We start from the raw sequence: 288,358 nt of genomic DNA on the forward strand, positions 1-288,358 counted from the left end.
TTTTAATTTAATAGAGGAGAAAATTAATTTTTTTTTGTGACTGAATAACGTATGAACATACTTACAAACAGAAGAGTTATAGAAAATTTATTTTGATATGCCGTGAAATGAAATAAAATAAAAGAAAAATGAAAAAAAAAGCAAAACTAAAATAATATGAATGAATTTTTTGTTGTTATTGTATTGAAATTTTTTTTTCTTTCTCACTGAATTGTTTATAAATGTGACATATATTTGGTTGATAATGGCTAATTAATTGGTATACGTAATTTGTTAATTCGTTTCGAATATAGTTGAAATAAAAAAATTGAAGTATGGCTTGAGATTAGTCATTAATTTAGATAACATTAGAGCTAAGAGATCAAATACTAATTGATAGGAAAACACTATGTGAAAAAATAATTAATGAAATTGGAAATTGAAAATATTTGCAAAGACATCGATATGCAGAAAAAAAAACATAATGAATCTTCGTAATATTCTTAAATGTAATATTAATTGTAGATTAAATGTTATATAACCCTGACTTTAAAATTTTGTTAAATAACGAAGTTGTTATAATTTTGACACTTATAATGTGTATAACTTGTTATAACAAAAAATTCAGTTTATAATTTGTCATTTGACCACGCTTTCATTCGAATCTAAAATCTTTTGATTTGAAATTATACTTGTTACAACATACACTGAAATGAAATTACACTTGTTACAAATCACACTGTTTTGACAAACTCCCTGTATAGTAGTACACTTGTCAATGTCAAATTAAAATAGTTGATAGTTTGCCATTTGACCATGCAGTGACTATGCGACACCTAAAATACAATTCAATTAATGCAAACTAAATTAGAGAGATAATTCAATACATGTAAAAAAATTCAATACTTCTATTCTCTGTTTACATTTATTACGTATTTTGTCTCCTGAACTTTGAAATTCAAATACGAGGGCCATAAAAATGAAATACGAATAATATAAGTTATTTTTTTGTTAATAATTTCTAATAAAATTATTCTTTAAATTAGAACGTTTTCGAATGTTGACCGGAAAAAAATTGATATATGATTTGGTATATCAACAATAACTGTTATATGATATAACAATTTCTTCCTTATTGCAATATATTTATGGAAAATGCAAAAACATTGCTTAAACAAGAGATTACAATTTGTTGAATATAACAAACCGTTTCTGAGCGTTAACTGTAACAAGATTTAAATTCAAATTAAAGTGGTTACAATTAAAGTTAATATTGCGTTAATTATTATACAAGTATTTAGTTTATTGTTATACAGATTAACCTTAATAAATACAACACATATTGTAACAACATCATTCATATTTACACAAAGATACATATAGATATTCGCACGTGCCTTATAGTAAACTTAAAAATTTTCACTTAATTTTAAATTTTTTTATAAAAATAATTTTCATATTTTATGCTATTTAATTTATCACAGTACCATGTGCATTTTCTTTAGTGTATGCATAAATGTATTTTTATTTATAAATTAAAAATAACCTTGCATTGAATTTTCAATATCGTCATCATGCATAAAATATTAAATGAATTTTTTTGTTCTGCTTTTTTTATAGTTGATCAGATCAACAACACCATACTCACCATACATATATTGATTGTCTTGATTTCATTAACGTGTTTTACTAATAAAGTGTGCATAATATATAATAAAAATTTATTAAAAATGCAAATAAAAGATGAAAAAAAAAGTTATTGATGCAATGAAAATATGTTACATGCTTGCATACATATATAAAGACTGAATTTTAATTGTGAATGTGAAATTGAAAACTCATAATGTCATAACAGTCTACTGCAGGGCTTTGCAACTTTTAACAGTTGGATTACTTGAATGAGAATCTTTATGATTTCAGGTTATTTACATTTAAATTAGAAATTCACCAATAAATTATTAATAAAATCTGAATGGAACCCCGATATCTAATGTCATAGTAGCTATATTTTGGTCTAGTGGCGCAACTTTATAAATAAATAGTTGGACCTTGATATATTTAACAATTGGAGAGGTGAGTGGACAAAGGGATTAACTAAAATTTTGACGAAAATCGAGCTTTTCGGATAGAACATCAATAAATTTCATCAATATATTTTCAACTGTGATTACTCTTATAGCTAGAAACTTAATAGAAGACGAGATTGACAGTGCACATAGGAGATTAATAACAAAAAAATTAATTTAATGAAAACAAAAGGTTTACAATTTGTTAATAAAAAAATGTGTCACAATGGAAATGTAAGTTAACCCCTTTGTCCACTTACCTCTTCAATTGTGTAATTATGAGTTTTTGTTTATTTGTTATCAACTATAACCCCCAATTGAATCATGAATTTGTACATATGTATATTACAATTCGAAATATGATTTTTAAATTTTTAGGTATCTCAAATCTCGCAAAGAGCGAAGTAATGACAAAAATCGGAAAACCATAGCTTTAATTTATGATACTCCAAGAAAGGTTTACGTTCTGTTAAGGTAAACTTCAGAATTCTATATTAAATGTGTTTTAAATTGGTAAACTTCGAAATAATGGTCACTTCATTTATTTCAATTTAAAAAATAATTTGATCAAATTATTTTTAAAAATAAATATTGTACATGCCATTAAGGGTTAATTTTGTGTTACAACTCAAATTATAACCTGAAGTTTCATAAATAATTTAGGAATTTTACAGATTTAGAATAAAATCACTTTAATTATTTTTGAGCGCATTTTTAATTTTAACGGCATATTTTTATAATAAAATTTTGATCGCAATCGATTTAAAACGCAATTGGAACTTGCATTTAAATTAAAATAAAATAAATTTATGACAATCGTTATGATTTCGGGTTATTTACATTTCAATTTGAAATTCACCAATAAATTATTAATAAAATCTGAACGAAATTCTCATATCTAATGTCATAGTAGCTATATTGTGTTAAAATGGCGCAATCTTATGAATAAATATTTGGATCTTACTGTATTTTTTTTAAACGTTTAAAAATTAATTTACCAAATTTATATCAAGTTAACCATATCCAAGAGTTAAAATTGACAACACAATAATATGTCAAAATCAAAGATTAAACGTCATTATTATCCAAAATGTTTTCTAATTTTTAATTCAACCCCAAAAATTTGTCCTAAATATTTTCAACTTCTGATACTGATCATAATTTATATATGTAAGTACACATACAACTAAAAACTATTGGAACAATTGAATATCAGTCATAGCGTGCAATTACATATTAATGTACATACATGCCTAGTTATAGTAGACTCGTATAGATCAACTTAAATAAAATTAAAATGGGAATTTTCAGTTACATATATTTGATTTTAGATGCGCATAGATGGTGATGAATGACTATTGATCGCATGCACTTTTAACATAATAAAAATATTAACCTGACATTCTTTTTCATAATGTATTCCATACATACATAAATATATTCAAACATTTTGTTGTTTTAATTAAGAGTTATTTTATGCTCTTTATTTAAGAGTAAGTTTTGATTTACTAAAATAATAATTACATACATACATACATGCATAGGTACAGATACATTATTTGGTATTGAAAAATTTACTATATGAGTATATTGTTAAAAAATTTTAAAATTTGGCATGGAAAATATTTATTTTACAAAAAAAAAAGAAAAAGAAAATCTGTTTATATAAATAATTGTGGAGAAAACACACACACAACAACAACAACAAAAAAAAAACGAAAATTAACAAAACAAAGTCAAATGAATTTTAAATGGAATGAAAATAGTGGAAAAATTATTCCCATTTATGGTGGTGTATGACTTTTTTTGTTGTTTATTTTTGTTTTTTATTATTTTATTTTTTGTTGTTGTATTAAGTATGGAATGTATTTGTTTTTTAAGTTTGTTTTTTATGGTTTTAAAATATTTCGATTTTTTTTCTTCTCTCTTTCTTATTATAATTATATTATAATTCTATATATGTTCAAAATATTTAATTAAAGTTTTAAAAAAAAAAAAATAACATTTAAATTTCAGAAATTAAAAACAAAAAAGAAATTTTACACAAAAAAATTTGCACTATTAATTCGCACACTGCAACACACACTCTAATTATATGTATATGCAGATGATGGTTGAAAATTAATTCCATCTGGTGTGTAAATTATGCATTGCATTGCAAGTAGTGTGTAATAGTAATTTTGAAGTCGAATATATGTTAATTATTTCTACTTTGTTATTTGAATGAAAGTTAAATGATTTTTCTCTGTTTTTTTGTGAAATTAAATTAAAAACAAATCATTATAAATCATGTAAAATTATAAATTTAATTTAATGCATAAATTAGAAAATAATAAAAAAAATTTAATTACATATATGAAATATAAATTTTTTATTGTAAATAATAGAAATTAATTCACAATAGTACTAAATTTACAATTATACGTCAATATGTTAAACAAGTGTTAGGTGGTGGGTGCACTTGTCTTTTAATTATGATATTGTGTGAGAAATAAAATTTTTGCAAAAAGAAATTTCAGTTTTGAGAAAATAATCCTATATTTCTATATGTATGTATGTATGAATTAAGTAAATTGATGATGAGAATTTCAAATTATAAATAATAATTTATTTGAAACTGTCAAACATTTTTACTTAAATACATATTATAATATAGCAATTGTAATTATTTATGAATAAATTTTAATATTTAAGAAACACAAACACTCACTTAATAAAAAAGTAAGCATTCATGTTCACATATGCATATAATTTTTAAAAGGGGCCAATTTACATAATTGAAGGGCCTTGTATGAATAAAATTTTTAATTATTTAAAATAAAAAAGTAAATAAATAAATAATAATAAATAATTAACAAGCAAACCTCAAATGTGAAATTTCGAAAAATATTGTTGGCGTGAAAATGATAAAAGCGACTCCTAGTGAAAATTTAATTTCTCATAACTCTGATATTCACCAAAAATTAATTAGTTAATTTCAAGTAAATCTATTGTCAACTATTTTCTTGGGAAGCTCTGACTGTTGATACCTCTGATTTCTCTAAAAAGTATCAACAACTTCCGTCTGATTCTCATATTATTAAAAATGTCAATTCGATTCGTTACAAAAATCCATGATATACACTAAAGACCTAACAAATTTATCGAATCGCGAAAGTATAAAATTGTAGACAATAAATTTATATTTTTTTTTTTTTTTGAAATTATATGGCAGTATTAAATGAAGGACAGCACAGACTCAAAGTTTATTTAATACATATTATAATTTATCACAGCTTTTTCTAATATGAAGAAATGCATTTCTTCTAAAATAAACCTACAGATAGGTAAATCTCTAGTACACTAAATATTTATATTTATATATTATTATAATTGTTATTTTTTTCTTATTATTTATTTATAATTATGATATATATCAAATTTTTATTAAATATTGGATTAAATATTAATAAAATTCGAAAGATAGAAACATAAGTGTAAGATCTTATAATTGTTTAAACAAAATTTGATGTTATGATCCCATATACTGGTGTCATTATACCGGTTTGGTGTTCTCATGCATAAAATTATAGAATACAGAAAAATCTCAATGCTTTCAGGGAAACTTACTCAGAATAGTGTGATACTATGGATCTATTTCAAATAACAATTGAATTGTGAAGATTCACATACAAATAATGGAATTTAATCAATAATCTTATTCTTGTTCTCAATACTAATAACAATATAACATCATTTTAAAGGGCAGTTAATATTAATATAGGTAATTTCTAAGAAATTGTAGAGAAAAAACCAAAATGATATTCTTCTCGTACTTAAAAAGATTTTTGTATTTATTATTATTATTTTTTTTTTAAATATATATGGTACATATTTATATGTATATGTATATGTATATATAATTATATTCTTAATCTACATATATATATTTATATTATTATTATGTTTAAATCTAAAAATTTTTAATACTTTTTCATTATTTTCATATTTTCCATAAAATAGAATAAATATTTTTTTTCTTTCTTTTTTTTCCTTTAATTTTATTTTAATCATTTTTGAATCCTTATTATTTTGCGCATTTTTTTTATATTTTATTGAAATATTTTTTGGTTTTTCATTTTTGCCATAGATTAATATTTTTATTTTTCTTTTCTTTTGAGTATATGAAATCGCATAAAATGAAAATATTTTCAAATTTTATTCTCTTTCTTTTTAAATGGTTTTAAAAAATAAATTTAATTTTTCTTTTATTTTTTCTTTTTTGGTTTTCTTTCCACAATACAATTTCTTTATGTTTTATAGTTTACAATAAGGAAAAATATTTTATTATTCAAATCACATTTTTTGATATCAGTTTTTCTTTCTTCATTTTACTCTTTTCTTATGTTTTCATTGAATTTTTCATTCAATTTTAAAAAAAATTATATTAAATTTTCATTGTCTGCATTTTATTTTTTTTTTAAAATTTAAATTGCGTTTTGTTTTAAATTTTTTTTTTTTAGAAATTGAGCGATTATTTTTGTATTTATAAAAAAAGTTTAATTTTTCTACTTTCTTAAATATTCTTTTGTTTTATTGTACGCGCGAATAAATAAATTTGAGGTTTTATAAAATTTTTTCTCCTTTGCATACGAGTATATGAATGTGGTTTTCATTGGACACAGGAGTACATAAATATGTTAAATGTTTTGTATTAAAATAAGCAAAAATTGGTATTATTTGATTTTTTTGTTAATAAGTTTTATTTAAAATTTTCTGGTATTAATTAATTTTTTTAATGATTAATGTAAAATGAATGTCTACTAAAAAAATTAGTTACCAGAACGGGCTTGTTATTGATTATGAATTAAAGAAATTATGTCGGGTACAGTGTACACAAATTCCTAGACTTCAAAATTGCAGTACCCACGGTATTATTGTAGTAATCTCTAAACTTGTATTATTGTAGTAAGTAGTGTATTATAAATCTTACTTGCTACTTTATGATTTTTAAAAAGGGAAAATTAAATAAGATTCCTTTTATTCTTTACTTTGAATATTTATTAATATAAAAAACTCGTAGTTTTTATATTTATGCAAAAATTCAAAGTTTCAATTTTCAGTTGAGTACAAAAATTTGATTAAAATCTGTAAAATAATTAATGGAACTGTTATTTATTTGACACAATATTTAATTTAAAAGAAAAAGAATCACATATATTTAACGGTATAAAATTTAATTTTAAATTTTACTATATTTTGAGGATATTGTACTCCTAAATATATGCAACAATTTCTGAAAATACTTTTGTAAAAGATGTTCGAGTTTTGTTTCCATAATATTCCTGAATATGCAATATTTTATCATTAGAAAATGTTGCTCAATATTTCTTGAACTTAGCAACATATTGTTGAACAAACTTTTCTTTTGCATATAAATTATGAAAACCACACTACAAGAGAAAAATTTTTATTTTTGAATCTAGACTAGAATAAATTCAAATTTTCATAGCTCACTGGCTTATTTAAAATTTATTTATAATTATTAAAAGTTACATTGAAAACTTTTGTTTTTTTTTCTTTGAAATAGAGCTCTTTAAGAACCCAACAAAAAACGTGTTTCTTTCCAATACTGCAAGAGCTGTTCAAATTTTAGTTTGTTTTATTATAAGTGTTTGCTAATATTTTTTTTATTTGCCGATAACTAATATACCAGCCAGGTAAGTAAAGTGTTTTTTCATATATTTAAAAGTCAAAAATAATAACTCTTCTGTGCTTATGAAAAGGTCTATTAATTTAAAAAAACGCATAAAAGTTTTTAATATATGCTTACCTATGAAAGTATTCTTATTTGACTTGAATTCAAACTGCTACTACTACATACCTGTATTTGACAGGAGATGAATTCATCATTCATTTATGTAATTTGATTTGGGTATTCACTCCATTTTCTACCAAATCAAATAATAATTTAAATTACAGAGCTAAAGTTAAATGTATTTTATTAATTCCATTATTAATTCCAAATTAAATAAATTAAAAAAATATTATAGTTAATTTTATTGTTCAAAAGAAAGCATTCATTGGATTCATTTTGTTATTAGATTCAGCTCTTGCAGTTTACTTTCTTATACCATATACTATGTATATTTTTAAAATTTATGACTTATACATATTTATACTTTTGATTCTTCAATACTAATTTGAACTTTAATTTCTATCTGCTTTACATTATTTAATATTTTTTTTTTCAGTATATAATTTAAAACATTTTAGAGCAATAAGAACATGCATTGTACTTTTCCTTTGCATAATCTCGTAATAATAAAAAAAAACTATCATAAAATATTAAATTTAAATTAAATATTTTTAATACAAAAAAATATTGCTTTTTAAATTTTTAAGAGCGAAAATTCACTTATAATATTATCAATTATCATTTCATAGATTTCTTGATATTAATATTTTTTTAATTGAATTATAAATTTATTTCTTTTATTTTTATTATATTACATAAAAATTAAGAAAAAAAGAATAAATTGTATTCCTTATTCTTAATTTTAATAATTTTTTATTTATTAAATTTGTCTTTGAAAAAAGACTTACCTTTATTTTGCAATATATTTAAAATTTAATGAAACTGTTTTAGGAATTTTGTTTTTTTTAAAAGACTAAAATAATTTATCAGTTTTTCGAGAAAATTAAGATTAATATTAATGAGAGATTATTGGAAAACGCAAAAGTCAAATAATGAACTTCTCACAGTAAATTCAAAAATGCAAATTAACAAAAACAGGTTTTTTATAAGATATTGTTAATTTACAAATAAAAATTTAAAAAAATAATTAAATACAGAGTTTAAATGAAAAATTATCATCTATATTCTCTTAGACGCATCACTTGGAATTATATTATTAAAATCTTTTTCGAAATTTGAAATAGCACTGGTTTTGAATAATAATCCGTCCAAGACAATATGGTGTATATGAATCGAGAATAATATTAAATAATTTTAATCGAGAAAAGTATGGTTGATTTTCAATTTATTAACAGAGAAATTTAATAGCGAAGTTAATATAAATTCTATTTAATAGATAAATTAATATTAAAGAAACAGAGAAGTTAATATTATAAGTTATATTAATTTATTAATATGACAATTGCTTAAACTTTCTTAAATTCATAACAATCCATATTAAAAAAATACATCTCTTTAGCATTTTCCAAATGAAATAAAATAATTATTTGTACCAAAACTGAAAATATATTAAAAGAAAATTAAAACAAAAATAAATATTATTTTTAATTATTAATATATTAATCTTAATAATTATTCAAATTTTTTTTTGTAAAATTATACAAACTCTAAATTAAAAAAAAAAAATTGGTAATAAAATTATAAAACAAAAAAAAAATTAAATAAAATCAAATTTCTAAAACAAAATACACAACACATGAAATATTTGAATTTTGTATATTGTTTGTTATTTGCTATAGTTATGCAGTTTTCATATTATTTTTATAATTAAAACCTTCTAAAAAAATTATCAAATTTTTTTTTGATTTTTTTAAATTTAATGAAGTTTTATATGAATGAATTATTAAAATTTTAATTAACAACAAATTTAAATTCAAATAATTTTGAAGTAATAAAAATGTTATTGTTTTTATACATGAATGCTTTTAAAAAATAAGGTCCCAATTTCTGAAATAACAATTATTTTTACTGTTTTAAATCAATTTTAAAAATTATGGCATTAAAATTTTACCATTAAAATTTTTTCTAGATATTGCAAATATTTTTATTTAAAATGAGCATATTTTAATTAATTATTTGTTAAAAATTTATTCATTTCTTTTGGTATGGCAAAAATTTAGTAAATGATTGTTTTTTCAAAAACAAAATATTTTAATATATGATTTTGATATTTGTAATTATCTGGTTTTAATTATTTATATAAATGATAATGTTTTATAATTTAATATTCTTATTTCTGTTTAAAATTTTTATTTACTTTTAAATCTAGTAATATCACAATTACAAAAAAATTGTTTTTTTTTTCTTTTGTATAATTATATTTTTATTAAAAAAAAAAGTTAATAATTTCTCCGTTTTTCATTTTGTTTTTTTTTTTTTATTTATTTATTTATTTATGTATTTGTTCTTATTATTTATATATATATATTAAAATTAACATTAATTTTCATTATTTAAAAATTATTTTTTAATTCTAAAATTACTTAAATATTAAAATTAAATTATTAATAATTATAACTTATTATTCTACAATATATACTACAATATTAATGATTAATTAATAATTTTTATTTTTTATTTCTTGTTTTATAATAAATTTTTAGAGTAATTAGTGTTTATTGAATTTTATTTTTACTTAATATATCGCCTTTTGTAAAAAATATAATGAAAATGAAAATTATTTTGGAAATTCAAATCAAATTTTTCAACGTTAAAATTTGATAAATTTGCTTGTTTGAAAAATCAAAACTATTGATGATTATTGAACTGAATTTCATTAACATGTTTAGTTTATAAAAAATTTAATATAAATTATGATTAGCAGTTGAGAGAAAAACAAATTTTACTAATAATTTTAATTTGAGTTTTATAAATTTTTGATAAGCTTTTTATTTAAAATTATAATTAATAAATCACTCTGAACTTTTTGAGTAAAAGTTTTACTCTTTAATATTTTAATAAATCATAATAATTTTGTATTTAATTTCGTTTGTTTATTTTTTTTACTGGGTTTGTATTAAAAGCTATTAATATTATATTATTATATAATCGACACTCTTCTTTTAATCTTAATAATTTCTAATATAAAATATGCATTTTTTTTGTTCTACATCTTATATTTATTATTTATGCTTAATTACTTTCGCGAAATTATAATGGAAACTTCTAATGATGTAAATATTATTTTTGTATTTTTTTTCCACTTTTTTTGTTTATATTAAGGTGAGATAAAATATTAATATTTAGTTTTTGTTTTTATTAAAAATTTTCTTCTTATCATATTTAGTAATGTTTATTTTCAATATGAGGCTTTCATTTAATTGTATATAATTAATTCACTGTTGCTAGTGAGGAGGAAAATATTTAGATGAAAACTTGTGTTTTCCAGTTTCTCTTTTTTCTATTTCGGAATTAGAATTATTAAAAATTCTATTAAATTTTTTGTATTTTTGGTTGTTTTTAATTTTAAAATTTTTTTGAATTAATAATTTCTCTTTACGTTTCTTGTTTTACATACCATTATTATTAAATTATGTATTTTTAATTTACATTCAAGATTGATTAACTAAATTAATTAGAATTAATTAATTGTATAAGAGCATTAAATATAAATTTTGAAAATGGAAAAAAATTAAGGATTCTCTGAAATTGGTAATTTTTTTTTTTGTTTGAAAACGCAATAATGTATGAAAATATTTGAAAATTTTATCAAATTTAACAAAAAAATGAGATAATTTATTGTACAGTAGCTTTCGAATTGGAATTTTAATAATATTGAACTATAAAATTTTTAAAACAAAATTCACAAAACTGCATAACAATGAAAAGAAAAGATTTCAAGAAAGAAGCCTTTGATTTGATCTTTTATAATTATTACAAATTTGGTGGGTAATATTTTATTAAAGCGGTGAAAGCAAAAGTAGCCTAACCAGAGCATTTTTCAAAGTGGTTTTTATGTCGTAAAACATATTTTTGTAAGTTAAACTATGGTTCCAAATATTGTGGAACAGTATCCTTGTGATTATTAATACAGGTTTATATTGTAAAATGTAACAATATGTTTTATAATACAAAAATTATAACAAAAATTACTGATTAGGTTACTATTGCTCTTATCCCATCTTATGTTTATTATATTCTTATTTCAATATTCAATTTTAAAATATAATGTATACATTGCAAAACAGAATCCGCATTTTATTCAAATAATAATAAAAAGAATCCTTAAATTTTTCCATTTTTAAAATCAATTTCAAAGTCGTTTTCATCAATTAATAATGTATAATAAAATAATTCTTTTTTTTTGTATTTAATTTTAAAATTGAGCTCTTTCTTTAATTATGTTTATTAAATGTTAATATATTTTATTTTTACTACATAATTACTAACAATATAATTTTTTCTATTCTGTTTTTTTTAGAAAAATAAAATTTTAATATTTTCAAAGAAGATGGTTAGTAATATTATAATTCAATAATAATTTTATAGAATAGATCTAAGTAAAATTATTTTTGATTTCTTTAATTTAAATTTAATTTATAAATTATGCCAATATATGCTTGTTTTACTTACATTTCCAACAATATTTATTTCCAACTTTAAATTAAAATTTTATTTAATTGTAATTCTTATCAATTTATTGTTAAATTAATTAATGTTAAAATTTCTATTCAAAAAATGCAGTGTGCTTGAATGATGATATTATAACAAAAAAAAAAAGATTAAATACAAATAAATCAATGATTGTTTTTCTTGTATATTTCAAATTAATTGCAGTAATAGTAAAGTATAAATAGTAAAGTATCTTCCATGATATTCGAAATTGTCTTTAATCGTATATGTAGTAAGTATTAATTAAACTTTTATAAATAACTTATGTCTAGAAAATTTAGTCGTAAATCTTTTTTAACCGTCATTTTAAGTTCATCGGTGGTTAAAGTCAATATTTGCAATAGTTTTGATTACCAATTTTGTTTGCTTGTATTCAAAAAAATGTTTTTGCATATAAAAGGATGATAATGTATGAAAAGTGTTTTGAAAATTGTAAATTTCTTTTCCATTATTTTATAAAACTTGCAGTTTTGCTATTCTTTGCGAACGCAGTTACAATATTTAGAGGTTTTTTTGTTAATTTATTTTTAAATCCTGAAATCCAGTAGTTCAGTTATATCTGTAAATTAATCTTTAAATTTTCTAAAGCAAAATTACTGCATTCTTTGAATTTTTTAATTTTCATTTCTTAACTATGTTTTCTTCTTACTTATTAATGCAAAGAGTACGCTTTTTCTTTTTGTTCAAAATTGCTTTTTAAAAGTTTAAAGTTGGATTATAAGAATTTTTAAATAATAATTAAATATTACCATTAATTAAATTTTGGATTCATTTTTAGTAAGATCGGAGAGCGCACTCTATATTTTTTTTTGTTTGAATCGTCGTTATAATTATTAATTTCTTTTTATATTATTATTTCGCATATATTTAAAATTGAATTTAATATTTATAAATTTTTAATTTAAATTAAATATGATAATTATTTTAATAATTAACATTTTTTGCTTTCATTATCATTGATTACTATATAATATTTATTGAATTTTATATTATGATAATTTGTTATCAACCGACATCTTCACATATGGTGTGTAATTTTTCTGTTGCTTCTACATTTGTGACAATATTAATTGAACTAACTTTGGCCCTTTGATAGGCGACAACAGTATTTTCGCCTAATAATTTAATACAAACATAACCGATAAGTACAGCAGTACCAATTGTTAATATTCGTATCATTGGATCGTTGTATAATTGTATTACCATCCATGCACATGCACCAGCAATACACATTAATGTTACTAATATTATTGTTTTTGCCCAATGTTGTACTGTAAATCCTTTTTCCCAATCGAGTCTAAAATATAAAAAAAGTTTTTATTAAATATATATATATTTTTTAATTAATTAATATTAGAATCAATTTACTTTTTCGCTCTTTCAATTTCGTATGGTGATCCACAAACTTTACAAGATAGAACTTGATCTGATGTACTACAACTTTCAACTAACCATCGTCTTAAACATTCATGATGTACTGAACTAACATCACCAGTACATTTACATGGTTGTATCAGTGGTTCAATTTTATCTGAATCATAACAAATCCAACAGTCTTTTTTTGTTAAAAATGATTGACCTTCTTCCGGTGATAAAGTTTTTGTTTCACTTGATGTTGTTGGTATACTTGGATCAATTTGACGACTTAATAATTTTCTTGGATTTAATATCCATAATTGTTCTGGCGCCATAGAATTCCATAAACAACAAGGAAACCACAATGCAACACCAATTTCAACTAAACGGAAGACAATATCATGCCAATTACGTGAATATACTGGTACCCTACAATAGAAAATGAACAAAAAAAAAAACAAAATATTAAAAATTATTATCAAAATTTATCAACCATATCGAAATGCAATAAAGTGTAAAATAATGTATGTATTTATTTTATAAAAATTACTTTTTTTTCCAAAAATCTCCTAATGTTTCCGATGTTAAAAATCCAACTATAATTATTAGCATAATTGCTTGACTTAATAGACCAAGACGTGATTGATGTAATTGTGATGCATTTACAATTGTATCTCCGGGTCTTAAAAGTTTTCCAGTTTGATCGTATATAAAACCGCCACGTAATTTAAAGAATACTTCAACGCCATAAATTAAAAAGAATACAACAACAATAAGTAAAAGTGCTGCATAAAATCCATTAAATATATGTGCATATGTTTGATGTTTCTCTGGTAAAAGAAGCGATGAGAATACTTCGGCACCAAAAAGACTATACAGAAAAAGATTAAATGCTAAAAATCCAAGAAAACTTTTTGATAAAAATTGTGATTTCTCCCATCTAACATCACGTAGGTGGAATATCTGAAATAAAAATATAGAAAAAATTGTTGTATTAGAGCGTAAATTTAAAATTTTATAATAAAAAAAAAGTAGAGATAATAGGAAGACAACCTTGAAATATAAGTTCACATTTTACATTTTATAGTAAAAAATTTATTGATTTAATTTTTACATTACATAATACGAGTATATGGTTGTTGGTTAAGGTTAGGGGGAAATGAATTTTTTTATTTTAAAGTTTAAGAGAAAATGCAATTAAATTTTTAATAAATATTAAAATAAATACCATTGTACATTTTAATTAGTAAATTATTCCAAAACATTTCTGTTATAAAAAATTCAAAAATCCTTGGAATAAAAATTGCAATAATAGCTTCAAACTTGCACTTAAGTCAGTTTTGTCTACGACTAAATGTTTGTGTCGCGACATCTACCCCCAATTTTTTTGGTAATCAAATTACTAGAAATTCAAGTTTAACATAGGAGGGCGTATGAAATTTTTCTCTTATGTAATCGTACAAAATATGACTAAATAAAATGTAACTAGTGTAACTAATATGAAGTAATTATTGTAATGTAACTAAAAATATAACTAATTTCCATTATATATTGTGTTCAATGTTAGCACTAATATAATTTAAAATTTTAAGATAAGAGTACAATGAATAGGAATTTTGGGGTATTAAAGTAAAACTAGAAAAAATTCCATGGTCACACTAAAAAGAATTTGCCAGAACAGAAATCTGCGTAATTTCAATTAAATTGCACTTGGAATTTTTGGAAATTATTTTTTTATATATTTCTTAATTATCAAGATAAGAGTAAATTATATAATTATGCGTTTTATTAAATAATTAAAATTTACCAAATTAAATGAAAATATGTAATTAATTTAAATTAAATTATTATTAAAATAAAAAGCAAAAACAAAACAACTTATTTACAATTTTGGTAGTTAAATTTAATAATAGTAAAATTTAAAGTTTTAAAGTTTAAAGTTTAAATTTTTAAGTATTTCCGATGGTTGTATAATTTAAAAATCCGGTTTAATTCTGTTTTTGTACAGTGTTTTTTATTTCCACTCAAAAAGCCTATATTAGCAGATTCTACTTAAATTCCTTATTTATTTATTTATTTAACAAAATTTATTGTTGACGTTTTTTTTCTTATTCTTTAGGTCTGTATGTACATGAAAAAATTTAAGTGCAATATAATAAATGCGATGCTTACTTACTAAATTTTGGTTGAACAAGAAAATAATTTAAAATAAAATTAATTACCTTGTCCAATTTTTAATAAAAATATAATAAAATAAGAGAAGTAGATTTTTAATACTCGTAATATCTATTATAGATTAAGGAGTATTTAAATGGGTATAATGTTGTCCTTAATCATTTTATAACATTTTGATGTAGTAATGAATAATATTTATGAGATTATATTTGTAATTAATCTAAGTAGTGAGATAATTTGTGACGTAAGTATTGTATATAAAATACAAAGTAACGATAATGGAAAATTTTTTTTTCAAATATAAGCATTGCACAATTACAAGTGATAATTGGTATTTCAAGAATAATTATGGGTTTTTATAAGACGTTGAAACCCTAAATAGAAAAATTTTATCGAATTATAAGTTTGTTCGGCTTCCACAATTTAATAATTTTTGTTTATTCTAAGCTAGATCAAATACTCTATAATTAAAATTGCTGTTTTCATTTCATAAGATTCTGAAAAGCCAGACAAATTTTTAATGATTCACATATTATCAATTCAAGTTTACAATGTTTATTTAAATTAATATTTTACTAAAAATGTCAAAATTAATTGGAACTAAAATGCACCATATATGAATTTAATCAACAATTTCGTGATTGTTTACTTAATTCCTTTATCCTTCAATTACAATATAATATTAACCTTTTAAAATCAGGTTACATAAAATCTAGTTCAATTTTATAAAACTCGATATATGTACATATGTACAAACATTATGCGTATGTATTTTTACTTCAAAGTGCAGATGTACTTAAAAATGCATTCACATTTTTTTTATCTTTAAAAAGTTTAAGTAAGTGTGTGTTTAAATTGGCTTGAATTGTTCGGATGATGTTTAAATGTTCTCGTAGTACAAAAAAAAAAAAATTAAGATAAAAAACCTAACGTGTGTGTTGGTGGTTAAAATTTTTATTCTTTTAATATTTTTTTTTTATTTCAAGGCTATACGAGGGATTTTTTTTCTCTTCTTTAATGGCAGTGAACTGGTTTTTATATTCGACAGAAGACAGAACATTGTAGAAACAAAAGGGGTTTTAAAATTAAAAAAAAAATTTTTGATGTTTTTTTATTTTTTTTAGTTCATATAAATCATTTATTTGGTGCAGTTCATATAAAATTCCAAAGAAAAATTCATCTAATGTTTAGTTTTTTAAATCAAATACTGAAATTGTAACAAATGGTACTTTTTATTTGTTAGATTTGTTTGTATGGTTTAGAAGAGGTACAAAACAAAGGAATAAAACGATTAAAACGATTAAAACCAAGCTTGTCTGTTTTCAATTTCCTATACAACTAAATATTGATAAAATGCAAATAATATATTTGTGCAAATAATATGCACATCTTTATGTACATACAAGCCAAATCTCACTCTGTCATTATATCCGTTTGTGCGCCTGTTTATAATACTTCTAGACTCTTTAAAATAGAAACAGTATCATGGTGGTAAACTAAGGGCATAATTCTAAACTGTAAGTGTTTAGTACTTTATAATCAGGTACGTGTTTTTTTACGTCCTAAATTGTAGATAAAACATTGTTCTAACTAAACACTTTAAAAAATTACTTTTGATTATAGTAATTCGCATATATGTAAGTACATATTTACTGCCAAATCAAACCTGACAGATATAGAATTTGAATATGAATACTATTGTGATTATTTTTCTGATTATTATAAAATTCTCAATAATTTGATTTAAATTGGAGCAAAAAAAAAATTATTTTTTATCTTTAAAAGTAGAACACTTGAAAATAAATTTTCAAAATTATTTCTGGAAATTTATTTTTAATCAAATTTGAAACCATTATTAGAATAACCCCGTCTATCAAAATAAAAGATCTTCAGTTAATTTGACGTTCTCAATTTTGGTACAATCTGAATTTTTAACAAAAGTAAGAATGTATTACTTATTCACTTTGTACCAACTTGACGTTTTTTTGCGGACAAAAATTTCAGTATGCATTGGAAAAGAATAGGAGAGAACATCAAAATGTAAGTGGAAAATAATCTTTTGTTCTTAAGTAAGGGTGCACAGCAGACTAAAGTAGAATTATAAGTCTACATTTTATATTTGTTTACTAAAAAGTTTAACGAAAATATATTGCATATTTTACGTAAAAATTTTGCAGTTTTGGTAGACGCCCTAATAATTTCAAAATCAATGATTCACCAATTCAAATTTAGGTTGAATTGGATGTGAAATTTAGAGTAAATTGAGAAACGTGAAGATTTTATAGACTATACTCTTATGGCATACCTTAATAACTTTAGTATAGAGACAGAGCAAGAAATTTATTATAAAATTTGTATCTTAGGAAAATAATCGGACTCTAATTTTTTTTCTCTGTTTGATTGCAATCAATTGCGAACAAGATTCTCTTATTTTAAAAAAGCTTTTAAAAATTTTGAGAAATTTTAATTATCATGCAGAAATTTAATTGGAAAACAAAGTTGTAAAAAACAAATAATGTAATTATTAATAATAATGTGTTGGAAAGTGCAAATTTCCATAAATACATTAAAATTAAATTATATTCACAGAAATATGAAATATTTTTTATTTTATTCTTTATATTCATATTTTAATAATGAACAAAAAATATTCATAGGGCTACATTCCTTAATGTGTTAACAATAAAAATTTACCATTAATTCGACTTGTAATTATCACCTGACTGTAATTATCACATGCGAGGAGTGGTGGATCATAGTCGCTTTAATGCATTTCTCAAATTTACAAAGGAGAGCAAATCAAAATGAAGCTTTGTACTTAAAATTTCATTTGAATCAATTGTTTATTATTAAAAAAATTAGTAATTTATTTTTCGATTACAATTTATACAATAAAATTGCAGTTTTTCAATAAATTTAATATATGAATTAAAGAATATAGTATGTGTATGAATTGAGTTCTATTTATGTAAAATACGTTCTTTTGGGTTTCTAAATTTTTTCTTCAAACTCCAGATTTATGTATAATTCTAAACATATTTAAAAGAATTGGTAGTATTTTCTATATTTGCACAATGTTATATTTAAATTTTGAACAGAAGCAATTTAAAACTTCAAATTTGTCAAAATAATGTAATAAAGCCTCTCGATATCTGTCCTATCAAAGCTATTGTGATTTCAATTTTAGGATTAGAATTGTAATTCAAGTATTCAAATAATATTAAAATTATTCCAAAAAAAAGAAAAGAAAAACTTACCCAAATTTTTATTTTAACCCATAATTGAAATCGTAAAAAATTCAATAATTTACTTTTTTCCTTTGAAAATCAATTAACTAAAAGAAGATGTTTGATTGCGTTTTTTAAAATACTAAATTTTGAATTAATTATTGCTTTATTCTCACAAAATTAAAAATAAAATTCAACCCATTTAATTGTCAATAATTTTAAATATAAAAATTGAATTAAAAAAAATTTTTGTAATTTATAATAATGGAGGAGTAATATCACTGTCACTCGAGTATAATTAAAGTTTTAAAATTTTATATAGAATATTGGAAGTATATTTAGTTATTGGAAATAATGTCCTTTAAATCATTCTAAATTTTATATAATTTAAATACTTTGTAAATTTTTTTAATAACTTATGCGTACATAAGTGTTGCGTGTACAATTATTTGAATTATGCGTCCAATTTGTAGAATTTAAGTACTTACTTCAACAATAATTTAATAATTATATTACATGGTTTTAATATACTCATATATAATTTTTGACATAGTTAACTTATACCAATCGAGTAATTAAAAATTATTGAGCAGTTTTAAAAATTTTTATAGCATTTCATGTCAAATTCAAATATTTATAATTATATTTCAATATTATTTAATTTTATTATAATTATTTTAAAATACATCTGTATCACTTCACACTTGTTTATTAAATATTAAAAGTTTTCATTTTAGAATTCTAATTCTAAATTAATTTCAACCATTTTCAAAAATCAAATGCTAATTAAAAACTGCTTTGTTTTTCAACATTAAATTTAAAAATCCTTGTTCGGGTAATTAAAAAAAAAATCAAAAACTATCTTAAAATTTTCATTGAGGAAGAATAAAAAATCAAAAAAAAATAAAATATCAATCCAACATAATTTCAGTACCGTTTATAATTTCAATTATCAAGCATTTTAAAATTAAAATTTTTTTTGACCGTGAATTTGTTTTTTCTTTTAATACAAGAAAATTTGAATTTTTTTTTATTTAAATGTAATTTTTTCTATTTTGCTGATTCAGTACACTCCTATTTTCTACACAACATAAATTCTTCTACTACCAATCCATTACTTGATCAGAACTTAAATAAAAAACAAGAAAACAAATTTTTCCAATTTTATTTCGCAATGTTCTACGATTTTCTGTTTTCGTTTTTTATTTTTTATTTTTTTTTATATTGTTATTGTTTTAGTTTTATTTGAAGTACATGTTTTTTGTACCTAGCTTGTACTTATTTTGTTTTATATTCTTTTTCCAGATTACCTATACACACTACATTCGTTATGAAAAGTCATTGGCTTAAGTACACATGAACTTAAATATTGTTTTCTTTGCGTACACAGCGCACTACACCGTATAAAAACAAAAATAAAAGAGAGAAAAAGAAAAAAGAAAAAAAAATACTTTATCTTAAAAGGTGTAAAAACATTTAATAAAAGGAAAATGATAATAAGGTAAATGACGTAACGTTAGTGTGATTGCCTATAAGAAAAAAAAAATGATATGATTGAGAGTTCCGTAGGTATTCGTAATGGTTTTTATATAAAACTTTAATTTAAAACTTTTAACATATGAGGAATGTGTTAAGGAAAGGTAAATTGTAGTCTTTGTTCATTTTAAGTCCAGATATATATTATATGCTTTATTCTAGATACATTGAGTGTACCATCCTGATATTTTATAAGGCACATTTCCGCATTTTCAGTTAAAACGATATTTTGGGCACATTGAATGCACAATCATCCCGAAATCATTCAGATTTCGTTTGGTAACTGTAACGCAGCATATGATTGTAACGCAACTTTAACGCAGAATGCTTACGCAGTATGCAGTATTTCAGTACCGTAACTATTTGTAACCGGAGTAGTTCAGTTCTTTCTTTGTTACAACTAATAATATGTATTAATGTGAGCGAAATTTATTATGTAATGAAAAAAATTATAAAAATGAATGAAAATAAATACCATATACTTTGAGTACCAAACTACTTAGAACAATTAGATGATTTTCTAAAAAGACGACTCCTGTAACAGAGTTTAGTTGGATTAGAAGAGGACTGTGATGCTTTTCTTTGAGTTTAATCAATGAATAACTTATAAATTGGTAAAAAAAAAACTGCTCTCCTAAGTAGAAGAAGTATACTACGCCATCTAATGAGACAGAACAGGATGATGATCTTAATTTATAACATACTGTATGTGTCTAAAACAGTATGTTAATCGAAAAAAAAAATTAATAAAAAATGCAAAAATCTACAAAAACAAAAACTATTTTTAAGTATCATAGTTCTACAATATTGCATATTGCGAGGTCAATGAAAGCTGGATTTTCCCTTAAGCAATACCACGAATAGATATCGCACTGCATTAGAATTTTTATTTTGAATATTTCATAATTATTATTTATAATAATTAAAATGACTGATTTAATTCGTACTAGTCCATAAGTTGTACAAGTTGTTGTTATTAAACAATTATAGAAGTGATTTTTTTTAATAGCTTCTACTGCAATTGGAATACTACTCGTATTTAAAGGAAATCAAAATCTTTCATAAAAAGGAAATAATCGATGGTTTGAATCGATAATGGAATCGAAAATTTAATTTAAATGTTTACTCCGACACTGATTTTAATAAGGTGTAATAATATTTTATAATTTTAAATAAATACATATATTATTAAAGTGTACAAATAATAATTAAATTTTTTTTCTTTTATAAACACTCATTTACTAATTTAATTATTATTTTTTTTTTTTCAATAATCATTAATTATTTGTTGGGTTATTTTATGGTAATAATAATAATAATAATATAAGTTAATAATCTTATATATAGAGATATACATAATTAATAGCAATAAATGTTAATCTTATATATATAAGGGGGTAAATAAATAAAATATGGTATAACTGTTCTGGGGTATATGTGTGTGTGTGTATTTTAAAATTTTAATTTGTCATTATTATCTAATATTTTCTAGTATTGTCACTTTTACCCTGAACTTAGCCAACATTTTAAAATTGAATAATATAGAGAAATGTAATTTGAATAGAATATTTTTTAATGAAATTTTTGTATATGTTTGAATTGATTAGAATTTGTTAAAATTTTGTAATAAAAAAAACTTTAAAATCTACATATATTACATATTGAACGCATTGCATACGTAAAGGGGTATTATGAAATGAATGGGTATTATGAAAACAAATGTGTGTAAATTTAATAAAATTTTTTCATATCTATTATTACGATTTCATTGTTTGATATTAGTTTGAGGCGTGGACCAGTTAATTTACCCAATGACACAACTTTTAATAATGACAATTGCAAATTTTTAATTGTTCTCCAATTTAGTAATATGATTTCTAAGTTCTACGTAATCAAAAATTTATTCTTAAACTGAATATATATAGCAATTTATTAATCGGATTTAATAACCAGATTACGTATGCAATAAGAAAATCAACGATACTTGTTTAATAAATTTCTGTTTCTAGTACCGGACATAATATAATATAATATTATGTTTAAATACCAATGAATTGAATAAAATAATTGGATGTTAATTACTATTGTTATTGACAATGCCAAATTCATTATTAAGATTTCAATTTAATAATTTCTTTACTAATTATTGAGAATAATATTGTTATTCTCAGAAAAATTATAATTTCTCCCAAATATATTTTTAAATAGAAGTATGATTTAAATTATAGCGTTATACATGAATTGTTGTTATCATCACATGTATATATTTTGATAATAATCAAAATTTTATAACCATTGAAGGTGTTTTAAATATTAATTTACTCTTGTTATATAAGAATAATTGACGCAAGTAAATACGTCAAAAATTTTGATTTTACATCATTAGAAAATTTTATTAAATCACATATTTCCATTCGTCTTATATAATTCAAATTAAAATGCGTATTAGATACAATGTATTAAATTTAAAGATAATTCTTAAAAAGTCACAAAATTTATTTAAATCAATTTCAATTTAATAAGATTTATAATTTTAACCTGACTTGAATATTGATTAAACCTTTTAAATGAAAAAAAGTGATTGGTCATTCTTTTAAAAATTATTCTTTTAATGTTCGTGTGTGTACACTATAACTCGATTAAATTTTCGAATTTTATCACAGATTAATATTAAATTAAGGATCTTTCAAAAAAACATTGAAATCTTCTAAAATTTCATGTCATTTAAATTTATTTTATTTCCTAAATAATTGCAAATTCTTCTAGAAATCACTTTTATAGAAATAGCATGAAATTTAAACCGTGAAGCTTTACTATGTAATTCTGCTTTCGTAAAACGATTCCCGTATTTGCAGAAATGGAAATGTAGTAACATACAAATTGATTGGTGCTACCTTACCGTTTTTCCAAATTAAAATCAAATTACGTAGTAATAGCTCCTGTTGCTATTTAAGTCACTTAGTTTTGAAACTTCTTGTAAACAAATTTTCATTAACACGAATATAACTTATTTTCTACTATAATTACGATTACAACATTAAATATTTTAATAATTAATTAAAAGTCAATGCACTTAAAGATCTCATTTTGCTTTTCTTAAATCAAACAATACTAAAATTTTCTACCGGTAATATGGGATCTCATATTAAATATCACCTTAATTAAAATGAGTAAATTAAACCGCAACAATCTTCAAATATCAATTACAATTTCTATAAGTAAAAAATTTTGAGTTACCAATATTTAATCTAAAATTTAGAATGGAAATCCAAAAAAGTAGGAAGAAACGTACTATAATTCTTTTAATATTATCTATATTCACCAGATTTTATTTTTTCTACTTATTACTCATCAATATTCATAGCACATTTAAAACAGTTTGCTTTTACTATTAACAGCGTGAGATTGGTAACTTAAAATTATAATTATATAATTACTATATATGTATACCATACTGTTTTTTCAATAGTATTGGTTCTTTGCTGTGATTCTATATTCATTTCATGGATATACTATACATAAAATGTAGAAGTGAAGAAAAATAATGAGAATTAATGTAGGCGATTACATTAATCTGATCACATGTCAATATTATTATTATTAATAAACAAAATAATAATTGAATTTATGTATACATATGTATATGTATATAAGTGTGTGGATGTGAATCTGTACAGTTTTATTTACTCTTCTTATGACTGTAAGTGATCAATTAAAACAAATGTATGAATAATTCAATTTTGGGAAACTTAAAACTTTTGGTAATTAAATATTGGAGAAATTAAGCGTTATTTAAATAAATTTTTAATATTACTAAACCACATTGCTTTTACGTATAGGTTTAAAACATTGAAAATTTAACTCAATAATTTGACAAGTCTTTAGGAAAATGTATTTATGAATGGAGAATTTTAAATGTAAAAATTTATATAATTTTGACTAAAATGAAGATCCTTTAAATTAAACTCAAGATCCCATAAATAAATGCGATTAAAATCTTAGCTTAAGTGACACAAAATGTCTAAATTAAAAAAAATAACAAACTAACAAAAATTTTCATTATACTACCGCGATCTCCAACAGCAGTTTGTTTTAATAAAATGGACAACTACCATTCAAAATTTTTCAACGGTATTGAATATAAAACAAATATTTTTTTAAAATTATTTTCATTCTTGTATTAAAAATTTTATTTAAAGAAATAATTTTTATATTAACTTATAAAACTCACTGAATTGAGAACAAATTCTCATTGAAATCATTGAATATAGATAAATTCTGTTCCATTCAACTCAAAATTCAATTTTCAAAGGAAGTTATGTAAAAGCATCTTAATTTTTAAAAGAATTCAATTTAATTTTAATTTAAAAGTAAACAAAGATTTTGAAGTGATTTGAAATTTTTTAATTGGTAAATACTTTTTAAAATTGAATTTTGGCTTTCAAAAAGAGAAAACAAATATAATTTGAAAAAAAATCTTAGTTATTTTACGATTGTTTAAGTAATACGAATATTTAAAGGAACAAAGCAATTTAACAAAAAGTTTTATTATAAAAATGTATTAACTACCAAAAGTAATGTCTTGGAATTCAGGAATAGTTTAAAACTTATAATAGAATAAATATGAAAGGAACATATAATTATTTTGTAAATCATTTTCAGCACAAAATTTAATTTTATCGCAAAACTTTCATACACGTAAGTGGCGTTATTAACAAATGCAATTGCTGTAATGCGACTGATCAAATTTTAATAACATTATTTATGAAATATTCAAATTAAATTTTTCATTTCTCCAATAATAAATTATTAAGTTAATTGTGATATTCAAAATCCTTGATTGATCAATGATGTAAATGTGTCAATAAACTTTACAAATATTGAAACAAATTTATTTGATTTAATTTAATGAGTTCGTTTAACTTTTAATTTGAAAAATAATCATATTATATAAAAATAATAAAGGTATGATACAATTATCAATAAGAACTAGTAATTTCGTCCTAGTTGAAAGAAAACTTGAATATAGTCATGCATAAATAAATATTTCATAAATATTTGAGTTGTCTACATCAAAAAAAAAAATTAAATATAATTTTGTATTTAATCATTTATTAAGTAATTTGCTTGTAATTTCATTTACAAAGACTTAGAGAGCTTAGCATTAACACGAAACTGATGGTATTATAAATAATTTAAGTAATTGAAACTATTCAAATATTGTTGAAATTTTAGTTAAATAAATTAAATATGTACTAAAGTATTCATTATATTATTGCTTGTAATATTAAAATTGGAAAATTGACATCTGTTTTAACCATTATATATATGTACATATATATAGCAATAACTTAAATACGTAGTTCAGATATGAAATTAACTATTAAAATTTATTGTTAAATTGAAGTTAATGAAAAATAACTGTGAAATTAATAACATTAATAATATATTTCAAATATTAAATTAAAATTATAGCAAGTCTATTATTTAAAATTCAATATAAAAATGCATTATATATGTCATTAAGACTGTTAAAAACGCCCATTATATTCATGACGTGTTTATAAAGTTCATTCATATTATGTCTTATACGTTAATGTGTATAATATGTAAGTACGTTTATTATAAAATACAATTATTTTATTTTGTTATGAATAAATTTTCAATTTATGTGTATAAATTGAATGAAAAATTAATTATCATGAAAGTAAAATAACATGTTCGTTTTGTGAGAACAATATGATAAACTTTGATTTGCAACTTAATTTTGAAAAAATTAAACGTCTCATATTATGTAATTTTAAATAGTCAAAGTAAATAAAAATTGGTTTAAAGGTCCTGAGCGACATTGCATTACTACAAATTACATGACTTCAGGTTTGTATTACAATCACATTCAAACTATAACATCGAATGTATGATATGTGTTGTTCATGTTTTGAAAACTAAAATGCCTATTAATATGAATTCATATACTCGTATTATAAAAAATTTTTAAATCGATTATCAAATTTTTTAAACTATAAAATTTAAAATAAAATAATTTTGTATTAAACTTACCTCTGCCCATAAACATACAACTAATGACGAACAAGTCATTAATAAAGGATAATAAGCAGACATTAATGTAACTGCCCATCCTGGTTGTAATGCTTCCTATATACAATAAAAAAAAAAAATTTTTTTTTTGGTTATAAATTTTTAAATTTAAAAATAAAAATTATTAAAAAAAATTTTCTTACAGGTGTTGTAAAGTAAGCTCCACGTACTAATGCTGCTATAAATATAACAAAATATAAAAGTTTTTGTGTTGTTATACGACATGCTCTTAATATTGATGGTTGTTTTAAACGTTGATATTCAGCAACAATGCATATTAAAAGTTGTATTAATGATATTAAAGCAACAAAATAAAATACTGACGATATGCCAGCATGATAGGGTAAATTAAAACCAGTGCATTCATCACCGCTATAACGTATTTCACATAAGCATGTACCATTCAAACAATCGCCCCTACCTGTAATACAAAACCAAAAAAAAAATATTTATTTTAGTTATTTTGTTTTTTTAAATTTTAATAAATAGGAAAATCATAAAAGATGAAAGTTGATCAATCAAAGTATAAAAAACCCTAAAATATTTGCGGTTGAATGCTTCAGTTTCTAATTGTAATAGCGACAATAATTCTAATTACTCGATAGGAGTCATTACTTCTTTTACCATTCGTTTTGTAAACATGCTAAGTTATACTGTTTACGAATGGAATTTCTTAAACACATTGAAGAGTAAAGGGGTAACAAATTAAGGTTTCAAATATTTTATAAATAAAATTCAAAAAGAATTTTGAATTCATTTATAGACGTGATGTTTCAACGAAATGGTGTTGTATTGCATATAATCAAAATTAAACTTTAAGTGGAATAATAAAAAATATTCAAAATTAAAATCAATTAACACCTTTCTATCTTTGATCAACCTCTATTTAATACAATAATGTACCAATTCATATATTCATAACATTTTTCCATCATATAAATTAATTTTCCTACATGATTACTCATTTTTTGATACGTTTCAATCAAGAACATACATATATTATGTATGTACATATACAAATATAAATTATATTTTACTCAATTTTATGCAATTCATTTAATTCTCTGCATTTCATTTTAATAATTTATGGTAAAACGATTTCTTTTTAAATAATTTTGTTTTATTTTAAAATACAATAATAGCATTTTGCACTTAGTTTTCATAGCACACTTAAATTAGAATGTGCTCCAATTTTCAATTTATTAAATTTGTGCTGTGAAATCATGGAAATCAAAATTTTATAAATTTATTCCATATTTTTTAATTTAAAATTTTTTTTTTTTTGTTTTGCGACATAATGATTATATTGGAAAATAACATTAATTTAAATTTTGCAATACATTAAAGATGGAATAAATTTAAGAAATTGTGCCTACGTACACAACATATACATACATATATGAGTACTCACATATATGTATGTACGTAATAAGTGTGTGTATGTACAGGATGTGCAGCTCACAATTTTTACTCAAGAATTGCTAAAATTATTTAAATATTTTAAAATTAAAGAGGAAACAGTGAAATGAAATAGAAATGCTTTAAGAAATTTCGTACTCATATAAAATTGGAACAGCAAATACATATTTTTGTATTAAAGGTTTTTCGAGTAATTTTTAAATTTAAAGTGCATTACATGCCCTATAAAAGAGTAAAAATAAATGGTTTTCGTAATATTTTAAAGAATTTTAAAATTACAATTTTGTATTTCAAATTTTATTGCAAGTCTTATACGATTTTCAATAAACGTAATGATTTAATTTAATGAATAAAAAATTGCATATATTTAGGCGAAAACATTTCAACAATACTTCAAAGAAATTTTTTCAATTTTGTATTATGAATTTTTTCAACAATAAGCAAAAAGCTTTTACACTTTTACGCATTCTTTGAGTTTCTTTTCATATTGCATATTTTAGTTTTTTTTTACATTTAAAAAATCAGATTTTAGTGTTAAAGCTTCAAGATTTTAGATTTCTTTTAGATTTAAAAAATCAGAATTTAGTATTAAAGCTTCAAGTATGACTCAAAGATTTTGATAGTTAAGAATTGATTAAGATAGTTAAGAATAACGTTCAACGTTTACATATAAGAATACTGAATAACGGCTGAGCAAAATGATATTTACAGATTCGCAGAAAATTTTATTTTTAGAGTCACCGATCACTTCATTACACTTATGAGGAAACGGAAAGTTACTTTCAAATACATACAATAGGTTTTTTTACAATACGTACATTTAATCAATAGAACCGCCTTTGTTCTAAATTAAAAATTAAATGTGAACAAAATATTTGATCCGTTTAATGGATTTGATTTCACTGAACTGCAGTAACTACAGTTCTTATAGTTCTAATAATTATAATATCCTCTAAAATAAAATCTTGCTTTTGGTTCGGGCATATATATAATGAAAATCCTTCAAAAAATCCTCGAGAAATTCAATTGAATCGGATTACGAGTATTGCAGTATAGGATAGTTTTTCGATATTCTTAGAAATTAATTAAAAAAAACAACGCTTATTTTTTTCTTTACATAAAAGAATAAGGAATTCTTTTAAAAATTTAAATTATTTTACAATTATAATACAGTAAATAAAATCTTACCTGAACACGTAGCGGTGTTATCATCCTGAATATTTTCGTTTCCAGGAGGGGCATTTTTTAATACGCTCGAGGAACACCTCATTAATTCGTGAAAACTTGGTATCATTCTAAACTACGATACCTAGAAAATATAAAATAAAGAAGAAAAAAAATTATTATTTCTATCTTAACAATAACAAAAAAAATTCAATAATTAAATACAATAAAACAAAGAAAATGCAGGAAAAAACAACATGCTTACATATATAAAATTTAAATCGAAAATATTCATATAAAAAAATTTTTGAAAATTTTAACATGCAGATTTCCTTATACAAAAATTTTTTCCAAATAATTTAATTATTTTTATTTAAAAACTTTATATTTAATATTAAAAACCTTGACAACAAAATGTATACTTTGTCAAAGAGCATTCTTATAATTTAAAAATCCGTAAAATAAAATTTTTAAATTGTTCTTTTAAACAACTTGTGGTTATTAAATTTAAAGAGATCCTTTTTAATATATCGTTGAAAATTACACACACACATGTGTAGTTTATGTATTGATATTTGCATTTTTCCATATATCCGGTCTGATATATTTTCAATTCAATTTGTATATTAAAAAATCACTTTCAATAAAACCTACACATTTTTAATACCACAAACTGAATCATTATGCGGTTGTCATATCACAAGAAAATATTTTATACGTGGTACAATGTGTGACACAAGTAGCCCACGTTCAAATATAACAATAAAAATCATTTTTTTTTTCAATATGTACACATGCTTATAATACGTAATAGTTTTTATACAAAAAAAAAATTTTCACCATTCATTTTTATGAATGAATTCCTGTGTTTCTTATCTATTTTATATAAGAGAGATATTTAAATACATGTACATAATATTTTATGTACATCCTTAATGAGAGTTATCAATAGCCTTAAAACACAATCATATGGGGAATGAATGAATTTCTAAACTAGAATATATTTTATGCACATATATGTGATTATAATTAAATAATAAAAATAAATAAGCATGAAAATAACTTGTAAAATAATTTTTTTATATTTTATTTAAAGAACAATTTTTACGTCACAAAAGTTTGCATGTGAATCGTTACTAATTCATGCAATTATACCGAACATTAATCAATAATGAATTTATATATGTATACAATATAAAATTAAAATTACATTATTTTTAAAGGATAATTCAAGGACATCAATTATTTTATAAATTTACTTGTTACGTGTAAAAGAGTGGTCTATTCAAGTTAAAAAAGCAACTTCTTCAATTTTAATTTTTAAAACAAAAACACACTTCATCATCAAACAATTCAACTTCATCATCAATTTCTATACGTCTACATTCGTACGGTCTAGTCTGCATTGATGCGATTTTTAATTGAATATTTTAACCCACTTTTTCCCGCTGGAACGATTTTGAGACATGGACATTTGAAATGCATTGAGCCACTGTTTATCTTGTTTCGATGGAATTTCGAAATCTTAGCTAATATTTATATGTAGACGGAGAATAAATTAGATTAACCTTGGAATTTTTAATTTATAAATAACTTGCTAAGTAATGGTCCGAATGACATCAAACTTTAACAGATATCATTTGGAGGTTGGTACTTTCTAAAAACCATAAGGATTCGGTATTTTTATTGCCATCTATATGTCATCCTACGGACTTATTAAGTAATGCGTTATATAGAAATTACTTAAAATATCAAAATGTTTTAATAGATCTTTTTTCTAAGCGTTTATTGAGTTTGTTTTAATCTGAACTATTACATTGTTGGTACGGTAGGCTAGTCACCTACCTAGCTAACTCCCTATGACTATAGAAACTAGGGCATGATAGATATCATGCACTAGCCCTATACTCCTTATAGGAGTGAAGAAGGAAAAAAAAATTACATTGTTGGAATTTAATTTTTATAATTAACTAATAACGCTAAATAAAACAGACTTATTTAAGTAATTAAGAAGTTGATTTTGTTAGACATTAATTGTAATATTCAAAATTTGTTACTAAAATCGACCTTGTATAATATTTGATGAACACATAATTTTTTGTACCTTATCTATATTCATTTCATAGTGTCAATTGTCATATGTCAAAAACTCCTTCTTAAAACATATTGTGGCGCATTATGCTTCAATCATTTCAAAACATTTATATGGTTAAATATATATGCAAAATTTAATATCAATATTTTAAAGGCCAATGATTTGTTTTTCGGTGAGAATATCATCATTATAGTAATCCCCCGAAAATTCAGAAAAAAAAAAAATTATAAAAAATAAAATTTATTTTTATAAAATTTCGGTCGATAATATTTGACTTTAATTTATTTTTTTCCGAATGTACACACAACAAACTGAAATAAAGAACATCAGGAAATAAAAACATCTACTTATTAAATTTATAATTACATATATTTTTATATATAAATTTATTTCTTATTATACAATTACTTTCATATTTATAAAACAAAAATGTTAAATAAAAATTTCATTTTCCGCAAAATAATAAATTTTTGCAAAAAACAAATTAAATTTATTATATTTATATTTGATTAAATTTATCACTTGTAGCGTCAAGTATGAGAGAAAATTATAAATGTATTTGTTTGTATAGAGAAATTTAATTATATTATACTTTATTTAACCTTATCACTTATCCCTCCATCCTTTTATTTTTTCATTTATTTTACTATACATATATTATGTATAACAGTTTATTTTTGCAAAAATATTTTAAATTACTTGAATTTCTAGATTCTTAAACTGTTAGTAAGTAATTTGAGAATTGTCTATTGATATTGTATATTGAAATAAGGTCTCCATTTATAATGCAAAAACATTGAAATTTGTACATATAATCCTAAAATAATATTAGGGATATTACTAACAAAAAAAAATTAACGAGAACAGGGGCAGTTGAGTGTGTCATCTTTGCGATACCCGTACGAATGACATGTGCGTTGTGTAACTGCCGCACTTTCTCATACAACCTAGTTTTTTTTATATGTATAGTGCTATTTTATGACAGTTATCACTTAAACTAATAATATCTTAAAGATTTTATTAGTTTTGTAAAGATTGTATAGCAGCTTCCACCACTAGTCAAAGAATTTCAACTATCAAATTTAACATACGTTAGTACTGGTATAAAAATGTGCATGTAAGTATAAGCTAAATTTGATATTTTCATATTTAATCTTAACTGTGGTCTCCATTAAACTACAAAGCAATGAACAATTGGCCATGATAATGAAATATGAACTTTAATAAATGACGAAATAATTTTCAAACTCCACGAAACTATAAAATCAATTATTAATGTTAAATATTTTCAATATTAAACGCTGATATATTACAAAAATGTTGACACATTACACTTAAATGACGTTTTGAAAGGCATCAAAATAAAATATTGACATTTATAAAATCTTAAGAAAATTTAATGTGGTATCAATATAAAAATTTTTACCATATCAAATAAATTCCTTTAAAAATGTTGTATATGTAAACGCTGCCTAGTTGTGGCCTACATTTTTAGTCTAGTTCTAGTTCACTTTCTCTGAAACAGTTTTAAATATCTCCAAGCTCACGAGATCAACTTAAAATTTATTTGTTTTTTATTTTTTTATTTTATAAGTTCTTATCGCAATACTTTTTTCTATTTATTGTTATCAAAACCAGACACGATTTTTGAAGGTCATTGAAATTAAAATAAAATGAAATTTAAATTAAATTTTTGGAAATTTTAGCCATATAAATACCTACGTATACTTATATAAATTAATTTTTGTACGATTTTTATTAGTTTTCATATCTTGAATAATATTATTAAAATTTTAAAAAGTATTTTATTATAGGCTTTTATTAATATATTATGTGAGAGTTATTGGTGGGGGTACCCATGTTCTTTAATATTTAAAAAATATTAAATTTACTGTCCTTAAACATGCAGAAACCGCTTTTAAATAACTACCGCATAATGTGATTGAATATTATTAAGTGATATAATGATTCTAGTGTATATAGCCTAACTATGTATTCTAAAAACTAAATTTTATTTGCAATCATACTAAAATACTAATTAGACACGAAAATTTATTATAGGATCTATGAAATATTTTTATTTCTCACATAATTTAATACAATGTATCACCCATATTCCGTTAAGTTCTGTTAAATGCATCGCTTGAGGTGATAGGGTATTATTACTTTAAAGCTATATTTAGTGTCAACTAATAAATTATAACAATATAAATAAATTAATAAATAAAATATTTGTTTTTCAACAACAATTTAAAAACACAAAAAAAAAAATTTCGTCGGAATTAGTCAATATGCTTGCACAATAAATTTTTGAATGAAAAATAGAACAATGTCTGGGGAATTTATTTTAGAAATTATTTTAATATTTTATTAAAATATACGACCATATTTTCATTTTAACCGGAAGCTTCACTTAAAAACTAAATTCGCGAATAGAAATAAATTGATTTTATTTTGTGAATTTCAAATTTAAGATCTTCCCCGTATACTTATTGTTATTATTATTATTTACGGGTTCTAAATTAAAGGTGTTTTTTAACAGATAAAAATTATCAGCAAAATTTACATTTATACTTATAAAGTAAAAATAACATAAATAAAAAATATTATTTTTGTTATTTTCTACACTCTTATCTCTTCTCACTTAAATATTATATGCAGCAATTATAAGTACTATTGAATATAATAACGATTATAAATTAGTGAGAATTAAGTCATTTAATTATAATTTATATTGTGTAAATAAGTATATGCATTTATTCAGAACTTGCATTTTGTGCTTTCTATTAATCTAGTGTAAACATTATTCGGAATACGTGAGATATACGTACGTACATGTATATTACTATTTTTGTACTTATAACTATATAATTTCTTGAAGTAAGTATTTATAAAATCACATGTACTCGTATGTGTATAACAAGCAATTCTATTGGGGGTAGAAATATACAGGGATACAAGAGATATTCAAAACTTACAATTAAGTGTTAAGAACGCTAAAAGTGATAAATTAATGTAAGAGCATATTTTAAATATATTTTTAATTAATTCATTTTAAAAACTACTTTAACTTTAGGTGCTACCCTGACCACGTCGAGAATGGGTTACAACAGATCAACGTATAATAACATTATTCTGCATGAATCACTATACATATGTTCGAAAATTGTGTATATTATATTCATCTTTCTAGTTGTAGCAACCAAACAATCTGGAAAACTTAATAAAAAAGAATCTGAGACATATATATAGACATATTCTTAGTCAGTATGAAATAAAAAAATACATTTAATAATCGGTCCGCTTATCTCATCAATAGGAAGGTATTAAAAATGCGTTGACTGAAAATTTAACTGAAAGTTGAGGAGCTGTTCAGAGTATCAAGTAAAAAGTTCGTACATTTTTTGATTTCTAAGCTAATAGAAAGCAATTTATACAAAACTTGCAAAGGTAATTTTTAACTCGATTCTGACACGAAATTGGTTCATTGTTAACCTGAACAAAAAAATTGTCAAAAAAAAATTTTCTTTTCACGAGAATTCGCTAGTTAATTTTGATGCGATTCTGAATATATAATAAGCTTTAAACAATTAAGGCTATACTTTGCGTTTTTAAACAAGCTGATTTAAAGAAAATATTGTTTTATAAAAATTTTTCACCATTTCATTAAAATATCTTAAAATCTACTTAAGCTATTCAATATGTGTTTTAAAAATATAAAGTTCATATAAAAGAACTAGAAAATAGAATTATCATTCCAGAAAACAAACTATGTATAGAGACTTGCCGAAGAGTAGATTAAGCATGGTAAAACTATATTTTCTGTAGTTTATGCATTAGCAATCTTTGCTAAAAAATTTTGTAAATCTTAAAGAAAGTTAATGGCATAACAATAAAATAATCTTCGTGTTATAGATAATCCATGCTAATCAATTGATTTTTTAGTAATCAAGATAAAATCCAAATTGAATATTTTCGTTATGTTCATGAAAACAAAATTTAAGTACTTAGTTATGAAAATAAAAAATCAAACAACAAATTGCCGTATTCATACTTTTCTATTCATACATTCATACAACATGTTCTAAACAAACAAAATAATGTTCAATACAAATAAAATAATAATCGATTCTGATAACAAATTTCTACTTAAACAACTTCAATTTAAAATCCTTTATGCACATAAAATGCAGATAAAAATGATTTTTAATAAGAATTGCGAAAAAATATTTGCAAAGAAAATTTTTGTTTACGAGTAAAACCTTGAAATTGCTAGTTTCTTTCAATGTATATGTACGTATACACAATTATTATTAAAAATTTATTATTTAATATTTTAATAGTAAGTAAAATATTATAATGCACATCATTATGTATGTATGTAATATGCATTAGAATCCTTGAAAATGAAAATCATGGTCGTTTTCATCTTAAGAAAATTATTTAAGAAAAAGTGTGGTATCTTCATTCTATTTTCTGTTTTATCCTTTTGGTATACGGTTTGTTATACAACATGTTCGAATAAACTTGTATTGAATATTAAATTGAAATTATTTTGCATTTAAAATATTCAAAGGAAAAATTCAAAATTTGCACAGGATACCAAAACAAAAAGATAAAAAAACTAAAATGAAAAAAAAAAAATTCTAAATATTTTTTGAAATAAATTTTAAACGATAACATTTTAAATTTCAAGACAAAATGTCATTTAATAAAAGTTTTAGTGTGTTACGTAAATGGAACTTGAGAATAATGTTGATTAAATATTAAAAATTAAATGAACACAGTGAGAAGAGATTGTATTGCATAAGGAACTTTAAACTTATATATAATTTCCAAATTAATTTGTACTTTAATGAAATTGCTGCATTCATTTTATTTTAAATAATTTACGTTTATAATTACGGTGTTAATTATAATCAACAATATATACGGAGTGTAATATAAATTTCATAATTAAATATTTTATGTACTCTATGAAAATACTTATTGTTTGAATTATAAAACACTTATAAATTTAAAATTATTTTCGAACAATGCCAATATTTCCAACTATTAAACTTAAAAAAATTGACTTAAACAGTTCACACCATATGATTGAACATTCACAGCATTTGATTACATTGTTGCGTTCTATTTCAACTTTGGATTATATAAATATATTCCAGACTGCTGTGCTATATTAGCATATGATTTGTATGAGCAAAAAATAACCTAAAAGATTAAATATATTTTAATCTTTTTAGGGATTTAGCGTCTTATTTTTCATATTAAAATAATAAAATATTTACCGGAATAAATGTGTGTACTTAAATATATTCTGCTAATTTCTTCACATGGTTTAGTGTAATTGAAAGGTTCGTAGTTAAATCTGAAATATTATACTCGTACTTAATGAGAATTTACAAAATTATTTAGAATTTATCCTATAAGATTTCAGGAACTTGTTGTTACCAAATGATCTCATAATCGTGATACTCAATTCCTTTTAAAAAAATTAGTGTTAAAGGAAAATTTAGTGTTATAGTAATAGCCCATTATATGGCTTATTATTAACTGTTATACATAAACGTATACAGAGCATTTTTTTAATAGAAAATACTTTCAAATGTTTTTGTCTTTTTTTAAGTGCATGCGGTGAGAAAATTTTATTCATTTGTAATAAAAATTCCATTGATTAAAATAAATTAAGTACAAGCTTTTATCGCTTTTAATGATAATTACAGTACTAATTAAAGAATTTCCGTTATTCATTAAGGTTTTTTGTACAATATAGCGAAAACAAACAATAATAAAAAATTTAATACTCGTATTGCTTATAAGGGATTAAAAATTTAACATGAGAAATTTAATAGTACTGTCAAATTATTCTGTAGCAACAAATTTCATAAATGAATACAAACTATATGAAACTTTTAAAAAGATATTTAAATATCGAATGATGAATTGCATAATAATCATGTAAGAAATGAAAAAAATTAAAATGTTTTGCAATAAAAATTAAAATTTTACGATTGAAGTATAAAGCAAAATTTTTAAGGTAGTTTAAAATTTTGGCTATTTTAGCCCTTTTGTAGAACATTAAGTATTACGAAAAATAAGTATTACGGCGAAAGGAAACGTATATAATATATTTTAACGTGTGCACTAAAATGTTATTTATAGTATTATTTTTATAACGAACGCGGGTTGCAACCACTTTGTAAGTTAGTTCTTACTGGGCTAGTATACGACTTCCAAGATATATGAAATACAAGGACGTACAATAAATGCTGTTCAATCTAAATATAAATACAAAGCACATCCCTTGACAAAAATTTGTGATAAAATTGTTTATTATCTGACAAAAATTGTTATACAACTACCTAATTAAGTATACGTATATTGCAATAACTTTCCTTAGTACTCCGAGGGCAAATAAAAAAAAAAACAGAAACCTTGATGTTAAAATACCCGTTACATACATACAAAGAAAAACAATACAAAAAGATGAACAGTTTGGTGGATTTTGAATTAATTAAATTGAAATTTTCACAATGCCAAGCGAAAAAATGTATGTACATACATGAATGTATTACACGAAGTATTTGAAGGCGAAAAAAAAAAAATATTGTAAAAAAGTGAAAATAATTAAAAATAAAGCAAAAAGAACATAAAAATAATAAAAAAAAATATTAGAAATTTTATACAAAAGCAAACATCCTTCAATCAAAATTCAAATTTAAAATGAAAGTAGGTTAGAAACAAAAAAATATAAAAAAAAATCCATTGTTAACGAGAGGACGTCAACCCTAGAGACCGCAATAATAGATAATCTCAAACACATTTTTCTTTGTTTTTGTGCTAAAAAAAATTTTTACTGACAAATCTCTTTCCTTCTTTTCATATCCCACTGGCTTTAGCATTAAAATTTAAATATTTTTTTTTGTGACTTTTTCATATTTTTCGGCTAAAGTTTATAACAGTGGTTTTTATAATAGCGATTTTAATTGTAATAGAATTCCAAAATGTGAATAAGATCACTCGCAATTTGTTAAATTGAAATACTAGCTTAATAATTAATGTTATTCAGAGTAGAATAAGTAAAACCGCATTTGACCATTAAACACGTAACATAAATCATCTAGCTGCCAACTTTTATCGTTATCATCTGTAATAACTTATCAGTAACAACTATATACATATAATGATTAATAACATTACATTAATCAATTTTAAATTTGAAATAATTCAAGAATATGAAAATGAGACACCTGTGTAGGAAAAAGATGAGGTAAAAAGCTTTTATTAGTCAAGACAATACTAATTTCAGCGTAACACTGAAAATTAATTTTTAAATTTGAAATACTTATTCGCTATTAGTAGGAACTTTAAATACGTACTTGAAGTAATTTAGGTTATGTACTTCCTAAGTTAGAATATTTACAAATGAAAATATAAAATTCAAATTTAATTATTTTTATTGAATTTGCATTAAAAAATAGGCTTCCATTTATAAAATATTTTCTTCTATATATTTCAATCTCTTTTAAAGTCAAACTAATTAGTATTGTATTCAATATTTTATTCTTGTCAAATATAACAAAATATTTTATAAAAATAAAGTAGTATCATAATAATTAAAATAATTTAAAATTAAGACATTGAATAAATTAAAATCAATCAAAATTTAAATTGATAATATGCCACTCACAAATTTTATTACTTTCATTTATGTAAAAATCATTATATGTTTGTATGTATGCATGTAGGTAGATAAGGGGTACTGGTAGATGCTAAATTAATGTATTACTTTCGATTCCAAATTCGAATTACATAAGCACATTGTGAAATTTTGCTTAAATCAATGAAAAAAAAAGAAAGTAGATTTTGTATAGAAATAATATTATGAATTTTCTAATAATCAAGATTTCTTTCTGAAAATCTAAAGGTTCAGTAAATAAATAATTTTATATACTAGGAAATGCACAAATCTCGATATGCAAAATGTCAAAATAAAATACAGAGATCTTGCTTGAATTTTATGTTTTTAATATTGGTAAATAATTATGTTGCATGTGGTTAATATTTAACAAAGCAGAATGAAAATGCGTCAATGTGTTAAATCGATTCTATATTTTTACAACTGTAATACAACCAACTAGTTTCGCTGAATATTGTAGTTGCATCTTATTGCGAAAATTGTTTTTTTCCAATTGACAAAATCTAATGGGCATACAATTTCAAAGTAACATTTAATTCGTTCCACCATGCATTAACTATTATTTAAAAAAAAATAACATACTTAAGTAGCAACATATTGTGTAATAAATTGAAAATTATGATTCTAAAATACTGCACTACTCATGTTATGATATAAGAAACAAGTATATATGTACAAACAAAAGTAGGTTTACGTAAATAAATACTTAAAACAAAAGTTTCAAATAGTACACATATTTTACATACTTATTGTGTACCTATACTTGTATGGAATTTTGGCATTGAATAAAATTTAAAATAAAAAATTGTAAAACGCACATAAAATAAAAAACTTCCTCAAATATTTAAAAAAATGAAAATTTAAATTGAACGCTTTTTACGCATATTTTTTTTTTTAAAGTACCGGCTTAAATCTTGATGTATCATTAAAAATTAAGTACTTAATTAAAATTATTGATGTGTTTTATTATTAATTTGGTAACACTTTACAGGTCAATATTTAGCAATTAAGTATAAGTGTAAGGTGTTTGGTAAAACTTTAATTTGCACATATAATTTGAATGCTTGCGGAAATAATTAAATTTTAGCAGTTATACTGAGTGTGATAACAAAATAAGAAAATCTAGTACAAGTTAACTCTTCTAGACTTACTTTATAACAATGTCTTTAGTTTTTAGCATTTACTATAATAACTAGAAATTTTAAATCATATTTAACCTACTTTGTAATATTGCACATGTTCATAACGATAGTGGATATTTATACTATAGTACTTGTTACACAATTTAATAACTTTTTGCTCAATGAATAGATATGCAAGTATGTCATAAATAATTGATTATGTCAGGCACTGCAAATAAGTGCAACTTATGATATTGGCACATATCTGATAAAATCGACTAAGTCCACAGCAAGCAGAACAAAAACTTGCTATAGTTAAAAACAATAGTCAGTTTTGGCTTACAATCATGTTGTGACAAAATTCCATGACTCTATTACATTTATAACAAACTATGATTTTTATATAGTTATATTAAAATATAATACATTTTTAAAATGCAATTGCACAGGCATTTTAAGCAAAAAATAATTATACCAAAAAAAATATTTTTAATTCACGCAAAATTTATAAAAATTCACTTAGTACATTATGTTACTAGGCCACTCTAAATATCGATTTAATCTTTTTTTCCAATTATTTGTTTTTTGCATTGCAATTATAATCGCATTATTGAAATACTTTTTACATTGTTATTTATTTTAGATTTTTTATGATGGTTACTCAAAGTTTTACAAGTTCCTGATAATAACACGAAATATGTAAAACATGGAAACTTTACTTTCATTCACGCATGCTGGAACATGAACAAGGATTTTTCAAATTATAAACTTAATAATATATTTAAGTAGGTACTTCCGTGCTTATATTGATTGAAATAAAATATTGTATTGATAAAGTTATTTAGGAGCCTACTTAAACCGTAAAACGTATGTAAAAAGTAGCGTATAATACTTGACATACAAGTGCTCGTATATAGATGAATAATCACTTTTACGCTCTTATGGTGAACAGCATTCCGTTCATATATTAGTCTGTTAGTGAATCCCTTTGTAAAACTTTTACACCATTTAAGATAAACTTCAATTTTATTTAAAATACGTTATATATTTTTTGAATGCCGTAAACCTCGAAAGAAAGCTTTGCCATTATGATAAAATCATCATTATTAATATATGTCTGAATTTACCGCTATTATTACCATTAGCAAAATCTAAAATTTTAATAATGATTTCGCTCTTTCCAATTATTGCATTTTTAAAATTTCAGTTTTCGGTAATTAATAACTTCCTTAAAATTAAAAGGAACAAAATAATAGAATATTTTTTTAATCACAAACCATTCTACTCCTAATGATATGCAATATATTATAAATTTTAACAAAAAGAATAATGGAAAACAAAAAATCATTTTTGATTAAAAGTGTTCATAAAATTAAATTACGAATATTTTTTTTAAATGTAAATATTATCATCAATTCATACGGTGATATAAACTCTAATTTTTTGCTTATCTTGCATATAGGCTTTCTTATTGCAATTTTATTGTCTGCACGACAACACAAATTTAATTGTTGTAATATGAAACGTTGTAATATGAAATTAAAATTATTTTTTATATTAAATCAACTACCGAACTAGTATGTCAAGTTACTTAAGAATATGTGAAAATAAAATTGTAATTAAATTAAAAAAATTGAAAATTTCATTGTATAGAATAAAATTTTTTAAAACTGTTTAAAAACTATTATCTTTCAAGGAGAAAAGATTACTAAATAATTAAATTTAGTATAATGAATATATTCATGAAATCTAAATAAATGACAATTACATAATAGAAGTATGGACAATTTGCTACATAACCAATTAATATTAACCAACTATACTGATAACATATTTTTCTAAGTTTGTTTTTAATTCACACCTCCCATTAATATATAAATTTATTCATGCGTTCAGGCTAGTTGACAACATAATCTCGGTACATCTACGTCTAGGAATTCAATTAATATAAAAATTTGATTTATAAATTATTAAATAATAATAGAAATGTAAATACATGAAATCTAAACTATGAAATAATGAAATAATTAAATAATGTTTGTATGATGATTTTATTATTAAATATTTATTTTAAAAAAATATTCAAGTCACAAGAGAAATGTGTAAATAAGTAAATTTAAATTAAATAATTACTTATATTTATATAAAATATTTAGTTTAATATTCTTAATCTGTAATTGTATATTAAGTAATAATATTTTTTTGCTAACCCATTTTTAATTGTTGATTGTTGTACATTTCTAATTCATAATTATTTTTATTTCATATACTTTATTAATTTTAATTTAATTAAGAAATATTTAATTAATTATTACATACATATATTGTATATATGTATGATCAATTTTATTCTGATTTATTTCACTTTTTATTGTTTTTATATTATTAAAAATAACAATAATTCGATTTTCGAATTCGATTACTTATTACAATTTTGCAAATTTAAATATTTTTTTTTTTCAATTTGGAATTCAACTTATTATTATTTTATTTCTTTAAAATATTTTTTTTTCGGTAATTGAAATGCTTTTATGGTATTCTAAAAGTAAAAAAGAAATAAATATAATTTTTAAACATAAAAAAAAAATCATGGCATAACTATAGGCGTTTTTTTTTTTTTTGTATTATTTGAGGAAATTTTTTAAACCGGCCGATCAGATTTATTTTTATCATTAAGTAAGTATTATTTTTCTCTTATCGCTCCTGTAAAATCTTTCAAAAAACATTTATTATAATATGTATATTATTCTATATAAGTATAACATTTATACATAAATATATTCTCATTTATATCTATGCATATACAGTTGTATGTGCAATTGATAAGATTTTGCTTATGATTATAAAATTTAATTTTATTTTATTTTACTTTATTTTTAACCAGATTTTTATTAATAATATAAGAAACTACTATTATTGTATAACGGTATTTATTATATACTATATAGAAATATTTTATTGTATATAGGTACCTACTTATTTCGCGTATTTTACTTTTATGTCACAATTATTTTTATTATTATTATTATTCTGTTTGCTTTTATTATTTTTTGATAACAACAAAATTGCAAAATAATCTTTAAATTATTATTTCTTTAAGCAATATTAATAAAATATAAAATATAATAATTTTATCCGGATTTATTTTATTAAAGAAAAAAAAAATAAAAATTTTTTCTTCATTGATAAATCTGTGAACAACTACATATGCATAAATTCTATTATTGCTGTATTTCAGCTGACTGACAAAATAATAACAATATTATTTACACAATTCACTGTTATATTTATGTATAACAAACTAGATACATTTGTACATAAAATATGCTACATAATGTATAAATAATTTTTTTATTTAAATAACATGTAAATAACATGAAAAAAAAATGCTTATATTTCTTTAATTTTTTTATTAACAAAAAGCAAAACTAAAATATCGAAAATGGGAACGATACCCGAAAAAAATGCTTAAAATTTTAAATAATCAAACAAAAAAAAAATTTATAAATAAAAAATTTTCACTGAACAACTTTATTTTTTGTTTTTAATTTCAAATTTTGTTACTATTTTTGTATTTTTTTTTTTGTTTTAGGTTTCTCTCTTAATGTAGCGAAAACGATTAGCGTATTTATCAATTCAAAGTCTAAAATAGAACTGAAACTGATTATGTTGAGTTGTCGTTCTCATTTTTTGTTGCCTATAATAAAAGCAATATACATACATACACAAATACATATGTATATGCTTAGTACATTGTTAATACAAAACAAATTTAGTGTTGTCGTTTAATTTTTAAAGTAGTAGTTTTACTGTTGAATGTGAAATTTTTTATCACAATTAATTTATTATTTAATTGGCGAAATTTTTAACTATTATTCTGTTTTCTACTCTTCTTCTTCTTCTACTGATTGTGAGTGCCATATTAAATAAATCTGGTAATTATATATAAGCTATAAACTAGAAATAAAGTACATTCGATAGTATTAGTGAGAATTGTAAAAATTCTAGTAACAGTATTTTTGTGGTCTTCATTTGGTTAAATTACGGATGAAAACGTTTTGAAAAATTCAGTTTTTTTTCGGCAATATTTGTACAAATTCTTTTCCTAACAACTCTTTAATACAAATTATTGCAAATTTATTAATGTAAACACAGTCTAACAAAACTCTATCAAAAGAAGAATATTTCTTTGTTAACTTCTTCTTAATTGTCTCCGAAAATTGCAGGGTAAAACTTGCTTACTGCGAAATTTGTAATACTTAGAAAATTTTGATATTATCAAAATATCCAGTTTTTTTACTGCTACCTTCTAAGTAAAACGTACATTCTATGTAGAAAATACATACGTTTAGTCTATATACACAACATGTATGGAAATGTTTAGTTAAAATATAATATGAAATTTTTGTGCTTCTTTATACTTAGTGGAAAATATATGTGGATATACAAGTAAGTACAAATTACGCTATAATATTATACACAATTGTTTTAGAATCTAAAAAAATAAATGCTTTATTTTTTAGAGCAAAAATGGGATAGAATGCGAGCATTAAGTAAAAACATTTGAATTTCAATAAATAAAAATTTGAAAATCTAAATCGTCAGCTGTTTTATGTTATATCCTCTTATGAATTGTTCATTAATAATGTTATTTTAACTACAAACAATTTGCAAACTGTTAAAAAATATTCATTATGTTTTTTGGTTCTTGAATTAGCTCAGCTTCAGATTAATTGAGATCGTTTTATACTCGTATTTAAAAACAATAATTATAAAATATAATTATTTCTCTTCTGCATTGGAATCTCATAAAACTAGCAATATACTTAATTATTAGTAGAATTATAATTTTTAATCGTAACATAAATAATAAGGATTGTTAATTATTCTAAAAAACTAGTTGATTACGGATCAATCGAAATGGTCTCTTGATATTTTAAGGAAAACATTTTTTGTATGTTGTAATTGTTATAATGATTCTTGCCATTGTTATCGCAATTTATTACGAAAAATATATATTTGAAGTATAGCAAATATTCAAATAGCGTGGAACTATCGATTTATTGATAATTATAATGCAAGAAAAGAAATATAAATTTTATATTGTATCCTTCAGTAATACCTTTGTATGTATCAGTTTAATTATTCTTTCAGAAATATATAGTATAACAAATAATACGCATAATCAAGTATTGAAGGAAAATACCATGGTAATTTTAGCTTAACATACGTTCAACAGTTTTGTATAAAATTTACTTAGGCAATAAAATTTACTTTATTTTATTTATAAAGAAAACAACTTAAAGTACTATGCAATTATTTGTCCTTCCTCTATATCTAATTTAAGTATAATTAAAATTTCCAAGAAACAATTTATTTGTAAGTTCAAAATCATATAATTTTTGTTCTTTTTATTTTATTAAAAAACATCACATAGTTAATTGTTTTTCAATAAGTTGATGAGTTACTTGACATTTGTAGATCAGTAAAATGGTCGGAATTGAACTAGTTTTTAATAGCTTTTGAAAGAATCCAAGAGAATGTTAATTTTTCTACTTCAGTTTTGCCATCTCTGACTTCAAAATTATAGTGATATTGTGTCACTAAACAATTCAACTTATAACTTGTAACTGCTTAATTGAATAGCAATAAAGTGCCGATTTTGTAATCAGAAGATAAAGATAAAATACTTAACTCTTTTTTAAATAATTGAATATTTTCTTAATTTGGGACATATTAAAGGTAAGCTTATAGGTTTTCAAAAAAAAATATGCATAAACCGAAAAATTATGTATGCAGCTACGACAATGTACTCGTACTCGTAGACCTTACTACTTTTGTGTGTTTCTTTTTGTTTTGTGCCTCTACTACAATTAATTAAAATAACAGGATACAAGCTATGTTTATCACTTAATCTAAAAAATAGGGCGTTTACTCAAGTAAATATTAATTCGCAATCAATTTTACTCAACAATCAAATAAGTATAACCGGAAGTGATGATAGTTGAAAATTTTTGTAAAATTGTTCGGTAAAAACGTTTTTCGGTAAACTCTTGCATTGTATATTCATTCTTCATATTTCTACCTAAATTGGCTAGAACATAGACCATTAAATTCCAAAAATTTTTATCATCGAAATTAACTGGCTGTAGAAATTGTTAAGCATAATATTTAAACTTTTTTTTTGGATTCTACCCTAATAATACAGAACTGAGTACGCTGGATTCAAAAGGGTTTATTCCAGTATGAATTTATTCTTATACTATATGAGTTTGTACAGCACGATATTTGGTATGGATTTATGATTATTCCTGTATTATTAGTAATTTTGTTTGTTAAGTAATTATCCTGTCTAAAATATAATTTGAAAATGGTTTTTTAGTAAAGAATTTTTACTAGTTTGCTTAGAAAACTTCAAATATACGATCTTCTGTAATTTTAAATAAATTGGATTTAAAATCGTTCTTTTTTTTTCTTATTAATACAAAAACATAATACGATTCACAATAATATTTAAAATTTCAAGTTTATTCAAGTTTCTAGTGAGCGTATTAAATATAATAATTGTGGTATTGTGATCGCATCAAAGTTATCATGATAGAGAAACGTGAATAAACGACTTTTGGAAAGATGTTCAAATGTAGTTTGTTTGTGAAAGTATCTGGCTTCCTTACGATTTGAAATAAAAGTTTAAAGGGCATTTTCTTATAAAATTTTAGAAAGAAATTTTTTATAAACTAGAAAATATTCTTTGAGTTCGATTATATGCTGATCACATCAGATTGTTTTTTTTTTTTTTTTTAAGTTAATAAGAAAATGCGTAATAATTTTATATTTTTCATTTCTACACAACGTGGTCTATAGTTTTTCGCTTTTAGTTTTTTTTTCTTGTCTAGTGTTTAAAATTATTACAATTTACTTTGATGTTCGAATTTTGCCTTCATTTTTATAATAAAATGATTATTTTTATACTTTTATTGTAATTATCTGCTAAGTTTATATTCAGCGATTCTTCGTTTTTATTAAGATGGCAAACGATTGAAAATACAAAATTAATTCAACAAGCATAATTATGTAAGTAAAATTATGTACATTTACATAAATACTCATGTAAATGTATGGTAACACATGTATATATATATATCCAAAAATATGTAGACCTAAAATGTAAATCTAAATATAAATTATACAATTTTTTTTTTTTTTTTTTACATAATTTTACGCCCAAGATATATTCGAATATATCTACGTGTGTGTACATTGTAGTAAAAATTTTGTATAACAATATTATTATTACGCGTGGACAGAATAATTTCGGAGGTCATCTTAATCAAAAACAATATAATAAGCATATTAATTGTATATATGTAAGGTTATAAAAAGATGGCTGAGAACACAATATTAAAAATGAAATATAAAACGTAATTTATATTTAAAGATTAATGTAGGGATCATTATATTATTTAATATGAGAATGGCAATGATTTTGATTCATAACATTTTTTTTTTTTGAAGAAAATTCATATTGTCTATTTTTTAAATTCAAAAATATTTTAGATAATTTGATATTTAAATTGGGTATAATATGTAACTTTAATAAAGTTTATATACAATAAATTACAATTACAAATTTGATGTTGATCAATTTTATGCCCGCTAGTCAAATGAATTGTCATATTTAATTTTTTATCTGTTTGTAAGTCAAAATAAGCTGAATAGCTTATACCATTATAAAATTATTTCTTATAATGGTGTAAGTTTGAATTATCAAGGTTATCACTTAATAAAAAGCACTACAAAATATATTGAATAAAATACGTCGCTGTTTTTCTATGTTTGACTCTTTAGTAACCACTACTTATAGTTCAGAAAATTATTTGTATTTCAGTTTTTTATTAAGAAATTACAAAATAATTTCAATATCGAAATAAAGAACAATAAAATTAGTTAATTTTAAAAAATAATGTTGTAAAATATCTGCATAACTATACCTAATATATTTGTTCTGATGTCGAAGCTTACGTTTTTGAAAAATTCAAAATTAATGTTTAAATTTTAAATTTGTACGAACGTACGATGTTTGTTCGAACACTATTATAAATTTGACGCTACGTTAGTAATAATAAATTTCAGACATGTTTGAAATTGCTTTTAAGTTAATTTAGTTGCATAATACTTGTATGTCCTTCTGTTTCAGTTTTAATTCAAAAATGTGCTGAATTTACTATGTATATCAAATTATTTAGTCTTTGCAAAACTGCTAAACCATTAACTATTTAATTAGCATTATTACAAACCAATCACTAGTGAATGTTATTTTTTGTTAAAATGAAAATTGATTTTATTCTAAAAGTAGTGTACATCTCGAAAACTATAAAAGGGCAAGTGAATTTTTTTTGACAATAAATTTGCATAAGTGAATTTGATAATAGAATCAATATTATACAATAAAATAATGGGTATTATATGATTCATTTTGTCAGCTTTCATATAACTCTTACAAAAGATTCGTACGGGTATAACAGAATCGAAACAGTCAACTCTACCTTTACTTATTTGTACTCTACATTATACATGGAAGCACGTACATAATTTATATAAAAAAAAACTCAGTACCTATGCACATATAGTTACAATGTGTATAAGTATCTCATGCATATAAGACATTTTAATATACATATGTATAACAAATAAAATAAATTTACGAAAAAATATTGTAAATATACACACATTAATAATTTTTTTTTTCTCTTGTACAATATTTAGTCTGTAAAATACGGTTGCATGCTGAACAAATATTAAGTTAGGGATGAACTTATTTTGTTATAAGGGTACACGTTTGTATACATACTAAGTAAGTACATATATATACAACATTAATATTACCAGAAAAAAAAAACAGAATAATTTTGTAAATTTGTTCAAAATAAAAAAAAGACAATATAAAAAACTTTTTTTTATATCGTGAATTTCAATTAATAATTTATTATTTTGTTTATTAACAATATAATAAGGGAGAGTAGGAAGAGAAAAAAAAAAATATGAAAATGGTAATGGAATTTAAAATGGAATTTTATTCTATTACAAAAACACCAAATTTGTCACCAAATTTCCATTGTATGTACTTAGAAAACCTTGATAGTTAAATTGAATAAATGACATTCAAAAATATTCTAAGTACGCAAAAACTTTTATATAATTTTTTTCCAACATAGCTTCTACTTATTTGTTAGTATTTAAGAACGAAAATTTTTGGAGAACCAAAATGTAGAGAGTCATAATAAATCTTAATAATAAAACTAGAAGAACCTTAAGAGAATCTACCCACCCAGTTGTTTAAATTAAAGTTTTTTTCGTATATAAAATTGAAGACATTCAAGGTTATTTTAACTAAACCTCTCTTATATATTTTACAAACGCTGTACTGCCTTAATATTGCGTTTATTGCTACCTATTTATTTTAAAGATTAAAATTCTACTATTAGAATTAAGATAATGGAGCTGAATTAAATTGGAATTATGATAATTTATGATTTCACACCAAAAAACAATTTTTTCATGCGAAAAGTGTAAGAGAATTCTATTCGTATTCATTAAATATAATTAATTTATTAATATAAAATGGATAAGTATCAATATTTTCACATATACTTAAATATTATTATTAACATTATCAAGACTTTAAATAATGTTAAGCGAATATATAAATTCGTAGAACCTATATTTGATTAAGAATATACTTAAAACAGAATTCTTTTTTAGATGGATCTATTGACCGAGTCTCAAATTAAAGTTCACAAATATTAAAAGAAAGCAGACCTATACGTATTAGAATTAAAATTATAATAATTCATATTTAAACGATATAAGGTCTACTTTTTTACAGAATTTGTTAAAAATATAAAACTATCTAGATAATACGTATGGATAGTGTTTGTGAATTTATAGATTTTTTTTAGCTAAAATCAACGATTGTATTCTTACATTGCCCTCACAAAACGAAATAGAGTAATTTTAAAAATGAATATTAGTTACATTAATATGTAATTTTTGTGTAGAATAGATGAATACTCCACAATTTGGCGCATTTTCGTTCATTTTGCATAATTTTAGGTGGAAACATGTTAGAATATTGATATTTTATGAAGTAAAAAGGTTTTGATTTGTAGCAGAAGCTATTAGGGATAAACAGACAGACTTACTTTTGCCAGTTCATTACGAAACTTCTTATTAAATCAAAATGAATGAAATATGTAATAAACATTTATATACCAATCCCAATTCTATCACATTGCATTTTGGTATAAATATACTTATGTATGTAAACAATGTTACTATACAATTTACATTGAATTTCAACTGTAATTTTCCCTATATTAAATCAAAAATTTTAACAAAAAAAAAAAGTACAAAATACAAAAATTAAAATATCTGAGATCATAAAAATAGCAACAGTTTCCTTTCATAACAAATTTATTCATTTCATATTTTTATAAGATCAATGGTTGTGCCTTTTTGTTTACGTAGGTGAAAGTGAAAACTTTTTCATATAGATACACTTATACATATGATTCATAATTATTTATAATATTTTCTTTTAATAATTCTATTTTATATATGGTTGTATTGGCATATAAGTATGTTTTACAACGAAAGCAACCAACTAGTAACCTATACTTATCTAGACACAAAGAAAGATAAATTTACTATACAAGATATTGAAAATGAAAGTTTTGTATTTGATGATCTTACAATGTTGTACAAAAATGATTTCTGATAAAGAGTAAAATTGAATTTTTTTTCTATTTTGCTATTTTTGTTGTTTATAACATTTTAAGGAAGGCTGAAATGATCACATTTTTTTAATTGATTTATTTATGGCAAATAGTAAGTAATATTTTTTTTTATTATAAAATCTTCACAGTTTCTTTTGTTGGTGTGTTTGAAAAATGTCAAATAAATAAAGAAATAATAGAGAGGGAAAAATATTGATAAAAGAAATATGTAAGTCTTCATATTGAGAAAATGAGTCAGTCAAAGTCTGAAAATATTATATTATAAGGGAAAAAAATTGTTTATTTGTTATAGAGATTTGTTTGTGGGTGTACTAAGCTCTAATAAAAGTATTAGAGTATTTAAAGTAAGCGATTGCGAAATTAAGCGTATTCATTTAATTGTTGTTGAAATAATTAATGTTAAAATACAATAATTGTTGTTAAAATAATGTATTGTTGGAAGCTGCAAATCGGGGAAGTTTCTTGGAAAATCGATATAAATTAGATTTTATACAAAAAATTAAATTTTAATCAAAGTTTTTATTTATTTATCAAAACATAATAATTAAATTGCATTCCTTAACATTCGAATTATTAGTTATGACGTGAATGTTGGCCTTATTTTTGAACAAAAAAAAATGTTTCGAAAACCGGAAACAGGGCATTTTTCTGGACGTAAAGGAAGTGGTTGCAATATTTCTTGCGAATTGTTTGATCCCATTCCACTTGCGGGAATTTGGTTTCATTTAACAAATTCATTTAAAAAAAAAATTAAACTCTGTCTTTTTGGTGTTACAATTTGAGAATTTAAAATTTATCATTTTTTTACGATAAAACAAGTTGCGTTTTTCAGAGCCGAATTTTAACCAAAAACCTTTCACTTTAAGCAAAAATAAAATATCTACATAATTAATTAAAATTCATGTGCATTTTTAGATTTAGGTTAACTACTTCACTATCTGCTTAAATTTTCCAGAATAATTGTTTGTTACTTTTCAACTTAAGACGTTTTCTCTTGTATCCACAGAAATGACGATCATAAAATTGATTTTCGAATAAATCCAGCATATATACTTTGATCATTACCCTAATAATTTTTATTAAATAGAAGATAATCATAGAATTTGGAATTAAATACTTGAGTATTGTACACAATAACTGAAAAATAATGAATTGATAAGATGGAAATACTTATAGATTTTTGTAATGAAATAATTGTAATTAATCTATATAACTTTACATATACGTGTTATACATACTTACATTATGTAAGAATAATTTATTCTAATTTAAAATTTCAATTCTAATGAAATGATTAATAAAAAAAAAATAAAAAGAAGTCAAAATGGAAAAATATTTTCTTTATTTTCCTTGAACTGAAATTATTGCTTTGTTTTTATATTTTCAAATTAATTCATTTAAATAAAGATGAGTAAATAAGTTTATTTTTAACTTATATATACACGAACAAGCACACATACACACACGTAAATAAATACAAAATGATTAACAAATTAAAGAAGTTTTTTTTTTTGGAATAATTTTTTACTATACAGCAAAAAAAAAAACAGTAATGATTTTTAAATTTTCTTACTCGAATATTTTAATAAGGAAATGCTATCCTAATAAGGAAATATTAGTCATTAATTTTTTTATACTAATAACAACTATAAAATTTATGATTTGCAAAGATATTGTGTGTTATATTTGAAAGTCTTCTTGTGCAATAAGTGAAGTGAAAATATAATTTTAAATACAGAATTGGATTCTTAAATATTTCGGGATTTTCAGTAGTTAAATGTACTGAAATAGATTTTAATTTTAGAATTCGAAAGTGTTAAATTTTGTTCGATGCCTTATTTACTATTTGTGTATATATAGAGTGCTTCCGAAAGTTATACAACAAAATATGCCATTGGTTAGAAGATCGAAAATGAATAAAACTTTTGTTCCAGACTGGGTGCCAAATCTCAAGGGTTTCCATGTTTCAGGGATTTTAACGAATTTTCACGAAATTTTTACTTATCCAGGTTTTTTTGATTAAAACTTCGGTGCTGAACAAAATAGGAACTTGAAACAAACAGTTTCAGAAAGGCTTGGAAAAGGACTTAAAATAGAAATACTGTTTGATTCTGTATTTTATGTACCTTCAGAATGCTAGCCATTCGAACTTTAAAGAAAATAAAATTTTTCCCTTGATTTTTTCAGTTTTTTCTAGTTAGATAATTTCGTAAGAAATTTTTTAAAACCTTGAATTTTTTTTATAAAATTTTGCCCAAACATTGAAATATTGTTTATGTTATAGTAAATGTAGCACAAAAACTATTTCTATGTCAAAATTTTAAAGACCTTTGAAGGCAAGAATTTTAAGCGTTGTAATTGTCAACTATCATTAATTTTTGGTGACAGTCGAAAAAACAGTTGACATTTTGAAGAGCCGTTATTTTGATAAAGACTCAGAATAATAACAAAATTGAAACGAAATTTTATACAAATTTTTTGATTGAAAAACAAAAATTGAATTTAAAAAATTTGAAATTTTTGAAAAGAAAAACGAGAATTTTGTATTACAAAAAACAAAAAAAAAAATCTAGTAATCAAAAAATTTTTTTCGAAACTTTTCTTGGTAAAGAAAATTGATAGGTTTTTTATTTTTGCCAATTTTTATAAGAAATGGTACCTATATGGTTTGAAACTTTTAAATGCATTTTTCTCAGATTGGGTGCAATTAAAAAATCTGAAAAAAATATTTTCGAAATCTAGACACCATTTGGCATCTGAAATTATTAAAATTATCCAGCTGAAACGAGTTTTCAAAGGTATGCCATATAAATTTTGACATTTGTTTTAATTAAAAAAAAATTTTTTTTAATCGGAAAATTTAATTTTTTTTTCTACAAAATGGAGTATGTAAATGATATTTTATTAATATTATGAATTAAATTAATAAATAATTTAATGGGATTAATAAATTTAAAGCAAATTTCTACAAAAACTAAAATTGGTGTACAGTTGATGCAACTAAAGAGGTGTTAACTAATAAATTTTGTAAAATGACGAAAACATTTTTTTTTAGGAAAATTTTGAAGGGCGATCAGCTGTTTTTCTCTTGATTGTAATTTTCGTAGCAAATTGTTAAATTTTAACGAAATTATTTATTCGTCAGACTTTATCTTTGATTAATTCTTAGATTTTCTCGTATATGTATGTAAGTAGTACCTTATACTAGAAGAGTGTATAATCTATTTACTAAAGGTAGAGTAATTGCAGTAACAATAATTCAATAAAATTCGGAAATTATTTATATTTAATATTAAATTTTTGAAAATAAATTTTCTCCATTTATTGAAAATCCTGAATGAACACAATCTTTTTTTGTGGTTTTTTAATAAACAAGGAATTTAGTCTTTCTACTTTTAGCATAGATCTATATTACAATAATCGAAAAATATCAAGGTTCCTATCTTACTTTATTTTATTAGAAATTTTTTGATTTAATCAAAAGTATTTCAAAATTTTCTGGGTTATTTCACAATTCTATTTACAAAGTTAATTTTATTTTCACTATTTTAATTTTTTAATATTTATCATAAAACAATCATTGAAAATAAATTTATACAACATAATTATTTTGGATAACATTTTTAGACTTTCAATTAGAAATTAAAATTTTTGAAAAATATTCAAAGAAATTTAATTATTTCCCAAAATAATTTTCTCTATTAATTTTCATTATCTATGAAAATAAAATTGTCTACTTCAAAAATAATTTTCTATATATGTAATTTATGCATAAATATTTCTAATGTGTATAAATGAATGTTGTATATGTATGATCACACGCCAAATATTAATTTTGAAAATGAAAGTGAAAAATGTTTTAAAATAAAAATGTTTCTTTTTTAAAAAAAATTATTATATTTTCTTTCTTTTTTTTTTCTTACTATAAACAAAAATATTCACATAAAATTTATGTATCATCCCGTACAAGTTTACTTATTTTACACATAAAATTGTAAATCTATAAAAAGAATTTTCACGAAACAGAAAATAAAAAATGCGTAGATATTGTATGTGAGAAATTTGTTTCAAAAGCAAAGGGTCTTTCAAAAGATGTCGTTCGATTTTTTTCGAAAAGTTTCTTCTTTTAAATAAAAAATAAAAATATGTTGCAATTATATATGGCAGTTAAAAAATATGGCTGAAGGGCTGATATGAGCGTATACATATGTATATAAAATTGTAAATATTTGTGGATGCAATGATTTTTTCTAAATATTTGAAGAGTTTAATTTTTTTAAATTTAACATTGCTTTGAATTATATTAAAAGATCATTCGAACCTGAATCAGTGATTTTAATGCACTAATGTGTTGCTGACTTATCGATAATTTTAATATGAAGGTCACTTAAAATTTTTGGACAAAAACTTTCAGATTTTTTTAATAAAAATTTTACGAAACCTGGAAAGAATACTCTAGATACTTTCTTTAATAAAATTAACTTGCATAGCTAACAATTTCTAGATTTTATGTACAACTGACGCTGAAAATAATATGCAAGTGATGATATAGACTGTAAGTATTTCAAGTGATTCAATCAAAAAACATCCAACTTCAAATTTAATTTGTTAAGATAAGTTCTTTGAGTTTGAAGTGGTGATTTTATATACATATAAATGAGAAATAAACGTGTTGGTCCCAATTTCCAATTTGGTCCAACAAATATTGATCAGCATAAAATTTGTTGCCAAAAGTAAGAATCAAATAATGTAAAAAGTAATTAATCGGCTCTCTTATAAAGAACATTGCAAATAAAATGCCAAGCTGATTATATTTTAAGCTAAACATACGTTATAAAATTTAAAAGCTGCAAGAGAACTTACGCCTTAAAATAATAAATATAGATGCAATTTCAAGGTATAATTACGAAACTGTTAAAATTTATGCCAGGCAGTAAAATTTTAGATATATGGTGTCGTTGTTGTACACGAAATTTTTGAAACTGTTGAACTGTTTTGCTGTTGACTATAATGTATATCGATGTAATTAGTCAAAATTTTGCAATTGTCAAATTTCGAAGTGCATCTTTACATCCTGATTATGTTTATAGTTTCCAAGTTTACTAAATTTACCGATAATTACTACTTCCATTTATTTACGAAATGAGTCAGATTTATTTCATAAATTATTTAACAAAATATGTGATTTTCTGCATAACTCTATTAGAACAATTTCACACACATATAATAGAATATACGAACTTTTCTTCGTACTATTGTTATGCATGTATGTCCCAATGTAGATATATGTATGTATGTAAGTATGTATGCAAATACATTAATTAATTATTTTTATACATAAAATTCTAATTTCGTATATATACATTTTCGCATTTAGTAAAATTTCGAACAACTATATATACATAGTTACTTACAATACAGAGACTTCTTTTTGATTTGTGTTAGTTTAGAAATTCGTTCATTGACTTCAAGGATTTTTATTTTTTTTTTCATTTTATAATTTGTTTTTAAAGAATTTATTTTCTATTCGTTTCTATTTATTATTTTTTTTTTTCAACTATTGTAATTCTTAATAAAAAGAATTTAATTGGGCATACACTGAAAATTATAATTATACATACTTTTATTATGTAAAAGCATTAATGCTTTTACATGCTGTTAAATCTTAAGTTTTTGTTTTTAATGTATAAAAAATTTATACGTACTTATATAAAACAAAAATTAAAGTTTTAATAATATTGTTTGTAAACAAAATTTAAAAGAAATTTAAAGTCTGGTGCACACGTTTAATTTCCAACATAATTTAACTGAATTTGAATAAATTAATTTTAAAATAAGTAATTCTGTAGTAAATTAAAAGAGCACTTGTCTTTTTGAAACAATTGTATAGAATAGGTTGTTGTGATTAATTGAAGGAGACACTACGGCCATTTAGAGGCTTAAAAAAATTTATTTAAATTAAAATTATAAAAAATAATATTGGATAAAATTATATTTTATAGTTATATTTTATTTTAATTAAATACAATAATTTTTTATGATCCACTGAGAAAGGGCCTTGCTATGAAATTCGATTTTCGTATTTGGAAAAATGTTACGAAAAAAACTGGAAAATACACTTCACCTATCAGTTTATATGGTACTACCTTACGCTTTTTCCAAATTCGAAAATCATTTCACGAAAATTGAATTAAATAGCAAGGTCTCAGTAAAAACGCAGTTTAAACAACAATTGATATTCAATATATTAAACATGAAAATTTTTAAATTCAGGAAAAGAATGGAAATTCATTGCTGAACTAAAATATTGAAATTTTCGCTATAATTTTCGCTTAAAAATTTTTCCTATAATAATTTTCACTTGATTATTTCTCTCAATAAAAATTTCGATTTTATTCATTAATTTATGTAATTGAAACTTTTCTCTATAAAATTAAATCACTTTTTAAATTTTGTTCTAATTTAGTCCAAAAATTTTGATTAAATTATGTTTTAATTTAAATTACATCTTTGTTGCACACTTACAAAGCAATCGCCTAATTCCCAAAATTTTAATAATACTTATTTAATTTGAAAAGAGCTTTATGTTGTTTTAAATTTATAAATCTTTTAAATTTAAAAAAAAACATAATACACATATTGGTACAGAGAGATAAATAGCTTGTTTGTTATAAAGTTAGTATAAATAGTTAGTGTAAATTAAGTATATAGCAATAGTAATACGCATATATAAATAAAAATTAAGTAGGTCAAAATATATATGAGAATAAATGAACATTTCTTTTAAATTTTTTTTTTTATTTTTGAACATTCTAACAAAAAATAAGAAAAAAGCCTGAAAATTCATTGATTTTGTATTCAAAAATACATTCTCAATTCAATTTGTACTGCTTCCAATCAATAGCTGGGAATTGTCATCTTAACAATATTTTTTATTATAAATAAATTTTAATTTAATTTCAAATTTTATATTCTATTTTATAAATTTTAGTTTTCAACTTACATAGCTAAAATTATTTTCTCCTAAAAGTATGCAATTTACATAATATGTGACAATTTCATCAAATAATGATTTTCTTTGGCCTATCAAAATATTTTACTATAAATATCAAATAAATTTCTTATTTTCATTGAATTTGAGTTAGTCTATAGAATATTTCAGTTCAATTTACTAAAGAATATGAGAACAAGGTACTTGTTACTAGTAGTATTATGATAGAAGATTAGTAAGATGAAATAAAATACATAGAATGGATTTGTTGTTTTTTCTCTTCAGTTTAAAGGTATTGCACTTGTCATATATGGCATAAATAATGCCATATTGCACTTAATTCCATGGAAATGCAGTTTATATTCATGAACCCCTCAAATACATATTTGACGGTATTAATTTCTTATATTTAAGTATATTATTTCATTTTAAAATCCAGTGCAAAAATATGATACAAAATTTAATTCTTCTAAGCATAATGGTTAATAAGCTAACATATACTTATTAATTTTGAATGACTTTTAAATGGCTTTAAAGCAGTTTTGTAATAAAGAAATCATAATCACTTATTCAAATATCAAATGTTATTAATGATGATTTTTATAGAAAATACAAAAACTATGAAGTAAAAGACAATGAAAAATTTTGTAAAAAATGTGCAAAATATTTGCAAAAAAGCTGATTACATAAAGGGGGAATAAGAATTAGACAAAATATGCAAATATATTTTTTGTATATAGAGATGTACATACCTAATATCTAGGTGGTATGTATATTGGTATTTGGTAATTCTATATAAATATGTAAAATGAAAATTACATGAAAATCAATATTTTATAAATGATTTTTATACTTCCGCTAATTCACCATTCTATATTGAAAAATAAATAAATCTGATTAAAAAACAGCACTTTTATGACTTTTATGGTTTATTTGTAGCTATTTTATATGAAGTTGTTCGTATTATAGTACAGAAAATTTACATATTTGTATTATAATTTAGTAAAATATATTTAAAAGCTTTTAAAAATGCCAACAAGGTTATAGAGTATTGCAAATTTTACAAAATACTGAAAATTTAAAAATAATCTGAAAATAGGAAAAGAATGTTTTGGAAATAAATTCAAATTCCTTTATTTTTAAGGACTAAAATTAAAAATTTGTGGTGTAAAATCAAGAATTTCGGCAAGTACACCCATCAAATAGATTTGTCAATCATTCGTATTATTATATTTATAACTCTTTAACAACAAAATCAATCGTACTTCTAGAATTCAGTGAATTTAAGCGCTTAAAAATTATTTATCAAGCAATAAGCAATTTCTAATTTTCAAGTATAAATTTTACAGCACAAAAGAGGAATAATTTTTCATTTTAAACACTTATTCATAATTTGGTGTTAAAACATCATAAATAAACTTAGTAATTAAAAAATCGTCATATAACTTGAAAATTTAGATGGAAACTATGGAGTTCAGAATTTCAATTTTAAAAATTCAAATTTAGATGGAGTTCAGAGAATATTTGCATTGCCAATAATTTGAATAAAATATTTAGCTGCTTAAAATGTTTATTATATTTTAAACCTAAATTTTTATAAAACAAATGAAGAATTATTTTAAATGTGATCAGAAAATCTTATAAAGAAGACACTTTTAGATTTTAATAAACAAAGCCATTTCTTTAAAATATAAAAACAAAAAACCTAACAAAATCAGACAAGCTTTTAAAAGATGAGAGGAACATGAAAGATCACTATGTAATTTTACAAATGCTTATTGTATTTACTACTTAATGTGCTGCCTTCCACACTTTCATTTCATATAAGGTTTTTTTAATATTTTTGTTTTCGAAAAAAAATTACTTTCGTCCTTGCAAACAAGAGAAAAAAATTATCAAAATTATATTTTTAAAAAATTTTTATAAAATTTGACATTAACCTACTTTTTATATTATTTCTGATTTAAAATTATTTCACCAGAAGATATACTTACACATACATACATACATGCTTTTATCATAAGGATTAAAATCACTTTTTAAATTGTGACTCTCTCTCACTTTTATTATTTTCTTTTATTCTTTTTATCCTTTATCTTTTACTTTCCTTATTGTACAACAAAGATTTCATTGCTTTATACTCAAAATAAATTATGTGAACACTAAAGAAAGATTTACACTAATTACACATAGCTATCATATAAAAAACAAAAAAAAAAAATAAAAAAAAAATTTTGCAAAAAAATTTCAAAATTTTTGCAAAACAAGAAAATGTAAAAGCTTATCTTATTTTTCAAATACTCTTTTCATACTCATATATAAAAAAGTTAATCTATTAGGATTGCCAGATTATAGAAATAATATTTGTTTATTATCTTGTTTTAATTTAGAAGGAAAGTAGTACATATTTAGAAATTGAATTTTAAAAACATTTTGAAAATTGAATATTTTCCTTATATGAAGTTCTGGTTAAATTTTTTTATAACAAATTAATTGAAATGATACAGGGCGACACCTACATATTCCCTTCAATTTCGGATTATGTATTTTTCATATTTTTTGCTTTCACAATGGATAACAATGTGGAAAATGATACCCTCATATTGAGATAATTAAAAAATTTAAAAAAAAAATTAAGTGAGTAAAAACAATTTAGATTAGTAGTGGAGAATCCGGTAAGGGAAACGAAAATCATACAGAGTCCCATATAGGAATAATGAATATTTGTGGTAGAAATTTGTTCGAATTACTTTTTGAGAAAATTACAAAATAAGACATCAGCAAAATCAGAGAAAAAATGTTGAATAATTTCAAGATCAAAAGTAAGAATAGCTTATATTTAAGATAAAAGAATTTTTAGTAGCCCACGATTCGAAAAAGAATACGATATGTTTAAAACCTACATTCATGTCATATGGAACTCAAATTATTAAAAATTAATTATGAAAAATCAAAAAAAATAAAATAAATTCATTTTCATCAGGAAACTATTTTTAAAAACTGAAATTATTTTTGAAAACTTTTAAAGATTAGGCAAGAAACGTTAAAAGAAATTTATTTAAGTAATATTCGAAAGATAAGATAATATGGTAATCTTAGGCTCGTGCTTTGTAGTAGAGTACAAGTAATACGAGTATTTATATATTTTCTAGAAACACTTGTAAACATAATTATTTTACACATACGTACTATACAGATTTAAAATCATTTGTGTATAAGTAAAATTTCAACTGTTATAATTTCATTTCTTTCTTAGCAGGAAGTTAAAAATTTTTATTTTCAACGTAATTTCCTCATTGTTTTTATTTTTAATGTACTAGTATTATAAAATTCATATTCCAATTTTTAAACTTGTAAAAATGTAAAAATGTAATCTGAAAATATTTCCAGAAAATCTCAAAAATTTTATATGTAAAAGTTAAAATGAATTTTAGAGAGCTTCTGCTGGAGTTCTTTTCATTTTTGAAATTTATCAGTGATTAATTTTGTATAACAATCGAGCAATAGTGGTTAAAATTATTGTTCCTTAAAACATTGAAATTTCTTGGAAACCAACTTTGGACTATATAGAAAAGATTGTTCCTCTGATTTTTTGGTATATATTTTTTTCTAAGTTTATTTCGTATATTAATTCAATTTTATCTTTACGTTTTTATATAATATAACAAATACGTAACTAATAACATTGTATTCATTTATCTTAATTTTTTAAAATATTAGTAAAAATGCCATGAAAAAGCATCAGAGTGATGTGTAATAGTTTTAAAATTTCTTACATATTATTACATTTATGATAATGGAATACGATGTAGGAGTCATTATTATTCGTACTTTAATTCATTTTAATACTATGCTAGTGTGAAATTTCGTATACGTACACGTATATTTGTATATTGGTTGAGTCAAATAGATTATTATTCTGTTATTCTTTTCACAAATTGCGTAGATTGGTTGTAGGGATTCGTAGTAAGTGTTGTAAGTGTATATAGTATACTTGCCTATAATCGGACGTTTCACAAAACGTTGAAGTTATCCCTATTTCTTTATGAAAATTAAATTGGAATTAATAAACAATGAAACGAGAATTTTGAATGTTAAATGGGACTCTCATTGAAAAAATATTTTTCGAAACACATAAAATATATACCAGACAAGTCAATCATATAGTCACCAAAATTTCTTTAAAAACTTAAACCAATTTCAGTTGGACTACGCTTCTTGAAACAGATACTTGAATTAAATTGTAGTTGACAAAATATTGGACCATCATCAAATGTTTTGGAAAATTTAACCAAGCTACGCTATATTCTAAGAAAATAGCTTAAACTTGGTAAATGTTGTGTGGTTCAAAACTTGGATACAAACATATATGTCAAAAATTAATATACATAAAAAAATTAAGTACAGTAGTTTTATTATTGTCCTGTTATTTAGAAGTATTTGGAAAAGAGGAAATCACAAATTGCCCACTCTATAATTATATCACTATTTAGCCATATATACGCATAAGTGTATGTATGTATGTATATAAACATGAAATTTTTAAATTTTTAACTATTAAAATTTTCCAAGATAAAAATTAACTATTTTTCAGGTTATCTACGCAAAATGTTGTAATGAGTAACTTTTATTATTTGCTTATGTAACATAATATAAAGTACTTAATCTTTATTCATTCATTGAGTCGTTTGCACACAAACACATATTAATATTCAATGTAGAAAAAATATACAAAACACACACACATTATAATTGTATATATCGTGTAAAAAAAATTTTGTATTGTACAATTATCATTGTTTCAAGATTATTTTTTGTGTTTCCTTCATTTTGAAAAAAGAAAAGCGTAGTTATAACGTTTGAGGAAGGAAATGGGTAGCAATTGTAAGCGATCTTTTTAGTTGCTGCTTTTATTATGATTATTTTATACTCGTTGTCTTATTATCACTTACACACTGTTTTGAATTTTCTTTGTAAACAAAAAAATTCAAAAGCTTTGTGAAAAAAAGAAAATTTTTTTTTGTTCTGTGTAACGTTGTAATTATTAAAAAAGCAAAAGAAAAATCACAAAATAAAAAAAAAACACCAAGAGAATGAAAATTTTTAAATATAACTTGTGTTGTGTCAGTGAATACGTCGTACATTTTCCATTTAAATTCCCTCTTATGCGACAACAAGCCGAGAGAGAGGAAGAGAGACTATTAAAAGGAAATTGTTTGGAAAAAAATTTTTTTTTTTTTAGTTAAAGGATTTAGGAAAAAGGATTTCAACAATGCTTTTAATGTTAATTAAAAAAAAAAAAATAAAAATGAAAATGCATTTATTATTTACGTGCACGTTCATAGAAGCTATACAAAATTTAGAGGATAAACACTATAGTTCTAAGTATCAAACCGTGCATACTACATGAGGAAAATTTTTTTGTTTTTAAATTTAAAAATCAAAACACTTCGTAGAAATGAATTTTAAATAAGGTAAGTGTCCCTATTACTGACATACTTCGCAACAAATTCAACTTTGGCGTGAGATATTTAATATGTGGGACACAATAAATGGTCGTGTTTCCGATTTTTTGAATAAATTGGATAATTGAGAATGATGTTTTTTATAAAATTATTTAATCAAAATATTTTTTAATTCATAATTTTTCGACTAAAAATGAAAAGCAAAAATGTTCCTAATATTGACATAACCGCAAATGTTTGTGTCTATTACTGACAGTTTGTGTTCCTAATACTGACAATGTAATTTCATATGCTGTAATCCATATTCTATATATGAATAATGGTTTAAAATGGTTAAAATGATAATATTCAATAAAAATGGAATAATAATTTGGATTTCTACGGATATTTCATTTTATTTAAAAAAAATTAAAAATGAATAAAAATATAATTCAAACAAAAATAAAAAACATATTTTTTATTGAATTAAAGGTAAAAATATGTGAAATTCAGCTGATTTGAATTTATTATTACTGTAGAATGTACTTTTGCTAGTAGTCTTAATATGTAACAATGAATAAATAAAAATTTTTAAAAAATATTTATGAAAATCTAATTCGAAATTACATAATGTTTTATAAAGTATTATAAGTTTTGCTACAAATGTATTCTTATAAATAATACCTAAAATATGATGTACCATATCACACGAAATTATAAGAAATCAGATCAATATATTCTAAAGCTGCTAATAAGCCTATTCTAAAGCTGCTTTTTGCTTTAACAAAGACTATTTATGTATTAAGTACGTAACGAAAGCAACCCATTCTCAATTTTTAGAACAACATTTTGGGTTATTAAAAAGGACTACTTTTCTTATTTAAAGAGAACCATTTCCGTTGTGATATTTGTTATGACGTTAACGTTTACAGTAATTTTAAAGCATTTTTTTAGAAACCGAATTGTACTGTTTTATTGACAGTATTGAATACAATATTGATACACAATTTATTAGACGAATATCACTATTAAAAAGGTAAAAAGGTCATAGTCAGATATAGGTTTTCACAAATGTAATCGATTTTCATTTGACTGAAATAGTTTAAACAATTTTAAAGTATAAAGAAATTATTTTAATTAATTAAAATGAATGTCAAAATTAAAACTTTATACTGACATAATTTTGTACATAATATTGACCCTCTTTAGATCGTATTACTGACACCAGTTTTTAAAGGTAAAATACTCCGAACCTGTAGTAAATTCTTAGTGTCAGAATTCGGACATTAGAAAGAAAATTCAAATTCGATTTTAATTAAATAAATACGAAAATAAAAATTTAAACATTTTAAAAATGACGTAGTTTATAAAAATACGGATTTTTGACGTATTACTGACACATATGTCAGTAATAGAAGCATGGTCGAATTTTAGATGTTTCTAATACTGACAGAAATTATTTGTTAAAATTCTTATTTATTTAATGTTTTTACTCCGAATTACTTATAAAATAAGATAAAAAATAATCAAAATATTTAATTTAATATAAATACATATATTTTTAACCCTCAAATAAGTCAAAAAACAATAAAAACAAAATCGGAAAAATTAAGCAAAAAGTATAAGAAATTCTCCAATTCAACCCACCATTGCTATGTCTATGGAAACAAAACTGATTTATGTTCAATATTTTGGAGTTATTTCAAAAGTAAATAAAAGAAAGTATTGCGATAATTTGAATTAATCTGGAAATAAAAATATATATATATGTTGTATAGAGAAAATCTCTTAATAATTATAAAAAACCTCATATATGTCAGTATTACCGCCACTGTCAGTATTAGCTACACTTACCTTATAGTATTTTTAATTTAATAAAATTTAAATATAAATAATTAAAAATTTAAATTATTTCAATTATTTTTAATAGGCAATGCTTGGACGTCAATTACTGTGCATTAATTTGCTTTTTAGATAGGAATGACGCTAGTTTTTTCCAACAAACGATGTTCGGGTTTGCAAAATAAATATAGTAAATGTATATGTACTTATTCGGAAAGCTCATATATGTACGTATTACCTCTGATTTACTTACAAAAGAAATCATTCTACTAAATCGAAAATCTTTTGTATTAAAGGTTAATTTTTAGGAAGAAGACCTTTCCTGTTTGCAACAAATTTAACATTTTGTTAGTAAACTAATAGAACAGGTCATAAAATCAAAAATTCATGATTCTAATTAAAATAAGATGCAATAGTTTTTATTAGATACTAAGAAGCTATTATGTTTGAAACACTCTATTTTCCATTTTATGTAATAAGATTTATAGAATACCTACAAAAGAAAATTTTATACCAAAAAATTAACTTGATTTTCTGCATTATCCATTCTCAATTTCGAATTTTTAATAATTAAGTTGGAATTCCATAACTATACTTAAAATCAAGTTCATATTTTCTACCAGATTCACTTGATCTACTCGTATTAATAGAATCCTTGCAAAAATCATACAAGGTCCCTTAAAATTATTGCAAAAACTTGATTTTTCTTTTCAGAATATTTTTTACTGAAAATCTTGAATATAAAATTACAATTTTTTGCTAAATTTTAAGTTGCAGTTTCAACTAACTTAATTCAAGTATTTAAATATAAAATTTAACTTTAATCAGAAGGGCAAGTTCATGGATAGTAATGGAAGAGATTCGAATTTTAATTTATTGTATGAGTATAAAATAATGTATTTTAGATTAAAAAATAAATCAAAATTTATAAAAACATTAATAACTTACTACTAAAAGAAAGAAAACAAAAAATAAAACTTGTTTAATAAAAAAAAAAAACAAAAGTCAAACTTGAAATAAAAGCCTGTTTCCCTAATATGGTCACTTTATTAACAAAAAAAAACAATACCAAGTATTTATTTATTTTTAAATAAGGAAAAATTGGTAACTTTGAACGAACTTGAATAGCACTTACTCGTACACCTAATTATAAGTATATATATATATATAAATCAATACAAACGTATGTATATAAGGTTTTTGATTTGTGAATATAAATATGAACAAACACACAAAACTCTTATAACAAACTTGTTTAAAATTTAAAAAAAAAATTTTTGTGCAAACTTTTAGGTTCAACGCATTTTTAAAATTTTATTCTGCTGCCATAACAAGTATAGTTATAAAATTTAAGTTTTTAAATTAATTTTATGCTGTTGTGCAACATTGTATCATTTTATAACAGACTGCTTTTTATTATTAGTATTTTATTTTTCTTTTGTTTAAATACATGTACGGATATTAATGTGACCAAATGTTTTTAAGTTAAATTACGGTACATTCTAAAAGGAGAAGTACACAATTTCAATAACAGCATAGATGAGTAGACAATGCGAGATTTTGAATTTGCATTTAAATATGTTGTGTATATGTGGGTATATGTATTCACTTTGTAAGTTTTAAGGGATGTGGAAATACAATGATAATTGTTGCTCTGTATAAGTAATACTTATTATGATATATTAATGAACTAGTTGTGTTTTAATTTTGTGCCTATTCTAAAAGTCTTTTTAAATTTATGTAAAAAATTATTTCTTTTCAATCAATTTACTTAATTATTTACTTATTGAAATATTTTGATGCATTTATAATATAAACATTATTTGTTTATATAAACTCAGTTTCTTTTTATTCATTTCCACTTAATTTATTTAATTTAGTTTTCTGTATGAAAAATATTGTTATTAAAATAATAAAGTTTTCCTTAAAGTTCCATTTAGAATCTATAAATTTATGAACTTCTAAACCATACATAAAAATTTTATTACGAAAAAAATTAATAATTTTGTTATAAGGCACAAACGATACGGCACCTGAGAAATTATCACAGCTACATTCTGTTTTTTCTTACTTTAATAGGCAACTTATTAGGCTGCTTTAATGCAGTGAGGAATATTAAGTGCTTGGAGTAAGTTAGGTATATGCTTTCTGAAAGCAACGCACAGATCATAATTAAACTGCTTCTACATGTTTGAATTGAACTTTTCGATTTTTTTTGGAACTTATTAAGAAACATATTTCCTTTTTTTTTATTTTTGCATTCTGCTCACTTACTCCGTACACTTTTATCGTAATTTGACTATGTGACTAAGTAAATACATACATACATATATATGTATGTATGTGTATGAATTTTCGAATTGTTAGGCGTTCCGCAAAATGAAAATATGAAGATGGTCTTATTTCTTTTTTTTAATTATTTATGAAACAAAAATACATAAGTAGCATGTCTTTAATTGAGCCCATATTGTATGTATGATAATGAGTCATATGACACAAAATCAAATTTTTAAAAAACACAAAAAAAAAGAATAATAACAACAAAAAAAAAAAAATATTTAACGAAATTTTTTGTTTCGTATTTTGAAAAATGTCATTGAAGTTGATAATGAAAAGCTCAAATAGAAGGTAGATGTAACAGGTAATCAGAAAATGGTTTTCAATTTAAGAGGTAAAAATTTTGTTAAAAAAAAATTTTTTTTTTCGGTTAATAAAAAAAAAACAAAAAAATTTTAATTTTTCTTTTTCTTTATGGCTGTGATAATCTACAAACAAAAAAAAATAATAATAATAAAAATAAATGACGAAGGCAACGATAACAAAAGTGGCAGCACTGGCAGCGGTAAAAATTACAAATTAAAAAAAAAATAAACCGTTGTATTTTTTAACTTTATTTTTGTTTCTTTTTTCTTTTGTTTTTAAGTTTTTTTTTATTTGTAACTTTTATTTTTTATTTTAAGTTTAAAGTTTTCTGACCTCGTTATAACACTAAAAACAATAATGAATTACCGAATAAAAGGAAATGAAACAAAAATAAACGCGCTACAACGCTGTTCCAAAAATGTTTTCAAGAGTTTGAATTGCAAATTAAAATTAAATTTGAAAACTTTTCACTTTTACCTTTTTAAGTTACTTATGTATTCAGATTTTTTTATATGGATAGATTTTTTATTTTTAGTCTTATGCTTATTTTATACTATTTTATACTATACAATTAGTAGCCATTTAGATATTAGAGATTCATTTATAGACTTCTCAAACATTTCAAGAAAACCCAAAATATTTATAGATTTTAGAAATTATAGGAAAGATAATTTCTCCGTACCTATTGCAGAATAGATGGATGGGAATTAATATCAAAGTTAAGGAATTTAAGAAAACAAAATTAAGATTATCAAAGAAAGAGCTGTTAAAGGACAAGCCGTTGGCTTCACATCAAATATTTTTTATGTAAACGTCTGCAAAATTCTAATGCAACAAAACATATGAACAATGTTTTTATATCTAAACTTCTCTATACCTGCAATACACCCTAAAAAAATCCAATAAACAAAACAAAATTATTTAAAGGTGAGATTTGGCGATATTAAAGTAAAAGTTTATTGCAAAAATTAATTTACTTTCGTTTGATATTCCTTATTGGATAACGAACTTACATTAACAGATTAAAAAAAGAATATTTTCACAAAAGAAACATTATCATTAATACTTTGAATAAATTGATTATTACTTGATTAATGCAACTTTATATTATATAAGTTGCAATATCAGTGTGTAAGTAAATTTAATTTGTTCCATAAAAAAATTAATTAGACAAGTGACCTTACCATATAAGTAACTGTATACTAAAAACCTGTTAATAACTACAGGTAAAATTAAAGTGTACAAATATTGCTGTAAAACTAATAACAAAATATATTGCTTATTTAGTTTTTTTATACATTATGTACAACTTAGGTTTATAAACAAGCACAGGCACAAACCAGTAGAACATAACATTTTGCATAATATATTGTTATGGTTTATACATGTGATATACATACAGGGGAACCTGTAATGTGGTTTAATTTCTCGGGAGCTGAAAGGTGGGACAATTTTATGACAAGAATCGTTCCTGAGGGGAGGAGAAAGGACGCAAATAAATATTTCCTAAAATCCCAGTTGAAAATTTTTGGTTTCGGTAAAAAATAAAAATTTTGATTTAACGACTTATATGGCGATAACATTTTAATCACTTTAAAAATTATCAATAAGCAATGGAAAGCTGAAAGGTAGCTCTTTATTTAAAAAAAAAAAAAAACAGTGTATCATTTGAAATAAGTAAGTCAAAAACAAAATATGTTAAATTTTTCACGAAGTGGCCAATTACTAAGAAATTTACCCTATTAAATTTTTTTTTCATAATTTTAAAGAATTTGGATCGGTCTTCAAATTACCCCTGAATAATTTTTTTTATCCGTTTCCGGATAATTCGGTTGTAAACTGGACAGTGTTCAAGGAAAGTCGTTATTTTACTCTAGTTAAAAAGTTACATAATCTAAAACTAAATCAAAGATAAAGTGTAACCTGTTTGTAGAGTAAACTTGAATATAAGTATATTGTTATTTTTTATAAAATACTTATCCTGAAAAATTATAATTCAAAATATAAATATAAAATAATATATTAAAATCAATATACGAATATAAAAATTAATAACTATAGCAAATATAATTAAAGTAATTAATAAGTAGGAAAAAGTTTTCAAATGCATAATTTTATATCGTAATAATAAACTAAAAACAACACAATTTCATTACATAAAAAAAAAACACAAATTTTACACTTGCTTTATAAATAACATACGCATTTAATTTTCCTTTAAAATTTAAACTCATAATATTATAATTTGGAATATTTTTATTTTGAATATAAAAAATAAAAGGTAACACTACATTCCAATACGCATACTCAACTATAGTGGTACACTAAAAATTTTTAATATATTAAAACTAAGAAAATTAATATTTAAAATATTATTATTATTTTAATTATTATATCTAAAAAAAAAAAAATACAAAATTCCAAAAATCACAAAACCAAACTTTTATAATAAAACAATTAAATATTTTTTAATCTTAATAAATATAATTTGTCTTTTATTATACATAAATACTCACGATTAATAATTTGAGCGAAACATGGCTCAAATTAGTTTTCACTATTTTAATATCGCGATATTAAAATATTTTTTAAATTTATTTATTTAATTAATAATTAAAGTTTTTTTATTTCTTTAAAATACATAAATATATTAACACTTTATGATTTTTATTTTAAATTAAGTTTTATTTACTTAATAAAATATATTTGAATAATTTACTATAAATATAAAAAGAAATTATAAATATTATTATTGTTTATATTGTATAACAAATTAAGACAAAATAGATTAGAAGAAATGAAGTTATTAAAATTAATTTTAGTTTCCTAAAAATTTAATGACATTTCCTTACTTAATGTGACGACTAGAGTAGTAGAATTGAGTAGTAAAATGTCAATTTGATGACTTTTTTTTTTTGACAATAATTTGACTAATAACTAAACGAAACCATTATATTGTTTTATAAATTATTATAGTTGTAAATGCTTTGCATTATTTTAATAAATTATTTTAAATTCGAACTTTTAAATTCGAACTTACTAAATTAATTATTTTAAAAATATGAAAAATTTCTACCGCAATATTAATTCTTAAGTAGAAAAAAAGTAATGGCAAACTATTTGCGATAAGTTAATATAATGTATGTACGTTTTTTGTATTTAGAAGTGTGGTTGTTTTATTAAATGGTTATAACAATGCTACATTTCTGTTTCTTGAACTGACAGCCAATTTTGAAATTTTCATAAGCCTAAAAAAACACATTTAAATCTCTTAAATAACTAAAAGATTCATCTCTTATCTCAATATTTAAATTGTTTTCACATTTTTATTGATAAGTCGGCGAATTTAAAAGACAAACCCAAATTCTTATGCTTATTTTGAAGATCATGAAATTCCGTTTTATTATCTTTGGGTGTTTTTTTTAGTTTGGAGGAATTATATCACCCCGCTTCGAGAGCTCCATCGAGTCCCGCATCCCTTACATAAAATGTTACGAATATCTTAAATAAAAATTATTTTGATATTTGCATATTTGTCTTTAAGAAAAATGTATTTCGAACGTACACTTAATTATGAATGAAAACAATATTATGAACATAAATACGTACTATTATAAATCAAAATTCAGTAAAAATAAATAAATTATCAAAAACTTGTTTTTATAATAATTAAATTATAAACCACAATATTCACATAATATACAACTTTTTTTAATGACCACAAGATTAAAGTTGAAATTATATTTTATAAATTTCAAAAAAAAAAATTATTATTACAAGTAGTTAACAGTAACAAAACAGCTTCTATAATAATTATTGTTTTCAATTATTTTAATTCAACTACTTGTATATAACACTATATAATTTATATATACATATATACTAAAATAATTAGTATTAATACATAACAAAATTTATGTTTTATCCGTAGTAATATTTTAATACTGCGTACTTATTATGTAAACATTACCTACTTTTACATGGGTACTTGTAGTTTTTTACACATAAAATTTAATAATTGTATTTTATGAGTACTTTGGAGATCATTTATGAACTTTTACTCTTCCGTTGTTATTGGAAAAATTAATAATATAAATTGTTAATAAAAAAAAATTTATTTTATCGCTATTGGTTAAAATAAATAAAATTTAATTATAAATTATTCCGAATATTCAGTTTAACGAACCGAATAGTAGTTGAGTTTATTAACAACTATTATAGTATTTAGTATCTTTTGTGGTTGACTGCTATATTATAATACTAAATCTTAAAATTTATATTCAATAAGATTTATGTGGAAGTGTTACCGTTTATGATTTCTTAAAATTGAAAAGAGTGTTACCGTTTTATGATGTTTAATTTTAATAAGTAAAGTAGGTAGCAGAATTGACGTTTTACCTTGTTTACAATTCCTCCGTTGCTTGAATACTGAATAATGGGCTCCAAATGATAAATTATGGATTGAGGAAGAATATTTCCGAATTGGTATGTTTTGGAATAGTTTTCTTAAAAAATCAAAATATAAGTATTTTTGCATAGAGTTAACAAAATTTATTACAAAGTTATAAATAGAACGAGAATCATTGGAAAATTAGAACCCTCTTTTCAATTTAATTGAACATTTTCAATAATTACACACACAATATGTATATCGAGTCTTCTTTTCAATTCCTATTTTAAATATATAAATTTTAAATAAGTATTCAAAAAATTCAGCAAATATTTATTTATATTCTAGTAATTTTACTACAATTGATAATGCAATCTAAATGACAGCACTATTTTAGGTTGATCATTTCTTTTTGTCTTAAATGAAAATAGAAATGTTCAATTATTTTTTATATTCACTTGATAACAAAGTTGCGCTCATATTCGCTGTATATATACCTATATATAAAATGTACTTTACCTATTGAACAAATCCATTATTACATACATATGTATATGTAAGCACTTACACTTAATATGCAAATGGAAAAAAAAATTATTATGTCATTTAGAAAAATCATTCAATATTTATCACATAAATAAATTGAGTGTAAATTAATTTAAAAAACCAAATATAAATAAAAAGAAACAAAAAAACAGAAAGAAAATTAAAAGAATTTTCTCATTTATTTATTTTTTATCGGAATTGTAAATCAATCATTACTTATTTGAATATTTAAAATCAATAATTCTCGTTATAGGTGTATAAGAGTTGATTAAATAATTGAAGAATTGTCAAATAAAAAGAATAAATAAATTGCATAGTTAGTCCGAGCCGATATCAAGTGTTAGTAAATAAATTTAAACGAATGTTTTTTTAAAAAAATAAACGTCAGACGTTCAGATTTGAATAACAAACTATAAAAACATAAACTTATTCTGACGTCAACAATTATTTATGATTGATTCTTTGACTTTAAAGTTTCTAAATCTGAAATAAATTAATATTTAATATTAAAATTTCAACTTTTAAAATGCAATTCTGAACACAATTATTTGAAAAAAAAAAACAAAGCTATTTAATAGCAAGAAGATGGCGTTCATATAACAGTTAATCTAAAGTTATTAACTAAGTTCATATAACAGTATTTTTTACTAAGTCCATGTAATAGACATAGTCAATACAAGGTGTAAATACAACAAATTTGGTGTGAATGTTATTTATGTAAGATTTCTTCGTTAGTATGGAAAGTACTCTGATGCATATCTCATGAAACTGCGAACTATTCGTATGTAACGGCTCAATTTATCTATGATTTTCGGTATATTTCTGCTGAATCAAATTTATTTTAATGTTGCACCTATAAGTGCAAAGAATGTATTTTGTATTTTTGAAATACTACAATCCTATGCACTATTCACTCCTGTTTGAACATGCACTATTCTTTCCTGTGAATTCTAATAATTCTATTCGGGAACGAAACTGTATACTTATGTATACATGAATTCTATTTTATATAATTAGTAGAAATTAAAAAGAGCCAGACAATTGCATATTATTATAGATTAACAGGCGGACATTTTATTAAAAATTCTTATAACTAATTGTTCATTTCCACAAAAATCCTTATTTCAAAGTTGTATAAGGCGCGTAAAAATTATTGTTACATGTAGGCACATATTTCCTATAACACAAAGTATTTTATTTTCAAAAATATGAAGGGGTTCAAAAATACATTTTGTATATTAAACACTTGTGTATTTTGCATACCCATTATACACATTTTATTATTAAAAAAAAAAAACAAATAAAATCCTTGTACATGCGCCGAATTTTCTTTTTTTTTTTTGTTTTCCTTAATATTCACTTTTCAATTGATTTATACTGACATCAAGGTTGGATTGTTTTTTATAATGCTTGTTGATATCATAAAAATAAAAAAATAAAAACAAAATTACACCGCACATTGTATATTTAAACGACCTTAAAGGATAATGAAAATATTATGAAAACAAAAGTTCATTTCTTTTTTTTCAAATAAATAACAATTTTTGTAAAATAACACATTCCATACATTCATATAGTTTATTATCCTGAAATCTAAAATCATTAATTTTTCCTTTATTTGTTCAGATTTATTAATTTTTTTTTGTGCCAATTGTTTGACTATGAAAAATTTTTAATGTGTTTTTGTGAAAAAAAAAATTGTGTCTACTCAATACTTTTAATTTTTTATCCTTTTGTGTTTTTTAATATCAATGTGCGGATAAATATTAAGGAAGAGAGATGCCAACACATGGATGAATTATGATAAATTAAACAAATATGAAAATATGAATAAAAAGATTTTATTTTAATGAAAACTAGAATACAAGGTTGAATTTTTTTTTTTTTACCAATTTATAACAATAAATTTTTTTTGTTAATTAAAAAAAAAGGTAATGTAACTAATCGTTTATTTATTGAGGCGAATCAAATATTAATTGATTGTATTTGCAAAACGTTTAAATATTTATGTAACTGCAAACTTTTATGGCAGTTCTATGGACATTGAGACAGGATAACAGCTCGTCAAAGTTGAAAGATGATTTTTCATTTTGTATAAAACATGTTTTTTGTAAGAGTTAGAAAACATTCTTTATTAAAATCAGTAATCTTCAATAAGATTTCAAAACTAATAAATTTTTAATAATTTTTTAACAGTATAGACCTAAAAACACTGTTACAGCATTCTAAAGTATTTAAAAAGAAACATTTAACATTATCTTTCTCATCTTTAACATTATCTCATGCCTCACTTATCATCAAAAGCCGTTCAAAAAATAAAAAATCTTAATACCATACATCATGTCTATAAACAAAAATTGTGTCCCACTCTGTATTTTTGTAATGTCAATTCAAAACCTTGAAAAACGAAATAGAAATGGGTTTTTTGCAATATACATACTTCCTATATCATAAAAGATATTTTAATGTTGAACGACTTAAACAAAAACTTAAGCAGCTGGCGAATTCGGTAAAGAGAATTTTGGAAGTTTCAAAAGAATTCATGAGAAATTGTCGGGACAAGAAATGTAAAAAAATAAAAGATGAGAAAAATTGGAATTTTCCTAAAATTCGAATGCTTGTGTTTCCGAAAAAAAACATGTAAAATTAAATAACCCGCTATTTTTTATTTAAATCTCTCTCTTTTTTATTTAAAGCTCTTTCAAAAACTATTTATTTGAAACTTCTATCTTTTTTGGAACGTATGTTATAAACAAAAATACTTAAAATTTCTTAAAATTCGCTTGGAAACGGTTCTGATTTAACACTATGTCCCGAACAAAAATATTACTCATTTTCAACCCTCTACCCGGTTTTAAAATGGCTCCTAACTTCTTGGTGTATCTTCGAATCACCCTGTCCATAATTATTCTAGAAACCCGGAAATTTATTTAATATTGATCTTTACTTTTGATAACAAATACCTATTCAATTAAAAGAACTTTTCTAAATTGTTAAGTCACAATTTTTTAAATGAAAAAGATTCCTTTTTGATAATTTATTTCTAGTCCAATTGATTTCTATTCAATATTGTAACTTTGATTAAATAATAACCATGAACTTAAAAACTTAAACATAATCATTTAATGAACTCTGTTTAGCTTGAATAATTCTGTATGAACTCTGAATTGTGTTCAAAACAATTCAAACAATAAGTAATTACCAAATAATATCTAATCTTATTGAGTATATGCAATTTACTAATTTAAAAAAAAATGTTTGATAACTAATTTTTTGAATACCTATACTTGCAAGTACTTATTTTATTTTAAATATGAAAATTATTTCAATTAAGTTATTGGCTACAAAATCGTATAGATAAAGACCTGCATAAGTTGTTCTTAAAATATTTGTAAGTGCACTTATGATAATTGGGCACAAAATTCTAAAGCGATGCTCTCATAATTATAAATAATATTTAAGTGTACAAGTGATATACGTATATGCATACAAGCACCAATAAATTTATTTTAGCACTTAACTCTTAATTACAAATTTAATTAAAATTTAAAATTTTCATTTAGAACGTAAGTATTCCATATTCAACTAAAATTTATAGTACTCGTATAACACATTTAATTATTATGATAACATTGGACAAGAGTGCAATTTTTGTCAATATTAATACTTTCAGTACAAATATTTGAAGCAATTAAGTTCAGTTATTAAATGATAAAATCAAAACCCAGATAACATTATAAGACTACCCTGCAGACAAAATTATACAGTGAGAAATGTATATTTGTTAAATTGAGGCAGTTTTTTCTTAAAGTCACAGATTTGTTATAAGTAGTATGATGCCTCGTAAAATTTTATATTTTTTTTTATTAAAATCACACATTTTTCCCATAAGTATTGCAAACCCCAATCGTATTAATACTTATCTAATAATTCAAATTTTTCATATTTTTACATAACTAATAAACAAACTGAAGTTCGGTAGAAGAAAATTGCAATTGCGATATTTACTGTGTATATTTGCAAAACAATAAATAAGTTACTTAAAATACTCTTACTTAAATAATTTTTTGCGAAATTTTAAAAATTAATTTTTACATAGAAACAGTTCAAGGTTAATCTATAATAAAATTAATGTAAAAAGCACAAAATTTTATGAAATATATTGAAAAAATAAAATTGAATGGTTAATTATAAATTAATGAACCTCAAATATAAATCAATTGTTAATCATCTGGAAACTGAATTGTTTTCGGTGATTTTGAATTTTAAATAAATTAAATTTCAGTCAAAAAATTTCATCTATTCATCATAAGTAAATCATAAAAATCAAGTCAAGTAGTCCGAATAAAATAAATTTCATATATAGCAGTCGGGATTTTTATTTGTTAAATTTACCTTTCATAGAGAACAGAAAAATATATTCAATTAACATAAATTACGAAAATGCACTAAAATCTGTCTCTTATTTACTGAAATCTATTTACTTACTGAAATATTTGTATCTATTATTCTTCATTGTATCTGCAAGCGAGTGTCTTGTCATCCACATTTTTTGAAATGATTTGCTGTTGACTTTATAAATAATATTACAACAGTATGAATCATCATCTTATTCGAATCATTTGTTCATAAAAATTCAATCAGATTACAAAATAAAATCAATAAGAATACAAAAAGAATTGATAATTTAGAATTTTTCATATGATCAAAAGAAAGTTTTTATGTTTGAGGTTCACAAATATTACAAGTCGCTTATAAGGAAATTTTTTTAATTTTAAAAGATTGAAAATTTCGAAATTTTCTAAAATAATTTTCAATAGATTGAATTTAATTTAGGTAATAGATTGAAATCAATGGGAAAACATTAACTCTAGTAAGACCTAGAATTTTTTTAACATACTTTTTTCCATCCTACTCAAATTTATTCAATAAAGAGGAGGAAAAACTAATACAAATGCATATTTTTTGTCTAATTATGATTATTTATTTTGTTTGCTGCATTCTTGTATAAAACATGCTAGAGATGCATCATAATTTTTTATACTATAAGAATGACTAATGAAAAAAAAAATCAATTTTTTATACGCCCACATTAAAAATTAATTTTTTTGATAACTTTTGCTTTGTACAGTTTTTGTGAGTTTTTTAAACTTTTTATACAAAATATCTTAAATTTTTTACTTTTAAATTCATTATGTGAAATTTGAAAGTGCATTACATGCATCTTAAAATGCAGTAGGTACTTGCTCTTAAGTGTGTCGGAAAACAACAACTTATTATCCTTGTTAATTTCATAGTGAAAATATTTAAGATTACATAAGTGAGTAGTTCTTTTTTCTAATACAAAATTTGAATAATTTTTTTTAAGGCAAGTGTAGGTTTATTCTTTTAAAATAAACAGGCAGTATTAAGAATTTTTCTTAAAATCAATATAAAATTAAATATTAGGTGAGAATTTTCCATACCCATTTCTCTTATATTTACGAAATTTTATTTCTAAACTTTGTATTGCTAAAATATTTTAATGCTCTCTAATATTGAATGTATAAAACAGAATGATTAAAAACTTTTAAGTAATTAAATAAAATTTGTTTTTTCTCCTTTAAAATCTTATAGAGAACTTCATTGAATTTCCCATATCACTACCTACTTATATTCTTAAAGTTGGACTTTTTCCTCATAAAATGTGTTTTAAAAAATTTTATAACATAAAATGAAAAGAATCTAATAATGCTATAAAAACAGCGATTTACGATTTGTTTATTCAATTTCTGAGCAAATAAGAGAGTGAAAATGAAAATTTCACAAATTTCCAAAAAAAAATTTATTATTATTACTAATGTCAGATTTTCCTACAATACCAGTATATTTTAATTTTGATGTGATAAAACCTGAAAGCAATCATAGGATATGCTGTACTTGAAGATTAATATATATAAGTAAGTTTGAATTTTTCAGTAAAGTGAACTGAATTTTGCTTGCAATTTCTTAAAATTTAGCAAGCTTCAATAAAATTATTTAATTTTATTATAAAACTTCCAAGTAAGAATTGTACACTTAAGTATTTAGGAATTTTATGTTCAAAACTTTAAATGCTATATATTATAAAATCCTTGTCACTGACCAAACATTGGCTTAATATTACAGAGATTTACTTACAGCATTGTTTGTCAACATTTTTTTGGAATTTTTATAATTATTGACTCGAAATTTGTCACGATTAGTTAAAAACGTCTGTACCCCAAAAATATGAATTTCATGTTCGTTTAAACATATTCTTTGATTTTTTTTTTGTCTCTCAGGCAACTTGGATTTACAGGAATTTGAAAAATCATTGACTTATAAGGATTGAATGTGAATTGATAAAATACTTTTGACCTTATTGACATAGGATTCATCGGTTTCATGTTTCACTCTATTTTTCAAAAAAATTTGGTAAATTTTTATAAGTTTTCCAAACGTAATCACAAATTTCGAATACCCTTAAATTATTCACTACAAAATCTTTTTTTAAAATTATAAAATTTTTTTAACTTAAATTTCGTAATAAAAATGAAAAAGAACACTAAAAATTTACTAAAAAAAAAAAATTAATTTGATTTTTACAGCTCTTTTTCATTTCTTCCATTTTATTGTAGACAATCTTATGATTCATGATTCTTAGCGAAATTTTTTTTAAACACTTTTTTTTTCTTACAATAATAATTCATTATCGATTCGAAACACGATTCGCGATGCCTAAAATAGAGAGACAATATTATAGATGAGATTTGAAAAATCATTTGATATTATAACAATTAGTTATTAAAATTCTAAGTCCAAAAAATGCTTTGATGGCGTCAGTCTTTGGATCGCGCCACCTTATAGATTTTTTTATTATAACTAAAGGAATTAAAACTAGAATTGAGTGAAACATTTTTCTCGAATAAAGAACACAAGTCTCGCTTTCTTTTTATAACCTAATATAATATTTGGATAGAAAGTGGACTTATTTCACCCTAGAATTATTCCAAATTCAATTTACAAATCTGTTATACAATTACAATTGTTTTTTACAAATCTATTTATATTATTAAATTATTGTAACCATTATAAGCTTTATAATTAAAAACTAATTAATAATATGAATTAATGTGCATGTTAAGAAACAAAATCAATTTTGAATAATTAAAAGCAACTCTTATTGAGTAATTAAATTGTTAATTAAAGTTTAATACATTCATTACAATATTTAAAAAAGCAAAAAATTTATTTTAATTTTAATGTGTCCCTATGAAATTTTGATTACACAATTAAGTACAAAATGTTAAACATTATTTAACAAGTTAATTTTAAATTGATTAGAATTATTACGATATATTAAGATAGAATTACAAATATAAAGGTTAGTTTAATTACATAATAATTAGATAATTAATTTCACTGAACTAAAAAAAGATTTATGAAATTTCACTCATATTGGCTATTTTCATTTATTTTAATTAAGTTGTATAATTAGGTAAACTCAAAGAAGCGATAAGAATCACTAGACATCACAAGAAATTTTTAATAAAATGAAATATTCTATTTTTTATTTTAAAAACTTAAGTAATTAAATCTAACAAACAAAAATTTTAGATAACTTGCTTCATTATTCAATTTATTTATGCATTTTATGGCCAGACTTTTTGTTTTATATTTTAATTTTATGCAATTTTCGATTCAATTGTATATTTTTAAAAATTGTATAAAATTTGCATTAAATTCTAAATTTTTATTCTATTGACATATGTAGCTACACTTAGTTGGTATACAGGTCTCGGTAATATTATAATCCATGTGCCGTCATGTGTCTTATTTGATAATTTTACTTATGTGCGTATAGCAACACTTTGATAAATATTAACTTTAAACTGGCAATTAAATTAATTTCCTGATATTTGTAAATTTATTGTGGCTTTCAATATTGTGTCCCAATCAATAAACTTAAGGTCAATTAAAAATTTTTTAATTTAATTGAAGCAATTGTCTAATCTTTTTTCTGACAGTTCCTTAAAATTAAATATTTTAAATTCCAAAATTTCAAGTTCTCCATTAAATTTTTATGCGAGAGATTTTATAGTTCTAACTTTAAGAATACGTTTTTAGAAAAGCCCCATGATTTTGAAAAAATCACAATATTTGTAAAAATTTATTGCAAGTACTTACTTAATACATTTTTGAATTTAACTCATTGTCCAAAAAAATGTTATCAACACCTGATGTTGGTGTTTGAATTGTACAATGTTTTTGAAGTCGACTGCAATTTTAAATTAAAAAAAAATCTTTTGTTCTTTTTTTTTGTATACACGTAATTTTGTTTTCATTTGAATTAGAAATTGAAATTTTTGAACTCAACAAAAAAAAAACAAAAAAGTTCAGGGTTAAACAAAATACATACATATATGAAACTTTAGAGTGTTAGAATTTCATTTAAGTAGCTGTTATAATTTTTTTTTCAGATTTAAGTAGGTATTTATTGTAAATTTATAATTTATAAAAGCTTTCAAAATTTATAAACAGAATAAAATTAAAGTTGACATTTTATGACATAAGGGACTTAAAATTTTTTGAAAAGAAATTTTAAATTTAGTAAGAGAAATTAAAAAAAGGAAATTAGAAATTTTTTAAATACATTCAAAATGTCTAAGTCAAATTATAGAAAAATCTTATATAAATTCGCAAAGAAATTGCGGTGTAGTACAGGGGCCTTAAAACGTTTTAAAAATTTTTGTATACATAAAAATTTGATCTATAAAATATTGTTGAACTACTTATTTATATAAAAATTTGGTGAGTTAATTACTTAAAATTTGATTAATTTTACTAAGAGTATTTAATTTTAATGGACCCGAATCTAAATTTATTAAAATTAAGGCGCTCAGCGCATTAGTTACCTACTTGCAAATATGACATTTTGAGTAAATCGCGATAGAAATGTAAAATATTTAATTTTTAAGAAAATTTTTTAAAAACAAAAACAAACTTATCTTAAAATAGAGTAAAAACAGGAGTAAACTAAGTATATTTGTAAAATACAGAACATTTCTTTAGACCACAACAGCTCTATTGAACATAATAACTAATATTTGCAAAAATTTTGAATGGGCCACTAATGCGCTAAGCACCTATGAAATTTGAAAATAATATATTGATTAGAATTCTAGCTTGTATACTTAATTCAAATGAGTACCCTGACCGTCCTCTTTTTTCTTTTAACTATTATTTAAAAACTACTAAATAAATAGTAAATAATATATAAAGTATAAGTATTAAAATAAATATAAATTTTCAACTAATTATTTATTAGCAAATATAATTCTCATAAATTATTTGAATTCTTTGAAATGACTAAATATAACTATTGCTTTAATGGTAAATAAATCATTACACATATACGTACATGTATTATATTTAAATTAGCTTCAGTATAATATTAGTTAAGGGTGTGTTGTTAATTATTTTTTAAGAGAGGCAAAATCATTGCTTTTCAATGGCTAATATCATTGATGTTCAAACTTACATACAGTTTGTATTGACATAAATACTTAATTAATAAACCGTATAATTTAAAAATTGTAGACAAATACGAAATTTAAGTAATAATATAGTAGTAAAAATACTAAAAATAAAATAAATCTAAAAAAAATTTATTAAATTTCCATTTTCTTAAGTTTTTGAAACATTCGACATATTTTTCTTAATACACTTAATAAATAACATAACAATTCACAATAGATTCATAATATAAATGAAAAATAGCACCAAAGAAAAAGCTAAGAAGAAATTGAAATAAATTTACGCGTGTTGTTTGATTAAAAACGTGACTCATTTCATGAAATGTGAGTCATATATGAATTAATTTTAAACAAACATCTTATAATTACAGATAATTTTTAATTTGTTGCGTACTTATTTAAATTATGAAATGTATTATTCGGGAAATGGACAATTTTCTCTCATTAATACTAATAATATGGCATGATAACAAGAAATAAGTATAAGTACTTATACAATAACAAAAGAAATTAAAAAAAATTTTTATTATGCAGGATTGTAAATCGTTTTCATAATTTAAGATAAACTTTTTAAATTCACTATGTTCTTAAAATAATAACGGGCATATATATATTTATATTTCATAATTATAATAAATTAAAAATTAATTGCTGTAATAAGAGATGAGATGAAAATATAACGTTTCACATTGTTAAAGCCAAATGGCTTTTAACAAATATGAAAGCATTCTCAAACTAGATGAAACTATATCGCTTCGCATTCTTAAAGCCTTATGGTTTTAAGGAAATATAAAAAATATCTTAAACTATTTTTGATGCAAAATTGCACTTTTTGGAACTATACTTAAAAATACAAATCAAATTTTTTGATTTATGGTCTGACCCTCATGAAATCGCTAACACACATTTCATGTCAATAAAATAACTACTTTAAAATATTGAATTTATTTAAATTTAATCACAATAGTTTGTAAGTTCACAAACATAGTAAACAAACATTTAAAAAAATTACCTACATTTACACAAATATAACAGTTTTCATGCTTTTCAGTTAAAACGTGTTAAACGAGTTACAAAATGCTAAAACGAGTAACTAATTTAAATAATTGAACTTAAATTTGTTGATTTATTATCATTTGTTTTTTTTTTGTTTTGGACACATAGTAATAATGTTAATATTTGACCGTCAATAAATAGTTGTTAAATAAATAGAAGAAAAGTTTAAATATAAATTTTATAAATTAAATACAAAATTTGTAATTAAGTTTAAAATTTTATAATGGAACACGCCATTAAATTACTCAATTATAAACAATGTAAATGAACTCTAGTACAATGAGTATTGTATTAGACCAATACAATTAGATAATTGGCCAAAAAAATTATTGACCATTTAATAATAAGTAATGTGGAAGATGTTTAAAATGCAATAGAATTGAAAGTATTTATTTAGATGTATAATACATACTTATGTTATACAAAAATTAAATTATGAATAATGTTGTTAAGCTAATATTAATTCTATGGTAATTGCATTTTTTTAATTAATAATATTCATTAATTAAATATGAAGAGGGGATAGAGGGATGTAAACACAAGAGAGTTATGTGATCTCATAGAGAATTAACCAGTAAAGTTTTTGTTCACTATACTTATATAAATTCGAATATCGTCTGGTATTTTCAAACTTTAGGTTTTTAGGGTAATATCGAACCCGTGACCGAAATAGGGTTTATAGAATAGATTTTATGAAATTTTTATTTTATAAGAAATGTATCTAATCTAGATGTTTTATTAAAATATTTTAGAAAAGTTTTAAATTTCGAAGAAAAAATACTTAATAATATGTAGTTTGAATAAAAATTTAATTGCATCCACATTTCTTTTATATTTTCTTAGCATAGTTTTAGGAAAATACTAAATTCGTTATAATAGAGAAATTTGATATGAAAATAATGTTTACAGAGCAAACAGGATTATTTAAGTGGATTATTTTCCCAGCAGTTATTTAATTATAGGCGAATCTTAAATTCTTTAACACACAATAATATTTTCCTTATTTTAAACAATTTTAAGAATAATTTAAGAAATTGATAGTAAAATATTTAACATTTATAACGTAAAAATTTCGGATTTACTATAAGTATAAGATCTTAGCAACATTATAAATTTACAATGCTAATGATTAGAATAAAATATTTGGGTCAAAACTAAATTCACATACTTATAACATAAAAATCGAAAATCTGCATTGTTTAAAATAAAATTTTCAATTAACTACAAACTCCTTTTTGTTTGACACAATTGTATTTTACTTATATATATATATTCTTACATACATATACACTTACACTTTCGTTTAGTAACAATGTATATTTTTTATATATTTTTTTTCTAATACATAAGTATTATTGTCTAGTGAATTTTAAATGTAATTTTAAATTCAAGGTTTCAAATTTAATTGAAAATTTTTTATATATCAAAAATTGAACAGAAAAAAAAAAACAAAAATAAAAAATAGTAGACAAATAACACATTTTAATTTTTTTTTATTAAATTACATTACACGTACATATGTGCATTTGTAATGTACATACTCGTATACCTATACTTAGACAAAATATAATTAAAGTATTTAAATGAAATAAAGTTTCTATTAAGTATAACATTAAGTATATTTATTCCAAAAACAGAAAACAAATTTTCGAATTCATAGATTTTTAATTTTTTTTTTATTTAGATTTGTTTTACTTTTCTATTGTACTTAAATATTCATTAGACGTTCGTTTTCAATTTAATTTTAATAGCAATAAGTATGATATCATTTGAAATCGAATATCATCTGATATATAGTATTTTCAAACTCATGGCCTTTGGTAAAACTAATCACGCATTATTATAGAAACTCTAGGAAAAACACTAAGCTGGGATTGTGAATATGAAAAATATTATAAAATATTGCCATGCGTTCCTGTAAATATGCAATATTCACTTCGAAAAAATTGAATTCTTGAACAAATTTTAATCAAATATATGGGTAAGTATTTAAAAATATTATTTAAAAATTGGTTATAACCAAGGAAAGTCGGGTTTCTCTTCAATTTTCACTCTTTGATATTTTGTCATTTTCTTGAAAATTTTATTTTTAAAAGACTACTTGTATATCATGTACTTAATATTGTTTTCCTTCGAAATCTGAAAAAGTAAATCGATGACTAAGTAACTAAATTTAAAATTTAGTATTCCAATTGAATATTTTATTTATTTTTTTTAATTTTTCTGTTTTATTATTCAAAAAAATAAATAATATTTTTAAAAATTCAATGCATTGCATATTTGTCATAATGTGACATTTTTTTTTGCTTCATATATTGCATTTCTATTTTCATTCCCTAAATATTACATCAGTAATGAATAAAACATGAGTTTCTCTATACAATAAATAAAAAATTGTTATATTGTTATGGTTTTCTAATGTAATTCTTTAGCTTTAGTTTTTGTTTTTTTTTGTTAAGATCCTCTCCATAATAAATTTTTATTAGGGTTTTTTTTCCTAAAATACATTTAATTTTTATAATGATCTAAAAAAATTTAAAATTAGAAAAAAATTATTTACAAGTTAACTAATTTTAAAATTATTTTATAATTTCTAGCAAATCAAAGTCGCAATATTATAAATGTCGCTACAGTGAAGGAAAAGAGAAACTAATTGATTATCAATCTTTTGCTCATATCTTCCAAAAATTCCTGAATTTCTTTTAATATTAACACTACTTATTTGATAACAACATCAAGTTAATAACAATAAATAATATTGGAGGTACAAGGATGATATTGATCTGAATTGTCGTGAAGAAGAAAAAATATAGCAATTATTTGAAAATGAAACTTGAAACTTAAAATACACAACCTCCCTGCATTTCTTATCTCAAGTTAGAGTATCTCTAACTTGAAGTATAAGTCAAAAATTTGTTTTAGAAAAATTAACTTTTCATAAAGTTCTACATGATTTTCAAATTTTCATTCTAAAAAGTGTACAAATTTTGTAAATACAAAGAGAAACAAACAGGGTAAAACTATAATATTCAAGCATATTTATATTTTGTTAAAAATTTGCTATAACAAGAAGCAATGCTTAAATTAATTAACTAACGCAAAACACTTTCATTTGAAAAATTTAGTATTAATACTAACATGCAAGTGTAAAAATATATTGAAAACAAAATGGGAGAGAACTTCCTTATAATTTTGAACCAAATATACATGGTTAATGCTTTAAAAATAATTTCGCTACCATTACTATACGCAATTAAGCACTGCAAATTAATTGTATTAGATGTATTCAAAATAGCAATAATATGTATATATATATATGTATACATAAATATACTTATGTTTGTATGTATATGTATGATGTTAAAATTAATGTGATTAAATTTAAAATTAATATTGAATCGGATTAAAAATTACATATCTATTAATTTCATAGTAACTTGTAATAAGTGAGGTAATAACAAGTTTAGTAAAAACTCAACTAACTAATAGTGAGATCAACATCTAAGAATAAAAACAAATTCATTATCCACTTTTTTTATGGGATTTCAATAAAAAACTAAGTAGCAATTATTATTTTTTTTATATAAATTTTTTTTCTTGAGAGAAAGTTCCTATTAAATATTACTCATAAAATTTGATATGGAATTGATTAATAATTTTTCCAATTAGATTAAAAAAAAATATGCATACATTTAAGCTATTTTAACAAGAAATATTGCTATTTTTATAAGAAATATTGTTATACTAATTGATTTGCAAATAATTTCCCACATTTTATTATGGGTGCCTACTTATTTTCAAAAATGTAGTACTTGTATGCCTTAATAATGTTTAATATTAATTAGACATTCGTTATTAAATAATAAAAAAATTCTAAGAGAATTGTAGTCACAAAATTCACATATTACTTAATTCTGATCGAAATTTTTTAGGTTACAAATTGACTTTTGCAACGCATCTATGGGAAACGTTGAATTTTGGAATCAGTTAATGTCAATGACTCAGTTGTTTTAAATATCCTGAATTTTATTTCAAGTATATTCATAAGTATTTAGTATAATAGTATATATATAAGTATTTTCATGTATATATACATAAGTATGTTATCCATAAGGACTATATGAATATAATTTATGCGAGTGTTTTTTTTTAACGTTAAAGTAAGAACTGATTCAAATTTCACCTTTTTTTATTACAAAGGTTATTATTTATGCCAAAACATAAATTACTTAGTTCGCTATTTAATTGAATAGAAATTTTTGGTTTTTATTCCGTTCAAATAAAAACGTTCAAAAACACGGAAATTAAAGGGTTGATAACTGATTTCTAATTCTTAAATGCTTGTCGTTCACCTATAGAACTAAACTGATAATTAAAATAATATCAGGGAAATGAAAGATTTACAACTGATTTCTCGTTCTAAAATTTTTGTCATTCTCCTTTAGAATAATACCATGAACCGGAATATTTAATAATTACATAACTAATTTTGTGATTTTTATTTCACACTTTATTATATATGTAAGTACCTAATTCTTTAACAAAATATAATTATAAAATTTGATACCCTAACTACAACCCATTATAAAAACTTATCTGGTTAGATGTTCCGCATAAAAACAAACTAAAAGAAGAAATTCTGTGATATGCTAAATTGATTGAAAAAAAAAATATTAAAAAAATTCTACATCTGGTTGACATTATTATTTTTTATCTTATCATACTGAAATTTAAGTAGAAACATATACATATATGTATGTATACACGCACATGACCAGATGTTTAACAATAAAAAATTTTTTGTAATTCAATATTAAAAATTGAAATCATTGATTTTTTGTTTTATTTTTATACCAAAAACAAGAAAAGAATAACTCACGACTCACGTACTCTTCATATAACAAAATCTTCTTTTTAACAATTTTCTTTCCGTTGCCATTCTCTTATACCCATATTGCCATTAAATTAATGCATAAATTTACTTATACATTATGCATGAATTCTTCTTTTATTTTTATAACACTTAAATTTGAATCGTCACACGTATGCACAACGAACGAAAAGTATATTATGTATACTATAAATGTTCCTATATGCATACATACATACATAAATATTATTACTTTATCCAATATTTTTATTCTAACCAAATACATAACTTTGAAAAATCATTTTTTACATAGTGTTGTTAAGTACATGTGTACTTGCAGTAAATTTTTTTTTTGTTTATTTGTTTTCTTCTTTGATTAATATTAGTATGTTTTATGAATATATTTGGTTATATTTATAGTATATATCCATATACGTATATATATATATATGTATTCAGATAAGTCATGATAAAAAAAGAAATATCACAAAAATAAAACAAAAAATTTGGATGAGTACACAAGCACTTAAGGCTGCTGTTGCTCGTTATAGAATATTGTATAAGGAAGGTACATAAAAATGTACATATAAGAGATCGTGTGCATATATCAGAAATAATTTGGGAACAAATGTATGAATCTAAGAGAAAATCCAATATTATAATTTAAATTTAAGATAGAAAAAAAAATTGTGCATTTGAATTTATAATGTCTAAAATGATGTCTTGGGTAGATTGTGGAGAATGTTGATGGAAATTTAAATTGTATAAATAAAGATAATTTATATACTTATACGTAACGTACATTAATTCATATATACATATCATATATTAATATAATAAGAAATAATTGTTTTATAGAAATTTTTTTTGACACCATTTTTCAAATTTTAAAAATTATTTGAGACAAAATAAATTGTCCACTTCAAAAGAAAAAAAGTTTAATAATTTTTTTATTGAATTTATTTTATATAGGCACATATGTACATATATACAAACCTATTTAAATACAAATAAATTTTTAGGTAGGTTTATTTGTGTACATTATTATTTGATTTAAATATGGCATTGTTGAATACTTTCATTGCTTCAAAAAATACTACACTCTTGTATTGTGTTTGTGTTTTGGGAAAATTTAAGTGCAAATGTACTTAAGACGCCATTTTTATAAAATATTTCTTGAATTTTTTTTTCCTAAATTAATTTGATATTTTTTGACATTCGTTTATTGTGTGTTAATGTTTTTCTTTTATTTTGTATTCTAGGTTTTTATTTGAATATAATTATATATTATCATTATTATTATTATTGTGGATGTTAATAATGTTTAATCCTTAAAATAGGCACCCATATAGGCACTCAAAATTAAACAGAAAATACATACTTACATATTATATTTATGTGCATACATATATATATAAATATATAAACACATCACGTAGAATATCTAGGTATCTATATTAGATATGAATATACATAAGTATATAGATATATTTACAATATTTATAAAATTGAGCCCAAAAATATTGAATAGGTACATACTAAAAGTGGAATGAAAAGAAGAGATTTATTGAATAAATTTTATAAATTGCTTAAAATTTTAAGAATAAATTTTAAGTTATTAGAAGAAAAAAAGAATAATAAAATATTAGAAAGACATATGTAGGAGCACAAGTTGAGCACAAACTTCATGTGGGTAAGTTTATGTAGGATTGCCTACTCAATAATTTCACAACAATTCAATAGAAATTGACAAAATTGTTTTATATTAAAAACAAAAATTTAAAATTTTTCAAAATTTTATCCTTATTTGATTCTACTTCTGCGTCACATTGGGAAATGCCATTATTATTTTTTATACTAGAAAATTTTTTAATATTTAAAAAATCAATTAAAATTTGTAGTTCCTTGCAAATTAGTATTATTTTTTAGGTATGTTTAAATAAAACTATAATTATTTTAATGTTATTGCACTTTTTTTGACCTAGATTAAAATTTTCTAGGTTTTCGATTACATACACACAAATTTTCCTTTTTTTTTTCGTAAATATAAATGTAGGTACCTTACCAAGGTACCCATGTACTTGATTTTTTTTTACATAAAATTTATAAATCACTTTTGTTAAAAATTTTCTTTGTTTTAATTTTGATTTTTTTTTACAAATTATTACCTTTTTCTTTATAATTTTTTCTTTCTTTGATTTCACAGTGCTTTTATTAAATCGAGAAATTAATTAGTTTTCTTTTTTAGTTTGTTAAACGGATGTTATTATCTTTTTCTCAAGATAAACTCGTATTTCTCTTATTTCGAAAATTTTTGAACATTTTAATTTAGAAAATTAAAGTAATCTTCGATTTCAGTTTACTTTAATTATAAGCAATTTTTTTTATTTTTTTTTCAATTAAATAACACTAAAATTTTTTTTTTTCTTTATTAATGACGACTTTTTCTACGCGACTTTTCTTTCAACAAAAAAAAAATTTCTACTTTATTTTGACTCTACAATGACTTTCTAGACAAACACTTTTGAGGAAATTTTCGTGCTCGAAAAAAAAAACATAAATCATTAATCTATTCACAATATTAACGTCATTTTGCGAAGAGGTCACAATTTAAAGCTTTCAATAATTTTCAACTAGTTTAGAATAATTATTTAGTTTACGAAATTTGCGTATTAAATTTTAACTCAAGCAAGAAAACGCTAATACACTTTCCCTCTTTAACGTGTTTTTTGTTTCGTTAAAATTTATTTTTTTAATTTTTTGACAAATCGATTTAGTTTTAAGATAATATAAATACTTTGACATTGTCAAGAAAAAATTTTAACAGGTTACATATGATTAAATTTTTTAAATTAAGAAAGCATGTCTAAAGAAACTTAATCAAAATGTAGAATGCGTATAAAGGCAAAGCAGTGTAATAATCAGTAAATTTAAAGAAAATTCAATAATTATTAAAGAATCATTTCGAATTAATAATTTTATGAAATTAAAATTAATGTATGTATATTTTATTCTTATTTAAATAGTATAATATCAAAAATAATAAAAAATTAATAAAATGTTACTAAATATTATCTCAATATTACAATAATTTTGAAGTTTTACAACAACTTAAAATTTTCCATACATAGACTGCGAATTTTAACCACTAGGGACTGAGATGTGATTGGATACTTCAGGCCCAAAGACCAAGAAGGAAAAGTGCATTACGTATTTTAATTTAAAGAAATTTTATGAAAGAAAATACTTAATCTTTTCATAATGCAACTATTGTCGTCGCTAGCACAAGAAAGATTTTTATTTTTATATTGTCAGCTGTTTCATCATTATTTTTCTATAAATTTTTGTTTATTTTTTTTGAAAGATGATGTGTCAAAAACTGTCAATGTCACAAAATTCAAAAAGTAGTGCATATGTAAAATGTATATACGCACATATGTATGTAAAAAAAGCAGAAGCTAAAACTTTTCTCTTTTTGTCAGTAGTAAATATAAATAAAAAGTAATTTTTTTCAATTTTTGGCATTATTTCTTTTTAAAATAAATAAATTTCAATATAAAAATAAATTTTCGGTTTCAAAAAGTTATAGTTGTTCTTAAATTTTGTAAAAAACAAAAACAAAAGTTTATAAATTGTGCAAAAAAAAAAATTTAATTTATGAAGTTATAGATTAACGATATTATATGGGAAAATCATGGTTAAAAAATTAAGTCAAATATAAAATATGTTAGTATCAAAAACAAATAAAAATCATACCTGTACTTTTTTTTAGAAATATGCTCTATACGTGTTCTTTTTTATTGGTTATTTTTTAGCGTAGTTGCTAAACGATCAAGGTTTTGTCAATTCAATTTCCATTTGTGACTTATCAATTCTTATTGTTAAGGCAGTAAACATCGAAAAGGTAATTGTGTATTTAAGTAAATATTAAATGTATAACCTTGACTTGATTCATATGTTAATTTTATTTTTTGTAGTTTTAAGAAATAACAATTATAAATAACAAATGTATTTCTTTTATTTTTTTTTATTATAAACTGTGTTGAATTTTAATTATAGAAATTTAATCATACATGAATGAAAGACATTTAAAATGTCTCTCAGTTTTCAACGAAATTTACCCTATTTAAAACAGCAAACATCTGCATTACTTAGTAATACATCACCAGTGATAACTTCTATATGTCTAGTCACTGTATTTGGTTATTTTTTATCGTTTTTCGATAGTGCGATAACAGTTCTTAGCGTAAGTATATTTAAAAAATTATGCATTTTAAAATTTTTAAACTGAAATATTCTAAATGTATTTTTTAGGTAACACCGGGCTATATACTCCCCCCATCGTTTTGGATATGGACGGCATTTACCTTTTGTTTTATAGGTAGGAGTATTAGTCTGAAAATAAAATTTCATTTTATAAAATTTTTTTATTTTTTTTTTTTAATTTAATTTGCAGAGCTGCACCTTTTTGAAGTATTAGTTGATATTATAACTGTAGGTTTATGTGGTAAATTATTAGAACCACTATGGGGTCAATTGGAAATGTTTAAATTTTTTGCTATAACAAATTTAGGAGTTGCAATATGCACATCATTTTATTATTTGTTTGTTTACATGTGTACAAAAAATTCAGAATTATTATTTAATGTTCATATACATGGTTTAGCAGGATATGTTGCTGGAGTGTCGGTTGCAGTTCGTCAAATGATGCCAGATCATTTGATTGCTAAAACTCGTTTGGGGAAATTTACAAATAGAAATGTACCATTAAGTGTACTTTTGGTATCATTAATATTTTGGGCAGTTGGACTTTTAGAAGGTACATATCCAGCAATGTTTTGCTCAGGGTTAATAGTATCATGGATATATTTAAGATTTTATCAATATCATCCAAATGGACGTGGTGATTCTTCAGAAAGTTTCACATTTGCAAGTAAGTATTTCTTTAGTGGTGGAGTGTATCCATAATATATCTTGTATTTTTTTAAGGTTTCTTTCCAACTGTGATGCAATCGGTAATAGGAATGTTAGTTAATCCTTTATACCTATGTTGCTTAAAAGTGGGTATTGTAAGACCACCGGCACCTTCAAGATCGATTTCCGCATCAACACTTTCATCTATTACAGTATCCATGCCGGGAGTGGATCCTCATGATATTGAGCGAAGAAGGTAACCCATATAACAAATTTTTGTATAATTTTCGTAATAAAATGTCGACGTATTTTTAGGCAAATTGCACTTAAAGCTTTAAGTGAACGATTGAAAGCTGCGGACTTGAAACAAAATTCCCTGCCAAAATCATATCCACCAGGAGGAAAACATCAACACCAACATCAACATCATCATGCTGGCCATAGCCACGGTAGTGGAGCTGGGCATAGTCATGGCCACCACCATTCAGGGCATGGTCATAGTCATGGTGGTCATGGACAACACCAGCATCATATGCTACATTCAGGAGTCAGTGGGTTGAATCCAAATATCCCAACAACAGTTGCGCCACAATTTAAACCAAATATGACATTAGCAAATCAATTTGCAATACCACCGGCAATACCATTACCTTATGAACCGCTTGGGAAAAAATCAACAGTAACAAATGAAAAAGCTTCTGAAACTATAATAGACTTAGACGAAAGCGTTACGTTTCCTTCAAATCCAAAGTGATTAAATTAGGGTTTGGTTTCTAAAGGAAGCTCACTTTTAACTGAATAGGATATTAAAATTGTGCTTTTTACTTTTAATTTACAATTGTTTAAAATATTTCTCAATAGTTTAATAATTTTTTTTTTTGTATAATTTTTGACAAATTGAGACAAATATTGAAGAAAGTCAAATAAATGAATTAATCACGTAAGATGAAATGTTGAATATTCATGTAGAATAAATTAATTTAAAAATCTTTTTAAATAAAGTTCTAGATGCTTTACGTCTATAGCTATTAGTATTAAAAAATATGCGCCAAAATTTTATCAGAAATTAATTCAAGTCTTATTTTGTAGACTTAAATGAATGGTGCAAAATCTTAAAATTTTGTAGAATATGTACAAAAGCTGTTGGTATTTCAAATTTACTAACTTATAATATTTTCAATAAAAATGTATGATACAAAGTATTTTCGTTATTTTGAATAGATCGTACATTTTAATCAGATTAATTAAAAATATCGTCTTATAAAATAACAAAATATTTGCAACTTTAATTTTTGCTAAAAAATACAAAATATAATATGCATACTTAAACATACAAATGAATTAAAAAGAATAAGAGAAAACTTTTGACAAGTTTATTGGTAAATCATCTTTGTTCATAACAAAATATTATGGAATTTTAATTTGTAAATATTAAATAATGTGGAAAAAGAATAATAATGTGAAAAGTAGTTTGTAATAAAAAATGAACATGTAAAAACCGTTTTAACACAATTTTTTATTATTGTTTTATTGCTATGTTTTTCTATTTTAAAAATATTTTGCAATTGGTTTGAAAATAATAGATCTAAACCTAGTATACTTACTGAAATTAAGTAGGTTTTTGGCGAGTCCATTTTAAAAGTCAATTCTCTAAAAAATAATATAAAAAAAATAAAAATATTTCCGTCGACTTCAACTGACTGAATGTGACAACACCATGAAAATGTTGTATAAAAACTAGTATTTGAAATAGAACAAGTTACGTGGAGGGTACTCCTACCCGGTGCTCGAATTAGTCCAATTAAAATAGCAAAAAATTTTTGAAAGTTTGATAGTGTTTGATTATTTCGTTTTTGAGATATCGCTCGACCGGACGGATGAGCATTTGTTTGCAGATGTTCAAACTGTAATATACCTTTCACGAAGGTGTGTTTTATAAAATAGTATGTTAATAGTAAGTGGTAGGGAATTTTTCAAAATTTCATTTTTGCACTGAATCTTCTCAGATCAGATTTTCGTGCCTTTAAAAGACTTTTCTAGTTATAGTTAGGTATGTTACGTACAGACAATTAAAGATTTATTTCCCGTCCAGGAATTTATTTGCCTTTTCAACAACTTTCTTTTGCAATCTTTAAATAAAAATTCGTATCTGATTTAAGTTGCATTTTTTTTAAGGAATATTTAGCAAAACATGCTGTAATCCTCCTCTCTGAAATGACTTATTTTTTTCAATGCGTTTCCACTTTGCTATTATGCAACGCTTAAATACAATTTACTTCATAGAGAATTGAAAAAATTTTGTGTCTATAAACAATTTTTTCCCTTCGGAGCTTTTACAAGTTTTTATTACATAATGTTCCATTTAATGTTTCAGTTTTATACTATTTAATCGAAAGTTTACATTAGTATTTCATGAACTTGCATACCCTTGTATAATTAGTTGACTATGTTAAAATACACCACCGTACCACTGTACTTCATGCGAACAGATTGTAAGATGATTGAATATATCATATAATATCTTAAATTTTACATACAATTAAACACAACTAAAAATGAATTTAAATTGTCATATAAATCTCAAAATGTTAAAAGCCTAGCTGTCGGAGACATACATACATATTACATATATATTTGTATATTATACAAATTAGCATAAAAAAGCGCTTAAAGGATCTTACGTTTTAAACACTTTAAATTGGTATGAGAATTTTTGTATACTTGGCGATTCCTTAAAAGAACTAAAAAGAATACCGCTAATGCGGGGTTTTTTTTTTTGAAAATGCAGTTTTTAAAATTAGAAGTGCAAAGCTTAAGCAGAGTTTTTTCAGCCTTTGCAAGTCTAATTACTGCACAATACTCGTCTTAAGTATTACAGTGTTTTTAAACTCAACGCATCATCTATTTAAGTAAGGTTCTTTTAGTTAATATTTGGTTACCTTGTTAGCTATTCATACATACCTACATGTGTTATTTTTGTTGCAAAATAACTTTCCATAATATGTATGTACATAATATAAATTCAGATTTTAATTCTAAAGAAAATTAGAAGTTCTTTTGCAAAAAACAAGGTAATAGTTATTAAGAATACTCTATATCTTATCTTCCTTTATCTCTGTATCTTATCTATAAATCTTCTTAACTATAGCCAATTGATTGCTAATATGGTAATTTTCAGTTGCCTTCGTTAGCCTACTTTAATGCACTATATTTAAAAATTCCTTATTTTCTTATATTAAATAGACATGCATATAAAGAATTTGCATTGCTATGATATAAAAGTGTGAAAGCACGCTGAAAATATGCAATCTTAACCATAAGGAATCTTCTATAATCTACAATATTGAATTTAATAATTATTGTTTAGGTAAAATACAATGTATAGTTTAATTCTATATTTTCTAAGTTTTATTTATAAAAATTATTTCTTAGCTTGAAAAATCTTTCAAAATTTTTTCAGATTTTACTATTGTAGTTAATTTTGTATAAATTTTTCTCAAAGTAGTTACTTAAATAAGCCTTAAATGAATTTTTCTTAAATAGTGAAATTAAAATTTTCAAATGTTATAGCTGCTATTGTTTCTATTTCGCATTTTAAACCTTTTTTTAAAAGAATCTTCACTACACTTCGCCACACTTTAAATTTCTGACCACAAAAGAGATTTTAAACAATAGACCTTCATATTTAAGAAAATTATATCGTAAAAGAATTTTGAATAAACATTTTACTTACATAATATGTAAAACTGTTATACGTTTAATAGAGAACAATTAAAAGAGTACAGTTTTAATATCATTAAATAGAAAATAAAATTTATCATTTTTAAATATGATTTGCTTTGCAAATTATTTTATTATAATTTTGTTTTTGCCTTAATATTTTTGTGATGTTATTTTATTTTAAATTATCCTTAAATTCTTCTTTTTAAAATTACTTTGAATTTAAATATACATAAAATTAAGAGAATACATTAATTATTTTTTCATTTTTTTTTAAATTTAATAATTACCGTTAGTACTATATATACATATATATATATATATATATATATATATATATATATATATATATATGTTTGTATTTTTTTTTAAATATTTGTTTTTTATTTATAATTTTATGCAAATATAAATACAAATTATTGAATTATATTATACATATACACAAATATATATGTATATACATATATATATTTTTTTAATTTAAATATGGAGTCCCATATATTCTGTTAGTCGTATCAATTGACGTGATAGGTTGTTATTCAAAAATGTTGAGATTTTCAGAATAATATCAATTTCGAAATTTAAAACTCTACGCTGAAAATCAAAATTCTTTTCAATAATAACTGATCCACTTTAAGCGATGCGACTAACAAAAAATGGATGAGTCTATTATAAATATGAAAAATGGACTAAACAAAATAACAAAGATGAAAAATAATTTTAATGTTTTATTTTTTTGTTTGTTTATCGTTGGTTTGAAAGAGAGTTTGAAGAGCAATAGATAAGCTTAAGCAAATTTCAAATATAATTTTTAGAAAATTTTATTTTTATTTTTTTTTTTTTTACTTTTTAATGAAATTTTTATATTTATTCTGTTTAATACGAACTTGTATATTTTCATTTTCCCATTTTATTTTTAGCCATTTAAATTTTTTTTTCTTATTTTTTTTTATTTTTATTTATTGTATATATAATTTTTATTAGATGTTTTAAAATTAATATTGATAAAAGAAAAATTAAAGCAAATTTTTTGTATAACAAATTTAAATAAAAAAATCAATTTGTGCTTTTAATTTAAGACTAAGGAACACAAGAATAAGTAAATAAGCGAAAATAAAATTCATAAAAAAAATTATGCTAATTATTTAATTACATATGTCTTTTTTCTTCTTATTTCTTTACTCTGATTAATTAATTAATGACTTAATTTTTAATGTATGTACTAGCAAAATGATAAAAAACTAAAAATAATTGATGGTATAATTTTTAAGATTCAATTCTAGCTTTAATTTAATTGAAGAGAATTTGTTTAGAAAGAAAATTTTTGAAGAATAAATGCAACTAGAATAGAATAGTCTTAGAGTGAAAATTTTATGATATTAAATTTTGTTTATACAATGAGATTTCGAAAATTCGATTCTAAATTAGATCTCAATATAAAGCATGTTCAATAAATCAAATGTAACATGTTCAAAAAATTTTTACTACAAGAGGAGCAAGTTCGAAATTCTAGCATGCTTAATGTTCTAACAAGTTTTTTTTTCGAAATTGTGCAAAAATATTTTAAGTTTGAAAAAAATCACATTAGAAAAATTTAAGATGTTAAAAATCTGAAAAAGGAAACTAGTTAGCTCCTGTAAATCTGCAATGTTGCAAAAAAATTTAAGTTTTTTTTAAGATTTAAGTTAGAACTTTATATGTTTACAAAAATTGATTTTTGATATACATAATTATATTTTAATTTACAATGATTTGAATTTTATTTATTTATTTTATCTTATCTCATTAATATTAATTCATAAGAATTTTGAGATAGGCAGTATTTGTTTTAGTAACTACGTGTTTTTATTTATATATTTATTGTTCAGTAATTTGAGAAAATAATATTTATATATGAATGAGGTTCACATTATTTTCTTTTTTATTTTACTAATTGTAAAATTTAGAAATTCATAATAAATTAAGTTTTATCATTATTGTTATAATAGATGTATGTGTAAATAAAATTCAATTAACTAATAATATTAAATTTATACCATCAATAATTAATAATTTAATCGTTTTTTTTTTTAATTGTGAATTAAAAAATTAAATGAATATTACGATTTTTATATTGAACGTTAAAAAGAATTATAAACTTTTTCAACCACTTTGCTTTGAATTGTAATTTTTTTTTTAAGTTAAAGCTATTAAAATTCGCAAAATTTGGAATTTAACAGATTATTTCATTCAAATCTATTTGTAATTAATGTAAGACTATTTAACGCATAATTTAAATCCTTTTTCTTTGTTTTTACGAAATGCTTATTAGTTTTTTTTAATGTTTATTGGTAAAACTCGAAATTCTCTTTTAAAAATTATTAATATAAATGGAAATTGTTGAATCTCTTCTTTTCTAACTACTTAAATATATCACGAAATAAATATAGCAAAATTATATAATTACAATTTAGGACAAAATTATGTTTTAAAAATTTGAAATGCCATATGGAAGTGGAACTGTTCATTTAGTAAACAAATAACTCTTAAAACTGACTTAAAGGAGAAAATTATTTAAGCATATATTATTTAGTATAGTTTCAACATCAATCAAATAAAAAATATAAAAATTATTTACAAAAAAAATTCAAGCATCAAATGTGTATTTCATTCTACAATTTTGCTTTTGAAAAAAAGGCAATTGAAAATTTTAATTTTAAATACTATTGACGTTAATATGAATTCAAATATTGATAAACATTTTTATTTGTAATTTCTTTAGAATTGCTTTTATAATTTTTTTTTTATTTTTTTCAAGAAAACAAGAAAAAGTTATGATACCATAGCAAATTCATTTTAAATTAAATATGTACTAATAATTCACTCTAATTCAAATTATAAAAACAGATAAATATTTAAAAATTTTAGACTTTAAAGTTAAAAGAGAAAGATGAGGATTGCTTATAAGATCATTAGTGAATCAGGCAGATGAGTTTTTGAATTTAATATTGTATGGAATCACATTTTGTTTTTTAAAAAAAAATTCAAAAAAATTATTAAAATTATACTAAATATCAAAAAATTTCAATTAAATTTCATAAATATTACTGATATTGGTCGCATATTAGAACCATTTTGTTTAATTTTTGATAATTTTTATAGCACACGAAGCAAATATGAAATTTGAGAAAAAAATTAGCTTTTTATTTTATTAAGCAAAAACCATTCCTGGTTTAATTAAGCGAAATTTAATACTTCTTTAGAAACATTATTTTTTATAACAAACATAATTTATGAAAGTTGTTTGTACAATTTTTGTTTTCGGAATTTTTACAGATACGCTTAAATTGAATATTACAAAAAAAATATATATTGGATTTAGTTATATAATTTAAATAGAAAACTACATATTTCATAAGTGGATACCGTACATATATTTGTTAATTAAAAAATTAAAACTTACATAATTAAAATAGCAAAATAGCAAAAGAAAGTTAAAAGAACAAAATTATTAAAATTATATTTTTAAACATTTTAAAATGAATTAAAAATTGATATTTTTAATATTATTTTTTCTTTTCTTTAAAATATTTTTGCTCTACAATTATTAATAATTTATTATATTTTCATTGTATGTTGCTTTGAGCACTTTGGTACTATGTAAAAACTATTTATGTTCTATATATCAATATATAAGTATATATATATACAACAATATTTTCATCGACATTTTATATAAAAAATTATAAATGAAATTAATAAAAAAATTATAAAATAAATCGCACTTTTATGTTTTGTGTTTTTCTTTAATTTTTTTTTACTACAATTATTAAGTATAAATATATTTTTAATTTGGAAAAAACATTTTATAAACTGTTTTTGCTACTCTAAATTTTATTTATATTATATATAAATAATATATTTTTACATATATATATATATCTTTAATATTAATTAATTTATATAATATTAATTAATATAATATTATAAGTCATTCATATACAAATAAACTTTTACATTTTGTATTGAAAAATGTCAATTTGTAATATTATAATTTTTTTCTTTTTATGTAAACACATTTCGTTAAGATTCTATCATGAATATTACATAAAAATTATGTTATAAACGTATTTTGAATGTCTATATATGTAAATATATATTATATAATTATGTATACGTAGTTATTATATAATATAATCATGCATATTATACATGTTTTAAGTAAATTTAACTTTTAATTTAAAAACCAAAATGTCTAATTACATAATTTATTTGTATAATTTTGTCTTAAATTGAAATAGTCCTCTGGATATACATATTTTTTTTTTTTTTGTAACATAGAATATTATACATATTTAATTAAAATGTTTATTAAAATTTAATAAATAATTAATATCTGTTCTTGAAATCTGTTGTGATTTTTTTGTTTTTCTTTTTTTTAAATACTATGGCCGTTTTCAATTTTATTATCAAAATTATTTGCATTATTTTCAAGTGACCTGTTATAGGTATATAAAGATTGTAATGGAACGTGAAGTAACTCAACTATTTGTGTAAAATTCAATTCTAAAATTATAGAAAAAGAAATATTTGCAATATAAAGTATTCAATAAGAATTTGTTTTTCTAATTTAAAAAAAAAACTTACGATTTTCTGATGTTAAAAAACCATGCCTAATCATAAAATCTATAACAACTGGGCAGCTTGTTGTTTTAAATTCTGGTGAAAATACCCTTTCTAAGCATTCTTTTGCTGGTAATAATTCAAATGCTTGAACCTCACCATCAGAATTATGTGGTACAAAATCAATTGGTAATTCTAAATCAAACACATATTCGGTATTTGGAAATAAACCTCTATCACTTTCAAAAAAAAATGAAACACAACCAGCTGATACTAAATTTTTAATTAAATGATTTGGAATTGATGCTTCTTCAGCAGCCTCTTTAATAGCGGTTTCAATAATACCGAATCCAACCGATAAACCACCGCCAACCATATTATCCCATTTACCAGGCCAAGTTTCTTTAGTATTTGAACGTTGCTGTAACCAAATCTAAATTATAATATAATGGAAAAAAAATAATAATAAACAAACAAAGAATACAAATATAAATTTTAATGTTTATTACACAAAGTCCTTGAGTTGGGTGCTTAACATAACCATTTATATCAACACCTAAAAATAATAAAAAGAAAAAAAAAGGATGAAAAGAAAATATATATGTATGTATATATGATAATGTTAACACTTTCAGAAAATTGATTATAAAATCAATAAATTTATTTATCTTTCCATTATAAAAAAGTCATTTTATGATTGTAATATTTGTTTTTTTTTCTTTATATATAAATAATATTAAAAATAGTAACTAATTTATTTTTATTATTATTTAAATTTACTTACCATATTTTCTTACACCAAATAAACATGTTGCGCTACGATCCATTTTTAATAAACCTACAGATTGTGCCGATTTAACTTCATAATACTTTTTTTTTTCATTTCCAAAACAAAAATATAAATAGTAATAAAAAAATTGATATTATTAAATAAAAAATTTAATATTATTAAAAGATTAAAAATTATTTTTTTCATTAATTTATTATATTATGGTTACCTCATCTCTCCATCCACTTAGGGCAGTGAAAATATTTTCTGATTTAAGTTGCCTTAAAACTTTATCTAATTTTTCAGTTCTTTCGCCATAATCTCTGAATGCTGGATTTAATTCAACTATTCCCTAAAAATTAAAGTTTTATATATTAGTAAAAATTTGAAATTGAATGAAATTTTTGTATAATTCATAAATGTAAACATTATCACAATATTGACTAATTTTTGATTCTAAGATTGTAATAGTAAACATTTTTTTTGTAAATTTTATAGTATAATAAAGTATTTTAAGTGTAATAACTTATTTGTTATTATCTTGCAAAAAAACAAATTAGATATTAAACAAGTACATGTATTTTTATAATTTTCTATGTAGGTACAAATTTATCTATATTGTTATAATATATCTACAATATCTGTATACTTAAGTACATATATGTATAAAACTTTTAAATAAATACACATATGTACCTTATGACTCATTTTTATTATCACTTAAAATATCTTACATTTATATGCACTTAAGCTTAACCTAGTTTTTTTTTTCAAATATTTTATATACATTATATGTATATTTTTTATTTTTATATAAATAAAGGCACATGTGTGTTTCAGATAAGTAGGTATACATAGGTAAGTACATGCATATGTAAGTAGCAAGGTAAGTACTTACACATTTAGCTGACTATGTTTTACGTACATATTATTACTATTATTATATGATTAGAATAATAATAACTATATTTAAAACTAATTAACACAAAAAAAAAAACAATTTATGCTATACCTGATTTGAATATTCACATTTTCTAATGCAAAAAACTTCTGGGAATCTTTTTAAATGTTTTAATACTTCAGATTTTATTAGACCGACTTGTTGACCATCTACTAAAAATGGTCTTATATCACCTTTTTGAAAACCTGAAAAGATTAAAAAATAAAAAAACAAAATTAATGATTAATTTATTATGAAAAACCAAAAATGAAAATTTTCTGACAGAAGCAAAACAAAATTAATATAGAAGATATAGAAGCGGAAATTAAAACATAATGTTGTTACTTACAGAAAAAGTGATAAAATAATAGCTTAAATAATAAATTTTAGAACTGAAATTTTACATACATATGTAAGCATATTTATATTAATTGAAAGTATATAAAATAATTTTCCCATACAAAAAAATTTACGATATAAGTAAGACAAATCGTATATGTATGTATTAAATAATAATTGAAACGCCAAATAAAAATTGTTATTTTTTACCACAAACCGAGCTTTTTTAGATTTCATTATCTCTTCAAAATAATTAATTTTCTTTGACAAAAAAGTTTTATTAAAAATATTATAAACAAGTTAGCTACTTAGATAGTTTGGAGCTGGTAAATTTTTGAAAAATTTATTATCTTTATTTGCGATTATAATCAATAAAAATAAAAATAAAAAATTATATTTAATGAAAATTTTATGCATATATATATGTATATATGTATACATAAAAATACCTATACCAGCTGATAAGTCAACGAACTGATAGCATGAACATTCGCTATAATGATGGGCTTAAAAAATTTTATTTTTTGCTTTTTGTTGTTTTTTATTTGCATAAAATACATTAATGTAATTTGCAATGCAGTGGGTGTCAATTATGGGTCTGTAGTCGAAAAAAATTTTAATTTATGAGGTAGCTAAGGTAGGTAAAAATAAAAAATATCTGAGTATAGTTACCGAACCACCTTCCCCACCTATCAAATATACCTTTTTAGCTTTTAATGAATAAATGGGTAGGTACAAAATTCAAAATAAGAAACACACAATAAAAAAAAAATTAATATACAAAAATTATTTTTTTTACATCAAAAATTTCAGGTTCATATTAATTGTTGAAAAAGATAAAAAGCAAAAAAATCGCAAATATCTAGTTTTTTTTTGCATACATATTTGCAGTATAAGTAAACAAATACGCAAATTCCTTTTTTTTATGACAATCAAGGTTCTTTTAGTTCTTTTTGGTTTTTTTATTTTATGTTTTTTTTTTCTTGATTATTAATTTTTTAATATAAGACGCCACTTAATATTTCTACCAATTGAAGTTTTTTTTTTCATTTTTCCTTTTTCTTTTTCACATTTTTACTATTAATAGGTGCAATTTCACCTTGAAAAAATATCACCGAAAAACAACCAACATCTCAATGTCGTCGATGATAATAAAAACAAACACTTTGCCGAATAAGAAAAAATTTCGTAACAAGAAAATTTTTATTATTTTCTATTTTTTTGTTTTATTTAATATAATGACGAAAACAACAATGGAAAAAACAAAAATATTGTGGATCGATAATTCATTAACTTGATTTGTTTTAATAAGAAAAAAAAAATTAACACTCTTATAAGTACATATGCACACAAAAAATACTAAATTTTCTTAATCTATTAGAAAAAAATCAATTAACAGAATTAATATTTCATAATTATTGAAAGGGAGGAAAAAAAAGAAACTTACCATTTAAATAAAAATTATTGAACTTTTGTGCTAATTTGACCACCTCTCGAGTCATTTTTGAATATTTATTTTTATTATTTTTTTTTTCTGCTGCTGCTGCTATAATATTCACAGTGACTTGAGACAAAAATTCTTTTTTATACTGCTATTTTTTTTGTTTCTTTTTTTCTTTTAATTTGCCTTACTATTCAATGAGAAGATTTGAATGAAAACTAAAAACAACAACATAATCGAATCGGTTTTCAAAGAAAATATGACATTTATATAAAATGACGCAATTAAAATTAGAGACGCTTTCAGTGTTATTTTAAAAAGACGCTTTGTATTGAATATTTTGGTTGGTTGAGTCAGAGTCAATTAATTGAATTGGTGTCAAATGCGTATGTTTAATAAATTTTGAAACTTTTTTTATTTTTTTAATAACTTTTAGGATGACATAGGTGCTATTAAATTTGGTAGGTACCAATATATTATTAAATTATTGTACGAGTACTGTAAGCATATCATAACATATTAACAAAATTAAAAAGGAAAATTAAATAAAAACTTATGGAAAGTGACAGTCATATATTTTATAGGGTATCTATAGTGTAAATATTCACTAAAATTTATTGTGAAAAAAGAAATTTACAATCTAATTGTGTAAATTCGGTCTCATTTTTTTAAATTAATATGTTATTTTTCAATAAGATGATCCATTTTTTCAATTGAAATTTCGTACTCTCACCTCAATCACCTTCAACAACAAAATAAATCAATAATGATTTTGTATACATTTTAGAAAAAAACGTGATACGCAATATGAAAAAATTCTTTTCACTTGAAAAGTGCATTATGATAGATAGTCCTTCAGTTTTTGCTTTCTTGGCGAGATACACAATCACGCTCTTAAAATTATATGTGTTGTGTGTCATTTATGATGTAAGGCATTCAAAATGGTAAAATAAATGTTAAAAATTGAAATTATCTTTTGCAATCCAAACATACATATGTATTTTAGAAGTATATTAATTTTCAAACGAAATTTTAAATGTGATTGATTAGAGATTGCCATTTATTTTCTGCTTATTACTTGTTTTTAAATGTTCAAAGAGTTCGTAAATAAAGGAAATATAATATAAATAATTACCTTTTTTAAAATATTAAGTTTGGTCAAAAAATAAGATTTTAAAACAATTTGTCAAAAATTGATTTCATTATTTTCTTTTTGAAGTAAAATATTAGATTTGACATGAATTTGTGGTCAGAATTTGTTTCGATACTATTCTTTCATATGAATATGTACAAAAAAAAAACCTTACTAAACCTAAACTTTGCCAAATAGGTTAAATGATATTTGTAATACGATTTTTGTTTTTAACACGCAACGTCAGTGGAACGGCAAAGTCAACTATTCAGCATTTTGCGCCTAATGTTACACATGGAAACAATAATTGATGTCGAAAAAATCGCCAGTGATAATTTGGTTCATACTGGCTAGTACTGTTTATATGTACATATGTATTTGTATATGTAAATATAACATATATGTATATGCGTACATAATGAAAAAATTAAATATATTAAATATGTACATATTTGTTTTATTTACATGTATATACATATGGCTATTCTCTAAGAATTTTGACATTTCACTCCAGAAAATAGCTTTTATCCGTTTTCAACTTAAACAGTTTTTCACTTAGACTTGTTTACAAATTAAAACATACTATATTTTTTGTCTTTTCTGACATCTATTGATAAGTATGAAAACTATGTTTTAGTTTTTCTTACAAGGAAACCGCACTGTCGGAATAGTGGCATGCCAGAAATTCAAAATTAAAAATATCGCCATCAAAAGAGTAAGAACACAAACAAAATGAGCTCGAAAAAAAAAAAATAATAAAAATAAATATTCAAAAATGACTCGAGAGGTGGTCAAGACTAACTGATACACTGATAACGATTAATAACTTAATGAAGTAAGACTTAAAATTAAAATTAATAAATTTAAAAAATACATTTATTTCTCTTAAATTTTATATTCCAATTTTTTATTTTCGCCTTTTAGTTTTTGTTCTTTTAAAATTTTTGTTTTTGAAGATTTTCGCTCTTTTAGATAATCCGCCCATTTCCTCTTCATCTTCTATAGATCGTTTTTCTTTCGATAAGAGTTTTGAATTCTCCAGATTCTTTTGTTCTAATTTAGCCGTTCTCAAGGCTTCAGCAACACGTTCTTGTAACATCATGACTGAATCTTCTTCAACTTTATAAAGTGGCAATTGATAACCCAATAAATGTTCTATCCTTTGATATAATTCTACATCATATTGTGTAACTAACGTTACAGCTTGTCCTGCAGCACCATTTCTTGCCGTTCTACCGACTCTATGTATGTAATCTTTGCTGTGAGTTGGTATATCAAAGTTTATAACAACGTCAACATGTGGAATATCCAAACCTCTTGATGCTACATCAGTAGAAACAAGAATTGAACGACTTTTTGATTTAAATTTATTTAACGCAGCTAAACGTTTGTTCTGTGACATTTGACCGTGTAGTGGTATTGCGGCCATACCAAGAGCTCGTATCATTAATGCTAATCTTATTGTTGCTGCACATGTTCCACAAAATATCATAAAACTGTTACCGGCTAGTTCATTTAAAATATAAACTAAATAAACTTCCCTAAATTTTAATGGTATAAATAAATAGTATTGTTGAAGCGTTGAAACTGTCTGAAATTTATTTGAAACTTCAACAAGAACTGGATCTTTTAATGAAGCTCTTTGTAATTTTTTTACTTTTTTAGTCATTGTTGCACTAAACAAATATGTACGACGTTGTTTAGGCAAAACTCTAAGAATTTTATTCACTTCAACTTCAAAATCCATATTTAAAATACGATCTCCTTCATCCATTACAAGATATTTTATAGCTTTTAATTCGAAACCCTTAGTATTTTCTAAATGATCAACTAAACGACCTGGAGTTGCAATTATAACATGCGGTTTCTTTGCTAACTGCAGTGCTTGACTAAACATATCCATTCCACCAACAATCACACAGCATTTTAAACCAAAAGAAACGCCTAAAAACAAATACATAAATACATGAGCATAAGTAAAAAAGCAAAAATGCTTAATATAAACCTAAAGCATCAAATTGCTCCGAGATTTGGAAAGCTAATTCTCTTGTCGGTGTTAATACTAGTGCAAAATATCTTTGAGACGTTTCAAATAATGCTTGTAAAATGGGTAATGCGAATGCTCCTGTTTTACCGGAACCAGTTTCAGCAAGGCCAATTATATCATTTCCTTTCAATGCTACAGGAATGGCTTCCTTTTGTATTCTAGTTGGGTTCATCCACTTCATGTCTTTCAAAACATCACATATTATATCACTTAATCCCTATTGAAAATAAAATAATTATAATTTCAGAGCGTTGATATTATTTATTATTTAAGAATACCAGATCTTTCCATGTAACATCCTCGCATTTGTGTTTCTCTGTATTTATTTTGTTCGGATGCTTAACAAACGCTCCAACATCCCCGTCTTCATTTTCAGATCCTACTCCATTTTTCGTTTCCATATTTCCATTTTCCTCGCCATTTAAACTATTTTCATCAGTTTCTGAATCAGACATTATTTACAAAAATTTTTGAAGAAATCAAATCAATTTACAATTACAAAATTTGTACACGTGCTGTGGCTGTAGCTATTTTGACTTTTTAGTTTTGACTTTGACAACCTAGATACGATAGTGTTGGTATTATTGCAAAAATGCCAAATAAAATCAGGGACGTCAAAATAGTTTTGATTGACATTTATATGTTTTTATTTTCTAAATTGCTACAAAAATGAAATGACAATTAAAATAAAAATATAAAGCTAAAGAAAAATACTTTTTTCTTTAATTTTATATTTTAATTTTAATATCTTAAAAAATAATATTCAATTTTGAAACGATTTCTAGGCCTCTTTTTATTTATTATGTAAAATAAGCTTTACATCATATTTCACATTGGAAGATATTAGATGTATGTTTTTCTATAAACAAAAAAAAAATAGATGTACAATTTTATTGATGTATTATTGATGATTTTATTGACCTGAATCTGAAATATTCGTAAGATATAATAATATTATTTTGAATTTAAATGCTACTACTGTCAAATACAACACTACGACGTGTAAAAAAACAAAACACAAAAAAAAATTTTGAATGAATAAAAAATATATTGTTTATTTTTGACTAATCTAATCAGTATATTGTGAATGAATAAATGAAAAGAACCCAAAACGATTCATTTATATAATAAATCGATTAATAGATTTATAGTGTTCGATTTTAGTATTATTTTTGAAAAGCAATGTGATTTAAAAAATAATTGTGGTTTAAATAAAATAAAAATTTTCAAGAAATATATATGTATGTACCTATGCTTAGCATATTATATTTTTATTTTTGCCTTTCAAAGAGCAAAAAATTTTGCACAAATTTCGACAAAAAATTATAAAACTAATTCTTAATGTGCGTAATAAGTAGAGTGCACATATGCCTTGGCATGTATAGAAATATATCTTGCGAAAAGTTCATTTAATACCAGTAATGGCAAAATAAATAGATCAATAAAATTAGATATACATAATTAAATAATGAAAGCTAATGAGAAGACTGCCTACTATTATGAAGTTTTTTATTAAAACAATAATTGAGGGCCTACATATGTACATAAGGAATTGAAATACTAGAACTTTGTAAGTATTTAATTTGTTGACAATATTATACATTGTAATTTTTAATTTTAGTAAAAGTAAATGATGCATAGAATAATGGAATGATGGAAAAATGAAAAGTAGAAGATAAAATTCAAATAATGTACTTGCTCTCTTTAGTTATACATAAATAAGAATTGTGCATCTACAAATTTTGGAGTATTTGATCTGAGGTTCATATTCCTGGGATATTGGACTTAAAATTTACATAAATACAATTTAATTAGATAGACGAATAATTGCTTTTTTTAACATTACTTTTATTTTTCTTTATCTTATTGACACATTTGATTACAATTTTCAAATTTATTCTTTTGTTTTTTTTTTGTATTTTTTAAATAATATTCTCATTTGATGACTTTTTTTTTTATTAATTTTTGTTTTATTTTTGCTTAAATTATATTTTAATTATGTTATTTAATGTTTCCTTTTTATTATATAGTTAAAATTCTGTTTTTTTCCTTTCTTTATAATTTAATATGCTTTGAAATTTATAAATATTATTTTTGTTAAAGATGTTTAATTTCGGTGAACTTAATATTCTCACAACGTTTAATAGTTTATATATAATTAATAGTACTATTAATTAATATTAATTAATAATATTTTTTATAAAGATTTGTTTTCTTTAATCTTTTCGTACATACAATTCAAGTTTAAATTGATTATTTTTATACTATTTTTCTTTTCTTATGCAAATAATTTTATTGTATAGGAATAAGAATTAAAAATAGAATATTTTGTTTTTTTTTTTTAATTTAATATTTTCTTTTTTCTTTTATATATTGTTTAAGATTTTTCTTTTTCAAGAATGTTATTTGGAATATATTAATTTGTAAAAATATTAAAATAATATAAAAATATTAAATTAAGAGAAAATGCATTTAAATAATAATTTATTTAATTATATTTTTGTTTTAATAAGATTTAAAGATTTGTTCGATGTTATCAACGATATGGAATAAACGAAATATGTATAATTAAGATAACTGACTAGGGTAATAAAAGTAATCGGGAGTTAGATTAAGAAAGTATTTAATAAATAAATAGCTGACTCGATATGTCCTTTATACTAAAAATATGTTGCTTTCAATAACTCATTATCTAATGTTCAATGTAATAATAATTTTTTTTAATATTATTAAGAAAATCATAATAATTGTTTTTAATTATATTGTCATTACAACATATTAATGTATTTTTCAAAATATTAATTCTTTATTTTTACTTTTAATCAATTTATAAATTTTGAGTTAATAAAATTGGTCACATTTTTAGTAAGAGATCAAGTTTTTTTAAATTATAAAAATGTATTACGTTGGTATGAAACAATATGAAATTCTTAACAATTAATATTGGAAATATATGAAAAAAGTGCAAGATGGAAACTAAAAACCTTTTTTTTTACTTTTCTTCCACCTTCTTTAAACTGTTATAATTTATTTAATAAACTAATTTTTATTTTTAATAATTTTTGCATTGATATTATAAAATAGAAAAAAAAATGAGAAAATTTTTTAGTAAAATCGATAAAATTGAAAAAAATTATAAAGGAAGAACTCAAAAGCAAAGTAAAATTCGATTCTTGCACTTTAAATTTCAACATTATCAAAAGAAAAAGTGTTTTAATCAAAACAATTTTTTTTTTCTTAAAATCTTACTTTTTTAAAGCAAAAATTAGATTATTAAAGATTAATAGACGTTTTAACTGAAATCTGTAATACATAGATTCAATTGAATTTGTTTTTACTCAAAATAATTTTAAAAATATTTAATTTTAATTGCTAAAAAATATGAGAGGTGTTGTAAAGATCATTTATTTGATTTGAATTGAAGTTATTGCATAGCCCTTGTTTATTAAATAAATAAAATAACTAAATTAAAATATAAAGTAATTTTTAAATAAAATAAAATAAATTTTAATTGTGCTTTAACTTCGTACATCTGTATATATATTAAATTTATTAAATAAAATTTATTAAATAAATCTTTAATATTATGGAATTGAATTGTGATAATAAAAATAATATAGTAATTATATTTTTAATATTTTTTGTAATAACGATTTTTTTTTCTCATTTTTTGTATTTAATTTTATATTATTATTTTTGTTTTTTAATTAATGTTATATTCTTCTTTTCTTTTATTATAATTATCACCTTGTATTGAAATTTTTTAAAATTGTTTTAAATTTTTTTTTATGATTCATTTATATATCTAATATTTACTTATATCAGTTTATTTTTACATATATTTAAAAACCATGATCATATTTATTCTAAATTTGGTAAAACATGCCCTTCTTACGCTTACTACCATTTATAATTACATTTATTTATAATAATTATTTAAAAAAAGAACATAAAACATAAATAATTAATTAAATGAATTTTTGAAATTTTGAATTTATTTTTTTTTCTTTAATTTATTTTGTAGCATTTTTCATTGAGAATTTTCATCTTTTTTTTTTCATATAGCCCTAAGTCCAAATCACAAAGCTGAATGTTATTTTATTATATAGTATAATTTTTTGTTAAATATTTTTTTGTAAATTAATTATTTTTTGATTTAATTATTTTGATTTTTCATTTTTCTTTTTTTCATTGAATATTTTTATTATAAATATTTTTATAAGCTTATATAATAATTATTATTAATAATTTGAAATATTTATATTTTATTATGTTAGTATTATGTATGTATATATATATGTTAAAGAAACTTATTATTGGTATGTATAAGTTTCAAAATTTAAATTAATTATTATTAAAAAGCAGTTATACTTTAATTATTTTTAGTATATTCTACTATAGTTTATTAAGTTTTATTTATTGTTGCCATAAAATTCTTATTATTTGGTTGTGTATTCCAGTATGATGAACTCTACAATATATAAATAGATTGTTGTTCGTTTTTTATCTCAAATTAGTCAGAGCTAAAAAATAATATGTTCTTTTTTACGGCAAGAACTGCTTAGGTCATATAATATGTATTATTTTAACACTTCAAATTTGATAAATGATTAAATGACAGAGTAAGCTCTATTGTGTTCGTTTCAAATTCTGAGTTAAAATAAGAAATCTCTTTAGATGGTAAAATTCAGAATTTTTTAGATTTTAACAGTTTATATAGAAAATTGATAAATAATGCTTATTTTGTTGAAACAAAATTATATTTCATCTTCTTGCAATATGAGTAAAATATTAATTTTGAATTTTTTATATTTCCGAAACTGTAAACTTTTCAAAATCTTATAAAAGAAGAAAAAAATATATAACGGTACTAATATTTTCTATCAAAAAATATTTCTCTTTAACTTACATATAACTAAAATTAATTACGACTGTTATTGTGCTTGTTATTACGAGTATAATATTGTAATATCGTTATTGTGCTTGTTTTAATTTTTGTTGTCGTCCGAGAAGTATGCAATAATTTATTATTACATAAATGAATTTTGGTGCATACACATACATTTTAACAATTTAAAAGTAGCAAATTGTTTTTATTTTAAAAAAGAGTATTTACTTATTAAATTAAGTAAGTACTTCTTGTTTAAGAAATTTTGTTCAGAGGATCTAAATTAATTTAGTAGGCAATTTCAATATGACCTATAATGAAATTTTTCTTTAATGTCAAAGCTAATTTGATGTTGTAGAATATTTTTGTACAACTGCTTTTAAAAAAATAAAATTTATAATATTGTAATATCGTTTAATTATAAAATTTAAAGAAGCTAAAATTTTTTTTTCTGTAATCTATTGTATTTTCTGTTTCTATTATTAATTGTGTGGTTGGTTATTCTATTTTTAATATGGTTACATAAATTAAATATCCATTTCTATTGATTTTTATTTTTCTGTTATATTTAAATTGTTTTTTTTTTATCTTGTTTTTTTTTTTTTTTTTTACTGTATAATAATCTGATTTTTATTCTATTGTTTTTTGTATGTTGGTTTTCTATTTTAGTTTAATTAGCAATAATTTAATTATTATTGAAATATATTAAAGAGAAAAAATTAAATGAAAATTCTAATTATATATATATATATGTATATAAATATGTAATATATATGTGTTTATGTATATAATATATTGGTTTATGTATATATACATATATATATTATTTTAGGAATATGAAATATTTATTTTATATTATATTGGAGAAAAAAATTACAATTAACATTAAATATTGTTATTTTATTATAATTTTTAAACATTCAACTTTAAGATGAACAATAATACATATGCGTATATGTATATGTATTGCATGTATGTTTAAGTATATATGTGTTTTTATATATAAGTTGTATTATATTCAGATGATAAAAAAATTAATGCTTTTTATTTTGCTGCACATTCTGAAAAATGAATTTTTACTTTTTTTATTTTTTTTGTTTGTTTTCATTAAATTTTTGTTAATAGTTAAAAATTGTGTTTTTTTTCTTTTGCTCATTTAAGTAATTTAATTTTTAAGCTTATATATTAAAATTTTTTTTTTCGTTTTTTGTTTATAATATATTTATTTATTTATTATTTTTAAAATAGGAACACCCTGTATTCAATTAATAGTTGTTTCTCAATATTTTTTATATTTATATTTAAATCAATATGTATATGTGTGTATGAATGTGTATATTTTATATGTATAACAGTTTTATTAATTAAACTAAAATATTTTTTTTTTTGAATTTTAAATATTTTAGTTTTTATTGTATAGTTATAAGATTTGGAGATTTTTAAGTTAAAGTTTTTTTTATCTATGTACATTATTTTTTAAGATTTACTTTATGCTATTTTAGCATTTTGTAATAGTATGTTTATTACTTAAAGAAATATTTGAAAATTTCATTTTTTACAAGGAAATCCACCATCAACAGAGTAATTTATTCTATACAATTCTAGTTTTAATACATGAAATTTGTAGATTGTTTTCATAAAAACATGAAATTTTTCAATACTATATATAAATTCGAGTATATTGTATTTTTAGTGTACGTGTTACAGCTATACATAAAGATTTTTTATCTTATATTCAAAATATGAATGTGGGATGAATTTCAATGTATTATAGTATAGTTTTAATATTCTAAATTTAAATTTTTAATTTCTTTAATTTTTCAGTTTTTTTAGGTATATTGGATTATACCCACTAAAAACTCGGAACAATTGAAGGGGACAAAAAAGAATCGTAACTCGAATATTGCAATGTACAATTTTGCATTTAAATGTCTTGTAAATATTTTTTTATTTACGAAAATTTTCAAGATTTTGTTATAATTATTTTGCATATACTCATTTTCGTATAGAAATGTCTGCATATATACAATTCTAATTTCATATTTTTTGACTCACACGATTATTTAACAAACCGCAGAAAACCGTGCGGCAATAATCTTTGGTAGGTGAGATTTAAGGATAAATTATTAATCAATCTTCACATATTAATATAATTTTCACTCGTAACAGGTATGAATCACAAATTTGTCTTTGTAGTATTGCTATATTATGTTCACATAATACACATATACATATTGCATACTAATTAATAATATAAATTTATTTTTTTTGTGATTTTTTTTTTGTTTGCTTTGTAACATAAAATTAGGAAAAACTGTGCATTTTTCATTTTCATTTTTTTTTTTGCATTTTATAATATTTAGGTTTTTCTTTTACTATAATTATATGTATATATATATAGCTATATTTGTATATAATGAAAAAAATTAATAAAATTTTAAATGTTAAAAATTTACAATAATTTAATTATAATAGTAGTGTAATTTGAATGACTATACATTTACATACATAATTTATAAATATGAATAAAATATTAATTCGTATATATTTATATATAAAAACATGTTACGTACTGATATAAACATATAAAGGATATTTCCAATACAATAAATTAAAATTTTACTTGTTGTTTTTAAAGGTCATTTTAACATTGTGTTATTTTCACGGTTTACCTTCTAGGGTTAATATTAAATTTAAATAATCGCGTATCTTATTGCTGACATGCAAACTACAAGGAGTTCCGCATGAGATTTTGTCAGAGTTCAGAATAGAATTAATGATAACAGAGAAAATTATAAAGAATATAAAAAGTTTTTTAAACAAAACTTGTAAGATTTTTTTATAAATATTGTGTTTATATTGAAAATACCCGAACTATATTATGTACATATATAATTATTATATTATGAAAGTTTTAATAATTTCTTTGTATTTCATTCTAATTCTTTATAAGAATTTATCCTGCTTTTTCAAATTTATTTTTATTAATTTTTTTCAGATTTCATCAAAAAAAAAAAAATTAATTTACTGTTGTTGCATTAAAAGTTGTTCAACTTGATCAGCTGTACGTAGTAGAAATGCTGCACTTTCTCTATATGCTGTAATAACTTGTCTCGCTGCTGTTATTTCATTGGCACTCAATTTATGTGTAACAATTGGAGGTCGTGATGGACTTTGTTGACCACCAAGAATATTTGAATTTTGTTGTGGTGATGTTAGACTAGATTGTTGTTGAGATGGTTTCATTGACAGGTCTGTTGGTGTAGCTATTTTATAAATATGAAGAAAAAATAGTATTTTATTTAATTAAAAATAAATAATTATATTTAAATAAATATAAATTTAATACTAATATTTTAGAACTTACCATTATTATTATTATTATTTCCAACATTTGGAAAGAATGATGGATAAGAACCTGGTGCTTTTGAATTGACAACTAAATTTGCAGGTGATACACCATTAACACCGCCAACACCACCAATATTAGGAAATTGTGGTGATGAATTTAAACCTATTCCGGGTGTATTTGTTGTATTTGGTGATGTAAATTCAGTTGGTCTATATAATGGACTTGAACTTTGTTGATTTACATTAATATTATTATTTGTTGTTAATAGATTATTGTTGTTATTATTATTGTTATTATTATTTGTAAGATTCGTACCATTTTGTAATGTTGTCAAATTTTTAATATCTAATACATTTGATGATGATGTTGTATTTAATGCTAAAGGTGAACTTCTTGCTGAATTAATATTATTTAATGTTGGATTACCATTTGTTTGAATTGGTATCATAGTTATATCTGTATCATTTGTTCCATTCATATTACCAATATTATTTGTAACATTATTATTAATATTATTATTATTATTACTGTTGTTATTATTATTATTGTTACTATTATTGTTATTATTATTTGTTAATGCAACTGTTGTTGATGTTGATGTTGGTGTACCACGAAATCCACCAGATGTTGTATAATTTGTTGATGGTGCTACTGTATCAACAATTGTATTATTATTACTACCATTAATTGGTAATGATTGACTTATTGGATCCAAACCGACACGCATTCTTTTTGCATTCATACTTTCATTTTCACAAGCTAATGCTAAAATTTGTTCAGCTTGTACTGATGTTAAATGTGCTGGTGTCGGACGTGATGTATTATCCCAACCTTCACGTGCTTTTTTATTACGACGACATGATTTTAAATAGGTTCGAATACGTTTACGTGAACGTTCACTAAATTCTGGAAATTGTCTTGCACATGAATCAATAATAGCTTGAATTTTTTCTTTTGGTTGTTTTGATATTGGTATCATACGATCCAAATTTTCATCAACAAATAAACGTACAAACATATTAAATGCTTTTAAACGTTCTGGATCATGAGCATTTTGATCAAGTTTATCATCTGAATCATCTTCACTATTATCATCTTCATCTTTTTGACCAGATGAATTTGTTTCATCTTGACAATTTTGTTGTTCAACAGATGGTGATTCAACTGTTGTATCATTTCGATGTACTGGTGATACAGATGGTTGTTTAGCATTTAATGCTAATGCATTTTGATATTGTTGCCATAAACCACTGACCATATTTAAATCGGGTGCTGTTGGTGGATCATTACCACCGCCACCGCCGCCACCACCACCACCAGCACCTACACCATTTGTTGATGCTGTACCATTACGTATTGCATTTGAATTTTGATAATTCCATGCTAATAACATTAATTTTAATTTATCAGCATCTTTCATAAAACCAGCATATGCATCTTCAGCATTTGGATCTGGTAATGGTAATGGATCTGGTACTGGAGTTGGAACTGATTCCTATTTATTGAAAATATCAAAGAAATAGAAAAAAAAAATGAGCATTAAAAAATTTAATTGATAATTTAATTGCATATAAAAGAAGCAAAAATTTTTGGTTTTGTCATAAGAAAGAATATTTAAAATTGTATATACCAGATTTTAAGTGAAATATTTCAAGAAATGTAAAATGTGGTTTCCATATATATATCTACAAGAGAATGGAATGATTTTAATGGAAAAACTTTAAATTAATATTGAAAAAGAACTCAAATTTTATTTATTCTATCTATTGGTTATAGAAGTTTTTTTCTTAGGGTATTGTGTTGGGAAGAAATCTTATGGTATATCTTTGTCTCAAGAAGAAACAAACGACGTTCTGTTTTTCCTTTCAAAAGATTTTCAAGTTCAATTAAACTTTTCAAAAGTAAACCCTTTATTTTTCAATAAAAACAATTTTTTTCTTTATACTTTAAAATGAATGCCTTGTCTTTGGGTAATTCGCCATATAAACAAAGTAAAACAAGGATATTGTGTCCGTCTTCTTAACAATTTTTTTTAATACATTATTTTGTTTTTATGTTATATACTCTTTTTTTTAAAGATTTTATATGTATATGTGTATGTATATATATAAAAAATGTGGTCAAGAAATTTCTTTTTTTAGTATATAAGAGAGAGCAATTTTTTTCCTTTGCTTTTCCTTATTTTTAATTCAATACCGCAGCATTAATTTCTTCTTTTAACTTCACTTTTAAGTATGTACATTTATATATGCCTTTATGTATATATGTTGAATGGTAACATGCACAAGAATTTGGTAGGAATGTCTATACATATGCAAAATGTACATCTTTAGTAGTAATCATTAGTCCGGAGTTCTTAATTTCAATAGTTTCCTCTTGAAATAATTTAGTCAAAAAAGGATGAGAGAATTCAAAAATATAAGAAAATTAAAAAAGAAAAATGAGTAGAAAATAAAAACGATGAATTCTTAAAAGTTGTCTTGAAAACTTGTAAAAGTAAACCCCAAAAAAACAAAAAGAAGACAAAAAAAAAACACAAAAAGTATAAAAGATAAGAAAAAATGAAAATATGGGGGAAAAACTTTTATGAAATAAAACAAGAGTCCTTTGACGGGAAGTTTTTTTTTTTGAGTGTGTGTTTATTTCAAAAGAAATACTATAAAAAAAACGAAAAAAAGTCAGTCCTTTTTCCTCCGTAATTTCAACGATAGTAAAAAGAAAAAAATTTTTTTTTTCCATATTATTGCATTTGAAATTCAAAGTCTTTTGGCTATATGGTAAAGTATAGACTGTATGGGTGATTCCTCAAACCAATTACAATTTTTTATCAATATTTCAGGTAAAATCAAATAATTAAGTTATAAAATTGAAAATGTATTTTATGCCTTCATTCTATTTTTAAAAATAAATTGATAAAATTGTCAAATTGAATTTTGTTGTTAGAATATGAAAATTTGCAATATTTAATGACCAATATTTACTAAACATTGATTTATAAAAATAATCATTGAGTAAATTGCTGAAGAGAGATATGGGCAGGGAAACTTCTCCCCTCCGATCACTGCAGCCAGTTATATTTCTTCTTGTACCCGCTTACAAGTAAATACGCGGGTACAAGTAATATCCCTCAGGAAGAAGATAGACGTGAGCTCCTCAACACTGAAAAACCGTACCAACCCAAATTATAAGGGAGTTCGACTTTCCAATTTGTTCAAGTGATATTTCACAGGATAAAACTAATTTTAAGCAACATATAACAGTTTTCTATAGTATATTGAAGATTTAACTGTTATTTATATTATGTCAAACGGTTGTCTTTGCAAATCGTTCTCTATTAAAGTTTTATAAAATTTTCTATTATAGCGGAAATTGTTGCAAGAGCCGTCATCTTATCTAGTAGTGTACTCTTATGACTAAACTAAATTAGAATATAGTCAAGCTTTTATATTACAACAAATTTTTAGAGTGAAAATATACTATGTACGTTGAAACTTCTCCTAAATTTATGCAAATTTGTATAAAATATGCAATGAAAATTGTAATAAGAAAATGACACTCTCGCAAAACGTTTTCATTTTAATGATCCCGTCTATCACATCAATCACTTTCATTTGTAAATAACAGTCACTTGCACTTGTGAGAATCGGAATTAGAATTTACTACATTAGTGGTAAGCAGTATTAAAATTCATGAATTTTGCGAATTGGTCGCTAATGACATTCTGGGAAAGTATCAAATTCTTCAACAGATCGTTTTCATTACTAAAATTTAAAGTTATTTAAACACAACGTTTTAGACTTAAATTGTAAATTTAATTTAAAATTAAATTGTTAGTCTCTCATTTATCTCTTATTTTCTCAATTTCTATTAAATCTTGGCTCTTTCAAATTCATATTTACAATTGACATTGATTAATTATGATTCCAAATTTATTTTGTTACGGTTAAAATTGTAAACGTGAAAAATGAATATTTTTATAGAATTTCCTAAAAAAACATAAAAAAAAACATAAGCTTGAAAAAATCAGACGTTTGATATATAAGTTCGGTATACCTATCCTTGATCAAAATACATACACATTCATACATATAATAACATAATTAAGTATACTTTCATTATATAAAAGAAAAAATAATTTTTTGTGTGTTTCAAACAAAAAAAAAAAAATACTACGAAGAGAAAACAAAACTAACTTTTAATATTTAAAAACAAAAAAAAAAACGGAAAAAATAATAAACACGGAAAAATAGGAGGAAAATTTCACCCATAGTCGTTTTTTTTCCATATTATTTCTTTTTCGTTTTGTTTTTGTCTTTTGTCCAGTATAGCTTGTGTTTTTGAAAAACATAAAAAGTGCCGCCATTACCACTACTATAGTCGCCACAGCTGCCTTTCTCCTATATTTAAAGAATTCTCTCTTGTTTCCGTTTTGTTTTGCTTTTTTTTTTAAATCCTTCCTATCCCCCTTTGGGACTTTGGTACTTTCTTTCTTTCTTTTTCTTTTTTTTTTCATATTTGTAGACTAAATTTTTTATTTTTAATTTGTTGTTATTTTTATTATTTTATGTTTTTGTTTAAAATTTCTTTTTGTGGGTAAAAGAAAAAAAAAACCCAACTCAAAAAAAAAAAATTAAAGTTTTCGTCAAAGGCCTGATATAAAATGAACGCAAAAATGAAAGAAGAAAAAAAATAAAACTGAAATTAAAAATAAGAAAAGAAAGAAAATTGGAATAAAAAGAAAAAAAAAAAACAGAACAGAAAATTAAAAATGGAAAATATAAAAAAAAATTTTATTTATAAGAAAATTTCTAGAGAAGTTTTCTGTAAATATGGTTATGTATTGCATATGTGTTAATAATATAAGTATATATGTATATGCAATGGAGGTCACATTTCAATTTGAAAAAAAATTTTATATTATAGACAGGGAAAACTGTTAGATGTTTAATAAGAGTATACCATAGATATACATTATATAAATTATGAATATAGAAGCAGCAGTTGATTTAGTGTGAGCACAGTAAATGAACAGTGAAATATACATTATTATTTATTATGCATGCTTTATAATTTTAATATCCTTATACATATATTTGAAGTGTTATAATTTGAAGAATAATGTTATACCAAATTTAGTATAGTCAATCGGTCTAGTAAATGAAACTACTACTACATATATTGTTGTGGAAAACTATATAAATAAGATTTCGAGTATCGAAGTAACCAAAATATATTTAAAAAATATTATATAGAATAAATAGAAATATATATAGGAAGAACAGAGATTGCTTGTATCGCCGTAGAAATACCATATATAGAGAAAATTGGTTCTATTGCTGTGATTTTTCGTTATGTTATTAAGTATATTTCTCGGTGGTACATATGACCTTAAAATATTTTAAATTTTATGGGTTGTTTCTTTTTGATATGAGCTCGTTCATGCTTTATTAAGCTACCATCATAGACATACACAGTGATCGTTCATACACAGTTTTCACAGTGATCGTATTTATTTTGTTCATACACAGTTGAATGTATGAAAATAAATGATCACTGTGTATGAAAAGAAATGTTATTCATTTTCATACACAAAGTGATTGTATTATTTTTGTTCATATCTCTTTTATCTTCTTTTTCTTCTTCTTGAATTAGGTATATCTGCATGTTTTTCTCAAAAATAACTTCCCGCTATTAATTTTGTTCCAGCATTCAAGATGTTCCAGCTTCCTTTTTCTGTTCATACCACCTTTTTGGGGTTTTTCTGGGTGACATTTAAAATTAATTAAGCAATTTATTGCCACCTTCGATAATTGATCTTTTTTATATCAGAAAATTATTGCCATAAATCCATTCGCCAAAAAAAAAATAAGTACTGCAGAAAAGTATTTTTCCAAAAATTTTGAATCTAGAAAATTTTCAATACATGTTTAAATAGATGGAAACTACGGGTTGAAATTAGTTACTGGCTTCAATTTACTCATTTTATAAAATAGAAATATTTATATTTTTGAGGAATTATACTAAACTTATATATGTAGATAATATACATATAATGAGCCTTATTCTAGTTGTCTAAGTAGAGCGACAATTGTCGTTACGACTTGAATTTGATATTCCAAGCGGCGATCGCAGTGACAATCGTCGGGGAATAGCGGGAAAATGTGTTTCAGCCATATTCCAGTTGTCGTTGTGATGCATGATATATACAAAAACTCAATTGATATCCTTAATTTTACTAATCCTATATCTTCATCTTTTAAATTCCAGAATTCATGGGTAACTTAAACTTGTAATATTTTATATTTTCGCCACAAAATATGAATTTGGATCATAGGCTTTTGAATATTAAATACGGGGTGAAGCACACATCACTTAAAATTTTCATTTCGTGAGCTTTATTATAGTTTTTGGTGAAATAATTCCAAAATTATCAAACACAGAACAAAATCGTCTACATTATGTCGATTAAAGCCAATTTTACTGTATATCTTTATAATGAAGTTTTTTTTTTTTGTAAATGTAGATTCTACAAATTATTATTAAAGTTGGCAGCAAGATCAAAATATATGCAAATAATGTTGAGTCAAATAAAAAAAAAATATAACTAAAATGAAAAAAAAAAAACATTAAAATAGAATAGAAAAAATGGTGTAGCATGAAAGGATTGAACCAAACAAAAAAAAAAAAGAAAAAAAATAAAAAGGGGTCCACTTCAAAAGAAAAACTGAAGAAGACGTAAAGTAAAACAAAAAAAAAAAAAAAGAAATTCGAATGATTTGGAAAATAAAACTAAACAAAAAATAAAACCAAAACAGAAAATGTGGAAAACGAACAGTAAAGGAACACAAAATATTTCCATTTGGTCTTTCTTTCTTTCTCTATGTATGTGATATGGTCTTTTTGGTATTTCATTCTCTTTCAACATATTTTATGGCCGTACATGTATGTATGTATATAAATTAAATTTTATTTCTCTTTTTCCCTTTATAAAATACCGCTACCATTCTACTCTAATTAATTCTTTTAATTTTTTTTTTGTATAGTTGTTATTTTTTAAGTTTTTCTTTTCTGAGTTCTGAAAATTTTAAAAATAAAATAAAATATTTTTTTTTGTGTTCTTTTTTAATTTTTTTTTCCTTTTTCAAGTTAAAGAAAAGGATTGCCTTGGCTTTTGCTTGCCTGAATTGTTTTTCGGTAGTTTTTTTCTCTCTCTTTTTTTTTTTTTACTTGATCCAAAGATTTACACATATAAAAAAAAATTCTCTTTTACCCTTCTATAATATTTTTTTTGCACATATTTTTGTTCTTTTTCTTTCAGTTCTATTTTATTTGTTCTTTCCAATTTTTTTTTTTCTTGAAATGGAAAAAACTAAAGGAAGATTATAAAGAAATTCTTATAGTGGTATGTACTATTAAGGAAAAATTGAAAAACTAAAAAATAAAAAATAGGAAATCTTGGCTATAATGCAAAAGAAATCCTTTTTATAAATTCTGCAGTAGCACATTGGGTGCATCTATATGGGTATACACGTATAAGAATATACAAACCTATGAAGAAAGAAACATAAACTTTTTGTATATACAATATTAGTCTATAATTTCCACTTGTATGTATATGTGCATGCATATAATGTGCAATGTTTTTTAATATTACATAACCAAAGACCAAACTGTCTTCAATTAATTTATGTTGCATATATGGCGAGTTTATGTTCATTTGTATATAAATTTTAAAATCTTAAGATTTTTTGATATTGTATATATGTAGCTTAAATGAAGTAAATAAAAAATGAAAGGGTGCAAACTCTTATGTAATATAAATAGATTGTATAAGAAATTGTTAATTTTACAATTTTTACTAATTAGCTACTAATAACTACTAAATACTATTATGCAAGTTAAACGAATATGACCAGCAAATAATGATATAAATTGTAAATTTTTCATAATTGAACATTTTTGTTTCCAAATTTTTACACTGTATTTTGTCTTAAGAAAAAATTTCGATTCTTTGCAATAGCCCTAAAAATCGGTCGCAATTCGCCAATCTATTCAATATGTCTAAAAATCTCAGTTAATAAAGAAATGAGGGAAGTTGAATGTTTTTTGAACTTAAATGAACATTTCGTTTGTGATTTTTTTTTCGGGCACTTTAAACGTTCTCTTGTTTTAAACTATTTTATGAATTTTATTACAAAATTTCTTCGTAATTAATTTCTAGACGTTTTGTAGTCAAAGGGATTAATTTTTAATTGTAAAGTGAGAAGGATAGCTAAAGCAATTTGAAATAAAAAAGTAAATTGTCTAAAATTGAAATTTAAGTAAAATTTGAGAGACAATAGATTTCTTAGATAGGAGTGAAATAGAAAGAGAGTTTCTTTCAATTCGTATGTTGAAAAGATTCTATCCTATTTTGCAAAGGAAGATAATTTGTTTATAGATAACAACCTATACCTAACAATTTTAAAATTTCACCTATCTAAATCAATTCATTTATCAATTCGAACAATATAAGTCGATCACTCATTTCAATTTTAATTTGTAATTGACATAATATTAATTAATATAGAAAATTAATTTATTAGCCTTTTTATACCCATACGAACGTATGCTCGAAGGGTATACTAAATTTGCTTTACCGTTTGTAACGCTAAGAAATAATGTTCTGAGATATCGTTCATCCGTCCGTCCGCCTGTCCTAAATTCATTGAAATTGCTTGACACAGTACTAAAATTTTGCATAAATTAATATGTCCCATAGTCAGTTATGGCATATTTATTCGCACATAGGACAACAAATTCGTACGGTAATCGCAGAGTTGACACGGTCATCTCTATATTTTCTCGTTTATGTCTATAATTGAAAGATATTTGTAAATTATTTTTTAATAGAGAATAGTGGAGTAGAGAATTTTCGTTATATGCCTATCGTAGAAGTTTTAATGTTTAAATGGTTGAGAAAATTTTTGAAAACTGTATTTGATTTTAAATAACTGTAAAATTTTCTTTATATAAAACTTATAATTAAATACAGTGGGACCTTTTTAACTAAAAAAAAAAGAGTTATGCCAATGTTCAAGGGAACTCATATGACTTCGAGGTAAGCAGATTTTTAGAGTTATAGAGGTTCGAGTTGTGGATGGCTCCATTGCATAACTAATTAATCATTAATTTTTCATGTATTTCTCAATAATAGCGTAATATCTTTGATTACTTGTTAAATTAAATTAATTGTATAACTTAAAAGTTAATTTAAAATTAAAATTCATTTTAAAATTTTATTTTCACTCTCTCATTCGTATATGAATTCCTTTAAATTAAAATATAGTACTTTGTTTGAGTAAATCTGGAATTGCTTTTAATTATTTAAAGAAAAATTAAGTTCCTTAATAGTTATAAATAAAATCTTTTTTTTTTCTAAATATTTAAAAATATAATTTTTATTTTAAAATATCTAAAAACAAAAAAGAAAATAATCTTTTCAATATTTCAAGTAAGTATTTTATTTTAAGGATATCGAATGCATATATGTATATGTATGTAGATTTTTTTTTATAAGATTATTTAAGAAAGGATGTATATAATATGCTTATGTATATGTTATATGTATATTAATATAATAAAAATAATATAGAATAGCAAAAAAGAATTTATAAAAATTACTTTTTTATATTATATAAGCATATAAATTTCGATAATATTTTGTGCAGTTTAGTATTTTTGACATAAACTCCTATAAATATATATACAAAAAATATATGTATGTGTATAGGAATATAATGCCAAAATGTTTCTTAAAATTGCATAGTTATGTAAATTTTAAAAATAATTTTATTTGTTTATAATTTTTTTTTTCTATATTTTTCAGTTTTTTAAATATATAAAATTATAAACATAATTATATATATTAAATACAATAATATACACTATATATAAAGCTATTGTGTATATTTTCATAAATAGATGAAATTCATAGTGGTTTATAGCATAATATTAAAATATAAATGTACATATAAAAATAATTATATAACAATATAATTATATTATTATGCACTTTATACATGTTACATAATCAGATATATAGCCATATATATATTGTATATACATATAGCATAATTAATTATATAATACAAGTAAATTATCTTACATATATTCAAACACTAATATGTACATTTGTATATATATATGTATATATGTGTTAAAATATCCTATAGTGATATTAAAAATATACGCCTGAATGCATTTCTAAAAGAAAATGTTCTTGACTTTTCGCATATGTTCATTTATGTTTACATATATATAGAAATATTTATAATATTACATATTAAATAATAATGTACATGCATTTATTTCTACTTAAATTAAATGTATATATGTATGTAGTTATATTTATGTTCATATATGTATACAGGGTTTAGAGAGAAATGTAGAAACAATAATAATAATAATAAAATTTTTTTTTTATTACTATCTCATCAAAATATCATAAACTTAAACTTAACACATACATAAGAAAATCTATAGGTATATTTTAATATACACCTAAATATAATGTATCATAAAATGTGCATATTATATGTATGTATATGCAATATGTATTTAAATCCCCAAGAATTTTCTACAAGCATATATACACAATATATATAGAAAAGGAAAATTTTCTAAGAAAACTCATACCTACTTTATAATGTAAGAGGAAAATTTTCATATCCTTTATATAGATTTTCTTGTTACCATTATATTTTTGAATTTTTTCGTTTTGTTGTTTTGTAAATTTTCTTATATTTTATTTTTATATGCTCTCTATAGTCTCTATATACATATAATTTTTGTTTTTATACAAAAATTTTCTATTTTCCAATCTTTTGTTTTCTGATATACTCGTATTTTTTATTATGTTTTCTCTACCTCTTCTCTAATACAAGATAATTTTAAAATTTTTGAAAATTTTTATATTTTTGGACAAAAACAAAAATTATTTTTTTTTTTTTGCTTTTTTATTTTTTGTTATTTTCTTGTTGAACAGAACAAGTAAAAGAAAATAATATTAAAGGGAAAAAAGGAAATTTTTAGTTCTCCCAGAAAATGAGAAGGATTGAATAATAAAATAAATACCTATATATTATAAAATATATTATATAAATGTATGCTTGTAAATGTATGTTTGTAAATCAAAGGAAAATAATAATAATAATAATAAGAGCAAGAAAACAGAAGAAGAAAGAAAATAAAATTCAACTTTTTTGTGAAGAAGTTTTCTTGAGATGATGACAAAATACAAGTTATGCACATATGTATAAATGTATTTTTAAGTAAAAATATCCATACATACACCATAATTATATTTATACGTACAGCATTTAAAGTTCATTTAAGTATTATAAGTATGTATTATGAGTATATGGTAGTACCGATATGGTAGTAAAAATTGAAAAGGGTTTATCTCTATAGGGTTTTTTTACAAAATCGTGTTTATGGAACCAAAAACTTTTCTAAAATGTAATCGATTTTTTTTTTTTTAAATATTTTTTTAAAAAAATATTATTAATTTTAATTTAAATTAATAATTATTTGACAACTATTGAAAATTATCAATTGTTGAAGCAGAATATCGAATATAATGTGGCCGGCCATTATATAATTGACAGAATATTAATCCAAATCTATATAGTGAACAAAGAGGAAGAAATTTATTTGAAGCTATTTTTTAACTCATTTATACGAACTACATTTGTATAAATCGTATTTAAGTTTCACATTCAATTTATTTGTAACACAGGGAATAATAATTAAGCTTGAGACACACATATGTGTAATGGAGTACATATTTTTCAGTATTAAATTCAGGACTGATTTAACTATGTTAGCCTATTTGGTTACCTTCATTATAAAGATTTTATTTATATATTAATTTCATAATTGACTTAGCTATGTCTGTTTTTTTGGTTATCTTTGGTATAAACATGATAATTATTTATAATAATAATCTTATGAACATATTCAAGTGATAATACATAGTTCCTACGAACTTCATGCAAACAGTTTTGTAAATAGAACAGTTTTCAAACAGATGTGTTCGAAATTCAATAAAATTCAATGAATTATTCTTTACAGGACATTACGAGATTTGAGTCGGTCAATTCTTTATATTTATTTTTGTTTTAAACTGAGATTATAGGAAAATACAAAACAGAGCCACAGAAGGATAATAATTTTAATATGGTACACGAATTTTTGTTATTTTAATTTGTGATCCTGTATACTTCGCGAATTTTAGGATTAATTAAAATAAATGTCATAATGACATATTATATATACTTGTTAATAATTAAGAATTTTTTCAAATCAAATTCGAAATTTTTATAAAATTATTAAACAACCAAATTTTCAATATTAAATAAAAATAAAAAGTAGCTATTTAATATTTAAATTTTTTTTGTTAAAATTTCAAGATTCAAGTCGGTTATTATTTTTTTTATAATGTTATACAACGATATACATATATTATGTAGAATGTAAGAATATAACCAGAATAAGAAATATAATATTAGAAATAAAAACAATATAACAACATATTAAAATAATAAAAATAATAACAACAGTTGAAAAGGATAAGAAAATTTTCTGTCATTTTATTTTTGTTCTTCTTTTTAGCATTTGTTTTGTTTTTTTTTTTTGTGATAAAAAAATATCCTTGATGCTTTGTTGTGTATAGAAAATTCATTTGGGATGCGTATTATATTAGGTTAGGGATATTCTTATACAAAAATTTTCCTATATTGTTATAATTATATTTACAATATTCGTGTATATATGTATATGCATATAATATATGTAAAATTTCGATATAAATTTCATATATAGCAAATATATTGATATTTATATATGATTGTTAATATATATTTATGAAAATTATTTATATTTGCATACGTATATGCTTATGCCTCTTAAAAATTTTTAAGCACATACACATATTTTTGTGTATACATTAAGTTTATAATATGATATTTTTATGTATGTATGTGATTATGTTTATGATAAATTTTATTATTATATAAATAATTTCTTAAAGAAGAAAATTTTACAATATATATCAACATCATTTATCTGTACTCCTTGATGTACACTAAGTGTGTTGTCTTTCTTAGAATTTTTAAGAAAATTAAAATATAAAAGAAAAAATTAAAAATTTCCTTATAAAATATTTTATGTACTTGTATATATTATTATAACTTGAAATAAAGAACAATAACAAGAAAAATATAAGTATACAATAAGAAGAGAAAAAAAAGGATATTCAAAAAATTTTCAATTTTTTGCTTTTTTCTTCCTTAACAAAAGAACAATATAATATTGTGATGGGGGTAATTTTGATATTTTATTTTTGTTTAAATACAATATATATTTATATATATATATATGCATATATTTTGTATCTATTATATGTGTATAAATTTATGTATATGTATAACAAATAGAGTTAGTTTTCTTAACTACATATAGAAATATAAAGTTAATTTTAAATTTTATCTTTAATGTTAAAAATAAAAACATATGCTTTAGGTAAGTATTTTATAAATTCAATTTATGTGTATGTTGTACATACAAATATTAGAAATTGAAAAAAATAATTGCTTTGTACATGGTTTTAATTAATATGGTGACAAAAATTAAAAGGAAAAATGTTTAAAATTCAAAATTATAGCTTAAAAATATTTTGAAAATAAAATTTTCATTTTGATTTTTTGAAATTATTAAAAATGAAATAAAGAATGCGTAGGAGATAATAGTCTTTATTATATTTTAAAATCTTAAGAATCCTGTGTATTTTCATCTTGCATAAGTTACAATGGTTTTCCCTTAAACTAAAATTGTATATTAATTATAGAAAATCAACAAATATTTGATTTATTATATAGAGTTTTAATAAACTTCAATTAAATTTGCTATTTTTTTTTTCAATTTTCTAAGCTAAAACTCATGCATTAAAGGGTTAAATATTTTGTTTTTATAAAAATCTCAAAATAACATAATAATATTATGTATAGAGCTTACTCTCTTGTTATGTTGTCTGTATATACTTATAATTATACAGTATGTCAATAGTTGTACATTTAAAAATTTCCTATTAGAAAGAGTAAATTCTGTGAACAAGGTTGCCAAATGGAAAACAAAAAATTACCCAAGACAATTACCCAAGTAGATTTAACAAAAAAAAAGACACACATTAATCTGCGTTATTTGCCTACTTGTGTTTTGAATTAAAAGAGACAAACACAAAATGACAACTGAATAATTGACAAATAAAATTTAAATGTCAAATATTTTTAATGATAAAATAAAAAGTTAAAATTAAGAATTTTTAAAATTGAGCATTTTAAATTTTGTCTTACAATTATTATTTATAATTTTACAGTCATAATTATTATATAATATGATAATCATATATACATATGCTACATACTTAATAACTTTAATTATCGGCAATATTATGGGTTACATAATATAAAAAAGAATTAATGCAGTACCAAACAGTATTAAAAGCAGTGTTTCCACTCGGTAAAAACAAAATGTATCCAATTTCGAGAAAAAAATGTAACCAAAATGTATCCGACCTCTTAAAATATCATTATTATGCTAAGTAGCTTTATTCCACAATATGAGTTTTGTTCTTTATAGTAAATTCTTTAAGATATCACATGCAACTTTTATTACATTTTAAATGTAAAAATTAAGGTAAGACAAGTATATGTGTTAAGGATAAGAAAAGGTAAGAAAAGCACCACGAAAACGGACAAATTTTAAAAAATATGTACAGCCAATAGCTTACACCTAGCTTACACTAAAATATTTCTGGTACGTGTACGTTCTTGTATAAATGTTCTAGATTTGAATAAAGGAAGAGATAGTTAATAAAGTATCTTTTTTACTTTCTTCTAAAAAATTTGGAAACCTGCTTAGAAAAGCCAGCAAATAACATTTATTGAAGATAAAGCAACTTCGTGATTTAATATTAGCAGCATTTCAACTGTTTTGTAATATTTATTTAGTGTTTGAAAAAAAAATTTATTCATATTTCAGAAAAATTTTAATATGTAGCCAATTTCGGCATTCTAGGAGATTTGAGTATCTTTGTATTCAAGTTCAAATTTAAAGCAAAAATGTATCCAAATGGATACAATTGTATCCAAGTGGGAACGCTGATTAAAAGTATACTATTTTTAAAACTAGAAACTTACATCACTTATGCTTGTGTAAGTTCACAGTTTACTGGGAAATTACACCATAGATTCAGCAACCCTCGTTGCGAATACTTTTATTTTACATAATATATACAAATAAACACTCATGCACATATTTCCATTAATCTTTATAAATACATATACTTACATACATATATAAGTAAGCATATTCTATTTAAATGTCAACTTTTGTCTTAATTTTTAATTCAAATTTTTGTGTTAATTTCTACTTGTCATTATAAAGACATGTATAATTCATTCTGTTACACATAATATTTATGTAAACATGCATACATATGTATACATACATTCATATATCACAAAATGTCATAAAATTTCTTATATATTTTTTTTTGCATATATTATAAAAATTCGGAATACGGTACAAACCTACATAATATGTACATAAATATTTTATGAATAATTATTAAAACCATGTTAAACTTTATTTTAGATATTAAAAATATTAATAAGAAAAAAAAAAATAAACAAAATAATAAAATATACCCAATCCTTTATTTTCTGGTATACAACAAAAATTCAACGCCGAAAATTATGCAATAGAAATATAAATTTTATTTTTACTTTCTTTTCGTTCCTGTTTTTTTTTGTTTGCTTCTGATTGTTTTTCTAAGGAAATAAAAAGTGACGGGAAGGAAAATGTGTATAAGTACTGTTTAAACCGGAAATAATGGTAAAATAAATAGTATAGAATCTATAGAATTGATGTGCATGTAATAAAAGTGTTATATTGAAGAAATGCACACACACTATTATAAACATAATATTTATAAATTTTGTTATTTCTTTAATTTTACGTATGTTTTCTATGTAATATATTAATGTATATGCATCAGCATCTATTTACATATGTATTCATACAAAAAATATGAGTATAATTCGCTACACGTATGTAATGACGGGTGGTAAATAAATGATAAGAAAATTTAATGTAAGAAATTTTCTGTTTTTTTTTTGCTATTATTTTTATTGCTATCATTCTTACTGTTGTTATTATATTGTGTGATATGGTATGAAAGTTCGAAATATGCATAGATTGATATGATACATATCCATATATAATATGTATGTATGTATATGATGATGATAAAATATATAATCAAACGTGTGTTCTAATATAGTTGATAATAATTATTATTTTCGCGATATTGATAATGATTTTAACTATATACTTATTTATAGATTATTCCTAGTCAACTGATGATGATCATTGATCAAAATGTATTGTATTTATAGTAGTAATAACAATGGCTTTGATAATGATGATGATGACTATGGATATAATAATGATTACGAGGAAATTAATAATGATAATGATAATAAGTGTTATACATACATATATTAATAATTAATTTTCTTTAGATATGCACTTAGTTACTTAGGTAACTTGTAAAATAAAAGCACAATGAAAAAATTTTTGTTGTGCCGATATTCTTTTGTTTCTGTGACATTTTTATAAAATTTGAAATTTATGTTTTATTTTGATTGTTTTTTGTCTTTGTTTTATTATTTTTATTCGTACAGTATAATATATTATAATTTAAAATATATATATGTATATTCTTATATTTTATGGTGCGTGTACGTTTATATAATTTTGTATTATAAATCTATTATATTTTATTTATTTAAAAAGGATGTAAGGTGAAATTATATATAAAATTATAATTATATAAGATCGATATGTAATTTTCTTATATACAGTTTATATTATATAGGTACTTCTAATATATATAAGAATATAATTTAGCAATAGTATTTAGGTATATAAAGAGATTACATAAATTTAACTTAACATATTGTAAAAATGTATACTCCTTTAATCTTATAATATCTTTCTACATATATATAAAACATTAGTATGTATATATATTTTAATAAAAGGACTTCTTAATGCTGATATTTCCTTTTATAGAAGGGGGCAAATTTTACATATATATATTTATTTACCCAAAATACAGGTTATATATTTTTGTAAATGATTTTGCATCTTATTATTTCAAAGGAACAATTATACAGATTGTATTGAGATTTAAGTATAATATTTATACACATATAGATATACATTTTAACGTATATATAAGTATTCATATTATATATTTATTTATTTAAATAAGTTGATAGTTAATGTACATATTGTCTTATATATTTGAGTAAGGTACATGTAATAACATTGCCTATTGTATGTATATGCATGTTTAGAGATTCGCATTATAAAAATATTTGCTTCACAAAATATGCAAGTGTACTATTAGTATTATATATATATATATGTATGTAAATTGTATACTACGAACTTTTATAGAATAACAGTGTCACATATCAAAATTTTAAATTATAAATATTTTTTTTAATTACAAAATTTACTTATACCATTTCTAAATGATATATAAGAAAGTTACCGCGTTTTGAAACGAGGCGATGTTTTGTTATACTAAAATTTTTCTATTTATTTGTATAAATGAATACAGAGTGTTAATTTTTCCAAGTGGACAACTGCATACCATTATACAAAGCGTTATAGGTTAGTAAAACTTTTGTATGAGTACAATGTTAATTGTCTTAAGAGCTTGCTAGGTATATTCCAGTTTAAAGTTAATGTCGACTCTTTTTTTTTTTAATTTTTAGATATAGCTTCATTTGTGTATAGAATAGAATTAGAAGAATAAGCAATTTCTCCCGAATATGAACACTAATTATATAATTTTTTTCAATTTTTGAAATTTTCTTTGTGATACCTTATAATAAATCAAATGCATTGTACTGTATTAATGTAATATTGCGTAAATGCACGTAATATTTGCTTACTTATATATGGGTATATTCAGAATATTGTATAGTAATTAAAATTATATATTGAATATATGGCATAATCTTATAATATTAGGTATAGGAGGATATTATATGGATACATATAGATAATATTTTGATTATATGTATGTAGCGGATTATAAAAACTACTTTATATATAATTTTAGATATTGTATAAATTTAAACATTTTCCATAATAATTTTGGTGTTTTAAAATTTTTGTTACAAATTTAGTTTTTAAAATTTTTAAAATGTAAAATGGGTCTTTAATGAAAATTAAATTTAAATTTTTTTAAAGAAAATTCAATTAAAATTGTTTTTCATGTAAGAAATTATGAAAAAGGCTGTTAAGATTTTTGTTAATATAAATGATCTCCTTTACTTTCCTTCTGTAAACTGTTATATTACACTATATTACATTATATTACATTATATTGCACTTGCTTGCAATGACAATTCGCTGGTTACCACCTAGTGCAAGTGATTCACTTTCATATTCAATATTAGTTATAACTGTTCTAATTATTATAAGGATAGATAGGAGGAAGAAATTTTCTGTTTCAATAATTTTCTTTTTCAAACTATTGAAATCCATTATTAATGGTTGTTGTATGAATAGAAATAGATGAATACTGTGAGTAACAAAATTTTGCATTAAATTGAGGGCAGACCTTAATATGATTACTTGGCATATCGTTAACAAAATTTCAAAAATTTCAACTATAATTTTGCAAGATCTATAAAGTGCAAAGAATGTCTTGAGCAGCGGCTCAAAAAAATTTGATAAATATAGATTATGAAGAACTTTTCAAATATTTTTCAAAATTCTATTCTAAGAATCGCTATAATTTTTTTTAAGTAATACGTTTAAAAATTTATCCCGCAACACCTCAATTTCCGAAAACTCAAAGACCTTGAACTGCTTACCATTTTAAGTCCCTTGTTTTAGGGAAATTATTTCAATAAAGTTCTTTTTAGAACAGGCGAGTGTTTTATTTTTGGCAAAGACCGAAATTAACTTTTTTACTTTTTTTTTTTTTATTTTTAGTTTGATATCCTTGACATAAGTCGTACAGATGTACTTAGAAAGGACAAAAGTAAAAAAATATACATAATAACTTTTTTTCCTTACTTTTTTTTTTCTTCTTCACATTTATAAAAAAATTTTTTGTTTTTATGATTTGTATTTTTTCTTTTTATTAAAATTCACAAAGAAAGAATACAAAAATTATAAGAAAGCAATACGAAACAAAAAAAAATTGTCAGAAATGAATCCTTTATAAAAAAAAAGTTCCCCTTTTAGATGAAAAAGTAAAATTTGTTTTTGTTCTTTTATAATTTCCTTTCGCTTTTTGCAAAATATTAAAAACGAAAGGAATAAAAAACACGTAAGTATAGAAAATTACTAACTGCGTTACAGAACAAAAAAATTGTAACTAATATCGTAAAGGAATTATGTAAGAACAAAAAACAAACAAAACGAAAACAAAACCCGACCCGTTGGATTTAGATTTTTTTTTCTATCCGTTTAGCAAAAAAAAAAAAAAAAGGTTACGACCAAAATACGTCAATATAAAAGAGTGACGTTTACTCGTGGCGGCAAAAAAAGAAAACAAACAAAAAATAAAAAAATAGAGAGAAAAACAAAATTTGAAATAAAACAACGGGAGGGGAGCGGTAGTAATTTTTTTTTTCATCAATCGTTGATTAAGAAACCATGGGTAAATTTTTATTCCAATTTTGTGAATTTATTTGTAACGTACATTTATACAAACATATGTGAATACATTTGAAAAACTATGCGAATATAATATATATGAGCTCTAATATATGTATGTATAATAGGTTGTGTGTACTGTGTGCTATGTATAGACAATAATTATTTCAAATAATAAAATGAAAGTGGGAGAATTTTATAATTTTGTTGTTGGGTTTTTATTCTTCTCAAAAATTTTGTGAACAAATTTTATGCACTCTATGTTTTCTATTCTTATAAAATTTTGGGTTAAAATTTTTAATAATCCTTATATTTATGGGTACGTGTTTAGATTTAAAAAAAAAAATTGCTCTTCGTATTTTGTACATACTATATAGAAAAAGCCCTTCTTTTAATAAAAATTTCTTATTTATAAACTTGAAAAGATAAAAAAAAATATAAAAAATTAATAAAAAAAGATCAAATATATAGTTAAAGAAGGGGTGCCAGCAGGATATACAACTATTATATTATTATATTGCGAGATAGATTGGAGATAATATACACAGTCATTTAATAAATTTATACTATATGTGTGATTGTGGTTATCCGATGTTTCTGGTATTTATTGTCCTTTCTTGTATAGTATAATTAATTTGTTGTTTGCTTTCTAATACATTTGAACTCGCGTTTATAGGATACACTCATATAAGAAACATTTATTACATATTGATTAGATTAATAGATTTGTTTGAAATATAAATTAAAAGAAAAGCTTAAAAGTAGGAAAATAAAGCCCAACCAAGTTATAAATCTGAAATAACTACCTTATACAACAGTCACCGCAAAGTTACTACAAAATTTGAGAGAATGACAATTAAAATATTATGAGTCTGGTGCTAAACACAAGTGTTTATTAATGTTTTCACAAAATATTATAGTCAGCTTGTTGGGAACTATGAACAAGATAATTTTTAGTGTTAATAAGGAAGTTGTTTTGTCGTCCTTTTTTCAAATTGATAATGAACTTAATTAATATTTTATTAATAGTGTTATTGAAACTAATTGTTTATATAAAATTAGTTCTAATTATTCATATTTCTCTCGTTATTTTGTGTTAGCATGACAAATAATATCTTTTCGGAACATCGTAGTCGTCATCAAAATTAAAATAATCAAATATAATGGGCAAAGTATTGGTATGGAATTTTAAAGAACAAATTTAATGCGTAATTTAATGGATTGTAATATGGTAACAAAACGGGTAACGAAACAACAAAATTAAGCGAAATAAAAATTCAATTTTAAATATGATTTAAACCAGCGATTCTCAAACAGCAGATCGCGATCACGAGTGCTGTCGGGGATGGTATAAAAATGATAGCGCGGTAATAAAAAATTAAAATTCAATAATTTTTAAGTCTTACTAATTCGATAGAAAGAAGAGTAGATAGGTTCAAATAAGTTTGTCATAAGTTTCAAAAATTTAAAAATCAAACAAGGGGGGGTCATGAAACAATTGCCCGTTAATTTTTGTGGTTGCGTTGCCATAGATTATGAGAGACGGTTATTTACACTATTCAAAACTGAAAAATCCTTGATTTGCAAATTTGTGTAGATCAGTCAAGTTAAATTATAAACACCTTTGTTTCTATAGCTATTATTAAAACATTTTCATATAAATTTACTCCAATTAGTTCTTCAATAAATCAGTTTTTAGCGGTTTATTCAATTAATTAATTTGAATTCATAAAATTCTCTTTGAGTAAGGCGGAATAACTCTAAAATTTATTTAAAGATACCAAAAACAAGACATGTTGCATTTTTATTGTATTCCTTATTCAATTTGTCTATTATTATTATGAAGAATTTCGAAATTCTATTTAATTTATTTCCTTTTTCTATCATTCAGAATTTTATTTTGGGTACTTACATGAATGAGAACATAAAAGATTAAAGTATATGATAATAATGGTATAAAATTTGAAATTTACAATTTTGGGAAAATTTTTTTTTTTGCTACATTTTTGGTGATTTTTTTAACGCATTGATAATTTCTTATAAAAAAAAAATGAGTTATGATGTCCTTAAAAAGGATGTTCTTATGCATATGTGAGTATTTCTCAATAAAGATTTTAAAAGGAGTTGTTAGCACAATAATAATTTTCAAAGATGTAATAATGGTTTAAAATAACTACTTTATTTCTTATATCACATGTTAAAATTTTATTACTCGTATTTTATTTTGGTAATATATACCCATACTTCAAGTGTCCAATATTAATATTTATAACGTGAAAGGGGTGTAGACTTGTTAAATAGTGATTTCTAATTTTTGAGACAAGTTTAGATTTTAAATTATATCAGTGTTGTGATTAATATGGCGAGATATTTTTTTTGGACTTTATAGATATTTATATAATTTGTTAAAATATATGAAAAAAAATATTAATAAATCATATTACACTCATCAGTTTTGGTATATTAAATGTAACAAGTTAGAAATTAGGGTAAGAGATTTTTATTTTTGATATTGTAGTTTGTTACAGTTGCTTTTGTTCTGTAAATGTAATGAATTTCAATGATCCCTAGGGTACACTTAATATTTGATTCTTTTTTAATTTTATGAAAAAAATTTTTATATTATCTGATGTATACCACTAAAATATTAAAAAATTTAAAAAAATTTGAAAAGTACTTAGTATTTTTTTATAATTTAAATTTTTTTGTTGCATGTTGAGAGAAATTTTTAATGATTAGTCAATGTATTGTCTAAGATTTTTGAAATGCACCTTGTTTTTTTAGCTTACAGGCGATATTCAACTGATTATTTTCGCTTTGATTTGTAAGACTGTTTCTGTTTTCTATGTTTATTGAATTATCAGATTACTTACAAGTTAACAACTTTAATAATCAATGATTGATAATTATATGATACTTTAGATTGGCGGTTATGATTCTTTCTTTCCGATTTCAGTATTTCAACTTCTATTATTTCTTATAGCGAGTTCTCATTTACTACAGCTACCATGATTCAATATTTACTTAAATTAATTGTAGTGAAAAATAATTACGAGTCTTTTCATTGCATTTAATTCGAATGAAATGTTTAAAAAGGCTGCAAATATTTTACTTATCCTGCATTCGATATTAAAAACTAATCAAATAAAGAATATTGATATTTTACTATTTTATCTTAAATATTAATTGTAGAAGATCTAGAGTTACTTTCTCTTCATTTATAAGTACAACATGTTCAGTCTTAAAGCATGAGAATTAAATTTATATAATTTACTAAAATTAAAACAAATAAGTTCATTATAACCCGCCACGTAGCTTCAAACTAATTTTATATACATACATATAACAAATAAAATTTTCTATTGACAATTAAATTTAATTGCAATGAAGGTCATTTATTTTAATTTTAAAATTTTTAATTATTGTAGCCCAATTCAATATACAATATTTTTCTAAATTATTCTTTAATCGTTTAGGTTGAATTAAAATTTCTCTTAGTTTACATACATAGTAAGTATGTGTGTATGTTACAGACTAAAATTATACATGTTAATGATTAATGTTAATAAAAAATTTAATACAATGTATATGTGATATACGATTAACTCCTTAGAAAATATATAATTATAAAGGAATATTAAATTATTATGTAATTAGTAAATTAATTAAATATTTAAAAATAAAATTTTGTGTATATTTGTATTTGAAATTGGATCATTTGATTTGAATATTCTAAATAATAATGTGTAACAACAGGTTTTTATTTAATATGAGGTTGTTAACTATATACAGGATATAAATAAATAATTATTTAGGATGAGAGGTGACACAAAATATTAGTATGTAATGAAATAGGACACATTTCATTACAAAAAATTTTACAAACATAAATTTAAAAGCATAAAACTGTATTAATTGATAAGTAGATCTCAACGTTTAGCTATAGAGGATGACCAACTCGGCGAGCTGCTTTTTATGCTTTTCTACTTTTACTGAAATAAGTAACTGAATGTGCTGTTGCTCCTTCATATTGTATTTTCGGTTTTTGTAGACCAAAGATTGAAACAGTTTATCGCTCCATATTTTATAATGTTAATTCTAATAGATCAAGATCGTGGCCGTGCTCCTTGATGAAGCGAGCTATTTCCCAAAATTTTAAATTTTAAATATTATATAAATTAAATTTTAAAATTTTAGTTCAGGGCCGTAATATGTATTAGAAACTTAATTCATCCGAAATTCGAGATTACAAATTATATCTGAAGCAAGAGTGATATACAAATTGTTTTTATCAAAGTTCAATATTAACTGTCCTTTGCAATGAAAGTTTACAAATTTAAAATCAATCATGTTTTGATCTATTCCGCAAAATTACATCAGAATTTATTTTTAATGTCATTCTTTACTTTGACAGAAATGAAACTTCTCTTTCTTATTTTTTTCTTTTTGGCAATTTAAAAATATAATTTACAAGATATTTTGAAACACATACAGAACGATAATATTTTATTTCAAATATAGCAATACAAACACTGAAAAAAACTCGTGCACATCTATCGATACCCACAAAATGTTCTTTCAAGAGCCGCATGTGGTTCACGAGCTGCTGTGTAGCACCCTATTATTAATAACTGGATGTTATTAAAATGTTATTTTATTTGACTTCTTTAAAATTAGATAAATTCGTAATGCCACGTAATATTTTCTTTATTATATCAATTTTAAAAATTCTCCAATAAAATCAACTGTTAATATTTAAAATGGCAATGTTTATTAAACTGTTATACATAAGTAGGTGAGAAAATTTTGAAAAATTTTGGTAAAAAAAGAATTTAAAACAAAAAAAGCAGAAATTGAATTATTAATTAAAAAACCAAAAAAAAAAAAAATAAAATTCAAGAAAAAAAATAAACTCAAAAAAATAGAAGGGTATACGCACAGGCACACGTCATATTATTTTAAGTTTTAATGAACAAAAAAACTAAAAAGAACAAAATCAAGAAAAAGAGAAAAATAAAAAAAGACAGCAAAAAATAGTTGTAAATTTACATTAAAATCCCCGAATAATAAATATAGTTGGTAAAAAAAATAACAAAAAAAAAAAAAATAGAGAAAAAAAAATTTACTCCCCTACATTATAAATAAAATTCTTATGTACTTTTATAATTATGTAATCCACCTGATTAATGTGTACACACATATTGTGCGTGCAATATAAAACATGAAATATTACACATAATATAAATGGTATGAGGCATACATATAGGTGCTTATTTTATTAATGTATATTTGCATATACATACCCACACACATACATGAAATGTAGAGATAAATTTACACTACATACTTTAAACATAATGCATGCATTTGTATAATATAAATTTATTTATTTATTATTTATATACATGCATAGATATGAACATATATATAAATATATATGAATATATATTTATTTATATGTAAGTAATGAAACCAATTGACAAGTTTTTAATGATATAATAATATGCGTATATGTATACATATAAAAAGGATGGGAATGGGGTAAAAACTTAGTTATTGGGATATATAGTGCCTTATAATTATAATTATAATAATATGTTTGTTTTATACATATATGTATGTATGTGCATGTTTATAAATATACATTTTCGGTCAGATATACATATATATATATAGATTTATATATTATAATATATATGTATGTGTAACATGTTGAAATTTATGATGGATTTTTTTATAATAGATATAATGTTTTTATATACACATACCCATTCAACCATAATAGGTCTATATTTTTGTATTTATATTTTGATATACTTATTATATATATACTTATATGCATATACTTATATATACTTATATATACTTATATATGCTTATATATACTCATTATGTATGTATATTCATAAAATAATACGCTTTCAATTATTTTAAACTACAATTTCCTATGTTTTCTATTATTTTCAATCAAAAAGAGAAAAAAAAAACACGTATACATTATCAAAGAAACCAATTTTTAATATTAAACAATAGAAGATTAATGTATATTTTAAGGAAATTCGTAAACAATATATGTATATACTGGGATTTTTTTCAAAACAAAACTCAAGAAAAGTCTTAAAGTAATGTATCCTATGATATATGTATATATATTAATTTGTGTAATAAATCTAATTTTCTTTAATATATACTCCTAATTCTTCAATTTTCTTCCTTTATATACTCCTAATTTTCTTCAATAAAATTTAATATAATAACGTTAAATAGCTCTCACATCTGTGACTTTCATATTAGAAATGATCTGAAAATTTTTTTGACAAAATTCGTTTTAATATGGCTTAAAAATTTTAAGTGTAATTATCATATAATAATATTTGTAGAATGCGGTAATAGCTTTCAAAACTTTTTTCTTAAGTACTGTAAAACGCTTCGAAAAATATATTTTTTTAAAGTTAATTTTAAAGTTATTTAAAAAATTTTCACACGTGCTAAATATATAAACATTTTTTTGTCCAATGACGTTAATTTTTCATATAGTAGCTCTATAATGCTGCCATAGACACCAATCAACAAAATTCTAGGAATGGTTTCAAAGGCTTTCTACAAAATACTCTTAAACTTTTTGATGAGGAGATATCCTGATCAAAATCTGATATTTTAGTGATACAACAATATTGTAGTAAATAAAATTTAAATATCTTTGCTTTCGTATTTAATGAAAAGTGCAAGATGATTTTACGTGAAATCATGAGAGAATCGGATTTTAATGTAAATGAACATTATTTTGATAAATTTTTTTAACTAAAAATTTGAATTGTAATAAATACAATGGTTTTTAGAGAAACATTGTTCCATGCCAAATGCCTTTAACATTTTATGAAAACTAATGTATGTATGTATGTATATCCATTGGCAAAGTAGTCGAACAGTCGACTTCTATTTACTCAACTGTTGAATTATAACACATTATCATATTTCGAGCTTTCAGTTATACATTGAGAATATTAAGAAGTTTCACATAACGTATTGATATTTCTACTAATAAAAAAAATCATCATCTTCTAAAAAAACTTTATAAGAATAAAAATAGCTGCCAGAATATAAAAATTATATGGAATTTTATGAAAAATTCATAAACTCTGCCTACTTATTTGATATTTAAAAGTTTTTTTTTTTTTGATATCAATCAAAATCATGAATTCTTCGTAATCAAAGAACACTTAAATCGTTAACGCAAAATATCATTTTTTTTTTATAAATTTATTTAAAGCGAAAAAAATTTGAGTTCAAATCTTTCAACATTATGATTTGATAAAGTACGTGCTGCATATACACAACGTTTATGAAGAGGGCTTTAAAATGCAGAAATTTAATAATAGTTGGAGATAACAAAAAAAAAAATTTTTTATAATAGGGAACTTAAATTTTTTATTTCCAATTTTTCGAGGCACTTTATATGTGCAATATAGGTTTTGTTTATTTTTTTTTTAATAAAAATAGAATTGCAGAAGAATCAAATAATTTAGAAGGGGTGGTTTTTTTATAAATGTTCGATGTATATATGTGCATATGAATTTTTTTCTTTGTATATGAAATAATTTTTTTTTATTCTAAAAACTTTATTAATAATTTAAACTATTAAAAAATATATGAGAAAAATATAAATGTAACAAAGAAAAAAAAAACTGGGAAAAAAATATTTGCTTCCCTGTCAAATCCACGCGTATGTTATTTTAAAAACTTAGTTTATATATCTAATATATTATATAATATATAAATAAAATATACTGATATATATATAAATATATTATGTATGTATTTTTAAAATTGAAAAGGCTTAAAGTCGTCATGCAATAGAATGAAAAATAAGGCATTTAATGTGGGAACTAAACTAACTCAGAAGGTAGGCGTATAGGTATTCAAAATCTGGTTATCGCTCATTTTATTCCCCAATATCGCAAACATATGCAAAATTATATGGTAATAATAGTAATATTTCAATAGAACACTGCTTTAGGTTTTAAAAACAAGTTCCAAACTTCAATTATCGATAAATTTCGTTTTTAAGGGTATTTATAAAATTATCTTTTGGAGTATCCTAAAAACTATGCAAATTTTAACATAGCACTGAAGAAGTCTAATATTCTCTGTAAAGGTTAGTATAATTAAAATCTTTATTATGTTACTCGTATTTAATTTTAAAATATTTTTCTGAAAACCAGTCCAGGTATTCTCAATTTGATATATTTCTACTCTTAGGAATAACTAGATAGGAAGCGGAACGAAGAAAGTGATATAGGGTTGATTGAGTACCCATCGATTTTTGTTTTTTATTATTTTTATAAAATTCGCCGCCATTTATTATATAAAATTTAATATATACTTTTGTATATACATATAATATGTATACAGGAAAATTAAATATTAGTTATACTATTTGTATATATATACTAGTTTTGTTATATTTATTGTATGTGGTCGAATTTTAACATGTTTTTTTTTTTTCCTTTTATTCTTAGGTTAGGCTTCACATAAAAAAACAACAACCTTTTCATGTACAATTTTGATATTTTTATTTTAATTTTTTTTTATGTTATTTTTTTGTCACGGCATATTAGACAATATACAACAAAAATTTTTGTACATATATACACACAATTATATTAATTTTTTTCTATATACATAAAAAAAATTCATAAATAGGGATGAGCATTAAAATATAAAATTGTGTTTTTGTGTATGTATAACAGTTATGGCGCGTGTGATGTATGTATAACAGTTATAGCGTGAACCGAATTTGTAAAGTAATAAATTTCTTCTTTAATAATTAAAGTTCAAAGCTTGTATTTATATAGCTTTGGACCTATATAATCTTAGAAAATAATCTAATGAAATAATTTTTTTACCATATAATTTTGCATAAATTAAGGAGAAATCTTAAAGTAATAAAATAATATTTTCGAAATGTTTATGCTAATTAATTTAGTTAAGGCATATTGGTGTGTGCTTTTGCTTAAAATGACGGACGATTGCTATTTCATTTTTACTTTTGCAGTAGTTCGACAAAGTTTGTAGTTTCGAAAAACCTTTAAACAAGTTTAAAAATCTCGTTTCTTATTTCTCGTTAGTCTAAATCAATCAAATTTGAGGAAAGAATCCGAAATTTATTAAATATTATTTTTTTTTGTGTCACAACATATAAATTATACCACTTGCGGCATACTCTGTATTTATTTATAATATAGTTGAATATTTTATTTATTAAAATATATTTATGTAACACTACAAAATACCATAGAATAAAGTGATCACAAGAAAAGTAAAAACAAAAAAAACAAAAAATGAGTAAATAAAAAAAACCTTCCACTTGGAAATGATTGAATGAAGTTTTGTAAAAAAGGTGTGAGGAATGGTAGGGGGTCGAAATGAAGAGAATAAAGGGGGAAAAAAATAAGTTTAACTAAACTAAAAAAAGCCCCAATCGTTTTTAATGAAAATTGGTGTGTTGCGTACGTATTTGGGTTTTTTATTTGGTTCTCATTTTTTGGCTTCATTTTATTTATTTTTTTTTTTCTTATAAACTATTAGTATTTTATCTATAAAAAACTAAAACGAAAAAAAAAATACTTTATTTTTTTTTATGAACAAATATTTATTATAAAAAAGTGCTTTTGTTACACTATGGCTCTTCTTCCATTACCTATTGCGGCTCTAATAATACCTCGAAGAACATACGTACAAACGCAATATATAGGGAATGAGCCTGCAGTTTTATAGAATTTTGTATTTTTTATTTCTAAATTTGAACAATAAAGTGTACACGAGTCAATATAAAAATTATGAAAACGAAAATTTAATCAAAATTTAATGAGAGTTATTACATGTTCAGGAGTTGTTAGAACTATTATTATAAGAGTTGTTAGAATTATTAGAGCTCAGAAGTTTTTAGAACTATTTTGTAAGAGAAAATAGAAGGTTTGTGCTAAATTTTAATATTAAGAGTTTGATTTTCATTTTCCACATAGAAATGTTTAGTTCAATGATAGGGTTAAATTTGCATAACTTCTGTTCTCAACTATTTTTGTACTCATAAACTTAGCTGTATGTAAGAGTACAAGCATTATGTTTTAAATGAAAATCTTTTGTTTGGAAAATTTTAATTTTATACAATTCTAAGTGCAAACAATGAGAAAGTTAAAAAATTGATATTCGAAAAATTCAAAATTTAAATTTTAATTTTTTAATCTTAATTTTTAATTTTGATTTTTCGCCAGCAATAGTCATTTTTATAAAGTTACCTAAAAACAGAAAGTCTTAAATTGGTTTTTACTTTATCTACTTAAACGTCAAAATTTATTATAGCAATGGTGTAGCAATGCACCGCGACTCAAAAAGTGGATTTGACCTCCTGACGGATTCCAGTATCTTCCACGAGGACATAACCCCCTAGAGATTCTGTTACACTCACCGAGAAAATGCATTGAAGTCTCCTCCATTTCATCACAGAAACAGTAAGTGTCCTCGTTTTTTAGGCCTTACCTCTTCATGTCATCACTGAATCAACAATGTCTTGTTGAGAGGACCCATGAACAAAAAATTTTTTTATTTATAAATATTTCTCTTTATACGTATATGAACTTTACAAATAATAGAAGAAAACTTTGAAATAGATGGGCATGAAATTAAAAATTTTATTTTAAAATTAATTCACAATTTTAGAGCGGCAATCATATCCTTAAAAATTCAAACAGAAACGGAGTACTTAATATATTACTCCCATTAACTTTATACAATTTTATTATTTCGCCCTTTCATTGTAACATACAAGGTACACAATATGATTTTATTTTGTTATTTTATATAGAAAATAGGTGGCGGTGCCAGTATTCTTCATTTTAATTTTTTACGCTAGTCTTTTTTTTTTCTTTATATTCAAATTTATGGTTTTTTGTTTTTTTATAATAATTTTTTTGTCGTCATCAAAACATAAAAAATGTGTGCCTGGATTGATGATGGTATATACTTTTGTTTTGTTAAATATTTTTATACTAGTTTTTATAATAGTTGAGTGCTTTGTTTTTTATGATTTTATTAAAGCACATTATACGGAATGGGTTTCCAGTTAGTTTCTATTTATTTTTATTTAAGTCGTTTTTTTTTTGTTTTTTATTTGGAACACCAATTTTTATAATAAATGAGTATAGGTATAGGTATATACCCTCTTTATATTTTAAATTTCAACTCTTTAAAGAGTGGAAAAGTACAAAAAAAAAAAAATAAATGATAAAAAATTGCAATACGAATATTTTGGTCATCAAATGTATGCAATTTCTATAGAATAGACACCTGACTATCTAAAACTCCTATATTTTTATTCCTATTAAAAATTTAGTCCATAAAATTTTTTACTCATCCTTTTAAAACAAAATATTGTTTAATTTTTTGTTTTTGTTCATTTTCTTTTTTTTTTGAGATAACAGTGAAAAAAGAAGGGAAAGTAACTTAAAACAAAAAAAAACTAATATTTAAAAAATTTACATTGAGGATATTAGAGTTTTTCATTTTTTTGTTGTTTTTTTTTATTCGTACAATAATCTTCATTAGTGTGGGCAAAAAAATTAATAAAAAAAAAAGGAAGTATAAAAAATTTGAATATGAATGCAGGATGCTTACATATACAATTGTAAATGTTTTTTTTTTTTTGACTTTATAGCATAGAAATATTATATATTATATTTTTTTAAAAAATATATATTATTTATAAATAAATGTCACTAAAATTTAAATAAACTACTTCTATAACAAAAAAAAAAAGAAGTGATTATAGCAAATGGAATATAAAGGACACTACACATTTGGTATATAGGATATGAGTGGAAATAGAAAAACTGGATGATGTCGCTAACCATAAATTTTTATATTAAGAGCTCATTACTTAACCTGGGGACGTAAGTTACTTTTCGGCCAAAAATTGATTCTTTTTTGTAAATGATGTTTCATTCTTGACCTCTTCGTTCAAAACAATTTTGAGCTCCTGAATTTTATATTAATTCACAAAATTATTGTGACTATAATATTCACGAGGAATAATACAAAAATATTGTGACAAAATATCTATTATAATCAAATATTATCACACAAGTATTGAGATTTTGCAAGATAGTCTGGTTTCCTCTTATATGGTTCACTCAGCAACATTGTTAATTATTTATTTTTATAATAAATTTTATAATTTAATACAGAATTTTTTTTAACAACAATTTTCTCGGTTTTTTTTTTCAAATTATCTCAAAATTAAAATTTACTGACTTACATTGAATGACTTTTGAACTCTTTGTATGCACCTAAAAATATTATATTTTGTTTTTTTTGTACAATTTTTTTTTTTCAAAGTTTAGACGCTTTTATTTTAATATTTTTAATAAATTATCAGGAAAGTGTTGGAATTATTTTTATTCTATACCTTACTTTTTTTATACTATTTTATTTTTGTAAAAGAAAGGGGTGAATTTGAAATTGTATAAAATAAATAATATGAAAAAGTAAGAGAAAAAAAAAAAGTTATTTTATTTGGCACTCATTTTTAAAAAATGTCAGTAGGGAAAAATGATCTATGTATTTATAGTACATTTAGTATATAATATGTATATACTTATAATGTACAGTCATACATAAATTATTATATAATATAAAAATATTTTGCATATATTTAGACTATAAATCTGTCATAGATCTGTCAAAAAAAGTCCATCTTTATTTATTTTTTTTTTTTGAAATTTCTATATCAAATTTTATTATTTTGTTTTTTTGTATGTTTTGAATTTTTTTTTGTGTTATACATGCTTATGTATATGCACAAACTTACAGCATACTGCAGAATATTATTTTTTAAAGTCCTTAATAAACACCAGGTATAAAAAAAGACCAAGTAATTTAAGTTAAGGGAAAGCCAATTTTTTTTTTTTTGTTATATTGTGCGTAACATGTAATATGAAAATTTTATATATACATATATGAAAATATTTGAAAATGACAATCAAATCTAAATTTTTAAGGCTACAAAATTAAAAAGCCAAAAAGAAAGGTAAAGAAATATTGAATAGCTAAAATATCGAAGTTATTAATTATTCGACCAATTCATAGTGATGTTAGGAAAATGTTGAATTTCAAATTAAACTCATATGAAATAAATGTGAATATGAATGTATGTATGTACGTATGTAGCAAAAATGTTAATTTTTTTTCAAAATATTCATTAATTTATTTATTCAATTTATGTTTACGGATTGTTTAGAACATTTTTTTTTCTAATAAAAAATTCAATTTTTAACCTTATTTCTCGTACATAGAAATTTGCCAAGGCGCGTATTATAAACTTTTTATTAACATTTTGGTGTTCGGTTTTGGTGTTGGAATTTAATTTGAGATAAACAATTTTTTTTATTATATATACTTATAAGGTTGATTATTTGAATTTAGTCTCATATTAAGGAAAAAAATTAAAGTCTTAAATTAAATATTCATTTATATTGTTATTAAAATATGTAATATATTTGTGTAATATATTTTACATAATAATGCAAAATAATATTAATGTAATTAGGAATCGGTTTTCTTTAATATTAGAAGAGGGTGGTTAATACTTTCAAGAGGTAAAGCTCATCATATAGTACATTAAATATTTGAGATATGAAACAATTACTGTAGATTCATTTTATTAAAATATTACATGAACTTTGATGTTGTAGGAGCTCATTGTGTATTAATAAAAAATAATTTTTTATTTTATTATGTTTTGTAAACTAAAATTTTTTTTTTGAAGATTATCATAACTTTTTATTGTTATTTTGTATAACATTTCTATTTTTCCAATCCTTTATTTAAAACTTATATATTTTGTTTTATAAAATAAATTAAGTTAAAAATAATAAAAATTTTTAATTTTAAAATAATTTTACTTTGGTTTTGAATAAATAGAGCTAGCTAATTAATAAAAATTGATGAAAATTTATTGTTGTATAAAATTGCATACCTCAAGGATGAAAATATTTATTTATCTTTTTTCACAAAAAAAATTTGTGTTAATAGAGAATTTTATTAATTGTTTAAATTTATTTAATTCCTTTGCATATTATAAACTTTGCATTATAATATTGTTTTGATGATATAGAACACCAAATTACTGTAAGAGGTACTGCATCAATAGTTTTTTTGATACAATTGGACGGTTAATGTCACATGGTTTGTGAAAGTAAGGAATGCTCCAAAATCCTCCAGAGATATTAACGATATTTCCGATATTAAAGAGGTTTGTTTATTTATTTAGAGAAAAAGAAATTGTAATCGAAAAATCGCTTGCAAACGAAATATTCTATTTATTCTCATTCTTTTAATTTTAAATATTATAATATATTGAACTGGTAAGATTCAGATTATATGTCTAATCTATAGTAATAATTTGATTTCCCAGTGTTTTACCTTTTCTTACAAGAATCAAATAGGGGGCGTGGGGAGGCTGCAAAAAGTCGCGAACAGCTACGGTGGCCCGGAGAATAATCCTGCCCCACTCGGTTCCCTAAGAAATCTACAATATACAAATCTACAAGAATCAATGGCTCATAATTAGACAACACACAGAAAGTAATCATATTTAAAATAGTCCCCTCAAAGTATGCAAATAATTATTATATTAATTATTATTCATTCAGTTAACAATTTAGGTTTTAGTTACACCCTTTTTAAATTACAAAAGTTTGGTAGAAAATTTTAAAAAAAATGCGATAAAAAATACAACAATAATGATGTAAAATTGAATTGAATTGAGTATAACAAAATTTTATGAATGGAAAGGAAATTGAATAAATAAACGCTAAAAAACAAATTTAATACAAAAAAAAAATTGGTGAAGCAAAAGAAACTTTTTTTAAATGTTGAAGTAATTTTTTATTTTTTAATTTTTTTGTAGGTAGAGTAATAAATATTAAAATATGTAAATTTAAATAAAAAAAAAGAAAAAAAGAATAGTTAAATTTTAAATTGTAAAATTCAAATTATTTTACTTATTTTCTTTTATATAACAAAACTCACATACGTTTGCACATATAATTTTTGAGTATATTTGTACATTATGATTATTTATATATAATATTACATAAAAAATACATAAATACTTTACATAATTATTTATTATTTACTTTAATTTTTACATTTTTATATATTTATCAATTTAATTTCATTTATATACTTCTCATTATAATATTTTATGTAAATATAAAATATATTTTAAAATTATTGTATTGTATATAATGTTATATATATTATATAATGAATACATATAAAGATCAAAAAAATTTTTTCCTTTCCTTTATAAAATTAATATAAATTTAATGAACAATATAATCCTTTTGTGTAAGAATTAATAATATCCTTATATATAAAATGTTACGTACATATACATAAATTTTATATGTACATTGTATACATAGGTATATCTGAAAGCAAGAGTGAGATATCTTCAAAAATGCAGTTTTTATAGTAATGGTTCAAACAAAAACTATATTTAGTCCCTATGATTTTTTATGTAAAATTTTCAAATTTAAAGGGAATATTTTTTTTTTATTTTTTTAGGTTTAGAGAAAATTTAAAAGGGAAATATGAAGTAAATATTAATATGGTAAAAATAATAATTTTAGAAAATTTTGTAGTAGATAAATTCATTCCCATAATCCTATATTCATAAATGTAGTCCGCGAAAACGTCAGAAAAAAAATTATTGAATCTGGCTCGCTAGCTCTGCATATTAAATAATAAGCACTTAGGTAGTTGCTTATATGTAATTTTATTCTTTAATCCATTGGAAATAGAATTTTTTAGTAATGTGATACACCCTTTAATATATAAGTGTGTCCTGAAGCATTTTTAAATTGGGAATTAAAATTTCCAACAATAAGAGTAAGATCGAAAATTTACCGAATTGTTAATTTAAAAATTTTTTTTTTTTGACTAGACCAATCATCATATCTTCATGTTTTTCAACATGTACAGTATTTTTACACTTTATTTCGGCCTAAATTGCTGTTAAAGTTGTACATGATGTTATTTAAAGAATTAAACTATTATATATAGGAATCGTATTTGGTAAGACTAAGCTATTGAGTTTAATACAATTAACGATTAAAAATCTAGGCTTTAAATTTTTGAAAATAAAAAAAAAAATGACAATTTGAAATTTATTAATTATATACCATTTATGCTATGAGATATTAATGTACAACATAAGAACATATGGTTATATAATTTTGAATACCTAATAATAATAAGTATATAAGCAAGTATATTGCTCTTAAAATAAGATGTTAAATATATGTAAAATATATATGTATATAACAATAATATATTTGATAAATTGTACATAGAATGTTATTCATTATATAAAATTTATATATATATATAAGTTGCATATAAAAATGTACATAATAATGTAGGTATTATGTATAAAATTTACTTATATACTTGTACATAATTTTAATATATAATATGGGAGCAGAGTACCCTCATTTTAATCATATACCATCATTCCTTCCTCACGTTTTATATTTTATGTTAATAAAATATATTTATGCACTATATGCACTTATAAATTGGAATATTATATATATGTAAATAATATAATAAAATTAAAATATTATATAATGATTAATATATAACAAATATTTATATAAATGTAGTAAATAATAAATAATATTAAGTATATCCAATGTACATATTAAAATCATTAATATTATAATTTTATATGTTATTATTATATAATATACAATTTATTTTTTATTTATAAATAATGTAATAATTATTAAAAATAAAATAAATACATTTTTTTCAAAAATATGAATTTCAATATGAAAGCAGAACTGAGGTGCTGTTGCAATACTAAATTGTAATTTTTTGTTTGTTTTATTTTTATTTTCATGAAATGTTTATTTAATGTAAAATTAATAAATTTTTTAAAATAATTTTTAAAAAATTTCAATATTTTTCATTTTATTGAATTTGGCTATATATAGTTAAATCAATCGCAGCATCTTCTATAGTTAAATAATGAAAATGAAATGTTATGATTAAAATTATTCAAAAGTCACAGTTCTCGAAAAGTTAATGAATTTTTAATTTAATATTGAAATTCATTGGAAATCAAAAAATTTTCAATTAATATTCTACAATATCAAGGAAAAATTGTAAAAATTAAAGATTTAAGAAATTGTAAGAATTCTGAAATTAATTCTTTTAATTTTCTTATGAACAATATTGCGTATATAAAAGATTGATGAATACAGAATTTTATACATATATGAATGTACATTAATAAATGATTAAATCTAAATTCTATATCTATATAAAATCTAATAATATATATATATATATGTATATTGTATATAAAACCGCATGCCTTAAACTTACTTCCTATACTCCCAATTCTCTTATACAAAGAATAATGCATATCCTTTAGATTTACTTTTATATATGCATATTCAGATATGTGTATATATAGGTATCTTTTTGGTTTATATTATCATTAAGTATATTTATATATGCACATATTTCATATATCTATATACAATACTCATTATGTTAAGTATATGAACTTTGATAATATGTAATATACTTTGTATATTTCTTATAAAATATTGGACTATATATTTAATATTTTATATGTATATACATATATAATTGTTTTATAAAATATAATAACAATATTATATATTATTATATATCTACATAATTTCAAAAATATTTTATATAATGCAAATAATAACAATAATAATATTAGTTTAAATGTTAATGCATGTATGAAAATATGTAAATAATTCAATGATTGAAAATATAATGTTGTATATAATATGTACATACATTTTTTATATAAATGTAATGTGTATGCTTATTATAATTATATCTCATTATAATAATAAGGTATATATGTATATGGAATGAGCTTTCATGTCCAAAAATTACGCACCTTCTTCTATCAGCACATACATACATGCATACAAATATATTTAATTACACCCATTTTCACTTCTCCATAACATTCTTTTTATTCTTCCTTCTTCACTATATACTCTTACTCTATATACAAATAATAATAATTTTCTCTCACTTACATTTTAAATCAATCTCTCTTCCTTTATTATACCTTAACTATAATATATTTATGTATATATGTATACATTCGCTCCATATATATATTTTAACATTTCTACAAAATATTCCTTTATAACCATTTATTTTTATAAATGTTTGATATTGAACCGATGTTGATGAGAAGTTAAAATATAACCTCATATCTTTTCATTTTGGTTGTTATTTTTGTTTTTTTTTTGCTATTATTGTTGTTTTAATAATTATTGTTATTGTTATTTTTATGTTATCTGTAGGGATTCTTTATTTCATATATACACATATATCTAGTGGCTATTAACATACGTGTATACATAAACTATATATACTCATTATAATTTGTATAAACATATAATATAAATTTATATTATAATAATAAAATATGTGATGTCCTTATTATCCTGAAACTATTATCTACGAACAAAAAAAAAAACTGTACAGTCCATACTATATAGATAGTTAATATAACTGATTATAAGTACATACATATTATTATGGTCGACATGCATAAATACATGCACATTATGTATGTATGTACAATAAATATTTAAAAATGTTTAAAAATGTTTATTTGATTGAACCGCCTTACGCACTTTTTTGCCATGTAAGTGTGCGCGCGTGAAAATATAAGAAAAAAGAAAATTAAAAAAAAAGAATAATAAAATAAAAAAAAAATGCAATACGAAATTTCCCACGTATAGAAAAAAAGAAATTAAAATTTTTTTTTTACTTTTTTTTCTTTTGATATTTTTTTTCTGTGTTCTTTTTTTTGTTTTTGTTAAATTCTTTTTTCGTGTAGTTTTTGTCCTGAAAAATTTTTTCCGGAATTATAAAAAAAAAAATTTTCTGTCTCTCTTTTTTTAATATTATTTTTTTTTTGTTTTTTTTTTGATTGCGTGTTTTTTCGGTATGAATCCTTTTGATTTATGGTAAATTGGTATAGTGCGAGAGCAAATGTAAAAAAAAAATCAGCCAAAACATAAAAAAAAAAATAGAGTGCGTTATTTAAATTTATTTATTTTTGTGTTACGCACACATTTCTGCATATATAAACATTCATACCTACCGACACATGTGTAATATGTCAGACTGTGTATGTGTATTATATGAGTAGATATCAAAGGATGTCTGTAGGTGCTTTTAATATATTTATTCATTTTGTTTTTCTTTTTCGAGTTTTTGTATTTTTCTATTTATTTTTCTCTGTTTGTTTTGTTGTTTTTTTGTTGCTTCATTCCTTTTTTTCTCTGTCGTCGTTTTTCTATATATACTTTATAATTTTAGTTCTATGCAATAAAGAACATAAGGCTTTGAGAAAGGTGGTGGGGGCTGGAGGTGGCGTAAGGAGCAATGTGCTTCACTCAGATCTTTGCTTTATAGAAAAATATATGAATAAAGGAAATATGAAAAAAGAAGGATTTTAGTCTTTTTTTTACAATTTTTTTCAAAATCTTTGACGCTTTGTCGCGTTTAGAAAAGAGACAAGATTATTTATATATATAGAAAAATAAAAAATTTAAAAGTTCTACTTTTGAGAATATAAAAAGTTGAAAATATTATTGAAGTATGAACATATATACTTGCGTATATAGCACTTATAGAATAAAACTACTAAAACATGAAACAAGGCAAAATTGATTTTATGAAATAGTTGCCATGTTGTTATGGTATTGTGAATTCGTTGTCGTGTTTGTAACGCTAAGAAATAATAATCTGAGATGTAGATCAGTATAAAATTTTTATATCTATATTCTTTCTCATCATCAAAGATTATTTTAACAGATATCGTTGTCACAAATAAATTTTATGAACACTCACGATTACCAAACTTTTGAAATTAAAAATGCAGCCTGATTTTTAAAGATATATTACAGTGTTGTTTCATAGGTGCGATATGTATAATGCAATGCGGATATGCACAACAAATTCTTTCTTTATCTATATTTCGAATATTTTATTTACTGTATAAAATATTATTTTGGTTTGAGGTAAATTTTTGTGGCAATAATTTAGAAGGTAAGTACTTCCATATTTATTATTGTTGTATTGTTGTAAATTGTAGAGTTAAGATGATTTCAAAATATTTTCTAATTTTAATTTAGAAATATCTTGAAGTGATCATAACTAAAATTGATTTTTTGAGTATAATATTCTGAAAGCTACCGTTAAGTGCCAAATTTTGTTCTTACTTTCTCCAAAACTTTTTCAATATATCATAAAATTTCATTAGTTTTTACTTTTGTTCTTCCGAATTAATCATTCTGAAAATTATGTAAGTAATTTCATATATGAAGTAGAGAATAAAATTCTGAATTTTTATATAGTTGTAATCAGAAACCATAATTGATTCAGACGTGGTTGCCCTACTCAGATATTTTTAAAGAAATATAACAATCAATTTATTATGAATATTTCACTTGTATTCGCAATAGTGCATTCACTACCATTTAATATTAAATCACTAACATGGTTTTATGAACACTAATTTGAAGTGAATAAACACAGTGCAGAAATTATGCAAATTAATTGATGTCTCAATTTGTGCAAAAAAATTCTGTATTCAATTGTAAATTGTAATTTAATTTTGCTAAAGTATATTAAGTTAAATATGATCCCATTAATTCTACTGCTAATCTATTTATTATATATATCAAAAGATAACTATCAGTTAGACCTCTTATAATTTATAATCACAAATTCTTTTACATAATGTCGCCATTGAATTTATCAAATAAATACAAAAAAATTAACAATGATTTGCTTTTAGGAAGAAAATATTTTTTTTTACTAAATATTTTCTTAGGAGAGAGTTAAAAATTTCTAGTTTGTCAGAATTTTTTATAATTTCAAATTTATTAAAGTTTTATTTATAATATATGTTATTGCAGTTTAAATATTAACAGTAAAAGAAATTTGTCGTTCTTATTCTAGAAAGGAAATTTTCATTCATTTTTTATAAAATGTAAATTTAGATCAAAGTGTAAAAGAATTTCAGGGGAGAAAATTTAGTTCAAAGATGACTGAAATCTATTTTTGCTAAGGAAATTTTTGTCTTCTAACTCAAAATGTAAGAATTTAAATTTTTTTTTTTCATAGGATTTTGTTTGAAAAAAAAATTTTCAATGAAATTTGATTAAATAAAAGATGCAATACAGAATTCGGCTTTTGCGAATATTTTTTGACTGTTTGAAACCAAAACAAATCGTTACTTAGGTTTAGATTGCGTAAAGTTTTACCAATTTATGAGCAAAATTGATGTTCGAAAAAGGACATACAAAAAATTTTAAAAAATCGTCTTAAAACACTTTCACTCCCATTCTGTAAGACACATCATACGATTAGTAACAGTCAGGTGACATTTTGTTCTTTTGCAAGAGTATTTTTGTTCAAATAGCCATTTTACAACACATGAGTTTTATTGCAATATTTAAAAATTTTCAATTTGATTGCATTTAGTTTTAGTAACATTAATAACAGCAAATTCTAATAAATATAGGGCCAATTGTCTTGGTGCGTCTTATTGCAAAAATTAAAGAAGAAATGGTGAGAATGTAATTTACAAAAGAAAAGTTTATCACTATTTATTATTCTGGAGTAAAATTTAGCTAATAAGCTTCAAATATCAGGAATTTAATATAAAAGTCATCTATTGGGCGGGATAAATAATGTTCGCAAACCACTGAACAGCTCCTTAATGGGATAAAACTACTCGTCACCTTTCGATATACTAATTGAAACTAAGAGAAACAGCCAATTAATAATTGTAATTTTTATTCAAATAAAAATTAAGAAATTTTTTTTGTAATTTTATTTTTGAATTTTATACGAATAATTTTAGATCAACTCGTTTTTTAAGGAGTGAATATTAGCGTAATTTTTTATTAATTTTATTATGAATTTAAATATTATGTTGATGACCAGAATTTGAAGGGACCGGAATCTCATTTAATGTTCAAATTTCAAAATAACTAATATTGTTTTTGAACAAATTGTTTTTTTTTGTAATATTAATTTAAATTTTTTTTTCTTTTTTTAGTTTTTATTGTTATAATGCTTTTTTACTCTTTTAAAATATTGATCGGTTTATTTTTTTTATCATTTTTTATATTTTCCGCTAAATGGTTCTTTATTTTGTTTTTTCATATATTTTTTTTATTTTATTATATTATATAATATTATTTTTTATTTTCCAATTCTATTCCAATTATAGTCCACTCCTATCTTTTTTATAATAATGTTTTAACTATTAAAATATATGTGTATAATATATACATACATACATACCTATGGGTATAAATAAATAGGCATCTAAGAGGTACTAGCATTTTATTGCAAGGTACATTTATACTCATAAAGAAAATTTTATATATTATGGAATAGTTTGAAATTTGTAATAATAATGAATATGTTTGTATGTATATATTATTGTTTGTGTGTATATTTGTATGTACTTATGTGTACATGGTATAAACAAAATGCTTTTCTATTTTTTCGATTTAACACGATTTTTATTTTTGTTTTTATTTTAACATTTAGTCAAAAAACATTTCAAAAAAAAAAAAAAAAATAAAAATTAAAAACAGAAAATAACAAAAGAAAACAAAAAAATTACCCACCTAACAAGCATTTTTTTCGTGACTTAAATCCTATAATTGTTACCTACCTGCTACACCTATTTTAAAATTCTCCCTTCAAAATTTTCCCTCCATATATTTTTTGTTCAAAATAAAATAATTTTATTTTTCTTTTTATTTTTCAGTTTTTTCTCTTGTTCAAGGAGGATCAACAACTCTTCTGATTTTATATACATACATATATTCGCTTATACCTATGCCAGTTTTTAAAAAAAAATCTAAATAAAAAATGTGTTACAAAAATTCTCATACCCTTGATATTTCATTCCAACAAACTTTAATAAAAATACGAAAAAAAATAAAATTATTTTGAATAGGACGATTTTATGTGTATAGGAGTGGTGAGCATGGTATCCATTCTAAAATTATAGCCCCATTATAAATAAAGTCTCCCGCATATTTTGTTACCCTATATATATTTTTCCATTTATTATTCATTTAAAATAATTTCATATACGTGTATATTAAAATAACATTTAGGTATAGAATATTTTTTTGAATTTTTAAGGTAAGGCGGCTATTCTCTATAGTTATAATTTTTTTTTGTACTAATATTTTATATTAGTATGTAGAAACAATTATTTTATATTTGGTTATACAATAAAATTTTATATAAGGGGGTGCGGGGGAGTCAGAAAAACTGACTGATAAAACCATCAAAATTATGTGTATATGATGGTTACTTAAAATAAAAAAAATATTTTGTTAAAAAATCAAGTTGGTAAAACATGAAACAAGAAAACGATGAAAATCGCCAACAATAATAATAAAAAAAAAATAACAACAATATAGTTAATTTTTTATTTTCTCTTATTGTATTGTGTGTACAAAAAAAAAGGATAAACCTATTTTTGCGTTAAAAAAAGTATAGTAATAGCAATAATAATAATAATAACAATAATAATAATAGCAACAGCAGCAGCAGTAGCAACAACAACAATTGAAATAACTGAACATAAAAATAAATAAATAAAAAAACAGTTACGTTTTATTTTATTATTTTTGTATTTTCTGTTTTTATTTTTATTTTCGTAACTGTATATTCATGAACCATACAAAATCGAACGGTATTCTATAGCAATAATTGTAGGTATCCTGTCATGCAAATTTTTTTTTATTATTATTATTATTTTGCTCTTCTTTTTTTTTGAAATATTCATACATGTTAATAATAAAATATATATCGATTTCATACATATGTAGATATATTTTGAAAAAAAAATAATTCTAAAGGGGTATATAATATAAATATATAAAAATAATGTCGTTCGTCCCTCATATCCATCCAAGGACATTTAGTCTAGGATGAATTGCTTTTTAAAATAATATAAATGTACCTTTGGAGGGCGCTTAAATTATATTGTTGTTACTCTCCTATATGTTTAATACTCGTATATATATATATATATATATATATATTTTAAACATATAGGTAAATTATGTAGATATTTATATCATAATATGTGTATAAATATAGTTACATAATGTATAAATTTAACAAGCAAAATGCAAACAAAATAATAATAATAGAAAGAGAAAAAAGGAGAAAAATATCATGTCCTGTGTGCAAAATTGTGTAAAAAAATTTCTTCTTTTCTTTTTTTTTTTCTTTTTTTTTGTAAAAATATAATATGTATGTATGTTTGAGTGTATATAAATATATTCATATGTAATGCACGTATATAAATTAAAATATTGTGTATAATGTTAACAAAAATTTTTTTTATATATGGATATATATAGGTAATATATGTGTATGTATGTATAAAGATATTTTTATTATAATTTTTTTCAGTGCGTAAATATCAATTTGTGTATATGTATGTACGAGTACATATGAACACAAAAATGTATGTACAGTCTATGTAGGCACAAATCCTACTTTTATTTTATTGTTTTTTTGTTATTTTTATTATTATGTTTCACTTTGTTGTAATTTTTAATTTGTTTGTTTAAGTTTTGTTTTTTTTTTTTGTTCTTTTTTTTATTATTTATTCTCTTATATTAATATTATAAGAGAATATTCGGGTAATCATTTGTTTTTTGTGAAACATTTGAGAGAGAGGGTATATTGTGTTATGAAAGTATTTGAAAATTTATATAGGAAAGTATTAAACATGTTGTGAAGAGTTAAAATTGATGTTGAATATTGTACAAAGTAAAAAATATCAGGAATGCACCGTAAAAATAAACACAGTAATTGATAAATTGAAAAACTGAAAATGACAATTGAAATTTTTTATATGTACTCAGTTTGTTGAAATTTTAAATACAAAATTTCGGAATGTTATAGAAAGGACCTAAAATACATATATGAAATTTCCAAAAAAAAAAATATGTTGAACTATTTTGTCCCTTCATTTGGTGTTTGTTTATAAAACCTCTCTTTAAGATAAAAAATTGAAATTTATATATATATATATATAAATGATATATATATATACAATATATAGAAATAAAATTCGAAAATATTACAATATTTATAAATTTACGTGATTATACAAAAGTTACAACTCCTCAAAATCATAAAATTGCCATTTTTGAATAATTATTATATCGACTCGGCATAATAAACAATTATTTCAAAGTTGCTACTGGCTTCTTCTAGCACGTTACAGTATAGTCAAAAATTATAATAACAAATGGCGTAATCTAAAACAACGGTTTTATTACCTACATCAACACGACACATACTTCGGTTTTACAGCGTTTTGGACGATGAATACAAAAACGAAAGCAAACTTTAAAAATTGAATACCCCAATTTTTTTGTATATTAATAGGAAATTCACGAGGTGAATATTATAAAATAAATTGCAATATTAACCTCACAGACATAGATAAAATCTATGTTTAAAATTTTATATCCACTTAGATTGAAACGTTTATGATTTAAAAAAAAAAACGGCTTAATTTTAAAGAGTGCCTTATTCCGATTCAGGACATGTTTCAGCTTAAAAAGAAATGCACATTGAAGCCTGAATCTCTAACTACTACTCCTTATGTCATAGGAACTCGTCAATACCATAGAAACTATATAAACCTATTTTCTCAGTTAGAAATATTCTATAGTTTCTATGGACATTCTCAGTTTTATCTATTGGATTGCCCAATTAAACGAAAATAAATAAACATAAAAAAAAATTAATAGTAATAAAATATCAAAAACAAAAAAACAAGGATAATTTTTTTTCCCTACTTTATTTTTATGTTAGCTTTAAAGCGATTTTTTCAAACAAAGCTTTGCATATAATTATAACGGCATAAAAATGAATAAAATAAATACATACATACACAGTTATGTGATATAAATGCATATACAATTTTTCACATATGAATATACATATATGAATGAACGCAGAAAAAAAATAATAAAGAATAAATAAGGATAATAAAAAAAAACGAAATAAAAATAATGAAAAACGCATCAAAAATAAATGAATTCGAGGATAAAAAAAATATTTTGTGCGTGTGATGACACTCTCCATTCCTCCTAAATAAATTTAACTCTGAAAACAGAATAAAAAAATAAGAACAACATCAAACAACAACAATAAACATTTCGCAACATCTATAAAAACATCAACCATTCACCAAACAGAGATAAAAAAAAGAAAAATGAAAAAAGAAAAGGTTTTTTTTTTTCAAAATTTTTTTTTTCAAAATGCATAAAAAACCCATTTTTTCTTTACTCTCAGAATATTTTATGTTAAAATTGGAATCCAATTCATATACGGGACATAATGAGGGAAACAAAAACAAACAAAAAATCGACGAGATCTCGTTATTTTTGTAGATTTCACAAAAGTTTTTATTTTTTCATTTTTATTTTCATTTTTCAATTGCAATTGCAATTCCATATCGTGAAATAGCAATGAATCGTCTTTTTTTGTTGTGTTATTTTTTCTATTTTTATTATTATCCTTGTTCTGTCGTTGATTATATGGTATAGTTTCGAAATAAAAAAAACAAGAGAAACGAAAAAAAATAGGGTAAATGTGTGCGTTTGAATGAGAAATAATAAAAAAAAAACAACAAAACAAAAACAGAATAAAATCAAAAATGAAAAAAAAGGAATAAAAAATTGAAACTAACAAGAAGAGGTCCTGTTGTATTTCATAATGATGATTATAATACCAAAAACGAGGAAAAAATTAAAATGAAAAAATGAAAAGGGGGAGCAAAATAGTAGCGATATAAAAATCGGAAAAAAAGAAATAAGCAAAAAATAACAAAAAAAAAAAAAATAAAATAAAAACAAAAATCATAAATTTTATATTCTCTTTTTTCTCGAATATAGGTTAGAGAAGAAGGATAATAATTGAACACACATTTACAGGATGCTCGTAAAATTTTTAAACTTTTTCATATACGAGTATGCCTTTTGAATTCTGTTCAGTGGATAAGGTTGAAGTTATAGCCATACAAAATGTTTTTATCTAGAATATTTACATATTTAAAATTATGATTGATCAAACCCACGGTTTTTTTTAAACAGCACATTTGCTTTTTTATTTTAAATTTTACTTATTAAGGCTGCAAGTCTAATAGATAAAATTGTTTTTTTACTTAATGAATTTTCTTATCATAAAATTTTGCATACATTTGGGGGCAATAATAAATTCTAATAATTCCAAAAACAATGTTGCTTGCATAAAAACTGAAAACATAAGATTATATTTTTCGATAAGAAGACAATTACCATCAGTACATTATTTTTTTTTGTAGAAGTGCAATGAAACAAAATACTTTCCTAGAAATAATTGCAATTTTGCTAATTTTGAGAGGTAAATAACTCCTGAGAGCAGTAAGGTAAAGAAAATTAAATAATATGGGTATATTAAGCTTTAAGAATGTGGTTTATTATGCTAAGAGTTTCCAATTAAATTTATTTCCGTGCAACACTATTGTACTCAAAATATAAATATCCTGGAGCAAATTTGATATTTTCTTCTATATTGCAATTTGTATTAATTTGTTATATATAATAATTAAGATAATTGAAATTCATCGGAAAATATTGCTCACAATAATATTTATTCTGCAAAGAAAAATAATTTGCCAATTATAATTATTAAACATCCTGTAATTTTGATAGTATGTTAACATTTGTGTACATTATTACTAAAAGTTTTGAAATTTCACCAAAAAACAAAAAAAAAAGAAAAACCAGCCAAAAAAAAAGAACAAAAAAAACGGAATTAAAAAAAAGAAAAGAAAGATAAGAAAAATTAAAACACGAAAATAAAAACAACGTTCATCGCGTTACCACCGCTTCTACACATAAGTGAGTGAGTAAACAGCAAAATAGACTCACAATATACACAAGGATATCGTATAGTTGAGTTGCTTTTATTATTGTTCTTATTATTTTTGTTATTATCGCGTATCCCTACTTTTTATTTTTTGTTAAAAATTCATTTTTGTATATTTTTTTTGTTTTTTCTTTGGTATTTTTGCACCGAATGTAATTTTGAAATTTGAGTATTTCATTTGTTAATATGTGCATTGCATATACAAGCATACATATGTGGTATGTACTTATATTAACATTCATAATAAATTTTTTACGTAGGTTGGCATGTATATGTGTATAAGTAAACCTTCTGTACACATAATGTGCATAATATCATGCAATTCATTCAATATAATAGAGCGCGTATATATAGAGGGCTTAATCCTATTTTGGATGGAGTTGACAGTATAGTGATTAAAGTGCGTTTCAAAAAATATAAAAATAAAGGAAAAAAAGAAGAGAAAAACAAAAAAAAAATTTTCAAAATAAAAATAAAATGTAAGGGAGAAAATGTTTCGTGTAGAATTTTTTTTTTTTCATATGCGCCTATATAATGCCGTGATATGCCAGGATATGGGGGTAATGAATAAGAAAAACAAAAATAAAATAAAAAATTGGTAGAAATCAAATGAAAATTAAAAAAAAAAGGCAAAAGAAAGAGGAAAAATGAAATTTATTTTTTTGGTTTTTAATTTTTTATATTTTTGTTTTTTTTTCTTTCTTTTTTTTTTTTATTCTGAATTAAAATCATTGCATTCGTATTTGTGTTTAATTATGCGTATATCGGTATATATATGTGTGTGTTTGTGTGTTTTGAGCAGAAATGTGTCCGACGTGGAATTTTTTTTTGTTTTGCATTTTGATGTTGTTGTTTTGTTAACATTTATTGAGAATTTATTATGATTGTTAGATTATTTTTTTTTGTTAAATTTTAGAGTTAATTTTGAATAGATGTAGGTACGTTTTTATTTATCTTAAAATGCCTACATACGTATGTATATAAATGTACTTGTATGTACAAATGCATGTACATATTTAATAAAAAAATAGTAAAACTTTGATCGTATAACAGTAAATGTAATTTATTTGAAATTTATATGCACCTATACATAGATACCTAAATATTTTTATAAACGCAATTTTGTGGAATAAAGTACATAATATATTGTGAAAAATAAAAAATAGAAGATCATAATACACAGTAAAGAATGATTAAGAGGAACTGTTCGTGATAATTTCATGAGTTTTCAATAGAATACAAATTTATGTAACGCATAAATTATTTGTATACATGTCCTTCAACAGCTTCTTGGTTCCTACATCTTTGTTGAAATTCGCGAGAATATTAACACGTCAAACTTTCTATTCAAAATATTTATTAATTACTTGGCTGACCATGGTTAAATGTTTTTGCTATTTTATTGTAACATTAATAAAATATATTGCTAAAATAATGGGCCATAATTAGGCTATGTAAATATAGAAACTGGATATTTCTTAAAAACTCTTTTAAATTAGAATTAGCCGTTGAGTTGGAAATCAAAAAGATTGTTATTTAGTTACCGATACAAGGGAATTATATATCTATCAATTCTGAGCGTTTTATATTGTTAAATGAGAAGTAAAATGAAAAATTTTAGATATTCAAATTTATAGGAAAATTTTTGCTCTAGTATAATAGAATTTCGAAACAAAATGGCATTTAATTCAAGAATCACTACAAGTAGACTTGCATTGCTTAATATAAAACAATAATTAATTCTTTTAATTGAAATATGTTGTGTTTTACTGTTATAGAAGGGATGACAATAAAAAAAGAGGTTATCAGAGTACTCGTATAAAAGAGGTAGAGATATTAGACTGCAATAATTTTAAAAATACTTTAATTTTTTGCTAGAAAATATTTGCTGTCTATTTTCTCTGTTCTTCTCTCTCTCTATATATTTTTAATTTTCATCATTTTTTAATTAGTGGTAGGGATTATTTCATTTGTAATTATTTTATCATAGAAAAAAAAAACAAATGGAGAAATTTTCTGTTTTTCTATTTTAATGTTTGTTATTGATTTAAATTTTTTTTGTTGTGCTTTATATTGAATAATTTAAAATATTAGAGTTTTTTTTTCAGTGTTTTAGATTTAATATTAAAATTTTTTCAATTTAATAAAGTTGTCTAGTATTTTTGTTAGGTTTGACACTATTTGATATTAAATTTAATAAAATAATTTGAGATTTGACGTAAATAAGGTACCAAAGGCAACTAACATTCCTCCCGCTCCGCTTCCATTTCACGTTTTTGGGTTTTTTTTTGTATAAATTTATTTCGCCTTTTTTATTATTTTGTTCAATGCAGTTTTTCTGAGTGTGTGTTTTGGTATATTTTTAAATAATTTATTCGAATTTAATTCATATTCAAAATATGATTGGTTTTTTTTTTGAGTATAGTGAAATAAATTATACATAAATTATTTTGGTTCCCTTTTTATACGCACACAATCTGTTCATTTTCTGCTTTAGGTTATTTGTCCATTTTGTATTGAAAACAAAAAAGGTTTTGAGAATATTTTGTATTTAATTTTAAAATTTTTAACAAACAACTCCGTGGCCTCAAACACAAACCGCCTAACTCGAGATAAGACAAAAATGAGATATGTTTACCAGCGAATTCTCCATTTTGAGTTTCATATGCTCACAAAATTTGGTGGTTCTACGACTGTTATAGCCGGAGTTATTGTCGAATTCACACATGACCTAACTCGAAATGGTAACTATGTGCACTTGCACTAATCGCCTAAATCGAGTTAAGAGCAGAAAACATCTTTTTTATGTTTTTGACAAACCACTTATTTCGAGATAGGCTATTGTTGCAAATCGAAATTAGTGACATTTTTTTTTATTTGTATGAATTTTTACAACCGCTTATCTCGAGTTAAGCTTTTGTTGCAAAATTAATTTTGAGTTTTTTCAAATACTAACTCGACATAAGTGGTTTGTGTAAAATAAAAATTGGTAGTTTTTTAAACTCATCTCGAGTTAGGCGATTGTTGCAAATACAATTATATTCCAAAAGGCGTCTTATGTTGAGTTAGGTTTTTATAACGCGTGCAAATAAGAATAATACATCGAAGTTAAGCGTTTAGTGTTCGAAATAATACATGATCAGTATAGAATATTTTTTAGTTTTTTATAATAAAAAATATTTTATAACGCTTAACATATTATTTTATGTGATATATAGTGTAGGTACTTTATGTCCATGGTTTAAAACTTGTTCACTATAGTTAAAAGTAAATCTTACATTCAGCGACAAGTAAGATAGTTGTATTTTTTAACCCAAAATATAAAACATCTGCAGAATTTACCTGCATTATTAATGCTCTAATTACCCAAATATCCCATGTTTAAGATTTGAATTTTTTTATTTAAAAAATAATCTTGTAGGTCATTTCGTGATTTACCTGCGACAAATGTTTTTTTCAATTGACGGAGTTCCCATGTTAAAATGACACATGGCTAGCTACCTGATGGTAGATTGTTTTGCCTTTGTGGTCTAATTGTATTATTAAACAAAGTGTTGTTTTATTATGCCCTTGTAAAACAAATGTTATTAGGAAGAACAAATTTTTTTGTTTGACAAGAGTTTTTATTCTAATTATTGTATTACAAAGCAACACTTTTATTATACATTAGTAAAACACATTTTGTTAGGATATTCAAATTATTATAATTTGCAAGGGTTTGCAATAAAACTGGTACATCTGGGAATAACAATATTTTGTTATACTTTTTATTACTCATTTCCGTGAGATCAAATTTCTTCGATTTTCAAATATTTATGATATTTTTGTTATTTCGAAGGAAGTATTTTTTACAAAGACAGTTATTTATTGTTGTTTTTAAATGTGCTGATGTTGGAAGTTGTTAAATAATGCAAAAATTATCCAATATAAACTTTATTCACGCTTAATAAATGTACGTTAAAAATTTTGGAACTTGCTAGGAGAGCTGAGATGATTGTGGCGGATGTTAGAGGTATTGCAATATATTTGAAACTAACATAACGCATTCAAAGTGTTTTAAAGCATAGAAATTAGCGAAACTGGTCCTATAATAAATAAACAAGCATCAACAGATCCTACTTTGAAAACCGAAGTTAATACAGTTTTGAAAACCGCAATTGACTTTGGTCGTGGTGACTGTATTAATGATCCTGATTTTAAAATTGACAACATTCAAAAGCAAGTTTTTGAGTCCTATTGGGCATGTGAACATATCTGTAGAGATAAAAGAATATAAAAGGCTTTCTACTTTTATTCTTTTAAGAAAAATCCTTTTAAAATTTGCCGAACGGTTAGAAAAATTCGCCTAATCTTCCTGGAAGCCCTCAAGTACGTGAACGCTCGAAACTGACTCGTGGTCAATTTGTATGGAGTCTTAATTGAAAAGTAAATGCGGACAGCTAAAATAAAAATGCCGTGCAAACTTACAATATTCTTTGATTATTTGAAAATCAAATACTTATATGCTCTATGATAGGAGAGCAAATTCCGAACCAATTTACTTTGCCACAACTTTTTACTGAGATCTATGTACTTTTTACGGCAGAACTTAGAGAAAAACTGACGAACAAACCATTCTATATATGTAATTAATAATACGTCTCCAAGATTTAATTTTCACAAGTATCGAATTATTATTTTCTATACGAGTTCGAGTTCACTATCAAATTTGACTTTTCATTACAGTAGTTGTAATGACTCACACTCGATTTCATTTTGTTTTCGATTTAAAAATTTTAATTAATTAGCATTTAGTATCATTATGAACAAGTAAGAAAGTCATATGGACTATATAGTACGTAAATAAAATAGCAAACACCAAACTCATAAACTCATTTTAGAGATTACTTTATGTGCTCATTTTTACAATAATGTAACAACTTTGTCAGATCCGTTGCACAATGAAGCCTTTTTGTAATTGAATTACTTTTTGAAATTCTCTTAAGTGGAAAGAGTAGCACCACAGATTTCAAAAAATTGACTTCCAAAAATATTTTACAAGAGCAGTTTATACAAAGATGTTTTATATTTTAAGACGAGGTGTTAACTAGTTAGATTTTCAAGACATGCTCCAAAGTGAAGAAGAAGAGAAAATTAGTCCCAAAAAAGGAAAACTTAGAGTACTTGATGCAATTTTCTAATCTGTTGGTTTATAAATTTTACAAAACGATTAAGACTGGAGATTTAGCAGATACTCATCCATATTTAGTTGGAGAATCCGAGAGAGAATAAGAGAAACTGTCACCTTTCTTAAATTTAATGAAAAAATTATTTTTAAACTTATAGAAATAATTTTTACTTGAAGTTTATTCATTTTTTACCTCAATTTATGTTTTTTATGACAATGATTTGAAAAAAGAGTGAAAAATCAAATAACGTAAAAATAATATATATATTTCTTCCCTTTTTAGTATAACTTAAGTCACCTAAAACCATATCTTCAGTTTTGCAACAACAGCTTAAGTCGACTTAAGTTTGACGAAAATACAAAAGTAATTTTTCACAAATCGCCTAAGTCGAGTTATGCTTTGCAAAGTGCTTTTTATAAATTTTGTATAACCGCCTATCTCACTTTTTTTATAATTATGAGAATACTATTAATTGTTTTACTTCAAATTATGAGTTAATCGCTTCCTTTTTTAATTATCTTTCGATAAAAAAAAAAATTGGTTCAAAAAACTTCATAACTTTTTTCAAAATTAAATTTAAAGTTTAAAATGCATTTATCTCGAAATCACTAAAACAGACTTAAGTCGTTTGTGCTTGAAGCCACTGAACTTATTTTACATACAAATATTTATTATTTTTTAATAATATATTGTATAGAAATTTATACTCACTACCATAACACTTATATCAAATATTTTCTGAAATTTTGTTTGAAAAATAAGTTTAATAATGAAAATGCAGACTATATTTAAAGAGTTTACATTATTATTAATAACAATTTTCGTTACGGAGATTAGAAATGCCATCCGAAGAAAATTTTAAGGAAGCTTCAAGAAAAATTTTAAAGAAATATTCCTTTCTACTTAAACTTGAAGCTATGATACGCGAAAGATTTAATCAGTGAATGGAAATTACAAATTCACTTGGGTAGAATCAATTAAGCGAAGTAACATTTTATAAAATTGTATTGTTATAAGGTAACTAGTATAAAGGTGAGCAATATTATATCATATTACTAGTGACGTGATCTATTGAAATTCTTACATAATTACGGAAGATAACTTGATGAAGGGAAAACATAGGAGAGAAGTTCTAAGGATTTTTAAGGATTAAAACAAGGATAATTTTAGTTTAAAAAATTAATTTTTAGATTAGGTCAAGATATTCAGCTTTGATAAAGTGCGTATGTAGCACACATAATATATTATCAAAAATAAAAGTACTTTATTCCGAATAAAAGGGAGTTTTCCGAATAAAAGAGAGTAAGAAACTTAATTAACCGGATCTATTTATTTCACATCTCATATTCAATAAATTATAAGCGAATTTAAACTTCTATACGCATATTTAAAGTTAAATAAAAATACATTTGGCCAAAATTGCATATTTTTAGGAGTATACGTAAAGAAATTAGATATGAAAGGAAAACAGCCTAAGATTCCGATACAAATATTAAATTTTAAGTTTGAATGCTGTACAATTCGTTTATTTTTAGTACGTGTATTCATAATTTGAATGAAATAATTTGTGATTTTATTCGAGTTTTTACGAAGTTGCTTTGATATTTACATGAAAATGCTTGTGAAGAGTGCTTATGGAATTATGGTTAACAATAGCTAATTTAAAAATTAAAAGTTTTTTTCCAAGTTTTGTAGTTCAATTTCTCTCAATATAATTTTCAAGTACATATTAAATTTAAGTTATCTAAAATATTTGAGTAACATTATGCATTTACTATTGTGGGTTGTAAATTGAATTTTATATCTAAAGCTGATTCTGAGTCCTTATTTCTACAATGTGGAACTAAAAGATTATAATAATGTAAGTTATTAGCTTGATGCGAAAACATTCAATTAAATAAATTTTATTCAATTTTTCGTATATTCAAAACTGGAGAGAATTATTAATTACTCCTAAAAAACAATTAAATTGAATTCGTTCTAATAAAAAAATTTTTGTATTTATTTTTATTTTCATCTTCTTTTTCATCGTTTGCAGTAGCTTTATAAAATTTTATATACTCAGACACTTTGTTTTCTTTTTCGGTTTTGTTTTTTGCTTTTACTAAAACACTTTGACCAGATCCACAATTAAAACATGATAAATTAATTTTCTGATGTTTCATGAGAAAAACTAATGTTTCTTTGTTTAACATCGGGCACTGTAAGTATATTTTGTATATATATATACAATAATAAATAAACTGTATATATTTCCATTTAGTTGAATATAAATTCTTGTATATATAAAAAATATTAAATTTTTGTCTATATGTTTGTATGCACTTACTTTATCAAGGATTATACTTTTATTTTTCTTTTCTTGAAGATTTTTTACTTTTCCCTATGGGGGCTAAAAACGAACAGAAAATAAAGTAAAAAATGAAAATTTTTTTTCTCTTCTTCTTTTCTTTATTTTATTTTTATTTTATATTTTTTCTTTCTTAATATCCTTTGTTACTCCTATATGTGTGCATGTATTATGGCAGAATGGTATAAGAATTTTCATTTACTCTTAATATAAAAACATAATGTGCACGTCTGTACATAAATATATGTATATATAAAAGTACAAAAACCAAAGAACAGCAGTAGAAGAAAAAAAAAGAAACAAATTTGCCAGGACCCTTCGATATTAGTCAAAAGTTTTTTTTTTCGTTTTGTTTTCTTGGACTTTTTCTTAAATTTTTTTTTTGGTTTTTTTTGTTTCGTATTTTGTTTCATATTTTAAGAAGGATACAAGCATAATAACAATAATATAACAGAAACTCAGAAAATAAAATGAAAAAAAAAAAAATACGACAGGAACTGAAATTCAATTTTTTTTTGTTTAGTTTTTTTTTTTTTGTTGAATTCTTTTTTTTTTATTTAAAATTCTTGACGATATAAGTGATATACAGGGACAACGATATAGTCATGTAGGATTTAGATTAAGTAAAATCAAACTATAAGGAAGAAGAATTCATTTTATTAAATGAATTTTGATGAATTTCAAATTTATTTGATGTTACTAACTGTACAAAATACCTTTAAAAGCTAGAAATAAAGAAAGCAATTCGTTGGAATTGTGAAGTCATTAGCATACTGTCAGTTATGAATTGCTGATTCTTGTAAGTTGTCCGAATTAATAAAAGTTTCTGTTAGTGCATTGTGCGCAGTAAATTCAAAAACGTTGTGGTTGCGTTGTTACCTAATGAAATCCTCTCTAAATATTCATCACTTTTGAATATATAGAATTGAAAGTTAAAAGAAAGTTTCCTAAAATGCAAACATCTATAACAATAATAAGTAGAAGTTGTTATTATTTCTTTATTATTTATAAAGCTTATGTATCGTATTGTTATAGTCAATGTAACCCACATATTATAATAAGTAATAAATGTTCTCGTAGTTGTGTGCATGTATAATTTGTATGATCGAACGTAGAAACCAAACGTCGATAATTTCTTCATTTTTCTGTAGCTCTGTTGGTGGCATATTCGTTTAGAAGACGAAAAATATGGAATTGGTTCGAGTCCAGTTCAAATGAGCAATTTTCTTTAAATTTTTCTGCTTTGTCAAATGTTTTTCGAAAAAAACAGGCTGGGATTTTGAAATTATGCAAAATATTAAAGTAAATTATTAAGTAAACTCGTGCAAAATTAACTACAAGCCCTTTGAATCGACACAAAATTACTTTTTGAAATACGAGAACCTTTATTGTTGACTTTCAATACAAAAATTGTATTATTAAGTTCTGTATAGTAATGAGTTGAAGGTGTTATTGGAATATGAAAATATTCAAGTTCTCATTCAAAATTCTCATTTCCCATTTGAGAAGTTGAGGGATCAAGACCTTCTTTTCGTTCTGTATTTTGTTTATTTTGAATATTTTTTTTCATTATTACTTTTTGCTCTTCCTTTTTATCTATATTATAATATTTCGTTACTTTTCTTTTCTCTTACAATCATTCTTATCAACATCGGACAAGGATTAAGGTTTATTATAGAATCATTCCTTAGAATACATTTTTATAAGTTTTATTCTTATAATTTTTGTATTTGCAACTGTAATATGGTATGTGCTTCCTCTTTTACTTAAAAAAAGCATTTACAATATTTTTATTTTTATTTTTTCTGTTTATTTTTTTGTGTTCTTCGACTTGACTTCCTTCTTTTGCACATCTTCGAATGGATTTTTGTAAGGATCTTCTTCATAAAAAAAAATTTTTTTCATTTTTATATATTTTTGGTTTTTATCTTGTTCTCTGTCTTATACAGAAACATTAATTTTTCTGCTTTTTTTTATACTTTCTGCTCTCATCCGAAATGAAGAGAAATAAAGGAAGAAAAATAATAAAAAGTATATAAGAAAATGAAAATTCTAATTTTAAATGTGGATGTGGCAATATAAACCAAAACTAGCAGCAACCGAACCAACAAACTGAACATTGATCTTGTAGAATATTAAAAACAATAAATAGAAATAAGAGTAAAATATAAGAAAAACAAGAGAAGGACATTAAAAAGTGGAAGAAATGTTCTTCATTTATTAAAGAAATGCTTTTCTTCTTCATTTTTTTTAATTCTTGTTTTTGCTTTTTTTGTATTTTTCATTTGCTTCAGTGGTAATTTTATTTGATCCAAAATCGACCTACATATATGTAGAAAACTATAAAGGATATGTATGAATTGAATAGGACCTTTCTTCTGTATTCATGTGTATAGTACATTTCATTTTTTGGAAATCTACAATCATGTCGTGCCAATGTTATATGGATCCATCATCAAAGTAAAATAAGAATACAGAAAACAGAAAAGCAGAAGAACTAATAAAAAAAGGAATGTACATCAACTCGATGGAGATTATTGAGAGAGGGAATAGGAAGTTTCAACAGAAGGACTAAAACATTTTTTATATGAAAAAATTTTCTTTTCTCATTTTTCTTCTTTATTTCTTCAAAATAAAAGAAAAATTCATAAGAAAACACTAGAAAAATTGATGAATACTTCCATTTTCTTTTTAGGATGCTGCCAAGGATGTAAGACAGGATGAAAATAAAAAAAGAAAAAACAAAAATAAAACATGAATTTCTCTTTTTTATTGCAAAGGAGTCGGTATATTCGAAAGTAAAATATAGAAAAACGAAACTTAAAAAGTAAAAATGAAAGAAGGATCAAAAAATAAACAAACAAATAAAAATTGAAATAAAAATATATAGAAAGATAATAAAGTATGTATAAATAGTGTTACGATAATGTATACAGAGAAATTGTAGTCTCGGAAAAAATTATACCAACATAAAATTGTTTTACTGGAGGAGACGAAAACCAATTTGGATTTGTCGTAATTAAAATGACAATAGTTCTTCTTTTAAATGACAGAGTAGCAGGTGTAATAAATTTTTACTGTTTTAACCATCAGTTTGAAGGAGAATGAAAATATTTCATTAAAATTGTAATTACAATACATCTTTTTATACACCTTTGCTTGTTCACAAGGCTAAAATTTAGGATCATATCATATTAATAATTATGTTTAATCATAAAACACGTTGATAATCGAATGTATACGAGTAATAAATTTATTCTGGTAAATGTTTCAATATCATTTACACAAACTACTTTTGTGATATGTTCTACGTCAAAGTGCCTGGTATTATGCAAGTTTTTATAATACGATTCGTATATGTAGCAAAATTTTGAAATTTATCAGATAAATTATTACTTTGATCAGATAAATTATTACAAAATAATTTGGCGCTATACTGTTCAAATATGTTTACTGACAGCTCTCTTCGTGCCATCAAAGTGTATATAGTAGCAAGTTATTTATACATATGTAGATATTGTCTTTTTTTTATTGCAACAGAGGTGACCGTAACTGAAATTTGTTAGCCCTATGAAGGTTTATTTCAACTTTAGAAAACCCGTCTCTTCTTTAATAAAAAATAATTAAAATTTCCATTATTTTGAATAAAACAGAGAAACTACAAAAAGTGACTGCAAAATGTAAAAATTTTTTTAATTCTAAAAAAAATATCTTCAACTCCCCTTTATCAACATCCTTCTTATAAAAATTACTCATATTTTCTATAAAAACAATAACGTTTGTTCAATCTTGTTGTTAAGTCAAGGATTTGCTAAATTTTTTTTAATCAATTTGCGTTTCCAGTCAAAATTGAAAATTTTCTTAAAAACAGAAAAAATAATTTTTTTCATATTTGCATATTTTTATTCCAAACTGTATTTTAAATATTTTTATCTCAAAGTGTGTATATTTTATCTGGGTAAGAAAAAGAAAAGTACGAAAACGGATATCCCCAAGTCAGTTATGGACATTTGTACTTTATTTTTCTATTCTGTTTTATATTTTTGTTGATTTTGTGTAAGAAAATCGAATGGAAAATGCTTATTTTTTATTTTTTTTTATTTTCATTATTTTTTTTTTTGTAATAATAATTCTTTCTTATAACATCCTTGTAGGTATAACAAGGATATTAGAAGATGAAAAGAAAAAATGATGTAGGTATAATAAATGTGAAGAGGAAGATGTTTCTAAAATATAAAGAATACCTATACAAATTTCAGCACTTTTGTATTTTACTATACATACAAACATATAAATATAAAAATGTGCATATATATAGAAGAAACACTGAAAAACTAATGTATTCTACTTTAAGAAAAAGCAGAAGCAGTAGACGAAAAAAGTAAAAAAACAAGGATGAGTTTTCGTAAAACAAGAAAAAAAAACCCAGAAAATATTGAAATAAAGGCAAGAAGCACAGAACTGAAAAAAAAAACACAGAAAAATAAAATGAAAATTAACAAAAATAAGAAATCCTTGTGATCCTTGTTACGTTATGCTTTTCTTATTTTATTTATTTTGTGAATATTTTTTCTTCTTTTCTTTTTAATTTCTATAAGATTTTATTTTAGCTTAAAGAAAAATTAATGAAAAAAAAAACACAGAATATAAAAATACAAGAGGAAAATTCAAGAGAAAAGGAAAAATTTTTAACCCATCTTAAAAAGTAAAGGACACTGTATACATATTTCTTTTTTTTTATACAAAACACCTACAACAAAATTACAGTAAATTCCTAGGTAATTTAATTTCCTACACATTATTTCAAGTGAAATTTATAAAATAAATTGTATTTGAGTTGAAACCAAAGAAGATGAAACATTCTAGGTGTACTTTTATTCCAGAAATTCTAAATAATTTTAATGGGGAAATTTAAAATATAATTTTGATATTTATTAAGTAAAATAATTAAAAATGATCGCAGTGCTATTTGAACAATTTATTTTAATTTGAGGCAATGGATAATAGATCATGGTACATAGAATTTGTTCACGCAAATTTTTAATTAGGAAAGAATAAATAAAATTGTAATATTAATGAAATATTCCAAAATTTTGGAATGATAATGAAATATTTAACATTTTAGTCATCTGATAAATTGATATAAATTTGAGGTATCAACAGTATTAAAATAATTCGTAAAAATTACTGAGTCATTAATGCAAAAAATGAAATAAAAAAATATTTTAAGATTGATTAAACTATTATATTTTGAAGCTGACTGTTTAATTAGCTGTTATAACGTGGTAACTTTTATTAATTTAAATTACATATTAGAATCAAATGGTTAATTTCCAAATTGTTTAGTTCATAATTTGAAATGTGAATGGAAGTTGTTAACATTTTTAATAGTAAATTAAATTTTCAAAAAATCTATAAGCTGGTATAATCCGCCAAGCAAAATGAACTTTTGGAGACCAAAAAAAAAAAAACTATAAAATTTGTTATAATCAACGTAGGTGTACTGTAAGTGCTTTAGTTAGTAAATATGAAAAAAAAATAAATTTGAAGTTAGAGGAAAAAAGGTAAAAGATTGTACGTCTTAGTCAAAAACAAGAGAATAAAAATGAAAAATACAAGAGTAAAATATTGAAAACAAAAATTAATTTTCCTTTTTTTTCATTTTTAGGGGTTTTTTTTTTTTGTTAGAAACACGAGTACATATAGTTTCTTCTATATGTTCAGTATAAAAGTAAAAGGATAAGAAAGGATTTATTTTATATCTAAACATAATTCTTAATTCACATACAGATATGAGTTTCCAGTGTTATACTCGAAGAATATTGAAAATTACAAAAGTATATGACAACAAAAATTCATTCAAAATAAATGACTTTATGACCCTCTACCAAAAATTGTTTTAAGGAAGGCAAGTTATAAATTGAGTAAAAGAAAACTGTATGAATTTATAAACTTACAAGTATATGCATACATATATGTATATGCATGTAAATAGCATAAATATATAAGTGACAAATTGATTTTTTTTTAATTGTAGGTAAAGGCGTATATAGAGAAACGAGAACATTGTTAATTTATTTCGAAAAATACAGAAATTTTTGTGTATAATGAAACAAAATGTTCTCAGTTTTAAAATTTTTTATGTGCGTCCAATGATTGATAAAGGTATTTTCAATTCCCGAATGAATTTTACAAATACATACATTAACGTCTTCTAAGTTGGAGCTACGGTAGGCTAGTCACCTACCTAGCTAACTCTCTATGACTATAGAAACTAGGGCATGATAGATATCATGCACTAGCCCTAGGAGTGAAGAAGGAAAAAAGAAAAAAAAAAGTTGGAGTTACATAGCAATATTGCTTGCATTGTGTCTGAATATTATTTGTAAGTTATTTGTGTGGAATCGGTTTGTTAGCATTATTTTACGCTTTAGAATTTCACAATTATAATTTTTTTTTTAAATAGCGATCTCATTTGCTATATATAACTTTGTTAAAAATTGAAGCCCAGATTATTTAAATTAAATTATAATTTTTGGGAATTTTGCATACTTTTGGAGGTATCGTATTTTAATTAAGTTTAGTCTCTTTGGTTCCTATTTTAGAACTATTTGAGAAAATTTCTATCTCTTTTAATTATAAAATTGAATTAATTGAAAATTTGGAAGTGTTATGTTAGTGCGAGCTTAATTTTAAATTCGTCAATATGTACGTATTGAATAACTGAAATATGATTATTTCTTATTGGACTAAATTTGAATTGTGTTTCTATTGATTTACAATAGCATGTCGGAATTCGGTGTATTGCAAATATTTATATGAGTACAATTAAATTTTTTGGGAAGAAAACGAACTCTTAAATCACTAGAAGAATTTTTTTTTAATAAAAAGTTAAAGTTTTAATAATAAGTAAATAGTTTATATTTGTTTCTGAAGAATTTTAAATATTCATACGAATACATGACGGCGCTTCAACTTTAAAATTCATTGAAATTGAAGTCAATCTAAAAACAAGTACACTAATATGTAATTTTATTTAAATTTCAGATTTAATATTAAGATAATTAAAAAAAATTATATATGTAAAAATTTTAAATTTTTGAAGATGTTTCATATTTTGCATATGACTTTTAATCACGTTTATTGAGTTGGTGAGGAACTGGTTTCATAAAATAGAATAAAAAAAATTTATATTTAATATGACAGTATAAGCAGCTTTTTGCTGAAACAATGTATGTATAGAGAATAAGAGCTGTATTGTTATGGTTACAACTTTAACAATTCTTCAAATTCTCTTCTAGGAAAATGTAAAATAAATTATTGACTCAGTTTAAGTTTACCTATTTGTGCACATATGTCAGAATTTCAACATACTCGAATTGCTTTAAACATTTACCAGGAGGCAGGTCTTTAATCGATATGATTAAAATTATTGGTTTTGTTGACTGCGATTATACTTTAAAGATATCTTAATACTCTACGACAAAAGACTTGATATTTCAACTACATATCTATCGGAATTGACAACAGGAAGGATCAAAAGAGGCAATCTTAAAATTTACAATGAACTTATTTACATTTAAATCCTCTGCACATGAAATTCTTTGACAAAACTCATACAAGAATATTATTTATTATAATAGCTACATATTTTAAGTAAAACGCGGTCGATTATGTTCTGGCCACATCTGTGTTTTTAATGAGGCGCAAAATCATAAGTAAATTTATATAGAGAAAGTATAGAAAATTTATGTTAGTTTAATATATGCACATTTATAATGTAAGAATATTATATTATATTTTAGGTTCCAACAAATTTTCCTAATAAAATTAATTCGCAAAAAAAAAATCCATCTTACAAACCTTAATAAATTTAAATAAAAGGAGTTAATAGCGCACTTTAAGGAATATAGTAGGTACCTTCACATCTGCAAGTGGAAATCACTCCTATATATACTCTTATATATTCGCATGTATGTATAAAAAAATTTAGAATATAAATGTGTGCATATATGTGAGTAATATGTGATTATACATATGTTTATAAATGTTGTATAACACGTGCATAAAATAAGGGTAATGACGATTACACCAATTCAAAATATAAAACTTTTTGGTATGAGAATTAAACGGTGCTTAGTGCATTTTCCCTCTAGGGAATCTTTAGTAATTTTTCTGTCTCTGTTTTTTTTTTCTCTTTTTTCATGTACATATAAACGTAAAATTTAGTCTAGTTTTTTCCCACTGTTGTTTTAATTTTTAAAACGGTATATTTATGCATAGATATATATATTACATTATTGTTATACAAAACAGTTATAATATGTGAAACGTTTATTTCCTTTTATATTATCCACCCACTACCAATATGTACTATGTATACATATTTAACTTAAACATTTTGTATCCATAGTTAAAAGAATTTTTTTTTCTCATATAACGTAGCGTAGCGCTATCTCTATAATCGTTAGTAGGTTTTCATATTTCTTTTGCTTATGGTTTTTAATTCCTGTGTGTAATAACGGTTTGTATGTATATATTTAAGAGATAAAAGCGTATTATATATAGGTAAATTGTAGAGTATGGAGCTTCAACCTAAGTATATTAAAATATATGTATATACTATGGTTCATATAGGTAAGATATTTCATTTCGGAGGTTTTTGTTTTCCCCGCATATATTTAGATATACATATATAAACAGGGTAATTATAGGTATGAAGGTAATACTCTGATATGTTAGACGTTACACTGTAATGTTAGAAAATATTTCAAATATTATGGATATTATGTGGTATGTATACATATATGGTATGATATACATATATATATATAAAGCTTCCTAAGCATATTTATATGAAGGAACAATATAATATTAAAGGTAAATTTACGGTTTATATAAAGAATTTCTATATAAGGTTTAGGTTTTAGAATTGCTTTAGGGATACTATGTGGAAAACTACAGCTATATATATAACAAATATGTATAATTAAACATTGAATTTATCAAGGAGAAAAAAAAACGAAATAAGAAAATAAAAAATTAAAATAGAAATATTGAAGGACTGGGAACATTTCTTTTTAAGAGAGCAAAAAAAAAAAAAACGAAAAAAATATGAAAAAAGAAAATAATGGGGTAATTTTTATATGTTCTTAGCGCATTAAAACTACATATACTACAAAAATATAGTTAGTATAAAAGTAGTTAAAAATATAAACTGAACTAAGTACGTATATGTATATACATATATGTTTTACAATTAGGCATATACCAATATAGGTATGTAAAAAAAAAAAATAAAAATTACTAAGCAACTTTATAAAATAAAACTAATAATGAAAAGAAAAAGATAAGACTGAAAAAACTAAAAAAAAAAAAAAATTCAAAACAACAAAAAAAGGATATGAGAAAGGATATAAAAAATTATGTATGATGGCATCACGCAATTTTAGGGCGACAAACTATGATTATTCATTGAATATATATTAACATTTGTATGTGTTTATGTATAGGCGTATTATATGTGCACTTTACACACAAATATGTATACACACATACATCTATACCTATATGAATATTTTTGTGTAAATGAGGGGATTATATGTGAAAGTTTTTGTTTAATGTCCCACTCTCTAAAATTTCTGATTTCAACTTGGTGTTTTGACTTGGTGTTTCTGTTTTAAATTTATTGTTCAAAATTTAGCTCACGAAATTTATTTAATAACTTCTTTACCAGTAACGGGATATAAGATATAAGTAAAGGGTACTAATAATAATAAACAAAATAATTTCTTCATAAAAGACTATCCAAGCATTTTCCTTGAAAGTACCTTCGTTTTAATGAGAAATATTGATTTGAATTGAAAAAGTAATCTCCAATTGAAGAGATTTTGATATTTTTAGGTTACTTTTCCCAAAATTACCTTTTAAAGGCATACTTGAGGTGATTTTAAATTTTAGAAGTAAATAATTCAAAAAATGGCTCGATATATTATTCTTAAAAATTTTGATTAATTACTAAGAGCATTTAAAGGCGCAGCTTGTTTCAGAAAGGTTTTAAGCTAGCATTATATCATATAGATTGTCGACATTTCTTAAAATTAATATACTCATTTTCATTTCATTGAAAGAAATAAAAAATGGAGTAGAACTTTAATATTTCGGAGCGATTGAGAACAATTATAATAAACGATCTAGTTTTCTTACACATCCCTGAAATAATTAAATTAAGTTTTAAAATGATTGTATGAAATTTCATTACCAAGTAATAAATATCACCCTGTATGATACAACAAAACTTTTACAATTTTATTTCAAATAAATAAACACATATGCATATACAAAAATGTATTAATTATATATTGGGGGTACGTATATATATACAGTATGCACGATATAAACTCACTAATGCTGTTAATTTAAAATTGGAACACAATTTTTTTTATGTGATATAATTGTGATGTTAAATTATATATTTATTATATCAGGATGATAATAGGTGCTGATATTTAAGAAGAGATGGAGGTGTCTTTTTCCCCTTGCTTGTCGTATACTTCTCACATGATACTGAAAAAAAAAAGATAAATTTAATTTTATAAAATAAAAGTGGGGAAACTTTTACTTTATAGTGAAAATTATTAAGTTGGAAAAAAAAGCGGGTAAGTAAATTAATAAAAAGTTTCCGTTGTGCAGTTACTGTTATAATAGTGAGTGTCGTAAATTTTGAAATTCTATCAGGTATAGCTTTAAGGTGTGATTACTTTTTTTTTTTTGTAGTTAGGTAATAAAAAAAAAATAATTACAAATTTATAGAAAAAAATATGGTAGCTATTTCTTTTTTTTTTCTAGGTAATTTTGTACCTTATATTTTGTTATTTAGGTGTCATATTTTATTCAATTTGGAAAATTTAGTAAATACATATATAACTAGGACAGGATTTTAGAATTTTTAAGGATAAAAATTTTTATATGAGGTAACTTTGATTTAACATTTTTGGCACAATTCATATGGTGTATTAAATAAAAGGGATTAAAAATTGCCTAAGAGAATTTGGAGTAACTATGTGTTATTCAAGAAATATTGTGTTGTAGATTTGCAATTGAAATCAATTAAATTTAATCTTTCAGAATTATTGTTTTAAAAACCATGACATAATATTTTATCGGTTTTTGTAACAAAATGTTTGGAAACAAAGTATTTGGACAAATCAATCAATGTCTTCTTTATGACATTATCGTTTTAGGATGAGATTGTCAGTCTCTAACTAGTATCATTAAAACGATGAAAAAGATATTGAGAGCTACAACTTTTTACAGCTTATTTAAATTACCCATCAGGCGATTAAGTAAATATCGAAATGGAAATTTCGTTTATAATTCTCGAGTATGACAGGTTTTTTGTGGCAAAATTGTATGTAATAAAATTATCTGTAATAAAAAAGTTCTGTCATTCACTAGAATACTCACGAAAGAATTTATTGCTCTGCTAAAGCATTTCTAATTTATTTCACTGACTTAGATAAAGTAAATAAAATATAATTATTGAGAATGATTATAAATTTTTTTAAAGTTCAAAATGAAATAATAGAACAATATAATGTTCAGTTTAAATTAGATCAATTAAATGTAAGTATATATGCAATATCCTCTAATCTAGTCGACAAGTTGACATCTTTACATTCCGGTAAAGATTCTTTTATTACCTTTTCTTCTAAAAATTGATTAATTTTTTGAGTTTTTCGAAAAGAAAATGTTTAATTTGAATAAATTTTTTTAACAAAACTGAGATTTTGAAGGAAAGAGTTTATTTTCGCTTTTTGTTTTCTACAGTCGCCATAGTCTGTGAAAGTGCGAGCCTAGTTATCTGTAAAATCGGATCATCACGACTGTGCTACCAGTATTTACTTAACCAAATTCAATTACAAATCATTTCTTTTTAAATAAATCCTTATTTTTAAAAAAATAAAAAGTCTTTTACAGCTTTCGCAGCGAGACTAAACATTTTAATTCTCTAAAATAAATTGAATTCAACGAGTAGTAAAATTTGTTACAGTTTTTGTCTGCCCAATATTTGGTCAATGTAGCTAATTTTCTATACTAAGAACAATAAAATAAAAAATAATAAAATTGAGATAGTTGCCACATTTCTTTCCTATGTAAAAATTTAATATTAATTTAATTAGAGCAAATATTGCGGGACACTATAGTGCTTAGGACAGTGTGCTTATGTATGTGTAAATAATGGTAAATATTTTTTTAGTTTATTAAATTTATTTTTTTTTGTGAAGATTTGCTTCAATTTTCTTATACCTTAGAAAATAAAATCGGGAAGAGAGAAATTTATGCTATTAAGTAACTAGCTAGTCAGCATTTTTGGTTTTTTTTTCGTTTTAATTGTCAAAAACCATTTATACTCAAATTCAAGAAATAACTACACAAATTACATAAAAAAACAAAGAAAAACAGAATAAAGGAACAAGGATAATGACTGTATATGGAGTTTTTACTATATAGAAGAAGATTTTTGAATAAAAACTATTCTTTTATCGTCGTCATTATTCTTGTTCTCATCGTCATAAATGCATACATACATGTTAGATAATTTCGGTTTTTCGAGAAATAAAAAGCAAACTAAATCAAAGTATTTTATTTTTTGATATTTTTTTCTTTCGTTATTGTTCCTCATTTTGTACACTCATATCCTTTACATTTTTTTCATTTATATTGTTTTTTATATGTTTCTGAATGCAAAATAGTCACACGAGCACTTTTATGGCATGCATTATGTAGGAGTGTAGGCAGATATGTACGCACATGTGTGTGTGAACAAATTTATTATGTTTATAGATGCTTTGTTTTTGTAAAATACGGAATAGTATGAGCTCTTTTTCCATTTATTTTATTCGTATATTTCTGCCTTTTATTCTATGTGCTATACATTAAGAATTTACACTTAGAATTTTAAATTAACAGGATTTTTCATAAGCTATGCTTACACTACTGTGTTTCAAATTATGTATCAGAGGTAGGTCATGCAAATCATGCGGTATCTGTGTAGAGGTTTGGTATTTGTAACTCTTTTTTAACTTTGCTTTTCGGATTTTTGAGGTATTAGGTAAAGTAAGTATTTTATCTCTTTAATATAATAGAAATACTTCAATTAAATGATTACTTTATTTTGCTAATTCTTTCACCCGAACTCTAAATCGATTTAGCTAACCACGTTTTGTTGTACGTTAAAAAACCAAAAAATAATTATAATTTTCACAAACGTTTTGCAATAGTAAAACCTATTGAATTTGAATTCAATTAACTGATGGATTGGATTTCTACCAATGCTATTTTAAAACTAATTCGGTTATATCTCTGAAACTGTTGAGACAACAGACATATTTTAATAAGTTAATATAAAAGTGTTTATTGAGTTTTTTACGGAAATAAGGATAGTTTTTACTTTACTGCAAAGAACCCTGAACCAGCAAGTAAATGAACATATTGAATAACCTTTCTCATATATTTTAAATATTAAAATCTCCATGTACAATTCAGGGTATCTCCATGTTTTGTACTTGCATAATATATTTGTTAAAAGTATTCTACACAGCTCCCATATTATACAACTGATATAACTAGTCGACGTCATCATCATCATCATTATTATTTTGTCGATTTTATAGTAATTGTTGTTCTTATTCTGATTTTGCTAGTATACATAAAATTGTTATTATTTTGTTATTGTTTTTATAATATTTGCCGCCGTTCTTGTCGGCGACCTCGTCCTATACTATAATAATAACAGTATCATAAGAGGAAGAGCTAGTGAGCAGGCAGAGACAAATGAAAAAAAGAAACAAACAAAAAAAATAATAATTTATTCACGATATAGCAAACAAAATATGAAAAAATAACAAAAAAAAAACTGAAAAACCAACATTTTGCAAAGTCGAAAAACATAGAAACAAAAAAATGTAGTAACTCGCTCACTCATTTGCTTTGCAGTTATTCAAAATTTTTCCACTTTTAGGTCGTCTTCAATAACAACAAACAGAAAGCTAAATCAGAAAAAAAGAAAATTAAGAAAAACATCAGCAAAATCAAAAAGAATATATACGATGAGATGGAATATGTGTGTGGTGTACCCACATAGTCTCTAGGATTTTTCGTTATCTAAATGTTTACAAAGTGTATGTATTCCGTTGTGAACATTATCTATGCTTTTCTTCTTCTATTCATACTTACATAACATTATTTACCTCCTCAACTTATCTTCATAACCAAGTATATTTATGTACATACGTATGTATGGGCTGAAGGAAAATTTTCAAGTGGTACCCGTTTAAAAACAAAAAAAAAAATTTTTTTTTCTGGTGTTTATTTATGATTTTTTTTTTGTTCTCGTTGCTTTGTGGATAATAAATGGATGCTCCAAAAACATTTTGTTTTTCTTTTATTTTTTTTTTATATTTTTAGGAAAGTTTCGGAAAATTCTGATAGTGGGTGGTAGCGGTCGGCAAAATGAGTAGATAGGTTAAAGTAGAGTAAGTTAGGTGAGTAATTTGGTAGTATGTAGTTGGGCTATACAAAGAGCATACACATATATGTACATACATACAATAGAGGTATTGGAATTTGGATGAGAGAAAGATGATAAGGGTTGATGGAAAATTTATTTTGTTGTTTTTTTTCTTGTTTTGTTCTTGTTACATTTTGTTTTCAGGCTAAATATATTAAGGCTACATATATTTTCGCTAATGCTGATGCTGCTATATGAGCGAACTGAATATGGTTATTTAAAATAAGAAAAATTGAAAGAAAAAAAAGAACAAAAAAAGTTTTACAAATTTCAGAGTTTTGAGACTTTTTTTTTATATAATTTTTCTTTTCGTTGCGGTATACACACATAGATACATACTTGCATATGTATATACAAATAATTATGTATATGCATGTATGGATTTTATATTTCGTTATATTATTTTTGTTGTTTTGCGTAAAATTAGAGAAAAAGGCGAAAAATGAGTTCTTCTGTGATTCTCTTAGTTTTTGTTTTCATTTTTAATTTTGTTTTTTTTTTTTGTTGTTTTAGAATAAATTTTGCTTGAAATGTTGAGAAAATAAAAAGCAAAGTATGAGATGAGAAATGGTACTGTAAGTCGTTAAGAGAACTACAGAAAAACAAAAAGAAAAACAAAAAGAAAAAATAATATTTTTTTTAGCTTTACGGCTCTTATACTTTATCTTATATTGCAGGGCTTTAATTTATTTTTATATTATTGTTTTTGGTGTTCTATATTATAAAAGAAAGAAAAAATTGTTGTTTTTTTTTCATCTATTTTGATATGGTTGGATATTAAAGGATAATCTTAGTATGAAATTAGAGTTACCAATTTATTGAAATTTTTTTTCTTTGTTAATTTTAAAATTGATTATCTATAGATGATTTTCTTGTAACGCGTGCTAAGATTGCTAGTTAAACATAATAAAATTATTCAAGAATTTAAAAATAACTATAAATTTTGAAATTTCTCTCCGCTGTGTTGTTCATCATTTTTGTTATTTTTGATAGAATTTGTTTTAGTATATTTTATGATAATTTCAAAATTTAAAACGAAATATTTAACCAATTGCAAATATTCAAAAAGTTTAAAGTAGTAAATTAATCGATGACAATAAAACAATAAAACTGTTTTAGTTGTTTACGCATAAAATAATGCATTACGAATATGATCGAATTCTTCCTATATATAAGTTATAGCAAAATATTATGAATGAACAATATTACTAACTACACAAATACAACGTGTAGTTGTTTATTTTAATTATTAATTTCTTATGAGAACAACTAATGGGAATTCTTTCATACAATTATGCATAACAGATGGATAACGTAATCAAAGTAACGGAGTCAAATCAGAAAAATTAAAAAAATTTTCTTCTCAAACTGGAGTCGAACCAATGAACTACCGCTTTCTATGCGGACGCTCTACTAATTCAAGTACAAGATATAGATATTACATTTGAAGCCTTTCTTTATAACCGATTAGAATTACATAAAGTTATCAAATAAGTTTTCCTATTTAATTCAATAATGTTCCAGCTGGTAACCTTGGCTTGAATGAATATGATAAAATTTACACTCATGTAAAATTATTTGATTTTATTTTTCAGTTTTGTATTTTTTTCATATAAAAAAAGAAGAAAAATAATTTTTTTTTTCTATATTTTTACTCTTCTTCTGAAGGAAAATTCGAAGGTCCTAACGGTTCTCTTCTAAAAACAAACACAGCACAACAAAAACGAAAATAAAAAATAAAATGAACGCCTTTTTCTAAATTCATTCCTTTTTCATAATGTACACACATATGCATGAATGTGTATTTTCATACATACTTACATTTATACATGTGCACTTAATTCATATTGGGGGTGTAAAGACCAAAAAATATACAAAAAAAAATGAAAAAGAAAGAAAAGTACCAAAAAAAAAATTTTTCTTTTTTGATGATGAAGGTCTTTTTTGTTTTTGTTGGCATCCCTGTTTTTAGGATGATTGTAAAGTCGAAGGATTTTCGGTGTATGATTTTTTTTCTGTTTTTTTATATTTTTGCTTTGTTTCTATTATCCTGTCAGGATATTTTATATTTTATTCTTTTTTTTTTCTTTTCTTTTGCTTTCTTTTTTTGTTTTGATTCCATGTCTAAAATGTTCATCTTCAGAATGTGAAAGAAACAAAAAAAAATAAAAACTAAAAAATAATCACAGTAAAAATTATTTTTTCTTTTTTTTGTTTATTTTTATTCTACTTTTGAATCCTTATATATGGGTTGAAAATGAACATTTATATTTTTTCTCTTATTTTTGTTTTTTTCATTCTGCATCCTGATATTTACTGTGTAATATGGGTAGTAAGTATAAAATGCCATTTCATTTCGATATTGCATGGCAGGCAAGCACATTATAGCATGTGTATGTACTCACGAAATGTTCTTTATTCAATATAAATTAGAACGGAAAAATAGAATTCTGGAATCATTTTATTTTTATCGGAATATGGTAAGCTGTTATGTTACATATAAATATATATGTACATACATACATAAATATATCGTATAAGTCGTACATGTATCCACATATAGATGAATAAAGTGCAGTTATTTGGTTTGATTATTTTTTTTTATGTTTTCAGCTAAAAAAGAATAATTGTGAAGATAGAAGAAAAATAAACAAAAAAAAGGACGAATTTTCTAAATAAAAATTACAAAAATGAGAACCAACACAAAAAAAAATGGAAAACATTTAAAGATAAGTAGGAGTTATTAGAAAAGGCGAAGATCATATTTATATTGTGTATATGAGTAGAGTGGGTGTTAGAATTGAATGCTATGCTAAAGGTTGTATCAAAACCAGAAAAAGGCACAAAAAAAAAAATAAGAAAATGGAATAAAATAGAAAACCGAACAAAAAAAACATTAAAAAAAATAAAAGCAAAGAAACAAAATTATTTCAAAAATTTTTTTGAAAATAAAGGATCAGAATAGCAGAATAGAATTTCTATGATATAAAAAATTTGGTATATATTGGGAAAATAAAATAAGAAATTAAAACCAATATTTAACAAAAAAGAATAGTTTCGAAAAAAAAATGAAGTAAATTTTTTATTTTATTCGGGTTAGATGCCTTGGTTTTTTCGATTAAATTGGGTTAACTTAGAATTTTTTATATGTGAAGTAAGTCATAAGTTGATTTTTATTTGTCTTACACTAAGGCATTTCATATAATGTAGTAAAGCACTTCATATAAGTTAATAGTTCCTTGTTCTTATTCAAAATTTCACTGTGTCTAAGGCAGCCTTATCTTAGAAATAATAATGGCTTGGTTCACATTGTTTGAATAAGAAAGAACGTATAAGGTTTAATGTTATCTTTATTCTGTTTTTTCTTTAATAATTACAAGCTTTTTATAATAAAAATATTGCATATTAAACAATTTCAAATATCGTGTGCGTTTAATATAAAAAATTAATTTTAATAACAAATTTGGAAAATAAAATATTATTGAATATTATAGGTGCATGTGCTAACTTATATAATGCAATAAACAATTTGTTAATTAAAGCTGTTGTAAATGAAGAATTGTATTGAGTGTTTAGCTTACTTAGAAATTACACGGCAGTTAATTATTATTTCATCGCTATTAATTTGGTATCATTATAGATCTTCGAGAACGAAACAAATACAAAATAAAATTTTCAAGAATTTTCGCATTTGAGCCAAATTAAAATGAGAAATCTCAATTTAAATTACATGAAATTTAAATTTCTTATATGTTAATTTGACAATTGATCATTTAGTTGATCTTATGTACAAGAATTTTTTGTGAAACAATATAGATACTGTTTCTCCAATAACTAACATAATTTTCCACATTTTGTTTTGAAATTGGTTTTTATGCTTAAGTTTTCAATGATCTTTAGAATGTGCATATGAATAAGATTAAAGATACAATTTCAAGCATAATTTTTTGTTTAAGCATTTAACAAAAACTTAATAAACGTCTTTTGTTTCAAATGTGAAAATGTGACATTTAGGTGATTGTCATACGCATGTCCATTTGCTTACGGTCAAGACTGCCCTTTGATAAGTTGAATGATTTTTATTAGGATTTGAACTTGCGCTTTTGCTTCTAAACTACCTAGGTTAATTAATAATTTTGTTCCCCATTTTTATTATGACCCACAACATCATTTAGTAAAAATTGTTAATAAATTGGTAAACTATGCTGTGGTTCATTTTTGTACAAACTTTTTTTTTAATCGAATTTGTCACTTTAAAACACCATTTTGGGGTTTTGTATAAAAAGGAAAAATACTAAATGTGAAATTAAAAGTTCAAATTAATTTTTATAATTCGCGTTCCATAAAATCAGTGCAAATCCTTTTAAATTTTGTTTTCTTGGTGAAAAATTGCTGTTCTTAAATTATGGTTAAAGCGAGAGGAGTAAAAAAATAATTATTAGGTTTCTAATCATTTAATAGAATTCTAAGATCTGAATTAGCTCAATTTCGCATAACTAATGCAAAAAGAATGCAAAAAGAAAAATACAGTAATTTCTGAATGGTCTTTTAAGTTGAATTCAAATCCAATATATTACGGACAATAACAAGAACTATGCGAGATTTTTTAATACAAGTTGCGAATGGACAATACGGTAATCTAAGAAGAAACAAAGCGTTAAATTTTTTCAAAAATTTAATTGTTCTTCAAAAGAAATTTAAAAAATTTTGAAATCTTTATTACAAAAAAATAAAATTTCGAGTTAGAGTTACAGAGTTGTTCTCTGAAAAATAAAATTTAATCTCTATAATGCTCACGAGTATCCATGTATTTTATTAAATCTTTAATATTATCTATATTAAAAAAGAGAAGAAAAAAAACAAGAAGAAATAGAAATATTTTTTTTTTAAGAAAATATTTTATTTTTTCCTTCTTACTTCTTTGTTGTTTTTATTTTTGTCTCCCTCATTTTCAAAATTTTGTTACTCTGCCAGCGAAGTTTATTTGAAATTTCTAAATTTTTTTTTTTGTCGGTTCGGTTTGTTATAATATTTTTGTTCAATTTTTTTTTTTTGTTTTTTTTTTGAATGAATCCTTGAATGCTTTGGATGCCTTATTCATTATAAGTATGTATGTATATATTTTTTGTATCCTTTTTTTTTTTGTTCGTCGTCTAAGGACATGGTATTTCTTTTTTTTCGTTTTAATTTTATTTGATTGTTGTTCTTGTTATTGTTGTTATAGGTATTCGCCGTTGTTTCTTTTTCCATTAAATGTGTACTTCGTTTTCTTCGTTATTTCTGTTTCTCATATTTTTTTGTTTGTGTCGTTTTCAAAGGATTGACAAAAAAGAAAGAATAGGGCAGAACCCATATAGAACCCAAAAGTGGAAAAAATTAAACAAAAAAAAAAGAAAATGTGAAAATAAGTAAAAAAAAATATCCCAAAAATATAAGAAAAAAAAAATTAAAGGGATATACAGTGAACTAAAATAACGGTAACGCAAAAAAAAACAACAAAAAAAAATTATTTTGAAGTAAAAATTTTCCTTATCGTCCTTATTTTTTTTTTGTTATTTTCTTATGAACGCTTGCAGTGAGGGAATAATATTTTTGTTGTTTTTTTTGATATTTTTTTGAGCATTAAGATCCCTTCATTTTGAGGATAAAGGATGATGAAATTTTGTTTTTTTTGTATATATGCATAAATCTATATATATCGGGTGATATATACATATATATCAGGGCATATCAGAATAACAACGACAACTTCATCGTCATTTATGGTATGAATTATTTTTTTTTCTTTTTTGAAATAGAAGAGAGACACTTATATAGAAATATATTAAACTTTTAGTTATAAGCAATAAGAAAAAAGAGAAAATACAAAAAATAAGTTAAACGTGGGATCGTTCTTATATATATATATATATATATATATGTCTATACCTATTCATGTATTATATGTATGTATGTATGAGTATCAAAAATATACTAAAGTCTTTTTGTTGTCTTTTGCTTTTTCATTTTTGTGAAATCATTTAAACGCCCAGCAGAGAATAACACGAGCATAGAATGGTTATTTGGTATGTATATATATATAAATATATTCAAGGACATTTAAATCCTCTTTCAATGTTATCCCCCTTTGTACGGTGTTATTATTTTTTTTTTTGTGTTTTTATTTTTTTTTTATTCTGGTTTTTTTCTCATATACTTTTGCGAACAAAATATTCTCTACTGTACCTACTGATTTTTGTTATGATATTTTTCATCAACATCATCATCATCAATATCATTTGCCTCAACAACAGAAAATAATATTTTTATCAAAATACTATCATTTTTATCATCATCATTAACATCATCATCATCATCATTTTATATTGGTATAAAACTTGAATTTGGTAAGAGCTTGTTCTCGTTTTCTTTGTACATACTTTCTTACATACATATAAAACAACTAAATATTTACAATGTATATATATATATATATATATATATATATATATATATATATATATATAGTTATGTCATAAAGAAAATATCCTTTACTGTTATATATTATTAAATGTATATCTGAATGTATATAATTTTTGATGTAAAAGAAAGTGTAGTGGATCGTTGATTCTTTTTATACCCTGCACTTCGTGAAGGGTATATTAACTTTGGTATGGAGTTTGTAACTACTTGAAGGAGTCATCTGCGGTATGGACATATATATATATTCTTGCTCAGCGTAAAATTCTGCGTCGATTTAGACATGTCCGTCTGTCCGTCCGTCCGTCCGTCCGTCCGTCCGTCCGTCCGTCCGTCCGTCCGTCCGTCCGTCCGTCCGTTCGCACGATAACTCAAAAACGAATAATGCAATCGACACCAAACTTTCACAAGTTTTTTCTTTTGTGCCAAGGACGAGCCCTATTGTTATTGGACTAATTCGGACAACGGGTTCGGGTAGCTGCCATACAACTCAAAGAGTTTATTTTGAATATTTCAAAAACTAATAAAGCTGTAAATATAAAACTTTGTACACATGTGTCCAATTATATTCTACACATGCTCTAAAAATTATAATGGGATAGCTGCACCGGTTCGGGTGGCTGCCATACAACTCCAACAGCAAATTTTTTATATTCAGCAAAATAATAAAGTCAGATTCATGAAACTTGGCAGTCATGTGTCCAATTATAGGTCAAATATACTTCTGAAGTTTTAGAGGAATTGCTTTACAGGTTCGGGTACCTGCCATACAACTCCAGAAGCTAATTTTAAATATTTGGAAAAATAATAAAGTCAGATTCATGAAACTTGGCAGTTGGATGTCCGATTATAGATCAGATATATTTGTGAAGTTTTAGAAGAATTGCTTGACAGGTTCGGGTACCTGCCATACAACTCCAGAAGCTAATTTTAAATATTTGGAGAAATAATAAAGTCAGATTGATGAAACTTGGCAGTTGTGTGTCTAATTATAGGTCAGACATATTTCTAAAGTTTTAATGGGATTGCTTGACAGGTTCGAGTAGCTCCCATACAAGTCTTAAAGCTTATTCTTAATATTTGGAAAAATAATAAAGTCAGATCCATGAAACTTGGCAGTTGTGTGTCCGATTATAGATCATATATATTTGTGAAGTTTTAGTGGAATTGCTTGACAGGATCGGGGACTTGCCAAACAACTCCAAAAGCATATTTTAAATATTTGGAAAAATAATAAAGTCAGATTCATGATACTTGGCAGTTGTGTGTCCGATTGTAGATCAGATATATTTGTGAAGTTTTGATGGAATTGTTTGATAGGTTCAGGTACTTGCCATACAACTCCAAAAGCTTATTTTAAATATTTGGAAAAATTATAAAGTCAGATTTATGAAACTTGGCAGTCGGATGTCCAATTATAGGTCAGACATATCCGTGAAGTTTCTATAGAATGACTTCACAGGTTCGAGTAATTGCTACACAATAACGAAAGGTGCAGGGTATTATTCAATCGGTTTATACCGACTGAAACGTTTTTACTTGTTTTATATTTAGTTGTTGCTTTTTTTTGAATCCGTTTAGTTTTGTAATGCTTGAAATGTTCTCATCAGAATTGTGAATTTTTTGTTATATTTTTGATTTTCTGTTTTTTGTTTTGTTTTTGGATTCGTAATACAAAATGGTCTTTACAGTTTTTACTGTTTACGTTACCGTTTCTTCTTACTTGAATATTTCTAATTTGTTTATAGGGTGTTTCATACAAAACAAAAAATAAAATTTTGAGTTAGAAATTTTGCGAGTTGATTGTCGAGTTTGGGAATATTTTTCTATTCGTATAATTGTATCTATATTATAGTAGAAATTTTCCCAAAGTCGACAACTCTATCTTTGGGGAGATTAATAATTGATATAATAAAAATTTATCATAAACTTTATGAAGATTATATATGTATCGTGGTAAAATTCGGGGATATGTTTCAAATTGAGAAGTTATAGTTCTCTTAACAAATTAAATTAAAAAGAACAAAAAATAAAAGCCTTCAAATACTTGCGGTCTTTTTTAGATAATTGTTAAATCGTCATACTAGAAAACAGTAATTTTTCGATTAATTATTTTAAAAAATTTTAATAAAATAATATTTAGTTTATTCTAAGAATTTTAAATTAAGAGTTAAGGAAATTGAGAGTTTTAACGGTAGAAGCTAGAAGTTATATTAATAAATTATTCTAATTGTCGTTCTTAAAATACTTTTAAGAAAATTTGAAAATATTATGTAGTATCTAAAGATTTCAATAATCGATTAAAATTACTTTCATAGAAGCAAATTATTATCGCGTTATGTTCAGGTTAATTTCATGTTATAAATTGTTCTAGTACAATACCACTTATTATTTATTTACTTTCATGCATATTTATTCGCATTTATGCATGTAACCTTAACCTTAAAAATCTGATATAAAGAAAAAAAACTACGGTAAATTCGTCACCTATCTATAGTAAACCCAGTGACGTTAGAAACTGGTTCATGGTTATATACAATAATCATACACCAGCGATATGCTCCTCCTAGGAGCGGAGTAGGATAAAAAAAAATATATGTAAAATATTTAATGTAGCAATTTTATATCAGTTTTTACAGTTCCTGCTGTACACTCTCGTACAGACATAGTTCTCACACTTCATTTCTTAATTTATATCTCCTTGAATTCGAAAATTTTAAACAAATTCAAATGTAAATTTTTTCATACACCTTGTAAATTTTTTTTATATTTTTTGCAAGTCTACAATAAAATATAAAGTGTACACAATTTTAAGGAACATGTCATAAGAAAAAGCGGTACAGAAAAAATATTTCTTTTTGTTTTTTGTTTTTGTTTTTTGGGTAGGTTTAATAAAGAAAAGAAAAAATGAAAAAGGATAGAAACTCTGAGTGGCAGAAATACAAAAAAAAAATTTTTTTTTTGTTTCTTTCCTTTATAAATGAATGCCTTGTTAGTTTTGGTTTTTGTTTTTTGCTTTTGTGTTTTTTTGTTTATGTTATCCTTGCATCCTTGGTGTTCCTATAGCTGCTTTTTAAATTTGTTGTTTCTTTTTTGTTTTGTTTTCTCAGAAGTTTTTGTTTTTATTTTTTTTAATGTTTCGAAATACAAATACAAAACAGAAAAAAAAATATACTTCTTTTTTTCAATGTTGCACTTTTGTATTCAAAACAAAAAAAAACAACAAAAAACACAACGGAATGAAGCAAAAAATTATCCCTCTGATCTCATTTTCATTCGTAGCCCATGTTCTAATACGTTCGTCCTTATTAAAATCAAAAAAAAAAATCTTCATATACAGTTTTCGGAGAACATAAATTTTATAATTTATTTTCTGTTTTTGTTCTCAGCTTGATACCATGCTTTATACTTTGTACCAGCGGAAATAGTGTTGCAGAAAATGAAAATTGTAAAAATTGTGAGAGGGTAGAAACAAAAATAAAACAAAATAGAGTTTTAATTTTTTTTTTTTGAAATTTTTACTCTGTTACTCAATAAAGGATCCAAAATAAGAAGACAAGTGGAAGAAGTTGAACGTAAAAATTAAGAACGTTGAATATACAGCAATATGGATGTAGGAGGATATAAAGCCATTGGTACATATTTCGAGTAACGTACAAGGATCAAGAAAAATAAAATATTACTTTTTATTTTTCGTTTCTGTAAAGTAAAGGACATTTGCAATTCATTTTTAACGTAAAAATGGTAAAAGAAGTAAAAGAAGGAGAGAATTAAAGGAAGAGTATCTTGAGCTTAAGTAGGTTTAATCTTTATTTGAAAATAAGAATTTCATTAACAATTTATTATCTTAAATTAATAAGAAAAATACTAATAATATGTTTTATAAATGTTTCAGTCATTGGAACACTAAATTTCAAAATAAAATGAATGATGAAGGATTTAAAGTTTTATTAAAATTATAAAAGAATTAATTGACACAATTAAATTAAAATATGTTTTTCAGCAGAAATTTGCATCAAACTCTTGATATAATTGAAATACAGTGCCCTTTAAATGATTGTAGCTCAATTAATTCTTATTCCTTTTTGAAATTACCATATACCTAGCAAGTTTGTTTGTGTATATAAATTTTATTATATAATTTTGAGTCACTCAATAACTCTTATGAATTTCAGCTAATTCTAAATCACATAACTTTAAACTTATATATTGTTTTGAAAAATTTTTCAATTCTTATTGAAAGACCGTTTTCCCCAAAAATTTGATATAGAGTACAGTTTTTAAAAAACTCTATTCGAAACCTAAGATTCACATTGAGTCAAATTTGACATTGAAATTTCAAATATCTTGTATAAAAGTCGAAAGTTTGCGATAATATTGTTAATTTTTTCCTAATAAATCATCAGAGCAGCTTTAAAGATTGTTAGTTGAGGCGGTTTTATAAACTACCAATGTGATAATATTTTTTAAAAGCATCAGAACTAGTTGAAGAAGAAAGAAAGCTAGAATTCAATTTTAAACTATAATTGAGTTGTATTAGAATCATAAATAGAGTAATATTTAAAATCATAATGGCTAGTTAAATTATTGTTTAAAATATCAACTTTTTCAAAAAGATTATATCCAAGTTAAGAACTACCTTAATTCAAGTGCAAGTTCGTAATATTAAATATATTAATTTGGCTGTATATGCCATGACAAAAATTTATTACACAAAATGTTTTAATGCTTTAAATTTTTAAAAGAATAGAGTCTTAAAAATTTAAAAAAAAAGTTTATAAGAAAAATTTAATTTCTACGAACTAACAACAACTTTGAACTTCTTATTCTAGTTGCAAATGATTTAATCATTAAGAGAAATTAATTTTCTTAATTTCTATTTTTTTTTTCTCCTTTCTTTTCTTTTTTTTTTAGTAAAAACTAAAGACGTTGAATGAAAAAGTAAAACTGTAATGAAAATGGAAAAACACATTTTTTTTTCTTTTCTTATTTTCATTTTTAGAAGAAAGAAATAATTATTTCAGAATAATACGTGGGTGCGACACCCTTAACAACAAAAAGAATGAACAGAACATGGAACAGTATGAGTAGAAAGGTGAGTAAAGGGGAAAATGTTACGGCCTTCGAATGAAAGAAGAGGGTTGGAGGATTCTAAAAAATTATTTCGACTTCTATTTACGTACATACTTATAAATTTTTTTTGTTATTTGGTATTTTTCTTGGAAATAGAGGATTTCAATGGATTTAGTTTAGTTAATAGCTCTGTTTTTAGATACAGCGTTGGATAATAAAATAACAAAAAAAAAAAAATAGAAAAATAATGAACAAAATAAAAATAAAATAGAAAAAGTTTAAATAACAGGCGTCCAGGCGCCTTCATTTTTCCACAAATTATTTAGTTTTTTTTGTTTGTTCTTTTCATTTTTTTTTTATTTTTTGTTTTACCCTTTTGTGTGTTTAGTTTTTGTTTCGGTTCATTTTTGTTTTTTATTTCTTTTCATATATTCATTAGAAATGTGCTTTTATATATGACATAAGTTGAATTTAAAATTCCATTTATAATAGTTTTGTTGTCAAAAGTCGAAACTCTTATGGCAAATGCCTCATGAAACACTTACGGTTTCGAATACATAATTTATGCTGTTTTATGCTGTTTCTTGAAAGAATCTCTTATTCCATTAAAGAGTCATTAGAAAATACAACAAAATATTAATCAATCATACACCACATTTTTAGTAGGACCTACAATTCTTATTTACTTTCAATTGTACTAACAAACCAATTGAATTACTTTCAATTGAAAAATAGTAAAGTTATTGGAAAATACTTGTGGGGAATATTAGTTTCGATATAGGCGGCTTTTTTTATTTATGTCTTAAAAATGAAAATCAAATTTTACATTGTTTAAGCCCATAGATTTTTGTTATTTTATTAATTCATACAGGTTTTCTCTTAAATTATAATTCTCAATCTACAATGTTAATTAATTATATTGAGAATAATTTTGAAGAGCTTCCCTATTGCCTATGTAATCAGGTATAAAATCCTCCTTGTAAAGAAAAGTATAACCATAACTGAAACCTGCATCTGCAGTATCCTAAAGTTTCTTTGACTGCGTATGTGCGGATCCAACTAACATATTCATTTCAATTATTTTTTGTTTTTCTTATAATGTAGTTCTTTTTTTTGTGTGGCACAAAAAAAACTTACGTGCTTAATTTTCTCTCTTTCCACTCCTCACTTTTTAGTTTTGTTCCTCTATTAATTTCTTCAGCTTATTTTTCTTTCGTTTTTTTTTTTTTATTTCTAAATGGAACAAAAGAAATTGAAAAGAAAAAAAAAACTAGAGTGAAAAATGAAACAAAACAATGAGAAAAAAAATGTCTTTGTTTTTTTTCTCATTTTGTGAAATTTTCCTTTTCGATGGTTGTTTTTTATTGTAATTCTTTTTTTTCATACTGTTTTTCATTTTCAGTTACGAATGTCCAAAGATTGTCTTAGAAAAAAAATAAAAATGGAAAAAAGGATGAGATATGAAACAACAAGGAACAGCAATAAAAATAATAGAACCAAAAATATAGTAGAATAAAAAGAAGAAGAAGAAAGCAAATCAAAAAAAAAATAGTACAGAAAGAGTTGGATAACGTCAAATTTAGGAATTTCAAGTTGCCATCAGCAATTTTTTTTTTTTTTACTGTTGGATAGAATAAAGAGAGGATTTTGTGTTGTAATAAAAATAAAGAATGAGAATAATGGCATGTGAAAAGGATAGGGAGGATATAAGAAAGTAGAAATGAAAAAACAAAAGAAAAACCAAAAGAAATTTTGTTAAAGATAAAAACATTTTTGTTTCATTTTTCTTTATATTGTGTTTTTTTTTTTTTTAGTTTTTCTTCTGTTATTCATTTAGTAGCAGGACCCTTTGGAAAAATGGTGGGTTGATGATTTTTAATTTTGTTATTCGTTTTTTTCTGAAGTAATATTTTATGCTTATTTGTAATTTTAGATTGAAATTCTGGAAAGAAGTGGAAATAGACACGAAATGAAATAGTTGGTTCAAAATATTCTGGCCCTAAATATACTGTGAGCCTTATTGAATCCAAAGGAAGAGCTCGATTTTTTATACCCGCCTGAACATTGGGAGCATATTTATTTTTTAACGACTTATGTAACATCTATAAAAGGAACATTTGTCACCACATTAAGTAAGTATTTATATTCTTGTGCAAATTCATTCCCACATTTCAGAAAGCAAACAGTAAGAGACTTGAAAATCAGTATTAAATATGAGTGAGAATTGCATACTGGAATTGGTACCACCAGTATAAGGTTCCGGTAAGGGGTTTAAATAATGTTCACCATGTATAGTCATGCCAAATATTGTTGAAAATGTCTTGAAAACCGCTACAGGTTTTGAAAAGTTTTTGCAATTTTTTTTCACAAACTTTTTTTAAAAGATACCTTATAACGTTCCAGTTCGAGTGTAAAAGTGTAACTGGTTCGATAAGGAGCATTTTTTACTTATGTTAGTTTTGTTTATTAATAATTTTTACTGAATTGAAATTTTATTAAATGTATTAGTAAGTCTAGTATACCTTAGTAAATATTGGGATTATTTAACGAGTTCAGTCACTAAATCTGCGTGCTAAACTATGAAAGTAATTTCTCGATATAATTTTTAATATTGATGTCGTTTAATTATGAAAGTGTCAGCATTTTGTAAATAACTCCAATTCGTAATTTAAAAAACTATGTGTACTATGTAATCGTGGATGAGCATTTTTCTTTTTGTACAAAACAAGGTACGTCACCAAGTGTTATGTAAATTAAATTTACTCAACATTTAAATTTGTTAGCTATCCGTTCATAATATTGTGACATAATCCTAAACTGATAAAAGGTTTATAGGTAGATTAGGTGTAGTTTTAAAATAGAACGTAATTTTGCATCGAAATATTGTTAAATAAGAGCAAAGGCAAGCCTATACATTGAAGATTTACCGTTAATTCTGTATGAATGTAAAGTCATCCGCAGTAATATGAAATGTATGTATAACTAGCCTTTTTGAAAACATTTTTGTGTAGGCTGGTGTACTTGAAGACATGAGAGTTAATGCTTTATAATAGTTTTAAATGCTTTGAAATGGAATGTTAAGAAAATATAATTCTTTCTTGTTTTTAGAATTCTAATTTGGTTTTCTTGAACAATTTATAAGTCTTTTGGTCAGAATATGAGAAATATTTTGTTAAAGATTACATTAAGAGAAAATTAATAATCTAATTTTACAATATTGCAAATATTAAGCCATATTTAAAGAATTACTGCCATATGATAACTATTAAACCGTAAATTACTAATAATAAATAATTAAAATTACAAAAAACATCGCCTTCATTTTTATTCACTCTTTTAGAACACAGAATATTTTTATAAGGTAGAAATTAACCCACAATATTTTTCAGGATTAACGCACATACAAAATGTTCAGGCAAAAAAAAAACTGACCTTCAATTTTAGAATTCTTTTATTGATTTTTTTTTCCTAAACAAAAGGGTCACAACAATTTTTTTTTTATAATTTTGTTACAATTTTTTTTTTTTTTTAAGTATTTTAATCCCGTACTTTATTTTCAATTATAACCTTTTATCCTAGTTTTTCCCCTTTTTAAATAATATTTTTTTTTTATTTTGTTTTTTTAAATACACAAAAATTGTTCACACGTTCACATTTCTCGCAACTACTTATACAAAATACAGGGGAATTGAATTGAAAGGAACAGAAAAAGTTTGTAACAATATAAATGATATGGAAAAAATATTTTAGGACATTTTTTTTAATGCATACTTAAAAGGTACTTATCATAAATAAATAAGATTGAACCAATTTTTTTTTGGGCATTTAAAAACGATGAACTTAAATTCCCAAAGTAAATATTAAATTTAATTTAATTGTGTATAAAACCGAAACGGTCTTAATTGTTATAAATATTTTTATTAAAATTGTGTGTAATTAAAAAAAAATTGTTTATTAATAATGTTTATTTGCAATTGGTTTTTCTTTTCATTTTTCTATATACTTAATATTAGAAAACTAAAAAATTGTTAACTGTAATTGTCCTGGAATTGTAACGCCGAAAATTTTATTAATTTTATTTTTAATGTTAATAAGAAGTGGCAAAAAAGTAATTACAGAATAACTTTAATTGAAAATTTCAGTACAGAAAGATGACACAATCAAAGAAACGAGTCAAGGTAGAAAAATTTATTAAAAAATTGATTTCCTCGAACTGGACTCGACCCAGCGATCTATTGGTTTATAGGCGGACGCTCTACCAACTGAGCTACAGAGGTATGAAAAAACAGCAATTGTTTATTCTGTAATCCACATGATTACTATAGGTATTGTTTAGTTGAGATGCTACATACTTTATAGATAAATATAAAAAAATTATATATTGTATTTATGGTTGGTTAAAATATACATTTTCAAGTTTTAAATTAGGGTTTTCAAAACGTTTGACTAATCTTTGGCACGTGTATGTTAAAATTTATTCATATGTTTAAAAAATTTAGATTTTCAATAAGAGTACTATACGATTTTTCATTAACAGCCTAAAAGAAATGTAGAAATTAATTTTAAATTTTTGCTTTTTTTGAAAATATCATTACATTTTGATTGATATTATAACAAAATCAGGACAAAATATTTAATTCCCAAATTTTTATTTTTCGATTTAATAAGATTCATATTTCAGAAAAGATGATGTCACTGAATCGCTCAGTATGTCAAAGTTGTGCATTGAATAGTCTGTTATCAAATTGCAAATATAAGTCGTTCTTATAATCATAATTATTTTACGATTATTATTAGTTAGATTAACAAAAAATATGGAAGAGTAATTTGAAGCGAAATTTTTTTATTATTTAGCGTTAAAATATTCTAATATAAGGAACAGTAGGATAAAATATTTTATATGATTTATATGTTCAATTTGAAGAATAGAATCGGGCTATTATTTCCAAAATTTAGATTTGATTTAAAAAAACTTGATATTTGTTATTTATTGTTAATTTGTAAAATATTCTCTATGTATGTTTCAAATACTCTTGGCAGAACTCTTTATGGTTATATATATTAATATAAAATTTTTTTTGGTATCAAGTTTCACTTAAAATTTTGCTGTTTTATTATCAATTTGAACGCAATTACATTGTTGCCACTATAATACATAATATCCTTCTTCATATTATTATTTTATTACTATTTCATGGTACTTAATGCATCAAATTTTATTTTTATATAATAATATATTTATATTTGCTATCATTATTAAGTAAAGGTCCTTTTTAAAGTCCATATATTTATGTACTCTTCTTTTATATTTATTATTTTTTGTTTTTTTTTTTTCTTATATATCATCTTTTATTATGCATGTTTAGAGAGTACATGAAGGGGGATAAAAAGGAAGTAAAACAAACGTTACCAAATTTGATTTGATACGACATCATAAGTGCGCTCATTCATAAAAATCTCACAAAAAAAAAAATAAATAAGAAAAAAAAAATATAAAAATAAATGTACAAAAATAGCAGTTAGTTTTCTTCTTTTCTTCTTCAGCTCATCACCATTTATTTTGTCAGGGAATGATATTTTTTTTATTACAGAATTTTCTACATACATATTATATAATTATATTATAGTAAGCAAAACAGGATATGGAAAATAAAATATACTAACTTTTATCCTTCAACAACCTACATATAAAAAATATTTTCATTCTTCTCTTTAAGTATGTTTTGAATGTACAAACTTATATAAGAACTTAAATCAGATACATATAAAATAGATATGGTAGAGAATGTGAATAAATTCGGAATAAGGATATGAGATTTCTTATGAAGTTCCGTTATTTCTCTTCTCATCCATCTCCATATAAAATTAATTTTTCTTTTATTTTTCTTATGAATCATCCATCCATCCTCAAGGATATGGTGTATGATCAAAAGAAATGAAAGTTTTTCTTTATTTTTATTTTATTTTTTCTTTTTCTGTATTGTGTAGGAAAAAAAAAAGAATTAGGAAGAAAATGTGGAGTACGATTGGCGATTGGTGTAGGTATATTTAGGGTAAGAATTTTAGTTGGATTTATATAGTTAAAAATATATAAGGTTTGAAAGGAAGCAAATCATAAAAATTGTGTTGTATGCTCTTCTTATATAAATGTCTATGTAGTTACAATGAATAATCGGACTTTTTCTTAGATTTTTAGTTATTGTATTTGATTTATATGTATACATATATATATATATATATATAGATATTCAAGTAAATTTATGTCAACTTATGTGTCCATACATATCTACATAATATATTAAATATTAGAAATTTGATATTTATTTTAATATTATTCGAGTTTTATATTGATTTTATGTCCATATTTGTGTATACATATTATTTAATATATATACAAATTTTTATATATAGAGTACAATTTATAGTACATATAATAGATCATTTAGAGCGGAGTATAAAAAGAAAGAAAAATCAAAGAATATTTAGTCAAGTAATAAAACTCAAAAAAATGAAAAAACGAACAAAAATAAGGCTAAAATTTTACTCTTGCTTTTCTTTTTTTTTTCTTTCTTCAACAATAAGATATTATCCTTTTTTTTTTACTATAATACGGTTTCGTATATATGAACATGCTTCCACACATATCTATAATATGTGTTTTATAATATGTAGTAAGCATACAGTAATTTTTTGTTCATATTTTTAATTGAAATGTTCATATTTATGATATGGGTAAAATTCTATAAAAGGATAAACTCCCTCCAATATATACGATGCGGTAAAAACACGGTATATACTTCTATGAAGGCATACATGATATGAAATATATGCTTGCAAGAAGTTTTCAAATAAGATGGATAGGGGTTGTATTAATTTTTTTTTTTGTTATAATATAAAAATATCATGTCTATTATTATTATTGACGAGACCATAATGTTATATTTTTTTTTGTTATTATAAAAATATTTTGTTTTATTGTTATGCTTTTTTTTTTATTAGAATGATTTAAAAACAAATATAATATATAATTTAAGGGGGATGAATCGCCGCTACAATTCGAATAAGTTTTGAACTGTCTATTTTTTTGTTTCTTCTATTTTTTCATTTTAATTCTATTATTATATAATAGAAATTGAAAAATTAATATATTTTATTGAAATTGATTGGTTGTTATGTATTTTGTTATAAAAATTAATATTTTTTTCAATATTGTGCTCATAGACAAAGCCACATGTGTACGGTATTCCACAGAAGAGAGAAGAGTGTTGTTGTCAATTTATTTTAAGATTAATATGTAATTACAAAACTAAATTAAATTAAAAATAATAATAATTAATTAAAAATTTGATTTTTGTAATTTTTCAACAAGGAATTTGATCAAAAATTTCGTTTTGAATTTTTTAATCTTAATTTTTTTGGTAAAGTGAGAATTTGGGTTTTATGAATTCCGCGTTGTTTTTTTGTGGTTAATATTTTAATAAAAAATTATTAAGTTTCTTTTGAGAAGTACGGAATAGTTTACGGAATTGTTATAAAAATTAATATTTATTGAAATTCTGTTTGTACTTATTTGCTTCTTGTCAATATTTGGAGCTTCAATCAAAATTAGAATCAGTGTTGAACAGAATATCCGACAGATTTCCAATAAATAAGGTCTCTCTATTATCTTTGAGTATAGATCTAAATATTCTGTTACATTCTTATATAACTTTTATATTCACATAATTTTCTTTACGCAGATTAAAAAGTGAATTTACTTAAGGAAATTAAATAATTTAATTTAGTATTTTGTAAAAATTTTAATTATTTATTTTTTCTTTTTGAATTTTTTGATCAATATTCCCATATTTTTTTTTTGCGGTTTTTGTTTCTAATATATTATTTACGTATATATATAAAATTTACTTCTGCTAGAGTAGAAGATTTAACTATCAGCATATTTGACTGTGATAATGTAATTTTGCTTTATTGAGCTGGAATTCTTGTATCAAAATCATGCTGATTAAAAATGTAAAAGATTGTTTTGAAATATTGTAGTTTTTCCGCCTCCGAGGTTTATTACACTGTTTTCGAACAATCACGATTTTGATTTCAATTTTGTCAGAAAAAAAAAATATATTGAATAAAAAATATATAGAAAATTTTTTTTTAAAATCAAGAAAATTTGTAATAGCTGCTGGTACTGTAAAACGTTGATGCGACATCCAAAGTATTCATGAATAGATCATATATAAATTAGCGCATCTAAATCCAATGTTTCTTTATTAAATTTAATTTATTCTAAAGTAAAATTTCTTATGGATATACTTTTGTATTTTTGTGAATTTTACTGCAATTTTGTTAATGTGAAATTTTTACATAAAAATTCTTAAAAATTTTATGTTGTTGAATTCTTCAGTTAAAATAAATATTATTAAAATAATTTTTGCTTTATTTATATTTAGAAAATATATAATTTAATTTATTTAATTAATATCAGCATTCTATTTACAAGAAAAAAATATTAAATTTCCAGAATAATTTAAACAAAAAAATAATTATAAATTTAATTGTAATGAAATAAAATTCGAGTAATAGGAACAATTCCAATTGGACAATATTCGGAATAATGAAGTTAATATTGATAAAAATTCCGAAAAATATTAAAAACCTCACCGGAATAATTTTGGACAATTTATTTGTAATATTATATCGTAACATTAAATAAAAAATATTTTTTTAAGCATTTTTGGTTAAATCATGCTTTTTTAATTTAAAAACTAAAAATTTACAACATTAATCTATTAATACTTTAACAAATTTATTAAAATCATATAACAATAATTTTAGTAATTTTAGTAAGACATTTGTTATCGCAATTAATTGAATGAAATTATTTCGAACAATAAGGCATTAAATTTATGTTAGTATTTATTTATTTAGTTTAAATAATAAAAATTTAATTTATGATTAAAAAGGAAGCAAAGAATTGGAGTAGGTAATGCATATTTTAATTATTATTAGAATATTTATAGAGAATAAAAATATGTTCCAAAATATATTTATTATAAAACCAGCAAAAAACACCAAACTTACCTTATGTAATAGAACAGATGCTTTTCGTTTTGCAGCCATATTTTTTATAATTGGTAATTGATTATTTAAATTTTAGGAAATTACTTTAGAAATTAGTAATTATCAAATATTTTTAATTTGATTTCAGTTTATTTAGTTTTTTTATTTTAAGAAAACTTTACTCTGTGTATAGTTTTTATAATTTTAGTATATTTTACTTATATTAATTAATTTATTATTAAATAAACTGTTTAATTATTTTATGTTTAAGAACTTTTGGATTCTTTCATTTATTTTAATTATTTTATTTAAAATTTTATAAAGTTATAAGTTCACTTTTTACTTCACTTTTGTTTTCTCATGAACTTTACACTTTATATAATTAAATATTACAAATATGTGAATGTAAAATTACCTATTTTTTTAGTACTTTGTTTTTTTTTTTTACAACTTTTACACTTTGAAAATATTGTTGCACTTTTCTCTAATTCACTTTCTTAGTATTATATAGGTGTACATATATATATATACAGTTTTTTTAATTTTTTTATTTTTATTTGTTGTTTTATTTAATTCTCGAATTATTATAATTTTTCACTTTCTCTGATATAAAGAGACAAGAATAAAAAATAACTATCACAATGAAGCTAACAGAGCTCAAAAAAAAAAAAAACAAAATGTATTCAAAAATATGTTAAGAAAAATAAAATTATAAGAAGATGAAAATGCCGTTATATGTTTGATATTATTTTATGATTTTATATACCGTTAAATATAAACAATATTTTTTTTGTTGTTTTTCTTGTTGCTTATATTTTAGATTTCTTTCTACACCGTTATCATTTAAATTTTTTTTTATTTTACATATATATATATATATATATAAGTGTGTATTTATAATTTTACAGTAAGAATTTTTTTTTCAATGACCTTGAAGTTGTTTATATTTTTTTTTTTCTGTTATGTTTTTCTTTTTTATTTTTTTAATGTTTTATTATTTTTTTATATTATTGTTATTTTTATTATTACTACTGTTTTTCTTTTCTGTATTTTTTTATATTCTTGTCGTCGTTAATCTTTTTTCATCAGTTGTTTTTTTGTTTATTTTTTTTTAATATTACTTTTTTTTATTATTTTTTATATTTATATTATTAATATTATTATTTTAATTTTTATATTTGTTTTTTGTATTCTAGAGTTTTTTTTTCAAATATAACTTTTTCTTTTCAACTGTTACTCGGAAATATTACTGTTATTTTTATTATTCTTATTATTATTTATTGTTGTATGATTATATTATTCTTATTAGAATTCCTTTTTGATTATAGCGATAAAATAATTTAGTGTTGTATGCTTGTTGTTATTTTATAAATGAAATGGTTTGAGTTTTATTCAATCAATTGAAATATTTGCAATTACAAATTTTTTTTTGGAAATTATGTTTTTTTAATTTTTAAAAACACTTTTATAAAATCTTAGAGTTCTAATAAGCAATGGTTCAAAATTTTCTTTCATATGATTTCTTATAGATTTATTTAATTTTTTTTTAATATTCCGGTTAAATTATTATTAATAATGTTGTTAATATATTCCTATTAGTGCAACTCAAATGTTGTAAATAATTGATTGTAGTATGAAAGTTGCACTTCCGACTATTTATTAAATTTTTTTAATAAACACCAGTAACTTAAAAGTTTTAAAGGTTTTAATTCAAAAATTTTAGTTTAATAATTTTTTTCCCTTGTTAAAATTTTTTTTATTTTAGATGGTGATTTTATTAAATAAAATATCCAAATAATTGTTAATTATGATTTTTGTAAATATTTTGTTGTTTTGATTGTGTAGTTAATCTCCTCTTTAAAATTTGTTTTACTCTCCTTTATAATAATTATTTATTTTTCTCTCTCTCTCTCTCTCACTCTGTAATTAAGAAATAGATTGTTTTTTTATTCAATATGGACCAAATAGTATCCAAAGTAAATTTTCATCCGTATTGAATGAAGAACAACTGATGACTGAATTGAAATAGAAACGTGTCATGGGTTTATAAAAAATTATTATGAAATCCTGTAGGGATAATGTACACATAATATATAGAGATAATAATAAAAAAAAGTAAAAAGTAAAGAAAGGCAGAAAGAAAAAGAAGAAGAAAAAAAAGAAGGCATAAAATCAAAAAGAGAGAAAAAAAAACAACAATTTTGTACAATATTGCGATAAAAGGAATATGTGAGCAAACAAAACATGAAATGACAAAACTAATACAATGTAGTATGTAGTAGAAATGTAATAATAAAACGAAATTTATGAAAACGAATTGAATATGAGAGTGTGTGTTTGTTTGTATATGAGAATAACAAATATAATAACAGAAAAGAATTAATTCTCAAAAAAATTTTTTATTTTTTGAATGTGTTAGTATTTTAACATACCAATTGAGTTCTCTATTTACGTTTGCTATGTGTTGGCATTACAAATTATAACGAATTTAGATAGGAAAGGAAAATATAAAGTAAGAATAATAGAAATAATATTAAATAGGTACATATAGCTACTATATACTCGTATAAGCTAATACATTTAAATATTAAAATTATTTTATTTATTAACAATATTGGAATTTAAGAATTCTCTTTGAATGAAAATCTACAATTTAAGGAAATGTTTTTGTCTCAAAAATTATAAGAAAAATCTTGTTCTTCTTCAAAATACACGCACATTTTTCGAACATTGTGACTTATATTCAAGTCTATGCCTAAAAAAAGGATAATAATAAAAAGGATAAATATGAATATAAAATAAATAACCGATAAAAATATTTAAAATGTGATTAAAAAGAATATTAAGGATAATAAAAAGAGAGAAAAAAAAATAAAAATGTGTGCATGTCTTTTTTTCTTTTTTTTGTTATAAAAATTTTCAGTTACAATGTGTTTGTTAGCTATAATATAAAAATTCATGAAGCTGTATTAGTGTCATTCTCAAAATTTTTACTTAGCAACTTTTATTTTTGCTTTTCTTTTTGTTTGTCTCACAGGAAAATATAGGTTTTATTTTAAATGTAGTTTACCACAAAAAAAGGCAACAAAAAAATAAAAAAAAAATTTTATTTATTTTTTTGTTTTTCTTTTTAATCTGCCTATGTATTAGTTTTGTTTTTCTTCAAGTTTTCTTTAGGGATTTTATTCTTTCCACACTCTATATAGAAATATCATGTAGGCATATATGGCTGTGTTATATTCTATAATTTTCAATCTTAATAAGGTGCGGTATGTGTGTGTATAAGTATATATTGATTCTATAATTCAAGTTTTCTAAAACATTGAATGTTGTAAGCATCTCCGACCATAATATGTTTGTACAAAATATGTGTATTTCTACACGTAATACAAATACATACATCATAATGCATACACACATAAAATTATATTAAAGAATTTTTGGAAAACAAAAATTTAAAGAAATTTTAAGGGTATGAAGAAGTAAAACGAAAAGTAGTAGTTAAATAATATAATATTAGGTTGATGATGATGATGATATAATGATATTGATGATGATGATGAAATTGATGATAATGATAATCATTAAATAAGAAATTGTAATTTTTCTTTCCGATGTTAATAAGTATGAGTATGAGTAGGTGATTGTGGCGGCGGGTGGCTTTTAAAAAGGAATAAAAAAAATTTTTGTGTTTTTTTTTGTTTTTATAAAATTACATATAGAGTGAGAATGAAAAGAAAAATAATAGAAGAAGGATAATAATAATAGCAATAACAATAATAAAATGATGTACATATATATGAGATATAAAAATAATATTGTAGTAGATAAAAGAAAAATATAGAGAGAAAGATGCATAATAGGAAGAGAGACATAATGGGAAAAGCATAGAGAAAAGGAGCAAGACTTCTCTTTTTACACAAAATATTGAGAGGTACAACGTAATATAGGAAAAATGTGAAAAATTTATTATAAATATGTATGGAATGATGTGAATCGAAAATGTGTATGAGTACAAATGTATAAAAGTTTAAGTTTTCTTATAATAATTACATACTAAAATATATATATATATATATATATATATATATATATTCATATAATATTTATATGTAGATAAACATAGACACAATAATATGGGCTAGAGAAATTCGATTTGTTTTTTTTTTTCCTCTTTTTATTATTATTGTTTTTTTTTTGGTAAGGTTATGTTTAAATTGAAAATTCTACAATGTGTTTATTTTTTTGTTAAGTGGGAGTGTATTAGTATAACATCTATTGAACAATCTATTATATGTATGTATACATATACATACAGTATACTAAATAGATATATTTATTAATATGTAGAGAATTTATATTTGAAATTCTAATATAATGCAAGTATAGAGGGACTAATTTATATACATTCATTTTTGTATATTATCTAGAATATTACGAGTATAATGATTATATAAATATGAAATAATGTAGATACATATATGTACACGCATTGAGTATTGATGATTGATAGTATACCAGTATATAAGCATGGCTTTTACCAATATAATATTGTTTATATTGTTAGAAAAAGAAATTAATATTTTGGTAATGGTTGTATAACCATATTATAATATGTAGGTTCTTAATTTTTATACCCGTACGAACGTATGTTCGAAGGGTATACTAAATTTGCCTTACCGTTTGTAACGTTAAGAAATAACGGCGTTAGATATAGACTCAAGTGTATGTTTTTGATCAGCGTCAAATTCTGAGTTGATTTAGCTTTGTCTGTCCGTCTGTCCGTCCGTCCGTCCGTCCGTCCGTCCGTCCGTCCGTCCCAACGATAACTCAAAAACTAATTGAGCTAAGTTCACCAAATTTTCACAAATAATTTATTGTAGTAAGTGCCAGAACCCTATTTAAATTGGACATGATCGGGGTACCGGTTCGGGTAGCTGCCATACAACTTCAAAATTTATTTGGCTATATCTCAGAAACTATAAAAGTTGTGGTATTGAAATTTCACACAAACGAATATATTAGTAGGGCCAATGTGTCTCATAAAAGTCGTTGAAATTACTTGGCTCCTTCTGGTACCTGCCATACAACTTCAAAAGTTATTTGGCTATATCTCAGAAACTATAAAAGCTGTGATATTGAGATTTCACACAAACGAATATATTAGTAGGGCCGATGTGTCTCATAAAAGTCGTTGAAATTACTTGGCTCCTTCTGGTACCTGCCATACAACTTCAAAAGTTATTTGACTATATCTCAGAAACTATAAAAGCTGTGATATTGAGATTTCACACAAGTGAGTATATTAGTAGGGCCGATGTGCTTGATAAAATTCGCTAAAATTTCTTGGCTCTTTCTGGTAGCTGCCATACAACTTCAATAGTACTAAAATTTTGTATAAATTAATATGGTAATACGGCGACTTAAAGTCATAGTCTGCCCCATAGTTAGTTATGGCACATTAGTTATTCGCACATAGGATAACAAATTCGTACGGGTATCACAGAGTTGACAAGGTCAACTCTATTTTTTTTCTCGTTTTTAACTGTATTTGAGAAGGATATCAGTTTGTCATATCTGTAGGTATATGCATGTTATATATACATATATACATATAGAATCTTTAAAAATTTCGTTATTTTTTTTTATAATATTGGTTTGATCTTTTTTCTTCTTATCTTCTTCTTCTTCTTTTTGTGTTTTATTATTGTTTTGAATAAACAACAACTTTTGGTGCATAATCATTTTTCATACATTTTTTTTTATGTTCTAAAGGTATGTAAGAAATTTATTGTATCTGTACACAACATGCATATATCATACATTTGTGTATTTACTTATTTTTCTTTTCTATTTTTCCACCTTCTTATTATTAATGAATGAATATGATTTTTTTTCCCTATACATATTTCATTGCTATTGTTGTTGTGTGAAGAAGATTTTATGATTAAAGGTGTTATATTATTTTGAATTTGAATGATATACAATATGTATGTATGACATATAAATTTATATATAAATATAGATATAATATAAAATGTGCGATAAGAAACTTAAAAATATTACATTATAATTGACATTATTATAGAGTTGTAGAAATGAAGACTATATAAGAATTGACATACAAGGTATATTTTATATGTATGGAGAAAAAATTAATTGGAATATGTAATTATGTAATGAATTGTTTTTGAATTTATAGTATCTATAGTAATTTTTTACTAATTTGAGTAATATAATGTACAAATTATATTTAGATATATATGAATGAAATGGCACCTTTTTAAGTTCAAAAAGAAATTGTTATAATTTATTGCTTTAACATGTTCTTAAAAGTATGTACAATAGCTTCATTAATGCTGTTAGGAAACTGTGTTAAAATAATTAAATTAGATTTATTATAAATTACATCGTGAAAAATGAATAACCGAAACTATAAAAAAATTGAGATATTTGTTCAATTCGGATGTAGTGTTACAATTTTATAGGCAAATTAAAGTCTATTTTACGATTTTAATATTGACTTGTATTATGTAGATTATTGTGCATTTAAGGCTGTTAAAATTCTAAATTTCTTTCTTTTTTCTAATGTTTCAAAAGTTAATTATGATAGAATAAAAATGAAAAAAATTAAAATTAACATATTCAGAAAACCTTGTGAATTATTCATTTCGGTAACAATAAGTGCTATATCGAAGATAGTTCAACAGATGTTAAATTTTTGTTATTTCTATTGTTATGAAATCGCACTGATTTAACGATTGTTTGGAAACCATTAACATAAAAAATAATGAATCAATATTGTGTCGTCAATTATACTATTTCAATTAGTTTACTCTTAATTGACTGCAGTAGCAAGTCTGGTTTTACAAAGAAGTAATGTAATAGATTAGCAAAATTTACACCATCATAAGCGAACAGCTTGCGAAAAAATTTTGGTTTCGGTTAAACCGTTTAGTAAACTCTTTTCGAACTACTCTAATAATATTAAACATGAGTAGTTTATAAAAAATTTTGTGAATAATATTAATTGTATAAAAAGTATATGGCTTGCGTTTATATACGGTAAGTAAGCAAAATAAATTATTTATGTTACGAAATTATGACATATAGCATGGATATGTACGTATGTATTTATATCGCATGTACAATCGAATAAATTATAAAATTTTTCTCTCAATTATAAAAATTTTATAGGGTATACAATTTGCGATCAATGTTATGGTTTCAATATGTCAACGTACATACAGATGTCTGTATATTATTGTGTACTTTCACAAATTTTTAAAAATACAAATATGCATATGTATATATGTAAATATGTTTCAATTTAAATTTATTGATTGACATCAGCTGTCAAAATTAATCAATACATTAACAAACAAAAAAAAAAATCGATTTATTTTATTTCAATTTTTTTTCTTGTACTCGTATATTTTATTTTATTTCATTATAAAGGTTTAGTACTCTTTTTTTTGGTTTTCTGTTCTATTTCAATAATAAAATAACCGACCTAACTCAATAATAATAAAAACGAGTACATTACAACTACATACATATATGTGTTCAATTAGTATATTATATGTACATATATATATGTATACAGTTGGGAAAATGAATGAAAAACGAATGAAATGAACGTAGAGAAAATTATAAAAATAAAAATGAGAAAACGATAAAATAAAAACAGGCAAATAAAAAAATAAGGCAAAAAGTGGATATTTTAAACTTTCAAATAGGATAAAGGAATGAAAAAAATAAGGTATAATTGAAATTACGTTAATGTGTAAGTATGTAAGTGTAGTGTAGATTACAAGAGCGTAAATGTAAAGAGAAAATGTAATTCTTTTCCCTTTTTCCAGTTTTTGAACCAAAACGTTTTTACTCTTCGAAAGTTTTGCTTTCGATTTTTTTTTTTCATTTTGTCTCTTCTGCTGCCTTTGATTTCTTCTTATCTCAAGTTTAATTTTTTTAATAGAATAAATATTCATATATTTATATGTATTAGTAATTGTTAACGTTTCTTTTGAGTTATTTATAAGAATATGTATGTAGGTTTTTGTTTTGAACCATATGGTTTTAATAAATTAGTGAATATAACGGTTTGTTTAAATTGATTGAATTGTCAAGTGGAATCTAAAGTGTACCAAATAGATTTAGAACAGTTCAAAGAGGGCCATAAACTTTTTCTTAGAAATTTTTGGTAAGTTTTTTGAAAAATGTGCTTCTTTTCAAAATTTCTAAGCTATTTCACACAACAACAATATCTTGTTTATTGAAACAGAATGGCAATGTGTGGGACGGAAAATTATGTAATATAAATGATTTATAAAACTGCACCGCCTGTTCAACATCAGTTTCCCATTAGCTATAGATGTAGACATATCATACATCAAAGCCGTATTGGTCCCCGTAAAGACCAGCTGCAATCCGCACCGCTATCCTATATCAATTAAAATTGTGTTAGTTCTTTTATTTAAGTTTTTTCTTCATAAATTTTCCTCAATGTAAAGAAGCACTGCGTATATTTCCGCCAGGAAGACTAGAAGGAGCATAGTCAGACCTCTATGTGGCATAAGGTACGTCCTGATATCAAATACCTTAGATCCGACGCCATCTTCAGTTTTTTTACGTGTAACAGCCTTCTCACTTTTACCTATCATATCACCACCTGGTCTTTCTCAATGACCTCTCAAAATTATATCTAAAGGAACATTTACGTCAGGGTATTCTTAGAAGAATCGCGTCACGATAATTGTATGTCTTTCAATTTTGAATTCGCAATTAAACTATTATTGTTGTTTTGATCTGTTTCTATTGAAACAGGTTTCATTTTGTTGCTTATAATAACGATCAAAATTTATGTAAGAAAATCATATATCATAGATAAGAGAAAAAAATTATTTATTCAGTTATATTTGTAAGGTGTTACAAGATAATTTTATAAACAAATAAAAGTGCTTGCATTTACATACAAATGCATAACATTTAATTGTAATTTACATCCTATTAAAATTCTACGTATACTATCATAAATGCATGAACTTTTCATTCAATAATATAGAAATTTATAAAATTTTCAAATAAAAATTAGTCAAGAAGTAAAAGAAAAGAAAATAGTAAAAGCACTTACATTAAATAATTAATGAGAATTTAGTATAAAAGAAAATAAACAATAAATAGAAAAGGTAAATGTAAGAAAAACTATAGAAGTTTCAGCTGTTTTTCCCAATTACTTATGTTATACTTGCGTATAAACAAAGAATATATCATAGAAAGAAGATGAAAATAACATAATCAAATAACGAAAATAAATACAAAGGACATAGTAAAGAGTCTTATGAAATTTATATATAAAATTTTATTCTATAGTGTATAATTTGATAAATTAAAATGATTTATATTAAATTTTAGGTCAACGATTTGGAAAATTGCAGGAAGTAAATCTAACATCTAAAATTTATATATATATATATATATATGAAAACATGTATGCGTGTGTGTATTTGTAAAATGTGGGGAAAAGTGCTAATTTTATACCATTATACACACTTTTATAATATTATAATAATTATTTTAAATAACATTCAGAATTTAGGATTCATAACATAGATTAATCTTTTCTATTCTTACATTTTGAATTGAATACCTTTTTAAAGAGTATAAAAGATTTACTAATAAAAAGAATATAGAACTAAAGGTAAATATAAAGTATTTGAAATTGTTAATCTTTTTTCCATATTTAACAAAATTATTTTAAAATATTTATATATTATTCCGTTCATATGAAAATCGCAAAATTATTAAATTTGCATTACAGTTTTAATATAAAAATACTATTTTTAATTGTGAATTTTAATTAAATAATGTAAAAATATTTTTAAAAACAAATCTGACATACAAGGAAGGTAATTTAAATAAACTTAAATCAAATTAGGTGTTCGTTTAGTAGTTTTAAACAGTTCTTTTAAAGGGTTTTTTTTTCGTAGATGATCGAGGCCCTTAAGCGCTTTTCACGTCCGCCATAAATAGGATCTTTTGTCCATTGGGGTCACAAAGCTCCTTCCGCAGCAATCTCAGTTTTAAACTGTTACAATCAAATAAAAAAATTTTGTGTTGTTTATATTTTGAAGACATTTTTGTATCATAATATTTTTGTATTTTAATTTTCAATACTTACATAATTAAATATTGTATATAATACCTGTATAAAACTATATTGCATACATTTAAGAGTTGAAAAAAATACAAAATAAATAATATGTTTTTAAATTATTAAGGTATTTCAAATAATAAATTTTCAAATAAAAATTTCGAATTTCATATTTTGTAAGGGGTCATTACAGATAAAAATTTTCCTTGAATAAGAAATTTCGTTTTGTATGTAGAATTTTGGCATTCTATTTGAAAAGTTCAAAGATTTTGTAAATCAGTAAGTGCATTTATATTTTAATGTTTTTATGGAAATGTTTTAAAAGTGGTAAACTACTCGTATTCATTTTTAAAATATTAAATTTTTTTTACCAATAATTTTAGTTTTGCTTTATGAAAATGGGTTTTTAAAAATTCTTAATTAATTTTTAACAAATACAATATTTATTTCAATATTAAATTTTAATGCCAAATAATTATTTCAAATTCTCTTAATTATGATAAGAAGTTAAAAGAAATTATTTTTTACCGGATGTTGAAATATGATCAACTGGTATTTTAGCCAAATAAGAAAATAGAAATGCTTTCATATTTCGACACAGATGTAAATTGGAATATCAGTTAATGTTTAATATATTTAATTTTGAGTTTAAATTACATTACAAAAAGAAAATTGTGCTTAATTTATACATGGTAAATATTTTGTCTTGTTATAACAAATAAAATTAGAAAATGAATGAATGTCTTGTACATATATGTATAAGAGCTGCTTCAGTTACTTTGTTATTTAATTATTCTCGCATTTTAATGTCATTATTAATTTATTTTTTATTTCATTTTCATTTGCACTCTTGATGAGTCTAATAATTCTAATAGAATAACTAATATTATAGAAAAAAGTTTGGAAAATAAGGAAATCTGCTTTTCTATGTTTCTAGACGTAGCACAGGCATTCGACAAGGTGTGGCACAGGGGCCTTATACTTAAGTTAGGGCAAATGTTACCATCGTCATTTGTAGAAATTTTGAAATCTTATTTAGCTGATAGATTATTTAGAATTAAACAAGATGCTGAATTACCCACGCTAAGAGAAAATAAAGGCAGGTGTGCTTCAAGGCAGTATATTGGGCCCAACGTTGTACCTGCTTTACACGAGTGATTTGTCACAAATAAAAAATGCTACGATAGCCACTTTTGCTGACGATACTGCAATATTGGCAGTAGGAGCGAACATTGACGATTCGACAAAAAAATTACAGGAGGCAATTAACAAAATAAGCCAGTGGACTAGAGATTGGAGGTTGAAGTTGAATGAAGCAAAATCGGTTCACATAAACTTCACCAATCGGAAAATAGTGAATCCACCACAAATTAACGTAAATGGAACGAACGTAGCGATCCATAACTCAGTAAAATACCTAGGAATGACTTTAGATCTCAAGCTAAGGTGGAAAGAGTATATAAAGAAGAAACACGTAGAATTAGAAAATAAATATAGAGAAAATTATTGGTTCCTAGGTCGTAAGTCCAATTTGGCAATTGATAATAAGATATTAATTTATAACCAAATCATTAAACCAATATGGCGATATGGCATTCAGCTGTGGGGCTGTGCCAAGAAGACTCACACTAACAAAATTCAAACCTTCCAGAATTAAGCTCTACGGGGCATGGTAAATGCGCCATGGTATATACGTAACAATGATATCCACAGGGACTTAGGAATTCCTTTGGTTTTGGATGAAATTAGGAGTTGTGCTACAAAGTATAGGGCTCGTCTAAACCAGCATGTAAATATGGAAGCAGTTCGGCTGCTAGACAATGGCGTTATGACAGAAAGACTTAAACGAACAAGACCAACCGATTTAACACGAAATACCAATTTCCTTATGGAAGGTATTTAATTCCTGCACGGAAAAACCAAGTTAGCGCAGAGATAATAGTTGGTCTGTAGGACCAGTTTTATCCGTTCAGAATTTAGGTGATTTTTTAGGGCAGGAGTCACGCTCGCCCACTGTCGGAGGAAAAAGGCAGATAGAGCCGTCCTTCTTCGTCTTTCGAGATTTTTTCACCTAGTACAAAAAAAAAAAAAAAACAATGAATCTAATGCTTAAAATAATCAAAAACTTTCAGTTCATTGTTGAAATTTAAATCTATAGTTTTACACCTAAAAGAAAGTTATGTAAAGAAGTATTTTTTTTAAAACGAGACGACAATTAAATTTAATAAAGCTTTCTTCCTTCATCTTACTAAAGAATACTTGTTATTTTAAAGAAATTGGGAAAATATGGGAATCAGAAGTACAGCAACTTCCAGAACAAAAGAAATAGAACAAACTAAATAAATAAAATTCCAAGAAAGAGATAAAAAAATTCTCATATTTTTTATAAATTGAAAAAAATATACTTAAATATTTTAACCCAAAAATATCAAGTAAAGGAGAAGAAGAATAAAATAACAAAATGCGAAAAGATAACAAAAATATCAAAAATGATCAATTAGCTACTATAAATCGTTGTCTGACTCCTAAAATATGGTTACTCATCCTTATTTTTAACTTACTCCACTAATTTTTTATAATTTTGTACCCGTTCCATAATATAATCAGTGTTTTATAGCATGCGAAATTATTCCATTCTCTTATACATCCTACCATTTTTTTTCCTTTAATCCATTTGGAATGAGTTAAAATTATATCCTGTTTTGTCATCATCAAGGAAATATTGAATATAAAAAAAAATAGCAGACAAACAAGAAAAAAATAAACAGGGAAGAACAAATAAAACCCAAGGAGGAAAAATTTGAACAGAAAAATGAAAATGTGGAGTTGCAATTCTCTCCACAATAATTTTTCCATTCCATTACGTTCAAAATTTCAGAACTATATGCATACATATATACATATACATAAACATATATAAGTAGCTTCTAGAAGTAAAACAGAAAAAAACATTTTTATAGCATTTAGTTAGCCAGAGAACTGTACTCTATATATAATAACTTTCTATATAAAACAAATTTAAATTATTTTATATAAAAATATAGTATAGAACTTAAGAACATGGGTGGATTCTTCTTATAATCGTTGAAAGTATATAAAAAAGAAATAATTTCGGATCAAATAGTTTGCAAGTAGCGAATTTCCAAGCGCAAAAAGCTTAAACCGGTTTTCTATATAAATATTTTGCGTTTTTCTGTTGATATTATATTAAAAAGTTATAATTGCTGCATACGTTTAGGATGAAATTAAAAAAATTCCTAATAAGATAATGAAATTATACAACAATCGTTGTATTATATTGTTTTTTATAAAAAATTGTTATAACATTTCAGAGATTGTTAAATAGTAATCCTTATAATATCGGAATAAAATTCTAAACTAGATGCGCCCTTTTGACTAAGTTTATTCAAAGAAGAGCAGTCGTTCAGTGTAATTATGTTTGCTGATCAAAAATTATCTACTTTAATTATTTTAATATAGTTTTACAGAAAGTTTTCATAAAGCTTGCAGTTTTGAAGGATTGAACTGCCTAAAATATAAATTTCTCTATTTTTAAAAGGCAATAGCTCAAGATGACGTGGCAAGAGTAACCAGAAATAAAGTCCAATTGGATTTGATTATTTATTAAATTTCTGATTCCTCTTTAAGATAACGTTTGATTTTATGTTTGCTTATGCTGCTTGTGCTCTACAATAAAAGATGGAGTACGCTATTTTATATAGAAATTTGATAAATGGAAGCATTTGGCTAGCGAATGAACGAATAAACGGAAACTAATAAGCATATTTATCATTTTTCCAAAAGTGGAAAAACACAAAAGAATAGGAAATATTTGTTTCGTTTTTTTTTCAAAGGCAAAATAATAAAATTTTAAACTGCATTGAATTAAGAAGATACAACGAAACAAAAAACAAAAAAAAATTGTATATATTTATCCTTAAAGGATAGGAAGTAAACAAATTTGTCATTTTGTTAATTTTTTTTCTTCTTTCATTTTTTTCTTTTTATATTTTTTGGGTTCCTTCTAAATCTTAAGATGTTTTTATTAAGAAGAATGGTAAAATTTGGAGTAAAATCAAGGGAGTTAATGAGGAAATGACAATGCTTCTAAAGGTTATATAAATATACCTTAAATTGGAAAAATTCTTAGATAACAGTTAGATTCTATTTATTGTAGTATACCCTCGCTCTTCCATATGCTCACTTACTAGCTGTTTTGCCACCCTTTTTAATATACAACTATAAGTACATACTAATTTATGTATAAAAATAAATAAGTGTATATTATGTATCTATGTATACATAGCTCGCAACATTATTTATGGTATGTATGTATGGATGTATGTAATTATAACATTTTGTTCTTATAAGAATATTGTTTTATTTCCCGTCTTTCTCCTCTTTATTTTCCTTTGACATTTTCACTTTAAAGGATATTTTATATAATACACTATTATGCTTATATAAAGACTTGTTTCTAAATATAAATATATTTTATACAAAATATATGTAGCTATATATATTTTCAAGAAAATTTGTTATTAATATTGTATATAGAAAACAAAATAACGTAACAGCATGAGTGTGGTGTGGTTAAGAAGCAATAAGTAGCATATAAAAGGAAGAAACTATTAAATGACAGAATATAATACAGTACAGTTTTCTTATTTTATTATTTTTGCATATATATACGAGTATGTACATCCTACTGTGTGTATATTTATATTACAAATGCTTACTGGCATATGCACAAATACATATACTAATTTCCGTTATTTAATTTATCTTTACCCTTACACTGTTCTTATATAGTTGGTTGTCTTAGCTTTTTATCTCTTTTAGCGTTACATTCATTGTTCATTATATTAAATGGTTTTTAAATTAAAGATGTATATTTCAATATTGAAATTAATAAAATTTATAAGTGGAATGAGGAAAGAAAAAAAATTAAAAGAAAATCGCGTTTTATAAATAAAAATTTTAAAGAATTTCATTTAGATTGTAGTAAAAGTCATTGCAATTACTTTTCGATTAGAGAAAAATTTTTAGATTAGCTTTTAAAGTATGTGACAATATTTAATAAAGATAAATTCAATTCGTTTTGATTTAAAGTAAGTATTAGTAATTTTAGTTCACAAGTTACAATGAAAAATATATAAAGCCATTTGAATTTGTATAAAAGCAAGTGTTTCAGTTTTACCCGAAATTATTTCTCATCGAAATTTTATAATGAACTTTTTTCGATTCGTTAAGTAGCTCCTTAAACTAAAGTGATAAAATATATCAATTCTATAGTTAAAAATTGAAAATTCCTCTAAAATATGTAATTCATTCCTACCTTGAATGCTATACCCATGATTTGATTCTTTAGAAAATATAATTATATAATTATTGTTAATAATTATATAATTATTGTTAATATCAACGAAAGCATCCTGTATTTTCGGATGTCTGCATTCAAGAAAGAAGATTAACACAGAAAGTAAAACTCGCATATACAAGATATGTATCAGACCAGAGCCGACACCACAAAAACGCAAAAATGCTAACTCGGTTGAAATGTATACTATGAGGTCAATACCAGGATTCTTTCATCTTGATCATGTTCGAAATGAAGAAGTGAGAAATATATGTAGTATTTAAGACATCACAAGCTGTAGCAGAAAAAGAAGAAAATAGTGGAAGAATAGTGGTAGATCGTATTGCCCATGTAGCTCTGAAGTGAAGGCTCAATTCAACCAGACTACCAGGACGACCACCAAAAAGATGGCATGAATGCTGGATATCAGGCTTTACTGAGGCAACTCTTTATATCTTTAAATGCTATTACAATATCTACAATCATTATTTAAAATTATATATAACGTTTAATTTCTTAACATCAATATTCCATAACTGTAATTGTAAAACAAATTTTGTAATTTTTTTTTTTAAAAAAACAGGACATGTTACTGCTTCGTTAGCAATAATATAATATAACAGAATTCTAATTCAAAATTATTTTTAAGTAGAACTTATGGGATAAAAACATACCAATTAGGGAATTTTATTAAATTCGAAATTATAAAAATTTTAGGAGCGTTTTGCGATTGAGTTTAAAGAGGTTAATAATAAAAATTTTGAATGTAGTCCCAATGAAAGCTTAATGTTGAATAAATGAGATTAAAGTAAAAGAAATTAAAATAAATTTTTGCATTTTGTGTTTAAGTTGTTTTATTTTTCGTAAGCAGTTAATAAATATTTTGTATGGAAACGTCGTATTCGTTATAAGTTAATGATAAATTTAAATATTAAAGATTTATTTTATTCACATAAAAATATTGTGGCAAATTTTGAGCATCGAAAAGACTGCTGCAGTAGTGTGTAGAGGGTTTTGTACATCTAGAATGCATTAAACAATCTATCGGAATAACTGTGGTAGATACTTTCTTTAAATAACCCTTTGTATAAACTGATGTAGTTGGGAGTATTATATGTTTAGAGTGTTGTATTACTTTAAATGGAATGCTATGAATGGGCAGTATTAAATAAAAAATAAATAAATTATTATAATCTTATTTTAAAAATTTTTGAAAATATTCAAAATCTAAAATTAAATTAATAAAAGAAATTACGATATTGTAATAAAAATTAGAACAGAGTGGTTTGAAAATTTGTGGATCCTAATTTATTAATATAGGTACATATATATGTAAAGTATATACCTATTTTGTAATTACAATATATTTGTATCAATAAACTGTATATTATTCGACACATAATATGTGTAAATGTGTACACATACACAAACTTATTTGCAATATGTTTCATAACATTTTATGACATAAAAAAAATATCCGTTTCATATTATAATAACTATTTTTTTTTAAATAATAACTATTTTTTGAATTTTGTCAATTTCATTTCATAATTACAATTATTATTGCATATCTCTTGGCACCAAATTTTTCAAAATTTCAAATTTTCTGACAGAATATTGAAATATTATAAAAAAACTTTTATCATATACTTATGTACTTATGTATGTATATATAACTCTTTATTTGACAAAATTTAGCATTCCTACACTCATAAATACTTAAATATATATTTATATTGTAATATAATGTATAAAAATATATAAAGTTTTCTTGTAATAAGGATAGATTTACTTAATTGTAAATAGCTCTGTATACAAGTGTATAAATTCTAAAACTTACAAAAGGAAATCAAATATTTGGTATGAGAAATAATGTAGCAAAATTATTCATTTATAAATATATATATATATATATATATATTATATATAATTTCTCATATACTCATTACTCTATGTCTAAATATAATATTATATTTATAGGTTTACATTATTATTTAGAAAAAAAGGAGTGTATTTAAAAAATAAGGATGAAATGGATAATGAAGAATGATTCCTCAAAGTTCGAAGGATATTTTATTTTATACAACTATTTAGTATAATTATTTACATGTATGTTTGTATGTAGAATACATACATTACAATATTCATCATAACTATATATACAATATTATAATATTTTAAAATATGAACCTTACCTTTTAAAGGTAGAAAATAAGATAGGAGAAAAAAATAAAATAATAAGAAAGAAAAAAAAAATAAGAAAACTAAAAACATAAAAAGTAATTCCTTTTTCTTTTTCTTAAGGATATATAAGTCATTCTTATATATATATTTTAAAGTTACAAAATAACAAGGATATTGAAAGATTGAAATTTATAATATACACATAAAGTTATAAGCATTTCGTATGTAGGTAGACTTCATGTAAACGTATTATTATTCGAGAATGAGATATTAAGACTATACAAAATATAGATACGCGCATATACATACATACATACAGATATTTATTATTTATACCATAATTTTTATGCAATAATATAAAATTCTTATGAGAAATAATAATAATAATAATAAAACAAAATAAGTATATAATAACAAAAAGTTAAATTTGAAAAGTAAAAAAAAAAAAACAAAAATAATAATAATAATAAAAATAATGCTAGAAATAAGTAGGCATAAAATTTTTAACTTCTTTTTACAAAATTTATTTTAATAGAAAGGGTTAAAAAATTTCGTATTTTTCATAATAATTTTCTTAAAAGGGTAAAAACCTGCAAAGGATAAAAATGTATAGGTGCCTAGATTTTGTATTTTTATACTTGTATATTTAAAGTATAATAATTATTTAATAAATGGAATTTAAATGAATAAGTATCTAATGCTAAAAATTTTTTTAGAACATATTCTATTTAAATTGCGTACGAAAATCAATGGTCTGAATTGATAAATGTCCTTATTTTATACAGGAATATGTAAGTATAAATAAACGGAACGTACTAGCACATTATAATGAATTTCTAATATTTTGCGGCTTTATATTTTATTGATAGTTGTACATTTGTCACATAGTTTGTGGGAATTTTTAAATATCAAAATTATGTTGAAATTTTTTATAAAATATTTAATAATTCTTTTCTTTTGTAACATTTTGCTCTCTTGAAACTTTGTTTTAATTTAATGTGCTTGTTTAGAAATATTTTTAAATTAATTTACTATTCTGCAGTTATTCGAATTGACCATATATGCTTTAAAGTCCTTAATTATTGGGAATTATCAATTAACAGTTTTTTGTCATATACCATATTATTATTGAATCATTTTTTTGTTACCATGTACCCATTGAACAGTGATTGTTCTGTTTACACTTTCATTAGCATTCACTTGTTATTTTTTATTACTATCGTAATTTTCCAATTAAGACTATTAAGTTATCTTAAAAGTTAACCTAAAATTCTGATATCAATTCGTTTATAATCATTTTTATGATTCGACTATGATATATTATGATCATAATTTTTTCGTTTGTTTTCTGTCCAACAATTGCACCTTAACAGATTGTCAAAATCTGACTGTCGAAATCTTAGTTATCTGTAATACTGTCGAAATTTTATAAGTACCCTTTTGAATAATATATTAATGAATAGTAAAACTCATTCCAAATTCCAAAATTTCTTTAGCTTCTTATACTTAGTTGAACATAATATTTGAATATTTTATTAATGTAAATTATAATACTGCAATAAAATTCATAAATTTACAGAATTAAATTAAAAATTTTGAATAATAAAAATTTATCTATGCTTGTATCCAAATCTTAATCCCGAATTCTTCATTTCAGCTAAAAATATTTTAAATATAAAAAATTCCTATTCTCTTTTTACAAATTAAAAATTGAATTCTTTTTAATTCTAATTTGATCGTCTATTCGACTATACCATCGATTCTTATTTTTATGCATATGACAATAGCAAATACATATAAAAATAAATACAAAAATAAAATATAAAATAATATGATAAAAGAAAATATGAATTTAATAAGCCTATAGCATAAAACTAAACTCTTATATATGTATATATATATAATATTTAAATATATAATGAATTATTATATAAGTGCAATATTTATATTTAAATAAAATTCATATTATAATAGAATATCAACATACTAGTACAAACAATTTTACAAGTATACATATATAATATATATACACATATTTCTAATATATAAATTATTTACACACATAAGTACTTACATAAAATATACATAATATATAGATATGTATGTATATAGAATAAAAAAGGATATTATTATATGCACAAAAATAATGTAAGAAAATTTCCTTTAAGATGTTTTTCAAGAATATCCTTAATTCTCTTACAAAAATCTACAATATTTTTTTCTTATTTTGTTTTTATTTTTTTATTATTATTATTATTGTTGTTATTGTTGTTGCTCCTTATTTTTATATTCAGTTGCCCTTTTCTTTTCTGTTTTTTTTTTCTTTTTCCTTAAAAAGTGTACACAAAATTAATAATAAGAACAGAAATTAAAAGAAAAAATGAAAACAAGAAAAAATATAAAACAATTTTTTGAAAATTGTTATGTTTTAAAACTTAATAAATATTATGTAGCATATTTTTTGGGGTAACTCTGTATTTCTTGTTCTTATTTTTTTTGTTATTTTTCTTTTCTTTTATTATTTTTTTTGTTTTACTTTTCTGCAGGTCTTCTATAAAGACTTTTAAAGATAAATTATGGAATAGCAACAAGAAAAAATGAAAATTTCTGCAATAAAAAAAAAATATAAAAAGAATAAAAATTTTTAAGTATAATATTATAGAAACAGAAAAAAATAAGAAAGATGAAGAAACGAATAATAATAAAAAAAAATGGAATACGAATTTTCGTTTTAAGGTTGGTCAGGACTTAATTTTCTCTTATTATTATTATTATTGTTATTGGTATAGCTGTTGTAGTCTTCTTCTTCTTCTTCTTCTTCTTGTATTCTAATATGCATTACGAACATTTGTTGCTTTAAAATTGTTATTAAGTATGTGTGTATGTATGTATGTATAATATCATTTTTTTTTATTATTATTATTATATTAAATTTTAAAAAAATATTATAACATAAAATGTATTTTATATAGGATATTTTAAAATATTTTGAAATTAAAATTTATATAGCTAGCTATATACATACATGTCTGAGTGTATGTCCAATTTCTTTTCTTTTATATATAAATATTTTCTATACAAATTATAACTAAATATAAATGTACTTCAATATAATATGACAATATTTGTGTGTAAATATATTATATACATATATTTAATATTTATATATTATAATATTTTATTATTATAATTATTACAAAAAAAAAAAATAATAAGAGTATATTTATTTTATATTATTATAATGTGGATGTGGTTAAATAATATTATACATATATAAAAAATATTATTATTATTTTTTTCTTTCTTTCTTTTTATAATAATATTAAATTTTAAGAATTTTATTATTTTGTACACATATTATAATGTGAATGCATTTTAGAAATATGTGCATATACACAATTACACAATTATTGATATGCATTATATTTATATACGAATACGATTTTATATATCTGGTCTTATATATTTGTGTATGTAGGTATTTAAAATTTAATGCAATTTCAAAAAGGAAATAAATACACATGTTTTTTTATAAAGAAAACTTTTTTGATTTGAATTTCTTATTTATTTTATTTTTAGTTTTTATAATATATACAAAAAATGTAAATAAAATTATGGGTATATATTATATTATATAGAAAATATAATGCAATTATAAAATGGTCTTTTAATTTAAAAACATTATGCGTAAAATAATTAGAAAATATAAAATAAAAAAAAAAGAATAAATAAAAAGAACAAAAAAAAAAGAAAATGTTGACGTATACTAAAACTATCAGCACACACATGCATACATACGTTAGATAGATATGTTTGAAATACATAAGAAATTTTAAGATAAATTTGAAGAATAAAATGTAAGTACAATATAAAAGAAACAACAAAAAGTGTGTAAAGAAAAAAAAAAATTTTTTAATTAAATGTTTTTGAAAGTAATTGAAGAATACCAATTCTAAAAATTTAGAATTAAATTTAGAATGTAAAAATTTTTTTCTCTCAAATTCTATTGTACCCTTTACTCTAACATAATTTTGATGAAAATTAAGCTCAAATAAATTCCTATATATATGCAATTCTAAATAAAGCATGGTTATCAATGCATAAGATTCACAGATTTTTTTTATTGTATTTATAAGTGTTTGATTTTTTAAATAGGTATTTAATTAAAATAATTTGCTAATTAATGTAATTAATTTTTTTTTTCAATTAGAAATTTTTAAATATTTTCAATAATTAGGTGTTCAAATTTTAACTATTTTGTAGCAGTTTTTTAAAAATAATTTTGAGAAAAAGTGCGCATCAGCTTCATTCTGTTCGTCCGTTCGTCCGTATACAAAATTTCTACACCCTTGAAGATAGAAGACTGCAATCTTTACTAGAAACTTATTACCGCGAAAGAAAATTTTTACCTATCTTCTCCGTCTGAAAGTTATAGCTCCCCAAAATCTTTTAAAGTGGCGTTTAAAATTTACTGTTATAAAAATTTGTTCTCCAAAATTTTTCATATCGTTTTTCTTCTAGATCATAGGTTTGTAGAGTCTGAAATTTTAACAGCTTTCAGATACTAATAACTTGTTCATTCTGTTAGAAAATTTTTTTTCAGACTCGACCCACTCAAATTATCACCTTTCAAAATTTGTGAAATTCAAATTTTCGACATCATATATTTCCCAAACTGCAACCTTTTCCAAATTTCTATAACGACAGAAATGTCATGCTTACAAAAAATATAATTTAAAAAAAATATAATTCTTAACTCACTCAATTAACTTTAAAATTCGAGCATTATGTTAGTTTTTATTTCAATTTTTCTTTTTCATTTTAGCTTGAAGATTGTGTACATTGATAATCCTAAATGTATGCAATTTTTGAAATATTTTGGTATATGAATGAGAGTAATTTTAATAATGTGGTACACGGATTGCTTTTAAAAGTAGTATTTTCACTTGTACAAAACATTAGTTTGACAAAAACTTTATTAAGTTTGCATTCATATGCAAATTTTTATACGAAAATGGTTTCTGTTCGTTCAACAGGAAATCTAACTTACAAAGGTAGTCTCTTGTATAAGAGACAATAAGTGAAGTTCACAAAAATTATTCATATCCTCGTATTATCAGAGTATCGATTTTATGTAGTTTCATGTATTTATTACATTTTCATTGTAATAATAAGTACTGCAGGAAGCTTTAATAACATATAAACAAACTGAGTTATAGTATAGTTTAATATTATATAAATAAACTTCTCAACTAGCCCAAAGATTAAAAATAAATTTTTAATGGTGTAATATGAATTAAAAATTTTAATATGCAACGATAAAAATAACAATTTTTTATTCAGTGATTATTTAATGTTTAATAAAAAAAATATTCTCTTTCTCAAAATTACACACAATAATATGTAAAATAATATTTCTTATTTTGAAAATATGGTTAGTATCTTTCCAGAAATATTAAATAATAATTTGCAATTCTTTAATTAAGAATTACAAAAACAATTTCACGGTTAATTAATTTTGATTTACTTATGTATAGGTAAATTGGAAAAAATTAATTAGTGCTTAATATTTACTAAACAAAACAAAATCAAGAAATGGAAAAAAATTAATTTTTTTAAAAAAGAATGAGTTATTCTTAAAGTATGAGAAGCTGTAGTATATTAAAGTTAAGCCTAGTGCAGCACTTACAACGAATACTTATTTGAGAAGCACATTATCTCTTAACTCAACTTACAATTAAAAAAGCATGAATAATTATCACCAAAATCTCTCCCGACTATAGACTGAAATAATTTTCGATTTAACATCATGTTCCAAGTAAAATTTAATATTATATGTTTAAATATTGCTACAACGATATATGCATATAGTCTTGTTATATTGAATAATGAACTTTTACAATAAAGAAATAATGTGATTATTGGATATTTGAACACGATTCTTTCTGGCCATTTTGCATTTATATGAAATATAAATAAATAGTATTAACTAATATTCTACCAAACAATTGTTTTGATAGATGCTTATTGTGGAAAAGATCGTGAATATTCAACAGTGATAACACTCTTAAAAATACACAAACTCTTAAATATACCAAACATTTTTTAAATGTTCAACCCTTCAACCGAATTTTGACTTTTCAAACTTTCAAAATGTAATTGTGGCAGTTCCATGTGACAACTTTTGTTTTTTTGTAAAAATTTTTATGAACTAATTTGGGCCCAGATTTTATACAATTAATAATATAATATCAATTGAGTTATTATTAATTTCCGGACTTGAAATAAGCCCGCATTGTCCTCGTTTATTACGCATTTCTAAGACTCCGGTTGGTTCTTGATAGTCCGGTTTATGTATGGCTTAAACTCATTTAATTTTATACGTAATGTAATTAACAATTGAAATTTAATAATATTTTTTCAAAATTTTCATGAAATAATATATGTACTTAAAAGTGTTCTTAAAAATATTATAATTTTTGATATTGCCAAAGATTATTTTTTTTTCTAAATTAATATATAATTTTAATTACATTTATTTATAATTTACATGTATATACATATATGTATTTATTTGTTAATAAAAAAAAAAAATTATAATATAATTTTTAATTTTGTAAATATTAAGTACATAATGTAGAAAGATTTTATTAATTTTCTCAAGAATAAAATTATTTTTCAATCAATTATTATATTTGATATAATGTATGTATACATTGTAAATTATACACATATGCCTAGTCCATTATGTGTACAAATTTTATATAATTTTTTTCCTAGATACAAATTTATTTAATTATGTACATATATAAAAGTGTATGTGATTAAAATTTGAAAGCTGGTTTAATTTATTAAACAACGTTACTTGTACTATAAAATATATTAAGAATATTATGTATGTAGCTATATAAATTATTTAAAGCAATATTTAATATGTATATGCAATATAATTTGTAATACATATATGAATTATGAAGTATATATAAAATTTATGTCTATATACATACCTTAGATTAATATAATCATTATTATACGAAAATAATGAATTTTAATAAAATTTTGAATATAGATTTTTGAATTTTTTTTTTAATAATTTATTTATTTTCTTTTTGTTCTTTATTTTATAATAATATATAATAATTGTTATATTTTTATTATTATAATACATCATTATTATTTTTAATAATAAAATATATTATGAAACAAAAATATTATTATTAAAATAAATAAAAAAAAAATATAATAAAAGTAAAATAATATTATAATAAATAATAAAATATCCTTAGAGAAATTTTGTACCACAAAAGGCATATGACATTCTTATGAACTTGTATTAGTATGTTATGTTCTTATATATAATACGTGTACATTATATATATAATGTGAAATTCATTATGAAATTGAAAAAATCCCTTATCATAACATCTTTAATTTTTATACACCATTTTATATATTTGTATATATGTAGTAAAACTTACCCCCCTCATAAAAGTATTCAATATATAAAGAAAATTAATAATGAAAATAATAATAATAATTAAAAATAAAATACAAAAATTAAATGTCATATATGATTTTTGTTATATAACAGTTTATTAACTACGTATCTATTTTTATTTTTAAGAAATATTATGAAATTGCTAATCCATTTATATTTTTTTCAAAAATTGCTAGCCAAAATATAAGAAAGTTTCTCTCATATGCCCGCTTTAATAATATGAAATTTCTTTTATTATTTTTCTTGAATGAAAATTATATTCTGTTGAATAATACCTATACGATATTTTTTCTATACAGGACGTCCCGTATCAAACTGCACTGTTATATATCATTGTATAGGCACTCATGAGTAGACAAAATTTTTGTATAAAGACCATGTTCACAGCTCAACAGGTTTGGAGTAGCTTTTTATTTTTATAGAAATTCGGAAAAGTTTGTATAGTTACAGAAATATTTAACCGAACGAAAATTCAAATTCTACTAATTTAACAAAATATCCAAAATATCTGCATATATTACATCTTAAAGTTGCTCAGACAAACTGTATTATATGTATAGGTATTATTTATTAAATATAATACTTATTATTGTGTTCCATATAAAAATATATGGTTATATATATACATAATAAGTATATATATAAATTTTTTGATATGCTTAGGAAGTCGATAATATTAAAGGTTATAAATATAAATATGTGTACCTGCTCTGTACATGATTGGTATACATAATATGTATATATATATGGGTACATTAAAATAAAATAATTATTATACTTATATGTTATGTACAAAATCTATTGTAGTTTTGGATATGGGGTGTTAGAATATAGTATTTTATACATAGGTAAATATATATACATCCATTAAAATATATTTAATTAATATATATACAAGGTACATTCCCTTACTTCGCTTTTGTGTTCATTTTGAAATGACATCTTCATGCATTTTGTTCATTTCTATTACATTTGTTATAAAAAAAAATTGTTTTTATATAAGACATTTAAGATACCATTCGTATAATGTACACACATAATATAGCAATTATATTTATACCAAGGAATATATTATGTTCATAATTTTTTATGTATTTTAATAATATCATTTAATATTATGGTTTTTATAATATAATATATTTATTTAAAGTACTTTTAGGTATTTTAGATATGGAGATGAGGTTCCTGTAAAAATGAATTTTTATGCACATTAAAAATTTTTCCTTTAATTTAATAATTATAAGCCTACATACAAATATACATACAAATTTCATATATATGATATAATAAATGTGCAACTTCAAATTCTAATATATTATATACCATTTAAAATTATTAATTGTTTATATACAAAGATAATGTCTAATATAATTCATACAAGTGCACATGCAAATGTGCACTTATAATAATGTTATATGTAAGAATCAAGTGTTACATACAAATATATGCACATAATATAATGTACGTGTATAAATAAATTGACTTTTACTATATAATCTTAATAATAAAATTATATTTTAAGAATTTCTTTAAGAAAATTAAGAATGTCTTAAAATATTTTTCTAAGAAAATAAAATTAAAAAAAAAAAGGAAATTATAATATTTTTATATGCATAATAAAAAAAAAACAAAAAATATAAAATCTTTGAAATATATATTTTATTTAGAAAATTACACACATACAATAAAATAATAATTATAAAATTTTATTTATGCAAAAATAAAAACATAGCCATATGTTCAATTCAAGTGATGGATTGCAAGTACCATAAGAATTTATGATTTTAAATTTTTCATAATTTTTATTGGCTCTCAATAAATCTTACATTGATTGCTAACAAAATTTAATATCCATTGTGAGAGTGAACCTGTGCAAATTAAAAAATGTGCAACTGAAATTTTGCTAACCATTACGCCTATAATATGTTCATAAAAAAAAACTAAGGGCATTCCTTGAAATTTCATTTTCGAACTAATTTTTCGAAGATTGCAAACTAATTTTTCGAAGATATAGGGATTCGGAGGCTGAAAACTTATTACAGCCTAATTTTACAATTTTGATCAGTTTTAATAAACTACTTAACTATAATTCTTGAATTTATTATTTGCGTTTTTTGATCAACAAAACTTACTAACTGATCAGCGTAATATTAACAAATACATAGTACCTAATTTTCTTATAATTGTAAGTCTTAAAAGGGCATTTTCGTAGTCTTATGCAACATTTTAACTAAAAAAATGAAAAACGTATTATTGGACTTTCTATTAGATGTTTTGTGTATACTTAAAACTAATTTGGATCTTATGTCTGAGGAATTTATATTCCTATAACAACTTCATGTGTAAATATAAATATCAATTTATATTCATAAGAAATTTGTTAATTTATTTTAGTTGAGTTAAAATTTATTTCAATTTTTTTCTTCTTATTGATATATGCATTTATGCATGCATTTTTCGAAGAATATACAAAAACTTCTTTATAAATACTTTATTTTTTTATATAATGTCATAATGTCAAAAAATATATAGATATGAAGTAATTTAATATAATTTAATAAATTTTATTCTTGATTGAAATTTTATGTATAACAATTATTTAATTGTTTGCTAATATTTTTTGAAATTAAAACATGTACTCATTCAAACCTTCATTCTTACAGTTATGTGCAAGCAAGAGGTAATGCAAGTCGATTGTTTTTATTCAAAATTTACTTTAGGCCAAAATTTTGAATAGTTTTCCAAGAAAATTAAAATAATGATCATACATTTTTAGGAAGATTTCAGAATATTTGTTCTTGTGCTATTGTGCAGAGTCGACATACTAATAGATTTTGTTACTTACAAAAAATGTAGAGACACGAGTACAAGATAACGTTTGGAAAATATTCAATAAAACTGGTAATGGGTTCACCACATTGTAATGAGTTTTATTTATTTTCCGTAATTAAAATCGAGCTTCATTGAAGTTCAAGTTATGCATTATGAATTTTATAGAAATTCAGATGACACATCAGATTTATAAAATTTGAGTAATATTTTTTGCTGTGTTTTTTGGAAATACAATACAGTTTATTTTCGTTTCTTTCCTTTTTGAAATTATACCCATCTTTTTATTATCATTTTCCACAACAGTTTAATGTTATGCTGCCATTGTATTATATTTGTTGTATTATTAATTTTTTCTTTCAAATTAAGTTTATTTTTTCAAATTTTTATTATAATTCCTTCATATGTTATTTAATATTATGGAACTTCATATGAAAGTGTTGAACTAAAGTATTTCTAAAGCAATTCTGAAGATGGGAGAACTATAAAAAGAAGAAAACGGGAAATTTATTTTGGAATGCTTTATGCCGAGTGATGAAAGCACGAAAAGGGAAATTACATCTAAGATTTCAAAAGTAGTTGGAATTAAGTTTTCTTTGGATCTAAAAGCGAGTGTTGTAAAAGAGAATAATTGCTTGTAATATTGCAGTTAGTATAAAGTTGGTATGCGTGTGTAAGTAATTATTATTAATATTTCATACGTTGTCAAATTTTTTATATTTGAAGAATTTTTATATTTATTTGAAATTTTATTTTTGTTTTTTTCTTTTTATTGTTATTATTGTTCTTATTGTCATATTATTTTATTGTTATTATAAGTTTATTTTTTTATGCTTTCTTTTTCTTTTAATATCACTAAGGACACCGCATGCCCTAAAGGATATATCAAAATGATATTTTGGTCTTTTGTAATATTATTTATGTAAGTATGTATATGAAACATAATGTACATATTTATAATGGTATAATTTGTAAATAAATACGAATTTATATATACATTAATATACGAGTTTAAAAATCATAGGTATATACATAACTTTAACATAATTTCTTATTTGAAAAATATTATATGTTGACATATTATGTATAATGTATAAAGAAATGTGTGTGCTAATATAATATTAAAGCGTTATGTAATAAATACAAATATATTTACAATAAAATTTTATAAAACCAAAAAGCTTAAGAAAGGGATATATTAAATATTATAATCTTAAGGAGGTAATATTTAAGAGAAGTTCCAAAAAATTTTCTTAATAAAAATATACAAATAATATACAAACATACATAATATGTATATGATATTTAATAGTAGGTACATTCGTATATTATTTACTGTGGTGTGGATATGTCTGCATATAATACATATGCATAATATTTTAAAGATGAATGTATAAATGAATGTGGTTCAATAAAATTATATTCTATGATAAATGTTGGTTATAGAAAACTAGGAGTATATAGGAAGAAGGATACTGATTTCATGTGGCACTTTTATTTTTTGTTTTTTTAATTTGTATTTTTATTTTTTTGTTTAAAGAAAAGAATAAGAAACAAATATGTAATAAGTTTGTTAAATATATAAGGGATATGAATTGAATCATCTACATATTGGTGTATACATAAGAATATCTGGATTTACTAAATATAAGCACATATATATATATATATATCTTAAATAAGGTACTTATAAGATATGCACAAACTTGTTTACATAAGAACTTCCATAGGTAGACAAATATGCAATCTTATTCTTAAATATTAATTTATATATAATATGTATATGGATAAGTTAAAATTTGAATATGTATGTATTTATTGAGGACTTGAATTTTTACACCATATATAATTATATATTCATGCACATAAAGAAAGTGTTACCATGTTCGCCCATTTTTCGTTTATATCTTCAAAAATGAATTATTTTTTAATTTTTTTTTGAGAATTATTATAAAATTGGAAGTAAACGGTCTCAACTACTCTTTACCACTCTTGTTGTTAAAACGCGATGTTGTAATTGAAAGTGTTGAACATCTGTAGAAGCAACTTAATCTATATGTCGTTATAGAAAAATTATAGCTGCAAGAATAGAATTTTGTTTCGTATAAATAGTTGCATTAATAAAATTAATGTCATACTCATAGTATACAAAGTGACATTTGTTACAAAATTTAGTTACAACCATTGTTGAATCATATTCATAACCATTGTTGCATATTTATAATTTTTATGATGAAAAATATCATTGCATATTTATAGGATTTGTTCTTTATAGTAAATTTTTTTGGTAGTATTTTAGTTAGAAGACCAAATAATAGATAATTATTCAAGTATTTTAGAAAATTCATAGTATTCAAAATTTTGTGATACGATGACCATAGTACATATTTTATGTAGTTGGCAATACTTCTCATTTAAGTTATTCATTTATTTAGTAATATTCTTATTGCAAGCTATATTCCATATATAACTTAATGTAATATAAATATGTATATATATATGTATACAATTATGTACATAAAATATGATATTATAAATGAAGAAGAAATAATGATGCCCAAACATATCTTAAGAAAATTTTCTTTTTCCTAACCAAAAAATTGTAATGTTATAATTATGTACATATGCATATGTATTCATATATTGTATATGAAATGTATATATATGTATATACATAAATTGGGTGTGGATATAATATTGTGCACATATCTAAAAACTTATAGAGAATGAGAATTTTACGGGGGTGATATAAATATTCTTAAGAAAAAGGATACAAGCATATATGTATGTATATATGCTTGTATATTGTTTATGCATAAGTATATACATAATATGTATTTATTTATTAATAATAATATGGTATTGTGTATATAATTTTATGTTCAATTATAGTTTGGTTGAAATGACATGAAATTCACTTTGAAGACCATATAAAAATTGAAAGAAGAAAAGAAAAAATAATAAAAAGAAAATAATTTTACAAAATTTTATTTCAGGAAAGGAACAAGGGTAAAAACAAAGAAAATGAAAACAAAAAACAAAAATTATATTTTCTCTGGATGGTTTTGAACATTTTGGAATTATGGTAAAGGTTACAACGAGGTAACCTGTTATTAAATTAATTTCAGAGGGTTTATACGAGGAAAAATTGCTTTAATAGGTAATGTTTGTTTTATTCTGATTTTGGTAAATCAATTGGATCATTTTACAATTCGGTTGTTAAAATTATTCTTATTCACAAAAAAATCTTCTGAAGCAAGTCACTATGTGGAAAAAAATGTACGAAAACTCTTTGATTAATCTATACAAAATCTATGAATCATATTTTGTACGGGTTTTTGGTAGTTTCTTCACGGAAGAATTAAGCAAATCAATGTTATGCAATGTCATGAAAACTGATTTCGAAATTGTGTTGATATCAAAAGAACTAAGCTGTGCAGTATAATAGTGAATCGTTCTTTTATTATTCAAAAACTTAAAAAACATCAGAATAGATAGATTTTATAACGATATTTCGGAAACCATATAAATTTCATAATTTTGTAGGATATTGTTTTTTCAGCGAAAAACGCTGAAAATTATTAAATTTCTTCAAGATCTCTGCTTTAAACTCTTTACTTTTAACTTTTATTTTAGGAGTGGATAATTTTAACGGAAAAAAAATGAAAAACTAAAAAAATAATAGAATTTGTTTAAGTATAATAAAAAAACCCGGAGAAAAAAATAAAAGAAAATTTTCAATAAAATTTTAGGGTATAACTTTAAAATAAAAACCAGAGATCCTGTACGATGTATACATACGTGTGCAATTATATGTGTATATAATTGCATTTATTTTAAACATTAAAGTAGATGGGTATATAGATTCTTTATTAGATACCTTTTCCTCTATTTTTTCCGCATAGTTTTTACTATAAGGATTTTACCAAAAATGTTGTTTCCTTTTATATTTTGAATGTGCTGGGTGCACATTTTTATTTTATTTTCGGGAATATAAAAGATATACCGTTTGATATAATATAAATTTTTAGAATTGTAAGGATTCATTATAAAACATAATAATAATATCCAAGTAAAAGTAGATAAAAATTGGGAAGCAAAACAATTGTACTGAATCACTTTTCGACTACTTTTTCGTCATGATTTTTAAAAAAGTTTATTCACTCAAAATTTCCTAAAATATTTTGTATATATAAGAAAAATGTGCCTGATACTTTACGAATTCTAAATTGCTAAAAATATTATTGAAATTATTTTATGTAGTATAAGTCGCAAGAAATACGCATCGGAGGGACTATGTTTTTCACCTCTTAATATATTTTTTTATACCATTTTCCTTACAGTCCATTATTCTTACAGTCCCCCTGAATCAATACCTATACATTTTCAATTTCCTAGTTTTTAAAAATTTTTCAACGAAAAAAGAATCTTTTAAAAAAATTTGTCATTCTTAAGTGAGTATCTAAAAATAAGATCAAATTAAATGCATAATAAAAACAAAAGCCGAACTTCAAATATAATTGAGAAGCAGTATTTTCATAGAGATAAGCACTGCTGAAAGAAAACAAAATTTATTGTTTTTTGAGATTTAAATGAATTTTAAATAAGTAGATTTGAAAATTTTGTAGAAGCTGGCTTGTAGAAAGCTATGCGACATGAATAAATAAACAAGTAATATTTGGTATAAAAATAATACAGAACCAAAATATGAAAAGAGAAAATTTAACAGTTATTTAAATGAATTTCACGATTTCTTTCTTCTCACTCGACTTATACATTTAGAAAATAAATGCTGAGATCAAAATTTTCCATTGAAGTTTTTTTTTTATACTGCGGTATTACTACTTCTTTATTGTAGCAATGTAATTCTTTTGATAACAGCACAACAGTACTCTCTTTTTGCAACAGTACTTACTCTCTTTATATCTTTTTTTAATTTCAATATTTTGTTTAGAAACTCTCAGTAAAAAAAGAAAATAATAACAAAGAGAAATTTCTAAAGCTGAAAACAGAAAGTTTTGTTTTTCTTTGCTTGAATTCAATAAAGAGATTCAATTCTTATACAAGAATAATGCTATGGTACCATTCTTTAAAAATGAAATTATCATTTATTGAACAGGACCCTTAAAATTTTACGTAGATTTCATACAAGTATTATGAAGTAGATATTTATAACAAGAACCGGGGACTAGTTTAAATAATCATCTTATTAACATCACTTAGCATTTCTATATATTGATTTTCAAAAAACTCATGCACAGGCTATTAAGAACGAATGAAGCCAGTTCAATATTTTTTTCTAAATTACATATCGAGTGCCAGTACGAGGAAAAACTTTATCAAGATATCAATGAACGATAGTTCGATTCATATACATGCCTATGTCAGCCCAAAATCGAACAAACTCAAATCTAATCAAGAATTGTGTTCTTGGATAGAATTGGCGTAGTTTTAAAGTAAAAGGCTCAGTAATTTAAAATTTTTTTTAATAAAAATTTAAATAAACGAATTCGGTTATCACTCAAAATAACAATGTTTGTGATTCTTTAAGTAAGATTTACAGTATATATGAGTTTAAACATTCAGTCAAAAACATATTGTATACATTTTAAGGAATTCTATGTGTAGATACTGCAAAAATTTTTCAAAAAAAATTATTGTTAAGAAACTTTTTCAACAAAAATTATTATTATAATTGCCCAGTTCTGTTGAAATAGGTAAAAATAACCATAGCAATGCGAATTTGTAATAAAAAAAAATTTAGAAGAAAATGATTAAATTAGGTATAACCAAAGCCAAAACGCCATCCATAGTATAAAACAAAAATTATTTTTTATTCAACGTTTGCCAATTTGCCATTCCTACTATTTTCTTAGAATATATTTTTTTGATGGCTCATACTAAAAATTATTTTTATTTTTTTCTAGTTCCTTTTAAATGGATTCAGTTTTCGTTCCAATTCCAATATGATTATACCAATACATCGCAAATAATGTCAATACAAAACATGTACGTATACGTAAAGTATACGTATATTTTTAAAACTTCGTTATCCTTAAGGGGGCCTCCTTATTGAAACGTACATAGATGAATTAAAAGAAAGATCACAGTAACAAATGAAAAAAAATAAGACGACTGATGGTACTCTAAGAAGAAATGGAAAAGAAATGGGAAAACTAAAATGGAGGATAAAAGTAAAATTTGAGAAAAATATCGATCAAAAAATAATAGGAGAGAAGTAATGGCATCGTATTAAGAATAGGGATCTCACTTCTGTTTTTAACTACATTCATTTGTTATACATATACTTTTTTTTATTGCATTCTTTCATTTTAGCCCCATAAAGAAAAAAAAGACGAAAAAATCAACAAACAACTCTCATATCCAATTCTTTTACTTTCATATCGTTTTTCATTTGTTTTTCTGAGTTTTCTTTTGCGATATACATACTTATATACATTCAAGAATTTTTAAGTTCACATTCTCCGTCAAAAGAAGATAACGATGGAAATGGCAAATGAGGTGGCAATTTTCGAAGACAGTATTATAATGATAGTTGGAATTAAGTATAATGGCTGCATAGAAAATCGTAGAGTGTTAATGATGTTGATGGTTATATTGGTAGATTTGGTCATGCTTTACTCATACATATTTTATAAATATGGACAAAGAAATAAAATTCCTATAAACCTACTCCTATTTGAACCTCTTTCATGGCATTCTTCCCGCACATCTATATTTTTCTTTTTGAATCTCGTCGTCTATCTTATAAAATTCTTTGCTTTTGTAAAAAAAAACATAAAATATACATACAAAGACGAAAAAAATAAACAAAATTCAAAAATTCTGTAGAAGCTTACATCACATCATCATTTAAAAAAAAACAAGTCGAAGGATATCATTTGGTAAAAAGGATAATAAATGGAGAAAATTCAAACAAAACAAAGGCAGCAACGGCAAAATAAAATGTTCATATAAAAAAAAGCAAAAGAAAATTTAATTTTTTTTTTGACCTATCGCATCCACAAAAAGGCAAAAGAAAAAGGAATTTGTGAGTTTTCAGTGAGCTCAAGGCGCCAAAGGCATATTGCAGGAGCAAAGAGAAAAACAAGAGATATGAGATAGAGATATAAAGGAGAGCATGGAAAGAAGTAGAAGCAAAAAAAAATATTGTAATGAGCTGGTCGGGGTAAAAGAAGAAGTTCATAAGATAAAAGGATGAAATAAAAGTAGTTTAATGGTAGACACAAACAAAATGCATTTAAAGATCCCGAATTCAAAAATAAAAATATAAAAAAATAGGATAATATTGAATATGAGCATGTAGTCAACAGAAAAAATAAAATTAAATGAATTTAGTTTTTTGGTTAGAGAGAGAAAAATTTCGGAAAGCAATGGAAAATGGCTAAGGAGTAATAGATTTGGATCCCAATCTATTAAAAAAAAACGTCGTTTACGTTAAGCTTATGAAATTATACAATATTAATGCACTCATTGTTTCTGATGGATAAATGTTAAGGAATCGCGAGGGACGCATTGCTTTTATACGCTTGAATATCTTCTCTTAGGCTCGAAAATTTCAATTCTAAATCATTCGAAGTCCTTTCATTGATATAAAATTTTATGATTGCCATCTTGCTTTATCGTTTTACTGCGATATTCGTGATCTTGCGATTTCAGTATACGGTAACTTTCGTCGTATACCATAAAAGTTGAACATCCTTTGTATTAGAAACTTGTTAGACTAGATTTTTTTTTTTTGTTTCAATGTAGATGAAATATTGTTGTTTGAAGGCAGAATTAGAGTATTGAGAATAAAAGGAAGAGCAATATTCTAATAATATGTATACAATTTTTCGCATATAATTTATACTGAATGAAATTTAAGAGCTGTAACACATAATATATTGACATATACATACATGTACGTACGTACATATATATAAGAATGTGCATACATATTGTATACTTTATAAAGTTCAAATTTGTCTTTGTACGATTTCGTTTTATGTCTGTGACCTACTAATCAATCTTTTTAAGACAGATGTCATTTGCAATCAGGTTGTTTGGGTTTACTCTTTCTTATTGTGTCTTTTTATGACCGTTTTTACTAAGTATTCGAAGAGTATTTTCAGTATACTCTTAATTCGTTTATAATTGTCTATAGGAATGTGATATCAACATTGTATGTTTTGTATGTTTTTTGTTAAGATCAAAATACGATTGCCCTGAAGTTATTTGAGAACATTTAAAGAATCAGCATACGTGCTCTAATAACTTTATGTGAGAAAAGCTATTTACATGATGATTTAATGTTCACTTATTTTGCGAGCAAGTATAATTATTATGGTGACCTGTCCAGGATAATTATTATGGTACCGGTAACCCTTTAGTAACCGGTACCATAACAACTGCGGTATTGGTCAAATGTCTTACTTTTTTTATTCTTACTTGAATTTTTAAAGTTTTTGAAATCAATATTGTTTTCATAATACATTTTGATTTTTTTTTACTGATATCCTAGAGTTATTGCCTTAAAAATTTTCAAGAGTCAATTCTTTTTTTATAGATTTATACCATTTGTGTATTCATCTTATTGCTGTATCAAAATATTTTATTGAAATTTGCCTAAACGTCCTCACTAACGTTGTTTACCTTGTCCTGTTTCCATTCATTTTTTTGTGAAATTATTTTGGAACAAATATTAATAAAAAAAGAAAGCATTAAAAAATTTTCATTGAAAAATTTTTTTTGAAGAATTGTTGATTGAAAGAATTTGTATTTTGATTGAAAATACTGAAGTTGTGAAAGAAGTTTTTTTTTAAAGCAAAAAATATGTTTAATTCAAAAATTAATTTAGTTCATTCAGAATTAGTTAGAATTGCAATAAATTAGTTCAGTTAAACTAGAATAATAGAATATGTGTCCAATCCTTGTACTCTGTTATGCTACTTTCTTCTTCATATATCAAAATTTGTTCCCTTGTGTTCTTAAACTGAAACTATTAAAAGATAATAACGTGATGTAATCGATACGTAATGACTATATACAAGGGAAAGCAAATGATTTTTCTAGAAATTTTTCAATTTTATGGTTGTAAATTTCATTTAATTGTATGTAATAATTTTGTTTTTATTTTTTATGCTTAAATAGCATAAAAATTTTTCCTTAATTCCAATGAGTATAATATTTAAAATATTTGCATTTATATTAAAAATAAATTATATGTATATTATGTTAATAATAATATTTAAAATAATTTTTAAAATGTTATATACTTAATATATAATATAAAAATTATTAATAAGGATAACAGCAGCTATGTATGTATATTTAAATTATATTATCGAAATTATATTTATGTATTATGTGTGCATATATATAAGTAAGTAAATGTATTTGTAAAAAGAAAACAATAAGGTTTTAGTCAATAGAGAATAAAATGCATGTCATATGAATATTTTAAGTTCCTATAAAAATATTAATATAATTATATATTATATACATAAAGTATATTACGGTTTTTTACTTTGAATTGCACAAGATACATACATTAGTACTAATAAAATTTTAACACCCCAAAAAATTTCATAAATTATTATAATAATGCGTAATTTATACATATGTATATTATGTACATACATATATATAGATATAGTATATATGTACAAACATTTGAATTTAAATACTTTAAATTGTTGTCGAGAAGTACATTTGTATAATATCTATATATATATATTATAATTCATATTCATATATAATCTGTATAAATACATATTTAAATTGGTATATTTATAGTGTATGTATTTAAACTAAGATGCACATATTTATACATATATTATATACATTTATCAATAAATTTTATTATACTCTTCATTGAACACAATTTTCTTAAAAAATAAAAGAATTTAATTTGAAATAGAATTACAAAAAAAAAATGGAAAAAAACTATGCTTTTTAAGCTGTACCAGCCTGTTTGGGCGTTTGTTGTGAAAACTTTCCTATATATACCCTCATAATTTTGTAGGTAAATAGATTTTAGTTAAAACGAAATTTTGTTTTTCTCTTTAAGTATTAGAGGGTTTCCAAAAAGGCGAATATCAAAATGCTTAACAAAACCTACAGCTGTGCAAACCCTTTATAGCAAATTTGAGAGTTCTTTAATACACAAAACTCATGACTTAATTATTGGCGGTGTTTGGAATTGGCATATCAAATTAACTTTTATTTTAAATTAGCTCTTTTTTTTAAATATTGCTTATTTTTCTCCTAGATCGCATTTTAAAATAATTTCATTAATTTGTGAAGTTCGTGCAAAATCCGATAAATTATTATTTCAAAAATTTTTTACTAATTTCCTTGCCTTCCGAGCTATTGCCTCTACAATTTTGTAAAATTTCAATTTTCGTTTATATATTTCGTCAACAATATTAGTTTCTTCAAATTTCTATTTGAGTTCGTATAGCAAGAATGTTATAGTAATCGCATTTTTCTCCAAAAACACAGCCTTATGCCATTAATTATCAATATTCCTTTTTGTGAATTCGGGCTTTAAAATTATTATATTGTAAATTCATCCTTAAAGTATGCAAAATTAATGATAATAATTATTATTAGAGAGTTACTTTAATAGAACACGATTGTCATTATAGAAGTTAACGAGTTTAATCGTTCGAAGTTTAAAAAAAGAATTTATTTGGATGTTAATCCAAATCTTTATTATGCTTCAATTGAATTACAAATTAAACTCAAACTTAATTCTACAAATTGGTTCTATTTATACTAATTAATTGATTACTTTGCATTTTAAAAGTGTGAGAAATAATTTTGCCAGATATGCAAAGTAAGCGACAAGTATTTAAAATTTAAGTTTACTTAAAAAATAAAAGTTTCAAGTTACAATTTTAAAATAATGAAAAAATTATAAATTCTAACTTTAAAAGCAATTTTTGTGGGAAAATTTCTGTAAGAAAATTTCCGTTGATACGTCAGCATTTTTTGGTATTGCGCGTGTACTACGTTATGTATGATTCTATCGTTAACTTAGATATAGGCTCAAAATATTAAAAATATAATTTTAACTTGTATACCTGAATTTTTAACAGGAAATGTGCTCTTTAAGAAATCATAAAGTTTTCGATTACATTTACTTTATTATTGGTCCTATTTTGTATTTTTGTACTCCTTATACAATATGAATGTTTTAAATGAATAATTTGGTTAATACCACCCTATGTATTTTATGCATATTTTTCTTTTAATATTTTCTTGTTATATTGTTTCATATTTTAAATATTTCTTTAAAATTAAATTAAATTATAATATAAAATTCAAAATTTACAATTGCATATTAAAAATATTTAAGGTATAGAAAAATATCAATAATAATTTTAAAAACAATAAAAATTAAAGTATAAGAAATTATAATTTTAATTATAATAAGAAAAGAGAAGAAAAAAAATCAACAAAAATTCTATTCAAACATTATAATAATTGTGTGAAATAAAATTATCCATGTATGTATGCATAAATGTATATATTCCTGTGAATTGAATATTTTGTACAGTTTGATAACAAGAGTAACAGGATATTAAATAAAATGATGTACATTTATAGTATCTATATATTCAGATTATAGTGTATAAATTAAACATATTCTAATTATAAGGAGAACATACCCAAACCATAATAATATAGGTTCCTTTACTTACCCAGATATTTAATGAAAATATTTACATATCTACGAATTTATATCTGCACATACAATTGCGTATGCGTTAATAATAATAATTGTAGATATCTTTGTTAAGAAATTTGTAATAAATATTATGTAAAGGATAATGCAGTAAGATTTGACTTGATATATTTATATGTATTTTAAAATATCTTTTAAGTCCTTAGAAAATTTTCTTATTTGTATTATAAAAAAAATTTATTATATTTTTATTTTGATTTTTCTTAAAATGTTCATATTATATAAATGTTGTATGAGTATAATTATGTGTTCATCTTAAGTTAAGGGTTATTTTTCTTAAATTTTTTTCTATCTTATAAGAAAATTGCATAAGTATGAATTTTATAAATAAAATGTTTTCTATATTTACATGTTGGTAATTATAATTTTTTGTTTTTTATTCAAAGAGTTACCTGTTCATTAATCAAGTGGAGATTTAAAGAGATAAATTCAGTTCTAAGAATGAATAAATTTATGCAAATTGCAATGTTGGTATAACTTAAATAAAATTTCATTGTAAATTGCTTAAATTTCTTGTATTATAAGATCTAAATTAAAAGATGGGATTTTTTAATTATTTATGCATGCTAATTTAAGTAATGGTTAACTTTTTATCTCCAAATTGTTATTTGAGAAATATTTATTAAAAAGCTCCTTTTGTTATGAGAACTAGTACCGAAATAAAATTATATAATAAAATTGGTTATAAAATGCGTTCTTAAAATATAAGATTCATGAAGACTTTATGTTCTTGCTTATTAGTTAATTTTTGAGTAGTTTTATATATGGCACTCTGCTAATTCAAATACATATACAGAAAAAACAAAAAAAAATTTCGAAATGTTGAAATTTTATTTAATTTTATAATTGAGTGGTTTGAGTATCTGCTACATAATACTCGTATATTTGAAATCAAAGTGCAATTAAAACTATTCGTATTTCAGATTCTATTAAAAAAGAAATTTACGAATGAAAATTTTGGTATACCAGGCGTATTTGGAGAGAGAGTCAGGCAGTTATTAAGGAGAAATAGTTAATGTTGTCATAAAAATTCTATATTAAAACTGCACTGGCGAAATGACATGTTAGTTTTAATAAATCAGTAAAGCTATCAATCAATATTGTGCAATATAAAACTTCCTTTAAAAAAAAACATACACGATTGTTTGGTGTAAATATAAAGAAAGGATTAATTTTTTCAAATAAACGCAAATACTGTAATATATATATGTATAAGGAATAGAATTACATACAAATGAGAATAAAAATAAGCGATTCAAGAGCTTAATAAGATCTTTTGTAATATTCCAGTAAATTTACTCAGCACTGTCCGGGTATTTTAAAATTCACTAATTGCTTTGAATGTGAAAGTTTTGAAAATACCGAATTTTAAAACAAATGCTTTAAATCAAATTTAATAAGAATTAAATTAATTTTGAAAAAAATTTATATAACTTTTAAATTTAATACAATTGGTTAGCTTTACACTGCATCCAATTTATATAAAAGATTTTAAATGCATATTATAAAAAAAATATTATATTTTAAGATTTTGCTTATAAAATTTGAAGATTTTACTTCAAAAAAAAAATATTAAGAAAATATTTGAAATTAAATAAAGTTACAAAAATAAAGAAAATTATTGCATAATCGTATAGCATATAAAATATACACTTGTGTATATGGGCATAGTGCACATATTATTATTATTATTATGTAAATACTTATTAAATAAAATAGGTACATTTATACACATATATATACAATATGTTTACATAAATACTTATTATTATTTTATATTTATACGTGCACATTATATACGTATATGCATTTCTTGTTATTCTACATATAATATGTAGATTGTATAACACTTATGCAATCTACATATAGAATTATATGCATATACTTTCTTATATATAAGAACATATTTTATAATGTTATATGGTATACTAATTATAGTTTTCTTAAACATATTACTAATATTATCCCCTTTTGGCAAATAAATATGTCATATTATAATTCTTAATGTATATATGCACATTACTTCACATACATATGTATACATATAAATTTTGCATACAATATTATATGAGCATTCAGGTATTGTATAGGAAATTAAATTTTCGTTTTGTTTACATTATTATATTTTTTTTATTGTTTTTATATATAAATGTATATAATATAATGATATATAGGGAATATATATCTAATATTGTTCCTCTTAAACTCTTACTCCATATTAATATATTTATTATATTATATAATCATTATATTTTATATACAAGAATATACACGCCATATTTAGTAAATTTTTATAATGTAATACTATTTTATATATAAAAAAATTATTTTACATGAACATGTAAGTTCTCTGATTTTTAAAATTGTAACTAAGTACACAAAATATTATAATTTTTGGTGCCATCCTTTGATCTTATAGTATGTAGGGAATATTTAAATCTTGCATTAAACTTTTTAAAATGTATTATAGGAGTCGACTCTTCCGCTTTTTCTTAACGACCTCGTCATATAGACAACCTGAATTTAAGACCTTTAATTTTTATGTATGTAAAAAACACATGTATATAAGAATAAGAATGTAAACAACAACATAATAATAATAAAATAGAATAAGAGTGATAAAACTATACAAGTTCTTCTTTTAGTAATTTTAGACGCCTTTTAGGTATGCTATATATTATTTATGTATATGTATGCAATATCCATATACAAGGTTATAGATAATGTTAAAGAATAATATTCAAATATATACAATTAAAATGTCCTTGTATTTATATGTATATATACAAACAAACATATGTATTTCTCAATCTGTATGTGTCTACATTATATGTATCTTAATTATATTGCCTACATTATGGGGCTGTATTCATAATTCTTCTCATATAGTATATATACATATAATGTAATATAAGCGAATAGATCTGCATTATTGTAACTAGGTATATTTCTACAAATTTTATAAGAAATACTAAAACAAAACTATAAAACTAACCGTTATATTTACCGTTATATTGCCGAAAAATAAGAAACCAAAAACATATTAAAAACAAGTATGACAACAATAGAAAAACAAAAAATAAAGCACAATTTTATTTTTTTCTAATTTTTTTTTTCTCTTTTATTTTTAATTGGACACCCTTTAGCCATTTGTTTTTTTTTTTTTTGGCTATATAAAAAACTTCTAAGACACATAATCAAGAAAAACAATATTCGAAAAACATGACACAATAATAATAATAATAAAAAAAAATTCGAAACATAAAATGAATAAAAATAAAGTAAGGGAAAATAAAAAGGGAAAGGAAAATTTCAAAGCTCTAAAAATAATATGAAAATTATTTTATATACACACATTATTAAAATAAATACACTACCATACAAACTAACATAATAATAGATATACACACATTTATACATAATATACACACACCCCAATATTCGTAAATGTCAGTGAGTGCATCAATATCACGATATAAAGTAAATTACAGCAATATAGAAACCAGAAGCAAATAATAATAAGAACAGAATAATAAAAATTCTATGATGTGAACAGGAACATAGTCAACCATTGTATTTCCTAATAAGTTTATTTTACTAAAATTCGCTGCTTAAAATTTAAAACATAAAATGATTCTTTTTAAAATTTAATTCTTTGTGGCTGCCTGACTTATGACTATTATCTAAATTTCTACTATGCTTTTACAATATTGAAATATTTCTTTTGTTTGTACATTATTATTTACGTTTTGATGTTTCTATTATGCTTTTTTATGACGTGCACCTTCGTGAAGGGTATGTTAACTTCGATACAGAGTTAATTGTACCATTTGGATGAGTAATCTGCAGTAGTAGTATGTATATACATTATCCAAGTGTACATGTTCTGAATATGGTAGCTGCCATCCAACCTAAAAAGAATATTTGATATATTCGGTAAAAAAATAAAGCTAGGTTCTTTGTATATATAAATTAAAAAAGCTAGATCTAAAAAATTTGTTTTTAATTTGAAAACAATGCCGCTCTTATTTTGCAAATTGCTTGCTAAATGGAAGATATAAAATAAACAGTCATCGCCCAACTGGATATTTTTTTTTTCTTCATAAAATGATAACGAGCAAAAGAAGAAAAATTCATATGTTTGTATGTATGGGAAGAAAAATTGTGAAAAATTTTGGGAATATTATTTTGTTGACCAAAGCAGCTATAGATTTTTTTTTTCAAAGAAATTTACTGTGCCTACAACAATTTCTGATTTGAGTAATATGAAGAAGGCGTTTAAGAGTTATTTGGATATTTGTGAAAAATTTTAAAAAATGTTTTGTATATAGTTCGAAGCCACATCTGAAACACTTTAATTCTAGTAATATTTGAGCAAGTACATTAAATTCTGAAACAAGACTCATATTTTCGAATAGCATAGTAATATCTTCATAACGTAGCACTACAAATGAACCGAGTATGTTAGTGTTACTTACCTTTTTTGTTATTTATTTTCGTTCTTATAAATATACAAAACTGTGCACAAAGCACATACATTTTTATTATAAAGTGGTCGTCGACCAAAATATTTGCACCTACTTTAACTACTAATTTTTGGGAAATTCCTTATTACTTATTACAAGACAGAGTAATGCAAATTGATTTTTTTTTCTTCGAAAATTTTCACACAACGTACAGTATGGCATATTTTCTTTTGAAATTTATGAAATGGCCAACAAATTTGTTATGTTCTGTAAAAACAAAAAACTATAATTTTTAAGTAGGTCGAGAATTTTATTATGGGGAAAACAATAACTAAAAGAAGAAATAGAAATCAAGTTGATGAAAAAACTCCAATTTACCCATAGGGTTGAACGATGTTATGCGATTATGATCTTTAGACAAAATAATATATTTTTATTTTAAATAAGAATTTTGTAGATAAAAATGTTGTTGTTGATCAGATAAATAATTTTTCTAGGGAAAATTTACCTTTACAAATCGTCAGGAATAAAATTTAATGAATAAATATTCGGAAAACGAAAAGTTGTTTCTAGGTGAAAAAAGTTAGATGATAACACGAAGTGCAATACAAGAAACTAACGAAGTAGTACTTATAAATTGTAGTTTAAAGGTATTCATATTGACTTCTTCTACAACAAAACTGTGAAGAAATTTTAATTAAACTGTATATAAATTATAATTTTAACTTTATTCCATCAGAATTCTAAAATAAAAACTCTTTGCTAAGCATTGCTCAAAAATATTTATTACTTTTTAGTGCATTGAAATATTCGTAGCTTACTAAAAAAACTTTTTTACATGTATGTATGTATGAAAACATACATGTTATTATTAGCAATGAAAAAAAAATTTATTATTCTTTGGAATTGCGTGAAAGTCAATGAATTAAATGAAAATAAAAACAAAAAAAAAACAGTTGAAAAATTAAAATCAATTCAACATTCCAAAAAAAAGAAGAAAAGAAATAAAACAAGAAAAGAGAAGAAAAACAATTTTTGTTGTGCTTCTCTGCCTTACTAAGAAAGTCTCATTATTCATTTGATTTTACTGCCCTCCACTTCGTATTTTATTTTAGGAATACACTTTAACTGCACGGAACACATTCGAATACAAACAAACATACACAAAATGTGCACATCATACATGACAAAATTTCCGAAATCAAAATAATAAAAGGAAAAATTTTACAAACACACATAGAAACTGTGTTTTTTTTTTTGAAAAAGAGCTTTTCAATTTTTTTTTTGTCATACAATAATTTTTTTCTTCCTGTCCTTTTTCGTTCATCAGAGTTAAAAGTTTCTCTCCTCTATTTCTTATTACATATTTTTTTTTGATTATTTTTTTCAAAGAAGGCATACAAACAAGAGAGAAAAAAAAATATTGCGTTTTGTCATCCTCTGCTTTTTTCCTTTTTTTTTGTTTATTTTCGATTTATTTTTGTTCTAATTTTGATTTTTCTTATAACGGTGCTATTCGATATAAAAAAAACCATAGAACATAAAAAAAAGAAAGACAAAAAAAGTGATAATAAAATGATGAAAAAATAAGGACGACAACAACTTCGATGACTATACAACCGAGTAATGAGGGTGACGACGACGACGACGACGATAACAACGACGATGATGGTGACGACTTCGAAAACAAAAAAAAACAATATAAAAGCAAAATATAAAAAATTAAGTTCATAACGAAATACGATAGCAAGGGATAAGAAAAGAAAAACAAAAAAAATCGAAAGCAAAAACAAAATACAATGATATACAACGGTAAATATAACGGTATATAATAAAATAAAGAACGAGTAAAAATTATTTTCAACTATCTAACAATAAACACAAGGTGTCACAGGGGTTTTATAGTTACCCTGATAAAATTAAATTATGAATTGCATACAATTTGAAAACTTGAATCAAATAAGTTTGGTAATATGTTTGGTATTTTGTAAAATACTGTTATACAAGCGAGATTTTCTCTTCAATCAATTACCTAACAAAGAAAACTCAGTTTATTAACTTAAAAAAATAAATTAAAAATAAATTAACAATGAAATTGCCACAAAAATGAATTGCGAATTATTGAACCCCATTTCCCCGACTTCTTCCTAATCCAACTTCGATAATACCCGAACGCATTATTATAGCATGTAGGACAAAAATATTTTCCCAGGCTGACTTTTTGCAGTTTTTTAAATTTGTACAAATCATTTCATTCAACTCTTCAATATAGCTTTATATTGTGATTTCCAGGCCCAAAATCAACATTTGCAATTGATTTATTCAAAATTATTTTAACAATTGTAATTTCACTGGGACACTTTCACATTTTAACATATATATACATAAATATATCGTGGTATAATTGTAATAAAAGGAAAAGTCCCCCACGATGATAACAAAAATCAAAAAAAGAAAAACAAATACAAATGTGAAAGAAGAAAAATAAAATAAAAAAGAAAAAAAAACGGAGACAGAATGTGAAAAAACCGTAATAGCCGAGTGAAGGATTTCAAAATTTTCTTTCTTTTCCAATGACTTTTTCTATTTTTTTTTTCTCTTTACCGTTTTGTTAGTTTTTTTTCTTTCTATTGAAAAACAGGGGTACCGTTAATTATATATAGTACATTAAGTTGTCTATGTGTTTATATGTTTACATATAAAATGTCCTTGCTTTCTACAAACCTACATAAACATTCACATATGCATATAAATACTAAATATAACTGTTCTACTAAATGAAATGAGGTTCATATATAAAAAATTTTTTTTTACTTTTATTTTTACGTATTTGTTTTTCTTTTATATGCCGTCTTTCTTTACTCATTTGATATTTTGTACTAGTATCTATTTTTTTTTGTTTTTCTTGTTGTTTTTTTAATTTTATTCTTTGTTCGTTATATTGAGCGTTATCTATTTTTACTTTTCTGTTTCTTCTGTTTTTTCTTTTAATGCGTTTTCAGTTTATGAATATTTTTTACATATACGTTTGCATACTTATAGGCTTATAATTGTTCTATTGTGTTATGCATTTTTTTTTGTTCTGTCTGTTTTCTGTTAGGTATATGAATTTATGGGGTCGGTTTATTAGTCAATAATATTGGTATACATTTATATTATTTTTTTTTTAATTTAATGAAATAAAATTAATTGTATTATATTTAAATATACAAAATATGTGCATGTATATCTAAGATGAAAGTTGAAAGATCCGATTTATTTGAGATTTTTATGTAATTATAATATGAAAATTAATTAAGAGTAAAGCAAAGCTTTATTCAAATTTATTTCTCTTTACTACTTTTGTTTGTTTAGTCTTAAACTAAGGAAATAAATTAAATAATAATTTTTTTATAGTAAAATATTGAAGAGAAATTGATTCAAAAAACTTACGCTTGTTTTTAATTTTTTATATTAAAAATTAATGGCTGCTTTAAATAACATGTAAAATTTAGGTGATCGTATATATACAGAATGTTATTACATATACAAGCCGTCGGGAAAGTGCGGCCCATTCAACTTCAAAATGCTGTACATAATTCTGCTTGCCTGCAAGAAATATATATTCGATTTTGACTATTGAAATTTTCCAAAAATATTTCAAGAACTCAATCATAGATAATATAGGTACATAAAATTTCATACGAATTTATTATTTTTTTTTCAAAACAAAACAATCAATAAATAAAGTCTGTTGAAAATATCATTTCTTCTTGTAAGTAGGTAATGTAAGAAATTAGAGTGGTCCATATTCATACTCACGTAGTATTTATTTATTGATAACCAACAAGAGCATGCCGGTGGTTGACATATACTATTGCAGTATTGGCTCTAAAATATTAATTTTTTCAATGTCATGTTTTAAAGTAATTAATGTTCTGGAAGAAATTTTAAATATTTATTAATAAATTCATGATTGAAGGCATTAAAATCCTTCCGCTTCTCGGAACAACGATTTATATTCAGTGCCTTTTGGATTTACTATAAAATCTCACAATAGTAATCGTATGCATATATTTATTTATATACACATATAATAGAGGACCCATAACATTAAAAATAATTTACAAAAATGAATGTTCTTTGAAGTAAAATACAACTTTAAAGTGTAGTAATCAGGGTGCGTAATTATAGTAGTAATAGAATAATTATTTACTGATTTTTTGGTATTTAAAAAACCTAATTTATTAAAATTTTTCTATTTATTTATACATTGAGAATCCTTTATTTCAATTTACCACCACTATACCTCTATAATGAAATACGGAGTGTAAATTTATAAATGTCAGATATCTACTTATTTATTTTAAAATTATAATTTATTTTTTAAAATTTACATAATATTTATGTCTAGTTATGTACTGACAAATATTTTCTGAAAAAAAATAAAAAATCATATCTAATATTTTGTTTATTTATTGTGGCCGCCATTTCTGATTTTGCAGCTCGTTCTAAATTTTACTATCAGAAATATAAAATGTACTTTTCTGAATAATTCAAAATTTATATAAGAAAATTACGAGAATATTAAGACCAAAAACAGAAAGTAAAAAATATTTCAGAAGTAGATTTGTAGATGTTGTGGGTAAAAAATTAGACGTCAGTCTTATATGTGAATAAATTCGTTATTCATAAAAATTTTTTGTTTTTTCCTTATGCTTATACAATGTGCCTCATGTTTAATAACATATAAGATTACCGCGAGTATATAGAACATCAAGAAATCCTTAATAGCATATACACGCACTCCATATAGAAAATATTAAATTTTTTTCATTCTCTCCATTCGCTCTAACCCTATAATCATATCTTTTATAGTTATTACCGACCGTATTGTGTAAACAATAGGTAGGTTATGTGATGGCAACAAATTTTGCATATCGAGTTTTCAGTGGGAATGTACTTCTCCATAGTAGGGAAGTGTAAATAAACTATTTTTAGCAAATTTATTTTTAGCTGTCGGTCTGTCGGTCTGTGTGTGCACGCGTGTATCTCAAGTTTGGCTGAACCGATTTTGATGAAATTTTATATGTAAGTTTGTTTCCACCATGGCACGGATCGATCAACTTTTGGTATATATCAGGACTCGGGAGCTGCACTTTTTAGCGGGCCTGTTTTACATTTTTGAACATTTTAAAGAAAATATTCAACCGATTTACTTGAAATTTTATATATAAGCTCAGCTCGACCGTCCGCAAAAATTCGTATGTTTTGGAAAAAATCAGGCATCGGCAACTAGACGTTTACTACGGGCCAAATATACATTTTTGTGTATATAAAGAGAAATAATCAACCGATTTCATTGAAATTTAATATTTAGGTTCTTCGTATTAAAACAATGAACATGTAAATTTTTTGGAAAGATAAGGACTCGAAAACTGATCTGCTGGCCGATGATTTTACATTTTTCACCATATCTACGGAACGAATTGATGGAATTTCTTGAAATTTGATATTTGAGTCCTGGTTGTTACCGAAACTAACTGGCGAGCATTTCAGGGAATCCGGGTAGCACAAAGCGAAACTCTACTAAGAGCCAAATTTACATTTTTCTAAGTATGTTAACTATAAGCTTACTAATGTCCTAAAAATTGGAAAGAAGTATTTAACAGACATTTTTATAATATTCTGTAACACTTTCATTTAACTAGACAATACACAATGCGGTCGGTTATGTGCTGACCACATCAGATTTTTTTTGTTTTTGGTTTTCTATTTTAGACATTACCATATGTGCATGTTTTTTATATTTATACATACTTTTATATCTAATGAATTTTCAAATTTTGTTTTAGCAAAGAGTTGGGTTTAACATGATATGAGAGTAAACTATAAAAAGAGGTTATCCCTTTTTTTAAAAACTAAGAATTAAATAAACAGAATTGAGTTGAATTCTCTAGTATAAAACATTTAAAACAAAAAAAAGAGAAAAACACAAAACAATTGTGTTCTACTCTTAGATTTGCAGCTGATTAGAATTTGTCGTTTTATGGTGGGGTACATAATAATTTTTGTATTTATAAATTATGTCTATTGTATCTACACGTATGGTAAACATATGGGTACGGTATGAAGGTATCTACGTTAAATATATTTTGTATAATGTTTCAGGATACTATTAGTTACTTTGGTTTTTTTTTTCATATTCGTATATAAGAATGAAAAGCTAAAGTTGAATAAATGGGAGCGGAATTTTTAACATTATCATTCACTGTTTTTAAAGTTTCATTATTATATCGTATGTGTATTTAGTTTTACTATTGAGGTGAAAAGAGATACATTAGAATGATTGAAGTATTTAGATTAGAAATGGGTGTTAAAGATAGAAATTGTACTTCAATTATATACAAGTATAGAAAATATTAATTTATACGAGAATTATACACGATAGCATGTACCACGAAGAGGATAACATGTGTATTTTAATCACATATTCAGATATTCAATTTTTGGGTAGCAGAAAGAAAATATCACTTCGTAAGTACAAAAAATGCAATTTTTTTCAAAATATTTTGCTAAAATATTTCATTTTTGTTACAAATAAGCAATTCTTAGGTTAAAAAATTAATTTTGGGTTATTTTTCCGAACGCTGCTGGTAGTATGTTACGAATTATATAAACGCCATATGAAATTTGGCATAAAACACCGATTTCTTTCGGTTTATCTTGGGGAGATAAACTGGACTTTAATCAGTCTGCAGTTGGAGTATTACAAGTATTGCCATTCTATTTAAATAATTGGTATAATTAGTGTGCAATAGTGGATTTCAATGACTTGTACATATGTATAAACCAACTCACTAAAACTCTGACTACATTTTTGAAGAAATGAGATTGGAATATGTCCACACTGATAACACTTGATCTGGACAAATTAAAAACCATAGTGCTAACACTTTTGTACATACTTTATCAATTTATTCACTTTAAAAACCTACGATTTCTGAAATCTTTGCAGTATTTAAAGTCTTCAAAAGAAGTCAAAAGATATGTGCTATTTAGTTTATGTATAGGGTTAAAATTCGATGGGGTCAAATACTATAAGTGAGATTTTATATTCTTTGCAAAAATAATTTTGAATTTAGTAATTTTTGTATTTTTCGATTTATTTCTCGTTTTTTTTTAAAATTATCTAAAATTCCAAAATAAATGAAAGTTAAAAAAAACCGATCATTGTGATTGTGTATCTAAAAACAATATGAACTATGTACAAACTTGTTTTACTCATATTGATTAAATGACTATCTATGCTAATATTACGAATCCATATATGGATTTATCTACAATATACTCAAATTTGCATTGAATTACTTTAAACATAGTAAATTTTTGTCTATATCTTTTGAATTTTTTGTATATACATATATATTATTGGAAAACTTTTCATTTGAAAACCTCCACCGTTATGCCGTCATTTTCATATTTCCATATATACTATTTATTAATATTTATCACAATCGGAGTGTGGGCAGAAAGAATTCGGCTCATCACAATTTCAATCGGAGCCATAATGTTGCTTGTACATAAATATACATTAAAAATTATACGCAATTTTGTTATGTTAGGATGTCTATGAGGCACATTTTACGATGCAAACAATTTTAAAAACGTGAAAGAAACAAAAATTCTATAATAAAGAGGAGCTATATAAAAATTATGGAGAGAGTAATGAGAAAAAGAGTTAAAATGGGAGAAAAGTTAAAGAAATAAGAAAAATATAACAAAAAAGAAAGAGTTTTTGTTGTTTTTCGTTTTTTTTTTTTTTGTGAAAGCTATGTGCGGTAAAGATATGCTAATACACACAAACACAATATATAGTAAAGTCGGCCCACAATATTTCTCATACTAGCTCGGTTATAATCATATTTTTGTTCTTACTCTTCTTACATAATAATTCTATTCATCATTTTGAACATGTAATTCTTATGTTTAGATACTTTTTATTTTTGCTATTTTAGAAAGTTGCGGTGATTTTTAGATTTTTTATGTATAGTTTAGATGTTATTCCTCGATATTCATAAGTTTAGGTATATACAACATTATATCTTCTTATATAGATTAGAATTAGTTGAATGTTTCATTCGTTTTGGTTCTCATCAATTCTAGTATTTTTTTTTTCTCTTCTTAATTTTGTCCTCATACTCTTTTGATATAGATGTGTAATATACAGATATTTTAGTTTTCTAGGAAAATATTCAATGATTATGGTGACATCCTTGATGATGATGATGATGCTGATGATACCAGAGATATTGATAATGTTGACAACAAGGAATATAGTATGAACTGGGCACATAACAACAATGATATTATATATCAAAATGAATAGAAGAGGGTACCAAAATCTCATATTCGAAGAAATTGGAAAATGAAATGAAATTTTCTATTAATGCCAGCAAAATATTATTAGAAATACATTTAGGGAGTTTTGGTTAGATTTAAATTTTAGTTATGGTTAAAGGGACATTTACGCTAAATCTTTATTTTATGTATATAAGAAGGCACAAAAATATCAGAGAAAAAAAAATATTGGAAAAAGGGGGAAAAATTTCATTTTTTTGTTTTTACTTTTTCTTTTTTGTTTTGTTCTTGCTTTCAAATGTTGATGATCATTGAAGCAAAAATAGAATTTTTGTTTTTTTGTTTTTTTTTTTTTTTGTCATTTTTATCATCGAAAAAAAAGTTGTTCCTCAGCCCTCACAGTGCTTTTTTTGTTTTTTTTTGTTTTCGGCTATTTGGTATCTTCTATAATTTTTTCATTCTTATTGTTTATTTTCTTCTTTTTTTTTCGTATTATTTTGTGGCTCTTAATATCCTTTTTTTTCCTTTCTTTATTTTTTTGTTTTTTTTTTTCTTTTTATATGTGTTTCCTCTGCAATGACTCTTATTCTATATAGTATGTGGTATGTTATTCACAGTTTTAGTTCTTATAAACACAAACATACTTACATATACGCGTACATTAATACTAAATCACCCTTCTATACATAAAAATACAAGAACAGTAACAAAAAAAGAAAAAACAAAATAACAAAATCTATAAAAATTCGCCCCATGTTGGTCTCTATTGTCGTGATGTTTTAATGAAAATGAAATAAAAAAAAGAAAAAGAAAAATAAAAACGTCCTTTCATTTCTTTCTAGCGGATGGATTTTATTTTTATTGTTCTTGTTTTTTTTTTTTTTTATTTTTTTGTCCTTTGTTTTTATGAGAATAACAGGATTCATGTAAGGATATTTTTTTTTTCTGTTTTTCACTTTTTCATTTATATTCACAATATACGAGAACTAACTGTACATAATATACACATATACATTCTTAAATGTATACTAGGGGCAAAGCGCATTTATATGAAAAAGAAGAGAGGTTTTAGAGTCTAACGTAGATCTCAAAATATGGATAAGAAACGAAAAAAATATTTAGGAAAAAAGCAAAACAAGAAAAAATGATAAGAAAATAATGAAAAAAAAAATTCTGAATGTTTTTAACATTTAAGTTGGAAACAACAGAAGTAGGAAAAAAAACAAAAAATAAGAAACGAAAAGCGTGTAGTGTAAAATGGATAAAGGGAAAATAAAGAAGAATAAAATGTGTGGTATGAGTGAATAATATATTAAGGGGTATGAGAAAATTGGAAATTGGAAAATCAATCGTATAACTGTCCTGAATTTATCATATCCTGTGTATGTTTTCTTTTTTTTTCTTGTTCTTTTTCAAAATAGACATTGTTATATAAGGGAACATAATATATGTATATGCATGTATACAGAAAATAATAATTGTACAATAGAATGGGAGCCAAAGAAATAAACTTATATGTACAAAATATGAAAAATAATAACGAAAAAAAAAGAAAAGAGAAAATGAGAAAAATAAAATTTTCTGATTGTTAGATTTCATAGAAATACGACCAAACTACCTAGTAAAAATTTAACAGAAACTAAGTTTTCGCTACAAAAAAAAAATGTTATCATGCATAGAAAATTTTGTTTACAGGGTACTCTTTGCTTTTTTCCTTCATAATTTCAAAAAAGGGAAGGAAATTTCAAATTTGTTTTGATTAACATTTGTTTTGAAGAAGTGAAAATTGTGAAAAACACTCAATAATAGTCAAAAACATTCAACAGTTTAAAACAACATTTTTTTAAAAATTTAATTTTTTATTTAAATTAATGAATTCCTTTTCTCTAAATACGCTATAAAAAACGTAGTAATTAAAATATTTTTGAACGAAAAACTGGAAAGGAATTGACCTTTAAACATTTGAATATAATTAAAAATCACAGTCAATTTTGCATAAATGTCAGAGTTGATTTCTCAATTTATCCTCCGATTCTGGCAATCGGAGTATTTTGTATTTAATTTTCTAAAATTCAAAGTTTTCGGAAGAGTGAAGAGAAATTTTAATGAATTTTCATTTAATTTTCATTTGATTTACAAGGATCTCTTTTGTAAAGGAAGTTTTTTTTTGTTTCTATATCTTTTCAAAATTATATTTTTCCGTTATATGCCTTAAAATACAGCGAGTTATTTTCATAGATTTATTTCTTATCGCACATCCATTCCATTTCTCGATCGCACATATTCGTAACCTGATTAGTCAAATTAATTCACCAGTTTATCGGAATACTTAACGTTTTCAAACACAGAATTTTGGTTCTTCTATTCAAAAATTACTAAATTTTATACTTGTTTCAGATATTTAGAATTACAAGAGTTTATGAAATTGAACTGCTGCTGTACTGTTTTTATAGTTAATTTTTAGAGTTAGTTTAAAGTTCATGAAAGTATGTGAGTTGATATATTTTTTTAAACTTTTCCAAAAATTATTGTCATAAATATTATAAACATTAATTTTTTTATTTTGTACACAAAAACAATCTTGTAATTAACAACGCCTTACTTAACTTCCTCATAACTTCTTTCAAAAAATTACAATCTTCATGGCGAATTCATTATTCTTTATAATGTAGGTACTAGTACATAAATATTGAGCCCATTCTGAATCTCAACTAAACTGGATCTACAAAATGTAAAAGCTAAAAGTATCAGTGAAAATGCTTTATTTATTGCTCCTTGTTTTTTTTTTTTAATTTTTTATGTATTCATACCTCTAAGGTATGAAGGTTGAATTAAAAAATATGAGTAACAATATTTCAAAGAATCATCATTCTCACCCTATATCAAAAAAAAAAACGAAAAGACTTTAACAAATAGAATAGGATATTTTAATGGAATAGAACAGAATAGAGGATTATTATTCAAACAGAAAGAAATTCAATGGGAAAAAGTATAAAAGTTACATAAAAACAAAAATAGGAAGAAAAACAAAAAAAAAAACAGAAAAATAAAAAACAACTCAGTATGGTGCCCTAAAAACTCTATATTTCGTTTTTCTGCTGTATTTTAATGTCCTTCAAAAAATTTCTCGATATTTTTCTTTGAATTTTTATACTTGTTTTTATTTTTCCTTGAAATATTTTCTGTTTATTCTAGTGTAGGAGCGTTTTATTGTCTTTTCGCAGATATACAAGAGATACACGTATAAACCTAAGTAATATACATTAAAAGAAGCATATATGTATACATACATATATATATATACATTTAAGTTTCATTCAGTGTATAACAGTGTATATTGTATACTATGTACATGTACTCTGCTTAGTTTTTTATTTGATAGAGTCTTAAATGTTGTTTTGTTGATTTTATTTGCAATTTTCGGGGCTATTTTTCAGCCTATCCTTCCTAAAAGAAAATATAATAGAGTTTTTCTATACTTATTTTATATTTTCAGTTTTAATTTTTGTTTTGTTTAAAAATTTTTTTTTGCTATTTTGCTAGTCTTGTTGTTGCTAAGCTAATACGAATTTCTATCTTTGTTAACAAGAAATTTAAGGCAGATTTTGTCAATTGTTGTCTATTTCCTTAAGATATTGTTAAAAATTTTGACTGAATTTTTGTCAATTAGAGCTAGCCTCTTAAGATTTTTTCATCGTCTTCTATTAGATTGTTATTATATATAAATAGCTATGAAATTCAAAAAAATATCAGGAAAAATTCGGTGAAAAGATATCAAAGTACCTAATAATTTTTAACAAGACTAAGATAACAAGCATTTGTATTGTTATTTACTAAATTCCTTTTTACATAAGTATGACTACAAATTTTTCTTTTTAGGTTCATGAATTCTGTTAAATAAAATAATAGTACGGTTCAATGAAATCTTTTGTAAATCCCACATAAATGGAATTCTTTCTAATTTCTGCTAATTTTTAGTAAAATAAAAAAAAATTGTTGCTTTTGTTAATATTGCAATTCATATTTCAACAATTTGATATTATATTTAATTATATTGCTTCAGAAAGACTGGAATTAGATAAATTAAAAATTTTAACAGCAATCATTCAAGTTATTTCTAAAAATGGAATACTCGTATTAGTATCACTCAAGCTATTTACTAAAACTAATTTTTTACATTTATTTCATAAAAAAATTGCAAAATAATTTAATAAAACGTTTTGTTTGTACAATTTTAACAGGTAAGTCAAAAATATATAAGCCGTAAGAATATAGAAGAAACATATGTAACATAAACAGTAATACTTGGTCTAACAAACGCTCTACAATATCTCCAGACCTACATTCGTTTCCAGCAGTCTTTCTCGAAGAACAATATTTGTAGATAGTGATATAGAGATCTCTGTATTCACGACTGACACTGCAAAAAGTTTTTCTTCTGCTGCCGATAATTTTGTAGCAACAAAATTAGAATTCATTTTTATTTTAAATTGTTTTGGTTTAATATTGCCCGTAATGACTTAGTGGCGGAGCAATTTTATTACTAATTTAGTGTTAAGTTTCATTTACATTCCAAACAATACACTGTTAACGTAACGAATTAATCTGCATCTCAAATTTGTAACAACTTTTACTAGATGGATCCCTTTTTTTTGTGATTTTTTGACTTATGTAATTATTCGCCTGGCATACGTCTCTATTTCGGATGAATTGATTCTTTATCTTGTAAGAATATGTGGAAGAATGTTAATTTTCTTATGGAGAAGTATTTAATCAGAAACTCTGGATATACACCGTTTGAGGATTTTATTTTGTACAGTAATGTTTGCTGAAGTTAAAGATGAATATGATGATTAGATTTCAAAAAGTTGAAGAATTGTATAAATCCTGTTTTAATATTAATTTTTCGCCTTTTCTCATAAATGCCATAACTCATTTGTTTTCAAATCTGAAAACAATCTCATCTGAAATTAACTTTGTTTTACAATTTTTTTTTTATTTATTTGTTATAATTTTAAACTTCTTATAGCAAGATTCTTCTATTACTTAATTTAATATTCTATTTTCAAATGATTTTAACCAAATAATTTAATTAAAATGCACGGCAATAATTGAGTTCATTTAAATGGAGTAAAATATTCTTTTAAATAGAGATTCGAAATTAAAAATTCAATTACAAATATCTTTTTGAATAAATAGAAAGGAAATTGTTTAATAAAAGATTATTAGCAAAAGATAAGATTTTAGGTACGTAAACAGTCAAAAGATTGACTGTTTATTGAGCAATAAAATTAAAACTTTATTTTGTAATAATTATCGACTAATTTTATACTCGAAAAATTCATTATTTTTCTCAGTTATGATTATAATCTATTAAAAAAAAAGGATCAAGAAGAATCACAACAAAAAAATCAATTTTACAATTCTACACTTAATAAATTTATTTGTTTTTTCATACATTTTTTAAATCTCTACTCCTTCCTTCCCATTCGCAATTTTCTTCTTACTGTACTCACTAAATGTTTTTTTTTTCTCTTTTTTTTTCATTCACACTTTCCATTATATTTTATTTTCTTTCTTCTTTTTTGTTTGCTCTTGCTTTTTTTTAAATAAAAATAAAATTCACTTTCCCATAATAATCATAAATAAATCCTGACAAATTACAAAAAAAAAAAAACAAAATAATAAAAATAAAAAAAAAAATTAACCTTACAAACAATTACTTTTTTATGCACATACTCTTATACTTATGAATATACGAGTATGTACTCGTATATAAAGCAAATGAAAAAAAAAATGAAAAAGCAACACAAGTCAAAAAAAAAAACACACACATAATATGATAAACAATTCAACCAAAATGAGTAACAATTGAAACAGAGAAAGAGAAAAATGGCAATAAGTAAAAAAAAGTAAATAATATAAACAAGGAAAGAACAACAACAGCAACACAAACAGCAGCACAACAATATAAATTGCTTACTAATAAAAGAAAAGTAAAGAAAAAAAATGTAAAAGTCTAGAATTTTAAAAGGAAGAAAAAAAAAATAAAGGAAAGAAAACAGTAAGCACTCAAATAACATTTAAATTTATTCAAACATTAAAAACACCTGTTGAATCCTTTGAAAATATTAAAAAAAAAAAAAAATCAAAAAAATGCACAACATTTTTTTTACTTTTTTTACTTTGTACAACATAAAAACACATGTATACATACAAATTAACATTTTTCACATTATACGATTCGTATATCAGTTTTATATACATATATTACATAAATAGATTTTAAAAAATCAGTTGTGTGTGTGTGTGTGTGCATATTGTGTACATGCATATTAACTTTGAATAATTTTTATAAGTGGGTATAAAAAGTAAGAAGCACAGATGAAAAAACAAATTTACAAAATTTATCACAAGATTTTTGTGTTACATATACAAAATTACATATTATTCGTATATTAAAAAAAAAAGAATGAAATTCAATAAAAATAATAAAAGTATGTATGTAAGTATGTGACAAAAAACGTGACAAATTTTCAATTTTATTCTTTCCTTTGCTCTTTTTTGTTGGTTTTGTAGAGGAAAATAGTCAAAAAAAAAAAATTCATGAAGAATCAAATAATTTGTCATGTGATCCATTAATATTATTAAAAATTTTTATAATTGTGTAAAAATATAGTAAAGTGGGCATGTAATTTTGCGAAAAAAATTAAGAATTTTTCTATTTTACGTATATAGTTTCGCAGTTTTACAAACAATCTACTACATTATTAAAAATACTTTCATTCTTATACCAAAAAATTTCAAAAATTGCATACATTTAGGATTATCGAGGTATGTAATCTTTAAAATAAAACCAAAAATTTCTATATTTTTTGATGGCATGGCATTTACCTTTAGCTTGCTGTATTTTTAGAAATTTTTAAAAGCTTACAATTTTAGATATGTAAAGCGCCGAAAATTAAAATTTTACAAATTTCAAGAGGCCATAACTTGACGAGGAGTGGAGGTGGAAAACGATTTTTTTTTTTCAAACGAAATAAACTCGGCAAGCTGTTCAAGTTCCAGGCTTCCACAGCTTATTATCTTGAAGTAAAATAGCATAAAAAATTTCGAGAAAAGTGGATTTTAGACAACGGTTAATTTTAGCGGCCATTGTGCTTTTCTAAAGTTATGCCGGGGCAGAAAAAACCGACTACTTCTTCTCTGCGTTTGTAGAATTTGGTTTTGGTGCAATAATTACTTAAAAATGGCATTTTTAGGAGTTTGTGGGGCTTTCTGAGGCTTTTAGAGTCAGGGAGATACGTAAAAATTTTCAATGAACATATGAAATTTCTGACTTTTATCCTCAAGGGTGTAGAAGTTTTGTAAACTTTGCCACTTTTTTTTAAATTTTACTCTGTTGCATTTTGTCTAATTTATACAATTATATAACTTTTGCTAAAAAAAATTTTAATTACTTTTGAAAAATTAAATCTGTGTCTTTCAAATTAATTTTTTAAATGCATAAGAATTATTGAAATTCCATATAATCCTAAGAAATGCTTTAATTTAAAAACTGAGTTAGAAAAATTTTCCCCAGCGCATTATGAATAAATCCTATTGCACACATCTATTTTATTAAGAAAGATCTTATATCCAGATACACCAAAACATCACAGGCTAACCAAAATCTTAAAATTTTGAGAGAATTTGAATCCTTCTTGAATTCTAAAATTACAAAAAAATTTTCATTATTCTTGCTAATAAATTTTTATTATGGAAATTTCATTTAAACGTTCATTATAATTAAATTAAAAATGAATAAAATTATCATTAAATTTCTTTTACAAATAATTGTACGTTTTCGAAACGCTAGTATGAAGCATACTAGAAAACTACCCAGAAGCATACTCAGAAAGCATGCTCAGAAACTAGCAGTAAATTAGAAGAACTAGAAGTCGCGCTCTTAGAAACAATATACAAGTATAGCTAATTAAAAATCTATAAAAAATTTTTTTATGATTATTGTTCGTAATTAGAATATTATAGATTTAAAAGAGATTATATTTATATTATGATTGTTATTTTTAAGAGCTTGGAGTATGAGTGTCATTTTGATATCTTAATTTAAATACAAAAACTTTTTGATTATAGAAAATTTATTTAAAAATATAGTTTTTAAAAAAATGCTGGAGTCTGTGACAATATAAAAGATTTATCTTCAATAACGTAATTATATAGATGTCTTGTATGGCGTAGACATTTGATCTGGCTAAAGTAAATTATACAATTTAAAAACTTTTTAAATTTAGTTTAAAATTTATTTAATAAATATGTAATTTATAATTCAGAATTTGTTAAACCTACAACAGGTTTATTTGTAATTTTACCACAACAAAAAAACCAAAAACCAAAACAAAAGGGTGAATAGTAACTTTGTTACATGTGTAAATAAACTCTATTAAATAACAGTAAATAAAAGTACATTATATGTTCTTGTGATTGTGTATTTACAATAGAAGATTGCATGCACCAGCTCAAGTAAACAATACTTAATCATGAAAATTACTAGTATAAAGCATGAACAACAATTTGTCAGCAATTTGTTTATACCTCAGTAGCTCAGTTGGTAGAGCATTTTAGTGGAAAGGCGGTAAAGTTTTTTTAATTTTTCTGTCTTGATTAGTGCCTTTGATTATGTTATCCATTCTTCAGTTATTTGAAAAAATTTCTTTTATGTATTCATTAGAATTTATGTAACAGTAGATTTTTTTAAATACGCAAAATGTTGTCTTGTAGTTGGAATTGATAAGGTTTTGTTTCATATAAAGTAAGCAAGAGAGAATTTTCAATAGGCAATTCTGTTAAATTTGCCTTGTACAACTTCAATGATATTTTTATTGTGGTTGGAAAAATTTGTAATACAATTACAATATTTAAAAATTTTTTATATTTTTTTTACTTTTATATATTTTTATAAACCGGAAAATCACATGAATTTATATAAATTGTCAAAAAAAGTATATGACTTGAAAATTTTACTTTTAAACCGCCGTCGTTTTATTTTTCTTATCATTTTCTTAAAAAAACAAAAAAAAAAAATAAATAAGAAGTAATCAATACTTTTGTTTTTGTAAATATGTATAACAGTTTTTCTTATTATACTTTTTATTTTTTTTTTGAATTTCACAGTTTCCCTTTATTTTTGATTCCATTCTACATTCTTATCCTTTATTGTATAGCACATTGTATTTAACGTTTTTCTTGTATGTATTGAATTTATGTATGTCAAATTCAGTTGAAATACTTTATGCCTGTGTAGCTATACATATGTATATCAGTTATTATTTGCGTCATATAAATATACGTTATATTTACCTACATTATTTCTTAAGTCTCATCATAAGGTACTTGTCAATATGATTTGTATATATACATACACAATAGATTGAATTTCATTTGATTCGTTATACTTTTATACATTTACAAATTTTTTCTCACAAAATTTTCCTACACAAATATAAAATACAATTAATATGAGCGTCGAGCGAATAGAATAACAAAATTTTCATAGAAATTTATATAACGGTTGTGCGTTGAAAGAGAGAAAATTTGAAATTGAGATTAAAAATGATAGTATAATATAATGAAATAATTTTGAAAGAGAAATTAAAGAGAATAAAAGAGAAGAGAGTTCAATTTTGGCGAGTAGTTGTAATAAATTTATGTATCGAAAATGAAATTTGAAAAAAATTTTAAGGAAAAAAAAGAATTGCGAATCAAAATGGAATGAAGGATAAAGAAAAATATTTTTTTTTTTCATATATTGTAAAGATAAAATAAAGGAAAGTTAAAATGATTACTAAACATATTACAATTCTCTAGAATAATTAAGTAGTGTGATGAATGACTATAAAGGATAATAAAAACAAAAAATTATAAATTTTGTTTTCTATTGTTTTTTATTTTTATTAAATTTTGTATTGTTATTACTTATTATTGAAACGGTTGTTATATGTGATTGGATTTTGTATAAAAATTATAATAAAAATTGCTAGATAAATGTTCTCTAATTAAGTAGAAGCAATAAGGTAAACTTTCAAATTTTCATTTATAAATAATTAAAATTATTAATTATAAATTCGTTACAAAATACGTACTTATTATGGTTTATAGTATTGATATTGTAATTTCCAATTACTAACTCTTTTAGAGATTTACCTAATTTCTGACCTATCAAGTTCGAAAAATTGAAAGAAATCTTTAGTGACTTCTCTGTTCTAGTTAATTAAAGCAAAAAGCAGTTTAGATTAAATTGTAGTTCGACCGGATTTTGTTTTCTTTGTATCCAATAAATTTAGGAGTTAGGTTTTATGTTTTTATTATTTACAGTCTATTAAATACATATCGGGTCTCAGGTTCAAACGCCGGTCAGGTCACTATAAAAATTATATTCAATAATATATAACTTAATATGCAATACTAATAAAATAAGTACTTTTCAAATAATCATAATATTCGATACTAAAGACCAAGAAAATAAACAGTATATATTAATAAACTGAAATATTAAATATAAATAAAAACTACGGTAGGCTAGTCACCTACCTAGCTAACTCTCTATGAATATAGAAACTAGGGCATGATAGATATCATACACTAGCCCTATGCTCCTCCTAGGAGTGAAGAAGGAAAAAAAAAAATTAAATACATATATGCGTAAAATATTATATATATATATATACATATAACATATTATCTATCATAAATCTCGTAAAATTTCCGACGGTACAATTCTAAAATTTTATGAATATAAAATATTATATTAAATAATAATTTTATAGATGGCGATGTGTTCAATAGAATTTTAGTAAAAAATTCAATGATATAAATGTTTGTCGAAAACGAGGATGTTTGAACTTCTTAATAATGCAGTATAACATAATCTCTATGAAAGAGTTTGCATTTCTCTATTTCAATTATAACTTACTTAGGATATTTACAAAACAATTAGGATTTATAATACTATAATATTAATATTTCATCAATTCATTCATTATTATAACGTAAGAATATTGCGAACATATACTTAGATATCTAAATATTTTGATTTTTGACAAATAAACATTTCCAGTAAATAATAAATGCGAAAACAAGTACTAGTATTTCTCCATGTAATATACATACACCGTACATACAACAGTCTTTTTTTGCTTATAATTTATTACAATATATTATATGAGTATGTGTTAGAATTGTTTATAACATCATAAATTTTTTTATATGATTTTTATTACGATTTATCCTTGTTATAATGATTTTAAATTGACCTTATTTTCTTCCTTATGATTTTTACAAACAAGTACATTTGAACATACATATATACATTATATTGTATATTATTGTTTTTTTTTTTTATAAACAAATTACCATTTAAGGCGGTAAATTAGTTTTCATATAAGAATGTGAATTTTGTGTGAAATGAAAAATTATGAAAATTAGAATGAAGAAAATAAACGAAAAAGCAGAAGCCAAACAAAATAAATCGAAATCAAATTTATTTTCAACAATAAAAATATGAAATAGAGAAAAATATGAATAGAATATAGATAGTATTGAGCAACAATACTTGTATACATTCTTAAATACTGTGAATATATTTCTCGTGTATGAATGTATATGCAGGCAAATATAATCTCATAATACCTTTAATACTTATATTACCATACATGCATATTATTACATTAAATTTTTAACATAGCAAATAAAATATGATTGTTTATGGTTAGATTAAGGATATAAAATGTGACTTGGATGAAATAATAAAAATAAATAAATAAAGAGGAAAAAAAATGAGAATATTATAGAAGTACAAGGACAGAAGGAATTTTTTTTTTTTATTATTTTTATTTGTTTTTCATGCCATTTTTTTTTGTCCTTTTTTTTTTTTTATTTTGAAATACAGATATAAATCTATTTAAACGCTCATTTTATTGTTTTCAATTTATTTTTCTGTATTCTTTTTTTACAAGAAGGAAAAACAACCTGTTGCAGATGATTTTTATTATTCGTATTCGTAAAAAAGGAAAAAAAAAATTTAAGTAGATTTTTTTTTTTGTTTTGCATGTATAAATTATATTGAAAAATTGTCTGTACATGCATGTATGTACGTATGGATGTTCATATATGCTAGAAAAATGAAATATTAAGGATATTACTGTTTGTTATTTTTTTCGTTTTTATTTTTTATTTTTTATTATGTGATAAATGTTCATTTGAAAAATTAACAAGTGATTTTAAGTAAGTCTATGTAATATGTATGTATGTATAATTGTATACATGACATATGTTAATTCTAATTTGAAATAATATAAAAAAAAGTGTAGTGGAAGAGACCCATTGTGGGAAAAATAGAAATTTTCCTTTTGACAATATAAGTCTAGAGCTTGTTTTGCCCTACATTACAAAAAAGCGTATGTTAGCTTTGACATGGAATTTATAAACACTTAAAGAAGTAGTCTGCGGCTTGAACATGCAAGCATATATATTTTTGTTCATGATAAGTTTTAATTTTGATTTAAACATGTGTGTCGGTTCGCCTCTTCATTCGTAACGAAAGAAGTAATCATTATCAGCATTTTTGAAAAAGTTTATTCTGCCAAAAAACGGCTACTATTGTAATTGGATCAATTCGAATAATGTGCTCGATATCATAGAGCCTAAAAACATTATTTTAAATTTTTGAAAAATGAGTAAAGCCTGCTATATGATATTAAGCAGTCACTTGTTCAAGTATAGCTCAGATATATCATACAATGTTTAGTAGGATCAGATAGTAAACGTGAAATCCTAAAACCTAATTTTAAATATTTCAAAAACTAATTAAGTTCGCTCTAATATTGTATTTTTTTCGCCTGAAAAATTTTGTTAAGCTTTGGCATTGATTTGATAATCAGATTATTATGGGGAAGGGCATAATTTTTTTAGTTTTATGATGTGTTTTCATTTATGTTAGTACAATTTTAGATTTAAAGAATAAAAGCGATTTCTTGTGTTAATTCTTTTATTATTAGATGAGAAATGTTGCATAAATTTGGGATAAATCATATAAATTAAGTAATTTTCAAAAAAATTAATTAAAAGTACAAAAATTTCATTTGCAGTACTTATAAGTTTATTTAAAACATAAAAGCTTTTTGATGGTTTTCATGAAATAGCTATTAACCGAAAAAAATATTTTGTAAACTATGACAACAAGTGCTGCCGTTCTACACCCATTTTAAATGGTGTAGAAAACAATGAAAATTACAATTTTCTCCTTTTCTCTAATTTTCAAATAGTTATGAAAATTCGAGTTCACACCAAAGAAAATCAATATATGTATCTAAAATCTAACTATAAAATTTAAGTTTTTGTAATTTGAGTATTTTATACTTGGACAGACTCGGTTCTGACATGATCGGTTCCCAACACGATTTACATAAAGTAAATCTCTACTTCCTCCCACTCTTCCGCTTTCGAAGCAATGAACAGTATGGAGTAAAAATTGCACAAATTACTTGCTTCTAATTTTATCATGTTGAATGCAAGATTAGTCATAGAACTAAAGGCTGGAAATAAAACTTTCAGCTGTTTGTTTTACAATGTTTGTACATAGGTGCATGTTATCAACTTAATTTTCTTAAGTTTTCTTCGGCGTGCCTATTTTCCAGTGCTCATTACAAATGTTTACTTACACATATGGTAAATTCGGTGCCTTATATAGTAACATTATTGTATAATAAAATGAACTTAATAATCAAAACAGGTATAAGTTTTAAGTCATTTTATTCGAAGAAAGGTTAATTTTAATGTTTAGCAACAGTATGGGACTCTAGTATATAAAAGCTCCCATGTTTTTTAAGGCATACATAAAACCCAAAAATAACTCAATTACTAACTTTACTTTTGTGATAGAAAAATAATATCTGGTCATTCTGCGTTTACAATTTTAAGAAATTGTCAATTGAAATTATAAATTTTGGGTTCAATTCAAGATTGAATTAATGTGAATTCGTTTTTAATTCACTTTAATGATGATGTTTGTACTCCAAATATGTATATGAAATAAATTATGGGACATAATTTGATAAAGTTTATTAAATATATGAAATATCATTAAACGCATAATATAAGTAAAAAATATCCAAATTATTTGGGAAAATTTGTAAAAAAATTTTCAAAACATTCAGAATTTGCTTTTTTAAATACTTAGTATTTTGTTTTTATTTAAATAGGTCCTTATTTGAATAGTTTCTTTAAGATGCAAATTAAATTAAAGAATTTTGGAGATATGAACATAGTTTGAAACTAAACCCAAATTGAGAATGTAGAAGAAGATTAATAAGAGTGAAGACATGAATTTCAAAAGTAAAAATAGAAATAATATAAAGAATAAGAATAAAATAAGAAAACACGCTTTTCATCCATAAGAATCCATTATAGTTCAAAAATCCTTTACATTATCCTTATAAAGAAACTTGTTTTTCCCTTGTTTGCATGTCTATCTGTATATAAGTATTTCCAATTGTAACGAAATATTTATGTTTGTATGAATTTTCATTTCTATGTTATTAATAAGAAAAAAAAATTTTTTTCATTTTTATTCATTCAGTTTTCATGACAAAAATTTTCTAATTTTTCTTTTTCTGTTTTCTGTTCCTCTTCTTATATATTCTTTGCTTTTCATTTTAACAAAACGGATCTCTTTTCTGTTACAAAAAAAAACTTCTTTTCGTAAAAAAAAATAAAGGATGTTAACGGAGCCAGAAAATGATCCTTTATATTTAAAAGCAAAAAAAAAAAAGCAAAAAGGAAAAAAAAATTACACTTATTTTTTTGTTTTTATTTTCTTTTTTTTTTTCATATTCGCTCGAAATTTTCGTTTTCTGAAAAACATCATCTAAGGAATAACAAGAGTACACAAAAAAATAAAAAACAAAATAGAACAAAAATCAAAACACTAAAAGAAAAGCATGAACTGAACATAAAAACAAACGAAGAACCATCAGAGAACCTAAAGCATATTTTATGTACCCAAGGATATAACCTTCAACAATCTAACTGTAAACTCAACTCTACCAGAGAATTATTATTTTTGTTTTTTTTTTGCGTTCTTTTTTTTTTTTTGTTTTATTTTGATCTTAATACATTTTCATTATTGGCGAGTAATACAAGGTGTTTTTAGATAATTATGAATTTACTGTATATGAAGCTGTTAATTTTAGACTTCTGTTTAGATTTGTGAGTGAAAATATTTTAAATTCTAAATTGAACTTTCGCTATTGGATTTGATTATGTTAATCTTCGCTTTATACTCACCGATGACAAGCAAGAAGGTTTATATAATACAATTTTCAAATAAGAAGAATTTTTCCTATTCTGTACTTCGATTTTTCGAAAATCCATACAAAACTTGATCAGCATTCATCCACATTGTTTTTGAAAACTACCGATAAGTCAATAGGTACTTGCCTATCCGTTTGAAATACCCGAAAATCAGATGAAACATGCTCCTCCAACCATTAAACCACATCTCAGAGAGCATGAAGCCTGAATGCCTTTTTGCGATAAAGTATAGACACAATATCATGCCCTCACGGCATCGAGTTTCTAACAAGTCTTTTGAGCCAGCTCATACCCCTGAACTTTGACTACGAAAACTCATCAACTTGCCATCAGGTCGCCTGAATTCAAATTTCCTGACAAGACAACCTAAGCACGAAGACAATCCTATTTTTCCGAAAAACGAAAAATATAATGTTATTCTATAATGACGTGACGGGATCCTGTATTGTTTTATATATCCTGTCGTATCTAAGGTATATAAATGTATCTACATATTATATTTGTGCCTTTTCAAAAAATTTCATCCTTTACTCCCATATACACGATACGTTATTTATTTAATACATATAAATATATATATATATATATATATATATATAGAAATATACATCTAATAAACCCCATTGATATACCTCTGCATATTCCATGACTGTATAAAAGTTTATTCGTATGTTTTGTTTGAGGTAGAGGGGAATACAACAGGAGCTGCAAATATTTAGAAATTTTTGTTGGCAGTTTTGTTATTATTTTTCATTTTTGGATTCGGGCATAAGACTCGCTTCTTTCTTTGAAGATAATTTTGTTCAATGCCAAAGTATTCGCATTAAATCTTTTAGTTGTTTTTCATATTCTGTTTTTTGTTCCCTAGTTTTTTTTTTTTGTTATTTGTATTTTTTTGTTTTTCATTTTTTTGATCTTCGTCAGAATTTTCCTCGATTTTCTTAATTTCAGGTCGCATTTTGTTTTCGTTCTTGTTTTTTTTTGTGTGATTTCTTTCTGTTCATTATTGTTTTTCTATAGTTAAGAGTTTTTTGGTATCAGCATCACCGCCATCTTGACATATAAAAGTAAAATAAGAAAAAAAAAATTTGAAAGAGAGAAAAAAGAACAGGATAGTTACCCATAGTTTCCTAGAAAATTTTCATATATAGCAGTGGAAAATAGTGAATGGTAACGTTTTCATTTTTCTTCTAATATTTTATTTTTTTTTTTTGTGCTTAGCTTTTATGCCCTTTAGATGTTGCTTAGATTCAGTAGAATGATTTTAGTTTGAAAATTCTGGAAAATTATCTTTTTTATGTATGAAGGAATTCATATAAATATTTTTTATATATAGAGGCAGCACCCATATAAAGTTTTTATGTTGTTTAAATAGAAATTGGAAGTTCCATGGTACTCTGGCAATAAAATATTCTATACTTCAGCTCTATTCAAATTTATATTATGTGTATTAGCATTACCATATAGAAGTGAAAAGTTCATAAAAATGTAGGTTGAACGTAATGCCCACAAGAATTCAAGAGTGCGGTTTTTGTTTTCTTCGTTTTTTGAGCAAAAAAGAGAACGTTTCAAAAACTTTTCCGTATTGCTGATATTTAACAAATTTTAATTAATTACACATTCGAAGACTATAATGGATTCTGTATTTCGAATTTGTGATTTAACCATTAAGACCATGTGATTTGAATTTTTTAGTTTATGTTTGGATTGGATCGAAAATCTATTGTAATCTCAACTATTTCAAGAGATACAATGTAGTTGTTACCAAGATTTTGATGAAATTATTTTTTTAAACACAAATCGAAATTACTGATTTTTTGGCTCAAAATTTGCAAATTTTTCCGTATTTTTCTTGAAATTTAATAAAACGATTAAAAATTCTCGATACAGAGTTGAATTATGTCCAGAAGATCGGTAATGGAACTGCGGTCAAAGTATTTAATGAAAATTTATTATTTTACTCTTGTACAAATTATAAGAACTTTCTTTCAAATATTCTTTTTACTTACTTTAGAATGAGTTTTAGCCCAAATCGTAACCTTAGAATTTGACTAGTACTAAAATTTGTTTCACCAACAATTTGTTTATAACTTGTTTCACCAACATTTATGCTATTGAAAAAATTTTATTAAAATTATTATTTCAAAAAATTCAAAAATTTTTCGTAAAGTTCATAGAATTTTTCAAAATTGATGATTATAATTATTATTTACTGCAAATACAAGAACGCGAAAAGAGAGTCCAATATGGTATGCAAATTCTATTTGAACGCTTTTCATAACATACACCATAATTCGAATAAATATTCCAGTCCAGTATATCGGGGCTTGTACTTATATATCGTACTAAATGGTTGATCAATAGAAAGTAGGATGTATATAGTTATTAGGATTTTCGATATTCACAGAATAATCTTTAATCTTTATTTTTTTATATTATCAAAAACTTTAATTTTCAATATCAGATAATTTTGTTTTTTCTTAATATTCTTAATATTTTCTTATTTTATTCTTTTTCTCTGAAATCCTTATATATTTTCTTCTTTTTATTATTTTATTTTCAATATTTTTGCCCATAATGAAGAAGAAATATTTATATGCCCCGATGGTTCAAAAGGTATTACAATAATATTTTCCATAGTAGCTATGTGTAAGAGAAACAGAGACGAGAAGTTGAGAAAATTTGTTTTCTTATTTTTGAAAATTTTCTTTATATCCTTTTTTGTTCCTTTAAGTGCTCAAAATATATCGTCATATCGCCGCGTTATTTCAACAAAATTAAAATGAGTTCTGATGTTCATCAAGAAACTATTAAGAACGAAAAATATTTTTACGTATATTTTGTATACGTGTAAATTAATAATAAGGCACTCATATCTACTATATACTTGTAGATCTAGTTTGGATTCGTATGCTTTTCAGTATTTAAAGCGAACATGGAAAATATTGAAGACTGATATAATATTTTTTCGAAATCATATATGTATAGTCTATGTTAGTAACTACATTTATGTAATTGTGTACAGTATAAAAAGTTCTTATTTCTTAACGTGGTATTTTATCCGACAAATTTAAGAAAACTTTTCAAGTATTCTTTTATATACGTAGTTTGAATGTTGGTTTGTTTATGTATGTATGTACTTGTATTCCGTATAGTTAAAATTTTTGTTCGACCTATACATAGTTTAACAAACTACTTTTCTATATTCTTTATATAACAAAGAGTAGAAGATCATTAGGTTGTTAATGATTGTGTGTTCCTTATGTTACTTTTTTTTGGGAGAAAAAATTTTTAAAATTAAAACACAAATTCGTGTATAAAAGTATATAAATGTTATACAATTAGTTAAAAGGACGTATAACATAATATTATATAATATGCGAAATGAAAAACTATATAAATATTTTTATAGGTATAAATAATTTTGTGCTCATTTAGTGTTGAAACTTTTTTGCATATAAGGTACAAGTTTTTGAAGAAGATTCACTTAAGAAGTATATGAAAAAGTCTTCTAAGTTCTATTACGAAAATATACGTAGCATAAAAATATAATAAAAAATATAATAAAAATACTATTTTAATATTTTAGAATTATGTGACTAAAAGCAAGAACAATCTATGTTCAATTAGGTAGATTTTGATTTCATACGAATTTGCCGTTGTTAAGAAAATGATCTAGAAGAAAGTTCAGCCCGTATGAGATATTTATTTGATGCAATTTTCGAGTGTAAAGAATTTTTTTCGTATCGCGTATCAGACTATTGCCAAAACTGCTACAAAATATTTTCACCATCCATTCAAGTTTTATACTCACACGAGCGTATGTTCGAAGGTGTCAAACAACTTCATAAACTGTTTGTTCATAGCTTAGAAACTATTGCAGATGCAAAACTGAAATTTTTAACAGACTAACTTTATTATTTGGCCATCATTTTCAGTTAAACTACCATATATGTATAAAATAGCACTAGACACAAGTAGCAAGAGGTTGTATAAGACTGTATGTTAATTATCTTCGACATTAAAAATCATTTATTCGTACGGTAACTTTGAATATGACAAAGTTTAGTCGATATTTTGAAAAGAAATTCAAAAATTGAATCGAACAAATGAGTAATCTTATTGGAAAGGTTCAATTAAATTAAAAATTCAATCCAATTAAAAATTGAGAACTTATATATGAAAGCAAATAACAAGTGAGACTAAAATTATGCGATATTTTGCGGCATGCGTTGATCAGACTGATGAAAACTGAAAAAAATGTACTATGGTGAAGAATTTTGGAGTTATTATTTTCCAAAAAATTAGTTCTTCTATGGAAAATTTACCAAATTTTCAATTTGTTTGTATAGAACAGTATAGAACAGTACCATAGAATTTACGAACAGTACCAAATGTAACTATCGAAAAAACATATTTTTTAAAATCACATTTTTTCGACTTGACACATTTGTTTTTCAATACTATAGAACTATTATATTGCACCTATAATACTACATAGAGATTTGATTATATTGTGCATTAGACATTTAGAGTACGGTTATTTTAAAAACTTTATTTATATACTTTATACTTTCAGGTTTATAACATATAAGATTTCTTTAAGTTGAGTTTTTCAATAGTTTTTTTTTAAGAAATTATAATTTTTTCCTTTCTATTTCACCAAAAGAAAAATAAGAAAAGAAAAAATAGAGATAGATATATAGGAAAAACAGAAAAATTAAATTCTCTTAAGGAAAAATTTGGCTGTACTTGTACTTTTTCCTTAAAATACATTATATGAGTTCGAACTTTCAAAGATGGGATGGATAGTAAAACAGTTTTGTTTTTACTGAATAATGTAAAGAAAATTTTGGTTACTACATTTTCTCACTTTACTTCTCCAGTAAAAAATTCGATATTATTTAACAGAGAAAGATTTTCTGCTGATTCCTCATTATAATAGTGAAAAAGAATTTGCTAATGTGGATGGTTTATATTATCTAACATAATTGTGTGGTTATGATCGAATTCTTTTTTCCAGAATGGCAAAGAAAATACTTGCAAGTTTTATAATATTACATTAACGACGACGCAATGTAATTTCGAATTTCACGATGTAGCTATAAAACATAAGTTTGGGATATATTTCGGGCATTATAAAATAATTCGTTTCAGTTTGAAGTTTGAACTCGAATTTAAAATTTTTTTTAAATGTTGTGTTGAGCTTGTTCAATGATTAATGAATATATTTAGTATTTTTGAAACATTTGCTTTATAATTTGTAATAAATTTAGTAGGAAAATAACTTAAATTGCTGATTATTATTTTCTCTACTGATTATTATATAAATTTTTAACAGAGGGAAAAAATTCTTAAGTCAAATGTATGGAGTTGTTGTAGTATCGCGATGAATTACTTTGATTTGTAATTCAAATAAGTAGAATTCTCGATTTTCCAATTTAAATCTTGTAAAATTTTTAAGATATCAAAAGTAAGCTATTCAATTTTTAACTCAACTTATAAATATTATCTAGCAGAGTTGTGAGAGAAAATGCATTTTTTAGATTTAAGAATTATTCTCTCTTGCATTATCCGATTGGGTGTTATCATTCACTCTTTACATACCCTGTGAGTAAAGCAGTAATCAGCTAGTATGATCAGCTATTAAAATAGTTTTGATAATGTTATAAAAGAAAAATCGCAGCTTATAATCGAAATGGCGCTTCATGTGAAGAAGAGAAACAATATTTTTATTATATAGAGAAGAAAAATGCATTCTGCATATCAGAATTATTTTCACGTTTTTTTGCGATTTTATAATATTATTTTATTAATTAAATACAAAATGTCCTTGTTTTATCCGTTTCCATTCTCCAAAACTTTCATTTACACTAATATTCTTACCTATAATAGAGTTGTTCTTTACGAATAGAACTAAAATTGTATCTTCTATATAAATGCATTTTTGAAAAAGAAAAAAATAAAATTCTTCTTAAGAAAAACTTGAATGAATTTTCAAAATTTCTTTAAGATTTTCTTTTTTCATTCGGTTTCATAAAAATAAATAGCTTTTTAGTTTACGTTAAGGATGATAGAACACACATATTTCTTTGTGTAGCGTGCTATAATAAAATTTTGAGTAAGAGATGGAGGGGGGGGGGGGGGTTTAGAGGATATGTTATATATGCACACTTTATTATCTACATAATATTATTATTTTTCAGAAAATAAAATTCGGTCCCATTTATTCAGTTTCCTAATATAGTTTTTAGTTTTCTTCTGATTTTGTTTTCATGTTTTTTTCTTAATATTTTTTTTCGGTTCTTTTTCGTTCCTTTTATTCATATATAACAAGTTTCTTTGGTTAATTTTTTTTATTTTTATTTTTGAAAGAAAATATCCTGATATTATTTTTATAGTTTTTAATAAAATTTCTGATAGATATGAGGTATAGATAGAGTCCTTGATGAACATAATTTTCCTATGGGAATCTCTATAAGTTAAGAGCAATATATAAAAGGGAAAAGAGTAGCTTTTGGATATTTCTTAAGAATTTTTATATGAGTACAATTCTGTTATAATAGATATACAAAAATATATATATATACAGTAATAATATGAATGTATAACTAAAACTAAATTTAAGGCTATCAGTTGAGGATATGGTGTTGTTTTTTCAATAATAAAACAAAAAAAACAAGAGAAAAGAACAGGAGAATGAAATTTTCGACAAACTAAAGAAAAACAATAATAAAAAAATTTCTTTAATGTTAGTAGATTTATTATGACTGGTTATATTCGAATATTAGTATATATAGTATGTAAAACTGGTATATAATAAGTAGGTGGGGATAATAATTTTCTTTAGACCAAAATATTATAGAAAAGCAAGAAGGAAGAAATACAAAAAAAAACAGTATTTTTCACTTTCTGTATACTAAGTATTTTTTCATTCCTTTTGTTTTTATTTTCATAACCATATTTCCTTTGTTAATACAATGTGACTCACGAGTATAAAATAATTATAATGTATACACTGACTATTGTGTGTTCTAGAACTATATAAATTTAAAAATTGTATATACATATATGTATAGAATTTTCTATATTTTCTATATAACGAACAAAATATTGTATAATTTCGTATTACAAATATGCTATTTTCAAAAATTTTAAGATAACTTAGTCGAATTTTATTACGATTACGTAATTTACAAAAATTGTACGATAGTTTTATTACCACAGTAATTAAGAAACTCAGAATCATTCAATCTTGAAATACCTATAGTAAAAAAAAAGAGTAAAATAAGTTATTAAAATACGCTCAAATAGTTAATTTTCCGCTACCAATTCATTCTCCGAATGTTTAACATTGTCCCGTACTAAATATTTCGCCTTCAATACAAATATGGAAGAATGTACGAGTATATGCAAAATTCAGTTGCTTTGTTTTATAATGCAAGAAGTTCTCATAATCTAATTGCTATTGAGGTGAAATCTGTAATTTTACTGTACAAATAAAATATTTGATTGGAAAAATTTTAATTCTAATGCGATAATTCTAATACGATAATCCTAATTCTATTCTCATTCGATCAGCAAAAGTCTCATAAATATTTAGATTATATAAAAAAAAATAGATGTTGTTGTTTTGTTCCAAAGACATTATGTCAAAAATTCTTTTGGCAATTATTGCTATGAGCTCCACACACAAAGCTTTATCGTGTTCGGTATAGTAGATACACTGCACACAAATTAGCGAAGTGTGCTGTTTTGTTACCACTACTCCGTGATCTTTCTGGCCTTTATTGCGATTAAAATCAGTCTATTTAAGCTATCCGGTTCTAAATTCCCGATGTCATTCTTCGACATCTCGTCCAGCCCCGTTTAACTACGCCCAGAGCCGGACACTTGCAGAGATAGCGAAAAATGGTCTCTTTCTTGTTCATTTTCCAGCAGCTGTGGCAGGTTATGTTGAAGCGCAATCACAGCCCCAATGACCACATGTTCACCCAATAGCCACAGTTCTTTGAAAACTGCCGTCAAGCAGGCAATGTCTCCTCGAGGCATCGTCAGGAATTCATCCGATTTCCTAATATCGTATATTTTAAAATTTCTTGCTGGTTTTATATTTGTGAGTTCAATATAACTACCTTAATTATTTAAAAAATAATAAAAAATTTTCAATTAGAAATTCAAACCTACTAATTTCAATACTTCCATATATATTGTTCTGTAAATTACCGGTATTTAATTGTAATTGGCTATGAAGTAATTAAATGCTTTTTAATTTAAAAGTCTTAAAGATCTTAGTTAATAAATGATAACAATCTTACATTTTTACCTTAATAAACTATAAAATAATTTAAAGTTAATTTATATAAGGAAATTAATTTTTACGTTTCCATAGAAATTTAAAAACTCCAAAAATTAAATAATAAACGCGTTACTCAACAATTATTCTTTAACTTCATCGAAAAAAAAAAGAAAAATCAAAGCATTTAAAAATTGTTTACTCCATCTTTCATTGTAAATAATTTTCAAATTAAAAATCAAAATCTCCAGACAGGATAATATTTTGTATTAAATTGAAATTTTTTTTGGAGAACAAAAAAATATAGAGAAAAAGGAATAAGCCGGCTACAGCAACAAAAAGAAAAAATTAAATTAAATTTTAAAACTCAAACAATCGAGACATAAGGATTTTTTGTTTTTAACGAATAAGATAAGAACATTTTCACATACCATGATATTACAAGTTACAAAAATCTTGTATGTACGAATGTTTGTATATAATAAAATAGATAAAATAAAATTGTCCATTTCGTAAATTTATTTCTAATTAGACACTGAAACTCCTACCAGCTTCACTATAATTTTTTTTTCAAAACGAGTTTTTATGTTTTATTTCTAACCTTTTTCTTGTTCCTTTTTGGTATTTCTGGTGTTCCCATTTCGGTTATCTTCTCTATTTATATTTTTATTTTTGTATCTTATTATTTTTTTTTTTTTTTGCTTTTAGATAACTTAACCCTATTGAATCCTTTGAAATCCCCATTCGACAGACACAAAAAAAAAAGTAAACAGTATAAATTTATTTTGGTGTGTAGGTTTTTTTTTTATAAAAATTTTTTTTTTTTTGGTTCGGTGATAGACATTTACATATATATACTTTCTCAGAAAATTTTCCTCGAACGTATAAAATTTCTAAAACTGATGAAAGCTTGAATATACTTAGTTGAGAACTGATTTTAAACATCGCATACAACCAAAAACACAAGTATTAAAGGCATATTCTTTGGGTACCATTTTTTATTTTTGTCCTTATTTTTTTTGTGAATTTTCCTTCAATTTGGAGTGTTCGTGCTTTTCTACTTTTTATATCTTATCATTATGTCATTGTTTGTGTTTTGTTTTTTATTTACAATATTTTTATCACTATGGTTTGAGGTGAAGGCCTTGTTATATGCGGTGTATAAAAATAATGATGTTTTTGCTTTCTTTTGTTATACAAATTTACCGTTTTGGCATGTTCTTAGGAAATTTTTTTTTTTTTGAGGGAAAAAGAATACCAGCAGAACAGAGTTATTTTGTTCGTTTGCTTATTAAGGTAAGAAATTGAAATTTTCGAATTTGATGAAATTGTTGTCCTAATTATAAATTTGAATTGCTATGAAAAGTTAACACTTCTGGAATTTCTAAATAGACAGAAATAGTAAAAATCCTCTGAAAATATGCAATAGAGAAGTTATTTAAACAAGAGTTTGTAGAACATTAAAATCATTTTGAGAAAAAAATTCCAAAAAAGTAGAGAAGCTTCAATCTCTTTGGTTTGGATAAACAGTGTGTTGAATTTCAAATTTCGTCATATTCCTCATATATTTTTGTGTTTTTTTTTTGAAGAAACTGAAATTTAACCCGTTTTAGTAGCCATTAATAAAAAATTATTGTTTCGCAGAAAACTATTTTAGGGCATACCCTTTAAAATAGTACGAACTTAATTCATTTAGTTCCGCAATTTCTAAGTGAACAATATTATTTTAAGTTATAATACAAGGAGTCTAGTAAGCTTATTTGTCGAAAGTTCAAGCATTTACTGTTTATTATGCTATATAGATGCATCAGAAATATGAAAAATGTTGGTCAATTCCATTTTTCAATCCAAAAATATGAGGTTTTAGATTTCAGTTTTGTTGAAAACGACAATGAGAATTTTTGGTCGTTCGATGTAAAATGATCAATGAAAATTGATTTGAATTGGGTCTAGTAAGAACAATATGCCATCCATAATCATGTATATATAGACAACACTTTCTTAACTTGCCGCAAATCTCAATCGAAATATGAATTAAATCTTAGCTTTTTTTTCTAAAACCGTCCTATAAATATCAAATTATGTTCCGGACAATAATGTACCGTCTCTTATATACGGTTCTAGAACTACCAAAAACTCTAACTACAATTTTATTTTAGAAGATTACGTTGATTAATAAATGTAAATTTTGAATGAAACTTAACTCAAATACATACAATTAACTGTGGTACTTGCTACAAGTATTTTGTATCTTTTACAATAGAGCAATCCTACTTACAATTATAGGCAATAAATTTCAAAATGAAACCTCAAAAAATCTAGTATTACAAATGAATAATGACCGCGTGTAGTTGTTTATCTTTTATTAATTTCTTTGTTCATTCTTATACGAGTATAATACAATTTTCCTCATACAACTGCAGAAAAGATTGACTCGTTCTTTTGTTTACCTTATCCATCTGTTCTGCAGTTGTACCAGGGAAATTTTCATTATATTCTTGTAAAGATCATCTGGTAACTTTAATCATTTGGTAACGTTATAGGTAACGCATTAAAAACTTAATATAAAGGTGGTATAGGGTATATAGAGAACAAAAATAGGAAAAAAATAATAAAAGAAAAAGGGGTACAAAAACTGATAAAAAAAATTTTTGTTTTTTTTTTTTTTTTTGGGGGAAAAAAGAAAAGGATTCAGGACGATTTTATAATAAACCCAAAATGTAAAAAGTTTAGACCTTTTGGCGAATATTAAAATAAAAAGACAAAAAAAAAGGAAACAAAAAAAAAAGCAGAAAACTCAAGATAAAAAAGGAATTTAAACTTTTCTTTTTTTTTTTACTTTTTTTTTTGTTTAATATTTTAAGAGCTGAGGAAAAATGGTGTTGGATGGACATCTAAGGATTTTGAAAAAGGTATAAAATCCTTAGCAGAGGAACACCAGCTACAAAAAATTAAAAAAAAAATCTGCAATTTTCTATTTGAAGATAGCAAAAAAAAAAAACACAAAAGAACAAAATAAGAAAATAAAAAAAAAAGAAAGCAGTCGTGAATTTTTTGTGTTCGTTACCCAAGAAAAACACCAAAAATATTAAAAAAAAAAATAACAAAAAAAATAAAAGAGTAAGTAACGGTAAAACGAAAACTTTTTATTTTTTTTTATTTTTATTCTTGGCTACCCAATTTGACTGTATTCTTCTTTTTTTTTTTTATAATGGAGAGATTTTTGTAGTGTTCCTTTAAAAAATTCCTTTTTGGTATATAAAGGATCTGCTGCACTCACACATTTGTTTTTTTTTTGTGTTTCTTATTCTTTTTTGTATTATTTTATTTTTTTTTATTACAATAACGATAAAGATAATGGCGACAACGGTAACGGCAGCCAGAAACAGTCAACCTCTCTTGTGTTCCCCATATACATAATGTCAGTTTCAAAAATATCATGGAAATTATGTAAAAAAAAAAAACAAAAAGAAAAGACAAAATATTGGAGTAGTAAGAACGAAAAATACTTTTTTTTTCTCGTTTTTTAAGCAAAGAATATTTTTTTTTTATAGTATAGAAAATAAAATAACAAAAAATAAATGCAAAATGGAAAATGAAAATTTCCTTTTTAATGTATTCAGCAGCCCATCTTCACACCCAGTTTTTTTTTCCATAAAGTCTGTTTAATGCTTGACAGCACGAACTGGTTTAATTTTATAGATTCTTTTTTATTTTATTCTGGTTTTGGTTTTTTTTGTTTTTATTTTAAATAAAGGTACGTAGCACAAAGTCTTTTCTCTTCTTGTTGTTGTAGTTTATCTTTATGATATAGAGAAAAAGAAAAACAGGAGAAAAAGAAAAAGGATCATATTATATGAAAGGATGTTTTTGTAATGGAAAATCTTCTTCCTTTTCTAAAAAAAAAAAAAAATATTTTATAGTTTTTGAAAAAGTAGACGATTTTATGAGATTTTTATTTTTTTGATTATTTCTTCTTTATTTTCTTCCCTTTTTTTCTTTTTCGCCTTCAATTCCATATTCTCTGGAATTGTGGATAATAATTTGATGAGACTTTGTAGATTAAAATTTACATATGTGATTTGATTTTGGTTATTTAAAAAGTTTGTTATAATTTTGGTTTTTTTTCTGTTTTTTTGTTTTGGTTGGACAGAGTTTTTTTTGTTTGTTTTTCAGATTATTTAAGTGCTGTATAGGATAGCGATGTTAATTTCCGGAAAGTAATTTAAAAAATAGGAAAAAATTAAATGAAAAATACTTTAAAAATATTTTTGATTTTATATTGAAACAAAAAGTTAGTTTTGCAAATATTGTTGCTTTTGAAGGTCCTGAAGAATTTAAATATAATATTGAATGCATATGAGTTTGGTATATACAACTAATTATCATTATTATTAAAAGAGAAGGTCTTTAAAATGAAATCACATAATAAAATAGAAAAATATCAAAAGTATTATTAAACTTTGCAAAATTCGGAATGTGTTTTATGAAGCGTGAAATATAATAAATGGGAAACTAGGTGGGAACTTCGGTTATTTCATCTTATATAAAAACGAGAAAAAATAGAGTTGACCTTGTCAACCCTATGATACCCGTACGAATTTGTAATCCTGTGTGCGAATAAATATGCAATAAATGACTATGGGACAGACTATGACTTCAAGTTGCCGTATCGCCATGTTAATTTATGCAAAATTTTAGTACTGTGTTTTTCAAAATACTTTGTGTACCAAACTACTAATGAAATTGTATGGCACCAGAAAGAGCCAAGCAATTTTAACGAATTTCATCAAACACATCTGCCCTGCTAATACATTCGCTTGTGTGAAATTTCAAAATTACAGCTTTTATAGTTTCTGAGATATAGCCAAGTAACTTTTGAAGTTGTACGACAGCTACCAGAAGGAGCCAAGCAATTTCAACAACTTTTATCAGATACATTGGCCCTACTAATATATTCGTTTGTGTGAAATTTAAA

General features: G+C 23.3%; 5 protein-coding genes across 8 annotated transcripts; 1 reads left to right on the forward strand and 4 right to left on the reverse strand.

The window, feature by feature from the left end:
- Positions 1–8,644: 8,644 nt before the first annotated feature.
- Positions 8,645–90,871, reverse strand: LOC129606162 (uncharacterized). Of its 3 annotated transcripts, XM_055516301.1 has the most exons (8): positions 90,570–90,871; positions 70,520–70,721; positions 29,394–29,514; positions 26,930–27,207; positions 26,748–26,843; positions 14,300–14,712; positions 13,762–14,178; positions 8,645–13,690 (listed from the first exon to the last, which is right to left on the reverse strand). In XM_055516301.1, exons 3-8 carry the CDS (start codon positions 29,497–29,499, stop codon positions 13,399–13,401), a joined length of 1,602 nt encoding a protein of 533 aa, XP_055372276.1. In that variant the 5' UTR covers positions 29,500–29,514; positions 70,520–70,721; positions 90,570–90,871; the 3' UTR covers positions 8,645–13,398. The 3 variants fall into 3 exon arrangements, with proteins under 3 accessions (XP_055372276.1, XP_055372274.1, XP_055372275.1); XM_055516299.1 differs by lacking the exon at positions 70,520–70,721; XM_055516300.1 differs by lacking the exons at positions 70,520–70,721; positions 90,570–90,871 and adding an exon at positions 42,498–42,719.
- A 1,007-nt stretch (positions 90,872–91,878) lies between these two features.
- Positions 91,879–94,717, forward strand: LOC129606093 (transmembrane protein 115). 2 transcript variants are annotated; one of them, XM_055516197.1, is made up of 7 exons: positions 91,879–92,127; positions 92,217–92,305; positions 92,461–92,647; positions 92,716–92,782; positions 92,858–93,334; positions 93,391–93,571; positions 93,631–94,717. In XM_055516197.1, the coding sequence occupies exons 3-7, from the start codon at positions 92,495–92,497 to the stop codon at positions 94,067–94,069; spliced, it is 1,317 nt and encodes a 438-aa protein (XP_055372172.1). In that variant the 5' UTR covers positions 91,879–92,127; positions 92,217–92,305; positions 92,461–92,494; the 3' UTR covers positions 94,070–94,717. The 2 variants fall into 2 exon arrangements, with proteins under 2 accessions (XP_055372172.1, XP_055372173.1); XM_055516198.1 differs by having other exon boundaries at positions 92,222–92,305.
- Positions 94,718–101,191: 6,474 nt separating this feature from the next.
- Positions 101,192–105,332, reverse strand: LOC129606103 (uncharacterized). The gene is made up of 7 exons (XM_055516208.1): positions 105,133–105,332; positions 103,419–103,552; positions 102,636–102,758; positions 102,422–102,506; positions 102,147–102,193; positions 101,662–102,070; positions 101,192–101,580 (listed from the first exon to the last, which is right to left on the reverse strand). Exons 1-7 carry the CDS (start codon positions 105,185–105,187, stop codon positions 101,453–101,455), a joined length of 981 nt encoding a protein of 326 aa, XP_055372183.1. The 5' UTR covers positions 105,188–105,332; the 3' UTR covers positions 101,192–101,452.
- A 1,782-nt stretch (positions 105,333–107,114) lies between these two features.
- Positions 107,115–108,830, reverse strand: LOC129606105 (ATP-dependent RNA helicase DDX47). The gene is made up of 3 exons (XM_055516212.1): positions 108,584–108,830; positions 108,264–108,522; positions 107,115–108,202 (listed from the first exon to the last, which is right to left on the reverse strand). The coding sequence occupies exons 1-3, from the start codon at positions 108,758–108,760 to the stop codon at positions 107,166–107,168; spliced, it is 1,473 nt and encodes a 490-aa protein (XP_055372187.1). The 5' UTR covers positions 108,761–108,830; the 3' UTR covers positions 107,115–107,165.
- A 6,725-nt stretch (positions 108,831–115,555) lies between these two features.
- LOC129606109 (homeobox protein 4-like) lies at positions 115,556–207,354 on the reverse strand. The gene is made up of 3 exons (XM_055516221.1): positions 207,153–207,354; positions 116,561–118,040; positions 115,556–116,459 (listed from the first exon to the last, which is right to left on the reverse strand). Exons 1-3 carry the CDS (start codon positions 207,189–207,191, stop codon positions 116,218–116,220), a joined length of 1,761 nt encoding a protein of 586 aa, XP_055372196.1. The 5' UTR covers positions 207,192–207,354; the 3' UTR covers positions 115,556–116,217.
- Positions 207,355–288,358: the final 81,004 nt, after the last annotated feature.

Source organism: Condylostylus longicornis, unplaced genomic scaffold (assembly GCF_029603195.1).
Source record: "Condylostylus longicornis isolate FDR11 unplaced genomic scaffold, ASM2960319v2 ptg000017l, whole genome shotgun sequence".
Lineage (NCBI taxonomy): Eukaryota > Metazoa > Arthropoda > Insecta > Diptera > Dolichopodidae > Condylostylus > Condylostylus longicornis.

Bases quoted from the DNA above. Each gene is read 5' to 3' on its own strand.
- LOC129606093 (XM_055516197.1), top strand. From the start codon at position 92,495: ATGTCTCTCAGTTTTCAACGAAATTTACCCTATTTAAAACAGCAAACA. The intron at 92,648-92,715 runs GTAAGTATATTT...TGTATTTTTTAG, and splicing joins GTGCGATAACAGTTCTTAGC to GTAACACCGGGCTATATACT. The intron at 93,572-93,630 runs GTAACCCATATA...ACGTATTTTTAG, and splicing joins CATGATATTGAGCGAAGAAG to GCAAATTGCACTTAAAGCTT.
- LOC129606103 (XM_055516208.1), bottom strand. From the start codon at position 105,187: ATGACTCGAGAGGTGGTCAAATTAGCACAAAAGTTCAATAATTTTTAT. The intron at 103,553-105,132 runs GTAAGTTTCTTT...TAATCTTTTCAG, and splicing joins CAATAATTTTTATTTAAATG to GTTTTCAAAAAGGTGATATA. The intron at 102,507-102,635 runs GTAACCATAATA...GAAAAAAAAAAG, and splicing joins TAAGTGGATGGAGAGATGAG to TATTATGAAGTTAAATCGGC.
- LOC129606109 (XM_055516221.1), bottom strand. From the start codon at position 207,191: ATGGCTGCAAAACGAAAAGCATCTGTTCTATTACATAAG. The intron at 118,041-207,152 runs GTAAGTTTGGTG...TTCAATAAATAG, and splicing joins CATCTGTTCTATTACATAAG to GAATCAGTTCCAACTCCAGT. The intron at 116,460-116,560 runs GTAAGTTCTAAA...TTTATAAAATAG, and splicing joins AAATAATAATAATAATAATG to CTACACCAACAGACCTGTCA.
- LOC129606162 (XM_055516299.1), bottom strand. From the start codon at position 29,499: ATGATACCAAGTTTTCACGAATTAATGAGGTGTTCCTCGAGCGTATTA. The intron at 14,179-14,299 runs GTAATTTTTATA...TTTCTATTGTAG, and splicing joins GGAGATTTTTGGAAAAAAAA to GGTACCAGTATATTCACGTA. The intron at 13,691-13,761 runs GTAAATTGATTC...TTTATATTTTAG, and splicing joins GAAATTGAAAGAGCGAAAAA to ACTCGATTGGGAAAAAGGAT.
- LOC129606105 (XM_055516212.1), bottom strand. From the start codon at position 108,760: ATGTCTGATTCAGAAACTGATGAAAATAGTTTAAATGGCGAGGAAAAT. The intron at 108,523-108,583 runs GTATTCTTAAAT...TATTTTCAATAG, and splicing joins ATGTTACATGGAAAGATCTG to GGATTAAGTGATATAATATG. The intron at 108,203-108,263 runs GTTTATATTAAG...ATTTGTTTTTAG, and splicing joins GGAGCAATTTGATGCTTTAG to GCGTTTCTTTTGGTTTAAAA.